At 41.8% G+C, this 262,432-nt stretch overlaps 5 protein-coding genes, 2 non-coding genes and 1 pseudogene across 7 annotated transcripts; 6 read left to right on the top strand and 2 right to left on the bottom strand.

Moving 5' to 3' along the window:
• Positions 1-19,006: 19,006 nt before the first annotated feature.
• Positions 19,007-63,164, top strand: TMEM87B (transmembrane protein 87B). Its single transcript, XM_049784643.1, is given in 23 exon segments — positions 19,007-19,086; positions 22,999-23,863; positions 23,931-24,095; positions 27,818-27,878; positions 31,414-31,505; positions 33,776-33,910; positions 35,489-35,539; positions 38,149-38,239; positions 39,491-39,552; positions 39,886-40,069; positions 42,050-42,149; positions 43,046-43,139; positions 46,369-46,442; positions 49,250-49,356; positions 49,443-49,501; positions 51,639-51,725; positions 51,727-51,743; positions 54,503-54,558; positions 55,859-55,873; positions 57,792-57,865; positions 60,034-60,086; positions 61,638-61,668; positions 62,672-63,164. Coding segments are annotated over 23 exon segments (2,613 nt in total). The 3' UTR covers positions 62,732-63,164.
• A 13,611-nt stretch (positions 63,165-76,775) lies between these two features.
• FBLN7 (fibulin 7) lies at positions 76,776-112,859 on the top strand. The gene is made up of 9 exons (XM_049784642.1): positions 76,776-76,791; positions 77,138-77,571; positions 88,876-89,035; positions 96,933-97,103; positions 101,925-102,050; positions 104,397-104,531; positions 105,115-105,252; positions 110,200-110,338; positions 112,245-112,859. Exons 1-9 carry the CDS (start codon positions 76,776-76,778, stop codon positions 112,615-112,617), a joined length of 1,692 nt encoding a protein of 563 aa, XP_049640599.1. The 3' UTR covers positions 112,618-112,859.
• Positions 80,619-81,088, bottom strand: LOC126024004 (60S ribosomal protein L27-like). Its single transcript, XM_049784448.1, has one exon. The coding sequence runs from the start codon at positions 81,074-81,076 to the stop codon at positions 80,666-80,668; it is 411 nt and encodes a 136-aa protein (XP_049640405.1). The 5' UTR covers positions 81,077-81,088; the 3' UTR covers positions 80,619-80,665.
• A 1,174-nt stretch (positions 112,860-114,033) lies between the features above and the next one.
• Positions 114,034-124,002, top strand: LOC126024236 (E3 ubiquitin-protein ligase AMFR-like; annotated as a pseudogene).
• An 11,288-nt stretch (positions 124,003-135,290) lies between these two features.
• ZC3H8 (zinc finger CCCH-type containing 8) lies at positions 135,291-152,338 on the bottom strand. The gene is made up of 8 exons (XM_049784461.1): positions 152,242-152,338; positions 147,798-147,894; positions 144,635-144,869; positions 140,320-140,453; positions 139,583-139,705; positions 137,929-138,040; positions 137,170-137,279; positions 135,291-135,329 (listed from the first exon to the last, which is right to left on the bottom strand). The coding sequence occupies exons 1-8, from the start codon at positions 152,316-152,318 to the stop codon at positions 135,300-135,302; spliced, it is 918 nt and encodes a 305-aa protein (XP_049640418.1). The 5' UTR covers positions 152,319-152,338; the 3' UTR covers positions 135,291-135,299.
• LOC126025278 (U6 spliceosomal RNA) lies at positions 138,225-138,328 on the top strand. Its single transcript, XR_007501308.1, has one exon. It is a non-coding gene; the product is annotated as a U6 spliceosomal RNA (small nuclear RNA).
• Positions 152,339-159,427: 7,089 nt separating the features above from the next.
• Positions 159,428-235,382, top strand: ZC3H6 (zinc finger CCCH-type containing 6). Its single transcript, XM_049784392.1, has 12 exons — positions 159,428-159,493; positions 182,427-182,607; positions 186,696-186,818; positions 193,530-193,806; positions 201,853-201,986; positions 207,438-207,554; positions 208,009-208,122; positions 215,106-215,213; positions 216,036-216,286; positions 217,458-217,966; positions 227,982-228,215; positions 233,222-235,382. The coding sequence occupies exons 1-12, from the start codon at positions 159,462-159,464 to the stop codon at positions 234,673-234,675; spliced, it is 3,534 nt and encodes a 1,177-aa protein (XP_049640349.1). The 5' UTR covers positions 159,428-159,461; the 3' UTR covers positions 234,676-235,382.
• LOC126025305 (U6 spliceosomal RNA) lies at positions 177,792-177,894 on the top strand. Its single transcript, XR_007501328.1, has one exon. It is a non-coding gene; the product is annotated as a U6 spliceosomal RNA (small nuclear RNA).
• Positions 235,383-262,432: the final 27,050 nt, after the last annotated feature.

The following is a 262,432-nucleotide window of genomic DNA, read 5'->3' as shown; positions in this document are numbered from 1 at the left end:
TTCTCTCTCTCTTTCTCTCTCTCTCTTCTCCTCTCTCTCTTCTCCTCTCTCCTCTTCTCCTCTCTCTCTTCTCCTCTCTCTCTCTTCTCCTCTCTATCTCTTCTTCTCTCCTCTTCTCATCTCTCTCTCTTCTCCTCTCTCTTCTCCTCTCTCTCTTCTCTCTCTCTTCTCCTCTCTCTCTTCTCCTCTCTCTCTTCTCCTCTCTCTCTTCTCCTCTCTCTCTTCTCCTCTCTTTCTTCTCCTCTCTCTCTTCTCCTCTCTCTCTCTTCTCCTCTCTCTCTCTTCCTCACTCTCTCTTTCTTCCTCTCTCTCTTTCTCCTCTCTCTTCTTCTCCTCTCTCTCTTCTCCTCTCTCTCTCTTCTCCTCTCTCTCTTCTCCTCTCTTCTTCTCTCTCTCTCTCTTCTCTCTCTCTCTCTCTTCTCTCTCTTCTCTCTCTCTCTCTCTCTCTCTCCCCTTCCTCTTCCTTCCTCTCCCTTCCTCTCCCTTCCTCTCCCTTCCTTGGGGCTACACCTTTGCATTGAAGGACCTTTCCATATTCTGACTCTTTCTGGGAGAGAACAAAGTTACTTTCTCCTGCCTTCCAGCCCAGGGACTCAGAGAGGTGCACCCAATCACCTGGACCACTGGCAGCTCAGGCTCCATCCCTGTGAATCTACGGGGTGCACTGGCACACCCAACTCCAGACCCAGTGCTGTGGGTTCTGGGCCTGGATCTGAAAGGGAAACAGTGGAGTGAGGACTCACAGGAGGAATCCCAGCTCTACTCCCTATCACTCCACTGGCCACCCACCCACCTCCTTACGGAGCTTGGGGTGACCCAGGCTTGGTATTCCATGACCTGGAAGAACTCCATCCTCAGGTTGAGAAAATCCTTGGAGACGTTATCCATGTGCTCCCCTGCCCAAGCAGGACCTGGAGAATGATCCACTGGGAGGTGGGGGTCCATCCTTCTCCATTTCAGAGGCTATGTAGCTTGCATAGGAATTGAGCTTCTTATTCCCACCTCATCAGGGACTCATGCCTTGGTGGGACCCAGGTTGAGACCACAGAGGTGCACGAAGAGCAGCGTGAGGCACTGCATTCTAGAGAGAGGACCAAAGAAACCTGCTACACAGTACCTGGGGTGCAGAAGCCAACCAGGCTCTATGCTTATGCCAGCAGCCAGACCAAGCACTCACTACCTGCCAATGCTAGGCTGGGGGGGGGGCGCGGTCCTCCCCGCAAGCCACCTCAATGCCCCTGGGCCAACAAGTGTTGTTTTCTTTCAGGTGTTTTCATTTCCTGAGACATAATCTTCTTTTCTTAAGTCACAAACCAACCCTGAACTCTCACCACCACCACATCACCTACCATGCATTATCCCAGCGGCAGCACTCACAGAGCAAGAAAAAGTGGATCCTGTTGTACAGGTGTCCAGGAATCCCAACACGGCCAAAATACTCCACCACAATGAAGAAAAGGTACTGTGAGGAGACGGGCTGACTGAGGAGGTTGAAGGGCGAAGAGAGGGAGACTATTCTAAAAGTTTCACTATAATAGAGAACAGATACTGTGAAGAGATGGAGCTGGCTGAAGGTGATGAGGGGTGGAGTAATGGAGAATATTTTGGAAGTTCCACCACCATGGAGAGAAAGTACTGTGAAGAGACAGGCTGGCTGAAGGTGAAGGTTGAAGAGAAAAATGTGTCAAGAGGCCTTAGGACCTTTCTGTATTCAAGGCCATGAGATTTCTGAGTATCTCAGGAACATTTTTGGGGGGGCCACACCCATTTGATGCTCAGTGGTTACTCCTGGCTAAGTGCTCAGAAATTGCCCCTGGCTTGGGGGGACCATATGGGATGCCAGGGATCGAACCCTGGTCTTTCCTTGGCTAGCGCTTGCAAGGCAGACACCTTACCTCTAGCGCCACCTCAACCGCCCCCCCTCAGGAACTTTTGACATGTGCATATGTAGCTGAGAGGAAAGCCAAGGTGGACACAGGATGGAGGATAACTGCTGATTGTTCCCTTCTTTCCCTACAGAAAACAGGCCTTCATGGGCCTTCTCCTGCCCAGAAAGAAATATTATCCTCTGTATCTGCCTTTATGTTGTTTGTGACTGAGAGAGACTTTAAGACCTCTTGATGCCTCATCTTGTGCTGCTGGCAGTACCTTGTCAGACCCTTTGAGGAAAATGTCGATCTTCTAAAAAGCTCTGGATGACGGGATCCTCTGTAAAGAAGGAAGGAGTGATGAGTCAGTGGGAGCAGCAACCCTCTCCAGTCAGTAAGCACTGAAACTAAGGTTGTTTCAGGTGGCAAGAAGAAAAACAGAACATTCCCTTGCCTCCTGGAATGCAGAGGTTGGACCTCATTTTCTTCTGGAGGGTTTTTAACTTTCCTATCATTGACAACTGTCACTCCTCCCATTGACCAGCACAGTCAATTTCAACTGTGTGCAACAGATTTTATGGTGACTCTTAACTCTTCAGCTTGATGGGAGGTGATCATGTCATTTATAGCATAGAGAGAACCCAAGTAAAACCAATTTGTATCAAGGCCAGAGAAGTGGTGCAAGCAGTAGGGCATTCGCCTTGCACGCACTTACTTAGGACAGACCATGGTTCAGTCCCCAGGTGTCCCATGTGGTCCTCCAAGTCAGGAGTGATTTCTGAGCCAATAGCCAGGAGTAATCCCTGAGTATCACCAGGTGTGGTCCAAAAACCAAAAACCAAAAACCAAACAAACAAAAAACGATCAGTCTCAAAGACAGAGCTGGGATGTGGCCTGAGGTGTCTGTAAGCCCATACTCGGGCTCTGCTGAGCCCCATTCTAATTTTTGAGCTCACCTTGTGGGTCATGGAGAGTTTAGAGCCTTTGGGGGCCTGGACTTTCTGTTCTCCCACCCACCACCATTTCTAGAGTCTTCTCACTCTGTGAAGACAATGACCTGACCTCCTTCCCCTGAAAAGACTTATTTGCAATTGGAGCATGGAGGCAATTACTTTCAGTTCACTTCAGCTCAGTTGATTTTCCCTTCTTTGCCAGGAGAGTCACCTTGGCACAAGCATAAAGTGTGGAAGGGTGGTAGAGCATTTCATCCTTCCTGCCCTTCTCCAGGAAGCTGGCCCTCTGGGGAGCACTACGCACTAGAAGTTTCCCCAATGTTATCAGTGTTCAATGTGCTTGCTGTCTGATATGGCCACCATTTGCCAGGATGCCTACTGAGCATTTTAATGTGGTTAGTGAGAGAGGAACTAAAGTTTGAAAGTATCTCATTTCAAATGAAACATAGATAGCAAAAGGTGGCTATATTATATATACCTCTCACCGTTTAGTCCTGCCTCTGCTCCTAACATCTCAGTAAGTCCTTTGTTGAATCTGCCACTTTATCAAGTTCTGATCTCCTTGCTCACAGCCCCCTATCAATAGATAAATCTTTCCTTCTCTTCATTTGTCTCAGGCTGAGAGCAACTTATTTATCTTCAAGTTATGTATGAGTCTCTTACTTGAGCTCACAGGACAAAGCAAAGTCAATAATGCCCTTAACTCTCTGGTCTCTCCTATCTAGCAGGAGAATGTAATATGACTGTCTCATGGCAGAAGGTGCACCCCTTGTAAGTCCTGAAAATTACTTATCCCTCTAGTGGGGATTCATTTCTATAGTTCTCCAAGAATATGTCTTCCTAGGTACCATGAAGAGCCAGCAGTGGCTCTGCTGAGAGCCTGAAGGAGTGGGTCGTGAGATAGAGGCAATTCCACTTCCATAAAAGTCTTCTTTTAGAAAGACTCCAAGTTCTCTGCTCAACTCAGAACACATACTGAGAAGTGGTAGAAGACTTCCAGGACTTCAGAATGGTAACTGGAGCTCCTCTGCTTGGTCATCCACAGCTTTGTACCCTCAGAATATTTGATGGTCCATATATTCCTCCTCCTCTTTTTGCTTCCTCCTGGATTTCAGCTTTTGGAATTCTATGTGGGTGGGTGGCCTGGGAGCCAGGGCATGTTCTTCTGGCTGGTTTAAGTAGCCAAGTTGTCTCATGAGCATGACATGACATGGACATAAACAACCAAGGGCCACCCCTGATGTCAATCCTCTGCCCCAACTAGACCTTCCTCATGAGGACAGGTGACAAGTTCAATCATTGCCAATTCTTCATGTGGGATTCAAGCAGTGGGGAAATCTGAACCTCACATACCTGCCTTGACCTCCCTGGACCTCTCCTTCTGGATTCTCTCCTCCCTCTTTGTTTTTTGCTCAGGTTCATCTCTGGAATATGCGGAACTGGAGGGCATCTCTTTCTGCTTCCTCATTGGAAGGGCTGTAGGTCAGAGAAGAGGGAGCCCTTGTGTTGGCTGAAAGCCCACACCACTGGAGGGAACTCCAAGGCTCATGGCTTCCCTGACCCTTGAAGATTGTGCATGTGATAGCTGGAGAGATAATAGAATAATGACCATCCAGATGTGTCAATGTTTTTGCAGGAGGGTCAAAATTCAGTTGTCATTTACCTTTCTTTGCCAGGCAAAACACTACTGGCCTTCTTTGCATGGGTCCTTCTGTCTTAAGGACACCTCTAGGAAAACAAATAGGAAATTCTCCCAATAGAAATCTTCAATAGTGTCCCAAGTGAGCAGAATTTAAGCCTCTCTGGCTCATCCCAGGACAGGCCCTGTCTCAAGAAGAACTAGAGGAGAGTCCAGAGCAAATAGCATGGAGGTTGCACGTTTGCCTTGCATGCATGACAGTGGTTCGAATCCCGCACATCCCATATGTCCCCCAAGCCTTGCCAGGGGCTATTTCTGAGTGTAGATGCCAGTAGTACCCATGAGCAATGTCAGGTATGACCCAAACACAAAGAAACAAAAAAGTAGAGGAGAGAAAGTGGTTTGTGGGGATGCTACATTCATTCAGACTCGACAGGTGGCAGGAAAGATAACCCTACATACCTGTTTTCCCTTTCTGCATGCACTTTTCTTCTGCTGCTGCTGCTTGGTTGGCCCTGGTGGCTCTGGCCATGTCTGAGCCGCTTCATTGGTACTCAGAGTGATCCATTCTTGTGTATCCAGAATCAAGAATGGATCCCAGATGTACTGTGTTCTTTATGTTGAACCTACTTCCTGTAGACAATTTTGTAATAAGGAGGATGGTCAGTGTTATTAATAATAATTGAATGCCCAAACACTGATCAGTTCATTATCAGTTTTCTCCTTCAGTGCTGTTGCTTGTGTATACAACATTGGCTCACACTTGAATAGGGGTTAACTTAACTTTCATGTTGATAATGATAAGCCGTGGAGTAAGGGTGATCCTTTTTCCAGTGTATACAAGAGGAATCATAATTGAATTGGTGGAGAATCTGTTCCGAGACTGGATTACTAACTGGAATCTGTGGCCTGATGAGCAAACTTCACCATCATTATCACATCAGGTCAAAGTGGATGTTTATTTTTTTATTTTTTTGGGGGGGGGGGATTTGGGGTCACACCCCTGCAGTGCTCAGGGGTTACTCCTGCTACTATGCTCAGAAATCACTGCTGGCAGGCTCGGGGGACCATAACAGGATGTTGGATTTGAACCACCGACCTCCTGCATGCAAGCAAATGCCTTACCTCCATGCTATCTCTCTGGCCCCTAAGTGGATGAATTTTAATGCTTATTCTATCATCCTTTCACTCTAAACTTCCCTGGGAACAACTCTAAAATTATGGAGAATCAAATCTGCAATAAACATGGCACAGTGGTCCCATAAAGCTGACTGAAGTGTTATCCAATATTCCTGTAAGCCCAGTGCAAACTGTTCCCTCTGGAAACAATTTTTCTTATTAATGGCAATGTGTGTTCTTTCTTCTCCCACAGTGCTCATAGAGCCTAGAGTCTCTCAATACTTTGATGGTCCAGTTTTTTGAGAGAGTTGTTCTTAGTAGATTTTCTCTTCCATGTACTTTCTTCTCTCCTTTGTCCCCTTTAATCCCTCTTGTGGTTTTTCCTACCTCAATATCCACTTGTGAATATCAAGGTCTCAATCCTCAAGTACAGAGTACAGCCTCACTACTGTGTGAGAAGTATACTAACTGTAGCTAAGCACAATGGCATAAGATTTCAGAATTCTGGTCATGATGACATCATCACAATCCATCAATGGGAGACCATGGGGAGGAAGTTACTGTCCTGGCCTCAACATGGGGCTTCCTCTTGCAATGCTTCCAATCTGAACTTCATCTTATATTTAATGAAATCAATTAATGCTCTCCAATGAAAGTGTTGCATCTACATAGTAAAAAAATGACTAATTCTGCATCTATCTTAAACTAATGCAGTTCATTTTTTAAACAAAAAACTTTGTCATTATTGGAATTAACAGTCTACTTATGGAAGCAGAGAGCCTGGTTCTTGTCACTATCGGAGGAACAGAATCTCTCACCCTCCTTCCCAGTCAGCACCTCAGTCTCTAAGCTTGCTTTTTCTTATCTTTGTCTTCACAGGAAGGAAACAATTTCCTCTTCCTAAAATGTGTAAAGATGTTAAGAAATCTCATCCTGGAGCAGAATACTGTTATAGTATTTCCATATTGGATATTATTTCTTTGTGTATTGATGGAACAGGATCTGTTATTTTCTCTAAGGCCTTTTTTATAACTGTGCATCATCACTGAGATCTCTGGCAGTCTTCAATATGACCCCTATCAAGACATCCTCACAGAGGGGATGAGGGTTCTGTGACATCAGAATTCCCAGCTGTTCCCATTTTTGCATTTTCACCAGGCTATATTTGATGGTAACATTGGTCATCTCTTCATGGCAAATGTTTTTCAACTTTTTTGTTTATGATGACCATCTGATCACTTTCAACCATTGTAAAAGGTCTCTGTATAGACCTGTACTGTATCAATATCTTCTTCAAAAATGTTTATGAGCAGGGGCAGCAAAAAGGTGTGATTCTCTTTTTTTCAAAGAAGATCTCAGCTTCGTTAGATCAATTTTTTCAGGGACTCAGTGCATCTGAGGCTGCAATCTTCACCTGTTTCCCTGCTCATCACTCAGGAGCAGCTGTAGTTCCACCTGGAGATGGTCAAGAAGATATTCGTTGTTCCATACTGTTTCTCATTATTGATAATATTTGTGAGGCACTTGACACACTGGACAGCCACTCTAACAAGTACAGCTACTCTTGTCGCTTATGATATCTCTCAAGGAAGGAGCCAGACTGATGAGACCTTCTATTAGGTGCTAGGTTGCTCAGACCAACAAGTCCAATTTCCTTTTATAAAAGTGTGGGGATCATTGGTTTCAAGTAATTAATGTTGAATAAAAGTGGATGAATCTTCAGCAATCAATTGGTGCTGAGGAGCTGTGCATAAATACTTTGGGCCACGACCTTCTGGCAAAAGATTGAGCTGTCCAAAAGCTTCTGCTGCCTTCATTGTAATTTCCATGAGCCTTTCGAGGGGTAGTGTGTCATGATGACCCTCATCAGTATGATCACCTCTTGGTAATAACTTGCATGGAATGCCAGAAAGTCCCAACATTATTCTTCATCTGACTTTATTAAAATAAAGTTGCCATTATCTGCTGCAGCTATTACAGATTTGACTGCCTCTATGGCACAACTCAAGGGATTGACAGACTGGTCCTTGGTGTCCAGGCCTTCCTCATGCATAGGATCAACCATCCTCTGGAGAGCATTTTCTTTGGCTTCCAAGTAGCCATTGTATAGTACACTCCACAAAAGTTCGGAATAAAGTTTCTGAAGGTACCTCCTTGCACACTCCCCCTCCTTGACACATCTCAATAATGGCACAGGACATTGCCATGGGCTGGAAAACCGTCTCCCTGCTATCCTCCTTGGGGTTCCTCTCTTCTAGAAGCCCTGTTATTTTCTGAACAGGAAGTGCACTCTTCTGTTCATTGTCAAGCATGAGCCACACATCCACTATGTTTCTGTCCCAAGGCAAAGGCTGGTTGAGCAAGCAAGAGCACTCTGGTGGAGGTTTCATGGTTTGCCAGCAAGCAATATGGAAAGCACGCAGCTCCTCCTTGGTGCTGGGTTGTAGTTGGGAGTCAAATGTTGCAAGATGTGCAGCACTGTCTCCTTCTAATGCAGTTAATTTTGACAGCCTATCTTGATTGTGTATAGCTATGGTCAGAGTCAGACATAAATGTACCCTTAACTCCTTGGTCCAGAGAGAAAGTACAGGGTTAAGGCAATTTCCCTATATGTGGTCAACCTCAGTTCGATCCTATAACCATATAGGATCTCCCTGGAGAACTATCTGCAGTGACCCCAGAGCAAAGTATCAGATGTAAGACCTGAATACTAACAAGTATGACCCCCAACCCACCAATCCAAATTTATTAGTTTCCATATTTTGAGTTATAGACTTATATAAAATTGTAAGAATTAATAGAGGCCATATTTTATCTCAACAAATTTTTCCCAAATGATAGTGATATATACAAAACTATCATCCCTATCTATTATCGTAACAGTGTTCTAGAATGCTTAGTTTCTGTCCTTATTCATTTAAGTTTGGGAGAGAAAAGGACTACGGGACAAGATGGTCAAATTCAGTAGAATATTTGAGGAGATAAAGGCAGGTCAGGGAGGCTGGGGTATGGGTATCCTTAAGTAAGAAGTCCAGCAAGGTGATGGGCTGGAGATATGACACTCAGCGGTGGAGCATTTGCCTTGCATGCAGCCAACCTAAGAGGGATCCTCTTTGATTCCTGGCATCCTATAATGGTCCTCCATCCTCCCTGGGCAATTTCTGAGTGCAGAGCCACAAGGGCACCTGAGCGCTGCTGGGTGTGCCTGGAAGCCAATTAAAAAATAAAATGGGTAGGGGCCCGGAGAGATAGCACAGCAGCGTTTGCCTTGCAAGCAGCCGATCCAGGACCAAAGGTGGTTGGTTCGAATCCCGTGTCCCATATGGTCCCCCGTGCCTGCCAGGAGCTATTTCTGAGCAGACAGCCAGGAGTATACCCCTGAGCAACGCCGGGTGTGGCCCCTAAAACCAAAATAAATAAATAAATAAATAATAAATAAATAAATAAATAAATAAATAAATAAATAGAGGTAGCACAATTGTAGAGTTTAAAAATTAAAAAAAATGTCCAGCAAAGTGAAAAGATTTCTTTTATATCTCTGATATGGTAATCACTTTGTATTGGTTAAAGCGATTACATGATAGTAAGAAAAGGATCTGGGTAAGAGCAGGATGCTTAAAGGGATCATCATCTGTATAAAAGGGGACATTGTAACCTGGGTCCATTCCTGGAAATTTTTCTTTGGGGCTGTTCTCATTCTAATCTCATTCATATACTTTCCTTCTTGCCCTATATTGCTGTATCAATAGCACAAGAGCACATTTGGAAATTGATTGTTGGTACTTTTATTAATTCACAATCCTATATGAGCTCACTTATGTGCATGTACTGCATTTTGTTCAATTCAGTTTGAAACACCAGAATCAAAACTTTTGTGATCACCATTACACTCAGAAGACTTGGGTGCAAAAGTGCCTCATGTTTACTTTGTTCTTCAGCTTTGAACATCGTCTTCTCCTCTATAATTTTGTCTAAAAAATGATTAAAATGGGGCTGAGGATGTGGCTTCATGATTCATAGAACTACAGATTTTCCTCTCCGGGGTCCCTGGTATATAAGAGAGAAAATACTTCTATTAGCACTAAACCCTTACTAGGTGACTTTCTCATGTCACTAATTATACTTTTCAGCTCTAGAAGTTGTGTTCAGTTGTTTAAAATTCTATATTTGATTGGTGATGGAAATGTTGCTCTGGTGAAGGGGGGTGTTCTTTATATGACTGAAACCCAGCTACAATCATGTTTGTAATTAAATTGTATAACGGTATTAAAAAATAAAATAAAGTATTTCTTTTAGATTTAAAAATTCTATATTTGATTGACATGCTCTATGACTGTGGTTTTTATTTCAGTTCATTTATAAATAAGTAGGAGTTTTAAAAATATAAGAAAGTAAGAGCCTACTAGATAGTACAGAGATAACACCTAGTTCAGGTTCGATCTGAGGCACCACATGGCTTCCTGAGCAGCACCAGGTATAACCCTGGCTTGCCCCAAGCATTGCTGGATCTGGGCCTGTGGCACCCTGACTTACCAGGATCGGAGTAGCACTGAATCACTGAATCCTCTGGTCCTTGCATTGAACTACTAGCCCGATGGGCAAATACCACCAGGACTTCCTGAGCCCCAATGGACTGCTAGGGAGAAGGGGAGCGTCCAAAAATAAATAAGTACAAATAAAGTATTTGCAAAGCCAATATCTGACTATAACCTCTTCAATTAATGTTTGTTCATTTTTCCATATGTATATGTTACCCTTCTTATTTCTGCATGTTTCATGTATATTTGTTGAAATGTATATTTCAGATCCTATGTTGCTGTAACTTTAGCTTCTAGTCTGTCCTTTATTTCAGGATGAAATTTTAGGTCTTTGCTGGTTAGTGGTGGGATTTTTATCAAATTCCTGTCATTTGGGCACTTGGATTACAGTGTCACTGCTCATTTATTTAAATATAATTTTTATTTTTAAACCTGACTTTAAAGGTGTAACTTCAGAGTTAGCATGGGCTTAATAGTTGATGTTTTGTCGGATGTTATATACTTCAATATTGACATAATGACAAAATGACATAAAACAGAATTGAAGAGACAGTACAGTGGATAGGAACCTTCCTTTCAGCTGAACCCAGGTTTATTCCCACAGTACTACCTATGATTTCCCTGAGCCACACTATGAGTGATTTTTGAGTACAGAGCCTGGAGAAAACCCGAGAACAATATGAGTTTTGCTCCAAAGCAATTTTAAAATGCAATATAAATACTTGGGCTAGAGAGACAGTACAAGGGTCACTTTCTCTGCATGTGACCTAGCCCCCGTAGGGTCTCATGCACTGTATATGGTTCCCCAACCCTGCCAGGAGTGATCCCTGAGCACAGAGCCAAGAAATAAAGCCCCTGAGCATCATCAGGTTGTGGCCCCCACCCAAAACAAAAACAAAAATCATAAAAGAGATTATGGTCATCCCTGGTTTAGTAAGAATTTCTTAGATGTGGGGCTGGCACAACAGTGCAGCGGTAAGGGCATTTGCCTTGCACATGGGCTGACCCAGGGCGGACCTCAGTTCAATACCTGGCATCTATATGGTCCCCCCAAGCCAGGAGTGATTTCTGAGTACATAGACAGGAATAACCCCTGAGCATTACACGGTGTGGTCCAAGAAGCCAAAAAAAAAAAAAAAAAAAGAATTTCTTAGATGAGAAAAGCTTTGGGAAAGACTTGTTTCTGCGCCTATTTAGTTCTCATTATCTCCATCTCAAAATACTACTATGTCACAGATGCACATTTAAATTTTCTCTGCTATATTGCTCTGTAAAATTTTCAACATATTTAAAAATATCTTCTAACCTAAAACGTGGTAAAAAGCAAGTTTTTATTCTAATTTTTGGGAGGATGAGGTAGAGGCTGAATATCACCTGGTTGTATTCAGGATTTACTCCTGGCTCTGTGCTCCAGTGATCCACTCCTGAGTTTGGGACTATATGCAACATCAATCGCTGTGGTTTGGCTGCTTGCAAGACAAACTTTTTACCTGCTGTACACTCTCCGCCACCTGTTCTAATTTTTGAAAAGTAAGCAAAAATCATGTTAAAGAAGTCCTTAAAGAACTTGCTTTTGACCATAATTTAGAAAGAGGATAAAAGAGCACTTAACTATAAACATAATTTTAAAAAATCACCTGAGTGGGTAACCCAAACCACGTGGGCTCAGTTGCAGTTGTTTTTGTGTTTAACTGAAATGTAAACCTAATTGTGATTCCTCAAGCTGCCCAGCAGCTGCACTCAATGAAGTCCTTATGGCTCTGCTATTTAAGACCCCCAGTGTGGCCACTGAGGGTGAGTGTGTGAGCCTAGGCACAAAGAAGCATGTGAAGCCCAAGAAGCACAAGATCTAGAGGGTGAGCAGTGAAATTTAGTGTTCCAGAGACCTTGTGAGTACCTCCCCCAGATTTGTGGGAGACCCCAGTCTACTGCCAGAGCAGACTTGGGTTCTGCACCACAACACAAGTGCTCTAACCCTCTGAGACATCTCCCCAGCCCCTAAGCAAACCTGCTGTTCTATCTGGCTTGATTTATTATGGGAATTTTTTTGTTTGTTTTTGGGCCACACCTGAGGGGCACTCGGGGGTTACTCCTGGCTCTATGATAAGAAATCACTCCTGGCAGGCTCGGAGGATTATATGGGATGGGGGGGGGGGAACGACGACGAAATCCGAGTCCATCCAGGGTCGACCACGTGCAAGGCAAATGTCCTGCCTCCTGCGCTACTCGCTCTGGCCCCATATGATGGAAATTTTTTTAAGGGAACTGATGAAGAGGGAGGTTAAAGAGTGACACCTAGTTATGCCAAGGACTTATTCCTGGGGGCATTTGGTACAAATGGGTGGTGCTAGGGTCAGCTATGTGCAAGACAATGCCTTACTGCACAATCTTCCCAGCCCACTCTTTTAAATTTATGACCCCAAAGAAAGAGGGAAGGTTAACTCTGAGCTGCTCCCTGCACAAGCAAACCTGACCTCTGTTTATTTATATTGGCCTTCCCAGGGTTTGGCTACCTGGGAAGCCCCTATTCTTTGTCTTGTCACTTCTCCATGAGTTTTACTCTTTGAAGCCAAATGAGAACCCAGTGCCCAAAGCATCAAGTCTCAAACAGCTCCTCCTGATCTGCTTTGCGTTACACAAAGCACAAACAAAAACCTTAAGGTAACAAATAAAATCATTGGGAACAAATGAAAGTCATTAGGTAACAAATTAAAATCCTAACAACCATAAAACTCCTAAATAAGGTACATGTGTTCAGTGCCCAAAGTTAAGGTTTTCATTATCTTAAAGGAAGATTCATTGAAGTCAGAAGTTGAAACTGAATTAAAAGGAACGTTTTTGTGGGCTGGAGACATAGTGCACAGGTCATATACAATCCCAGGTTTAATCCCTGACTCCCATATGGGTCCCACTGGACCACCAGAAGTGATGCCTAGCACAGAGCCAGGATTAAGTCCCTGGACATCTCTGAGTATGGGCCCGAAAGAAAAACAATCAAAGAAAAAAGAGATCGATCAAAAAAATAAAGGGCCCAAAGAAAATAGTACAGCGGTGTTTGCCTTACAAGCAGCTGATCCAGGACCAAAGGTGGTTGGTTCGAATCCCAGTGTCCCATATGGTCCCCCATGCCTGCCAGGAGCTATTTCTGAGCAGACAGTATTTCAGGGGAAAAAAACATTTTGGTTTACTGAAAATGATGAAAATTAAGTTTTTAGACAATTGCTGATTTTTACTTATGTTAAAAACATATCAGAATATATTAATTTACTAATTAAGTTATAATTGGGTTTCATAAATCACTTCAACAGGTTTGAATTTAGTGCTTCCTTTTAATTCATCATGGATTTTCTCAAATCTTTACTAAATAACACTTGATTTATAACATAGAATGGATTCAAGTTCCCAATACCATATCAACATCTAAATATACTTTAATTTTTGATACATAAATAATATATTCACATTATGTTCACCTCTATTAGATCTATTATAGAACCAATTTTTAATTAGTTAAAAGTGTTGTTGGGGCCGAGCGGTGGCGCTAGAGGTAAGGTGCCTGCCTTGCCTGCACTAGCCTAGGACGGACCGCATTTTGATCCCCCGGCGTCCATATGGGTCCCCCAAGCCAGGAGCAACTTCTGAGCGCATAGCCAGGAGTAACCCCTTAGCTCACTGGGTGTGGCCCAAAAACCAAAAAAAAAAAAAAAGTGTTGCATAAAAATAATTAAAAACATAAAAAGACCATTTAGGATAGACACTAATTTCTATGAACATTCCAATCGGGGAGCCTGAAAAGATAGTACCACTAGTAGGGCTCTTGCCTTTCACACAGCTGACCTGGGCTCAACACCTCCATACACCCCAATTTACTGAGTCTCTAGGAGTGATCCTAAGTGCAGAGCCAGTTCAGAAATAAGCCCTGGAGCACTACCTGCTGTTGATCAAAAACAAGAACAAACCAAAAAAAATTACTATCTGCTAGTGTCACCTACTGGTGAGAATAAGCTATTGTTCTAGAAACCAGTATATCACATAATTTGTATGGAGTAAGCAGTTAAACCAACCCAAACTGAAAAATATCTTAAAAAAGAGAGAGAGAGAGAGAAGAGAAGAGAGAGAGAGAGAGAGAGAGAGAGAGAGAGAGAAGAAGAAGAAAGAAAGAAAAAGGAACAGGAAGGAAGGAAGGAAGGAAGGAAGGAAGGAAAGGAAGGAAGGAAGGAAGGAGGGAGGGAAGAGGGAGGGAGAGGAAGGAGGAAGGAGGGAAGGAAAGAAGGAAGGAAGGAGGGAGGGAGGGAAGGAGGGAGGGAGGGAAGGAGGGAGGGAGGGAAGGAGGGAAGGAGGGAGGGAAGGAGGGAGGGAAGGAGGGAGGGAGGGAAGAAAGGAAGGAAGGACAGAAAGAAAAAGAAAATATCTACATGAAACATAATTAAAACATTCATTGTGAAGAGTCATGGGCTTAATTCAGTAGCAGAGCAGTTGCTGTGCAACTGAAGCCCTTGGGGGAAGGGAGGGAGGGACTATAGACATTTGGTCTTTAGTTTTGTTTTGAGGTTCAGAAATGATCAGGGGTATGTCCAGCTCTGCTCAAGGATCACTCCTGGCAGGTTCAATGGACCATATGTGGTGCCAGAGATTGAACTCCCATTTGCTATATGCAAGACAAGCACCCTAATTGCTGTGCTATCTCTCTGGCCCTCAGTCTTCATATTTCTATACACAGGAACTATAGCCTAAGAATATCAGAGAATGGGCCCAATATATAGCACAACATTAACAATAAAAAAATCTAACCCATTCAAAAATGGGGAGAAGAAATTAACAGACATTTCTCAAAGAAGAAATACAGATGGCACATGAAAAAATGCTCCACATTACTAATCATCAGGGAGATGCAAGTGAAAATAGCAATGAGATATCACACCACAGAGACTGGCACACATCACAAAGAATAAGATCAGCCAGTGCTGAGTGGATGCAGGGAGAAAGGGACTACTGACGGGAATGTAGACTGGTCTAGCCTTTTTGGAAAACAATATGTATATTCTTCAACAAACTAGAAATTGAAATTCTATATAACCCAGCAATACCATCCCTAGGGATATACCCTAGGAACCCAAAAATACCATGCATAAAAGCCCTCTGCATTCTTATGTTTGTCACAGTACTATTTATAATTACCGGAATCAGGAAACGATCCAAGTGCCTGAGAACAGATGAGTGGCTAAAGACACTGGTAGATCTATACAGTGGAATACTATATAGCTGTTAGGAAAAAAATGAAGTCATGAGATTTTCTTATTTTCTTTTTTTTTTTTTTTTTAGGTTTTTGGGCCACACCCAGTAACGCTCAGGGCTTACTCCTGGCTATACGCTCAGAAGTCGCTCCTGGCTTGGGGGACCATATTGGACGCAGGTGGATCGAACCGCGGTCTGTCCTAGGCTAGCGCTGGCAAGGCAGACACCTTACCTCTAACGCCACCAATCCGACCCCTTTCTTAATTTTTCATATTTTTGAATATTATCCTGAATGAAATGAGTTCATGGGAGATGGAGAGACATAGAATAATCTCACTCATTTGTGTGATATAAGAAAAATAAAAGACAGTGTGATAATGTGCAGTGACAGTAGTGATGAGGACTAGGAGGATCCATCCATGATAGGAATAGGAAGTTTGCCACAAAGAGTGATGAACAAAGTTAGGGTAGAGAAGGGTCCATTATGACAATAATGGTTGGAATTGATCACTCTGAACAAGAACTGAGTGCTGAAAGATTATAAAGTATTCATGGTTTCCCTTCATTAATAATAGTGCAAACCAATATCAAAATGGAAATGAGAGAGAAGTAAAATATGTGTCCCAGAAACAGGGGGGCAGTGGGTGGATGGGTGGGGAGATATTGCTAGTGGGAAATGTGCATGATAAAGAGTTGTGCATATTGTGTGACTGAAACTCAATCTTGAGCATTTTATATCCATGCTGCTTTAATAAAGTAATTATTAAAAATAAATAAAACAAAAACCATTAAAAAAGAGAGCACACAACAGGTAAGGTGCTTGCTTTACATGTGGCTGACCTTTATTCAGTCCTTGGCATCCCTTATGGTCCCTTGAGCAGCACAGTGCTGGGGATCAAACCTGAGTCAGCTATGTGCAAGGCAAATGCCCTACTGTGGTCCTATCTCTCCAGCACCACAATTCAGTTTTACATCAGCTGTTATCAAATCTACTAAGGAAAGATAGATGGATTACATGTGTAGAATCTTCAGTTCTAGACTTCATTAATTTTTCAGAATTGCCTATTCACAAATATGTTTTTTATTCCTTGGACAATCTTTGAGAATCTAATCATTTATATTAAAATTTATCTTGTAACCTTGAAAGAAATCCCATGAGATAGTTCAAAGAGCTTGAGCTCATGTTTTGCGTATGAGAAGCCCCAAACTTATTCACTAGCACCACCAGGTAATGTCATAGCAGGCCTCAAGCACTGCCAATATGGCTCTGAGGGCCCCTCAGTACTTCTCTATCGAGTATCCTCCTCCCCTCCCTGCATTGCCATGCATCAGGACTGAGCCATCAAGCCCAAGTATCACTGGGAGTGGCTCCAAGGCCTCTCGAATTTCTAGGAAATGCCCTTCTCAAATCCCAGAGAATTTGAAAGAGGATAAATAAAGCAACCTGGGAATAAATCCATCATCAGTCTGTGTTCTCTCACCAACCATTGTGGAGGGTGATCCCTGCTGAGGCACTATAAGATCCCTGTCCTCTGGTTAGTGCTACCATGGTGGGGCCACACACACCCACAGTTCCAAGATTAAGTCCAGGATTTTGGTGCTCTAATCCATGAGCTTCAAAATTTGGGATGGAGGCATGTTTGGGTCACACTTGGCAATACTCTGTGCTTCTGGCTCTGAGATCAGGGTGACACTTGGGGAACAATACATAGTGCTGGATATAAAATCAGGGTTAACAAGGCAAACATACAAAAAATGAACACTAAGAAATGTGGGAATGGAAGGGAAAAAATAAAAAAAGAAATGTATCCATCTTGGAATCTGTAGCTCCAAAGCTTCCAGCCTATAGTTAACTTATTTCATTATCTCAGATTTATTTCTCCCTACTATCTTTTTCAGAAAAAAAAACACAGAATATATTTTGTGATGTTAATTTTATAAAGTATAGATTAATATCTTATAATTATTATTAATATTAATTATTATAGTTATTGCCGCCCCCTAACTTATACAAAAGGTAGCTTGTCACATAAACTTCTGGGAGAAAGTATGCCTTTGTAGTAAGTTCTCAGAATCAAATGGCAAGTCAGTGTGGGTAATAAGCTCCAATACAGAACACAGAAGGGGCACTGCTATTGCAAAGCAAAATTAAAGAGAGAACCTACTGCCAGTTTTTTTCTTTTTGGTTTTGGGTCCTCACCTGACTGTACTCAAGTCAAGTTATATTCTTGGTGCAGTGCTTAGGAGAACCTATGAAGTACCAGGGATCGAACTGGGATACTACCCCCCTATTGCCTGTTTTGAGAAGTTTCCTGACTTAACCTTTTGATTGTTTTGTTTGTTTTGTTATGGGACCATACCCAGCTGTACTCGGCGCTTACTCCTGGCCCTAAGCTCAGAGAACACTTGAGGCAGTGTTCTGGGGACCATGTGATGATGAGGATCAAAGTAGAGTTGACTACGCATGCAAGGCAAACACCAAACACCGTCTCTGCTGTACTATCTCTTTGGCCTCTAATCTGAGTCTTTAGGTCTCATTTATCCTTTCCATTTTTCCTCTTGTTTGAGGTAACCTCAGAATTTTGGCTTCCTACTGAGCTACTTCTGCAGAGAAAGTGATATAACAATTATAAGCTACAGGATAAATCAAGCCTGGGAATTATTTCCTGGAGAAACACCTTAATTACTTCTTGTGCTTTTTAGTGCCAGTGCAGGATGCCCCATCTATCTAATAAGAGTATCCACCTGAAAATGCTGGAATTCCTCTAGTGGGTGAAACTGATAAAGTCTAGTTACCAGCTTTCTCTGGGATCTGAGTACTTATATCCTGTTTTTTAGGTTTTGTTTGTTTAATTCTTTGTTTATTTGGGGGCCATGCCCACAGTACTCAGGGATCACGCCTGGTGGGCTAGGGGGAACATATATGGTGCTGAGGATCAGCCATCTGTGAGGCAAGCACCTTACCTGCTGTCCTATCACTCCAGCCCCTATTGGATTCTCAGTAGCCAATGACCCACTTGCACTCACTTGGTTCCAGGTCTCTGAGTTCATTTCTTTGGGTCAAAGACTCTGTGGGTAGGTCACTGTTAGTGGGGTTAACCACTAAAGATCCTTGTTCTACAAAGAAACTGCCCTTTGAAGTCAAAATGAGGTCAGGATTTTCTCAAGGGTTACCAGAAAGATGAAGTCTATTGACTTGTGCACATTCCAAGGTTTAGAGTCCATCATATCCTAACTGGGAGGAGGGTCCTGGAATAGGCTGTCAAGTGAAGGTAGTACCTTGTTTCCATGAAAATAAGGCAGTGTCTTATATTAATTTTTGATCCCAAAGATGCACTAGGTCTTACTTTCAGGGGATCTCTTATTTTTTCATGAAGAGGAATATGGTACACATTTACTGTTAAATGAAAATAAAGGGAATCTATTACCTGGATACAGTATGATAGTATGGTAGTTGTCAACACAAACCAGACAAATTGTGAATCCTATTGTAGCCAATCAAGGTGGCCCTAGCAACCAATTTATGGTAATTAACTTTCATTCCAAGACAGAGCCTAGGGGGACTTTATTTTTGAGGGGATGCCTTATATTTCACCCAGAAAAAAAACTGTAAGTAGGTCTTATTTTTAGAGGATGTTTTATTTTGGGGGAAACATGATACATGTATGTCTTCAAAGTCAAGTCTGGATTCTTCAGATCAATGTCAAAACCCAAGGCTTGTTTGTGATATCCAGGTAAGCCTGCCTCAGAAACTTATAAACACACAAACATAAATTTCTTAGTGGCATAAAATCATAACTTTCACTATATCCAGGAGCAGCTGCCATCAAATGAGTGAGAACTCGTGGACAAGTTATTCTGTGTCTCATGGGTCAAAGAGCTATTGTACAGTGGGTAAAAATCCATGTTCCCATTGACCAAAGAGGTATTGCCTCATGAGTGAAAACTCCTTGATGTGGTACTATCCTCTGAGTAAAAATCCAATGCAGTGAACTATCACCTCGTGTATGTAAAACACAGTATAATACAGAGTCACTATCCGTGAGTGAAAAACCCAGAAATGACTCTGGGTGCTGTTTTTCAGCCCCAGCCTACCCAAGAAGTCTCCAAACAAATACGGAGTCCTCAACTCTATTGTGTTTGCTGCTATATATCCACGGAATAGAAATAGTTTCCTGGTGCTGAGATTAATCACCTCTTAACAGGCCCACTTATATGAAACATGGTCCTAAATATTTTGTTTTGTGGCCACACCCACCAATGATTAGGAATAACTCCTGACCATACTTAAGGGGAGCACATGGAATGTCAGGATTTGAACCTTGATTGGCTGTGTGCCAGGTAAGCATGCTACGTGCTGTGCTATCTATCCATGTCCTGGAATTTTAGAAGTACTAAACTTAATTTTTAAGCATTTTATTTGTTTTTGTTTTTGTTTTTTTGTTTCTGTGCCACACCTGGCAGCATTCAGGAGTTACTTCTGGCTCTGTGCTCAGAAACTATTCCTGGCAGGCTCGGGGACCATATAAGATGTTGGGGGGACCAAACCCAGGTCTGCTAACATGCAAGAAAAATGCCTTCTTTTCTATGTTATTGCTCCAGTCCTCACTTAAAAATTTTTAGCTTCACCTGCTTGAGGTCTCTCTTGTTTATTAAATAGCCTTAAACTTGCTCAGGTCTTTTTACTGTTCACCATTAAAATAGTTTCTTTCTCTCCTTCTGCTCTTGTTTTGTGAAATTTAATTTTGTTTCTAATAGTTTCTCTCCTTTGTGAGACTATTTTAGTTTTTTCTAACTTTGCTAAATAATAACACTGTGATTTAGAAAATTGATCATAATATAATCATTTAAGGCAATAAATATTCAAATACCAATCCGCAACCAGTATGACCCTCCCTTTACCAGTGCCCCCAAACTCCCACCCACTACCTTAGCTTGCCTCCATGCTAGCATACACAAATTTACTTCATATTGTTTCTTGCAACATAAAGGCAAATGGAATTATCAAAATTTAGATCAACCAGGGTCAATGACTTTTACGTCCCTCTACAGCAGGGGTCTCAAACTTGCGGTTCTTGGGCCGTTTGTGGTCTTCTGTATAACATTTTGTGGCCCTGCCCTAGAGGAATCTTTTTTTGTTTTGTTTTGTTTTAGTTGTTTGGATCACACCCTCCAATGTTCAAGGCTTACTACTGACTTTGTACTCAAGGATCACCCCAACTTTGCCTCCAGTGGCCCGCAGGTAAATTGAGTTTGGAACCCCTGCTCTATGGTGTTACTAAAGTCAGTGTGTAAGAATTTACTAGACTGTGGTTGGTGCAATTTGAGCCTTCTGTGTTACTGTATAGGGTAGGCTTACTGAGCTTGGGAGCTTTCTATGTAACATTCTCATCAAATTTCCTATGATACTACTGGGCTGGAACTATTATAAAATATTGAGGAGTCATGTGGCCATTCAGTCCAGAATTTATAGATCAAAATTGGTGACTTGGAAGTTTGATAAGGTTTAGTCAGGAGCTGGGTTGTTTCTGTCAGAGGGTTTAGGATGTGGCATTAGGCTGTTGTAGTTTATGCAGAAAGGGGAACCTGCCCCCAACTGACACACCCTTTCTGAGAGTGCCACAGAGGCTGTACACTGTATAGTGAGTACAGTGGGTAGGGTGCTTGCCCTACATGTAGACAACCTGGGTACAATCCCCAATATCCTCAATGGTTCCGAAAGTCTTTCAGGAATGTCCCCTCAGCACAGAGCTATGAGTCAGTTCTTAAACACTATTGGGCATAGCCCAAAAACCAAAAAACCAGCAAAAAATTAACAAGGTCTTATTTCTACAAAAAAAAAACTTTTTTTTTAATGCTTAAACACTGTGAATTACAAAGTTGTTCATAATTGTTTCAGGTATTCAATGTTCCAACACCAATTCTTTCAACATGACCAACATGACCTTCCTTCCATTAATGTCCCATTTCTCACCCAACCCCAAATTCTGCCCCCTTAGCAGGCACAAAATTATTTACTTTATATTGCTTATTACAACATATACCTTATAATGGTGTTGCTGAAATCATTGTCTGAGGACTTGCTGACCCATTAGGTTCTAGTTAGTTTTCTGTGTTTCTCTTGGGCTGTCAGTACTGTGAAATTTGGAGATGTGAGGAAGCCACATATGCAGCTATGCACTTCAAGAATTGGGATAAGTCAGCATCTTGACATCTCTTTCAGGTTAGTCATGCAGTTGGGCTATTTATGTACTAAAGGAAGTTGGGAGGGCATCTTTTCAGCAGAGTGGGAACTCTCTCCTGTCCCCATCCTGAGAAGGTTCTAGAGACCTCACCCTGGAGACAGCATTCCTGGGATTACTAAACGGCAGCATCTCTCTCCCTGACCAAACTTTTTTTCATGGTCCCTTGTACTCCCTTGCAAATGGGAACCAACAAAGGTCCTCTCAACTTTGACTGCTGTTCTTAGATTTCAAGTGACTACCTACTAGGGATCTGGGGGCATTTGCTTTGCAGTTATTCTCCTTGCTTCTTCCTGTATAGATCCTGATAATACCTACATACATTTAGAGTTTTTCAGGAAGAAGTCATTCTGATCATGTTATTTTTTTGGTTATTTTGAAAATTCCCCGTGTCAATGATTGGTTTTCAGAAATCATGACTTAAAGTGAATCAGCACATCATGCAATCAGGTCCTCGTGATGTTTTATTTGTTGACAAGCATGATATTTTGTTTCTTGTCAATGTTACAACAAAATGAAGTTGAATAGGATGATGTGCTATCCTGGTGAAGGATTATGGGAGAATCTAGGTAGATTAAGAACTATACTTTTCACTGCTAATATCTTTCTAGAATTGATGGTGACCTTCAGAAAGCTTCCCATTGACTGTCTTGTAAGTCCAGGGTTGAGACATGCTGCTTCACTTGCTCAAATTACTCCTTTCCTGGCCCTTTGTTCTCCAGAATTCAGCTTCCAGTGTAACTCTTTTCCTGTCTCCCTATTTCCTGTGGCTCCAGTAACTACTTAAGCATTATATTATTCCCAAATGAATCCTATTTAATAACATTAGTCCAGGATTATATTGTCCCTCTACAGTTATTTACATTAGATAATACTTTTAAACGAAACTAGTTTCTTTTGGCATTTATTCTGTTTTCACAGTTGAAAATGTCTGGGGCTGGTGCAATACAGCAGGTAGGGCATTTGCCTTGACTACAGCCTACCCAGATTCAATCCCTGGACCCCATTTGGATCCCTGAGCACCTCCAGGAGTGAAACCTGGACTTAGCGCCTGGAGGAAGCCCAAGTTACTGCTGTGTGTGAGCTCCCCAAAATAAAGATTCAAGCAAGTCTTGCCCCTCTTCGCTTTAATCAGGCTATTTTTACATGGATTGGAATTTATTGGTTCTCTTCCTAATGATCTGACACTCACAATAGGATTACCCCTGGGTTCGAATAGCAGATTTGAAAGTTCTGGGCACAGTTTGCTTCACCTCAGAGAGAGGCAAAGTGCGCAGGATTCAAGAGACACAAAGGAGCTGAACTTGAGTCAGCAAATTTAACCCACTTCCCCACTAAGGACCAGGCCGAGGCAGGCTAAGACCTGGACTAGTACCTAGTAACTAGCCTTCCCACCGCTCCGAGCGCCCACCTCCACTCTCAACCGCTGCCTCCATCGGTCCCGCCTCCACCTGTGGCCTCCGCACAAGTATCTCCGCCCCTAGCCCCGCCTATCCAGGCCCCGCCCCCGGTCTTGTCCCTCCCACACGAGAGAGAGCGTAGTCGCGAGTCCGGCATCCAGGTTTGGCCTGCCTCAGCTCCTAGACCCACTTCCGCTCTTCTGGCCCCGCCTCCGGAGCCGATCCTGGCCCCGCCTCCGATCCTAGCCCCGCCTCCGCTTCTAGCCGCTCCTCCGCTCCTAGCCCCGCCTTCGTTCCTAGCAACACTTCCACTCCTAGCAACACTTCCACTCCTAGCCCCGCCTCCGCTTCTGGCCGCGCCTCTATTTCTCCAAGCCACGCCTCCGCTTCTAGCCATTCCTCCTCTCCTAGCCCTGTTTCCGCTCCTAGCCCCTCCCCCCTCCCCTAGCCCCGCCTCCATCGCTAGCCACGCCTCCGCTTCCAGCCATTCCTCCGCTCCTGGCCACGCCTCCTCTCCAAGCCACGCCTCCGCTCCTTGCAACACTTCCACTCTTAGCCCCGCTCCCGCTTCTGGCCACGCCTCCGCTTCAAGCATTCCTCCTATCCTAGCCCTGTTTCCGCTTTTAGCCACGCCCCACCTCCATGCTAGCCACGCCCCCACTTCTAACCACGCCTCTTCTCAAGTCCCGCCCCCGCTCCTGGCCCCGCCCCGCCTCCGCGCCCGGGCTGTCCCCTCCGCTCTGTGGCACGCTGAGGCTCTGGTCACTCCTGGCCCGGGAGCCCTAGCCGTTGCGTCCCGTTCTTGCTGCGGCCCGAACCTCCCGCCCGCCGCCGAGCGGAGCCGCCCACGCAGCAGCCGAGCGTCCCAGGTGCCGGCGGGGCGGGGCGGGGCGGGGCGGGAGGCGTCCCGGACGTCAGGTGCGGTTCCGCGTCAAGATGGCCGCCGCGGGCCGCCCTGGGACCGGGAGCCGGGCCGGGGCCGCGCCCTGCCTTCGCCGTGGAGCCGCGTCCGGGCTGCTGCGCCTCGTCCTCGGCCTGGCCTGCTGCGCGCCCGCGGGCGCCGTGCCCGAGCTCGGGCTGTGGACCGCGACGGTCGATGAAGTAAGTGGCGCGGGCCCCGGACGTGGCGCCTCGCCCGGGCCCGGCCGCCAGCGCGTGTGCGCTTCCCCGGCGCTGCCGGGCGCCCCGCTACTCCGGAGCCTCCCGCAGTGTCTCTGGCGCCCCGCACCCCGCAGTCTCCGGCCCTGTCTTGGCGCCGCTGCTCCTGCACGCCGGGGTGGCGCCTGGACGGACGCGGCCGGGCCGTGCTTTGCTGGAGGAGCCGCTCCCTTTCCGCGCTGCTGCGTTTCCCCGTCCGCTTTCACGCAGTTCCTGCCCGGACTCGGATTCCATCAGAGTTCATTTATTTATTATTTATGAATCAGTGGTTTCTTCCGCCCGCCCGAGCCCCGGATCCCTGGTCGCGCCCGGCGATGTCTTGGCTCTGGCGACGCGGGTTCTCCCCCCACCCCCGGCTTTGCAGATTCCCGGGCGCACCCCTGACGCCCAGAGGACGAGTTGGGGGGCTTCTCTTTGGCTCAACCCAGAAAGCCCGCGTGGTGTTGTCTCTTTCCCTCCAGTAAGGGACAGGGGAGTGTGCAGTTGGCGCCTGCCCCTCTGCCTTGAAGTTCTCTTGGGTCTCTTGGAGCTGCGGACAGAAACCTGGCTGGGACTTGGGATGGATTCGGGAGGAAATTGGAGCCCCTGAATGTGGGAACTCGAAGTTCTGTGCATTTGAGAACTTGGCATCCATCCTAACCTAAGACGAGTGGTCAGGATGCAGCGGCAGAATTTCTAGTTTTGCTCAAATCCAGAGAAAGGGAAAGGAGGCTAGACCTTCTCACGTGTTCCACATGCATTGAGATAGTGTCCACGTTCAAAAGGCAGCACTTCAGTTTCCTCCACCAGATAAAGGGGTGTCAGACAGAGACTGCCTCCAAAACAAAAACTGCCCAGAAAAGGGGAAGAAAAGTAGTTATCTTTCTGAATCTTCACAGTCCTGTGCGACCGTTTTTCTTCCAAGATTTTTGCGAGTCACTTCCCTGCTATACACCAGTGATAGAGCTTTCATATTGTCTTTCCCCAGTTATTGAAAGGTGAAACAAAAGAACTTCACTCACTTGTGGTTTCTGCAGCTTCGGAAGTGAATGGGCACTGGGAACAGCTAATTCAGAGGGGTCAGAGAGATCGAGAGGGGGTAAGCTTGCAACCAGCCAAGCCAGCTTCATACCCAGGTTATACCCTTTCTAGTTCTGATCAGAACTAGGAGTGATCCTTGAGCACCCCTGAGTGTGGGCTAAAACTCTATCCCTACCCCAAATTTCTTTCAATTAAGTCATAATAAACTGTACTGAGAGTGAATCAGATTGTTGGGTCACTGTACTCTCTCTCTCTAAAGTGGGCGGTGAAGTTCCAAATACTTTAGGGAAGAGATTACTTGGCTACTTGAGGAATAGAGATTTACCCCCCTTGGGTCCCTTTAGTCCTATGTGAACCCACATATAATGCAAAGAGTAGCCTGATCTCCCCACCCCACCCCTTTACTAGTTATCAGAACTTGTTCTTCAGAACAAAATTTTAAACTGTAGCTTTCAGTTGTACTTCCGATCTGGCAGGAAATGGTCTTGTGGTTGTAAATTTCAGTGCAAGTGTCCTTCCCTGGGCATGGCTGTGAGAAAGTGACTTTTAGATGTCTCAAGAGGCTACCACAATAGTAGACCCAGTTGATTGATGAGTAATAATTATCCAACTAGAACCTCCGCCTACCTTCCGTATCTGAGCTTCATGAACCTGAGGTCACAAATCTCAAATCTGAATCTGTGGGAACTGAAGCAAGTTCTGAACTGAGCTAAACTCAGGGCTAGAAATGCAGTGGAAGACTGCAATGCAAGCTTTCTGGTGAAGATTCTGAGAGCACCAGCCACTGCAAATGTGAATACTGTATGGTATTGTTGGCACAGAATTGCCAGGTTTCTCTTTTAGGGAGTTAAGAAAGAAGGTTTGGTTCAAACCTAGCTTTGCAGTTCAAGGATCACTTATGGCAGGGTTCCAGGGACCATATATGGTGCTGGAAATATGTGGTGCTGGAAATCGAACCCAGGGCTGCGGCATGCAAAGCAAATGCCCTTCCTGCCCTACTATCTCTCTGGTCCCAAATACTTTTGTGTTGTTTCCCTGTGAGGGTTCCAGTCTCCCTTTTAATGGAAAGCCAGAATCCATATTTTTATAAACTAATTCAGAACTAACAAAGGGTTGGAATGACACCACCCCCACTCCGTCACTCCTGGTAACAATTTTAGTGTGTCAATGAGACTTCTAAGTGTTTCTAATATAAGTGCTAATGGCTCTAGCCACTAAGAATGAATAAGCAGCCTTAAGTCTGGATCCGGGGATATTGTTACTGCACAAGTATATGTGGACAAGTTTTGAGGGCTTGAACAAGGGCAGCAGTTGCAGGAATGGAAGGAACTGAACTGGGGAAGTCTATGAGATAAAGTAGTCATGGCCAGGAAGTGGATGATGGAGAGAGAGGCCTTGGCTGGGCGGACTGCAGAAGAGTTGTGAGAAAAGAGGAAGGAACCTGTTTTACTGAGGACTCTGGATTGCAGTTGAATTTATTCGGAAGCATGACAGTGTTGTTCTGGAGCTCAGAGGAGTGAGCCAAGGAGCTTTGTTGTGTTGGAACTTTGTAGGGAGGAGAAAGTTGTTAAATAAGAGCTACTTGTCCTTTTGGGTTTCTGTGGGGAGATGGGGTTGCGACCCCCAAATGGTGGATCTCTGAGGACCCTTTCCGGTGCTGGGATCAAACCAGGATCAACAGTGTGCAAGGCAAGTGCCTTAAATATTCCCTCTCTGGTCCATTGTTGTGTTTTTTTTTTAATTCCCCATTCTGTTCATTTAAATACAAACCCTTTGGATATGAACTAGTTCAGTCATAGTTGTATCTTTTTTAGTTATGAAGAAGAGTGGATCCTCAAGAACATGTCAGAGAGGACTGGTACTGGCAGGGGACATGATAGGAAAGTTACTGAGGAAAGAGCTCTCTGAAAGTAGGCCTGGTTTTAAGAAAGTGACTCAGTGAAGGGGGATGGAAAAGGTCTTTTAGGAAGTGTTAGGTTGACCCAGAAGAAAGGAAGGTAGGTGGCAGCAAGGTGGGTATTGAGTCAGGTTGTTGTTGGCTAGTCAGGGTGCAGAAAGTACTGTGGAGAGTGTAGTTAAGAGGGCGGTGGTTACATCCAAAATCATGTGTTTTTGTCATAACAGCTGCCCTTGCACCGCTGAGCCCGGGAGGGGGCAGGAGGGGCTGCATTCACTGAGCTGTAGCCCCCAGTGTCTTCTGTATGTTTTTCAGCTCATGCTGGAATCTTTCCTAGTTGTATGCCAATTGCAGGCAGCAGAGACATTTAGGTGATTTTAAGCAAATGAAAATGGGATAAGATTGAATAAAATAATGCCTTGGCAATGGAGAGACAGGGAGTTGAAGCACTTGCATGAGCCTTGCACAGCTGATCCAGATTCAAACTCCAATCCCAGCAATACGTATCATCCTTGAGCAACGCCAGGGGTCACTCCTGAGCACAGAGCCTAGAGTGAGCCTTGAGCTTTCCTCCTATTGTAACCCAACCCCAAATTCTTCCCCTCACTCCTCCAGTAAAATTAAATAGCATCTCGTTATTAGAGAAGTAAAAAGATTAGCACTTTTTGTTCTCTGGGGTAAGACAATGAAAAGGACAGTAGAAAACAAAATTTTAACATGTTTTTTCTGTATTTTTTTTTAATTTTAGAATTCAGGACCATTGGTATTTAGGAAAACTATGTTTAATGCTACTGAGATCAAGTTTTCTGGTAAGTAAAATAAACTAATAAAAATACAATACAACTATATTATAATAGCTAACATATTAAGAACTATTTCATTGATTTGATGTAAACAAACCTAACCTGTATTATAAACTAGGTGTTAATTTGGTGCTGAACAGATAGACGATTTTAGGAGTTTCTTTTAATTCAATAAAAAGAAATTTTTCTGTCTTAGAAACATAATGTGGATGATTTCTTGAAAATCATTGAAATCTAACAAACTGAGTTTCAGCAAAAAGTATTTAACTTTTGTGAGATTTCACTCCAACTCCAAGATTTTAAAGCTAGATTAACTCTGTTATTAATATACATGTTTATTAATATATGTAAAATATAACCGTATTTATATTATTGATATATATTAATTGTGATAATATTAATTTTGTGATTTATTAATATATTAATACATTATGATAAACTTAGGTTCCTGAAATTTTCCTAAATATATATGTGAAATAAAATGCATAATACCTGAATAATTATATAAAGTAAAAATTACTAAATGGGGGGCCGGAGAGATAGCATGGAGGTAAGGCGTTTGCCTTTCATGCAGAAGGTCTGTGGTTCGAATCCCGGCGTCCCATATGGTCCCCTGGGGCTTCCAGGAGCGATTTCTGAGCGTAGAGCCATGAGTAACCCCTGAGCATTGCTGGGTGTGACCCAAAAACCAACAACAACAACAACAACAAATTACTAAATATTAGCATGTTAATTTTAGAACTTTAAAAGTAAACTTGTTTTGCTTGTGTAAATCCTCATTTTCAGAACTAACAATACCTCATAAATCTTGGGGTTGCCAGTTTTTTTGTTTGTTTGTTTTTGTTTTTGTTTTTGGGTCACACCCAGCAACGCTCTGGGATTACTCGTGACTCTGTGCTCAGAAATCGCCCCCGGCAGGCTGGGGGGGGGGAACCATATGGGATGTTGGGATTCGAACCACCATTCTTCTGCATGAAAGGCTAACACTCTACCTCCATGCTATCTCTGCGGCCCTGAGTTGTCAGTTTTTCAATGGACCTTATTTAGTCTTAATCAGTAGGAGTTCTATTTTTCACTAATTTGACCAACCAGGTAATTGGACTGCTGGGGCCAAGGTTTAAGGATAAGGAACAGTTTTCCTATGTGTGGAGCAAATTGCTTTTTACCCCATTTCTTCACATCATGTTGTGATTTTTTTGTTGTGTAATTTTAGATCTTTGCTGAGGGAAGTAGGCCTGACATTAATTAGAATGCAGAAGGTGTTCAAAGCTCTCTGGAGATACTGATCCTTAGAATTGCTAAGAGTTTAAGGAAAAATAGGTTGCCATCTGATGGCTTTCATGAAAATGTTGGCATCTAAATGCCTTTATGTCCATGGTCTAGACAAATAAGATTTTAAAGATGGAGGAGCTGGAGTGATAATAGCTTGCCTGGGGCCGGAGAGATAGCACAGAGGTAAGGCATTTGCCTTACATGCAGGACAAACAGTGGTTCAAATCCCAGTATCCCATATGGACCCCCGTGCCTGCCAGGAGCGATTTCTGAGCACAGAGCCAGGAGTAACCCTTGCATGCCACCAGCTGTGACCCCAACAAACAAACAAACAAACAAACAATATATATAGCTTGTCTGGCACATGGCAGAACGGGGTTCATCCTAACATCACATATGGGATGATCCTGCCAGGAATGAAGTGTCAGGTGTAACCCCTGAGCATCTCCAAGTGTGACCCAAAAGAATAAAAGCAAACAATACGACTGGAACAGACAAAAAAAACACTTGGAATGGACCAAGGAAATACAAAAACTGGTTTTAACATAGCAATGTGTAATTTCTCACATCCTTTTAATAGATCACAGTCAAGACCTGTAAGGGCATTAACATACCTAAAGAGAGAAAGGAGTAAAAGGGAGTTGAAGTGAAAAAAAACACTCATAAAAGAGGGTTTAGTCAGGCAAAAGCTGGCAGTCTCAGCAGTTGATAGGAGAGGGGTATTGATCATGACTGGCTTTGACAGGTGAGGAGGAGCTTTACTCACTCAATGACTGTTGTGGAAGGCCTGTTGAAGAGGGACAGTTCATTATACCCCACTACATGAGTATGGTTCAGTGAGCAGTTGGTTATTCTGTTTATATATCTACCTCAGTGGTTTGGTGATTTTTTTTTCTTTTTTTTTATCGAAGGTCTGAGGGTAATTTATTGAGGACAGGATTGTCTTTTTCAACAAGGATGCTGGAGTAACTATGGGGAAATCAGCGTTCACTTTTATTCTGGACTCTGGACTCAGGCACTCCTGATTCTCTGTCTTCTATGTACACGTGTGCAGGGCCTTTAGACGTTGTCACACTGCAGCCCTGCTCATTTGTCTCCACAACAAGTGGCCTTTTTGCCATTTCTAATCTGCTATTCAAGTGAACTTTTCTCATTTCAGATGTTTCTTTAATCTCTAAAAGTTTAGCTTTGAAAAAGTAGCTTATTTTCTAGTTTAACATTTTTCTTTTTGTCTTTAAATATGTAGGAAATAAAATTATGGTAGCTGCTTTCACATTTATTCAGTCATTTCATGATCTTTGTCATACTGAGTGATTTGTTTTATTGTTATGGGTCAAGCTTTCTTGCTTTGTATAGCTGATTTTTTTGTTCACAAGATTAGGCATTTTTAATTTTGCATTCTCTTGAGCTGTATAATGTTGGATTTCTTTGACAACTTTGTTCTGGCGGATAGTTAAGTTTATGTTATCATTTTGATCCTTTCTAGGTTTTTTTGGGAGGGTGCAGAGGGAGTTGTTGGTAGACCCAGTGGTGTTCGGTTTTACTCCTGGCTCTACACTTAGTTATCAGTGATGTGTTTTGGGACTTGCACACCACTCTCAGCAATTTTGGTAGAGGCAGTGTTGACAAACTTCTGGCATGTTCTGCATAGAGTCCACAGTCATTCTTTATGTTCTGAGTGAACAGATTGTCAAAGAAAACATCATAGGATAGTTTGATGACTTAACATATCCAGCAACTGAATCTTGTATGTGTTTGGGTGTCCGGAGGATCTCCCAGATTATGCTTTGATGCACAGGGACTCCTCTTGTGAGCTGGGTCGCAGGTGATTCAGTTCAAAGACCCGAGGATGTGTTGCTCCAGCATTAGGATGCTGGGTATCACCAGGCTGTTCCCCATGTTCTGGAGTCTCCAGAGCAGTTCAGGCTAATGTGGAACTCTGCAGTCAGTAGTGGGACTCAGGAGTGGCTGCATGTGAGGCATTTGAGTGTTCACTCCCTGTCCTGTTACTCAGCTCCACCTGAGTTTATTGAAATAATAGACTTAACATTGAGGATTATCAGTAGCAATCTAGTATAGTAATCTTTAGTCAAAGAGAATTCATTTTAATGACTTTTTATTGTTTTGCAGTAGCTGGAGAAATTAGGTACATAGTGTTTCATTGTAATGTAGTCTGTTTTAAACCGCATTCTTGGAAATTTACATTTCTGTTGTCGTATACATATATGCGTGTTATTTTTGTAAAATGAGCCTTTCTCTTTCTGAACAGTTAAGTCATTCAGTTGTTCTGGGCCTGTGAAGTTCACCATAGAGTGGTATTTGAAGTACTATGTCTGTCACAATGACTTTTATAACCTGGAAGTAAGTAAAGCACACATTTTTTATTTATGTAAAACTGTGAAGGAAATGACAAGTATAGAGATTCAACATGCATCAGGTGTGGAGACTAAAAATGCAGCTTGCGGGCCAGAGAGATAGCACAATGGTAGGGCGTTTGCCTTGCACATGGCTAACCCAGGATGGACTCGGGTTCGATTCCCAGCATCCCATATGGTCCCTTGAGCTTGCCAGGATCAATTTCTGAGCTCAGAGCCAAGGAGTAACTCCTGAGCATCTCTGCGTGTGGCCCAACCCTCCTCCCACAAAATGCAGTTATAGAAGCCACGTTGATTTATTTAGGACTTTGCCAATAAGTGGTCTGATTCTATCAAAGTTCATGCTCTCTGAGAAGTATCTAAGCCTTTTTCATTCTTTATGGCTTATGAAAACTGTTTGTAAATGTTTAAATTGCATAAGTAGAATCTCTAAAGGGACTGTAGTGACATGCAAATTATGAAGTAAATGAAAGAGTAATAACAAGGTTTTATCTTGTAGGTATCAGAGATGAGAAGCTTCAAACTTGAGTGGAGGAAAGGAGCCACACAAAGAGGAGGGAGAAAGCTGAGGGGCAGGAGGCGAAAGAAAGAAAGGAAGGAAGGAAGGGAGGAGGGAGGGAGGGAGGGAGGGAGGGAGGGAGGGAGGGAGGGAGGAAGGAAGGAAGGAAGGAAGGAAGGAAGGAAGGAAGGAAGGAAGGAAGGAAGGAAGGAAGGAAGGAAGGAAGGAAGGAAGGAAGGCAGGAAAAAAGAGAGAGGGGTGGGGAGAGAGAGGAGAGAGAGAAAAATCATTTCCTTTTCAGCTTCTCTTAGCTGAATATAACTTCTCCTAGCATGAATATAGTTGTGTTTCCAATTCCATTTTTCTTGAACACCTGCCTTTTTTATTTTGTCCCTTAATGTTTCCCCCTTTATACTACTCTTTGCACTACACACTTGAGTGTTTTTCCTAAGAATAGAGCTAGCTGCTCACTGAAAGTCAGAACGGACATATCAGATGCCAGTTGGTTTCATGTATATGTGAGATAGAAACTGACGAGCAGATGAGATCAAGTCTTTGGGTTCCAGCAATCCTGTTATGCATGGGTCTTACTCCTGAGATATGCACCATGCTGGAAACCATTGTTTACTATTTGAAGAAAAAAAAAGGATGCTTACTTAAACATGCACCTATCACAGGACAAGACCCTGATGATTTTGGAGCATATAAACAATTTATTTTTGCAAAATTTCATCACTTTGACTGTCCCTGATGTCTCCTCATGGTTAAGGTTGTATTTTTGGTAGGCATACCCCCAAAACAAATTTATCCCATTTTTTGATGATACTAACTTGAATCAGTGAAAGAATTGTCTGTAAGGTTTCTCCACTGGAAAGCTGCTTGATTATCTTTTCCTGGTAGCAGTAATTTATGAGGAATTAATTTTGTACTGTAGATAATTTGTGTTTATTTTTTTATTCCTTCACTAGTTGTAACATCCTTTTGTAATTCCTGCCTGATGAGTAAGTTCTTACTATAACAGTTGCTAAATGGGATTTTTTTTTTTTTCACATTCTCTTGGTGGTTCTCAAGGATGCTGAGCATATGAGATGCTGAGGATCAAAACTAAGTTGACCGCATGCGAGATGGGCACCCTGCCCATTATAATATTTCTCCAGCCCCTGCATTCACTGTTTTTACTTTGCTATATGAGTTGTAACACTACTTACATTTTTAATATTTTGTCCTGTCTTTAAGGCAGTTGGCACCGCTTGATTTTTCTTTTTTCACTACTGGGTGTCATAGTTATTTAGGATCTAGTCATCCTTTCACCGACATGAAGCACTTCAGGTTAGGATGAACGAAATATCAGTATTCTGAAAGCAGGGAGCCTCTCCTGTACTTCCAGTTCAATTAGGAGCCCTTCTTCATGCTATGTTTTACTTTATTTTAACTTTCGGTTAAATGCTGCTTTCTCTGTCTTGTCACTTACATGTGGGAAAATTCTTAGTATACAGTGTTTTGTTCAAATTATGCTGTGATCACTTACTCTAAGATTATGCTTGTATTTTATATTACTGTATATGAGCCAGTTGGACTGGCTCTGATGTTGATTTCCTCAATTATATGTAAAATTATTTTCATAAATTTTATTTGTTTTGCCTATTTTCAAATTTGGTAAATTGAATGTTTTATTATTCTTTAGACATTAAATTTTATTTATTTTCTTGGGTAACCAGTATGGAAATAAGTTATAACTTCAGTTTCATCTTGGATAGGAACAGTTACAACTGCATCAGCTAACCATAAGTGAAGATTTTTGTAGTAGTTATTTCAAGACTGTTGAGTGTTGGAAAATGAAAAATGAAAACTTAGATTGCAACAGTGATTTACAAGTGTTTCCTTCATTGAATGTGAGTATGTTTTTCCCTTGTTAAAATATTATTCACATGCCTGCCTCAGAGGTGGGGTGGGGAGAACTGGGGACATTGATGGGACATGTTCACTGGTGAAGGGTGGTGAACATTGTAAAGACTGGAACCCAGTCATGAAAATGTTGTAATCATGGTGTTTAAATAAAAGAAGAAAAAAACACATTAATCCCATGAGCTATCTTATCAGTGTTTTGATAAAGGCAGGTGCTTAAAGTGTTTTTAGGTTTAGCTCTTTCTTGTGTGGTAGGATAAAAGGTATTGGCATCACTATTCTGTATCTTCCATTCTTTTACCAAAGAGACCTTGAGAGGAACCATTTGTCATCCTTTTATGATCTATTGACAGTTCATTTCTCATTCTCTATAACAGTCAGACCTTTGCCCCAACATTCCAACAGAGCAGCTCTAGGCAGGAACACCAGTGCTCTCCCAAGTTAAATCCACTGACATTTTCTTCTGGAAAATATCTCTAAACACAAAGATTCTAAAGTTCTTTTTAAAGTGTGTGCTAGGGGCCGAAGCAATAGCACAGCAGTAGGGCATTTGCCTTGCACATGGCTGATCCAGGACAAACCTCGGTTTGATCTCTGGCGTCCCATATGGTCCTCTGAGCCTGCTAGGAGTGATATCTGAGCGTATAGCCAGGATAACCCCTGAGAGTCATTGGGTGTGACCTAAAAGCCAAAAAAAGAAAAATAAAAGTGTGTGCTAAAGTGTCATAACACTCAGTGGAATATACATATATGAATATTCAAACAGCAGTTTGATGAAGATTTCAAAGCCTACATAGTACCTCCATGTACCCAGCTAAGTCTTAGCTCCTTTCACTTCTTCAGACTCTCCCTTCCAGTGACATCCAGTTTTCTGATCATGTGATGTTTCTTTTTTTGTTTTGGTTTTCTTGAACACCAACATTACTCAGGGATCATCCTGGCTGTCTTTAGGGACCGTATTGAGTATGGGGACCCAATTGGGATTAGCTACATATAAGACATGTGCTTTCCCTAGGGGAGTGTCTCTCTAGCCCCCTAAGTGAATTTTCAAAGACAGTGTTTTAACATGTTTTTTTCTTTTTCTTTTCTTATATATATATTTTGTTGTTGTTGTTGTTGTTGTTATTTTTTAGTTTGGGGATCACACCCGACAGCGCTCGAATTACTCCTGGCTCTACGCCCAGAAATCACTCCTGGCACGATCAGGGGACCATATGGGATGCCGGGATCTGAACCACCGTCCTGCATGCGAGGCAAATGCCTTACCTCCATGCTATCTCTCCGGCCCCAATGTGTTTTTTCTTAATTATTAAAAAATTCTTTTTCCCAGGGCCAGAGAGATAGCACGGAGGTAGGACGTTTGTCTTGCGTACAGAAGGACGGTGGTTCGAATCCTGGCATCCTATATGGTCCCCCGAGCCTGCCAGAAGCAATTTCTGAGCATAGAGCCAGGACTAACCCCTGAGCGCTGCTGGGTGTGACCCAAAAAAACAAAAACTTAAAAACAAAATTCTTTTTCCCTATCATAGAAATGTAGTATATAATGAAATTACTTTTTTTTCCAGAATAAGGACCTAATAAACAACAAAAATGTTTCGAACATGGAAGGATCAACGGTAAGTAATTTTATTTGCCTTTAAAGCAAATCTTTAAAAGTCATAGTGAGATTAGAAAAAAGTCTGATGGATATAAAGTTGAATTATAAAAATTGACATTATAAAGTTGGATTAGTTAGTAGAATTGGTAGAATCACATTTAAAATCCTTTTTGTTTGTTTGTTTTGATTAGGAGGGAGGAACGGAGGGGAGAAAAAGTTTGGTTTGTTTTTTTTTTTTTTTTTGAAGGTAATATCAGTGATCAAATCCAGGACTCCATACATGTATAGTATGCATTCTACTCCTAAATTTTATCACTGTTCCTAAAATAGTGTACTTTTTTATATCTATGAATTGTGTACATCTTTTTTGTTTTTGTTTTTGGGTCACACCCGACAGCGTTCAGGGGCTATTTCTGGCTCTACGCTCAGAAATTGCCCTCGGCAGGCTTGGGGGATCATATGGGATACCAGGATTCGAACCACCGTCCTTCTCCGGCCCTGAATTGTGCACATCTTTGTGGGCCAGAGAGATGGTACAATGGATAGGGCTCTTGTCTTGCATGTAGCCAACCTGGGTTTAACCTCCTGCATCCCATATTGTCCCCTCAAGCCAGCCAGAAGTGATTCCTGAATGCAGAGCCAGTAGTAACCCTTGAGCACTGCTGTGTATAGCCCAAAAAAGCAAAAAAGAGAAAAAAGTGGTAATATAGCATAAATTTCTTTGAAGCCTTCTTTTGATCCTCATAGCTTTTCTCTAAGCAAATAAAGAAATAGGATTAGGGTGGGGTTTATGGGAGACCCTGAATTCTGTGCACAACTGAGGTCTTTGAGCTGTGGCCCCCATAGCAGCTTTTTTTTTTAAAGACATTTAAAAAAAAAAGATCCAAGACACACATAGCATAGTCCCACAGGGGTCTCAAACTCAATTTACCTGGGGGCCGCAGGAGGCAAAGTCGGGGTGATCCTTGAGTGCAAAGTCAGTAGTAAGCCTTGAACATTGGAGGGTGTGACCCAAACAACTAAAACAAAACAAAACAAAACAAAAAAAGATTCCTCTAGGGCAGGGCCACAAAATGTTGTACAGAGGGCCGCAAATGGCCCGCGGGCCATGAGTTTGAGACCCCTGGCATAGGGTGAGGGAAGTAAATATGGAATTGGGTGAGTTGCTTAAAGTTGGAATAGTAAGCAGTTATGAGAGTTTAAAAAAAAAAGTTTAGGAACTGAGCAGGTTCGAAAGACGGCAGAGTTTTTGTTTTCATATTGTGACTTTTTTCCATTTTGGAGGGGGAGAGGGCTGTTTCTTGGGGCCACAACTAGTGGTGCTCAGGGCTTACTCTGGCTCTGTGTCCAGGGATCACTCCTGGTGGGCTTTGGGGGGACCATATTGGGTACCGAGGATCGAACCCAGGACAGCCACGTTCATCACAAACACTGTATTGTCGCATGACTCTTCTGTTTACTTCAGAATGTTGTGCTGAGAGATTGCAGCAGTAGGGCATTTGCCTTGCCCAACACTCCACATCAGTCTCTGACACTACACATGGTTCTATGAGCATAGAGCTCCAAGTGAATCCTTATCATTGCCAGATGTGGCTCACTTACCCTGCAGTGGCCAGGAGAAGCTCTTTACTAGTGTTCCATACAGTAGAAGAGTGGAAAGGACGTTTTTAGGAAGAAAGTTGGCCAGTGTATGGAATGTCTGTCTCAAATACAGGCAGGGGGTATGGAAGGAGTTGAGGGGCATTGGTGGTGGGAATGTTGCACTGGTGAAGGGGGTGTTCTTTGTATGACTGAATCCAACTACAAACATGTTTGTAACCACATTGTTTAAATAAAGATATTATAAAAAATGAATAAAATGGATATAATTTAAAAAACAGACTTCATAAATATTACCTGGTCAGTTTATCTCACTGGTAGCATAAAAGCTAGTGGGGATTCAGTGATAAAGCCTATGTATTTATGTATGACTGAGTCATTTATTTTTTTGGTTGATTTTTTTTTTTTGAGTTTTGTTTTGTTTTTGGGCCACATCTAGCTTGCTCAGGGGTTACTCTTAGCTCTATGCTCAGAAATAGCTCCTGTAGGCTTGGAAGACCATATAGGATGCCAAGGATTGAACCCAGGTCCATCCCAGGTCGTCTGCCTGCAAGGCAAATGCTTGGTGCTGTGTTATCACTCCAGCCCCTGACTTAGTCATTTCTAACCAGGTTTTTCATCCTTAGTTAAAAAAAAAAATTTTTTTTAACTTTTCATGATGAATGATAGGATGGGAATTCCGAGCCATAGTGGAGAAATTTTTTGGATAATGAGACTGAATGAATTCTGGTATTGTGAGAGGACAAACCCACAGAAGAATCAAAAGCAGGAAACACTCTAAGAGTGACCAAGACTTCTTCCCTCTTCCATTCCTCTGGTCTGGGAGAATGGTGGTCAGTGTCTTGCTCCCCTATTGTCATTCTTGTTCACTCTTTTTTGTTTGTTTGTTTGTTTGTTTGTTTTTTGAGTCCATCAGAAAAGTGGCCTAATTCAATTACTTAAAATGGTTTTAAAATGTGGTGAATTATTGTGTGATTTATCTTTAAAGCAGCAATTTAAAAAAATTAAAGGAACCCCCTTTCGTTTCAGGATGTTGTAGCCAGAACACAGAGAGATGGGTTTCATATCTTACTTGTTTCTATAAAAACAGATAAATCAGATGCAAGTTGGAGTTTGAACGGTACAGTAAAATTGCAAATCTGTATTCGTATCTTTGTGTTTCTTTTAAATCTATGCCAGTGTTAAGATTCCACACTCAAGGGACCGGCACAATAACACAGTGGTAGGGCGTTTGTTTGCCTTGCATGCGGCTGACCAAGGACTGACCTGGGTTCTATCCCAGGCGTCCCATATGGTCCCTCAAACCAGGAGCGATTTCTGAGCGTATAGCCAGGAGTAACCCCCGAGTATCACTGGGTGTGACCAAAAAATTTTTTTTCGTACTCAAGATTTGCTTCTGTTATGGGCCAGAGCAATATATTACAGTGGGTGGTGCCTGACCTGACTCCCACTCTGAGAAAGCCACCAGGTAGTGCCAGGGATTGAACCCCAGACTTTTGCTAGCAAAGCCTGAATTTCAGTCTTCTGTACCAATTCCCCAGCCCACAAGGAATTTGAAGGGTTTGAATGTTTTCAAATAGCATAGTTGCTTTGATTCATTCTGGAGTGACTCACAAAAGTTAGACAGCATCTGAGCACCCCTGGAAATTTGCAGACAGCTCTGACTCAACCACACTACGCCAAGGGCACCCAGCCTGGTGAGAGGTGAGATAGGGAGCTGGCTGCAGGCTCTGAGGTAGCTGCACTGTAATGCTGTGTGAAGTGGGACTTCCTTCTATCTGCTGCTGAGAGGGCTCAGAAGCAGGAAGAGGCCAATAAGAGGTGCCCCTGGAGTCATTCTGCAGCCTAGCTCTGTGCCCTTCACTGCATGCTTTGCCTCTCACCAGAACCAGCAGGAAGTGGTTAATAGCATGTCAATAGCTAGACAAGTCACTATGCCATGGGTTCTGGGCCTACCCAGAACTGGCCACTCTACTTATTATTGCTGTCCCAGTTGATAGCCCATCCTACATGTTGGCATTTCATGATTTATCCCCCAAGTTATGTTAAGAAAGGCAAAGTTTAGGGAATGGATTCAGTGGGGTGTGGGTCTGAGGCCAAAACTTCTGTGCTGTCTTGGTGAGGGACATTTGCCTGGGGTTTCTACCAGCACATTAAGTGCACATTAAGTCAGAGTGTTTAAATGCTCTTGATAGATCATCATACACTAGTAATTATCAAGTGCCCTGTGTGCTGGGTGAAAATCAAGCATTTGTTACTTGGGTCTTTTTTGGAACCTATTGGGAAGTGAAGTTATATTTAATGACTTAAGAAAAGACCAGTGGCTAATTTAATTCTTTCATTTCTTCGTTCCCACTCTGACCTTCATCAGTTTCTCTTTCTATGAAGGGGCCTCATGGCTATATCTCTGCATCGGATTGGCCTCTAATGATTGTGAGTATATCTTTTGTTTTTCTTTTTTAAAAAGATAAATTTTGTATTCTAATTGGAACACTTGTAACCCACAGTTTTGCCATGCTAACTACTCTCTATTTCTGGTATGAGTGACTAGAAAATATAGCGATCATTTATTCTATATAGAAAAGCCAGTTTTCAAGGCTCCAGGGCTGGCGTTCCCCACCCTCTGCCCTCCCCGCTACCCTTTCCTTCCTCACCTCCCTCCCTCCCTCTTTCCTTTCCTCCCTCCCTCCTCCCCCCCAAAAAAAAAGAAAAGTCAGTTTTCAAGTGATCAAAAAAGACTTAATTGAATTATTTCTCTTCCTACAGTTTTACATGGTGATGTGCATAGTTTATATTTTGTATGGTGTACTCTGGCTGACGTGGTCTGCCTGTTACTGGAAAGATATACTAAGAATACAGTTCTGGATTGCAGCAGTTATTTTCCTGGGAATGCTTGAAAAAGCCGTTTTTTATAGTGAATACCAAAACCTCAACAGCACAGGGCTATCAAGTAAGTTGAGTTGTATGAATAGATATGAATCCAGGGCTCCTTGTATCTGCAAGCCCAGCTGGAGTAGAGCCTCCTTGGTGCATGTGGTGTGGGACTGGCCACATGATAGAGGAAGAGGGAAGCAAGAAGATATTTTTCACAGCCAGATTCTGATCTAGGCCAACATGTCTGTGGTCCTCAGCTTCTATTGTCTTGTTCAAACTTGGCCTTATTTTTTCTTCTGGGAAAAAGAAAACTCCCATATCATTGGGTGATAGGATAAAGGCATTGTGAAATTCTAAACAGGAACCTCTGGGTATCATCTCTTTTAATTTCAGAAAAGGAGAGGGAAGGGGCCAGAGTGGTGGCTCAAGTGGTAGGGTGTTTGCCTTGCACGGAGCTAACTTAGGACTGACCGCAGTTCAATCCCCCAGCGTCCCATATACCAGGAGCGATTTCTGAGTGCATAGCCAGGAGTAACCCCTGAGCATCACGGGGTGTGGCCCAAAAAGCAAAAAAAAAAAAAAAAAAAAAAGTAAAGTAAAGGGATAAGAATTTAGTCACAGGGAGTCTAGTCAGTAGTTAAAGAAAGCCTGTAGCCTCCTTGCATCTTTCCCTGTTCTAAACAGAAAGACCACTAGATAGTCACACCTCACCTGGGCACTGAAGGCTTCAGAAAGGCCCAGAAGAAAAGTTCAGCCTTGAGCAGAGAATTAATGCAGAAAAGGGGAGTGCCTTGAGGTGTGAGAAGCCTTACAACAGTTTCTGAGTAGCTGATTAGACATGAAATTCATGGGCTGGACCGATAGTACAGGTAGGGCATTTGCCTGGACCCAGACAAGTCAGGTTCGATCACCGACATCTCATATGGTCTCTCAAGCACTGCCAGGTGTGGCCCAACCCCCCAAATAAAATTAAAGAAAAATAAACTGCATATTTTCAGAAAATGTGCTTGGACTTGTGTATTATAAAAAAAATATCTGGGCTGGGGAATGAGTTGGAATATAAATGAAACATGTTTGGCATAAGTGTGGTGTGATAATTGACACTGATTAATGGGCATGTGGAAGTTTATTGTGCTGCTTTCTCTGTGTTGGAAAATGTTTGTACTGTACCTCCTTTCAAAAAGTTTAAGGGACAGGAGAGATAATACAGCCAACCTAGCTTCAATCCCCAGCACCCCAAAGAGTTCCCTGAGCATAGAGCCAGAAGCAAGTCCTGAGCACCGTCAAGTGTGGATCAAAAATCAAAATAACACAAAAGAAAAAGGTTAGAATGGGGCCGGAGAGATAGCATGGAGGTAAAGCGTTCATTGGTTCGAATCCCAGTATCCCATATGGTCCCCGAGCCTGCCAGGAGCAATTTCTGAGCCTGGAGCCAGGAGTAACCCCTGAGCGCTGTCAGGTGTGACACCCCCCCCCCAAAAAAAAGCCTCTCTACCATGGGGCCAGCGTGGTAGCACTAGAGGTAAGGTGTCTGCCTTGCTAGTGCTAGCCTAGGACGGACCTCAGTTCGATCCCCCAGCATCCCATATGGTCCCCCAAGCCAGGGGCAACTTCTGAGCACATAGCCAGGAGTAACCCCTGAGCATCACTGGGTGTGGCCCAAAAACTAAAAAAAAAGAGAAAGAAAAAGGTTAGAAGGACATGCACAAAAGAATAAAAGAAAGATTCATCCAGGGAGGTATATTAAGAGTATTCTTTTGGGGGCACCAATGAATGAGGCCGCTGCCTAAGCCCACCAAAAAGAAAAGTTTGGGGCTGATTTAGGTTGGTAAAAGGCAGGTTTGCCAATAGCGATGATCATATGTGACCTGAGGATTTCAGGAGCTGTGAGTTCCATCAGTGAGGCTTTCAGCATTTGTTGGATCCTGTAACTTGGGACTAAAACCTGACTAGTTCTTATAAAAGAAGAATGTACCTATCCAAGGCCATACTCAGACTCCTTAGTGGCAAATGTCTGGGTGTGCACAAGAGTGAATGTGTCTTTCTTCCTCCTTAGCCCAAAGTCTCCTGATATTTGCGGAGTTGATATCAGCTGTGAAAAGGACTTTGGCCCGTCTGCTGGTGATCATTGTGAGTCTGGGCTACGGTATTGTGAAGTAAGTAAGTCCTGGTGTGTGGAGAACAGATTCAGTGTACAGTCTTGTGATTCTGCCTTTATATTGTGACCAGCATCAAACCGTATCATACTCATATCGTAATCTACATCCCATGGGAAAGTGGCTATAAGAACACACTTGTGGGGCCAGTGAGGTGGCGCTAGAGGTAAGGTGTCTGCCTTGCAAGCGCTAGCCAAGGAAGGAACAAAGTTCGATCCCCCGGCATCCCATATGGTCCCCCCCAAGCCAGGGGCAATTTCTGAGTGCTTAGCCAGGAATAACCCCTGAGCATCAAACGGGTGTGGCCCCAAAAACCAAAAAAAAAAAAAAGAAAGAAAACACTTGTAAGGATTTGCATGTGCCAAATTATTGATACTGCCCTCAGGATTCTGAATTTAGGCCAGTGACTGTGTAAAGAAATAAATAGTCTCCTTTAAGGACAATTAGGACTTCTTTATAACGATGCTTGAGTGCTGAGGAGATTGCTGAGAGGGGCCAGAGCACAAGCATTGCTTATGGCAGGGAGTTCCCCCCACTCCCCAATACTCTAACCCTGGTCCACATGTTCCCTGAGTGTTGCCTACCAGCTGAATTCTGAGCTGGGAATAGCCCCCTGCACCACTTTGGTATGACCCTGAGAAAATATCAAAAAATTTGGGGGCAGGGGACAAATTCTAAATTTCCCTGTTAAAATTGTGACTACTGAGGATGTAGAAGTGTATTGTCTAAAATTTCAATTATGAAGAAGGGTATGGTATGATAAATCTAATCATTCTGGAAAAAAAGACCATGGGAGGTCCAGATTGACTGTTGCAGTGCTAGAAACGGGTCGTTCCTTTGTTGATGTGGCAACCACCTATATCTCCCCTTTCCCTGTTTTCTCCTCCTCCTTCTAGGCCCCGTCTAGGCACAGTCATGCACCGAGTAATTGGCCTGGGGATTCTTTACCTCATCTTTGCAGCTATTGAAGGCGTGATGAGAGTCATTGGGGTAAAGCCATATTCATTTACCTCCACTCCTGTATGTTCTGCTGTGAAGTACAGTCTTGCTTTGCATCACCTGAGATGAAACTCAAAAGACAGGACATTTATGAGAAAGGTTCTTATTGGAGGCTCGCCCCCAGAGGAATATTTCCCTATTTTTTTTTATTTATTTATTTATTTTTTGGTTTTTGGGCCACACCCGTTTGACGCTCAGGGGTTACTCCTGGCTATGTGCTCAGAAATCACCCCTGGCTTCGGGGGACCATATGGGACACCGGGGGATCGAACCGCGGTCCATCCACTTGCAAGGCAGACACCTAATCTGCAGCGCCACCTTCCCGGCCCTATTTCCCTATTTTTTAAGGCTTTCTGAAAGTGAAACACTAGATCAACATCTTTTTTTTTTTTTTTGAGGGGTTGACACACCTAGTGGTGCTCAGGGATTACTACTGGTGGGCTTTGAGGACCATATGGGATGTCAGGATTAAACCCAGTCAGTATGTCCAAGGCAAATGCTATCCCAGCTCCTCCTCAAGTATTTTTTCTAAATGATGGTACTGATTATAAAAAACGCCTCTGATATTACCCAGGAACTAGTTTTCTCTCGTTTATTTATTTTTGCTTTGGAGATCACACCCAGTAGTGCTCAGGGATCATTCCTGGTGGGCCTCAAGAGACCCTCTGGGGCCTTGGGAATCAAACCCATTGACTGTGTACAAGACAGATGACCTATGCACCGTTTTGTCTCTCTAGCCCCCTCCGCCCATTTTTATAAAGTATTTGTCTTGTCATTATGCACCTCGAACATTAATTTGTTCCCTAACTCATAATGTGTAGTGCCCTTCCTGCATCTGTACCTCATTACACATTAATTCTTCAATGGTTGTGAGTTGGCTCCGAATCTTGTGCCCTCACATTTCTGGAATTTGACAGATTCTTCCTACTGTTAGAAGAAGCAGGAGGAGGTTGTGTTCAAGGAAATAAAGACTTGTGACATGTGCCATAGTGTAGAAAGAGCTCTAAAGAATATAGCTCATGCCTGGGAAGACTACTAGCTGTCTATATCTCAGGTTCTCTTTAAGAACATGGCTGATGAGAGCTGGAGTGATAGCACACTGTATAGGGTGTTTGCCTTGCACATGACTGACCTGAGTTTGATTCCTGGCATCCCATATACAGCCTTGTATACAGCCTGCTCGGAGTAACTTCTGAGTTCAGAGCCTGGAATAATCCTTGAGTGCCGCTGGATGTTGCCCCAAAAAAAGGAACAAAACAAAATTAGTTTTGGGAGACTGGGGAGATAGTACAGTGGAAAGGTTTGGGTGTTCCTGCCAGGGACACAATTAAGATGTGGTTATTCTTTTTTGGAGGGAGATCACGCATACACAAAGACACAAAGACAAACATGGAGACAGACAAAGGTGGGAAAAGGATTTCAGATCCAAATCCAATTTCGGTTATTGAAACTCAAGGCCTGCCTTATATACTTTTTGTGGACACAGTTCCGCTCATAAATATATTGATAGGGGATAGATACATAGAACAGGCCAGATTGTCCAGATAACAGGACCCATTGGCGAGTGGGATGGAATGTACAGATAATGGGATCCATCTCCATCAGGCCGGGGTACACTGATAATGGAACCCGTCTCAGGCAGTTCAGAATTACAGATAACAGGGACATCATAATTTAGATTCAGTTTCCCAGGACCAAAATTCTGTGCCTTCTTTGTTTCTGTACAAGCCTTAAAACTTAATTGTTTATTTCTCAAGGCTACCTACTTTTAGCATGGCTCTCTGCTTATTGCAGAGGCCTGCTTTTAGCAAAGTTCTGTGCCTGTCACAAGGCCCTGCTTTTTAGCTAATTTATTTCTCAAGGCTGCCTGCTTTTAGCACAGTTCTCTGCTTTTAGCAAAGTTCTATGCTTGTCACAAGGTCCTGCTTTTTTAGTTAAGTTTTCTGCCTGTTATAAGGGCTCCCAGCAGATAAGACATTTGCCTTGCATGCAGCTGGCCTGGGTCCAATCCCTGGCACTCCATAAGGTCTCCATGACCACCAGGAGTAATCCTTGAGTGCAGAACCAAGAGTAAGCCCTGAGCACTGCCGAGTGTGGCCTCAAAAAAGAAAGATTATGGTTTAGAAGAGATAATACTGTGGGTAGGACATTTGCCTTGTATACAGCAAACCTGGTTCAATCCTCAGCACCCCATATCGTCCCCTTAGCCTGTCAGGAGTAATCCCCAAGAATAGCCTGTTGTGACTCAAAAAAAAAAGAATACGTTTGAAGTCTGAGTGTTTAGAAAGCATCTTTGTTTTTATTTGCTTCAAAGAACTTTGTTATTTTTACCCATATATCTTTGGTTTTAATGAGAAAATTTAATGGGATTTAATGGAAAATCACTATGCTCTGAGTGGTCAGTGTACACTGCACATACATTTGCTTTCTATGTTTGCTCTGACCCTTAGAGCAGGATATTGGTCCAGCAGGTTTAAGTTTCCTTCTATCTGCATCCGTATTAGGTACTTTTGTTCTCTTTATTCCCAGGGCAGAGAAGCCTTATTGTTTTGTTTTACCTTTACATAATGGCATATGCATTTATATATAACACATCATTCACAGGAAGCTAGCCCTACTAGAAAGGGACCAGGAAAGGTTAATATGCTACTAGATATTGTGTGTACATAGAGTGTGAATACAAAAATCACATATGCTATATTTAGGTACTGTGCCTATAGATGCTTGTATCTCTTTGAGTTTTTACAGTCAGCATCATAGAGATCATGTTAAAAGTATGATTTTCTGTTAACTCTTGGGTGAAGGTACTCTCTGATATATAGTTTGTTTATGCCCTTCCACGAGCTCCTGTCCCATTAGACCTTTTCCTAATGACCATCTACCCACAGTGGGAAAGTTCAGGAAAGTTACTCCTCACCCCCACTGTAAGTTTGGTTCAAGGCAGAGGGATGTAAGTAGTCGATCCAAGTGGGACTGGGACATGAAGCTTTTTATTACTCTTTTATTATACAGCTTTACATTAACAGTGGACACATTGATGCCAACCTAGTTAGCATCTACTACTGTCAGAACAAATAATTGCTATATGTTTCAGCAGTTTACTTAGAAAATCTTTCACTTAACTCATAAAGTAGTATAAAAGAATGTTTTTCTTCATCCTGTGTTCTTATAAAAACTCACATTCTGTTCTTTTGCTTATTTCCCTATTTTTATCCTCCAGGATGCTAACCATTTAGTTGTTATTTGGGGTGACATCCTTTTAGCACTGACCGACTCCATATTTGTGTGGTTCATATCCTTTACTGTGCCCTAATATGGTTATATCATTAAGATCTATTACTTTTTATTTATAATAATAATAATAATAGAAACTGTTATGCTCTATTTGAAACTGAAAAGCCAGCAATTTCACAAAGAACAGACTCAAATACACATAATTTTTTAATTCAGCAGTTTAATGGTTCAATGTGGGTCCCTTATGCCAGAAGCATAGAAGAAAGGGAAAAAAAGAATGTCCCTGCATTTAAGGAATGCCAGGGACAATATAGAAAAATAATTAACCTTTGGAAGAGGGTTTGTGCCTCTTCGGGAAGGAAATTTAGCATAACTATCACAGGAAAGTATTCATAGGGAAGGGTGACAGCAGAACTCAGTTGGGGTAGGCAGAAGGAGTTACTGGGGAAAAAAGGACACTGAGGGGTGGCATTCTTGGAATGCTCAAGGCCCAGAAGAGTTAGCACCATCTTTAAGATCCTCTGGGCCTGAGTACATGCTTTGCATGCAGGATTCCCAGTTTGAACTCAAACGCCACCAGGAGCATCCTCCAAATGCTGAGTTTGGAATAGTCCCCAGCACCATGGCTCTGGCCCAAAACAAAAAAGAATATGTTTAAGAGCCAAGCTTGTTAGCCATTTTACCCTTCAACCCACACCTGTGCTGTAGCTATATGCCCTCAACTAGCAGTGCTGACCAAAGTAGTCCCTTCTACTATGTAGAAGTAGACCTTCTACAGTTGAATGAGTTTTTCTGAAGTTAGAAAATAGTGACAAATAAGAATGACTTGTGTCAGGAGGAGCCCAAGGGTTTCCTCAAGATGCAACTTGAGGGGCCAGAGGCATAGCACAGCAGTAAGGGCGTTTGCCTTGCACGATGCCAATCTAGGACAGACCTTGGTTACGATCCCCCAGCATTCCATATGGTCCCTCCCCCCAAGCCAGGAGCGATTTCTGAGCGCATAGCCTGGAGTCACCCCTGAGCGTCACAGGATGTGGCCCAAAAACCAAAAAGATACAAAAAAAATAAAAGATGGGACTTGAGAGGCATGTGTTCTGGCCCTCTGCTCTGTTGACTGTTTTAAACTTAAAAGACCCTGATCCTATAGAAATCCAATTGTAAAATAAAAAATTATTTTATTTTTTATTTTAATGACCCCACCCCTATTTAAAAGCCATATAATTTTTTCCCAGCTTATTTTGGTTGTGTTTGTCTTTTGCTGTTTTGCTGCAGGCAAATGACTCTGATCTTGTGCTTCTGGCCAGCCTCCTCTCTCTCTCCTTGATTCTGGCTTGTGCTGGTGGATATCCTTTTCTGTGGTTCTCCGCCCTTGAGACAGGACCTGCTTGCTTTTGTTGCTGCTTTCCTTTAACAGGAGAATGGTTTAAGAGATACCTAAAATGAATGGCATCTAACTGGCATCTTGGTAAGTTGAGGCAGCTTGAATTCGCTCTTAATCTCCTTACTCCTTGGTTTTTAACACTTATTAGAATTACTAAATAGAGACTAGATTTTTTTTAAACATAGAAATAGGTTGTAATTAAGAATTTTTTTTTAAAGTTTTGTCTGTGAATGTGTAGTGAAGGGAAGCTTTTTGGTCAAGTCCAAGCATAGACTTAAATTGTATTCATTGGTCTGCATTGCAGCTGACTGGCCCCTTTACAAAGAGTGAAAGGCAAGCTAGGCACATGGGTACTAAAGTGGAAGTTTTTTCCATTTGATTAATTGAAGTCTTTGAGAATTTAAGATCAGAAGCAGGAAAAAAGGGTTCGGCCATCTTCTCTTTTTTTGTTTAATTCTGTATTTTCAGTGTGTACTTCCCAAGCAGTGCCTATGGGTGCCTCCAGAGACCAGAGCAAACATCGGATCAAATCCCAGCTCCATTGTTTTAGGACCTGTGAAAAGCCTCATGCTGCTTTTTCATGTTTGACAGAACTGAACTTGAATAAGTCTCCGTGCTCCTGGAAAACAGCTTGGTTAGAATTCCAAGCCTTTCCACGCTAAGGGAAGACTTGGCACACAGGACCTCACTTTACCTTGGGACAGAGGTCAAGCTCTCAGCTCCCCTCTTGCTTCTTTCTAGTCTGGTTTGCTCTCCTCTTATCTTTCATGCCTAGCTTTTGAGACTCCTCCTGCAAGATCTGAGCATTCAACGCCTTCTTTCTGTGCTCTTGTCTGTTTGCAGTAATCTATCCAGTCAGCTTCTCCTGACATAACTAAAATGAAATCCAGATTTGTTTCTTTTGATATAAAATAAAACTTAGTGCCACCTCTTCATGGTGCCAATCAGGGGATAAAAGAAACAGACCAGATGCTCGAAATTAGAAGTAGAGATGGAAGGCTTGGGCACATAGCAGGTCTGATGTGACCTGTACAGAGGGGCACCTGCAGGATGCTGGCCCAGAGTACATGAATGATTCTAGCCATATGCTAGGGACGGAGAACTGAAGGAGCACCAGCATGTTTTGACAACATATTGGCTATGATTTTGTTCTCAGTACTTACTTCTGTTGTCTTTACATGGTACCTAGCAGTACTCACTTTAGAAATACAGGAGATGCTGGGGCCGGAGCGGTGGCACAAGTGGTAGGGCATCTGCCTTGCACACGCTAACCTAGGACTGACCACGGTTCAATCCCCTGGCTTCCCATATGGTCCCCCAAGCTAGGAGCAATTTCTGAGCACACAGCCAGGAGTAATCCCTGAGCATCACTGGGTGTGACCCAAAAACCAGAAACCAAAGAAAAAAGTATAGGGGATGCAGTGTTGTTTTGTTATCTTAACTGTTTATTACTATTTGAAATGCTTTTCCTTAACTTTTCCCACATTTTTATAAGTTTGGCCCAAACTATGAAGACTCTCAGACTAAGAAAGAACACAGTGAAATTTTCTTTATACAGGCACTTTACAAATACTCTGATTTTTGCTGTACTCGGTAAGCAACTTAATTTTCCTTACAATGATAAATTATTTTAGTGTTGCATGTTGCTTCAAAAGTTGACTGTTTTGGTTTTGTTTCAGCTTCTGTAGTATTTATGGTGTGGACCACTAAGACATTTAGAATTGCAAAATGTCGATCGGTAAGTAGAATCCTCTCTAGTTAAACAGTTTTTATTATTCCACTGCTTTGTGTAACCTTGAAATCTTTGTAAATGAAAATAACCCTCATTGTTGGAACACCCTGCCTTTACCCAAAACAAAGGTGTTAGAAAACTTATTCAAAACTATATATCTGCAGAAATGTTTTATGATTTTGTTTATGGAAGTTTATGGAAAAGGAACTGGAATGCTCTAACTTGCATTACAGTTGCTTGGTGTAAGAATATTTAGGAACAAAAAGAAAGAATATTTAGGAACTTGTTTTCAAATTAAGTATAATATTTATGTTTCAAAGAATAAAAAAAATTGTGATAGGATATAAGACAAGATATGGGAAAAGCTGATTGTTTGGAGAATGATGTATGCACGATCTAACCTATGATGCTTTTATAGCCAGGTCTACCCTCACTAGCAGTGATTCCTAAATTATCTACAACAGTAATTGGCTTAAAATTTCCTCACTACCTTGTCACCAAAAGTTTTATTCTTTCAGTTTTAGTTTTCTATTACTGTGCCAATGCAAAATAACAACCACTTTTTATAAGTTCTTGATCTGGGGTTCCCACCATCTTTTGGAGAACAGTAGAAATAAAACTTGGGAACCCCTTCTCAATTTTTCAACAAAAAAATGGGGTGTATTGTTGGAAACACCCTGTCTTTACTCAAAACAATGGCGTTCCCCCAGCTTCCTCTTTCCCTTAACCCTCCATCCCTGTGACATGTAAAAAGTAGATTGGCATTATAGGCATTATTTTTTGTTTTGTTTTGGGTTTTTGGTTTTTGGCCTATCTGGCGGGTGCTCAGGGGGTTACTCCTGGCTGTCTGCTCAGAAATAGCTCCTGGCAGGCATGGGGGACCATATGGGACACCGGGATTCAAACCATCCACCTTTGGTCCCTGGATCGGGTACTTGCAAGGCATACACCGTCTGTGCTATCTCTCCAGGACCAGCTTATAGGCATTTTTGTCTCTCACTGACCTTCCCCTGCTCAGTGGAGATTTGATCTGGTGAAGTAAAGGTTCGGGTTTGGTGGACCCAGAGAGACCACGAGGCAAAAAGCCACCAACTCCATGATTCTCTCCTGACTATCTTGGTTTATTAATTCTTCACGACTACCCTGCTTCAGACTAGCTCACCTGATGTTGGAAATACAGTGCATACGGGTGTTATCAACCTAGTGGTGATCTTGTTTACTTAAGTGTGGCTCCTTTAAGTAAAATTTCTTCCATCCCAGTGGTGCTCAGAGCTACTTAGGGCTACTCCTGGCGAGTATCCCATATGTTGGCTGAGGCTGATGCAGCTGCCTTACTGCTGTGTTGTCACTCTGGCCCTCCATACTACCTTATTGTGTTTTTTTTTTAACTTACTTTAGATATTTTGAACAACTTACATATTTTTTGTCATTTGAGGTAATAGAATACTCCACACATCCACCACAGTCTCTTCCACAAGAATTGTATATTTGTACTTGAATGGGTCTGTAGTTCTAGCTCAGAAGGTTATCCCGATTAGTGTGGAGGCTGGAGCCAGAGCAATAGCACAACAGGAAACTACTGAGTTAGAGCTACAGACCCATTCAAGTACATGGCTAACCCAGGTTCGATTCCCAGCATCCCCCAAACCTGCCAGGAATGTTTTCTGAGCACAGAGCCTGGAGGTAACTCGTTGAGAGCTGCCACAGGGGTGTGGCAAAACAGAAATGAAAATAGAGGTTAAGTGGATTTTAAAGACTCTTTGTCCTCTTGATTAAAAGCAACCATTTTTCTAAGTTATTCACAGTTGAATTTTAGACATACATTGTTCCAGAATCAGACACCAGAGTCAGTTTCTCTCCACCAGAATTCCAGATTGCCTTCCAGTACCACCGTTCTCTTAATTCTTTTCATGATATTGTATAGTATGTTGGATCTTATTTATCTGATTATTAGAATGAAGTCTTCATACTGATTTTTATAGATACTATCTTTGTTTTTACATTTTCTTAAAAGAAAAGAACTAATGTGTGGAGACATGATTAGTAAGATTAAGAGTATTTGTCAATATATACTATTGAATGATCAGTCTTCTGTGTTTGTCAGAAAATCAACCTTTATGTTTGAATTGTCGCTTTATTTTAGAACTGGATGGAACGCTGGGTTGATGATGCATTTTGGAGTTTCCTATTTTCACTTATCCTTATTGTAATAATGTTTTTGTGGAGACCAATCAGCAAATAATCAGAGGTACCTAAAGTAGGAAAATTAAGATTAAACAAATGTTTGTTAAAAACATTTTTACAAAAGCAGTAGGAAAGTAGTTCTTTTAATGAGGGAAACAAACAGCAAGTGTAAGCAAGTAAAATCGGAGATTAATGCTGGGGAGAGGGTGCATGCAGGGTGAGTGCACTCCTCAGAAAGGCCTTGGGGAGGGCTGGAGGGATAAGATAGCTGGGAGGGCACTTGCCTTGCACACAGCCCACCCAAGCAAGCCCCAGCACCCAGTATATTCCCCAAGTCCTCTCAGTAGTGATCCTTGAGCACAGAGCAAGAATTAAACCCTGCCTCCAACATACAAAAACTAAAAAGATAAAAGAAAAAAGGCTTTGAGGATATTGAGAAGGGAGCCAGACAGTGACCAAAGGAAGGAATGTACCTTATCCAGAATAACTGGGGAAAGCCATGAGACAGACAAGTGTAGATGATATGCTTAACACTAAAGGAAATATTGCTGAAAAGGAAGGTGGGACCAAGACCAGTGAACTTGAAAGCCAAGTTCAGGAAGTCATCCCTCAGACTCCTTGGAAGGAAGTCAAACTCTTACCTCCATCCTCTTCCCAGGAAAGCCCGAGTGAGTTATTAATGCACAGGGAGCCACTCAAATTCACAATTGATAACTGTTAGTTTTAAAAGGAAGTGCCATGCCCAGCAGAGCTGATGGTTAAGTGCAGACCTGCAAGGACAGATTCAGTGGTGCCTTGGACTCATGGAACTGAATTTACTTAGAGCCTCACCCATGCCAGGCCTGTGTCTGCACCTGAGCTCCCCTCCCCAGTCCTTATTGTTTAGCTTCTTTTTTTGTTTGTTTTGTTTTTGTTTTGGGTCACACCCAGCAGCGCTTAGGGTTACTTCTGGCTCTACACTCAAGAAATCGCTCTTGGCAAGTTCAGGGACCATATGGGATGGGATGCCGGGATTTGAACTATCATCCTTCTGCATGCAAGGCAAACGCTTTGCCTCCTGCTATCTCTTCGGCCCTGTGTTTAGCTTCTTTAAGATGTGTCTCTTCAAGACTGGCACACATCACAAAGAACAAGAACAATCATTGCTGGCAGGGATGTAGAGAGAAAGGAACTCTCATTCACTGCTAGTAGGAAGCCATCTAGGCCAGCCATTTTGGAAAATAATATGGAGATTCCTCAAAAAATTGGAAATTGGGGCCAGAGAGATAACATGGAGGTAGAGCATTTGCCTTGCATGCAGAAGGACGATGGTTGGAGTCTCGGCATCCCATATAGTCCCATGAGCTTGCCAGTAGCGATTTCTGAGCACATAGCCAGAAGTAACCCCTGAGCACTTGCCTGCTTGTGACCCAAAATCAAAAAAAAAACCACAAAACTGGAAATTGAGCTCCCATCTGATCTAGTTATACCACTACTAGGAATATACCTTAGGAACACAAAAACACAATACAGAAATGCCTTCCTCACACCTATATTCTTGCAGTGCTATTTACAATACCCAGAATCTGGAAACAACTAACATCCCTTCAACAGATGAATGGTTAAAGAAACTGTGGTACATATACACAATGGAATATTAAGCAGGAGAGATGAAGTCATGAAATTTCCTATACATGGATGGACATGGAAACTATTATGCTGAGTGAAATAAGTCATAGGGAGAGAGACACAATATTATTACTCATCTGTGGGTTTTAAGGAAAATAAAAAAACATTACTGTAATAATGCCAGAGACAATAGAGATGAGGGCTGGAAGGACCAGCTCATGATATGAAGCTCACCACAAAGAATGGTGAGTGGCAGTTAGAGAAATGACTATACCTAAACAACTATCATGATGATGTGTAATGAGTGAGAAAAGTAAAATGTCTATGTAGAATACAGGCATGGGCTGGGGGAGGAGGGAGATAGGGAGCATTGGTGGTAGGAATGTTGGTGAAGGGGGGTGTTCTTTTTATGACTGAAACCCAACTACAATCATGTTTGTAATCATGGTGCTTATAAAGTTATTATTTTAAAAATAATAAGATGTGCCTTTTCAGCATAGGATCTGGCTATCTGGACTCAGTTAAGTGAGGGCCCTAGGTTTATGCTTGCTTCTGCCCCACCCCCCAAGACAGACACAACCAAAGGCCATTTCCATAGAATTTTCTATAGATGTGTCAGTTACATTTATGAACAATTCCTAATGATCAGCTACTGTGTCCCTTGGCTACTGTCAGAAATGCACAGAAGGGCTGAAGAGGTAACTCAGTGATGGAGCACTTAGAAGCTGACCCTGGGTTTAATCCGTGGCATCACAAAAACAAAGATTGGAAAAGGAAATACACTTTAATGCTGTTGAACCTGGTAAATATGGTTCAGCTGGCTTAATTTTATTCTCCAAATGAACAACTTTTCTTTTGTTAGAGGATAAGCTGGAAAAAGGAGTGGAAGGGAGACCAGCCAGGATGCTCAAAGGGCTGGAGCTTCCTTTCCTCCATTCCATTCCATTGTACATTGCAAGTTGGTTTCCAGAGAGATTTTGTGCATTTTACCTTTAGTAATAGGGTATACAGTACCTATACCCTCTTTGTAGTAATTTTTGTTCATATTGGCAATGAAGTAATTAAGTTTTATCATTTTTAAGTTATGGGAAAAACTTGAAAATTTGGCTTTTTTATATGCTCTGACCTTCAAATAGGAAACTGAAAGTTGAACATGGAAATTAACCTGAAAGTTTAAATATAGCTACTAAAACCACTTCTTATCTCTTCTATTAGATATGCCTTTATGCCCTTAATAGATGATTCTGATGATGAAGTCGAAGAATTCATGGGTAACATCTGAAAATTTAATGTGAGTGATTTTTTTAAAAATGTCTTAACATGTTGTAACAATTATTGATACTTTTAGTTGTCATGCAGGCTCACTTACATTTTTCCCTCCTATAAAATATTTTTTTTAGCTCTCTCCTGTCGAAACCTCTATTATGGTAGACAATCTCAAAGGAAAGTCAATATTTAAAATCTCAAGATTATGAAAGTAGTTTGAACTTTTGTTACTTGTTTGCTCTTAAAAATCTAAGTATTGAGGTAAGTACACTTTTACACAAAACAATTTGGTACATATTGTGCTTAGCTTCTAAATTATACTCATAAGTTTAATAATAATTGCTTAATTTATTTGTTTCTCTTTTTCACTATTTAATAGTATTGTTAGATAGCTGTATTTCCTGGTCAGATCAAAACATTTATAGTAACAGCTTTTAAATGCTATTTGTATCTTTTTTCTCAATTTCTATGTAGCATTTTTGTCTTTTTAATTTTGCTATAGCACTCTAATTTAGCATTTAAGACAAATTTAATGAGGAATTCAGATATTGAGAGTGACTTAATCTTTACTAATTTTTTTTTGTTTTTTTGTTCTGTTTTGTTTTGTTTTGGGTCACACCCCGCAGTGCACAGGGTTACTCCTAACTCTCACACTCAGAAATTGCTACTGCAAGCTCTGGGGGACCATATGGGATACTGGGATTTGAACCAACATCCTTCTGCAATGCAAAGCAAAACGCCCTACCTCCATGCTATCCCTTCGGCCCCAATCTTTATTAATTTTGTCTTCCTCTTACTTTGATCTCTCTTTGTGGCAACATTCTTTTTCCTCAATATTTTTTTCTTCTCTAATTTGTCTAAAATACATGAATAGGGGCTGGGTGTGGGTGGTAATACAGCAAAAAGGGTGTTTGCTTTTCATGCAGCTAACCCAAGTTAGCATCCCGGCATCCCATATGGTCCCCCAAGCATCACCAGGAGTGATTCCTGAATGCAGAGCCAGGAATAACCCCTGAGCAATGCTAGGTTGTGGCCCCAAACCCAAAAATTTTTTCTTTTAGCCTTTCTCCAACTGCAAGTATATTAATGAACAATTGTTGGAAAGCTTACTTAGGGTCTGGTATCTCTCACTGCCACATCTCTTGCTTCTGCCTGTGTTTTGCTGCTCCCAATGCCTTCAGTTAATTAGAAAAAATTAAAATTAAAAAAGCAAAACACAAAAACTGGGGCAAGGGGACATGGCTACAAAAGAACATTGCTTTTGCATGAAGGAGCCCAAAAGTTAAGTCCAGCACTGTCTGGAAGTGACCTCAAAGACCTGTTCTGGGAATAGCCCCCAAGCACTGCCAGGGTTGGAGGACCATATTGGATGCCGGGGATTGAATCCAGGGTCCTTCCCGATTGCTGCATGCAAGGTAAACACCCTACACCACTGTGCTTTTGCACAGCTCTAAAAGAAATATTTCAACTGTAGAAAATTTGCTATCAGTTTGGAAAGCTAGTTCTGAAGAATGAAGAAAGAAGAGCACTGAAAATAAAACATACTTAGATGAATATACAGTGCTTTCCTTTTTTTTATTAATCTTTTAAAAGTTGACTTTCTATGGCAAAAATAATTTGAGATCTATTACTTAAAAGAATTGGGTATAACAGAACTATATTCACATAGGAGAAAGTATAATTGTGTTACAACTCTTACATATTTCCCAAGTAGATTTTGATAAACCAAGGTATATTTTCAAGTTGTAGAGGTCAAAATTTTAAAATACAGATTAAAAAAAATAATGAAAATAATAAAGTATTGTTAACCTCAAAGGAAACAAGAAAGGAGAAGGACATAAGGGACAAATGGTTACAATAAAACACAGTATAGGCAGCTTAAATATTAACTATTTTAATTATTATATGAAATGCACGTGGCCTAAGTACTCGTTAATAGGCAAAGATTGTCAGACTTTCAAAACTGCATAATGTCTACAAGAAACATTATTTGGTTATTTATTTCTCCTTCCCTTTGTTATTGAATGTATGCGGGTGGGGTGGGGATGATTTAGGTCATTAGTTGTGGGACTTGCACACTTGCTTACCACTCTTGTAAATCTGGTGTTTATGTACATGCTGGGGATGGGGCTCCTGAGAAGTTGCTATGGGGTCCACACATTTGTCTTCCCTGGATCATGATTCTTGACTGAGGTACTTGTGCACCCTCTTTTAAGTGCCCAGGCACACTGGAGTTACCTGTAACTGCGCTGCTTACATGTACACAGCCACCGGGGCTGAAAATTGCTTGTGTCTCTAGAACTGTGAGCCAGATTCCTGCCAGGCGGGCACTCTGGGGCCCTGGGTTATCTGCCCACCTCCTGCACTCCATTCTCTCCCCAGAATTTAACTCATCTTTGTTCTTACTGTAGTAGAATTAAACTGTAAGCCTGTAGCATAGAAATACCTTGACATGACATGCTTCAAGTACTGAGGAGTTAAACAAGATATTCCTGTCCTATGGTTAAAGAAGAGGAACTTCTCAAGAAAAATATAAAGTATTTCTAACAGACTTTTTAGAGAGAAGTTCAATAGTATAAAATGCTTATTTAAAAAAGTATTCTCATTCTCAGATACATAATCTACCTCAAGAAAAAGGGAATTGGTTTTGCCAATTGCAAGGCCCTGAGTTTGATCCCCTATACCACTTGGCCCCCTCAGCACCGTCAGAATTTGGGTCCCCTATTCTGATAAGTGAACTCCAAAAAGGATGCTGAGAACGAAGCACAATAAACCCACTGGAGCCTAAAAACAAAATAGGAAATTTAAAACAGAAATTCATAAAATTGAAAATCAATGAATCCAAAAGATTTTTTTTTAAGATCAGCTTCCAGAGTTGGAGCACAGCAAATAAGGCACCTGCCTTGCACATGGCTGACCCCAGTTCAATCCACCATCTCAGTATGGTTCTTTTTCAGCCCCATCAAGAATCATCCCTGAGCACAAATCACCTCCTGCTATATGGTGGGGCCCCAGTATTTACTAATGTCAGGTTCTGCCAAGGGACAGACTACACCTTTTGCATGTCCTAATGGTTAACTGAAGCACCCATCCGAGCTTCAATTACAAACTTGCCTCTTAAAAAAACACATAGATATGAATATATAGTAGTTTTCCTTATTGGGGTGTTAAATGTGAGGCTATAAAGAAAATGTTCTTGCTTCATAAATTTATATGTATAAATCTTTGTTTCTCACAGTAGCTGAAGGAATAAAATTAAGAGTGTCAAAAACGGTTTCCAATGGAACAGCTAAACCTACTACTGATAATTTTGTGAGTATTATGTGTATGTTATCGAATATCAGTCATGATTACTGTAGAAATATGTATGCAGGCCACATTTATTGAGAACCAAGAAAATTTTTGTGAGGACTTTTCTTGGGGGGGATTTCTTGCTTGTTTGTTTTTTGGCTAAGTTTTCCTATATGGAAATGATTGCAGGTAGTGATGATAATTATGTGAAAAGTGATGGTCCATCCTTGCTCCACAAGTGCTCTTATTGGACCAGCTGTGGGAGCCCCACACAGGCTCCATGATGATTAGGTGATAACAGAAAACTGATGTGTAGGGGCCGGAGAGATAAGATAGCACAATGATAGGGTGTTTGCCTTGCAAGCAGCTGGTCCAGGACAAACTGTGGTTTGAAATCCGGCATCCCATATGGTCCCCCATGCCTGCCAGGAGCTATTTTTGAGCTCAGAGCTGGAAGTAACACCTGAGCACTGCTGGTGTGACTCAAAAACCAAAACAGAAAAGAAAAGAAAACAGATGTGATCTGAAGTGGCTTAAAAGTGACTTCAAGATGCTGCAAAGTTAGAATAAGCTTTTACTAAAATAAATTTGTTTGACCTTTACTTTGCATCTGAATCATCTCCTGTGCTTATTTCTACTTGAGACTGAGAATTTGTGCCCCAGTATTACTGGTTGAAGTGTATTGTCCATCTGTCCCTCTCTTTGACAAGGTGTTACTCATATTACCTGGGAGAGACCCCGTTTGATTCCCAGCATCCCATGTGGTCCCCAAGTCTGACGGGCAATTTCTGAGTGCAGAGCCAGGAGTAACCCCTGAGCACCACTGGGTGTGGTCAACCAACCAATAAGTAGTAAAGTTTAAAAAAATAAATAAATAAGATCTCTTTCCTTTAAAAAAAATAAAGTAAAACCAGATTGTTTCATGTTGGCAGGTAGTAGACAAACATTTTATTTTACACTATCAAAAAAATACTCAGAATATTGTTGATTATTTTTTCTTGCAGTGAATGAACTTGTAAGCAAGATTTGATTAAAAGCTTTTCAACTGACCATCTTAAACTGCTTATATTTTGGCTCCAAAAATGAATTGAGTGAGCTTTTGTAAAGTCAACATGTGTATACTACTTTTTGTTTCAAATTATAAATTCCCCATATAACAATTGGAACAAATTGGGCCCGGAGAGATAGCACGGCGGCGTTTGCCTTGCAAGCAGCCAATCCAGGACCAAAGGTGGTTGGTTCGAATTCCGGTGTCCCATATGGTCCCCCGTGCCAGCCAGGAGCTATTTCTGAGCAGACAGCCAGGAGTAACCCCTGAGCACTGCCGGGTGTGACCCAAAAACCAAAAAAAAAACAAAAAACAATTGGAACAAATTAGGAGTAGTAATCAGAGTGCCTGGAAATTAATATATAAATTTTCCCCTTTTTTTAATGTTTTGTTTTTGTTTTGTGGCCACACCCACCCAGCGGTGCTCAGGGGTTAGTCCTAGCTCTACACTCAGGGATTACTCCTAGCTGTGCTATGCAAGGACAAGTGCCTTCCCACTGTGCAGTCTTATGAATCAGGTTTTTTTTTTTATGGTTTGTTTGTTTTTTGTTGTTTTTTTGATTTTGTTGTTGTTGGGGCCACACCCAGCGGCGCTCAGGGGTTATTCCTGACTCTGCTGAGAAATCGCTCCTGGCAGGCACAGAGGACCATATGGGATGCCAGGATTTGAACCACAGTTGGTCCTGGGTTTGATGCTTGCAAGGCAAATGCCCTACTGCTGTGCTAGCTCTCCGGCCCCATGTTTTTTGGGTTTTGTTTTGTTTACTGTCATTTTTTTCCAAAACAAAACAAAAAGATGCCTCTATTCAACAAGGGATGTGGCTGAAGTATAGTACATGTCTCATACGTGGCCCCTCAGCCCCTGAGTGGCTGAGACAGCAGGAAAACACAATAACACCTAACTAAAGCATCTAACTAATGCCAGGAAGGAAAATAATCCAAATTTTTGTTTATCTCTGTAAGAAACTATTGGCGTATTTTTTAAGTGTCATCAGTGCCAACTTTCTAGAACATAAGTCGAATATATTTGAACCTAAATACTTAAGTGCTATATATATCCTATTTGTATATATCCTATTTTAAAATCCTGTTTATAGGTGATATTAAGCAAATATTCATGAATAAATATTTATTTATGCAGGATGAAGATTTGAAGTGGGTCGAAGAAAATATTCCCTCTTCGTTCACAGACGTGTAAGTATCCTCTATTAAAGTTTGAGTCTAGTATAAAGTCTAGTCAATAGCCTAGTATAGGCTCTGGTATAAAGGAATCATTTCTATACTTGTCTGGTTCTCAGCCATCATACCTCCATATGTTTTTTTGTTTGTTTTAGGCCCTCACCCAGTGATGTTCAGGGGTTACTCCTAGCTTTATACTCAGGAATCACTCCTGGAAAGATCAGGGGAACTAGATGGGATGCTGGGGATTAAACTCAGGTTGGCCACATGCAAGGCAAACACCCTGCTCATTCATATGTTTAGATGACTGATTCACTTGGTGTGAAATTGTAAAGAAAATAGAACCCTCTCAGTCTCCCTTTCTCCTTTTCCTTTGTTCTTTTTCACTCTCAATACTTAGCCTATACTCAGTTCCATATTTTTCTGATCTAAAGTTATTCCTATCTCGTAGGGATGGACAGGGATGGACAGGAGTGGTAGACAACCATGGTCAAGGTATTTGCCTTGAATATGACCAAATGTGGATTGTTCTCAGAACCACATGGTCCCCGGAGCACCACTGGGGTCTCCCTGGTGAATCCCCAGCACTGCAGGGCCTGCCTCAAACCATGGTCCTAGTTAGCTGACAATTACCAGAGGGACTTCACTTTTCTACTAGGGATAAGTTCAAACTTATATAAAATTCTCTTCACACACCCCCCCCCCACAAATACACACACGCACGCGCGCGTGCGCACACACACACACACACACACACATTAAAGTTCAAGCTTACATAAAATTCCTTCATCCCCCTCCTTACATTACACACACACCTGTAGTACAGTATAAAATGGTTAAGTTTTTGGAGGAAAAAATTAAGAATAGAAAAATTAGAGCAGTAAGGCCCTCCTCTTTTATTTCCATTTTGGGGCTATACCCAATAGTGCTCTAGGGCTTACTCCTGGCTTAGGGCACCATATGAGATGCCCTGCCTGCTAGTCTATTTTTGGGGTTCTAGTCTCTGCATTCTTGAATTGTTTAAGTTCCTTAAAATGCTCTGTTGGATGCAGAATTCCAAGTAGTTGCTTCCACGGTAAAAGAAAAAAAAAATAGTATAATTTATACTATATATATAATATATAATGTATAATATATAATAGCTGGAGTGATTGTACATAGGTAGGGTGCTTGCCTTGCATGCAGTTTGATCCTCGACAATTCCATATGGTCCCTGAGCCTCACCAGGAGTAATTCCTGAGTTCAGAGAGAGTGTTAACTCCTGAGCACTGTTGGGTGTGACCCAAAAACAAAATGTAACTAGATATGATAGCTTTTACTGTCTATTGGTCTTTGTTTTCCTTGCTCCCTGTATAGTTTCTAAAACATTTTCTTTTATGTATAATTTTGGTAGTATAGTTATGCTGGAAATGAATCTCTACAGTTTTTTTCTATGAGTCTTCCTGCTTTTAAAAACTTCTGGTGGGCCATACCCAGTAATTTTGGGGCTACTCAAAGCTCAGTGCTCTGTTTAGTTTTGCTAAATGACCTTTCAATGCATCAGCTTTTTTCTCCTTTTTATTTCAGAGCTCTTCCAGTGTTGGTGGATTCAGATGAGGTAAAGAAACAGTTTTGCTTATTTCCTTGGAGTTATTTTTCATAGCACAAACATGCTTTAGAAATGCTTGCAGGTGATCTAGGCTTGCTCCCTGGCACCCCATATGATCCCCCAGGCACTGCCAGGAGTAAGCCTAAGCGCCACCAGGTTTAGCCCCGCCAAAAAATTGACATAAGCAGGGATTCAGCTATAAGTGGGAACTAGGAATAGCTAAGGAGTAACCCGTGTGGTGGTCCCATTTGGTAGGGAAGCCCCAGCTCTGGTGAACAGTGAAGGAAATTACTTTGATCCCAGCATATCGGTTTGGGAAATTCTGAGAAGATTCCATATCATAGCAATATTCCATATTGCTACAAAAATGTTGAACTTCAGGATTTCTAAGTCTATAAAAAATCTATACCAGGGAATTGATTTTAGAGGGATATTTGTAGTATTCATTTGATAAAATTGATTTGAAATTTGAGATCACATTAATTGTATAAAATGAGGTGACTCTCGAATTACATTTGAGAAATTCATTTAAATTCTTCCCTGACCCGTAGGTGATTTCAAACTCAAAAATGTTTTTTTAGGGCTAGAGAGATAGTAAAGTGCTTGCCTTGCATGTACCAACCCAGGTTTGATCCCAGCATCCTATATAGTCAGTCCCCTTGGCTATATATAGTCCCCTAGGAGTGATTTCTGAGTGCTAAGCCAGGAATGTGACCCCACTCAAGAAAAAATTATAATCTTTTTAAGCTAGCAAGACATTAAATGTATGGTTTATACTTCCAGTATCTAATGTTTTGTATATATGTTCATGTAGTATGTGTATATATATATATATGTAACACATATATGTAATATTTTTAGTTCACAAAAAGTGTAAAAGTGTTTCTAGGAGGAGAAATATATACATATATTATATTATATTATATATATTATTATATATAATGTATGTATGTATGTAATTCTTCCTTTTCTTATTCTACCTCTATCTCCTCCTTTTTTATTTTTTGTTTAGGAAATCATGACCAGATCTGAAATGGCAGAAAAAATGTTCTCTTCAGAGAAGATAATGTGATTTGGATTCATATCAGTGAAACCTCACTAATGGTGAAGAACATCTTAGAACTAAAAGAGAGCCTTGGTTCTGTATTGTGAAACAAGTTTTTACTGCATTATTTTGGAAATGTATGTATTGTATTAAAGTCAAGATTCAGGTAGTGGGTGGATTCTAAAAACCTTTTAAAGCTAATTCTTGAATGTCTGGTTTCCACCCACTAAATCACCTGAACCTGGAACGAATCTGAGAAAAGTATTATGGTAGACACATGTCAGGATGCTCTCACTGGTGGATTGCAGCATGTGGATTTGGATTTTTTTTCTTCTGGAAAATACAGCTAATCCAGTTAGAATTTTTTTTACGTAATCCTCCTACTCTTTGTCCACAGACCTTTGAGGTAGATGGTGTGGTTCTTGAGAGGTGCGTTAGAGTGTTGTCTCTAATTACTAGCGGTAATGAGGATTCTCTTTGCATTTCAAATGGAAGTAATTTGATGACAAGTACTGCTTATGAGCATTGCACTGACAGGAAGTTTGGCTAGTTCACCTTCTGTGTGTGCATGTACACCTGTTTGTACTGTCGGCAGATTGCCCCTCTGTGTAAATACCACCAGGCTTATCAAATCCTAGACTTAGGCGTCTGTGTCTGAGCTCCAAGAGCACAAGAGAAGGGAGAACCTGGTCCTAAGCATCTCGTCGAAAGTTTGCTGGCACCATCCCCTCACTTAGGCCAAACATGTCACTAGAAGTTGTCTGTCTCTCCAGCAAACCTTGTGGAACCTATGACCTTAACCATGTTTTATTTTGAATATTTGGTTTCTTTTTTTTTTAATTTGTTTCTTAATAAAACATATTTAACTGCACAGTCACAGTAAATCAATACTTTGTAATTTCTTAACCCTCAACTCTGTTTTATACATTATTTGGTTTCATTATCAATGTGATCTGCTGCTTAATATTTTTCTTTTTCTTAAATTGCAATATGTTCAGAACTTGAGATATTTGAATATAGTATAATGGAATTGTGAATTGTTTTGCTGCTCTCAACCAAAAACATGAGACTACGGACATTTCAAATAGGAATTCCAATTAGAAACATGTCTGCTGTCTAGGAAGAAATCCTTGCCCTTTGCATTCAGAATGACATAAGGAGTTTTGGTTGAGAAGCATTAAAGTCCTAACCATTGAAAACACTTAAGTAGAAGCTTTCTATTTAAATTGTGAAGCTATAAAACTTTTTCTCAGAAAGCTTATCTTTTGTATTTACCTCATTTGTTCATTTCTTAAATGCTGCTAAAAATTATTTCAAGTAGTATTCTCTTTTGAGTTTTCAAATTATGTTCAGTAGTGAAATTGAATCAGACCAATAAATGTTCTAGATTTGGATTTCAGGACACCATTGCTTTGACATTCTTCAGTAATAAGAGATTTTCTCAGTTAACAGAGGGTTTCTGTCTTCATTTCTGTTTTCTCTACAGTAGTATGCTTCTCCCACACACACAACATATACACACACAGTGACAGTATTTGTGTTCAATCTAGTTTGGGAATATCCCATCCCTCTACTCTACTATTAGATCTGCTCACCCTCTGCCTCCTTGTTCCCAACATTTTTGTCCAATCCCACTGTTTGTATATTGAGGCATATAAGACTCCCCAATTAATTGTATGACGGTTTAATCCAAAAATGCAGAATCCTGGGCTTCCCACTAGCCAAATCATACTACATCTCATGGAGAAGTCGTAGTAGAGAGTGACAGATGGTACATATGACAATTGGGAAACTGCTTCTCACACAGCCTCGCAGCATTTATACAAACATTACTTTGCTGCAGCTGGGAAGGTAAATGATGCTCTTGACAGCTCACTGCAAGTTGGAATTCAACCTTCCCTGAACATCCTGAGAAAACATCCCCTCCAGAATAGCCCTGCCTAAAAAGCTTTGTAAAGAGCATCTGCTGTTTTTGTTCAGTGGGAATTATGTCATCTGTCACTTTTTCAAACTGCATTGGCTATTTCTGAGGGGTGCTAAGGCATCCCCCCATAGAAACAGGGGCCATAGCTGGGTTCCTAAGAAGTACTGGGAAAAGTTACCTAGGGCCACTGCAACACTTCAGAAACTACTTATTAAGACTTTTATGCTGTCAAAATAATTTATTCTTAGGATGCCATCAATTATCAATTGGGCCTTTCTGTCAGTGGGAGGAACTAAGAACGAGGTTAGTTATTGTGTGTTTTTAGACAAATGCTTAGTTATCCTTATAATTTAGTTATAAAAGATGAGGTGGCTGGAAAGTTAAGTATAATAGGTAAGGTACTTGTATGTAACCAATCTGGGTTCATACCTTGCACCCCATATGGTTTTCTGATCCCTACTAGCAGTGATCTTACATGTAGAACCAGGAAGGAGTAATCCCTGAGCACTATTGGGTGTGACTTAGAAATAGTTTATGTAAAATTTTATTAAGGAGTTTGTTTATTTGAGTTAGTATTTAAGTGTTAGCTTTAAAGCATAATCTATAAGGGAAGTAGATGACTGAAGTTTAAGCCCCAGAGATTATAACAAACCCACACTTTCATTCAAATTAATAATTAAAATTTATATCTTACAGAAAATACTGGCTTTTTCTGTAATACATTTGCACTAAAGTGACCGAAACTTTGAAATATGTAAATATAAGGTTGATTTTTATATACCATTTTTAAAGAGGGCTTTAGATCAGTAGATAGTCTAAATTATACATTGCTAATTTATAGTTGAGAGATGATGTAAGTCATTACTTTTGATACTGTGTCTTAGCAGGCAATAAAGAGTATATGGCATTAAGCTATATACTTGAAATTTAACCTATTGAAACATCAAATATGTATAAGTGATAAACTACATTATACTGTACATTAAAAAACAAGTTCAGTACTGCATTAAGAAACTTAATTTATAATTAGGAAAATATTTGGGAAGAAATTGTAGGGGTATAAAAAGATTTTCTATTTAAAGGGTTAAGTTGTATAATTTGGAAGCCATTGTTTTGGATAATGAATAAAACTTGCAAACGTTTTTATTTGAAATATTGATGTATTGTTGTGCCTTAATATTTGCTTTGACTCCAATAAAGTGTTTGTGAAATTTTGGTAGATTGATTTTTTTTTTTTTATAATCTAGTGCTCGATTAGGTATATCTATAGGAAAGGTAGGTTCCAACAAGTGGCAAGACTTGAGAGAGGAGGTATAGCGAATTTGCCAACATTGGAAAAGTGATCAGCCACAGTCCTACTGGGATAGGGAATGATTGTTCTTATTATTGTGGCTGACTGACCACTGACATTAGGGCTTGTCAGCTTTGTACCAGGAGATGGAGGCGGTTCTCACCTGGGTTTGTGGAACTAGGCCAAGAAGTTGTGTGTGCATCACTTCCATTGGCAGAAAGTCTTGACCACACCAAAGGCCAGTTAGTCTGGGGAATGCCAAGAGCCAGTTCTGGAAAAGGCAAGGACGGATTTGGGTGGGTCTGCCACTGATATTTTGTGGCAATGAACTAACCAGGACTTAGAAGCATTTTTGTTTCTCTAATGTTCTAAAGTAAACACTGAGAAACACACATGTAGATTGGTGGCCCATGACCATGCTTCCAGAAACTCTAGTGATAAGCATTACCTCATCACAGCTTAGTCTATTAATATAAATCCATCCTGCCCAAGTAAATGGAACATGGGCACTTTTCTTCACGGAGATACTTCCTGCATTAGGAGTGGCAAGGTCAACTTAAAGGAAAGTAAGATCTATCATGTGGCAGTTGAGGGTGTTGGGAGTACCCCAAGAACATTCATTACCTTATCCTAACCAACAAGGTTAGTAAAACCAGTGAACTTAAAGAAAACTAAGACTTGGGGCCAGGAAGGTGGTGCTAGAGGTAGGGTGTTTGCCTTGCACGCGCTAGCGTAGGACTGACCGCGGTTCAATTCCATGTGGTCCCCCTAAGCACATAGCCAGGAGTAACCCCTGAGCGTCAAAAGGGGGTGGCCCAAAAACCAAAAAAAAAGAAAAAAGAAAGAAACTAATACTTAAGTGGTTAAGTAATTTGCCAAAGGTCATCCTTGTAAGTGACAAAGTAGTTTAATGATGGTGAGCAGCATATTTAAGTGACCTCAAACTCCTGGGGAAAAAGAAATTTTATTTAACAAATATGTGCTTGTTTCTTAGAAGATTGAGTCCGATGATGCAGCTAAAGTGATACTGAGGGGGCCTGAAAGATAGCATGGAGGTAAGCCATTTGCCTTTCATGCAGGAGGTCATCGGTTTGAATCCCGGTGTCCCATATGGTCCCCCGTGCTTACCAGGAGCAATTTCTGAGCCTGTAGCCAGGAATAACCCCTGAGCACTGCCGGGTGTGACCCAAAAACCACAAATAAATAAATAAATAAATAAATAAATAAATAAATAAAGTGATACTGAGGCTTCACATAAACAGCTAAGATGCAAGTGATTGTTATCAGCCTATTGAAATTCAAAGCTCCATGTAAAATTCAATAAGTTCCATTTATAGTTGTGTTAAAATGAGGTTACCAGGACGGGTTCCATGGCCCTTAAGTGATAACTAAAGTCCTACTGTTGCAGAGAAAACAAGGAAGAAGCCAGGTAAGGACCAGAGGAGGGAAGAGCTGAATAATGAAAACCTTCAGTTAGCTCCTTATAAAAGGTATTCACTAATTGGTCCCACAAACCAAGCAGATTGCAGAAATAACTAATGGGTGCACATCTCAGGTCACTATAGGAGGAATGACAAGTATAGCAGTTGGAATTTCTGTTAGTAAATCATATACATGTGATCCAGTTGGCCATGTCACGTAAGTGACCTGATAGGTGCATAACCATTTGCGTGGCAGAACCAACTAGAGAGTGGGAATATGTAATGTATGTTAAATCCAGTCACTATGGACTTTTGTGGAGATGAACAGTAGTATAGTGGTGTGTGGAAACAGGAGAATAGAGAAGAAGTAGTAAGAAGGGACTAATAGTGACGAACAGAATGACAATTGGGGCTGCACTCCAGGTCGGTCTCCAGCCTGCAGAGATAACCCAAAATAAGTTATTATATAGAGTTGTTAACTAAAAGAACTTGTAGGTAAGACTTCTGGTGGTCATGGTGCTAGAATGATAGTACAGGGCATGGGGTTCTTGCTTTGCACATGGCCAATCCAGGTTCAATCCCTGGCATCCTTTATGGTCCCTCGAGTACCCTCAGGAATAATTCTTGAGTGCAGAACCAAGAGTAAGCCCTGAGCATCACTGGGTGTGGCCAAAACAAAAAATACTTCTGTTAACCAGTATATGCCAATCAACCAAAATGCAGATTTGGTGGGTACCTGCTGTACTACCTGGTGTGTGGTACTGAATTCACGTGTAAATGTTTCCTTTATGTTATTTTGGAAAAAGTAATAACTGCAATGAAAGTTATTGCATAGGAAAATTTTCCCAATCTATCCAGCAGGTGGTGCCAAAGTAACAACCTTAATTCTAAGTTCTCCATATTTACCCTCTAATTCTTGCCAAAAGAAAAATAGTAGCCACTGATATTTCCTAGGTAGCATGGTCCAGACTGAGACCTCTGTGGCATTGTTAAAAGCAGGGATGAGAAACGGGGAGAAGGCAGATTCCTTTTCCTACATGAACTACAACAGCCCAGTGCCACACCCTACATCCTGTGACACAAACAGCCCAGTTATAAAGCTTAACTTTATTTAATGTCAAAGCCACCAAATTTGTTTCAGATCTATAAATCCTGGACTTCAACAGTTCAGTATTTTATAGCAGTGTCTGCTCAGTAGCGTCACAGAAAATCTGATGGAAAAGTTATATAGAAATCTACCAAGCTCAGTAACAAAAGGCTCAATCAGTACTGACCACAGTCCAGTAAATCCTTAGACACTTTAATAATACCATGAAGAGATGTAACAATCATTTCAAATTGACTCTTACGAATCTAAGTTTTGTTAATTCCATTTGCCTTTGTGTTGTAAAAAAACTATGCAGTAAATTTGTAGATGCCTACAAGTAGCAGGCTATGGCGGTAGGTGGGAGATTGAAGCACTGGTGAAAAGGTCTCACTGATGGTGGGACTGGTATCTAAACAATGCCTGAAATGACTATTATTAACAAGTTGGTAAATATTTTTAAAAAATGTTTACAATAAATACCACAATTCTCACTATCCTGGCAAAACTGTTATCATTTGATATATTTCCATTCCTCTTCAGAATTGAAACTTGAAAACTGAAAGGGCCTCAATGTCATTCATCAAAGAGAAATTTAGAATAAAGCTTCATTAGTCCCAAGTTCCTCTACCCAGAGTTGAAGTCAATATGTTCATTGTCTTTTTAGATGAAACAGGACTGAGTTGGACATCAAAATCTTAAATGTATTTTATGACTGGTGCTGGGACCACTGGAGCTATACCTGGCAGTGCCCAGGGGACAGTGTGGTTCTGAGCATCAAACACAGGACCACTGCATACCAGCCTATATTCCAGACCTTTTAGCTGTCTCCCCTTTCACTTCAGCTATTATTTTTGTCTATTTATGTGATATAGGAAGGTTGTTTGCTACTGAAATAGTGTAGGGCAGTGGTCAGCAAGCCTCGGCTCTTTACACTTTTTTTTTTTTTTTTTGGTTTTTGGGCCACACCCGTTTGACGCTCAGGGGTTACTCCTGGCTATGTGCTCAGAAATCGCCCCTGGCTTGGGGGGACCATATGGGACGCCGGGGGATCAATCGCGGTCCATTCCTTGGCTAGCGCTTGTAAGGCAGACACCTTACCTCTAGCGCCACCTTTCTGGCCCCCTCTTTACACTTTTTAATGCGGCTCTTCTGTGTGCCGGGCGGCCGCTCAAGGAGTCAGGACTCTGCTCCTAGCCTCTGTCAGTGTACGCCCTGTGTGGATCTCAAAATAAATTTCAATCGTGATTTTGGGAGATTTGGCTCAGTTGAAAAAAAAAGTTGCCCACCACTGGTAGGGTTGCCCCCATGATTTAAGAGGTCATACACAGGATGACATTTGATTTTCTTTGATTCTCTTTCCATTATTCTATTACTTTCTAAATGCTGTGGTTCTCGTGTCTTCTAATTCAAATAGTGAAAAGCAGGTTTTATAACTGGGAGTACTCTCCCCACTTAGTACAAACTGGGCCCTGTTCTCAATATCAGTCATAAAGATAAGAAATTCACCCCTCATCTAGTATTGAGTCCTTTCTGAGGTACCCATACTTTTTTGTCTCTCTCCAGTATTTTCAGTTATTTAAACTTTGTATTGTTACATGTGGGAAAAATATTTAAATAGAAAGCACTTCTCCATGAACAGAGAATGAAATCTACAATGCATTTTATAACAACACATTAATCATTTTAAAAATGTGTTAGTGGGGGTCGGAGAGATAGCACAGCGGTAAGGCATTTGCCTTAGATGCAGAAGGACAGTGGTTCTAATCCTGGCATACCATATGGTCCCCCGAGCCTGGCAGGAGCGATCTGAGCGTGGAGCTAGGAGGAGCCCCTGAGTGCTGCTGGGTGTGACCCAAAAACCAAAAACCTAAAAAAAAAAATGTGTTAGTAAAAAGTCACCTTTTTGATTTCTTAATTTAAACATCTAATCATAATTCCTTGCTAAACAGACAAATTAGTGTCCAAACTCTTTTTTATTTTTTCCAAATGAATGATGGCAACATTCATGAAGTAGAATATTTTATATTCAGGATTTTCCATATTTCTTAAGCTAAAAGAGACAGTCACATGTGTGAGTGCCACAATCCAGTGTGTGTGAGACCCTTTGATTAATACTAACAGAGGGAATGAAAGGAGGAATGGAAAAGGGGGGAAAGTGCTTGTATTTCATTAAGAAACCAAATCTCTTAGTGGTATTTGAATTTGTCCTACTCTCCACAGTACCATTGTAGGGAATAGAATGGAGCTGGAGATCGTTCCAAGTCTCATTTGCAAAGAATTATGATTATTTGACTTGTCTAGTATCTCCTTGGAAGCTTTCACTAGAAAGACATGTTTTGATTTGAACTGGGTCAGAACTTTCCCAATGTTAAAAGCCTTTTCTTTGGGAATGACTGCTAAAAAATATTTGCAGTTTAATGTTTTCATGTCACGGCTGCTTGAGGCAATAAAGAATAATGGAGATGAACAGTAGAATAATAAAAATCTTAAAAGGAAAAACTTAAAAGGATATAAAAACTCTAAAAGAAAAATAGAAGACCTAGGACATGGAAAAGTTCTGATTGTATTTCTGGGAATCTAGAATGCTACCCAGGGTACTGTGCATGCTGGGAAAGACCACAGTAGGATGTCAATGCTAAGGCCAGATTGCAAAGAGTTTGGATAAATGTTGAAGATGTACCTCACCACATACTTAAGCACTTTGATAAAAAGTGAAATATTTATTTGTTACAACTCTATAAGAACATTTTTGTTCAAGCTCTAGTTTACTGGAGTTAGGAGATGGTACAGAGTTAAGGGGCCTGCCTAGCATGTGTCTGACCTGGGTTCGGTTCTCAGCACCATGTGCTTTTCCCATATCACTGGAAGCATATCACTCAGAGCAATGCCTGATGCCTGGAGAGCCCAGCACCATCTGAGTGGTCTAGGTATCCTGGCACTACAGGATTTAAGCATATCATATCCTTGGGTCCTACATCAAATCAGTGGTCCCCTTGCCTAAGAATTGCTGCTGGGGCCCCATACCTCCCGATCACCACTTGAGAGACCCCCAGTCCTTCCAAAAAACTTAGTTTACCATTAGATGAGAGGAGGCTTCTGCAGCTACAGATTACAAAGAATACAACCATAACAGTACTAATTCAGATAAGCCGGTTTTTTTTTCTTTCAGATAAGCCATTTTATGAGCAAATAATTATTACAAGCAGCCACATAGAGTTCTAGAAAGGGGAAAGGGTGTCATTTCTAAAGTTGCCACATTATTTAGTCTCCATCAAAATGCTATCACAAAAGTAAAGAAATCAGTATGAAATCAGAATGAACCATACATGGTGGTCAGGAGAAACAATAAAAATTGTTCCTGTGGTGGGTAGCTAGTTTAGGAATTAGGAGCTTGTGTGCACCAAGCCCCACCTTCAATTCTCAACTTGTTTACTTGTCAACAAGTGTACAGCCCCATTAACCATGGTGGTTTCTGCACCACTGGACTTGAGCAGCAAAGCATTGCCAGAAGGCCTAGGCAGTCATCAAATAGTGGCCAAGTGTTGCCCAAAGTGATCCCCAGATCCTCTAAGCACTGGGGGATGGAGGTGGGGGTGTCAAAACAAAAGCAAGACAAAATAAAAACATTTCTGAGAAAGACCACATTGGGGTGGGGAATAGTTTGTTGGGGTACTTGGGGAAGGAGGATGTACACTGGTAATGAGTGTGGTGCTGGTATTACATGAGTGAGAAATCATTAATAGTACTGTAAATCATGGCCAGAGTGACAGCACAGAGGTAGGGCATTTTCCTTGCAAGAGGCCAACCTGGATTGACCCGGGTTCAATTTCCAGCATACCATATGCTTCCCCAAGCCTGCCAGGGGTGATTTCTGAGCACAGAGCCAGGAGTAAACTCTGAGCACAGCTGGGTATGGCCCAAACCATCCCTACCAAAAGAATCTCAGTCAATAAAAATATTGCAACTAAAAATAAAAAGGCCAGCCTAGACTTTTCTTCTTTTTTCTCTAAAATACCAAAGAAACACTAGACTTTTTATTTTTATTTACTTTTGGTTTTGGGTAACACCCTGTGCTGTATGATGTTCAGGGATTACTCCTGATACTCAGAATTTACTGCTGGCTCTTTATCAGTACTTCTGATGGGACTCAAAGGACCATATGTGGTGTTAGGGATCTAATTCATGTCAGCTGTGTGCAAAGTAAGCACCCTACCCACTTACTATCACTCCAACCACAAATTAGACTTCTTTTGTTTTGTTTTGGGCCGCACCCAGCAACGCTCACTGTTCTCAGAACTCTCTCCTGGGAATTGAACCCAGGTCCATCCTCGGGAGGCCAAGTGCAAGGTAAATGCCCTACAGTTGTGCTATCTCTTGGGCCCCCAAATTAGATTTTTTAAATGCAAGTTTTAAACTTACCATTGTACAAATAAGTTAAAGGAAATTAGCAGGTGAACAGTGTCTCAATAGAGATAACAGAAAATCAGAAATTAGTGAAAATCATGAATCAAAGATGGAAAGCAAATGGAAATACTTCTCTGAGGAATAGTAGTTGAAATAAAAATATTATTTTTATTAGAAATTTGAAGGGCTAGAGCAGTATAATACAGCCAGATGTGGCCAAAACATTATTAGAAGGGCTTAACAGCAATTTGGGGTGGATCACAACAAGCAGTACTCAGGGATTACTCTGGGCTCTGTTTCAAAGATTACTCCTAGTGGTGTTCAGGGTGCCAGGGATTAAACCCAGTCTGGCAGCATGCAACCTACCTGCTGAATTATCACTTTGGCTCTTAGGCACTTTATCTTTATAATTAAACTGCCACACAGCAGTATTGGGGGATTATTTCTAGTTCTGTGAGCAGGGTCACACCTGGTGGTTTTCAGGGCACCAGGAGATTGAACTGGGGTCTACTGCATGTAAGGGAAGAGTTCTAGTTCCTGTACAATCTCTTCAGTATTGTTAGGCATTTTATACCCATTATTTAGTTTGGTTTTGGTTTTAGGGCCAGCCTGCTGTGTGTCTCTGTGCTCAGGAGTGACCCTAGCAGTGCTCGGGAGATCATATGTAGTACTAGAAATTCTAGGCAAGTGTCTTACCCTCATGCAATCTCACTTTCCCTATGGTCAGTATTCTGAAAGTTCATAAAAACTCTTGAGAAATAGTTTCTACTACGCAGATGAAGAAACTGAGGTCTATAAAAGCTTAGAAGAATGAAAGGTCACTGGTAGCTTGGGGTGGAAAGCTGATTTGACACAGGGTGTCTTTTAGGGCTGTGTCCTGGACTTCAGTCCACACCGCTACCTCCAAGGGCATCATGGTTTCTGCTTGGAACTGCATCCTTGATTTTGCAACATTACCGTCCTTTGCCCAGAAATGTTGGCTGAGGTTCTGTGAATCCACTCCAACTGAACCCACCACCCACTATCGCCACTTCTCCAATGGCCCTGCTTCACCACTCCTCTAAAGCTCTCTATAGGAACAAATCTGACCAAAGTTTCAGATATGCCGTATTTGGGCTGACATAAACAAAACTTTTAGAAGTGAGTGCAGGCACTTCCCCTCTTCCCTGCCTTCTAATATTTTCAAAACGGCTGGCATCAGGAAACATGCTGTACAAAAACTACAGTATTGGCCACATGCTTGAAATTCCTGGCCCAGGCAGCTTTCTTACAACTGTAAATTTTTAATACTATCATCCCAGTAGGAATACAGCAATTTAGAAGGCAACATACATTTGATGACACCTAATGTTCAGAAACAAAAGAAGTAACAGAAAAATCAACTAGCAACTTAGTAAACCTTCTGGCAATGACTTAATGACCTGATTGCAAGATATAATCATTTTCACTAATTTTCTTTTTGTTGTACTATATTTTTTCTTTTTTTCTTTTTTCTCTCCTTTTCTTTCCTTTTCTTTTTCTTTTAATAATTTATCTCCCACTTACTTGGAGAGAAATGTATTCTGATAACTATGTAATATATGATATTTAAATAAAGAAGGGCATGCTCAGAAGTGGAATTGCTGGGTTCCATAGAAGTTCAATACCTAGGTTCCGGGTCCTAGAGTTTTGAAAAGTCCTTGGTGACCTTTAATTGTGACTGAATCCTGTGTTCCTACAGGTTTACGTAATGTTGGAAACAATGTTCAGAGGGGTGGGGATTAGAATCCTTTCAGCTCTCACAACACCATACATGAGCAGACAGGTTTTGCACAGTTCATGGCCTATGTGGTTTTGTTGGCTGGGACTTTGCATGATGTGAAATCTTCAGTGGACTCTGCCTAGCATGGGCTTCAGTAATCTGAGTGATGAGTGAATGGGACATGTTGTTGTGCTCTTTTTTCTTTTGGAAGGCTGGGGTTAAGGAGAGCCATATTCAGTGTGCTCAGAGGTTACTCCCAGGTCTGTACTCAGGAATCATTCCTGGCGGTGCTTTGGAGACCATATGGGATGCCGAGGATCGAACCCACATCAGCTGCATGTGAGGCAAGTGCCCTACCTGTCTGTCACTAATAAAGGATCCCAAGTTTCTTTGGAGCCCAACTGGGGTGCACTTGCCTGATTTACTGGTTCTTCTGCATTAAACAGTCTGGACAGGCTTGGAGACTTGGCTTCCAGGACTTTACCCAATACAGCCTGGGGATGGAGAGTAAAGTGGGGTGTACTGCTGAGTTGGAGGACCCAAGAGGGTTCATTCAGAGCAGGTGCCAGAGCACCCAGCAAAGCAACGAGATGAGTTTTTGTTTGTTTGTTTTTTCTAAAAGAAATTAAGTAGGGGAAAATAGCCAGTTGAAATGTAGATATGCCTCCAAAGTTGGTAGAAAAGAGAAAACTCCATTACTGTAGATAGACTTTGGGAAATCCTGTGACTGTGACTTTAATGATCAGTCTGAAAAGGGTTCGGAGGGGCTGCAATTACTGAGTTTTTGTATCTTGGCCAAGACATCAACCAGGCCTGCTTTATTCTGTGAAATAAGAAGTCCCTTCCAACTTAAAGCAAGCACAGAGAGGGCACATGAAGACTGAAGAAGCCTGCTTGTGGTGAGGCCTTCCAGGGAGCTCTCACCTGCAAGGCAGGCTGAGATACAAAATAAACAGTGGCCAGAATGAAGCCTTTCATTAGTGAGGTGAGGTGATGGGAGCTATGGGGAGTCACTGGGTTTGGCATGAACGGTCAACACAGTCTCTGCAGACTGGCTTGGCCTTGCTGCCCACTCCCCACACCCTTCCCACCACACATACCTGGACTGGGAGAAACAATGCTCCACCCAGCTGTCTATGAACCAGGAATGCAGGTAAGATGGCAGGGACCTGCTCTACTTCCTCTTTTAAGACAGTGGATCAGAGCAGCATGGCAGAATATCCTGGGCAAAGAATGCCCAGTGGGCACTATGCCCCATGCTTTCTGGGTATGTGCCTTTCTGCCTGCTTGGAGGAGGCCACAGTCTTCTGAGCTGACTGGGCTCTGCTATTTGAAATTTGGAAAAGACCCAATAGTTCTGGGGTGGTGGGGGGTCAAGGTGTAGATAACAGAGATGGAGCCAGGGCTTTGTGCTGGAAACCTGTGGCCCAAGCCAGGACAAGCATGTACTCATGTAAACACAGTAGCATGACTTTCTGCAGATGTTCTTCCAGGAAGAATGTATGTTGTTTCCGAGGAGCCCGGAGCATTAGCATGCAAGGAAATTCAGCCCTGAGGTTTGTTCCTCCCGCATGCTTGCCACCCACCTGATCAGGGAAGCAGCAAAGCAGCAGAACACCTCATGCATAGCCCAGCTTTTAAATGAGTGGTGTTTTCACTTATTTGGGGGGTGTGTGTGTGTGTGTGTGTGTGTGTGTGTGTGTGTGTGTGTGTGTGTGTGTTTCCAGGAATCAAGTTCAGAGCCTCACACATGCAAGGCAGCTAAGTCTATACCAAAATCTACCGCAGAGTCGCAAGCCCAGCTTCAGCTCTGAACTAAACTTGTGTTTCTGCATCTGTCTGCGGACTGGAGACCAGTCAAATCAGTTAGATAGATCTTCAGGTGGACACTTGTGTCCCCCTCCTCCCTATACCAAAAAGCTTTACTTTTTGTTTGTTTGTTTGTTTGTTTTGTTTTGTTTTTGGGTCACACCCGGCGGTGCTCAGGGTTTACTCCTGGCTGTCTGCTCAGAAATAGCTCCTGGCAGGCACGGGGACCATGTGGGACACCGGGATTCGAACCAATCACCTTTGGTCCCGGATCGGCTGCTTGCAAGCAGCTTTACTTTTAAAAAAGTCAATCTATTGTATTTTAAAGGTCCATCTAAATAATCATTTAACAAGTCAATGTAATCTATGAACCTAGATCTTAGCTAAACTAGCCATGGTGGTGGCGGCCGGTAAATTTCAAAGCAGAACATGAACATGGATTTGCTTTTCTGTTTGGGGGCCACATCCTGCGGTGCTCAAGCCTCACTCTGGCTCTATGCTCAGGGATCACTCCTGGTGGGGTTCGGGGGTTGGGGGGGGAGGGAAATCTATGCATGATAGATGCACGGCTGCGTGCAAGGCAAGCAAGCACCTTCTCTCTGTGTTCTCTTCACCCAACACCTGGATTTGAAGCTCAGCTTCAGCCTGGGTTCTGGGTTCTGGGTTCTGGGTTCTGGCTGTGGGCTGCTGCCGGGAGCCTCAGCTCCCGCGGGCTGGGAAGGGCTGGCCCACGGTGAGTTCCCACGTTCCCATCAGTGTTCTGGGGCGCCGGGGGCGCAGCCCTCCCGGCGCCCTACCCCGCAGGAGCCGGGCCGGTGCCCGCGCTCGGCCTCGGCTGCGCGCCCGGACTGCTCTCCTCGGGACGCCGCGCGGGCTGGGCGCGCTCCCAGGCGCATTCCTGGCCGGGGAGCCCCTCCTCCCGCCCCGGCCCCCGACTGGCGCCTCTCCCCGCGCCGCCCGCTCCGTCTCGTGCGCGCGTGGCCCCGACCTGCGCCCCCTTCCCGGCTTCTGCCGCGCTCCCGGGGCCGCGTGCGCTCTGCGCCGTCCAGGCAGGACCCGCCGCACCGGGAAGGCGAAGGGACCGAGCGGTCGTCTTTTTCCGTGCCCAGGGCACAATGGGGCCCAATTGTCCCCGCGCACTCGTGCTCCTTCTGCTCCTTCTCGCCAGCACCCCGTCGTTGGCTTCCCAGGTCAGTGTCCTGACCCCCCCACCCCAGTCCCTATTCCCCCCAACATTTTTTTCTCCGACGCGCCTGCAAGGAGAAGCATCGCTTCTGGGGTTGGAGAACCAGAGCTTGCCCCATTCCCCTTTTGGGTTGTGAACTTGGCACCATCCAGGGGGGCTTTCTGTTTGCAGAATTATAAATGAGGTATTGGACCCCCATTTTTCATCTCGCACACCCACCTGGAACCCACCTAGACGTTTCCAGGCTGCTCTAGATGAGTTTTAGGGGTGGGGGCCTAGGAGGTCGGTTGGGGGAAGGGACTGGAGGAAAAGAGTCCCCCCTCTCAGCCCCTAGGAAATGAAGGTTCTGGAAGCCAGAATCTCTGGCAGGTTCGTGCTGAGCTGTGAGAAGACCTCTGCCCACCCACCTCCCAACTTTTCCCGGTCTGAGGAATCTTCCCACATTGGGCTCAGAAACTAGCCTAGGCTGCCTTTGGAGTTTCCTGGCTGGCAAAGGGGCCCGAAGTTGACCGAGGCTGCCCTTCTTGGGCTGAGCTTACAGATCTGAGACTTAAGGCCGTTTTTCTTAATTTTTCTGACCCCCCCATTTGTTGGAGATCCGCTGGGTTTCTTTATTAACAGTTATGAAGTGATAGTTGAGATGGTTAAGGTGGAAAGAACATTTTCCGCAGGTGGAGCTGGGCAGACCCTAAGCTAGCGCAGACTGCCAATTCCTCACTCTGGAATAGTGTGGCAGTGTGGGCCGGTGGGCAGCTTCCCATTCCTGGGGTGCAGGGAGGCAGGGAACAGGTGGGAGGAGGCAGGAATGCAGGTGCTTCCGGAGCACCAGGCTCTTATCTTGCTCCTATCTTGCAAACACCCTGTGGGGTGGGAACTATTCCCATTTTGCTGATGATGAAACCAAAGCCCAGAGATTGCCCCCTCCTTAAGGTTACTCAGCCAGGGACTCAATTTGGTTTCTCCATGATTTTCCCCTTCCCCGTGGATTTCATCTCTGTACCTCAAAAATACATCCTTGACCAGCTAGCGTGTAGGGAGTTGGAAGAACTCAGTTAAAGCAGACAGGGGGAAGTTAGTGAAGAGTGGCTGCCATACCACCAGAGCCACTGTGCCTCTAGGCAGGAGAGGCTTAGACTAGGCCCATAGTGAAGCCTGCACACAGAACAAAGGGCCTCTCCTCAGGCCCAGACCTAGAGCCAGAACACAGGAGTATCCCCAAGCCTGTTACCCAGTCCATGCCATCAGTTAGGGGCAAGGTAGTCAGCGTGTGGAGGTCATGCTGGAGAGCCCTTAGACCCCGGGATATTGGTGGGAGTGCTCTTAGGTCCTGAGTCTAGGAGGTCTGCCTGGCCCCTCCCTAGCAGGCCATCTTAAAGTCTTCATCATCTGGGGCCCGAGAGATAGCATGGAGGTGGGGCGTTTGCCTTGCATGCAGAAGGTCAGTGCTTCATATCCGGGCATCCCATATGGTCCCCCGAGCCTGCCAGGAGCGATTTCTGAGTATAGAGCCAGTAGTAACCTCTGAGCGCTGCCGGGTGTGACCCAAAAACTAAAAAAAAAAGTCTTCATCACCTATCTGAAGGTTTCTTTATCTGTGAAAGTATCTGTCTCAATGGTCTGTGTGAGAGGAAAGAAGTCATGGGACTTACCCAAAGAAGTTGGTTTGCACATTTCTGGAAGGCCTGTGTGGCTAGAGCCTGCTCACTCAGCTCCACTTTGGGGAGCCTGGGTTGGATCTTACAGAAACTCAGCCCCTCTGCAGGTCTCACCTGTGAAAGTCATGTTTAAAGGCTCCTTGTTGGTCCCAGTCTCAGCTCTGATGAGTGCTTTTCCCAGCCTGACTAAAACTTCCCCTCTCTCCCACTTTGTGACTTTTATTCGGTAACAAGATGGACTGAGCACATCTGTAATATGCAGTTTGGGGGTTGTTTCCCCCCTCTATGTGGGGTTTGCACCCAGCAACTATCAGAGGGCAGCTCCACTGTGGGATGGGTGAGGTCAAGTTGGTGCTGGGCTGAGCAGAACGGAGCTGCCCAGTCTGGGGGGACACACTGGCTTTGCCATATCCAATATCCTAATGAGCATCTAAAACTCTCTGCCTGCTGCAATCCAGAGATCCTGACTCTGAGGTCACGGCTGGTTCTTGGGCCATTAATATCTTTATTAATGATAATAAATCCTGAGGGATCTAATGAAGCCATTGCTGGAGAGACAGGGGACACCAGCTTTCAGAGTGAAAAGCTATGGACCGGCTTATGGACTGTGTTTTGGAATTACTGTCAGTTCCTCTTGGAATATTTGACAAAAACAGTGTTAGTCAGTTCTTTTCTGGAAGGCTTTCAACTATTTAATTTCTTTGAAAGATATAAAACTGTTTAGGTTAACTTTTCTCCCCCTCCATTTAGGTGTTTTTTTGTGTTTGGTTTTTTTTTTTTTTTTTGGTTTGGTTTGGTTATTTTGGAGATTTGTGACTTTGAAAAGATGGGTCCATACTGTTTTCAGAGTGTCTGGACTAGCTTGCATTCTAGTGGATGCTGCCTAATGGTACTTTTTCTCATCATCACCTCAGGATTTTTTCCTGGTCTTTTTCTTAGTTTGCTTGCGTTTGGACTACACCTAGCGGTGTTCAAAGCGTATCCCTGGTTCTGGAGGACCATAGTGGTGTTAGGGATTGAGCCCAGTTCAGCTGTGTGCAAGGCAAGTACCTTAACTGTTGTACTCCCTCTGGTGTCTCAGGGATCACTCTTGACAGAATTGGGAAGACGAAGTATACAGGTCGACTGTATACAAGGCAAGTGCCCTACCCACTCTCTGGCCCTTCTCAGGGTCTTTAAAGAAGTTGATAAACATGTCCTGTTGTCCCTAGAATCCTGTTAACCCTCTGATCTAGATTCTTCACACTGACCAAACACAGTGAGGAATAACACATGGAGCCAGTTGCCAACATTTGAGCAATTTTGGCTCCAAGTTAAACTGATTTTCTTATTACAGAACTTTTAAAGGGTCTTGCACTTGTTAGTGTGCATTGTGGGCCTTTGAGAAGGGATTAAATTTTTTTTTAAATTTGTTTGGTTTTTAATGATGGAAACAAAACAGATTTAAAACCGCAGCTTCTGGAAGAACCACTTGTTCTTGCCGGTCTTGTATCTCTCCTCAAACTTGACCTTGGCCTCTCTGTGGGCCTTGCGCTTAAGAGCCGGGTCTCTGAAGACATCCTTATTGACTATGGTTTTGTCCAAGGGGATGTCCACGGAGTACCTTGTGGGCATAAGGTGATTATAGTTATATACTTTCACAAAAGACTTGATCTTTGACCTTTTGGCGATTTTCTTCTTGCCCATGGCGGCTGTCACTTTGAGTGGATAGCGGTCAATTCCAGCCACCAGGGCATGGCTGTAGGGGCGGTCTGAGGTGCCATCATCAATGTTCTTGACGATGACTGCTTTGCGTCCTGAGTAGCGTCCGGCTAGCACCAGGACCACCTTCCCGGGTTTCATAAACTTGCCCATTTCGACAGCAACCACTCGGGCCTACAGCAGAAAGCGGGATTAAATATTTTATGAATTTTATTTACCGAAGTACTTTCTCCATTGAAGTCTACTGGTTCTTTTTGAGAATAGGAATGGTAAGTTCTAGAACAGATTTGTCAGAAGACTGTCCCATTCACAGAGACAAAGTCTCTGGCTGGCTCAGATGTTAGCCAAGTTCACACAATGAGTCCATGGAGTTAGAATGGTTTATCAAACATATCTATTAGGGAGACAGCTCCAAGGATTCATGATTAGTTGGGGGCATCCACCCTGGCCAGAACCCCAGAAATCTTGGCAAATCCTGTGGTAGGGACTCTCTTAGAACATCTTCAGCCACAGGGATATGGGACTCATTCAAATACCAAATGAAGTATTTCATAAAACCAAATATTGTGATGGCCATAGTCACGGAGAATAAGACAGACAAGGTACCCTAAAAACAGCTCTGGGGACAAGCAGGAAATTTGCCTTGCATATGACCAACCCAGGACTTATCCCTGGGACCCTGTATTGTTCCATGAGTCCCTGCAACAGTGATCCTTGAGAAAGGATCTGGAGTCAGGTTTTTCTTTTTTGGTTTTTGGGTCATACCCGGCAGTGCTCAGGGGTTACTCCTGGCTCTGCACTCAGAAATCACTCCTGGCAGGCACGGGGAACCATATGGGATGCCGGGATTTGAACCAATGACCTTCTTCATGAAAGGCAAACGCCTTACCTCCATGCTATCTCTCCAGCCCGAGGAGTCAGTTTTGAGTAACATCAGGTGTGAGCTCTCCCAAAACTAAAACCAACTGTCTGGTTCTGGATATGAAAATGATTGAGCAGGGGTGGCAGCATGAGCTGGTACTGCGGGACTTGGTCATTATCTAGGACTGCTGCCTGGTATAGGGAGGAACACACAGGAGACCCAGAGATCAGGACATTGAAGTCAGATGTCATGCATGGGGTTCTTCATCACATATGTCTATGTAAGCAAAGTGTTGAGGCCCCAGAGCTCAAAGATGTCTGTGTTCTGATCCTCCAAACATGAGACACTAATCTGGATTTTAGCCTTGTGAGACTCAAGTCAGACTTTCCACATACAGGGTGTAATAAACTTGTGTTGTTGTAGGTTGCTAATTCATGTTTTGTGGCCAAAAAGAAACCAAGATATTTCTTGAGAGGATATATTTTATTTTTCCTTCATCACCATTCTGGTTAGCTGTACTCAGAATTAGGACCCTAAGGTTCTGTCATAAATCCCAGGTCTCCCTCCGTGGAATCAGGTTCTGTGCCCCTCTCCCCACCACGTAGTCAGCTGCCAAGGACTCCATTTTTCCCAGAAAATTTAGATGTTCCTTTTGACCAACTACATGCTAAACCTTAGTTCCTGTGTGATTGTGCATTCATGTGTGTTGTACTCACCACAATAGCTCCATGCACTCCTCAAAGTGTGAGAGTGTGTGTGTGGGGGGGGAGAAATAGCAGAGTTGTTTAGAAAGGCTACTAATAAAGCTGTTAATCATGGTTCCATGGGCTTAAAATGAAGACAAAATATGTTTTCTGGGTGTGTGTGACACCATCTATCAACTGAGTATGCCAACGTGTGACTTCACCAGTGGTCAGACAGAGGTAATAGCAGCTGCCAGCAGGACTGCAAGGGGGACTGAGGGGAATGAAGAGCTTCTGTCTGCGTAGCCTGGCACATGAGAGGAAGAGGGAGAGTCAGTGTCTTGTTCCTTTTCCTCCACGGCTTTCTTTCTCTTTTCTAAATGGTCTCCTTCTAAATGGATGAAATCTCAAAAGGAACAAGGAAAATGAGCCCCTTTTTAATGTTATGACTTCAGGTTGTTGAGAAAGGTGAGGAGGACTCAGTGCCAGGCAGGCCCCAGCAGGGGGTTATAGATGTGTGCATGTGTGACTTTGTGCATGTGTATGTAGTTGACTATGCATGTGCACAAATGAATGCGTGTGCTAATCTCTCTAATGGATGGGCGTTAGAGATTCGTGCAAAGGTGAATGTGCAAGCAGACTGAAACCCACTGACAGCAACGAATGGAAGATAGAATGGTTTGTGTCTGGGCATATTAGCAGAGCTCACACTATTTCCTCCTCATTCATTTGTTTTTGGTTCATTCAAAGGAGCATCTTGTACACACTCCAATCCTCTATTAGTAATGAAAATTCTAAGGTGCCAATTACTTGCTTTCTGTCATCCTGCATGCTAAGGGTCAGGAAAAACCACCCATGATCCCTGTTGAGTTCAGTGAGGGGTTCTGCAGAAAAAGGAGTCAGGAGATGGCAGAGGAAGGCTCAGGGAGGTGCTCTGTGGTTTCCTCCCTAAAGTCACCATTAAGTTAAGTTGCGAGTTAAGTCCTGGCCATGTCTCAATGGCCATATGTCTTACTAGGTTTCCTTACCTAAAAGGGTGTGTACTACTGGTCCCAGCCAAGGTTTTCCAGAGCATGGCCAAATTAGTCATGGGATATGTGCCAATCATGCTGGCTCCTGATGCCTCTGTTGGCCTGACTCTCTTGAATATTATTACATAAGGACCACACTTGTACGCCTGGAGCTGTGGTCTTGAAACCTAGGGGCCTCAGGGCTAGGCTAGACCTGTGCTTGCTCTACCACCCAATACATCACTTTTAGTTGAAGCCCCACACCTGGTAATTCTCAGGTTCACTTTTGGTGGCACTTGGGGGACCATATGTGGTGCTGAGGATCAAAGTGTAGTTGGCCACATGCAAGTCAAGCACCTTCCCCCATTATACTATCTCTTTGGACCTTCCATAATCATTTTTCAAAAAATATGAAGGAGGTTGTGTATGAATATAGAATATTGGGCTGCAACATGGTAAAATTCCCAAGTGCCCTACACATCCTGAGTGGGGAATTGGGATCATTGATTTTATGTGTTTGGCTGAGTCTTTTACCCAGATACTTAGGCAAACATCAGTCTTGACATTGCTGTGAAAGTAGATTTTAGATGTGATGAGCATAAAATCAGAAGGCTTGGAACAAAGAAAATTGTCTTCTGTGATATGAATTGGCTATATACAAAAGCCCAAGGTCCCATGAGTATGGGCTTCTGCCCCCATACTGTATTTGTCAGCTATTGAGTTCACAACATCACTGCCTACTGTATCCCCACCGATTAGCAAGTCCTCTGTAGCTGTGTAATAATGCTTTTGACTACATCTACTTCTTCTTCTCCCTTGCACCTACTCAGCTGTGTGTGTATCATCTGTAGAGGCCTGAGTCCACGCATCAATTCTATTGGTCCTTCCAATCCAGCTTGTTGTGTTTCTCTGGAGAATCCATACTCAACAGGGTTGGCGACTCCCCAACTGAATTCTTTTACTTACTGCAGAAGCACCCACTTTCCTTCCTTTTCTATGTGGGTGTTGGATAGAGGTCATAGGGATGAGGGAAGTCAGAATTACAGCCCACCTCTGACTTGGTGTACAATAAAAACAACTTCTGGAGAAAAGCACACACAGATCCGACATGACTCAGAGGCTGAGGGCTTGGAGCCCTGGCTGCATGTATACATTTGGCAAGTGCACTTGGTCCTTCTAGACCTTACGGCATCAAAACATCTGTGTTCCCATGAACAAAATGCTGACGAACACATAGCTGTGGCTTGGGAGCAACTAACAAGAGACTGTCCTCCATGGCAGGAAGGGGTGACTAGGGCCACTGGAAAGGTCCCAGGGTACCTAGGTAACTCAAAAACAGTTGCTCTGCCAAGACAGTCACTGTGAAGACACCCCCAGAGCAGTCATGTGAGAACAAACTGGTTAACCTCATGCACCACACACACATCTTGAAAGCTCACTGGGCCTCTTGGTCAGCTGTACCCCTGAACCCCCAGCACTGACCTGTGGGTTCCAGACTATCTCTGCCGCATCACGGCTTGGAAAGCGGAGGGCAAAGTGACTTCTGTACACTTCTCTACCGTTCCATGTTTTGTCTGCCAGCACTGGCACGGATGTGGTGGGAGAATGAGGAGAAGTTTAATCACAGAATTAATAGATCTTGTTGGGGTGTTTTTTCTCCTCCTCCACAATAAAAATGGTTTCCTGAATGTCTTTTCTTGGCTCATTTCACTTGAGTTATTAACCCAGAGAAATGGAAGCTATTTTTCATTATTTGTTGTCAGTGGCATAAACCAGGCATGAAGCCACCTTTTGAAAGGATGGAAATTTGTACCACTTAATGGAAATCTTTTGAAGTAAAATAGGAAAAAATTTCACAGGCACTAGCCTGTGAAAGTTGGGAACTGAGTCTCTGGGTCACACTTTCAGAAAAATCTCCTGTCCCAATCCCCACTTCTCACAGGAATGGCTTTGGTAAGTCTTTCTGCCACAGTGAGAAGTCAGCTAGGGGTCTGTGTTTTTTTTTTTTTATCTTACTTTTTGTCATTTAGTTGGGGGGGGGCGACTTTACCTGGCGGTGCTCAGGGCTTACTCCTGGCTCCTTACTCCTTATTTCTGGCCCCACGCTTGGTGGGGCGGTAGTGCTACTGATTGAACATGGGTCAGCTTCATGCAAGGCAAGAGACTCCCATGGTCCTATCTTTCTGCCCCTACAGTTATTTCTGTAATTGGGATTTGGGACCCTGAGAAGAGATGAGACTGCCCAAAGCCGGCCTTCTGTGATTGGCTGAGGTTGAAAAGCTCAAGAACATTCCCTTGGGGCCCACTTTCTGTTTGCAGCCTTGGATGCCCTCACAGCTCCTGGGGCTGACCTTCCAAGGATGCTGCTGTGAAGAAGGAAACTGCTGTGTTCCTGTGGAGAGCTGGGGAGGAATATGTGGGAGGGGGAGCAGCAGAAAGCACAGCCTCGTCCCCAGAGAGGTGGGATCCCCCAAAAGGGACTGAAACCATAGTGCAAGGGGTAGGGCCTTGTACCCATCTGATCCAGGTTTGATCCCCGGCACTACTTTGGTTCTCCAACCCCCTCCAGGAATGATCCCTCAGCTTGGCGCCAGGAGTAAACCTTGACAGTGGGTCTAAGACAAAAGAACTGAGTAACTGATAGGGGCTTGACTTTAAGCTATTCTTTTCCTCAGTGAAAGAGACAGTCCCAGGCCTTTCCCAGGATGGCTGTCAGCCTGGAATACTTAGTTGCTTTGTAGACTGGAACTTCACATTAGTTTCCCAGAAGCCATCTATCTAAGCAGTTTTTTCAGTAGACTGTCGATATGGGTGTGGGAAATCAGGTCTTGGTGGGAGCAGGATCAGGGGAGGGTGCAGGTGAGGGAGTTGAGGAGCTCACTCCCTGGTGTGGTGCCCCAGAAGTTGCTTGGGAAGAGGGAGGAGGAAGGAAAGCAAAACTTTTAGGTGCTGGACAGGGTGGAAGCCAAGGGCACCCCTCCCCCCAGTATGAACAAGTGCCAGGGCGACTGGAAAGGCTTTGTCAAAAATGCCCATTGAAGTGTGCAGTGAGTTATTAGTTTGGTGAGTTCTATAAGATGGCCTGGCAGCATACCTGAGATAGCTGTGGGGGCAGCACCCCAGTGGCCAGACTGTTAGTCAGGTACCACTTGCCCACATCCTGCAGTGCTGGGAGGACATAGGTGGAGAAAAAATACAGGACCTTGAACAGAGCTGACCTAGGTTTGATCCCCAGAAACCTGGTGAACACCAGAACCCAGCCCTAAAACAATTTTATTTTTCACTTTTGGAAGCTTTTTGTTTATGTTCTGGGGACACTCCAATGATGTGCAAGGCTTGCTCCTGGCTCTACACTCAGGAATTACTCCTGGAGGTGCATGAAGGACCATATGGGATACTTGGGATCAAACCCATGCAAGGCAAATGCCCTACCCACCATACTATCGCTCCACTCCCTCCCCTCAGAACAGTTTTTAAAGTGTAGATATGATGTGCCTTATGGGAAACTTTAAATATGAACAACCTAATGATTGTTCTCGTTAAACCATCATGATCCACAAGCTCATCCCAGAGACCATTAGGTCTTCTTAATGTACCGCTTTCCAGCTTTCTGAGAAAGGTAGAGTCAGAAAGCTGAGTCAGGCTGGGAGAGGCACCACTGGGTCACATAAGCCCACAGAGACAGCATCAAGGTCAAAGTCCTGTGAGTCCCCACTTCTGTGTTTCCCTTCGTGACCTGGCTCTTCTAGGCAATTAATCTTGGAAATCTTTTTTTGTTTGGTTGTGTTTTCTTTTTTAATTTTTTATTTTATTTTGGGCCACACCCAGTGACACTCAGGGATTTCTCCTGGCTATGTGCTCAAAAATCGCTCCTGGCTTGGGGGACCATATGAGACGCCGGGGATCGAACCACAGTCTGGCCTAGATCAGCGCGTGCAAGGCAAACACCCTACCACTTGTGCCACCGCTTTGGTACCTAAACTTGGAAATCTTGACCTGTGGAACACAAGCCCGATGCCCAGGTGTTGCTTTCAGTCTTATCATCATGAACTCTGCTGCTTTCTAGAAATATAAAGAACTGGGCATTGAGTTTGATTTTTTTTTTATTTATGGGTGGGGGTGTGTGCTCCAAAGCAGGGGCGCTGGCATAGTTGGCCAGCTGTTCTGGATGTTTCAGTGTCTGCTAGAATTCAGTGCTAGGTTTCATTGGTTTGGGGACCAGAAGACTTGCTGGAAACCATTCTGTGTTAGGGATAGAATCTGGGTCCTTACTATTCAGGGTATATGCTATTATCTATCGATGTGTGTCCTTGGCTTCATGACTTTTGTTGGATACTCCTTTAATTCTGTTGAGCCTTTTAATTTCTTATTTGTCCTGTTATACTGTTTAGAATAAGAACTACCAGGCATTGCTGTTGTTTCTACCTTGTAGTTTTATTATTCACTTGCTTTTAAAATTGTCTAGGGGGTGGGGTCGAAGAGATAACATGGAGGTAGGGCTTTTGCCTTGCATGCAGAAGGACGATGATTCGAATTCCAGCATCCCATATGGTCCCCTGAGCCTACAGGAGTGATTTCTGGGCATAGAGCCAGGAGTAACCCCTGAACGCTGCTAGTTGTGACCCCCCCCACTAGGGGAGGGCTGGAGTAATAGCACAGTGGTAGGGCATTTGCCTTACACCCAGCTGACCCAGGACAGATCCGGGTTTGTCCCCAGCATCCTATATGGTCCTCTGAACCTGCCAGGAGTGATTTCTTTTTTTAGTTTGTTTTGTTTTTTTGGGGCCACACCCAGTTATGTTCAGGGGTTACTCCTGGCTATGCGCTCAGAAATCGCTCCTAGCTTGGGGGACCATAAGGAACACAAGGGATTGAACCGAGGACCATCCTGGGTCAGCCACATGCAATGCAAACTCCCTACCACTGCGCCATTGCTCCGGCCCCTCTGCCAAGAGTGATTTCTGTGCACAGAACCAGCAGAACCAGGAGTAAGTGACCCCTGAGCACTGCTAGATGTGTCCCCTCCTCCCCCGCAAAAACAAAAACAAAAACAAAAACTGTCCAAGGGAGAGATGAGGAATAATTTTACCAGAGAGTCAATCCAGAGAGGCTTAGGAAGTATGGAATAACGGACACTGAGTAGAATGCATTTTGAGCTGAACTTGTTCAGAGGCATCTGCCCTTGACAATGGAACTGGGAGTTTTGTTTGTTTTGGTGAAGGCTGAAGAGGGCACTTGAGGCAGTTAGGTAACTAACTAACTAGACAGACATCACTGACCAGCTTGTGGACTCACAGGAAAGGACGCAATGGGAGACCACTTGAATTTCATGGACCCTGAGCAGGCCTTTGGGAGCAATGTGGTCTCTGTAGGTGATGAGATACTTCCTCTCCCCAGAACTGTCTCAGCAAACAGCAGCTCCTCATGGCCATCCGCCAGCTGCAGCAGCTTCTGAAGGGCCAGGAGTCTCGCTTCACCGAGAGCATCCGAAGTATGAAGAGCCGATTGACCACATTACACAACTTTGTGAATAGAGCGGGCCCAGACAGCTCCCAAGGTAGGTCCCCATAACAGCACCAATGGCCTACCGGACACTCGGATCCTTCTCACATGGGTTCTCTTCCTATCCTGACTTGTCCATGCTCACTGAGTCTCTTCATAGATCCTGGGCCTGGTCTTCCATCTAGGACCCACTTCTAACACAAACTGGTGGGTGATGGGAGGTATAAGATCATCAGCCTGCTCTCCTTCTTCACCCCCATTTTCTCTCAGATCTTTCCAGAAACTTGTGTCTACATATTATCTCTACAAAATTGTAGTTACAAAAGTCACTTTTACACCTAAGTTGCTTCTCCCTTACCTAACCAGGTAGACCAATTAGCTTCAGAGAGCGTGCGTGTGTGTGTGTGTGTGTGTGTGTGTGTGTGTGTGTGTGTGTGTGAGAGAGAGAGAGAGAGAGAGAGAGAGAGAGAGAGAGGTGTTGTGTGTTCTAATTTTTGTACTTTTTTTTTTTTTTTTTGGTTTTTGGGCCACACCTGGCAGTAGCTCTCAGGGGTTACTCCTGGCTCTGAACTCAGAAATCGTTCCTGGTAGACTAGAGGGACCATATAGGATGTTGGGGATTGAACCCGGGACCATTTCAGGTCAGCTGTGTAAAAGGCAAATGCTCTGCCCTACCTCCAGCTCCTTTTGTACTTTTTTGTTTGTATGTTTTTGAGCCACACCCGGTGATGCTCAGGTCCTGGCTATGAGCTCAGAAATCGCTCCTGGCTTGGGGGACCATCTGGGACACCAGAGATTGAAGTGAGGTCCGTCCTGGGTCAGCTCCTTGCAAGACTGTTCTTTTTTTTGATTTTTGGGTCACACCCAACAGTGCTCAGGGGTTACTGCTGGCTCCACACTCAGAAATCACTCCTGGCAGGCACGGGGGACCATATGGAATGCCAGGATTTGAACCAACATGAAAGGCAAACGCCTTACCTCCATGCTATCTCTCTGGCCCCAAGATTGTTCTTTATTTTTTTATTTTTTTTATTTCTAATTATGAGAACAATGATGCAAAGAGGAGAAGGTAAAGTTACAGTGGAAGGACAATCGCCCATAAACAAAGTTCTCAAAAGAAATCCCCTTGCTGATGCCTAAATACTGAACTTACAGTCAAAGAACATTAAGAAAAATAAGGCAGAACCCATGTACAATTACTTTGTCCACAAATCCCCCGATTGTAGTACATTATAACATTTCTTAGCAGTACACAAAACAATCTAAAGCCATGAGATTTATGTGACTCCTTAAACATTGAAGGCATAGTATTTTTTATATTTTCATGCACATGCATATTAGTTTAAGTTAACATCAAAAGTTTAAGGTTTTTTTTTAAGGGTTAGAGTCAAAAGAGCACAGTAAAACGGTGTTAGAGTGGCAAATATTGTTTGCATAGGCCCACCAAAATGTGGGGGACATGGAAAGGAAAAGCCTTGGTCTAAATACAAGGAGACCCTACCCCTGAAGTTTCCTGGCATAAGACCAATTCTAGGCTCCAGGCAAACTAGTTTATTCAAGCCAAGTCATTGTCTGTAGTGCCAATACAGTTTTATTTTTCACTCAGTCTCTATTGTTGGCATCAGGTTTCTGTATTAAGATTGTTCTTTTTTAATGTTCTATTTTAAGAACAGTTTTAAGTTCCACAAAAGTTCTCCCAATTGAAGCAAAAAGTATGAGTTCTCTCACACAGATATCCTTCCAAATTACACAGCAGCACCCCCAAGCCCCTGTATCTATGTCCCTCACTTGTTGACCTGTGTGCTCACTGTACAGACCATGGACCAACATTGACTTCATGTTTTCCAGCTTGGAAACTCAGCACCAGGGGCAAGAAAGGATTGCTGAGACAGGTTCTCTTTTCTGGTGAGGTCAGAGAGGTGTTGGAGCATTTACTTTCTCAGAGGATTGGTAACCAGTGCAGACTGCCCAGCCCTGGCTTTTGTTTCTGTTGGCTCAACTGTCCAAAATTTGGCCTGTCTGCCAAACCTCCTCTCACTCTCCAGGGCACTCGAAGACTTAGACTCCTCACTGAGAAGTGGGCAGAGTACCCTTCCCTGCCACAGATGGGGAAGCTGAGATTGCGGCTAAGGGAAGGGAACAAGTAGTAAGAGGGCCAGAACTAGAATTGTTTTGCGATGTTTGTTTGTTTTCTACTAAAGGTTCAACTCTAATCAAACGGCTGTTTCCATGATGTCAGAGCTGCCACTGTTCCTGGTAGTTTCAAAGAACTTGCCAGAATTATTTATAAAACTGTATGCCCAGGTTCTAGACTCCTGTCCACAGTGAAAACAGCAAGGTGGTAGCTGTTGTTAATTATTAATCCTCTTTGTCCAAATTCTTGATCATTCTTCCCTGAACAACATGAAATTATTAAAAGTGGCCAACTTGGGGCCAGAGAGATAGCATGGAGGTAGTGCATGCCTTGCATGCAGAAGGACTGTGGTTCGAATCCCGGCATCCCATATGGTCCCCCATGCCTGGCAGGAGTGATTTTTGAGTGTAGAGCCAGGAATAACCCCTGAGCACTGCTGGTGTGACCCCCCAAAAAAAAGTGGCCAACTTTTTTTCTCCATCTCTCTCACATGTGCGTACTCTCTCTCTCTCTCTCTCTCTCTCACTCTTTCTCTCTTCTCTCTCACTCCTTCTCTCTCTGCCTCTCCTCATTATTGAAGTTTGGTATTTTAATTATTTTCTAACAATATACTCAGTGTGATGTAAGGTGGTAGTATAAATTTAGCTTGGTTCTCACTAGACTTCCTATGATTTAGTCTGTTTTTGAACAGTAAGTTTAAACAAACGAGCATATTTTTCACTTGTTAATAAAAAAGCAAATTAATTAAATGCACACTGGAGAAGATTATACATTATATGGCTGTAACTCAATCATGAACAACTTTATCTGTGGAAAAAACTATAGTATGAACAACCTTGTAACTATGATGTTTAAATTAAAATAAAGGGCAGATTAAAAGCATCAAAGAATAAGATAATGCCTTTTTTTTAGAGAAGTAAAACAAGTTCTTTTGAAAAATAGGGGGAGGCAGAAGATAAAAAAAAAAAGAAAAAAAAAAGAAAAAGAAAAAAAAAAAGAAAAAAATGAAGAAAAAAAGAAAAAAAAAGAAGAAAAAAAAAAGAAAAAAAAAAAAAGAGAGAAAAAAAAAATAGAGAAAAATAGGGGGAGGGAAAGAAAGATCTATGCACACAAGAAAGAACACAGAATGGATAAAAGCTAAGTATATATCCCAAGCTAGGATATGCAGATCCTTCCCCAACGATGGGAAAATGTTCCCTGAAGTAAGAAAGCTCCCAGCTCAGACAAATGTGAAAGATGACAGAGAGTAAAATGAGGGAAGTATACATCTCAGGCTACAAGGATGCAACACATATGCAAACACACATTTTGAAATTGTTAATTTATTGAGATAAAATTAGTTTACAAGAATGTGAATGCTGGTACTAAAGAGATAGCATAGTGAGTAGAGTACTTTCGTAGCACATGAAGCACATGTTCCATCCTCAGCATCGTGCCAGGAGTGATCTCTGAGCCCAGAGTCAGGAGTCAGCCCTTTTCACTGTCCAAAAAGAAAAACAAGCAATAAAAGAATGTGAATGTTTATTGGTTTGAGGATGCAGTGTTACTGTAATCTCAATTCCAATAACCCGCCTCTGGTCCATAAAGACCCACCCACTCATCCACTTCTCCCACCTCACCCGTAGGTACCTTGTCCTGTTCTGTCCATGTGTTAGATACAAGAGGAGGCAGGTAGGGTCTCTAATGCAAGGCTCTGGGACAGGAAGGGCTGAGGGAAGCTTCTCCCAGAGCTATTCCAGATCAAACTGCAGATAGTAAGAAAATCAGCTTTTGTCTTTTTTTTAAAGAGCATTGTTCAGGGAGTTAGAATAATGATTTCTAGTCTTGGGGAGTTCTTGGCATTCCACTTGCTGCCTTCTCTTCCAAGTGTCTCCCTCCTGTTTTCCGGCCTTTTTCCCCCAGAAACATCACAAGTCATGAGCTTCAGGGTTTACTGAGCAACCTCCTTCTCATTCCATCCCAGTGTCCAGGGCTTCTGCTATGGATTGTTCCAGAATATTCGGAGCTTCCCTGAAGACCAGTGCCCTCACGTGATGACAATGACCAGCCCAGGACACATGTCCCCTATACACAGAAGTTTGGGGTTCCCACTGGGGAACTGACTGACAGTGAAAACTTGAATAAGTTTCTTTTGTTGTTTGGGAGCAACACCCAGTGGAGCTCAGGGGCTACTCTCATATGTTTAAAGGGACCCATGGGGACCCTATGCAGTATTCAGGGAGCTAAGTGGGGTCAATGATATGCAAGGCAGGTGCCTAAAGCCCTGTATTGTCCCTCCACCCCTCGAATAATTCATTTCAAATTAATGGCTCTTTATTAATTCCACTAACATTTTTGAGCATTTGCTATGAACTAGGTACTATTTGCTGTGACCTATGAGCTAGGTATGATTTACCTGTATGTGGAGCCAATATGCATTTTTTCTTCTTGGAAAGTTTTACTGTTTTCTCCTCCCCAAAGAGTCCCTAGTTCTTTATCCTCAAAGCATTTTAAATCCTTTTTTTTTTTTTTTTTTTTGGTTTTTGGGCCACACCCGGCGGTGCTCAGGGGTTACTCCTGGCTGTCTGCTCAGAAATAGCTCCTGGCAGGCACGGGGAACCATATGGGACACCGGGATTCGAACCAACCACCTTGGGTCCTGGATCGGCTGCTTGCAAGGCAAATGCCGCTGTGCTATCTCTCCGGGCCCTTAAATCCTTTTCATACAAAAAAGAGACAACAGTCTATGAGCTCTATGAGCTCAGCCTGACTTCTATGAGGTTATCCCCTGGTACACAGTAGGGACCAGATAAGGGGGCGATGCACCAATGGACAGATGTTCCCCAAGAGCCAGAGGCCACTGAGAGCTTGGTGGGATGTAGCTGCCCTTCTGGCTAGTACAGGCTATCACTGTGCTCCTTGAAGGACACAGATGGGCTTTGGGGACAGAACCTCAGGAGTCTGCCTATTGTCACTGTCCAGGGACCTCCTCAGCATGTGGCAGAGGCACTGGTCATGGCTTGTGATTTTGACCTCACAGCTCAGCCTCACTTTTTTTTTTTTAGTTTGTTTTTTGTTTTTGGGTCACACCCGGCAGTGCTCAGGGGTTACTCCTGGCTCCACGCTCAGAAATTGCTCCTGGCAGGCTCGGGGGACCATATGGGATGCCAAGATTCAAACCAATGACCTTCTGCATGAAAGGCAAATGCCCTACCTTCATGCTATCTCTCCGGCCCCTCAGCCTCATTTTCATTTCATGTTTAAGACTACAAAAGGTTCCTATAAGAGATGCTTGGGGGGCCGGGCGGTGGCGCTGGAGGTAAGGTGCCTGCCTTGCCTGTGCTAGCCTAGGACGGACCGTGGTTCGATCCCCCGGCGTCCCATATGGTCCCCCAAGCCAGGAGTGACTTCTGAGCACATAGCCAGGAGTAACCCCTGAGCGTCACCGGGTGTGGCCCAAAAAACCAAAAAAAAAAAAAAAAAAAAAGAGATGCTTGGGGCTGACTTAATGTGTTTCACAGTTTTTCTGAATTTTCAGCTAAATCAAATCCATTTCAATATGGCCTCAAGCTACAGAGATGAAGGCATGGACACCCTGCTGTCTCCTGCCCACAGCTGCCCATTAGGAGACCTGGCCTGGTTTCCTAAAACCAGGAGCTGTCATTCTCAGATCACAGCTATTGACTGTCTACAGCCCCAGGGTCCTTTCTTGCTTCCTCTTAGACTCTCTAAGACCCCTTCTTAGGGCATGCAGAGCACAGGCAGCCCCAACTTTTCTCTCTCCAGGAGGCCTGACTTCCTTACACTTGCTCTGGGGAAGGGGAGTGGCCATAAGCCTGCAGACAAAGCTGTGAATCCTAGTGGAGGTCAGAGTGAATCGGGTGTCAGGCAATAGCTGGGAAAGGTGCATTTCGAGGACAGAGAGGTTCAGGTGGATGAGACTGGGTCAGAGTGGAGGTATTCTGGGGAAAGAACTTTCTAGGCAGAGAGAAGCACAGAAGCCCTGGCAGGAGGGCTGAGACCAGTCTGCTTGGTAGATGAACAATCTGTGTTGCCAGGGCACCAGAATAAGATTCTGAGAGGGTCTTGACTTGAGCCTTCAAGCATCCCTGAGTTAAGGAGGTTTTTGGAAACCACAGTCTCCACCTCTTAGTCAAGTCTCCTGCCATTTACTATGTGGCAGAGGGCTCTGATATGTAAGGAGACTTAGGATTTAGAGTATGTGGTTTTGGGGCCCCTTATGGACTCAGTTTAGGGATTAAGGCACTTGCCTTGCAGGCAGCTGCAACCCTGCTTCAAATCCCCAGCACTGTACATGTTCCCAGAGAATCTCTAGAGGTCACTGCTGAGCACAGAACCAGGAATAGTGCCTGAGCACCACCAGTTGTGACCCTAAAACCTAAAATTAAATTAAATTAAATCAAATTAAATTAAATTCAAAAAAGAGGGGCCCGGGGCCAGAGAGGTGGCATGGAGGTAAGGCATTTGCCCTGCATGCAGAAGGCCGGCAGTTCGAATCCCGGCATCCCATATGGTCCCCGAGCCTGCCAGGAGCGATTCCTGAGTGTAGAGCCAGGAATCAACCCTGAGCGCTGCCGGGTGTGACCCAAAAACCAAAAAAAAAAAAAAGAGGGGCCGGAGCAGTGGCACAGCAGTAGGGCGTTTGCCTTGCATGCATATAGCTGACCTAGGACGGACCACAGTTCGATCCCCCGGCATCTCATATGGTCCCCTCTGCCAGGAGCAATTTCTGAGCCCATAGCCAGGGTAACCCCTGAGTGTCACCGGGTGTGGCCCAAAAACCAAAACAAATTTATTTTTAAAAAGAAACAAAATTGGACCAGAGAGATAGCATGGAGGTAAGGCCTTCTGCCTTGCATGCAGAAGGACATTGGTTTGAATCCTGGCATCCCATATGATCCCCGAGCCTGCCACGAGCGATTTCTGAGCCAGGAGGAACACCTGAGCACTGCCAGGTGTGATCCAAAAAAAAAAACCCAAAAGACAAAATTATGTTAAATAGAATAAATAAAATAAAATATGAAATATTATAGTGAAAAATTAATGACATAAAACATTAAACAAAATAAGATGAAATAAAGTAGAATAAAATACAAAATATTCATTGATGAATTTTGATATTTCACTCAAAATAATGAAATTAAATAAAGGGGTATGAAGCAATAGCATAGCAGAAAGAGCTCTTGTTTTGTACATGGTTGACCTTGGTTTAATCCTTAGCACTAGATGTGGTCCCCTGATCCCTGCTAGGAGTGATCTTTGAGCACCAGGAGTAAGCTTTCAGCACTGTCAGGTGTGATCTCCAAAATAAAATAAAACAAAATTAAATATTGTGAAAATAATAAAATGAATAAGCAAAACAAAATTTTAAAATAAAAAATGAAGTATTGTATTGAAATAATGAAGTGAGGGGCCGGCGAGGTGGTGCTAGAGGTAAGGTGTCTGCCTTGCAAGCGCTAGCCAAAGAAAGACCGCGGTTCGATCTCCCGGCATCCCATATGGTCCCCCAAGCCAGGGGCAATTTCCGAGCGCTTAGCCAGGAGTAACCCCTGACCATCAAACGGGTGTGCCCCCCCCACCAAAAAAAATAAATAAATAATGAAGTGAGAGAAAATAAAGTAAAATGAAATAAAGTGAAATAAAATAGAAAATATTTTATTGAAAATAATGAATAAAATCATTAGATAAAATAAAACAACAAAAATAAAATGATGTAAAAGGAAATGCATGATCTTAAATGTTCCAACGACACCTCCCCCAGATAACAAGGTTACCAGGAGTGATGACTGAATGATTCTCCTTTCCTTTCTCCTTGCAGTTTCCTGCCCGGCTCTGCACACGCCTCCTGATGGCAGAAAGTTTGGGAGCAAGTACTTAGTGGATCACGAAGTCCACTTCACCTGCAACCCCGGCTTCCGATTGCTTGGGCCCAGCAGTGTGCTGTGCCTCCCCAATGGCACTTGGACAGGGGAGCAGCCCATATGCAAAGGTATAGTTCCCCTGCTCACTACCCTACTGCACCTCTCCAAGCCCAGCAGGAATCCGGGTAGGATGGGTCCTCCTAGGGAGACTTTCTGCCTGAGCTACACCCCATTTCCTGGCCGGAACCATGCCACTGTGTCTGGTAACTTCCCTCCCTGCTAGGCAGTGCTGAGGACTAGCTTGGGGGACGGGGAGCTACACTCAAGCCCTCTGGGTGTGTCTCTCTCTGTCTTTTTCCTTTTTAACATGTCCACACAACACTTTATTTTTCTTCTAGTTTTTGGGTCACACCTGGCTGTGCTCAGGGGTTACTCCTGGTTCTGCACTCAGAAATCACTCCTGGCAGGCATGGGGGACCATATGGGATGCCGGAATTCGAACTACTGTCTATCCTGGCAAACGCTCCACAGCTGTGACTATCACTTCAGCCCCTCACAGCACTTTGAACCAGATTCTAAATAAGGTCTAATAATAATAATAATTGTTTATGTCTCTTAACCTTTTATTTACTTATATTTACTTATTACTTATTTTGAATTTGGGGAAACGCAGCTATATTCAGGGCTTACTTCAAACTCTATACTTAACGATCATGCCTAGCAGGTCTTAGGGGATCATATGTGGTACTGGGTATGAAATTGAGGTTGCTTGTGCAAGGCAAGTAACCTATCCACTGTACTTTTGCTATGGCTCTTGATAGATTTGTTTAAATTGTCTTCTCCCCACCCCACATTCCTTGAATTTTATTAACTGAAGAAAATGGATTCATTTCCGTGGCTTCAATATTGTTAACTACATCCTTTGAGTCATTAGCTAATATCTGGTTTCATATCCTGGAAATCTTGTTTATATCCTGCTCTGTTATTTTTTGTCTAAAATGATGACATTATTAACATAACTATCTTGGACTTTTTGCCTAGATGCCCAGTGGATTTTTTTTATTTCCTTTAAATTGAGTATTTGAATTAGGATCCACCTCAGTACCAGCTCCCTGAAGAGGAAGCCTCATGCCCCAATCCCAGGGGACAGGGGAGGCACAGGTCTGGAAGCAAATTCTGACTTCAAATAATCCACACACAGTTAAGGAGATAAAACAGGTTCAAGGGCTTCCACAGCAAGCCTTCTGCTCTTAGCAAATAGATAGCTCAGTCATGGAAAATGGACCCGAGGGATTTATTGGGAATCCAAAGACCACACCCAGAGGAGAACAAGAAGGGTAAAGGACCAATCCAAAAGATGCTTTATCCAAAGGTGTCTTCATCCAATAAGTAACAAGCATCAGAAAAGAAAAAATATCCTGAATAGAAAGGAAAGCGGTTAATCCAACAGCTCTCCAAGTCACTTTTCTTTACAACAGGAAATCAGTCCTGTTGCTGGAAATAATTGGTCTCCAGGTCCTACTCCAGTTTTGCAGGACAAAGCCTGAACATTGAGGAGGCCATTGAAGAAGAGTCCAACAATGAAATTGTATATAAATGTAAAAGATGAGATGTTCCACGAAATTGGGAACAGGAACACAGACAGAAAGAATAGGTGAACCACTTTGAAAAAACACAATGGAAGTGGGAGTTTGAATGTCAGGCAGTTATGTGGAGAAACTCGTTTCACTGGAAAATGAACAAAGAAAGGGACTTTGGTAAAATTCCAAATGAACTCATGTAAGAAAACAGAGAGCGAAGACTTCAATGAGGAAATGCCGAAAGATACCCACAAAACAGCTGAAAAGTCTCCCCTAACATTTCTAAACACCATGGAAACAAAATTTAAATAAGTTAATTTGTTTTTGTAAGGACTTCCCTAGAAATACACAAGGGACCTTTAGCTTGGGGTCACTGCTGGCTGTACTCAGGTCAGACAGTTACATGCTCCTGCCCAGGGCTGTGATGTGGTACCATGTTGAGGGCAGAGTGGGGGGAGGACTTAACTTGAGCAAGGCCTGACCTGTAGCCCTTGGAGCTATCTCTCTGGCTTCAAAAAATGAGATTGAAAGATTAAAAACTCAAAAAAAAAACTGCAAGGTAAAAACTTATTGAAAGACAGCATAAGTAAAAATAACAAGTCCTTAGAAAACAAGTGATGAGGGTAATGGAAAATTGGATAGAAGATGACAGACACAAAAGAAAAAATCAGATTGAGAGATCTGGCTGATCACAGCTGACCCAGGTTCAATCCTTGATAACCACATAAGATCCCCAATCCTGGCCAGAGTGATTCCTGAGTGCACAGCCAAGAGAAAGCTCTGGACCCCTTTGAGCACACCCACCAAAAATCCAGACGGTACCTGTAAACACTGCACTGGGTTTCAGAGAAACTGGAAGTGTTCACTAAACAAAAGATCAAAACTAAACTGTCACCATGTGTTTGTATCTTCTGCAGCCTTCCCCAAATCACCTTTAATGGTTCTCTGAGGTCTCTTCTGTTGCTGTGCTGAAGGTCATAGGTTGGGACAGATGTGAATTCAAGGACAAATGTGGCTCACTCAGGACACAAATGGGGTGTCAAGGCTGGCATGGGGTCATGGGACACATGAAGATAAGAAATTTGAGCCACAAACATAGTACAATGAGGTTGGGGAGGCAGAGCAAATAGCACAGTGGATAGGACATTTGCCTTGCATGGGGTTGACCTGGGTTTGATCCTTGGCATCCTAGATGGTCCCTCAAGCATGCCAGGATAATTCCTGGGTGCAGATCCAGGAGTAACCCCTGAGCACAGCTGGGTGAGATCCCCCCAAAAGATAATGCAATGTTGCTTTGTATGCACCAACCCAAGTTTGAACCCTCACATCTTCTATGGTCCTCTGAGCCTTACCAGGAGTGATCCCTGCATGCAGAGCCAGGAGTAAGTCCTAATCACCATTGGGATTGGCCTGAACACAAAACAAAATTAAAAAAATTAGGTTTCTTTGTAGTGCCTGTTTAGAAAATCCTGGAATAAGATCCAGACAGGGAGACAGAACATAAGATCCCAGGCAATGAGCAGGTTTCTGTTGGTCCAGTGACCTCTCGCTGGTCTGGCCAGGTATAGCAAAGTGTCCTACTAACCACCTGCAGGAGACCTCACAAGAGGGATCCTGGCCCACTGGGGCTAAAATGGCTAAAACACATGTGTGTTCCCACTCTGGCTCTCTACATTCAGTCTTATCACACACAGACTCCCTCAACCCCAGAAGAGACGGTGCTTCCAGGCACAGTGGCATTGGTGTCAGCTCCTCCTAGATACATTCCTGGGAACCCCATGTTGGTGAGCAAGCACACCAGGCTCAGATCACAGATTCTGCCATGAGTCCTTCCCCAGAACAGCAGCATTTGAAGTCCCTGGGCCTTTGGTGATGAACAGAAATCAGTGTCACTTGCAGAACATCCAGTCATGAGGTGGCTTACAGAAAAACGAAGGACCTTTCTCCTGTCATCTTCCCATGCAAAGTTTTCCTCAGCCTGCAGCAATGACAGTCCCATCTCTTCTCCCCAGTCAGTGAGCTGATGGCCCTTTATCCAGTGGACACAGCTGGGTCTGGTGCCTGAAACTGGCTGTGTGCTGGAACAGTTTCATGTGGCCAGAGAGTTTCAAACAACTTTTTTTCTATTTAGAAAATATTAAACTGTATTGTGGGAAAACAGAAGCGTATAAAAAGAAAGAGTGGAGTAGAAAGGAAAATAGCCAGAGAGAAAGCTATTAAATGCTTACATATGTATCTCTATAGCTACTTCTCTGTCAACCTAGCTCTGCTACATGACTGCAGTATCTTTGATCAAGGAACATTTTTCTTTTCTTTTTTCTTTTTTTGGTTTTTGGGTCATACCCGGCAGCGCTCAGGGGTTCCTTCTGGCTCTAGGCTCAGAAATTGCTCCTAGCAGGCTCGGGGGACCATATGGGGTGCTGGGATTCGAACCAACTACCTTCTGCATGCAAGGCAAACACCTTACCTCCATGCTATCTCTCCAGCCCCATTTTCATTTTCTAACATTAAACACCGTCGAGAGAAACTCCTTTCTGGTCCCACGGGAAATGTCTGCAAAAGAGGATTCTGGATGAGATTCAGGGAGAGTTGAATTTCTCCATCTCTGGACATGCTGGTTATCACTCCCTGCTGGATCCTGAGAACTGGGTTCTTGCTCCAAGGAAATTCTACCTGGATGTTGGCTAATAGAAGCACTGTTGGCAGTGGGGTAGAGAGTATAACTTGATTCAAAGGCAGTGTAAGCACATATCATGGTGTCTGTCTATACTGCAAATTAGCGCATGGCTGGTGGAGGGCCAGTTTCTATAGGCAGAACTCCAGGTGTGTTGAAGTATATTCATACTTGTGTTTCACATGGGACACCCCCCCCCCCAGCTCATGTGTTAGAGGCAGTGGCAAGGGCAGAGAGTGAGGTGAGATGCTAAAATATCCTACCACATAAAAGTAAGTCCCTGATTAAGTAAGTTCCTACTCAGAATGATAGTACAGTGGGCAAGACTTTGCCTTGCATATGGCCAACCTGGGTTTAATCCATAACATTTCATTTGGTCCATCAGAGCTGGCAGGCATGATTCTGGAATGGGAAGGAAAGAAGGAAAAAGAGGGAGGGAAGAAAGGAAGAAAATCAGCCCCTCAATGTTTGGTTTTAGAATAGAATTCATGGAGGTGAGTATAGGGGTAAGTCACTTCCCTTGCAAGCACCTGACCAACGTTTGATTTCCCCTTATAGCCATATCGTCATCTGAACACAGTCAGGAGTAGTGCCTGAACACTACTGGATGTGACTCCCCTCACTTCCCTCCACCCTCCCATCAAAAAAGAATTAGAACTCACACACCTGTATTTGAAAAGTATTTCTTTAACTAGATATCAGCGAATGCTCCAGTCAGCCTTGCCAAAATGGCGGGACTTGTGTGGAAGGAATCAGCCAGTACAGATGCCTTTGTCCTCAGGGAAGAACGGGGAATCGCTGTCAACATCAGACCCAGACTGGTAAGTAGCTGCTGTGGGACTGCATGAAGGCTGGAGGGAAGAAGACCCTGGTCCTGGGCTGTCCACAACCATCAGCTCGAAGCTCAGTCCCCTCTCAGAACAACAGACACTGATTTTTCTGTTTCACTGGAATGGTATTCTGAGGTGAACTTTAGCTCTTTAGAGTCACTTGAGTCTAGTTCTTCCTGTGGATGAAAATACAAGTGCAAAGATCAGAATTTGGACTGGGATTTTCTTTGTTGCTGTCACCTCATTTGGTGGACACTTCCTCCACCAGCAACTCCCTTGAGCAGCTCCCACCCATCATGAGAAATCAGTGGCCATTAGAGCAGGCCCAGGTATTTCCAAGACTGAATAACTAATAACTGAATAACAGGTGTTGACGTTGTTAGTGACAATTTCGTCCTAGCGTGTCTCCCACAGGAATGTCTAGGAGTCCAACTCTGACTGCGTTTGAGGGAACAAGGATATCTGTTGATGGGTTCCTTTGGAGAATAGATGGATGGTTCCACACTATACTACAAACAACATTCCTTATGTAGAAGAGAGAAATCGAAAAGATATCTGAGTCCTTGCTGGATGCTGCAGTGCCCTATCTGGTTGTCCTGGTTCCTGCATGTCATGTCATTGGGAGGTGCCCATGGGGCCAGAGAAATGAATCAGTGGTGAAGCAAAAGGGCTTCCCATGAGGGAAACCTGGTTCATACCTGACTCCAATAATGATGATGATGATGATGATGTTGTTGTTGTTGCTGATATTTTTGTGTGATGCTGCAACCTAATGTATCTTGCTGTGACTCAGGGAAGTCGTTGTGCTAGTTCTTGTTCAAACAAGCCTGCCCTCCATGGAGCCCAAGGCTCCCTATTAGCTCCAGTCCCTGGGGCTACTCTCCGAGGAACCACTGGCAGCATCACTTTTATAGCCTGGAAGGAATGAGAAATGGGCTTCTTTCCACTCACATGAACCAGACCAGGAGTCTCAGAGCCTCTATCCCCAGCCTTGTAGCCAATTGTTATTCATCCCTACAGGCACTTCTGTAAAGTCTCCCCCTGGAGTGCTCAGCAGGAAGGGAAGAAGGGACTATTGCCAGATGTATCCCTCAGTTTCCACAAATGGCCCAGGCAGGCCTTTGTTATTGTCCTGCCTCCCTGGCAGCTCTGCTTGTGTCTTTCCAGCCTCCTCAAGGTGCCTCTCTCGACTTGATATTTTATAGCAATCATGCTACTAGGGCAAAATTGTATTTTATATTTATATTAAGATATAATATAAAACCCACTATTTTAACCCATTTTGAAGTGTCCTGTTCAGTGCATACTAATTGTCATCCCCACTGTCACCCACCAAGCACGGGTCATCTTGCAAAGTCCATACAGTCCCCATGAAACAGAAACTCCCTGTCGCTTCCTCAATTTCCCAATTACCATTCAGCTTCTGGAGTCTCAGAACCAACTTCGGGTCTTTGAATTCTACTTCCTCTGAGCAGCACTTGGTTTCTCTAATCTCTAAATAGGTGAGCTCTAAATCCTTTGAAATTCTTCAAGAGCATTTTTTCTGATTAGAAAATGTAGCTTGTGTTCTAACAATAGGAGTTAGACACTATAAAAACTACTACTACTTCTACTTTTTCTTCCTCTTCCTCTTCCTTTTCTTCTCCTTCTACCCTCCCCCCTCCCAGTAGTATTTTGTTTGGATTTAGGTTTTGGCCACATCCTGCACTGGTCAAAGGTTAGGCCCAGCTCTGCACTCAGGAATCTGGCAGTGCAGACAATGTGGAAGATCAAATCCCAGGTCAGCTTGTACTTTCATTCTGACCAAAAGATCATGCTTTGGGGCCGGAGCGGTGGCGCAGAGCAGTAAGGCATCTGCCTTGCTGGCGCTAGCCTAAGACAGACTGCCGTTCGATTCCCCGGCATCCCATATGGTCCTCCAAGCCAGGAACAATTTTTGAGCATAGCCAGGAGTGATCCCCTGAGCATCACCGGGTGTGCCCCCCCCCCCAGAAAAAAAGAAAAATCCAACACCACCACCACCAACAACAACAAAAAAAGGTCATGTTTTAAACTTCATAATTTCAAACCCCAAGGATCACTGCTAATATCTGAAAGTCGTCTAAAAGCCTTTCAGTAAAAATGTGACTTTTGAAAATCCCTGCGCAGCTTTGTGAAGGGGTCCTGCCCTAGCTGCACCTGCTCTGGGTAGTACCTGTGCTGTGGTCCTGGTTGGTGGTCAGTGACTTGTCTCTCCCTTTTCCAGAAGGAGCTCTGAGAAGGGGCAGAGACCCCTACCCAAAATTGCACCCACGGTAGGGGTGCCAGGGCCAAGCTGACTGTGTCTTTTCCCCATAGCCGCTCCCGAAGACAGCGACCCGGCCTTCAGTCGCGCCCCGCGGTGCGCGCAGGTGGAGCGGGCGCAGCACTGCAGCTGTGAGGCCGGATTCCACCTGAGCGGCGCCTTGGCCGGCCACGACGGCATCTGCCAGGGTAGGCGTGGGCCGGGCTGGGCGGGAGGTGCACAGAGCACAGAGCGACCAGACTGGGGCTTGCTGCGAGGGTCCCCGATAGTGCGGGGTCTCCCAAAAGCTCCTTCCACCTGATCAGTTCAGTCTCTGGCACACATAGGGTCCCCCCGTCCAGCCTGCCAGGAGTGATTCTTGAGCACAGAGCCAGGAGTACACTCCAAGCTTGTTGGGTGCGACCCATTAACACAGCAACCAAACAAGGCAATTTCTGGCCTCCAGACTTTTCAGTAGACCAGGCCTAAGCTATTCATCCCATTTAGAAAAGCATTGAGCCACAGCTGGCTGGGGCTGAGGAGGGACCTGGGGTTCATCCTCTGCACTCTCACCCTGCTTAGCTTTACTGACTACTAGTACGAGTTTCTCCTGATCTCTCAAGTTATCGGGTTATAAACAACTCAAGCCTTCAGACCCAGAGCAGAGCATTTGGTGCTGATGGCCCCGTTTTACCTTCTTAACTGGATCCTGAGATAATACCCAAAGAGTGCAGGTGGGTCTCCAAACCCAGTACCACTTCCCACGTCATACAGGGCGTTTCTGTCTGGCAGATGTGGACGAGTGCGAGCTCTACAGACAGGAAGGGCATGCCAGGCTCTGCATGCATGCCTGTGTGAACACCCCTGGCTCCTACCGATGCAGCTGCCCTCTTGGGTATCAGATCCTGGGGGACAGGAAGAGCTGTGAAGGTGAGTATCAAGGCAGGTGCCAGCAGGACAGGTGAGCACTGCTTTGCTCCTTTGGCCTGCCAGCACCGCAGAATGGGGCGGAGCAAGAGTAGTAAGGGAATAAAAAAACCTCAGATACACTCAATATTTTTTTCCTAAGAAAAGACCCTCTCAGCCTAGATGGTCCTCCATCTAAAAAAGGAAAATTGTCTCTCTCTCTCTGTCTCTCTCTGTCTCTCTCTGTCTCTCTCTGTCTCTCTCTGTCTCTGTCTCTGTCTCTCTCTCTCTCTCTCTCTCTTTTTTAGTTTTTGGGTCACACCCGGCGGTGCTCAGGGGTTACTCCTGGCTGTCTGCTCAGAAATAGCTCCTGGCAGGCACGGGGGACCATATGGGACTCCGGGATTCGAACCAACCACCTTTGGTCCTGGATCAGCTGCTTGCAAGGCAAACGCCACTGTGCTATCTCTCCGGGCCCGCCACTTGTCTCTTGTGGTTCTTAAGGTTGGGTCCTATCTTCCCACCAGTTGTGCCTTCAGCAAAGACTAAACACAAAAATAGAGCAGCCAGCTGGTCACCAGCTATGCAGCCTGGAGACAATCAGGAGACTCCTGGTTCAGTGTTCACCTCCACTAACCCCTACAGGGACTGGCACATTTGCCTCTAAGATAGGACCAGAAGATGGCCTGAAAGACTGGCGTACATGTTTGGTACTGGGACCCCAGATTCAATTCCTGGCACCACATGGTTGTCCAAGCGCCTCTCTGATTAGCCCAAAGTGTTGCCTGGCTGTATCCCCCAAAATTAATTCATGAAAGAACAGCCCTTATGGCCCTTGGAGGTGTAATGCTGTTGTGCAGTTAAATTTGGGGAAGAACACAGAGGAAAGGATCCAGGTACGTTTCTGCTCAAATCAAGTTATTACCCTGCCAGGCCCACACAGTGGTCTTCAGGCCACACCTAGACCCACTTCAACTGCACAGTAACTAACCTGTTACCCTGAATCTCAGGTGACCTGACAAACCTAGGCTAGGAGGAGAGGAAGTTCTTTCAGGTTCAGAAAGATTTGTGAAAGCAGTCTTAACCTGAGTTGATGATGGCAGTGTAGTTCTTAGGGAAGTAAGATGCACAGGCGGAGATTTGGTGAGCTCCTTACAGCCTGAAATAAATACCTACCAGTCCCAATGAGGCATACATAAGATTGTGCTGAGTTCCACTTGTTCTGTGACTTGCCCTAAACCTCTGCAACCCAGTGTCCAGAGGGCCCTAAATCTCAGGCAATGGGTAAGTTATTGCTTTTAGTGAGATAGAAAATAAAATGTTATCCTGACATTCCCTGGAGTCCAGGCTCTTGTCTTCATGTTGAGTCCTGCACCAGGTCTTGAAGCAGGAGTAAGGGAGAGAGAAACACACATGAAGGTCTGCACACAAGTAGCATGATTTGGGTGATATTGAAGTTACACATGAATATAAGAACTACTGCTGCTCATATGTCACATGTATCATTAGCATCTTGTTATTTAATAAGAGAAAAACAATTCAAATGTGGGCTCTCTTTTCCACACATGCTCCAGAAACTGGTTTGAGCTCAGTTTTGAGAATTCTCACTCTTTTTTTTTTTTTTTTTTTTTTTTTGGTGTTTGGGTCACACCCAGCAGTGCTCAGGGGTTACTCCTGGCTCTACACTCAGAAATCGCACCTGGCAAGCTCAGGGAACCATATGGGATGCTGGGATTCAAACCACTGACCTTCTGCATGAAAGGCCTTACCTCCATGCTATCTCTCCAGCCCTGAGAATTCTCACTCTTAAGAGACTGTCAGTCCATTCTGGGTTTTCATGATCTTCATTTTGGTCATATGTGCTAGATCCACCACCTTATTTTTTGCTTCTCCTTGGAGTCCTTGAAGAAGCACAAAATGCCAGGAATCAAGCCTGTGAGACCAAAGCATGTGCTCTAGCCCTTTTTCTTTCTTTTTTTTCTTTCTTTCTTTCTTTCTTTCTTTCTTTCTTTCTTTCTTTCTTTCTTTCTTTCTTTCTTTCTTTCTTTCTTTCTTTCTTTCTTTCTTTCTTTCTTTCTTTCTTTCTCTTTCTTTCTTTCTTCCTTCCTTCCTTCCTTCCTTCCTTCCTTCCTTCCTTCCTTCCTTCCTTCCTTCCTTCCTTCCTTCCTTCCTTCCTTCCTTCCTTCCTTCCTTCCTTCCTTCCTTTCTCTCTCTCTCTCTCTCTTTCTCTCTCTCCTTCCTTCCTTCCTTCCTTTCTCTTTCTTTCTTCTTCTTTTTTTTTTTTGTGTGGTTTTGGGTTCATACCCAACAGCACTCAGGGGTCATTTCTGGCTCTATGCTCAGAAATCACTCCTGACAGGCTCAGGGGACCATATGGGATGCCGGGATTCAAACCACCATCCTTCTGCATACAAGGCAAATGCCCTACCTCCACGCTATCTCTCCAGCCCTTTTTTGTTTCTTACAATAGTTTTCCACTCTGCCTCTCAGTGCCTTCTCCTATGAGGACTGAAAGGGAGGCTGAGTGATCAGAAACAGTCAAAGTGAAAGGGCACTACTACCCAGGTTTAGAGGAGGAGGAGGGAGAGAGAGGGAGAGAGAGAGAGGGAGAGGGAGGGGGAGAGAGAGAGAGGGAAAGGGAGAGGGAGGGGGGAGAGAGAGAGAGAGAGAGAGAGAGAGAGAGAGAGAGAGAGAGTGAGAGAGAGAGAGAGAGAAGAGATCAGGATCTGACAAATTGTGACCATAGCAGGCAAAGCTACCTTCAGAAGTAAGTCTGGACAGGAGTGTAGCAAGTAACCAACACCTCGACCCCTCAGAACTCCCATTTCCAAACCTGACATGAAGCCTGCGGGCTTGGGAGTCAGAGGTACAGTCTAGAGGAGACAGCTTCTCAGGGAGTGGGAGTGTGTTGGGGGAGGGGTGCATAATACTGTCCCTGGGTTTGTTTTGCCTCCCTAAGGACTGAGTAAGGTTTCTAAGACTGATGCCAGGCATAGTGGGAAACTCCTCTAACTAGCAGGTTGCACTATGACAGCAGAGTGAGAGGCCCCCAGTGGAAAAAGGAGATGATACAAAGCAGGAGGCTGGTAGAACTGGAGCCGGAGAACCCTCCCAAGTCACTCCATTAATAGCACACCGGTCCTAGGGACATAGGACACACCAGAATGGGTTCTTGTTCCTATAGCACAAGTATGACCAAGGTGTCCATTACCCACTTGGGAATATATGGGAGGTTTAGGCCTGCTTCCAGCAGTTGTGCTCACTTTTGAAAACGTATTAGCATTTGGAGACCTCCCATTTTTTACACTGCTGCTTAGCACAGATACAAGTATTAGAAGGTGTGTGTGTGTGTGTGTGTGTGTGTGTGTGTGTGTGTGTGTGTGTGTGTGTGTGTGGATATTGACAGCTCATAATCAGGATGTGCATTTGTAGACCTGAAAGCAAAGTGATTTATCTTTTTATTTACTTATCTAGTTATTTATCCCAGTCCTCACCCTTGAGACCCCAATGACAGTGTCAGAGAAGAATTGAGTCTGCAAGTGTGGGCTTCCTGCCTCACATTAGTAGAATGGTACATCTATATCTCTCAGGAGCTTCCCCTTGGAGACAGGGATCCATTGCATGGTTCAACGCAGTACCTAACCATGGTCTGGTCCATCATCCATTAATCCTACCATCCAACCACCCATTCATTTATTCACTCTACTCTCCCATCCATAGCTGCCCACCCATCTGTCTTCCCACCCGTCCAACCATCCATCATCCATCCATCCATCTGTCTGCCCACACATTTTATCCATCTGCCCATCCACCCACTTGTCTATCAATACAAACAAAAAAAGTACCCACCCACCCATCTATCCATGGATTCTTACATTCATCTACCCACCCATCATTTGTTTGTCCACCTATCCATCCGTCCACTTGCCCATCTATTCATCTATCTGCCCACATATTTGTCTACCTGCCCTCCATCTAGTTGTCCATCAATACTTAGACATATATCCATCCATCAGCCCACTCACCACTCACCTATCCCTCCTTTTAGCATATATATTCATCTACTCATCCTCCCTCATCCACCATCTGACATGGATTCCTAAAGGTCCATACAGAACTGTGGGTGTAGAGCAGGGGTCTCAAACTCAATTTACCTGGGGGCCGCAGGAGGCAAAGTCAGGGTGAGGCAGGTCTGCATAAGGGATTTCACTTACTGAATATTCGCAATAAAAAAATCGCATTAGTAAGAAAAAAATCGCAAAAAAAACCGCATTAAACATTTGCATACCCCGAACGAAACTGCTCGGGGTATGCGAATGTTTAATGTGGTTTTTTTTCTTACTAATGCGATTTTTTTTGCAATTATTCGGTAAGCGAATAATCACGAATACTGCACTATTTGAAGGCGGGCCTCGGGCCACAAAATGTTGTAGGGATGGCCGCAAATGGCCCGCGGGCCGCAAGTTTGAGACCCCTGGTGTAGAGGAAATAATCTCAAGTCAGGCAACTCATATTGTAGGAAGAAGCAAGCTTCTAAAGAGGAAAAGTGGGGTTATTTCTTCATTGGGTATGAAATGAGGCTGAGCAGAGGCTCTTCAGAATACCTGAAACTTAAAGGGTATGATAAAAGCAACTATGAGCCTTTGAAGGAGGCAGATTGGTGAGAACCATGACTGAGAACTCTTCAGCCTTGGTGAGAACTTGGTGCTCTCCAGCACCTGTGCTCTGTGGTACCCTAGGGAAGAATGAAGTCCAGGGCAGAACATTCCCCAGAAGGAGTCTGCAGCTCTAACACAAGACCTGGATTTCAGGTTGTCAGACAACAGGAATTCCTGCCTGAAGGACAAACTTGGAATATGGTGGTGCATGAATGCAGTATCACTTTCTAGGGCCAGCATGAGCCCTTTGTGTGCTCCTATCTGTCATGGAGGGAACTCAGGTGATCTCCTCACTGACTCTCCTCTATTTCAGATATTGATGAGTGTGTGAGTTCACAGCAGGTCTGCCCACGGGGAACTACATGCATCAACACTGGTGGAGGCTTCCACTGCGTCAGCCCTGAGTGTCCAAAGGGTAGCAGCAATGTCAGCTATGTGAAGACATCTCCCTTGTATGTATGGGCATGGTGGGACTAGTATACACATCAGCCTGGCTTGCAGGGTGGCTGGGTGGGCTTGAGAGAAGATGGCTGTCATAGCACTGAAGAAAGCTAAAGGGCAGAAGCTGGAAGTCTGACCTCGAACACTTTCAGGCCGCTTTAGTGGTTGCATGTAACTCTCTTCTGCTTGGAGCACCAAGAACCCACTTTACCCCAATGGGAGAAATCTAAGTCCTCTACTGACAGAGGATCCTGGGGCTGTACCTACCCCAAAGTGACATTGTCAGGTACTGGGATTGGGAACTGGGAGTGGCAAATGGACTGTAGAGGTTTGAATTTTAGTAACATCATAGCTTGATATATAAAGCTTTCTGCTCACCCCAAAGGAGAGGTGCATACTCTGTTAAAGAGTGCCTGCCCCTCCTTCTGAATTGAAGGTGAAAAGTCCCCCAAAACTGTCTTTAGAATTAATTTACTTCCCAAGCTATTGATTGCTGCCCCTTGAATTGTTATGATGTTTTAAACATGGTGATGCTTGGGTGGAGACAAGTGGTTAAGAGCTATGGCAGATCTAAAGAGTGCAGGAGAGCTGGCAGTACTGAAAAACGGCAGTCGTTCGTGAGTGTGAACACAGCAGCATATTCCTCAGGATTCACCTAGCGAAGGGTCAGGGTCAGGTGTGTCCTGACTTAGGGGACAGTGTGTACTTTTTGCCCTGTATTTCCACTTGCTCAGGAAGAGGCTTTACCTACTTTCAGAAAACCTCCCCATGGACTCTATAACTGTTGGGGTCCTGCTCTGAACAGTAGCATCAATAGCATTATACAATTCCCTGTTTAGTTTTTTGTAAAATATAGTAGGGTCCAGAGAGAGAGAGTATAGTGGGTAAAGTGCTTTCCTTATAATCAGTAAGCCAGGTTTCACCCCCCCCCCAGCACCACAAAGGGTCCCCTAGACCCCACCAGGAGTAATTTCTGAGCAGAGATGATTTTAAGGTGACCTTAAAACAAAGGGATAGTATAGTAGCGGGGTCAAGAATGTAGGTCAGTGATAGAGCACATTTCATGCAGGTGTGAAACCTAGGTTCAATTCCCAGAATTGCCCAAAATACAGATATTATCATGTCTGTACATAGCCCAGCCATCCCATCTACACACACATACCTCAGCAGGTGAGTCAGGCGAGCACTCCTTTCCTAACTGAACACAAACCAGACACATCCGTGGCTATGGAGTGGGCCTGAAACTGGGAGATATTCCTGATGTGCTGCGGAACTTATATTTTGATGAGATAAAAGTGCCTAAGCAAACCTAAGTGGGTTCATTTTCCCACTGGGAATCAAGCGGAAGCACGAAGCGGGCGAATATGAAATATGAATTATGAAATATGAAATAAATGAGACCACAAAGAATTACATGGTGAAAACAAGAGGGAGAGGCCAGAGAGAGGCTTTATTCCTTGAGTTGGGCCTATATATAGACGGATTTTTGGACGTAGCCAGGGAGAAAGGAAAAGGGATGAACCAATGAGATCAAAGCTATAATTAGCATGTGAAGAGACAGGTAAAAGGAAACCAGATACCTTTAAGGAAATGGGGGGAGAGAGATCACAAGAGAGCTCAACAGGAGACTTTTGGCGGGCTTTTGGCACTGTATTTTCTTTGTTAGAAAGAAATACTGAGGCCTATAGACAAACAATCCACGCAAAGGGTCAACTGATTTGACTACTTTAAGCGGGCCTTTTTGGCAAATAATTCTTTTTCAGGAGTGCACTACACCTAAGAAGGCTAAAAGACACTTCTGATGTGTGCCCTTCCTGAGTGGGGTGTAACACTGATGGCCTCTGTGATATGGCAATTGGATAAGCCATTGCAAAGTGCCACTCCCCAGTCTCTGAGGAATGATTTTTTGTGTTTCAGCCAGTGTGAGCGAAACCCCTGCCCTATGGACAGCAGACCGTGCCACCACCTGCCCAAGACCATCTCCTTCCACTACCTATCCCTGCCCTCCAACCTGCAAACGCCCATCACACTCTTCCGTATGGCTACGGCCTCTGCTCCAGGAAGGCCTGGACCCAGTAGCCTGAGGTTTGGGATTGTGGGTGGAAACAGCCGCGGCCACTTTGTGATGCAGCGTTCAGATCGACAGACGGGTGAGCTGATCCTCATCCAGCCTCTAGAAGGTCCACAGACGCTGGAAGTGGATGTGGACATGTCTGAATACCTGGACCGAACCTTCCAGGCCAACCATGTTTCCAAGGTTACCATCTTCGTTTCTCCATATGACTTCTAAAGATGCAAGGATGGGAGACCTGAGCTCACTTCCCTTCTGCAGAGACCCAGTCCTGACCCTTTTCCCTGGCCCTGCCCATCCAGCTCCACAGGATGTGCTGCAGAGGGCAGAGGGGCAGCTACTGAACCCATACTGCTGCCACCATGATTCTTCCTGCTTGCAGACCCTTCCCTTAGGTTGCATGCGCGTTTCCTGAAAGATTTTGTTGACCAAGGAACAGGCAGCTTCCCAAATGCCATGTGAATGGCCTTAAGTGTGAGCAAACTCATGGCAAAATGATTTCTAGATGATTCTGATTTGAAACCCTCCTGCATGGTCAGGAGTAAGAAGTGTTTCTGACCATGTGGAGAAGGATGTCCTAGCCTTGTACACGTGGCAGAGAGAGACAGAAGGTCTTGCCATGACTTCCATGGCATGTAGCAGGTGGCTATGCCCTGCCAGCCTTCTCATCAGATGGCCAGGGCAATGGACTAGATTCCCCTCTACAGGCTCTTCTAGATCTGAGAGGTCACATTAAAGCATCACTTCTGCCTGAATGAAGTACCTTTGGAGGAATCATCTCTGAAAGAGCCACTGGTACTATAAGCAGAGAGGGAAGTCTGTGGTCTTCCCTGCCTCTCCAGTCTGCCTCCTAGGAGGAGTAATGCTCCTGATCCTAAGCTGTGTTCCAGAGATGACTCTGGAATTATCCTAGGCCAGTGGGAGATAGGAATGGTAGGACTGGTCATGGAGAGTTTAAGCAAGCACTTGAAATGCCCTTGACTCCAGGACCACCTGCTTCTGAGAGTTCAGCCAAGAGATGATACATTCTAGGTGTCTGAAAAAAACACTGGCTAGATTGAGAGCTAATATGGTAGACCATTCAAGTTCACAGGTGAAAGCTAGCTGAGGGGCCAGGGACAGAGCCTCTTGCCTGTGAAAGACCTTGAGTTCAATACCTAGCACTGCATGGCCCCCAGAGTACTGTCAATGTGGACCTGACAGTCCTCCAGCCCACCTATCCTGGGCATTGAACCTTCAGATCTGAAACACTTAGAGTGGTCCAGGACTTCCCTTGCATCCCAGCACTGCTGGCTGTGATTCTAATTAAAAAAAAAAAATCAGGTCAGAAGATAATACAGTGAGCACATTTTGCACATGGCCTATTCAGGTTTAATCCCTGGCACCCCATAGGGTCCCCTAAGCACCATATGGAGTGATCCCTGAGCACAAAGCCAGGAGTTAAGCCCTAAACACTGCTAAGAGTGGCCCAAAATCCACACACAAAAACTTATGTCACTGCCTTAGTATGCGACAGGAGCAAAGGGAAGGTGTCAGTATGAGACAGGACCAGAGAGAATGAGTTGCTACTTTAATGATAAACACACCCAGTGAGGAGGCTTCTGGGACTCTTGTCCTTTTGACAAAAAATTAGACATGTCAAGAAGTACTTGGGTGGGAGCAGGGTTTTCAGGAACCTTCTCAGAAGTTAGCAGGAGGTCTGGAGGAACATGGGTAATTCTTCACCAAGTCAAAAGTCCAGGGATACAATGCTTCTTGGGTCTTGCACTGCCAGAAATACTTGGGCCACCCTGGCAGTACTCAGAAGTCCCCAAGACCACATCAGGGTGCTGTGGATGGAGTGGGGCTCCATTTAGGGAAGTGGAGTGTGGAGCAGTACTCAGGAGATCTAACCTGAGTTGATATAACTATAATATTCCCGGCCCCAAAGTAATTTTGAAGTTGCTCTCCTCCCTTGAGCAATTTTTCCAACAACAGACAAAGGTCTTGCAAATCTGCTTTTCTGTTTCATCCATTTATCAAAACTTTCCCACAACCTTTCTACATGGTTCTGAGATAGGTGACAACTGATACATAACTTGATACATAAATTGGTCCCAGCAATGAGGGCTGGCATGGGTTCTGCATCACAGATGTCCTACTAAACAGGATGCTAATGGGGATGCCAAACGGGTTGAAGCAGCGATTTTCTCACCAGATCTGCTTCCCATTTATGAAATTCCACCCTGGGCACCAATACTAAACGTGACTGCTTGGGATTCATCCCCCAAATGGATTCCTAGGTAAACTCCTGCTCTCTAGACTTTATTTCCCCATTCTCTTGTAAAAGCCAGCTTCCTTCAGCTTTTCCAATCTATGCTAGGCCAGAGCTTCAGGGAGTTAACAGGTATTGCAAATTGAAAACTAAAAATTGAAAAAGGCATTACTTGTCAAGGTAATAGGGTTCCATGCCTGAATTTTAGGGATATCTGAAATGTTTCATTATACCCTATTGCAAATAGAAAACAATAATTGAGAAGAGCCTGTTGAGCCCCATGTCTTCATCGCTGGCCCCACTCAACAAATAAGCATTCAGCCAGTTTCCTCTTAGTGCTCTCCGCACTCCATGATGATTTTGAAGCAGATTCTGGATTTTTTTTTTGTATCATTTTATCTAAATATTTCACACATCACTGAATGCTATGGATTTTTTGAGAGTGGGACATACCCAGCAATGCTCAGGGGTTACTCCTGGCTCTGTCCTCAGGAATTACCCCTGGCAGGTTTATTGTGCCAAGAATCTTCCAACTTCCACATGCAAGGCAAATGTCCTACCTGCTGTACTAATGCCTCAACCCCAAATGCTAAGTATTTTTTAAAGAAAAATGTAACAAGACTGGGCATGTGGCTCAATAGTAGAGCACATGCTTTGCACCTATGAGGCTCTGGGTTCAAGCCACACATCCACTGCTCCTTCCCCTTCCCACAGTGCCTCCCTCTCTCCACCCCTGCACTATAAATACCTTCAAATATACAGTCATCATTCAGATTTCTGAGTGGCTCATGACTAGACTGAATAAGGTCGAACTTGTTTATGTGCCTTTTAAATCTTTCATCTGTGAAATGTGAGCAATTCTCATACTTCAGCATCCTATTGGAATAACTAGTGCCTTATTAGATGATGGCTTACTAGGCCATTTATCCTGTAGAATTTCTTACAGCCTGGGCCTTCTCTGGACAGTTCTGTGGTGACTCTTCACATATTCCTTGCCCTGTATATTTCTTAGGTGCCAACAGTAAGATCTAGAGTTTTAATGGGAATTACATCATTAGTTATGAGCAGTCATTCATTGGAAGCCACATAAGCTCCGGCTGCCCCTCTTTGATGATTACCACATAGATTCATTACTTTTTAAGGGGCTGCAAGTAATATTTGAGAGCTACTATTTATTTCTTCTTCATTCTTAGCTGGAGCACTTTATAAAGTGAAACTTCCTCTGGTCAATTATTTAGTTACATCATGGTATGGAAAAGGCAATATAAATTCCTTTTTCCCTTTTGTGTCTTTTCAAGATGTCTAGTAAGAGTTACTTCTAGGAGTACGGACGGTATGAACTCAAGTTAGACATATTTAATGTATGTTTCAGTCCAGTATTCTTTCTGTTGTTGCTCAAATGGTCTCATCTTGAGCTTTTTGGCTTCAAGATAGTTACTTTTTGAACAAGAGAGATATAAAGCAGATAGGGTGCTTACCTTGCATGTGTTTGACTCAGATTTGATCCCTGGTACCCTATAAGGTTCCCCAAGCACTGCCAGTAGTAATCCATGAGTACAGAGCCAAGACTATGCCTTGAGCAAAACAGGCTAAGATAGCTGACTTCCCTTTGACATGGTGTTAGTGGTCTCTGACAGCTTAGCTGTTATCTTGGGTATTTTAGGATCATCCTATTGGCCCCTAAAGCTTGGCCCTTGAAGCTTTTCCCTCAGAGAGCCCTGGTTCCTATTAGTGGGGAATGAGAATTCAAGATAAAGCTCTGAGGGCTAAGAGCGCTTGCTGCAGTGGTTTGGCCATGTTTCTTTGTTTTAATAGATAGTTGTCACACATTTTTTTAATTCCTCAGAAGAACAAGACCAAAATTATCATAAAAGGTGATCACTGAAAATAATGGATTTTTTTTCCTTTTGTAATATCTTTTCCCTTAGGGTCTCCGCAGTAGGGCTGTACAATTATTACCTTTTTTTTTTTTTTTTTTTTTTTGCTTTTGGGCCACAGTCAGAGATGCTCAGGGCTTACTCCTGGCTCTGATTATACTCAGAGATCACTCCTGGTGGTTCTGGGAGACCATATAGGACTCTAGGAATGGAACCTAAGTCAGCTGCATGCAATGTTAAGTGTACTATCTCTCTGGCTCCTACCATTTGTGTGTGCTTATTTGTTTGGGTTTGTCCAGGTTCAAACTCAGAGCCTCACACATATGATTTAAGTGCTCTACCACTGAACTATATCCCCTGCCCTCAAATTAATGCTTTATTTTATTTTGGGCCACATCCACCGATGCTCAAGCATTACTCCTATTACTGTACTCAGGAATCACTCCTCACAAGCTTGGGAGACCATATGGGCTGCTGGGTCAGCATACCTGGGTCAGCCACATCCAGCCCTTCAAATCACAGTAATAATTAAAATAAAATCATATTAAAATAAAGTGTAATATCCTTTCTCTGTGATTGTGCCCCAAACTTAAATCAGGGTTGTGATCATCCATTTTATTTTGATTACATTTTTAGCGATCATTTGTTAAATTTTAATTGTCTTATAATTTTCTAAATTATGGTTTACATGGTTTATAATTATGCATTTAGCATAGTTCCAAAGTAAAATGCACAAAATAAGTTGTATCTGGAGAACTGCTGTAACTTATTTCTATATACCCATTTCTTCCTTCAGCCACAGATAACTTTTTTATTTTATCTTTCCATTAAAAAAAGACATGATAAATGACTATTTCATTTAGACAAATGAAATGCAATTCATCCTTGTCTGATTTTGCCTTTTTCCTTCTTACTCAGCATTGTATTGGTCAACCAGAAGAAGGTAGGCTAGTCTCTAAAATTTATCTGAGCACATGCCATAGTTTAATCAGTCACTCTTGACTGACATTTGAGTTGCTTTCCAGTCCTTTGCTATCAAAAATATGCTTGTGTATAGCAATATGTCTTCCTACCTCTTTATCTCTGTGGCCAGTTTTCCCTTAGTAGAGATTATGCTCCTTCCCATCAGCCACTGTAAATTATCTTGACTGTTAAATCCTTTGTTGGGTATTTGTGAACCCAAGAACAGTCCCCAGAATGAGAAATTACTTCCCATGCCATTGTCCCCTTTCGCGGGGAGACCTTGGTAATATTTATCCGCAGCAAATAATAATCCACACAGACAAGAAGGAGAGGGTGTAAAAGGTTGGGCAAAGAGAGCGAGAGAAGCCTCTTGCAGCCTGCAGCTTTCGCAAAAGGACCCCTCTCTCCTCTCCATCAAGCTATTTATTGCCAACTCCACAGCGCCACACCTGGAAGTGTCAGGTGGGGCAATAGTCACAGAACAATCCTAAGGAAATACTTTTATATACAACAATTCCAAGGATCATCTTATGGAAACTTTTTCATATACTACAAGCCACAACTGTGACTATTCATAAAGAAGACCTGGAGGGCCCATAGTTCTCACATCTTTGTGCCCATCGACTTCTTCTTTGGATGAATAGAAAAGCCTGACTGGAGGGCTGTTGGACTTCTGAGTAACCATCGGCACTCACCAGGCCAAGATGAGAGGCAAGCCAGCTGAATTTTTGGCTCCTGAGTAATGGACAGTTAACTCAGTTTTTGGATCATCCTTTGATATCACATTATGTTTCAATTATAACACTTCCAACACTAGCAAAGAAAAAGGAAAATAAAGCAAAACAAAATTATCACTGCATGGTTACAGTAAATTTGATGCTGTGAGAAGTTGAGCCTGTTCCTTAAGGACATGAAGTCTGACTTGCCTAGGTCACTATCCACCAACCACTGCCTTAGCTTTCACCTAGCTCACACTCAGAGGTTAACATCTGTGACTTTCACCTTGGACATTGGAAGACTGATGTGTTTATAAGCTGCAGGGATCTACCTGATTGCACATCTGGCACTCTTCTAGTTAATGGATCACTAGGCTGACAGATCTGAGTTCATGGATCTTGCATTTTAACAAACTAGAAGACACATATAAATAAGAAAAATATGGAGCTAGGTAGAGTTCAAGTGGTAGAGCATATAACTTGGTGACTCTAAGACAACACATGGTGGACCAGAGCAATGACCTGTCTGACCCTATCTCTAAATCAAGCATTTTTGGGAGGTAAATTTTCAGGCCTCCCAAGCACAGAAGACTGTGGCCTCAATAAAAAGAAAATTATCAGGGCCAGAGGTATTATCTTGCAAATGGCTGACCTGGGTTTCATCTCTGGCACCCTCTAGTCTAGATGGTCCCCTAAAGCCATCAGAAGTAATTTCTGAGTATCACCAGGTTTCACCCCCCAAAAAATTGTAATTGCACATTAGGTTATGCTACAAAAATAAAGGCAGAGAAAGAGGGTGATCAATATATTGATGTTGCACAATGGTCATCTTTTGTGTGGAGTTCCAATTTCTAGAGGTTGGAATTGTGACATAAAATCTCAAGTCTTTGAATGTGGTAGTGATGGACGTGAACACTAAATGGCCATATTAGGCTCCTAGATCAAGAACAATGATGACATGAGAAGAATTAAGAAATCACAAGAGGGCCCTGGAGTGTGGCTCAGTGGTAGGAAGCATAATTTTTATGCCTTAGCCAATGATGGGTTTACTCCCCCTACACCTAACTGGGGGAAGGGAAGGGGTGAACAGATTGTGTGTGAGAGAGAGACAGAGACAGAAAGACAGAAAATGCAGAACTCAGTGTTAGGCCTAACTTTGTGGGTAAATCTTCTGGGTATAATTACATTATGAACTATCCTCGTCTTTAATAACTCAAAATTATTTTATTATGCTTGTGAATTCTGGAGTGAGAATTCAGTTAAAACACTGGAAATCTCTGTGCCCCTCTTAACACAGCCGAGACCTGGGTTCCCTGACAGAAAATTCCCTGTCATTGCCAGGTCACTGACTCAATGGGCAGAAGAGCATGGATCAGGACTAAAGGTTGGAACTAAAGGTTGATTCTTCTATCTAGTTTTGCTTTCAGAGCAGATGGCCTCAGAGTAGTCAATTCTAATATGGCCACTCTAAGTTCCTTGTGGTCTCAGAAATCACATAGGGTTACCTCTGCCATATTCCAGTGATCAGTCTCCCCTAAACAGCTACCAAGTAAAAAGACATGAACCAGTGGGTTCATATATATAGTTATATATATGAATGAATATATATATACATATACATACATACATATATATATATATATATATATATATGTTATATAGTTAGGACCTTGGGGGCCATGTCTAAAAGTGGCTATTCCTGATTTTTTGTTCACCTTCCAAGGTCTCATGAGTCTGTGGGTTTTATTAGGTAACCTGTATCCATTTGGTCCTCCAATTCTTTTGATGATTTTTTTTTTTCTTCAAACAAATGGTTCCTGACTACCACAGGGCTTTGACTCAAGCCAGGAGATAAGATCCTCACATGCACCAAAAGAAGGTACTCTTCTTTTATGGACTGCCAGGGAATAGAGGTCTGACATCTAGTGGTGGGCCAAGAAATGCTCAGGGACCACAGTACTACCAGTACTACCACTCGGTAGTACTTGGGGCCAGAGAGATAGCATACTTGCTGCCATAGGATTTACAACAAAACACAGTTTTACAATAGCCACAAAAGTTCATCTAGTAGGCAAATGAGAATCTGACTTAGTGGAAATTAGAATAGGAAAAATCAACAGAATTTTATGAATCTGACCAGCATCAACTGAGAATTTGAAGTTTAGCTATTAAGTTCTTTATCTGCAGGAATATCTTGTTTGATTTTTGGGGCCACACTATTAATACTCAGGGATGATTCCTCACTCTGTGATCAGGGATCACTCCTGGCGGGCTTGAGGGATCATATGGGTTTGGTCACCTGCAAGGCAAACTCTACCCACTGTACTATCACTCAGGCCCCTCCACAAACATCTTTAAATGTTTCTTTAGTGGGAGACTGTATCCTTCTTTACCTGTTCACATCAGGTCTGCACAGATACATGAACCCTGCCTGCCTTTCAAGTGAACCAAACATGTCTTTGTAGCTAAAAATCTCTGCATCCCAGACTCAATGTACTCTTTGCAAGTTCTCAAGTTCCATGCTAGAAAACTGGTTTATTACTGATTCTCTTCCTGGATCCTGCAGGTTAAGGAAAGTCACACTTCCTGTACTTCACATCAGTCTAGAGTGCCAGGCTTGGTAGAAGCTTGGCAGAGGATATGGCAATAGTTGGAAACAATAGCACTAGTCTCACTCCAGGGCTGCTCTTTATTTTTTATATATAATTTTTATTGTGATCAATGTGAATTACAAGTTTTTTACATTATATTTAAGGTACATAGTGATTGGGGATCTTTATTCTGTTGTTGTTGACTTTAGGCTTGGTGTTTTGGTTTGATCATTTTTATTTCCACTCAGATTTCAAGCGACTGATTGCTTCTAGTATCATCCACTTCCCCCTCCCCTCAATTTATGAGGCAGAACAAGGTGATTCAATTTCTGTGGGTTTGTTGGAAAAAAAAAAACAACCACCAGCAATGGCAAAAAACATAACAGCAACAAGAAAAAACATCAAAACAACAATAATAAGAAAAAAAGAAAGGAAGAAAGAAAAAAAACTAGGGAGGGCTAGTGTGGCAAGGTTGGGGTTTGTGTGTGTGTGTGTGTGTGTGTGTGTGTGTGTGTGTTTGCATAGGTACAGTAAGTATTGGGGATATTAGAAAGAGAATTCCTTTGGCCTAAGAGATTCAGGGTCTCTCCACTCCTGAAGCATACTGTCATGGTAACAACTACAGGTTCTGGACATGCTCCTTATCGAACACCAAAATCGTTTTATGGTGCCGGGAAATGTTCTGCTCAGTTGTGGCTGACTAAATCAGACCTCTGTCATTAGAGATCTTGGTACTTGCACAGATCCTAGGATAAAGTCTAGATTAGAGCTTCCTTTATGGTTCTAGAAGTTCTGCTCCATCACGATTGTTGTAGTCAGTATTCTATACTTAGTGATCTTGTTTTTTTTGCACAGATCCTAGAACAGAGCCTAGTATAGAGTCTTTTTATATGGTTCTAGAAGTTTTATTCAGTCATGGTTGTCACAGTCAGACCTCTAGAATTAGAGATCTTGGTTTTTGTACAAATCCTAAATTTAGGCTGCAGCCTAAATTGGGGTCTTACTGATTGGTCCCAGGAAGAGTTCTGCTCAGATACGGTAGTCAAAGTCAGTCTTCTGTAATTAGTAATCTTGGTTTTTGTACAGATCAAAGGACGGAGTGTCTTGTGATTTCATGTTACCATTAGGTGATGAGGTAGGGCAAGCTGCTCTTAGATCAAATTGCTGCTGTTTCCTCATCGTCAGGATGTTTTATCAACCTGGTGTAAGTTGGTGCCAGCGTGGTATTAGGAACTCCCTGAGGGGTGTTTGATTCCTTGTGCTGTTGCAGGGAACTGTGTCAGTTCTACGGTTGGGATCTGGGACTTGGGGTAGGACAGTCACTGTCCATTTGCATGGGGTCTAAGTAGAGTTCTCATGATAAGTGTTCAGGGTTACTCTTACTACCACTGAGCAGTCTGTGCCCCTGGGTCGGAGATAACTTTGCAATTAATGACCACGTATAGATTCAACATGGCCTATTCAGTCATAATCACTGTATTTCTCTAAAAGCAAGTGGATCTTAGCCCTGATTGATCTTCTAATAAAGTTAAAAGGCTGGCCCAGCTTGGTGTGGCCAACATTTTGTTCATCTGGTTTCTATTAAACACTACTGCTATGTTTTGCCATTGGTGGCTAAATTAATCTAGTATATTGTATTTGGCCTCCTTCAAGTGAGAAAAAGACAGCAACTCAAAAACAAACGTTGGAATTTTATTTTCTACAGGTTCATTTCTATTTTTGGTGTGCTAAGTGTCTACAGTGAAAGAGGTGGTCACATGGTGCTTGTGGTTTGCTAAACTTGCATTAATGCATCTAAAGATTCAGTCCTGCAAGGATCGATTTTAATGTCTTTCCTTTTCTCTCACCACACCAATGAGCAGTTATGACCAGATTCTGTGGCTGTTGATCACTTTGCTGCTCTCCACTGTGGGCTAACACCAGTGTGTTGTTACTGGCTGCATCCATGAAAGGCACACATGGCTTTCAGGCTGCAGCATCTCTTCTTATGGCAGTGAGGACAGCTCATGTGATTCAGCTCTGGGACCTGAACCATGAAAGGATGTGGGAAGGGAACATTACACAGGATTTGTCATGAAGCTCACTCTCTTGTCCTTGGACCTCATGCACCATAATCATATCTGGTTATTTATGACCAGTTTGGTCATGTTTATTCAGCTGCATTATTCATGACCTACCCACACAAGAGCTATTAGCGTGTGGTCAGGAGATAGAAGCAGGATTTGCAGTTGCTACTCCAGAGTAGCCAACAGTCAAGAATATGATGCGCCATCTGCTGGGACTCTCTTCAGGCTGCCAATAAACTTCTCTCCTACAGCTCCTGTCTTTGTTCCTGCCCAACATGCAAAACGTTCCTTAATATCATTGGCAAAAATTTTGTCCAGGAAGACCATCAAAGAGAACTTGGATAAGAATGTGGTTCCTGTAGCTGCAGCTGAAGGGAGACCTTGATTAGACCAACACAATCACTTCTTCCACTGTGAAGGTTCCCAGGTCTCAAGTTGGCTGCCGAGTTATTCAGTGGAAGGGATGCATAGCATCAACATCCTGGGCCTAACACAGGCCAGCAACTTCAGCTTGTGATGTCATAACTCATCAGATTCAAGAAATGTTGCCCCAGGTTCTCTACTACTTTGTGTTACAGAACCTTCAAATTGACATGCTCTGTTGAAATAATAGCAGACAGTATTTTATTTGAATTTGTTTTTGCTTGCTTGCTTATTTTGGTTTTTGGGTCAACCAGATGGCTCTCAGAGGTTATTCCTGGCTCTGCGTTCAGAAATTATTCCTGGCAGGCACCAATTGTCCTGGCCTCTGGTAGACAATGTTTTAGATAGATTAAATCAAGTATCTTTACCCACTCTGCACTAAACAGTCCTGTGAAAACTGCTCAGAGTGAGCATGTGCCACTGTACTACAGCCTTCGGCTAGAGGAGACCTTGGATTTCTGAGAGATTGAAGCGGAGCCCAGCCTAGGGAAAGAGCAAGGAAGCTTTTCCAAGTCCTCTAAGGAGAGACAGAGCAAGGATGACACGCTGCAGCAAGCTCAGAAGCATTTCTTGAATAAAAGTTCAGAATAAAAGTAGGGTGGGAAGGAGGGAGATCTGTGACATTGGTGTTGGGAATGCTGCACTGGTGAAGGGGGGTGTTCTTTTCAGGACCGAAATCCAACTACAATAAAAAAAAAAAAGTTCGTAAGAGGACTCAGCCTCTGAAAGTCTGAGGCTCCCATCAGATGATGCTACTCACTGATGCCCTTCAGAAGTGGCCAGCCTTCAGGCACCCTTTGATTCCAGCGCTCGCACCGCCTGCACCAAGCAGGATCTGCTCCTGCCTGCAGTTAGAGGGCTAAGGGATGTGTTGCCGGGTCAGTAGACAAAGTTCCTTTTGTGATACAAGTGTGTGTAACGCTTCTCTGCCCTTAGAAACACTGCACATTTTTTTGTTTGGGTCACACCCTGCGGTTCTCAGGAATTACTCTTGGCTCTGCCTGCACTCAGGGGTCATTCCTGGTGGTGTGGTGACCACCATATGGGATGCTGAGGATCAAACCTAGATTGACCATGTGCAAGGTGTAAGTCCTCCCCACTGTGCTATCACCCGGGCCCCAACACTGCACATTTTGACTCTAGGCATGAGCTCTCCTAGCATTGACTAGACTTTAGGGTGAAAAAAAAATCTAGAGGAAATGTGCAACACAAGACCCAAGAGTTCTCTGTGCAAAAGACATGGCAGATGTTGAGGTCTGTTGCCCTGGCCTAGTAGGAAGGAGGAGGGTAGTCAGATTCACACAAAGCAGGGTAGGGCTTTCCAGCAAGAGCCTGATACCTATCACCGCACAGTGTCTACCCCAACTGCTCTGCTCAGTAAGGAATCCTTGAGAATGTTCCATACCAGACTCAGGCTCCTGGACCCCTTGGGCTGACAGGGCATCTTGGAGAAAGATTTGATTTTGACACCTGGAACAGAGGGAAAAGTTGGGTGAAGAGGTGGTCTCTGGCCCTAGGACCTCAGGGATTCATTTGTCTGAGCCCTAATCCAGAGTTGACTTTTTTTCCCTAAACTCTGGTGCTCTTGCCTCCTACAGTATACCCTGTGGGTCTGTCCTCTTTGCATTTTATTGCCTCCACCACTCCTTTGGACCTGGGGAAGGTCAGCACTAAAAGGGTTAAGCAGCATACTTTTGGCTTATGGTTTGAAATCCTTGGTCATGTAAATTACGCAATGCCAAAGACTGTAGGTTTTAGTTTTTAGATCAAATGTGGCCTTCCTAAGTGGAGAATACCTTTTGGAGGACATTGTTGATGAAATAATTATCCCTTTTGTATCTTTCTTCCCAGAAGCCCATTTTTTTCATGATTTTGTTCCTATTGGTTTAATTAAACATAGAAAAGTAAGTTAATGAGTCTGCTTGCCTTGGAGCATACCAAGGTCCTGAACATTTTCAAATTTTTTAAGGATTTGAAATGTGCAAATAGGCTACATAGCTCAATTTTATATCGTATTGAACAATTTTTTTTTACTGTCTGAAAGCATAGTTTTATGGTAGTCCTTTGGTGAAAGAACCAGTATTATCTCAAATTATTGCCAAATTCAAACATATTTTGCACAAGGTAGTTTTTAAGATTGTTGAAATTGACCAAAAGTGATGAGTAAATATTTAGGTTGAGATTATTTGTTTCAATAAATGGTGCAAAAGTCTTACCTAGGGGATGGGGGGAAATCATCAGGCCCTTGATTGTCAAGTTCATTCCCATCTTGGGCCCTTTTTATTCACTGTTTCTTCCAGGTGGTGCTTCTGCCTCAGCTCTCTCTTGGCATCAGCTCAAATACCTCCTGCCAAGAGATGCTGTTCCAGGTCCCTGTCCAACCTGCTAACTCCTCAAAAATCCTTCTTGATTACCTTATTATCACTCTTGGGGGCCAGAGTGTTGGCACAGTGGTAGGGCATTTGCCTTGCATGCTTCCAACCCAGGATGGACCCAGGTTCGATTCTTGGCATCCCATATCATCCCCCCACAAGCCTGCCAGGAGCGATTAATTTCTGAGCACAGAGCCAGTAGTAACCCTGAGCACCACCAGGTGTAAACTCCCCTTCCCCAATATATCTCTCTCTAGGGCCAGAAAATAACTTAAAGGGCTCAAGCTCATGCTTTACACATGGAATTCCCAGGACTGATCCCCAACACATGATTCTTTACCCCAGAACTTTAAATATCCATGACATCAATCACTGAACAATACACAGGAAATTGTCCCTAAGCATAAAAGCAAAAAATTCAAAAAAGGAAAAGTCACTATCTAAAATGATCATATTTGTTTATCTGATTTTCCCCTCAGACCTCATTGCTTGCTGACCATCCTCTCTTCCACCTTTAAAAACAAAACAATCGGAGAGATAGCACAGCAGTGTTTGCCTTGCAAGCAGCCGATCCAGGACCAAAGGTGGTTGGTTCGAATCCCGGTGTCCCCTATGGTCCCCCGTGCCTGCCAGGAACTATTTCTGAGCAGACAGCCAGGAGTAACCCCTGAGCAATGCCGGGTGTGGCCCAAAAACCAAAAACAACAACAACAACAACAACAACAAAAAACAAAAAAAACAAACCGTTTTTGTTCAGACACCTTTCTTCTTTGATAGAAGCTAATCTGTCCCCTGAAAATTCTTTCTTTGAACTCCTAACCCCTCATTCCTTAGAATGTGACTTTTTTTGAAGAGTCTTGAAGAGAAAACTAAGTGAAAATGAGGTCATTAGTGAGAACCATAATTTAATCAGAGTGGGGTCCTTATAGAAAGAGGTTTGAACACATGCAGAGTATAAAAATACAGGAAGAGAAGTCTCAGAAGAAATCACTTTTTTTTATCAAGGTCATCTTGATATTCTTCCAAGTCTCCATAACTGTAGGAATATCAAGTTCCATTATTTATACCCCCTAGCCATTGGCACTTTGTTATTGCAACCCTAGTATACCAACACATCCCTCCTTCCAGCCTTTAAGAGAAAGGGGATCATTCTCTCCTTCCCCAAGCTCCAAGACAACCAGTGGTTCATCCCGGGCCATGGAAAACAGAGACCCAGACCAGCAACAACCATGCATGTTGTTCCCCTGGATACAACCACACATCCAGGAATTGCCACTGGCAGTGATTTTTGAGGAGTTCTTCATAATTCAAAAGAAGGTTTTCTGTTCCACTGAGGGAGGAAATACATAACCACAATTGTTACAAGAAGCCATTTTGGACACTGAAGCATGCTAAAACAGGAGAAAACTTCCTAGCTTTTAAAAGGCTGAGCCACAAGAAATGAAACGAGGATTCCAGATGAAATAGGCCTGGAATTTCAAGCCTCAAGACATTCTATTACATGACATAATATTTATGGTTTTTTTTTCAGTGGGGATGAGATGGAGTGCTTGCTGACCCATAGCAGTCTCCATGTAGCAGGTTAGAACACCAACTCCATGCTCTGGGCCTATAGCCCCGACACCCACCTGCCCTTCTTGGATGCACAGTTTGCATATGAATTGATTGAACAAACTTCAACGGGAAGACCAAGATGAAAATACTAACTAGCATGGGTAACATCATTGCCACCAACAACTTGGCTGTTTTTGTAAAGTCCAGGGCCTTAGAAAATATATTAGAAAAATGAGAGGAGGGAAAAGGAGTGATGGCCTTGGATAGATGGAAATTCTTAGTGGAAATGCAGGGGCCAGGGAACAAGTGGCAGACAAGCCCCAAATTTGGTGTTTGTGACAGAAGTTAGGAAATTTGACTGAATAATACCAATCCAACTGCCTCTATACAAATATTTTTGCCCATAATGGCTTTAATTTTAGACAGTGTTTCTTTTGCCACGCAGAAACCTGCTTCCAGATTTTTTTTTTTTTTTTTTTTTTTTTTTTTGGTTTTTGGGCCACACCCTGTGACGCTCAGGGGTTACTCCTGGCTATGCGCTCAGAAGTTGCTCCTGGCTTCTTGGGGGACCATATGGGACGCCGGGGGATCGAACCGCGGTCCGTGCGCAGGCAAGGCAGGCACCTTAGCTCCAGCGCCACCGCCCGGCCCCTGCTTCCAGATTATTGAGAGGATGATTTTGGGGCATGGGGCAGAGAGGCTGCATGAGGCGGGGAAGCCTGCTGCTCGCTATAGCTGCCCATTGACCAGAGAGAGCTGAGTGAGGCTCAGGTCAGAGAACAAACTAGTGAGGGGCAGATCTATGGACAGGACCATAAACTCACTCAGACTCACTGAGTCATTACTGGACCCAGCTCCTAAACCTTGACTTAATTTGGGGTGATCAGAATAGACCCTCCTTAAAAAAAAAAGACCCTCCTTGATTTCTGACTAGCCTCCTAAATGTACTATTTCATAGGCCTTCCTGCAGCTCCCACAACTATTCCTGCTGAGATTTAACTATTGCTGGGCAACAGTAGTGTCTTCTCAGCAAATTATCTTTTTGGTCCCCCATAGTAAACTCTCACTCTTACCTCTTAGCCCCCTAGTAGCACAGCCTGCTGCAAAGCCCATCTCAAAAGACAAAGTCATTCATACCACTTTGCTTTTCTGCTGCAGATTCAGTTCCAGAGCACACCTGGGAAACTCCAGCCCTTCTTGAGCAACTCCGGTCAGTCTAGAGCAGCAGCACTGGGGGAGGGGGATAATTGGAGAGTGGTAGTGGTGGCAGTGGCGATGGTTCTATTTCCTGAAGGGCTGTTCACAGTCTTCTCAGCTTGGGGAAAACAGAACCATTCACAGTAGCACAAGGCTGAGCATTCAGCCTCTAAGATAATCAGGAATTCACTGGGACCAGGCTTTCCTTCTCCATGAACTGAAATGACTGTGTTATGTGCATCTGGCTGAAATAGGGGGCATTTCTGTTAATTCCAGGTTTATGAAACTGAGTACAGCTACATAAGGAAGTTTAAATTGGCTTTCTGTCCACCAGTGTATGGACTGAAAAGAACTGGTGTCAGCAGATGTGGAACTGAATCAAATTTAAGAAACCCAAGATTGAAGACCATTTTATATTATTATGTAACAAATATACCTGCCAAGCAGCACATCCATGCCAAATAAATTTGAAAATACTTTTTCAGAGGTTTTAGCTAGAATACAAAACTCGTATTTAAGATTTTTTTTTTTTAGGGGCCGGCTAGGTGGCGCTAGAGGTAAGATGTCTGCCTTGCAAGCGCTAGTCAAGGAAGGACCACGGTTCGATCCCCTGGCATCCCATATGGTCCCCCCAAGCCAGGGGCAATTTCTGAGCCCTTAGCCAGGAGTAACCCCTGAGCATCAAACGGGTGTGGCCCGAAAAACCAAAAAAAAAAAAAAAAAAAAGATATTTTTTAATAGTAATTAAGGCCTCTCCGTGGAATCTCTTTTAAAAAACACAGCTTAAAGATCTTTAGCAGGAATGAAAGTTCCAAATCTTCTGGAACAAGGAATGTGTTCCTATGCTGTTAGGAGGAAACAGAAGTTAAAGAAGAAAGGCCCAGATGGTCTCCACCATCTCAAACAATACTTCTAAAGTGCAGCTATGCAGATATTATGATGTCAAGCAACACCTGCAGTTGAACCAGAAGTTTCTACCCTAGAGATGGCAGCTAAGCATCTTTAGAAGGTCACTGAACCCCCAAAGGAATGAGAAAAAATTGTTGAAATGAATTTTTTTCATAATTCTGACAAATGCTCAAACTATACAAAAAAAAAAGTTCTCATGAAACACAGTTAAGTTTCGGGAACTTTCATTGTGCTGTTTTGGCATGTCCTCAATAGGCTTTAAGTTCAACAAACCCGAAACTACAAAAATGAAACCTGGTACTTAGAAATGCGAGAGTGGTATAGAATAGGTCTGATACGGCCCAGAGAGACAATACAGTGTGCAAGGTGCTTGCCTTACACACGGACCATCTGGGTTGTCACCCAAGCTCAGTCAGAAGTGATCCCTGAACACAGAGATAGGATAAAGCCCTGATCTGCCACAGACCGCTCAGCTGTCGGAGGGCAGCACTCAAGTGCTCCTCAGAAGACAGGTGGGCAAGGGGTCCGTGTAACAAAAGACTTGAAGTCTTGGGTGCTGGAAAGTGGCTAAGAGCTTTGGCTTGAGCCTTCATTACAGAGCAACTGCATTTATTTCTCTAGGTTTTTTTTTATACATTTAACAGCAGGATATTGGCAAAAAAAATCAAAATACATCAATTTACAGGCTCCTCATTTCAACACATTATTAATAGTTTTCTAAGCATGCTGACCTCATCAAGAGTCAGATCTAATCTTACTATTTCTAAACAATGGCACACTGGTGATTGTCTATATTAACTAGATGACCTAAGGCTAGTGGTTAATGTGGTTAATCTTTACTTGATTTTAGAAACCTGCCCAGCCTGAACTGTGAGCAGGGTTTTTATTTTATTTAATATGTTATAAACCCACCATTTTAAATCTATGTCTGGGGGTCCAGGTTTAGGTCTCCAATCATGTACTGCTTTGGTCCAAGCCTTCCACAGACTTCTTTGCTTTTTAGTAAATCCTTTTGTTTCTGTGTAAGATGACATTAAAGAGGCTTTGCTCTTAAGAGTATTTCTAAAAAGGGCAGTTTATAAGACACACTTTCTCCTTCATGTACCACTCCTGTTACCAGCCTCATCATACACTCTTGTGTAAGGTGAGGGATCAGGTGATTAATCTTATGCTAAGTGGGCCGTAGTCTAGTCCTATACATAGGTGGTTCCCATCTTTTGCCCTGTATTAGATATAACCATTATGTGCCTTGCTTTTTCTTAGGAACGTAAGAAATCCTGTTTCCTTTACCTGATCTATTTCTGCCTTATTATAGGGACACTCATATGAATCTGTCAGTCCTTCAAGTGTCTCCAGCTGTCAGGTTTTATGCTATGGGCTTTTCCCTAGATTCTTCTATCAGAGACTTTTCTACTTATAACTGATTCAAAGTTGTGGCTAAATGATTTTTACTATTATTATTCTTAAAATATTAGTGATAGCTTTTAAGCAAAATTCCTTGATTTTCTGCTAAAGGCTTCTTTTCTAAAAAATCATTCTGGGGGGGGGAACAAGGGAGATAGCCTGGAGGTAAGGCATTTGCCTTGCATGCAGAAGGTCGGTAGTTCAAATCCCAGCATCCCATATGTCCTCTGAGCCTGCCAGGAGCGATTTCTGAGCACAGAGCCAGGAGTAACCCCTAAGTGCTGCCAGGTGTGACCCAAAAACAAACAAACAAAAATCATTCTCGGAAGTGTCTGTGTGATTCGTAAAATCAATAACATGTTCTCAAATAATTATGTTGTGGGTTTTCTATAGAACCCAGTGTTCTCAGGTTACTGTAGCATGGAGTAAGAAAAACAATCATCGTTCCCAGAAGCAGTACATGACGTGGGGGATATTTTCTTGCTCCGGGATCACCGGCCACTGTTCCAGGACACTAATTTCTGTGAAGCTTTGCCTCAAGTCCAAGCATGGCTTTCACCATGTTACACAGACCCCACTGGAGCTGCCGTGGCACTGATCACTGCTATGTGTGGCCCAAACTCCTCTCCCCACTAGCCCAATTATAATCAGATCTAATGTCACTTAGATCTAAATTTCATCATTTTTTGTGACACTCAGGACAAGAGAGATATGCATCTCAGAATGATAGAACTAAAATTATGGTTTTAGATTACACATGCAAATGTTTACATATTTTGGGGTTGAAGTGATAAGTCCAGAGTCATGCAACTGACCAGGTTCCATTTCCAGCATTCCAAATGAACCCCAAGTCTCACCAAGAGTGATTTAGGAGCCCAGAGTCAGAAGGAAGCCATGATCACAGCCAGGTATGCCCCCAAAGCAAAACACAAATAAAACATACAGATTTCACAGGAATCAACCCAACTCTGAAGTGTGTTTGGCATTATCAGTCCTTTTCTACACAATAGGTATATACTATCCTAGAGAACATGTATGTAACATGTCTTATAAGAATTGCTCGCTCCTCTTCCTGATACATTCATTCCTTTTCAGTTTCTGCTTCATGTCATGAAGTCAGTCTTCCTCATGATCATGCACCCTTAGACGCTTTCTCTTGTGGTTGATGCTGTCAACAACCTCTTTGATGAAGAGGGTGTTTGTGACTGGGTGGGTACGGAAACATGGCTTTAGGATAGACCAGCATTTCCCAAAACGAGCAACAGTACCCCACTAGGGGGCGCTAGAATGACCCAGGAGTGGGTAGTGGACCCTGTGTAACTGGTGTTTTCTGTTCACTTAAGGAATGTTTGGGGAGTTCGGAGGCTGTATAATTTTTTTTCTAAAAGAAGGCAATAGGGGGGCTAGAACAATAGTATAGACAGGGTAGGCGCTTGCCTTGCATGCAGATGACCTGGGTTTGACCCTCAGCAACCCATATGACTGACTCCCTGGGTACCACTACGAGTGATTGCTGAGTGCAGAGCCAGGAGTAATCTCTTACTGCCAGGTGTGGTCCCAAAACCAAAACCAACAAAAAAAGATATAAAGTATTCATCCTCCAAGCAATCTAACCTCCCTTTCCCACTTTTTTAAGTCTGAACTCAGCCTTCCAGTGTGACTCCCTGGCAGCTTCCAGTGCATTGTTTTCTCTTCCTCCAGGCTATGGCTCCATCAATCTGGCAGACAGCAGTGAGGTGCAGTGAGACACTCCAGACACCCTCCTGCTAAGGCTCAGGTGTCGGCTGGTTTCTTTCCTATACTGGTCATGTGTAATAAATATTGCATGGAGTATTAGCAATTCCCTTTCTTGTTTCACTGGGACTAGATTTCAAGCAGAATAACTCTTACATTTAATATGGAACTTTGCTAATAAGTGTTATCAACTTGAATGCACAGTATATAATAAAGCAAACCAGAGATGTTCTGATTTCTCCCAGAAAAAGAAAAACAATATGATGCTAGTTTTTTACTGTGATTTCTAATAATCTCTAAAGTGCATTTTTAGGATCTTGTTATTTGTGACAGGAAAATTTTGAATTTGAACATTACATGAGGAACTTTTAATACTTCTCTAATATATGTTGCATACAAATGTATAATCAGTTTGAGCATATGAGAAACTACCATTCTTACAGCTCACTTAAGAATTTCAGACCTTCAAAAGTTTGAATGGTATAGTAGGAGACATTGCCCCCACTTTATTTATAATAATGAAAAACCATTTAAGTGTTCAACAATGGAAAACTGATAAAAAAAAAAAGTACAGAATTTGAATTTATGCCATGCCACAGAATTGTGACCCATCATAAAAACCTGCTGTATTCCAAGGACTCTACTCCATGACAGAACTTCAATTTTTCCTGTGTGAGATCCTGGGTTTGATTCCCAGGCACTGAAAAAAATGTTGGTTTTTTTTTTTTTTCATTGATAATAAAATATAATTCTACTTTTGAAAATAAAAATTATGAAAAAGACTTGAAAATATATAGCAGTCTTCTCAGAGCAACCCAAGTTTGCTCTCCTTGTGCATATTCACTTGGCAGGGAAAGACTCAGTGAGCAGAGTCTTTAGCTGACGCCAACTGCCAGTCTCTGCTCTTGCTCCAAAGGCAGCAACACCTGGACAACACCTGGAGTTTCCTTCAACTCATCTGGCATTGCCTCTCCTGGCTACCGTCAGAGGTTGCACATCTTCTCAGTGACACAAGGGGGCGTCTGTGAGTCACTCCAATATATGCAGGAACACTCCAGCCTATACAAAGTTAAAGGAGGAAAAAGAACCCATCAGCTACGAAATCTCAATCACCCCCCACCCAACTGCAGGCCACGAAATGATAAAAATAGAAACTTTTATCTTTAAAGGCTGAATGAAACCAACCTTTTTAGAATCTTTCTGAAAAGGGCTGGATAAAGAGAATACAGGAGTTAAGGCAATTTTCTTGCAAACAGTGGACTCTGATTTGATCTCTGGCAGAGAATAGAGTCCCCTGAACCCTGCTGAGTGATCACTGAATGCAGATTCAGGAATAAGCACTAAGAACACTGGGTGCAGCCCAAGCCCCCAATACATAGAACACTGGGTGCAGCCCAAGCCCCCCAATACAATGACTTGAAATCCAAAAGTCAAAACTATAAGCATAAAAATATAAACTCCAGCCATAGAGAGAGCACAGCAGTAGGGCAGTTACCTTGCACATGGCCAAGGCAACCCATGAGGGACCTGGGTTCAGTTCCCGGCATCCCATATGGTCTCCTGAGCCTGTGATTTCTGAGCCCAGAGCCCCTGAGCGCCACTGGACATGACCCAAAAACAAACAAACAAACAAACAAATTCATGATATATGAACATAAATTAGGGGATGAGAAGACACAGGGATTGATCCAGGGTTAATTGTTAACAATTCCTCAAAGAATTAAACATAAATGTAAAAAGTCCAAATAGTTTTACACTGACAGAGAAAGGTTCTTTTTCATATGCACACGCACGCACACACACAGACACACACACACCTGGCTAAAGGCAGAGAGCACTTGTTCTGTGTATGTAAAGTCCTGGTTTGATACGTGGCACTATTTAATAATCATTTTAAAAAAGCCATAAAAGTAATTTTGCTCATTTCAAATAGTGAGAAGACGGCCCACAAAATGGAAGAATGTAGCAAAATAATGAATTGTAACCTATTCAGAGATAGATGTTATAGAGAAATAAAAATGAGTTATATGCATATGAATGAATCTTAAAAGTATGATATTAAATGAAAGTTAACAAGTTTTGTTGATAGTTATTTAAGAAATTACCAAATAACACTTATTAAATATTCAAAGAAAAAAAAAAGGCCAAAAGTTGGAAGTGTGGCTCGAGTGGCAGAGCACCTGATCCACAAGCCCTTGGCCTGGGGTAGATTCACTACCACCATCACCACCACCGCATAGGCCTGCCCAGTATTAGCAGGTTTGGCCCTTTTAACAGAAAAAAGAAGAGAAATATTTTCTCTTTAGAGGCAAAACTAAATACACTAATGAATCATGCATGTTGAGTATATCTAAAACAACCAACCAAACAAACAAAAAAAAAAAACACAGAGTGAAAATAAAAAAGACAGCAACAGCTCAGAAGAAAGAAGGTCCCTAAGAAGCCACATAGAAGTATATCCAGATAAAAGCAGCAGCACATTTTTTGTAAATTTTTTTAGTGGGAGAAGAGATAAGACTTGTTTGAGAAAACAGAAAAGTTTGTTTCCATGCTAATCTCAAGAGATATTTCAGAGGGCCCGGAGATATAGCACAGTGATGTTTGCCTTGCAAGCAGCTGATTCAGGACCAAAGGTGGTTGGTTCGAATCCCGGTGTCCCATATGGTCCCCCGTGCCTGCCAGGAGCTATTTCTGAGCAGACAGCCAGAAGTAATCCCTGAGCACCGCCGGGTGTGGCCCCAAAAAACAAACAAACAAACAAACAAAAAAAAACAAGAGATATTTCAGAGGGAGAAAAAAATCCAAAATGCTAATTCTAATTTTACCTTTCTTAAGAATTTTTCATGATGACTTCTTTTCCGAATCTAAAACCTAATGTAAAAAAAATCATATAATCATTAATGCATTAATTAATAAATGTACACAATCAAAAAATTTTGAGTGATTATAATAATATTCATCCTGGTAATCATCTAATAACAATTAGCAGAAAATGGAAACAAAAAATATTGTGCCTGTGTCATTTTTATCACCTCTAGCTTTCACACTGATAAGACAAAACATTTGGTATGATTTCTAATTTCAGAGTAACTCTTCATATTTATAATCAAAAGATAGTTAGAAAGAAGCACCCCTATTTTCTAATATTTGCATATGCTGAAGGGAATTTCTTTTTTTTTTTTTTTTTTTTTTTGGTTTTTGGGCCACACCCGGCGGTGCTCAGGGGGATACTCCTGGCTGTCTGCTCAGAAATAGCTCCTGGCAGGCACGGGGGACCATATGGGACACTGGGATTCGAACCAACCACCTTTGGTCCTGGATCAGCTGCCTGCAAGGCAAACACCGCTGTGCTATCTCTCCGGGCCCTGAAGGGAATTTCTTAATCTTTTATTTTTACTTTATTTCTTCATTCAATTTTGAAGCAACTATCTTCAAATATTATATGAGAAATGAAAGAATAAAAATTATTTTTAACTACCTTTTTCACAAACTGAAAAAGAACAATTGAGCAAAATAATTTTAACTAAGAATTCTCAAATTTTGTTTTGTTTTGGGTCACATCCAGAGATGCTCAGGGGTTACTCCTGACTTTGTACTAAGGAATTACTCATGCCAGGGCTCAAGGGACCATATGGGATGCTGAGGCTCGAACACAGGTCAGCTGCATGCAAGGCAGTGCCTTACCAGATGTACTATCTCTCCAGTCAGAATTCTCAAATTTAATTCTAAAATATTAATCAGATGACTTTTAACTTTCCTTCTAAGAATATAACAGAAGTACTATATTGTATTTACTATTTTCCTTTGTTCAGTTGAGCTAATTAATATTGCTAACTACACTGGTTTTATAATATTCCAATTTACACCAGAAATGAGTATAAAATATTCTTTAAGCTACAGGGAAGGGGCCAGAGAGGTGGCACGCGGCTGACCTGAAATCGCCCCTGGCTTGGGGGGACCATATGGGACGCAGGGGGATCGAACCATGGTCTTTGCACAGCAGACACCTTACCTCTAGCGCCACCTCACCGGCCCCTGGGAGCGATGGGAGCGATTTCTGAGCCCATAGCCAGGAGTAACTCCTGAGCATTGCTGGGTGTGGCCCAAAAACAAAAACAAAAACAACAACAACAAAAAAATAGCTACAAGGGAAAATATACAATGATTTTATAAACTTAAAAAAAAATTTTAGGGGCCGGTGAGGTGGTGCTAGAGGTAAGGTGTCTGCCTTGCAAGCGCTAGCCAAGGAAAGATGGCGACCACGGTTCGATTCCCCAGAGTCGCATATGGTTCCCCCGAAGCCAGGGGCAGTTTCTGAGCGCTTAGCCAGGAGTAACCCCTGAGCATCAAATGGGTGTGGCCTGAAAAACCAAAAAAAAAAAAAAAAAAAAAAAAGTCTTAGATAATTGGTCTTAATCTATTCCATATATAACCTATGAGGCATTTTTTTATTCTTTTAATTTTTATTTATTTTTTTTTGGGGGGGGGGGGTCACACCCAGCAGCACTCAGGGGTTACTCCTGGCTCTATGCTCAGAAATTGCTCCTGGCAGGCTCAGGGGACCATACGGGATGCCAGGATTAAAACCACCGTCCTGCATGCAAGGCAAACACCCTACCACCATGCTATATCTCGGGCCTCTTTTAATTGTTAAAAATGGATCTTTTTACATTTTCAACCTTAGTTCAAACATATTCTTAAAACTACTTACTTTTGCCAACAGTTCCTGTGTCTCTTCAGTCAGCGGAGCATGAGAAAACTTGCAATTGTCTCCCTGATAACATTTTGCTCCTGTATGGTAAAACTTGCAAGGATATTCATGTATCCCAAATGTTAAAGAAGAGAACAATTTTAACTTAAAAAAAAATTTTTTTTAGATGATTTTGTTTTCTTTATAAAGGACTATTCTGTTTGTTTTGTGGTGACATCCGGTAGAGCTCAGGGTTTACTCCTAGCTTACGCTCTTGGGCAGACCTGGGGGACCCTAGGCAGCGCCCGGACTCGAACTGGGATTGACTCTATCCAGTCAAGTGCCTTAACACTTGTACTATCTCCCTGGTCCTAAAGAACTTTATTACTAATAGAAGAAATTTCTACTTAAAATAATTCAATAAATAAGTTACATGAAAAAGATAATTTTAGAATCCTGTAAGTCAAGAGTACTGGCTATCACAGTTACTGTTTCCCTTCATATCCATTCTTAAAACAGACTACAAGCAAATTTAATGGTATAAGAAATGGCTATCTTAAGAAATGTGATTAATGTAACTTGGGAAGTACTCTGAGTCTGGGGGCTGGGAAAGGGTAGGGGAGGAATCTATATATAATTTAATCTTTTATAAGGAATTGGGCTTGGAAAATACAATTTGCCATAGCTAAAACACTTGTTTCACTCAAAATTTTATATATTTAGAATGTGAAAAGATGTTTATGAAAATAAAAGTTACAAGTATATTTTGATAAAGGATATTGTGTAAAAATAAACAGTTTTCGCCTTTGGTACAATATCCTTGTACATAAAATTTACACATTTGCTTTTTCTTCTCTAGCTCTGCATCATGATCAAATTTACACTGGTCTCCCTATATCAAGAGAAGAAACAACAAAAGTCATTATTTCTTGTATGAAATGAGTCATAATAATTCCTACTAAACTTTACAAAAACAATTCCAAGAGCTGCAGTAAGGTCGAAGCAGTAAGGTCTAATTCTTAGAATAGTACTAACACCACACATATAAGACAAAGTATTTTTAAAATTATTTTCTTGTGCTCACTTCGGCAGCTCATATAATAAAATTTGAATGATACAGAGGTTAGCGTGGTCCCTGCGCAAGGATGAAACTCATATTCGTGAAGCGTCCCCTACTTTTTAAAATCATTTTCTTAAATATAAAAGAACACATCACTTAATTTGTTTTTTGTTTTGTTTTATTTCTGAGCCACACCTGGAAGCAATCAAGGTTTAATTCTGGCTTTGCTCAGAAGTCATTCCTAGCAGGTTCATGGGACCATATGGGATGCCAGGGATTAAACCTGGGTCAGCTGTGTGCAAGGCAATGCCCCTCCTGCTATTACTCTAGCCCCTTCACCACTGTATTTTTCTAGTCAACCCTTTCCCAGAAGGAAATAGTGATTAAAAAATTGAAGGCTACTTTGGGGCCGGAGAGATGGCACAGCGGTAAGGCATTTGCCTTAGACGCAGAAGGACGGTGGTTCACATCCCAACATCCCATACGGTCCCCCGAGCCTGCCAGAAACTATTATGCTGAGTGAAATGAGTCAGAGGGAGAGGTAGACATAGAGTAACCTCACTCATCTCTGGGATTTAAGAAAAATAAGAGATAGTATAGTACAGCGGCATTTGCCTTGCAAGCAGTCGATCCAGGACCAAAGGTGGTTGGTTCGAATCCCGGTGTCCCATATGGTCCCCCGTGCCTGCCAGGAGCTATTTCTGAGCAGACAGCCAGGAGTAACCCCTGAGCACCGCCAGGTGTGGCCCAAAAGCCAAAAAAAAAAAAAAAAAAAAGATAGTATGGTAATAATACCCAGAGACAATAGATATGAGGTTTGAAAGGACCAGCCCATGATATAAAACTTACCACAAAGATTGGTGAGTGCAGTTAGAGAAAAAAACCAACAACTACCATGACAATGGTAGTGAGTGAGAGAAGAGTATGCCTGACAGGCAAGGGGTGGAGGAGGAGGAAGATGGGGGGCACTGGTGGTGGGAAGGTTGCATGAGTGAAGGGGTAGGGGTGTACTTTTATGACTGAAACCCAACTACAAACATGTTTGAAACTATGGTGCTTAAATATATTTAAAATTTTTTTAATTAAAAAATAAGTGAGATGACAGGGCCGGAGCAATGGCACAGTGGTAGGACGTTTGCTCTGCAAGCTGCTGATCCAGGACGGACTGTGGTTCGATCCCTTGGCATTCCATATAGTCCCCCACACCAGGGGCGATTCCTGAGAGCATAGCCATACTCCATACTCAGGAGTAACCCGAGTGTCACCAGATATGGCCCAAAGTCCCAAAATTTAAAAAAATAAATGAGATTATTCCTTTTCCTCTCAAAAAAGAGTTGGCTTGAATACACTTTGCTTACATATAGTTTTATGTACCTTAATACACTTCCTCACAAGAAAGTATTTACAAATCTGTTTTCCCTTGCGTTCCACTGTGTGTTGCTTGATGAATCCTGGACTCAGTTTCACATGTTGTGGCTTCTCCTCGGGTCTGCCTTCCTTGAAAGACAAAACACACACACACACACACACACACAAAACAGAAACTAAAAGTGAGACACAGAAAATTATTTCAAGTCAAAGAGTTAGTCGAACTATAAACTGAGTGGCTGCCTTGCATTCAATCCCCTGCCCCCTTCATGGTCTTCTGAACTCCTATGCTCCACTAGGAGTGATTCCTAAGCACAGACACAGGAGTAAACCCTGAGCACAGCTGATGATGAAAACAAACAAACAAATAAACAATACAGCAAATAAACAGAAACAGTTTTAATTTCCAGAGGGATATTCAGGAACCTACATCAAAAACTACAGTAATATAAACCCTGGGTATTTTATATCTTCTCCCTGCTCTGCCCATGTCTCTGTAAATACTCAGAAACCAAGAATGTGCCCCTTTACTTAGTCAGCAGGCAGAGATTTGTGGGGTGCACAGGTGATGCGTGAGAAAGAAAAACATGGAAAGCCTATACCAGAGACAAAGAATTTCACCCCAAGTAATTCTACTTGTGGACTGCCCCCACTTCTCAAGGCTGAACAGCCTCTGTCCCGAAGGCATCAGTCAGAAATCTCAGAGCATGTATGTGCCTTAGTACCCGCTTATGTTCATGTACCTGGTCCCGAGGAACTCGCTTGCTTGGAAGAGCATTGGGTCCTTCTTCCCCACCACCAGGCCGTTTCCGCTTCATTTTCTTCTGCTTCCCATTCTTTTGAACAGATTTAAGGTTTTTATTCTTTTTTTTCGCTGCTTAGAACAAGAAAGTTCATTTCAGAGATGATAGAGAGGTAGCCTTTAGAATGACTGATATCTAGAGGCTGGAGTGATAGTACAGCAGGTCAGACACTTGCCTTGCACATGGCTAATCCAGAATCTATTCGATTCAATATGGTTTCCCAAGCACTACCGGGAGTGATTCCAGAGCTCAGAATCAGGAGTAACCCCTGAGCACTACCAGGTGTGGCCCCAAAACAAAGCAACAATAACAAAAAAAAAATTCTAGAGGAGGCCAGATTGGATTATTGTCCCTCATGGGTACGTGAACCCAGACCCAGCTGCTAGTCAGTTGTGGATGGAGTTTGGGGTGACGAGGAATCCCCAGTATGAGGTCAGCTGAGTGTGAGACCAGTAAGAGGTTAGCCACTCTGCTTCACTCTCTGGCTTCGCATTTCTTTCAGTCAAAGAGCTGTACCACAACACTTAATAACAATACAATACAAAGTTCACAATAGAAAAACTACACAGAACCTCACAACACCTGTGACTAAAGATGTTAGTTCTAGAGACCCAACCAACACCTGCCACCTACATAATTTCTCTAATCAGAACTTTAAAGAGGAAATGTTACAAATGTTCAACGAACTTAAAGAAATGATGGCACAGATAGCCCAGAAGACTCGAGAGGATATAAGCGGAAATAAGAAAATTTCAAACAGAAATATCAGGGCTGCAATAAATGGTAGGTGAAATGAAAACCTCACTGGAAAGTCTGACCAGCAGAGTTAACAGCTTGCTGAGGACAAAATCAGTGATATAGAAGATGAGCTGCATAACACCTCCATACAACAGAAGAAGTGGAAAAAAATCCTGAAAGAAAACGAACAGATGACAATGAACTCTGGGATAAATTCAACAGAAACAGCATAAGAATCATTGGGGTCCCAGATATCCAGGAAGAAAACCCTGATGAAAAATCTACAGTCAAGGACATCATTACAACTTATATTTTGGAGGCCCAAAGAGTACCAGCTAAAAGAGATCCAAAGAAAAGAACCCCAGGACATATAATAGTCACAATGATAAAAACTGATAGGAGTAGAATACTGAAAGCAGCATGATCAAAAAGGGAAATTATATACAATGAGGCATCCTTAAAATTAACAGTAGATTTCTCACAAGCAACTCTCAAGGCCCAAAGGCAGTGGTGGGATATAGTGGCAAAACTCAATGAAGTAAATGCATTTCCAAGGATACTTCCCAGCCAGATGTTTATTCAGGTTTGAAGGAAGGACGCACAACTTCATGAATAAACAACAGCTCAGAAACTTTACAGACTCAAACCAACCTTAAAAGAAGAACTTAAGGGTCTACTCTAAGACAAGGCAGACAGTATAAACATACTAAACTCCTACAAAATGACAATCCCATGACAACCCTCTTTCTCAATGTCAATGGACTAAATACACCAATTAAGAGACACAGAGTGGCAAAATGGATCCTAAAGTTGAATCCAACATTTTTTAAATTACCTTTATTTAAACACCATGATTACAAATATGATTATAGTTGTATGATTACAGTCATGTAAAGAATACCCCTCTTGGGGTCAGAGAGATAGCACAGGGGCATTTGCTTTGCAAGCAGCCGATCCAGGACCTAAGGTGGTTGGTTCAAATCTGGGCATCCCATATGGTCCCCCGAGCCTGCCAAGGGCTATTTCTGAGCAGATAGCAAGGAATAACCCCTGAGCACCGCCGGTGTGGCCCAAAAACCAAAAATAAATAAATAAATAAATAAATAAAAGAACACCCCCCTTCACCAGTGCACCCCTTCACCAGTGCAATATTCCCACCACCAATTTCCCAGATCTCCCTCCTCCCCACCCCACCCACACCTGTACTCGAGACAGGCTTTCTACTTCCCTCGAATCCAACATTTTTGCTGCCTGCAAGAAACACATTTGATAGTCAAAACAAACAGACTCAAAGTCAAAGGTTAGAGGGCAATCATTCAAGCAAACAACTTCCTTAAAAAGGCTGGGTGGACATACTATTATCAGACTACACAGACTTTACACTGAAAAAGGTTTTAAGAGATAGAGATGGACATTTCTTAAAAATCAAATGAAATGTACAACAGGAAGAAATATGTACCCAATGAGGGGCCAGCAAAATATTTAAAACAATTGCTGATAGATTTGAAAAAAGACATCAATAACAAGACAGCCTCTTGCCTTGCATGTATCTGACCTGGGTTCAATCCCCAGCCCCCTCATATGGTTCCCTGAGCCACACCATGAGTGAACCCTAAATGGGAGCCACAAATAAACCCTGAGCACCACCAGTGAAGTCTCAAAAAATATAATATATATGTACACACACACACACACACACACACACACACACACACACACACACACACACACACACACACACATTTTCTGTGCATCAAGAAGACTCCCATGCAGGACCAGTGGTGGTCCGGGCCACAACTGTTGAAAAAAAAGAAGACTCCCATGACTCTATGAAACTGATGAGGATGTTATGCCTTTCCAACAGTTCTGGGGTAATGAAACTAAAGATGAGTGAGTTCAGGGCTCATAGAACCTGTCTCATGTGCAGCTGACCCTAGTTCAACCCCCAATACCAAAATGTCCCCAAAGCACTGCCAGGAGTGATGTCCAGCACATAATTAGGTGTGATTACTCCCCCACACCCACCCAAACTCCCCACACTTCCTCTCCCTCAAAAAGCCACAAAGAAGCCAAAAAAGAAAATAAATACTTCTGGGTCCCTAACTCTTCCCTCAGAAAATAAAAGGTACTGCTGGGAAAGGAAAACAAGAAAGATCAGCCAACTTCTGGGTCAGAAGTCAGATCCTCCTAAAGTGACCCACATTCCAGGGTCACTCAGTAGTATCCCTGCACCATACCAGAGGATGCTCCAAACAGAAAACACCTGGCAGATCTTCTACTGTCAGATCTCTCTTTCTCTCCCTCTCTCCTCTCTCTCTCTTCCCCCTCTCTCGTTGGCTGCGTGCAAGGCAAACGTTCTATCTCTGCTGTCGCTCCGGCCCCCAGATTTATTCTCACTGAAAAATATTTTGATCTAAACTGTATGTACAGACCCATTTAAAAAAAAAAAGAAAAAGAAGAGCATTTAAAGAGAATATAATAAAATGAGAAAATCAACAATTTCATGGGACTGGACATATAGTACAGTAAGTAGTTAGGGTGCTTATCTTGCACAAAACTGACAGGGGTTTTATCCCCAGTATTCCATGTGGACCCCAGAGCACTGCCAGGAGTTCAGAGTCAAGCATAAGCTCTGAGCATCAGTGGGCATGACCCTTTAAACCCCCACTCTCCGCAACTGTCATCTGCTCTCAAATTTATGACTAAGTTTATTTAGTGGGGTGGGAGGCAGGCTCCCTAGCTGGAGTCCACTAACTCACCTGACAGTACCTGAATACTGGGAGTGAGTCTGTATCTCAAATGTCATGCACTCACACTCCACCCCTCTAACTATTCTCCCAGACACACACACACCCCAGTACCCTTCTTCATTCTAGTCATCTTAAAATTGTATGTTCTGAGTTTACTCAGATCCTCAACTATAAGTCCATGCAGGATGTCAGTAATACAAACAGGCATTTCTTGTCCTGACATGCCATAGACTTAGCATTTCATTACCAAGCAGCCAGGATACTTGATAAGACTTCTGAATGACTCCAGAAGTACTTATCTGCCAAGAGGCCATGTTAGTGTGCCACCCCTACTGAGTGTAAGTGCCATGAAAACCATCTTTCTATGAAACATAACATAGAATTCCCTTTCCAGATCCATATCTGAGCTTCTGTGATCAGTTCTCTTGATGAGCATTTTTCAGCAAGGCTCCATATGTGGCTCCACAGGAAGCCACAGGTAAAAACATAAATGGATGGCTGTGATATGAGGCTAAGGAGCCACCAGGGAGGAAGAAGGGTCAGCAGTGGGTCATGGAAAAGTCAAGAAATGCTGCTTTGAGGCACTATGGTAGGGTGTATGCCTTGCATGCAGTCAACCCAGATATTAATCCTTGGCATCACAAGTAGTTCCCCAGGGCCAGAAGTGACTACTAAAGACTACTGAATGTGGCTCCCAAAGAAACAAAAATAAAACAAGAAACTCTACTCCAGATAAACTTTCTATAATGAAATCATCAGATGCTCACCATTCTGCGTTTCCTTTGATGGACCTTTCTTCATGGAATCTTCAGGAACTGGTAATTCCTGGGCAGCATTGGCCATTTCTTTAGCTTGAATATACTGCTGAAGAGCTTTAGCAAAATTATCTTCTGAGTCTTTACCGAGTGACTCATTGTCACTATCTGGCAAATAGTCCTTACTTTTTGATTTTCTATGGAGTAAATTCTTTTGTGAGGCAGCAGAGTTTCTGGAATGCCGAAGCTACACAGAAATAAAAATTTCAATTTTAGGGCTGGAGAGATATACAGCAAGTAAAGTAAACATTTGCATACCCCGAACGAAACTGCTCGGGGTATGCAAATGTTTAATGCGATTTTTTTCTTACTAATGCCATTTTTATTGCAATTATTCGGTAAGCGAATAATTGCGAATACTGCGATATTTGAAGGCTGGCCGTGGGCCACAAAATGTTGCCTAGTACACACTCAACCCAAGTTCAAACCCTGGCATCCATAATCCCCCCACCCCACCCCACACACTCCACTAGGAGTAATTTTTGAGTACAGAGCCACTAGTTAACCCTGTGTGTGGCCAGGTATGGTCCCCAAAACAAAAAAAAAATGCAATTTTAAAAACCTAGCATGATTCGAAACAATCTAGAGAAAACAGAGACTGACCATGAGTTTAATCATTTTTCAGGTTGAGTGACAGGTTCACGGAGGTTTATTTCTCTTTACCACTATATTTGAAACATTTAGAATTTTATAAAAGCATTGTACATACAGACTTATCTGTCACTTTAAGGAAGACTTAGAATTTGTACACTGTACAGCTCAATGTAGAGCACTTGCACATATAAATCTACCTGCCTCTCTACTCAGGAAGGCTTTACCTATGGCTGCTAATTTATGACAACATGGTTTACCACATCAAAAAATTTACTAGTTCAACCTTAGGAAAAAGATAGTCTGGGACTGGAGAGACAGTGTAGAGTTACATGTGACAGACCTGGGTTTAACATTGCAGCAACCAATACGATCTCCTGCATCCCACCAGTGAACTCTTTAGTGCAGGAGTAAGACAGGAGTAAGCCCTGAGCACTGCTATGTGTGTGCAACAGTTCCCATGAAGTTTTGCTTAGTCAAATACAGAGAAGAAATTCTATTAAGTGTACCAATCTTACAAATACAATATCAAGTAAAAAAACAGGAGAAAAAAGGAGGCTGGGCGTAGTACAGGAGTTAAGGTATTGCCTTGTGTGATGTAATCCTTGGCATCTGAATGTCCCCAGGACATTACCAGGTCCAGCTCTGGAAATTTCTGGACAATGCCACCTTACACTGGGAAATTGCTGGCACTACAGAGTCCAAGCAACTGTGCATTCTTAGATCGTCCTCATGAACAGCCAGCTTGGTGGGCCAAGTATTGCAAGGAGGAACCCCTCTAAATACTGGGGCACAGCTGGATCCCTTAAACACAATATTCTATTTCAATAAAGTACAAACACTGGCAAGAAAAACCTATATTGTTAGGATAACAGCATCAGAAATAAAAGACATAAAGAGAAAGAAAGTGTGTATAAGTCAGATACATGTTGGCACAAATTAGAACTCTAGAAGGAAACAAAGGGAGATGACTGAGAAAAAGAGTGACAAAAAGTTTGTGGATGATGTTCTTACTAGAATAGGTATTATTTTAAAACTTGATTGTGATTCAGCACATTTACGTTTTATGTGCTCGTGAATCAAGAACCGGGGACAAAATAAGTCTAGAAGAACTAGCTTCAGAAGAACCCACATTGCCAAACCGCATGTGGTGACTTCCCTCTTCACAATTGTTGATATCACATTTCTCTCAGGTTACTCCACCTGCAGTCATTTGGGACCACACTCACAAACTAATACAGGCCACTAGCTATACATCACTGAGGTTAAGTTAGAGCAATGCCTTTAGATTTAGTTTTAGAAGAAGGAAGCTTTGGGGCTGGAGAGACAGCATGGAGGTAAGGGATTTTGCCTTTCATGCAGAAGGTCATTGGTTCGAATCCTGGCACCCATATGGTCCCCTAACCCTACCAGGAGCGATTTTTGAGCGTGGAGCCAGGAGTAACTCCTGAGCGCTGCCGGGTATGGACCCCCCCCATGTCCCCCCCAAAAAAGAAGGAAGCTTTGACATGCCAGTAGGGTAAGTTACAGAGTACTCAGGATTAGGGAGATGCTGATCAGAACTACTATTGAGAGAGCAGCCCACACCAGTGAGAATGGCAAATAGTCTGGAAAGATTCAGTGTTGGTGAAGCTATGGTAAGAAAGGAGACTTCAGCAACTGTTGGTGGGAATGTCACATGGTTTGGACTCTATAGAAGGCAATATGGAAATTTCTCAAAAAAACAAAAACAAAAACAAAAACAAATAAACAACTACCCAGCAATACCACTTCTTGGCATTTATCCCCCAAACACAAAAACATGAATTTGAAAGGATATTGGCATATCTATGTTCATTGCCACACTGAATGAATACTATAGCCAAGATATGAAAACAACCCAAATGTCCAAAATATGGAAAGAACCCAACTGCGGATAAATAGCTCAAGGAGTTGTGGTCTATATGGAATACTCAGCTCTAAGAAAGACCAAAACTGCAATCTGCTGTGGCATGGACTGAACTAGAGGACCTCATGCATAGTGATAGCTATCAGAAGGAAAGGGACAAATACAAAAGGATCTCTCTTAAAAGTGAGATTTTAAGATATACAGCAAGGTAAAAAAAAAAGGGGGGGGAGTGGCCAATGGCAGCACAAGAGAACTGATGTACACAAAGGGTTGTTTGGGGTGGGGAGCCTGAAAGAGAGAGGCATGGGGGGTTGGGAGAGGAAGGTGGGACACTAGTGATGAGTGCAGTAGTGGTATAGTGTACAAGTGAAATCATCGTTAACAATACTGCAAATTACAATACCTAAATGGGAAAAAAAGCACTGCAGGGACAATCCCCCACCCCCATCCCAGTCCTTTTCAGAAACACAGGAAAAAGAAAAGTCATGCACTAAAAGAAATTCATATTAATAGACAACACAGGCCAATAAACAGTATTTGGCTATAAAGTAGAACCAAGTTTTCCAATATATGTATCTAGGTCTCAAATGCTCACAAAAAGTGTTTTTTTCCCCCAACATGCTCACTTAATCTTACTTTTTTGGGCATATGACCACATCCCAGTTTTATGTCCCATTTTATTGTCTCTTCTTGTGTTTCTTCAACTTCCGTATCATCTATTTCATCATGGATTCTGTAGCAAAAATATCAATAACAATGTCAACCTGAAAAGTCCCTGCACAGGATTTGTCAACCTGAAGTCTCTATACATCATTGCTTTGGTGTATCTTCAAATTGCTATACAAAAAGCCCAAATTCAAACTATAATCCAAGAATGTCAGAAGTATCATATATAAAATTATGATGAGTTCTAATGATAAAGTGATATTTATAAGTAAACTGAAAAGCTGAAACATTGGATGATATCATCTTTTTTTTTGGTTTTTGGGCCACACCCGGCATTGCTCAGGGGTTACTCCTGGCTGTCTGCTCAGAAATAGCTCCTGGCAGGCAAGGGAGACCATATGGGACACCGGGATTCGAACCAACCACCTTTGGTCCTGGATCGGCTGCTTGCAAGGCAAACGCCGCTGTACTATCTCTTCGGGCCCGGATGATATCATCTTAATGTTCAAATACTAGGTACTTTATGTATTATCCATTTTTCAGATACTGAATATAACACCATAAGTCCAACAGACACTGAATATACATCATAAACCATATTGGACCTTAAATCTTGAGATACAATGAAGAGGACACGCTTTGTTCCTGACTTTTGAGAATTTTCCTATTAAAGAAATTTCAAAATGGAGGGACAAAGATGGATTCATTTACAAAGCACCCTTATCCAAGATGGGACCAGAGGTCTTCTGAACCTAAAAGATATCAAAGTATACGGTGCCCCAAGCCAGGAGTAACCCCTGAGCATCACTGGGTGTGCCCCCCCCCCAAAAAAAAAGATACCAAAAGTTAGCAAACAATGAGAAAAAGCAACAGTATTTCAGGGAAGTGCAGGGTTTCTTTCCTGGGCAGGAAAGAGCCCAAACTTACATTCAAGTGTAAAAAATACAAAAGGAAAGTTATTTTCAGATTCCTACGGGCAGAAATTAAAGCACATATGGATCATCTGGGATGTTTAAAGATGTTACATCAAAAGGAAAATTAAAAATACAACATTGAACGAAAACCAAGAACAAAGAAAAGAGAAAAGCAGTCGATAAAATGTATAGGTAAATCAAAGTAGACTTGGGTTCCATATCTACAGAGGGACAGAAAACCATTGTGTTCCAGTAAGGGACAAGCATGGAGTGAAGATGTGCACTATTGTCAGGAAAAGACCAGCATTGGCAAACTGGGCATCTTAGAGCTTCTTCCGAATGGACAACGCTGCTAGCAAGTTAAAGCAAACAGCAACTTCTTTAAAGGTTTCTGGATTCATTTGTTCCTTCAGTGGAGTGGAAGACTGTCACCTGGTTAGAGCTAAGTTACATTCATCAGATGTCGTAGCAAGTTGTGAAACTTCCACAAATGTCACCAGCATTAGAACCAACAAACATTTTTTTTATTGTTATTTCAGATCACATCCAGCAGTACTCAGAGCTTACTCCTGGCTCTGTGCTCAGAGATCACTCCTGGTGGACTCAGGGGACCAAATGGGATTCTGGGGACCAAACTTGGGTTGGCTGATTGCAAAGCAAGTGCCTTACCTGCTGTACAATGACTCCTGCCTAACGATTTCCTATGCTTTTCTATTAGCACTTTCAGAAGTAGCGAATCACAGTTGGCACTAGAAGAAAACTTTCCTTGGAGCAATAATGGCAATAACTCTAACTTAATATTATGCTTACTTGGTGCCAAGTTAGCCCACAAAGACTTCACATGCAAGCACTAATTCACATTCACGTTATCACTTAAAAGCCTGTTTGAAAGGTGAATAAACAAAATTACAGAATGTGTATAGGTAGTCAGGGACCTCTCTGTCCATTCTGTGGGGAAATCCAATTTTCAAAACAGATCCATGTTTGACCACTTCCTGACACTGATTCTATGATCCAAGCTATTCTTGCCCCCTTGTGTACAACTCATAACACAATCAAAATTATCCTAAAATGTCACTTTGCTGAAACCCATGTAGTAGGAGGGCCACGGAAATGGTTCAAAGGAGCTGGGAGTGCTTGCTTTACTAGTGGGCTCTAGATTCCACTCACAGCACTGTATGATAACCCGCCCATGCCCCCCCCCATCGAATGACTCCTGAGCCCCACCAAAACACCCCATTTCCCCATCAAAAAAGAGAAAAGAAATCCCTCCAGGGATAAGAGAGAATAAAGCAAATTAAGTACTTGCCCGACCTTGTTTCAATCCCTGAGCAGAACCAGGAGTAATTCCTGAGAACCTTGGGTGTGGCCCCAAAAACCAAAATATTAAAATAAATAAAGTCTCTACATCTTACCCTTATATCCTCTCCCATCTACCCTTTCTTCCACTTATTTGTCATTACTTAAAATATTACATATGTGTTGAGTGACAAGATAGAAAGCTCATGGATTTTTCTTTTACTTATACTATAACCTTACAATAATATCTCATATTGGCAGAAATGGTCCTTTCCTAAAATTTAGTCCTATTCTAAAATTACTACTCTCAGAAACTAAGATTCATCTAACTGCATTTAAAATAAAAACAATTATACAAAGAAAACAAGGCACAGGAAAACTCAAACAACTTAAGTAGATAGTAAAGTAGGTGGAATGCTAGCCTTGTGCACAACCAATCTGAATTCCCGATACCAAATATCGTCCACGAAGCCCAGACAGGGGTGACCCCTGAGAGCAGAGCCAGGCATAAGGACAGAGCACAGCTGGGTATGGCCCCACCAAAATAATACAAAAAACCTAAAGCTAAAAGCTAGGGGGGAAAAAAAACGCACAACAAAAGCACTGGGGTTAAAGTATTAACAGACTAAAATACATAAATACTTTTCATATTTCAATACTATCCTTCGAATAACATTTTAGCAAAAAACATTTTAGAAGCTACTGTGTATCTCTGCAAGTCTCTTCTTTAATTAATCGCACTAAATGGGAGAAGACCTGGGCCCATATCCGACTGTGATCGGGAACCAATCCAGAACTCTAAAGACAACACAGAACGCTAGAGATTAAACTCAAGTTGGTGGTGTGCAAGGTAAGCCAACTACCTCTGTACTAATATTTTGGCCCAATCATCAATATTTTTCAGTCTTCCCTGTGGCATTCACCTGATTTCTCCTATGCAGTTTAAGTTTATTAACTGGCCTTGCTTTTCTTCACAGAGGAAACTATTTGCAAAGTTACCAGCATCTTTGGCTCTCTTCAATATAGGTCTTCCTTTTCGTCATTTAGTCATTTTACTTTAGGAGTTTGTTGAGGAAGTCCTGGGTTCCTGAAGTTAGGCTGTCTGGATAACAACCCTCACCTTTATCAACAAAACTGCCACGTAGGGCACATTATCTTCTCTGTGCCTCAATTTTCTCAACTGCCTTAAGAGGACATGATTAACTTCCAGGTGATCCTAAGTGAAATGATTGTTTTGTTGTTACTTTGGAATTAGGATACATCCATTGATGTTCAGGTTATTCCTGACTCAGAACTCAGGGATCACTGTTGGTGATGCTCAGGAGCCATGGGGGATGCTGGAAATTGAAGCTGGGAAGGCCACCGTGCAAGAAAAGTGTACTATTCATCCAGTCCCTGATAGTGTTTGCAAGTACAATAAGGCTCTTAATAGTGATCTAATTAAGGATTAGGCATTAGGGGAACACTTTCAATTATGACGTTTCAGAGAGAAGTCAAAAAGGGTTTAAGCGATCAAGATGTGAAATCAAATTGAACAAGAACTAAGATGAGCGAAATAAAGGATGTATGGCTAGTTTCACAAAAAAAAAAAAAAAAAAAAAAAAACTGGCATGGTGAAAGATGGGGAAAAGAGGGGCAGATGTCGACTTGGAAGGAAAGACGAATTTCAGACTCAGAAAAATAAAAGTAAATGACTTTTTGGATGTAAATTCTAAAAATAAGATTTTTAAAAAAAATTTTTTAACCTAAAGCAAAATATATTCCAAAGTTATTTCCTTTTTTTATACATTGGTCTGTAGTGTTTCTTGTGTGTGGACTAAAGGTGGAGCAGCAGGAGTTGGAACCCTTGGGTTCCTACAGCAAAAAAACTCCTGGCCTTGGGCAATCATGCCAGTCCCTCCACCAGGCTGGTGCCAACACAGGCGGCCCCAAACCCAGCGCGAGGCGAGCCCGGAGCCCCCTTGGGCCCATCCCCAAAGCTGCTGGGCCCCGCGGCCCCCTTGACCCCGGCTTCCTCCCGCCCACCAAGACCCTCCCGCCCACCACGACCTCTGCAGGTGCGACCTTCGCCGCGGCCCCGGCCGGGCCCGCAATCCCGGAGCTGGAGCAACACGCACACGCGGACACTCCCCCGCTCAGGGACGCCGAGGCGACCTCGGGCCGGGAACCTACGATCAGAGCAGGGAAAGAGGGAGGATCACCTTTCGGCAGAGTCCGTGGCTGGCTTTTTGCCAAGGGCCGGGTTGGGGGGTTTGGAGAAAAGATTCTCAAAATCCATGAGTCTCCCAAGCGCGTGAGCGCAGCAGCACCACGGAGACGCATCCCCTGCCGAGTCCGACTGCAGTGTATCGCACGGAGGGCCGCGTGCGGTCCGCGCATGCGCCGCCCCGCCCCTAGGTGAAGCTCCGCCCCCACGCGGGCGCCCCGTCGATTTGAAGCCCCGCTCCCTGCGGCCCGCCCCGGCCTGTCCCCTGGCGCATGCGCGCATTGATCGTCCTTCCGCGTGTCTCAAGATTCTTGATCTCGGCCGCTCTGTGTAGTCAAATTCAGAAGCTTTATTTTAGGGTTCTCCTATCTAGTCAAGAACGTTTGACGGGCATCGCAGTTAACCCGTCTCGAACTGCTTTGTGAAATATGGACCGTTATCTCCCACAAGATTTCGAGGAATAAATCGAGGTGTAGATAAATTACTCGTGTGAGAAACAATGAGAAATACGTGTGCGCTGTTCTGTTCCCTTTTGGAAATGGCCACGTGGAAAGGACAAATCTGAAATGAGTGATCGTGTTTATCACCTGGAAGGTTGAAGGTTCTGTGGGCATGGAGAGGGGTGAGGAGTGACAGTTCTGTGTCCATATTGTTGTATTATGTTGACTTTTAGAGTTATAGTATCATGCATTCAAAATAAAGTACAGGGGCTAGAGAGATAGATAGTATGATGAGTCGACCCAGGCTCAACTCCTGGCATCCCTTTTGGTCCCTAAGCCCTATCAGAAGGTTTCCTCTGAGCACAGAGCCAGGAGTAAGGTCTGAGCACAACTCAGTCTGAGCACTCCCCCACAAAAAAGTAAAAAAAAAAAATCATGAGTAGCACAAGTATGTCTGAATTTGAAGAATAGACTTGTATTTTGTCTATTTGCATTTAAAGAATAAAAAGGTAAAATATGGGGCTGGAGAGATAGCACAGTGGTAAGGCATTTGCCTTCCATGTGGAAGGATGGTGGTTCGAATCCCGGCATCCCATATGGTCCCCGGAGCCTGCCAGGAGCGATTTCTGAGCATAGAGCCATGAGTGACCCCTGAGCGCTGCTGGGTGTGACCCAAAAAACAAAACAAAACAAAAGGTAAAATATTAGGAGAGAGCATTTGGGTTCCATCCTGGCATCCCATATAGTTCCCCCAGCCTGCCAGAAGTGATTTCTTAGTGCAGAGCCAGGAATAATCTGAGTATTACCTGATATGGCCCAAAGACAAAACAAAAAAAATTAAAAAGTAAAATATTAAAATAAGCTAGTGGACATGTCTCTCATGAGGATGTAGATTAACAATTCTTTTTGTTTGTTGTTTTATTTAGGGGCTACAGCCGGCAGTGCTCAGGACTTACTATAGATAGGACACTATGTCAGCAACTAAGATAGAAGAGGAACCAGAGGTGCTTGCCGTTGGTGGAAGACTCCTTTGTGCAAATGGTAGTTTAACAACTATTACCTCCTGCTAGTTCTCTTATTAAACACCCTCCTGTTTAAGAAAGCTTGTAACTGTTGTGTGCTGTTATTTTTATTCATTTTTGATGATGCAGGGGATTGAGCCTAGGTTTTCCAGGCTTGTGCTCTACCATTGTCACCTCCACAATCTCTGTTGTGTCCTAGTTTTTAACATTTAACATTTTAACATTTATTTGTCCCATCCTTGGCCAGGAACCACCTTCGTCTGGGCTGTCATGCAAGGTTGAAAAGCCCATACTGAATCTCTAGCCACTGTTGCTCCACCATCAGAACTGTATACAGAGCCAATGAGATAGCTTACCAGTGCATTTAGGAAGCCCAGAGATTTTGGGTTTGTTTTGGGGCCATAGCCAGTGGTGCTCAGGAGTTACTTCTGGCTCTGCACTCAGAAATCGCTTCTGGCAGACTTGGGTGACCACATGGGATACCAGGAATTGAACCTGGGTCCATTATGGGTCAGCCGCATGCAAGGCAAATGCTCTATCACTGTGCTCTCTCTCTGGCCCCAGGAGGATCAGGTTTGATCCCAGCATGGACCTCTAACTGCCTTGCCAGGAGTAGCCCCTCAGCCTGATTGCTGGGTGTGATCCAAAAAACAAAAAGAAAACACAAAGAAAAGAAAGGAGCTGTTTACAGTGCATTTTTAGACTTTAATTGTCCATGAGGAGGGACTGAAAGTAGACTATTCTGATCACTTCCATAGTCTCTACCCCTTAGAATTATTGTTCTTTCATCCTCCTGAGAGTCAGCCTACAGGACTCTTAGCATACTGCCTCCCTGTGTACAAGCACAAGGCCCTTCAATAAGCTTAAGGATAACCTTAATAATCGTTTACTTTTTCTTTAAGGAAGTCTAATCTCATGGAGTTATGGAATCTATATCTATAGGACAACAAACACCTCTAACACCAGATTTTTGTTCCTAAACCCGGCTATCTATAAAAAGAAACTAGAGACAGTGGGTAAATGGCAGCTCCAATTGACCTTAGAACTGAGAAGATAGGTTCTCCAGAAGAGATGCATGAGAAATGAAGAGCTCTGTGGGCAGACACAATAGCTGCCCACAAATGACTTCCAACTGGCCAGAGCTGGACAAATAGAGCAACTATATCAATAAAGTTAGAGAGGGGCCAGAGCAGTGGTGCAAGCGGTAAGGCATCTGCCTGTGCAAGAAGCCTAGTATGGACCACAGTTTGATCCCCCGCATCCCATATGGTCCTCCAAGCCAGGAGTGCATAGCCAAGAGTAATCCCCGAGCATCATCAGGTGTGCCCAAAATCTAAAAAAAAAAAAAAGTTAGAGAACAGTTATGATCTGTTGACTAAAACAAGACTCTACAAGTACACAAGTACTTGTATATATAGGCAAAAAGAAGGAAAATCTTTCTCTTTCCAAGTAAGTTTATTAGAGAAGAATAATACAAAGACATTTTTTCCTGATTAAAAAAATAAAAAGACTGGGGCCAGAGTGATGGCACAGTAGGCCTTTTGCCTTGCACATAGCTGACCCAGGACGGATCGTGGTTCAATAACCCTGCGTCATCCCAAGCCAGGGGCGATTTCTGAGCACATAGCCAAGGGTAACCCCTGAGTGTCACCGGGTGTGGCCAAAACAATAAAAACAAAACAAAAAAAATTTAAAAAAGACAGAGTGTCTTTCCTTTGGCTTTTTACTTCTTATTACCTGAAGTTTGGAAAGATTCATAAAGATGAAATCTGTAGTAAAAACTGAAACAAGAACTAGAAGAGAATCACAGATATGGTGCTGGATTCAGACACACGCCTTGTAAATTCTGAGCCTAATGAACATCTCCACATAGGACCCTAAAAGCCTCTGAACAACACTTGTGAGACCTAAAAATTAATATCGTCTGGAAGGAACTTGTATTTTTTGTGATGTTTGTGAGGGACTATATTAATCTGGACTTCTCCTTCCAGATACATTGCAGTAGAGCATGCTTTTAGTTGTCATGTGATTGGGTTTTTATTTTATGCAGTCATGTACAGTTTTTTTTTTCTTTTTTTGGTTTTTGGGTCACACCCAGTTGTGCTCAAGGGTTACTTGAGCTCTATGCTCAGAAATCGCTCCTGGCAGGCTCGAGAGACCATATGGGATGCTGGGATTCGAACCAACATCCTTCTGCATGCAAGGCAAACACCTTACCTCCATGCTATCTTTCCATCCCCAGTCATGCGCAATTTTAACTGATGAAGCATCCTTGATCCCAGTCAACAGTTTTTTTTCCACTCTCTTAACAAAAGAAACTAGGGGAAAAAAAGAAAGGCAAAGGGAAGGGGGAAAGGAGAAACTAAGGGGAAAAAAAGAAAGGCAAAGGGAAGGGGGAAAGGAGAGGGAAAAAGAAGAGGGCAAAAAAAGGAAGGAAGAGAGCACAGGGACTTTGTTTTTATGTACGGTAAATACCTATATAAAATGTGGGGGTTGTTTGGGGGATCATTCTGATTTATGCTTGCTTGGGATCCAGTGATGCTGGGGATTTTACTTAGGGTCTCAAATATGCAGGCTTGTGTTCTGCCATGTTGAACTATAATCTCACACTCCATCAGCATTTTGCTGAATGCAAGCTTCACAAGTACATTCTTATAATATACATTTCATGAGGATACCTCCAGGTATATATCTTGAATATATAGTATATATAATAAAATATAGTAAAAATAGGACATATTGTATATGAATATAATGAAGTGATTACTAAATACTTTTAATAAGTTAATGAATGCTTCCAACTTGAGAGTGGAGAAGGAATATACAAATTCATCACATATCACTCTCAGCACTGATAAGAACTGAGGTTATAAGCCAGAGAGCTAGGATAGGGGTTCAGACATTTGCCTTGCATGTGACCAACCCAGGTTTGATCCTTAGAACTGCATCACTTCTGAGCCCAGGAGTGATTCCTGAGCAGAGAGCATGGAAGATCAGAACACCAGCAAGTATATTCCATCCCTACCTTGCCTCATAAAAAGGAAAAAAAAAAAAAAAAAAAAAAAAACTAATGAGGCTGTGGATATTGCTTGAGAGGCCGAGCACATGTTTATCTATGCCAGGTCCTAAGTTTGATCCCCAGAATCATCTGGTATGGTCCTGGTACCCCCCAAGCAGTGCCAGGTCCAAGCACCAAACCACATAGACGAACAAGTATCTCAGGAAGTGATTGCAGATTCCCTAACACTGCTGGAGGACACCCCAGAAAACTTTAATATAGAAAGTCTACAATTCTGCAGAAGTATACAAGTGATACCCTATATAGAAAAAAAAAAAAAAAAAGCTATAGTTTCAATTTGAGGCCACAACCTGTCTTGCATGTATGAGACCAGAGATTAAATTGGTCACTACATGTTCTGCCCTAGCGCATTCAATCTAGTGTGGCCCATTTGGCCTAGCTGTTAAGAGTATCCCCTGTTCCTCTGAGTATTGAGAAACCACATCTCCTGCCTCCCCAAAGACTTAGAAATTTATATCCCTAATTAAATCCTTGCTCCAGTGTGAGTCTACTGCTCCCTGAATAATGAGGTGTGGGGAGATCATCATCTACACTTTGCAGAACAAGTGGACTTCAAGGGCAACTTGAAAATGCCTGCCTTGTGTGGCTGGTGGGATGTGAACTACGTGCCGTGTTGGCTCATTAGCTCATGACCATCTCCTGAATTTCCCCAGCACTTTCCCTGGTGACAGAGGTGGGGAAAGACAGAAGCCATAGATTTCCTTCTTGAGGCTGCTTCTCTCCTCAGACTTCACTAAGTAGCACTGGGAAACTCTATTCTTCAGCTAGGGGGGTGGGAGCAGAAGGTGAGTGGGGAAAAAAACTTGTTTTTATTTAAAAATATGTTTAAATTTAGTTTTGGGACAATACCCAGTGGTGTTCAGGAGTTATTTCTGGCTGTGCACTCCTGGTTTTCAGGGGGACCATATGTTATGCTGGAAATTGAATAAGCGCCTACAATATGCAGGGCAAACAAACACACCCTTATCTGCTGAAAGAGGGCCAAAAGACACTTTCTTACTGATGAGGAAAGATTTCTTAAATGTTTTTAGGATATATATTTTTTAACTTCTCTTTTTCAAAGGACTGCTCCATTTTAGAATTCTAGCCTGCTAACAGAAATCTGCCAGAAGAGTGGGGGAGCTACAGAAACAAAGAGGCCTCAGACAGTTAGGAAGAGGTTTCAGACAGCTAGCTTGAACTAAGATAAGCAAATTCTGCTTTCACAGCTCCCAAGGACAGCAAGCCTGGAAGATAAGACCAGTCTTGGGCATGTGAGATCAATACCCATTTATGCTCACTGTTAGTTTATAACTGCCACTTTAAGTTTTGAGCTTTATAGGATATATCAATAAGTTAAGTTAATTGATAAGTACTCATGTACTATTACTAATTATTATAAGCCTAGAGTGATTCGAGCAGTACCAGCCAGAGGGGGCTCTTGGCGCCAGAAAGCCCAACTCCCATGCTTCTAAGGCTGATGTATGTGCCACTTTGTGCCAAGAACTCTAACCATTAGGTGCATTTGAACCTTGAGTTTTAATAATCCCCTTTCTTCTCTACAACTAACAAGGCCAGGGTCCCGGCCCACTGTGATAAGCTGACACCTGCAATATGTAACACTAGGATTGATAAGTTTTATAGGTCATCTCTTTGTTCATTGAATGTGTCTCTCAAAGTTATGATGCTTTTTTAATGTAAGCCTTTGTTCATAGCTGCGTCTATGACTGATAAGGAAAAGTGCTGTTCTTGCTTTGAAAATTCCTATATAAACTCTGCAGAAAAGAGCCTCGGGGTCTCTGCTGAGCTATCTCTTTGACTCCTAAACTGCTTTATTTTCAAAGAGGATTCAAATAGCCAGTTATTCATTATTATCTCAGGCAGGTCCACAGGTTGGGGACCCCCAACCCATAGTCTTTAAACCCGCAGTGAGTAACGGACCAGGCCTCAAGTTGCCCTTTTCCCTCCTCCACCCTCCACCGCCGAGCCGAACCACCTCTTCTTGTCACACTTCGCTTGCTGCCTCCGCGGCTCTGAAAAAAAGAAAAAATATCAAACCATAAAGACACGCCCCTAAAAAGTGATCGACGCTCCCTCCCCTTCAATCACGAACGCGCTCCGCCCGCGTGGGCGGGGCAACGGCTCGGGCGCGCGCGGAGGGATCCCTCCCGCCAGCTAGTCCCGGCCTCCGGTGTTGCGGCCGGCGCCATTTTCTCGAGCCGCGGTCTCGGGGCCGCCATGTTGGTGAGGAGCAAGCGCCGTTGCGGCCACTGTCCAAATCCCCGCGTCGCCGCCCGCCGCCCGCCGCCCGCTCGCTCGCTCGCTCGCCAGCCCGCCGCAGCCACCGGCGGCGACCCCGAGAACTAGAGCTAGCGCGGCCCAGTGTTGGCAAGTGTAGCACTCCACCGCCCCCGCCGCCACCTCGTCCTGGGTGGCGCGTGGCTGTGCTTGACAGACTGGAAAAGTCTGTTGTCTGTGTCGCTCACTAAGTAAAACCGTGAGTCTTTGCCGCCACCTCGTCACCTCTCGGCGGCGGGAGTGCCGGGAGCCGGGCACGACCCTCCCGGAGGCACGCAGGCGGCGCTGGGCTCCCCAGCTTCCTTCCTTCCTTCCTTCCTTCCTTCCTCCTTCCTTCCCGCGCGCCGCCGCCGCCGCCGGCCTCGCCAGAGCCGCCCCGCCCCGTTCTTGACCAAACATGACAGACTCTGAACATGCAGGGCACGACAGGTCGGGAACCCTTGTCTTGTCTTTCTCGTGCGAGGAGAGGAGGAGGAGGGTCTGGGCGGCGGGAGCGGGCCGGGGGCCGCGCGCCGGCTGCATGACTTGAAAGAACAAAGCAAAAAGAAACGATCGTCTCTGTGACAGTGCACCCGACGAGCCACGCGGCGCGGGCCCGGGCCCGGGAGGCGGCGGTGGCGGGAAACGAGCCGGCCCGGTCTGGCCTCAACCCCGCCCCGCCCCGCCGGTGCTCCCCTCCCTCCCTCCGCCCCCGCCCCCGCGCTGGGGGCCTTCTTCCCGGCCGGCCCCGCCCACGGCCGCCGGCACGTGCGAGCCCCGCCCCCGGGCTGCGCTCTTGGGCTGCGCTGGGCTGGGCTGGGCTGGGCTGAGCCCGCAGGCCCTGCTCCGGGCGCCTTGGCCCGAGCTCGTGGGAGCCGGTCGGAGCCGACCTGAGCCGCCGCGCTGGGGATTCACTGAGCCGGGTCCTCCCGCTCCTGTACAAGCTGGGCAATAAACACACTTGGTTTGGGGGGAGTTTTTTTTTTTCCTCCTTTTTCATTTCTTTTCTTTTTTTTTTTTAATGGGAGTGAGGGTAAGTTTTCTTTTTCCTGAGGAAATTGGAAATTGCCCCACTTGGAAAACTTGCCTGGTCTTATTCCTAGACCCGGCATTTCTCCTTTCTCACACCCTGTTCCCGAATTGGCTGTTGGGAGTCGCAAATTCCAGCTGAGAACACGAAAGAAACGGGGGCCAAGCCCCCCCCCCCCCAGTGTTCTAATAAGTTTAAAAACCTCAGCGGGGTTCCTTCTAGATGGGCTTTCCTAAATACTCTGTGTGTCATTTGAGATGTCATCCGAGTATATGTCATGTGAGCATTTAACTGAGGTTTAAAAAGAGAAGATTTTAAAACAAAATGAAAAATATTACTTTTTTTTTCCCCCTTAAGGACCTTTTTTTTTTTTTTTTTGGTTCCTTAAAATGGTTCGGGACATAATCTATAATATAATCTTTTAATTAGAGACATAGCATATTTCAGTTTTGGTTAAATCTTACATGCCTATTGATCTCTAAATGTTTTAAGTTTTCTTTTTTTTTTCTTTCTTTTTTTTTTTTCCAAAGGGAGCGCTTTAGTTAAAATTTGTGCCGCAAAATTCATTCCGTCTGGATGTATTTAAAAACTAGGAGTTTCTTACTCCTTCGTGATACCTGGGTTAGAAATAGACATGATACTCTTTAAATATGAATTGCGGAAGTTTTACTGTGAAGAAACGTGCTCTGCTATTGGTAAAGTGTTCCAGATACTACAGTCAACATCCCAAAGCAGAAATAACACAAAACACTTAAATTTAAATGATTTAAAATCTTGACAATCTTGGGAAGGATTAAAGGATGCATCAACATTTTTTATGTTCAAAGAAGTAGATCAACAGAAAGCAAAATACACTGAGAACATAAACTCACAAGTCACACTTAAAATAGCATTGTCGTTAAAAAAAAAAAAGTCTTGGAATGGGTAGGCATTAGCCTATCTTTAAAAAGTTTACCCGCAGGATATGTCTGAAAAACACATAATGAAGTTTTAATGTACGACCTAAAATTCATGCATTTTTCTCCAATGGTAAACTGGAAATTTCTTCTATTACATTTATAGACTATGTATAACTATGTATTCTGTGTAAAGCAGAAATCTTGTCATCAAGTTAAGGTACTGAAATGATTCTGTTAATAAGGAACTGTGATCCCAGACATACAAAATGATTAACAGTGGTTAATGTTTTTCACACTTTTTTGTCATAGTAAGTGAAAAAAATACCATCATCAGAATATAAAGTGTCAAGAGAAATGCTGCTAGTTCCAGCTTTTCCTAGGACTTTGTGAATTTGAAAAAAATCCTAGTTTCTTAATTGCTAAAGGAGTTCTAGCAGAATTTTTCACATTCTACAAGATCAGTGGCTCTCAATTTCTCTAGGGGAGCTTTTTATATTAAATTTTCATTTGTCTTAACCTCAACCTGCATTTAAGAATTTCACAAGTACCTGAGTTAAGGTGGGTTGAGAGGTCTGTGTCTTGTGAGAGCACATGTGAGAGGCACTGAGTTCTGTCCCTACTCCTGCCACCCAAAATTCCTCAGTTCTAATATGTGCCACTTGAGTGTTAGATTGGCAGAATCACTTTAAGGAACAATAATTTTTATCCTTCCTGGGAATCTGAATCAGAATCCCTAGGAGAGGATTGAGGTTATTTATTTCTTATAATTGAAGAAATTTGGGGTTGTAAAATCCACAGTTTTCTTCCTTGCTACTTAGTACTTTTATATTGTTGGGGTTATTTTTTGGTTTTGGTTTTGGTTTTTGGGCCACACCCGGTGATGCTCAGGGGTTACTCCTGGCTATGCACTCAGAAATCACTACTGGCTTGGGGGACCATATGGTATGCCAGGGGATCAAACCGCAGTCCATCCTAGGATAGCGCGGGCAAGGCAGAGATGCCTTACTGCTTACCACCGCTCCAGCTCCATTACTTTTATATTGAACATTTCTCCAGCCGAGTGTAGCCCAACACCTAACAAAAAAGTAATAGTAATTTTATGTGATAATTAGATCCTATTCTGAGACCAGAAATTCACAGTACACAATTTTTATGTTTTTTTTTAAATTTTGCATTCTTTTCAGCATGAACTTTTTGCAGATGTTTGTCAAATGGGTAGCTTTAAAATTTGGGAGGAGTTCTACTTAGAATGAAGTTATTTACATGCTCAGTAAAATTTTTTTATATGGGTGGGACACCTGATATTTCTCACTATGCTCAGGGGAGAATTATATGTGGTGCTGGGGATTTGAACTCGGGTCAGGCACATAGAAGGCAAGTAAGTGCTTTATCTCCTTTCTATCTCTGGTTACCAAAAATTGTATTTTGAATAAAATTTTAATATATAAATGAGCTTCCATATACATAGAATTTTAGCAGAGCACTTTCCATAAGTCTTTAGAAATAATAGAGTTGGTGAAAATTAACAGATAGAATTCTTTTTTATTTTATTTTATTTTTGGTTTTTGGGCCACACCCGGCGGTGCTCAGGGGTTACTCCTGGCTGTCTGCTCAGAAATAGATCCTGGCAGGCTCAGGGGACCAAATGGGATGCCGGGATTCAAACCAACCACCTTAGGTCCTGGATAGGCTGCTTGCTAGGCAAACACAGCTGTGCTATCTCTCTGCCCTGAGATAGAATTCTTAATCTTTCATTCAGTCATTCTAGCTAGGCAGAGGACTCCAGCCACCTACCTTTGTTGTTTAGCTGGTTATGTTTTAGCCAATTAAAAGCAATTTGCAAGCAGTTCTTAAGTTACACACATCTGTGGTAGTAAAGGAAAAGAGTAAGTATTAATCCAGGTAACTACTAATCTTTTGAAGGATTCTGGAGGTACATATAGGACTTGTAGTGGGGAAAAAAGATATATTTACAAAAATACCATAGAAATTTACATTTCCTAGAGGAGCTTTTTAGTTGATAGGAATAAGGGGAAATACCTTCCTCTGAAAGAAGCTTTTCTTTGCCCATTTATGTACACTTTTTCACCTTTCCGTCTTCTGGCTTTCCTTCCTCAGATAAAATAAAAAGACTACAACTATTTAGAATCACAGTATGTTTCATATTTCCTCCTTTGCCACCCACACGAGTGAAACCTTTCTTAGAGGAGAACCCAAAAGAAAATGTGAAAATTATTGTGCTTTTCATTTGAAATGGGTTTCTATGGGGAGGAGCCACATCTGTCAGTGTTAGGGAGGAAATGAAGGAACAATGAGTGCTAGGGATTGAACCTGGAGCTCCAGCATACAAAGTATGCTTTCCAGCCTTTTGTGCTACCTAATCAGAATTCTCATTAGATTTTCACCAAGATCACACAAGATAGATTCAGTAATTTTGTCTGAGATCCCATAGGTAGGTTAGAAAAGAACCTAAATAGTGAGTAGGAATGATTGTACAGTGGGGAGGGTATTTGCCTTGCATTCAGTCAAGGGTTTATCCTCAGCATCCCATATAGTTTCCCCAAACCAGCCAGGAGTAATTCCTGAGTGCAGAACCAGCAGTAACATCTCAGCAAACAAACCACCACCAACACCACCAACAGAAACACAGCACCCCAGACAGGCAGTGTCTGAGATGTTTTGCTTTCTACAGAGCCCTGACAGGTCCAGCCCTGCCTGGAGCGATCCTTGAGCACTGTCAGGTGCTTTGGACCACCTTGTCCTCCCTCTCCCCTCAAAATCCACAAAGATAAATTTCTTCCTGAAGTATTAACTCTTCACTTCGTTCAAGGGAATAGTGATCTAAATCTTAGCCTCCTTGAATTGTATTCGGGTTTAATGTATTTTTAAAAGAGCTCTGTAGAAAGTTAATTTAGTAATCTGCCAAGCTTTGAACCTAAGCAGTATCACCGAAGACTCAACTAGCATCAGCCACATCCCAGGAAATCCTTAGACACTGTTTTTTACTATACCATGTAGAGATAGCATTGTTTTGATAATTCCGTTTGCCTTTGCCAGGCAATATGAAGAGTATTTGTGCCTGCATGGAGGCAGGCTCTGGTGGTGATAGGGGGTTGGGGACACGGGTGAAAGTAAGGTCACACTGGAGAATGAGGATAGTGATTGAACAATACCTGAAATGACTGTATTATGACAATAGTAGTATTCTAATAAAATATAGGGGAAAGAGGAAGAGCACTGTATTCTGAATAAAATCTGGGTTCTAATCTTGGTTTTTCTTTCAACTTTAGGTTAATACTCTCCTGTTTTCTGTGATTTTTTTAAAGGTAGTTGAATTATATTATCTCTAATCTCACTTAGTAAATTAATTTTTTAAATTGTAGAAGTGTTGTTTTTTTTTGGGGGGGGGTCCACACCCGGCAATGCTCAGGGGTTACTCCTGGCTTTGTGCTCAGAAATCGCTCCTGGCAGGCTCAGGGGACCATATGGGATGCCGAGATTCGAACCACCGACCTTCTGCATACAAGGAAAATGCTTTACCTCCATGCTATCTCTCTGGCCCCAAGTAGATGTGTTTTGTCATATTTGAGTTTACTTGACATTCTTTACAAAATATAATTTGTAACAGTACCGTATTTTCTGGCGTATTAAGACAACTTTTGAAATGAAAAAAAGTCAACCGAAAATCAGGGGTCATCTTATACGCCAAGCATATCCCGAAAAATGTTTCAATATGCCGCTTTATTTTTCTTTGTGAAATATCTCTTTAAACACTATAAACAATAAATAGGTCATTGAGCTTCACAATTCAGGATATTACATTATAGTCGTTGAAACAAATTGGTAAAGAGCCTTACTAGCACTAATGCTGTAAAGTTTGTCTGAACTGAATGCAGTGGAGTCATAGATGGGGACTTGAGGGAATTAAATATCTATTTTGAGAATATCAGTAAAAGTTTGGTCAAGGGCCGGTGAGGTGGCGCTAGAGGTAAGGTGTCTGCCTTGCAAGCGCTAGCGTAGGACAGACTGCGATTCGATCCCCTGGCGTCCCATATGGTCCCCCCAAGCCAGGGGCAATTTCTGAGTGCTTAGCCAGGAGTAGTCCCTGAGCATCAAACGGGTGTGGCCCCAAAAAAAAAAAAAAAAAAAAAAAACGTTTGGTCAATCAGATACAAGGTACAAGAAGAGACAGTTTGGAAAAGCTCAAGGATGATAAAAGTGAGTGTTCATCATATTTTGGACAGTGAGGAAAAGACTTAAATGAATTGGGATCTGTTACTGAAGATATATGAAAGTCCATTAAAGATTTTAGTCAAGAAATAGATGCAGGGCTGGAGAGATAGCATGGAGATAAGATGTTTGCCTTGCATGCAGAAGGAATGTGGTTTGAATCCAGGCATCCCATATGGTCCCTCGAGCCTGCCAGGAGTGATTTCTAAGTGTAGAGCCAGGAGTATCCCCTGAACACTGCCGGTGTGGACCCCCCCCCAAAACAAAACAAAAAAATAGATGTATTGTTTGTTTTACCTGGAGACTAAGATCAAATGATCAGTTAGGGAGCTTTCAACACTTCATGAAATTCAGAACAGTATTTAATATGTGTTGCTCTGGGATAAGGGAAGATAGAAGTTAAAAAAAAGTTTTCCCTGGGCCAGAGCGATAATACAGAAGTAGTGTATTTGCCTTGTATGTGGCAGACCCAGGACAGACCCAGATTTGATCCCTGGCATCCCATATGGTCCCCCGAGCCTGCCAGGACCAATTTCTGAGCACAGAGCGAGGAGTAACCTTGAGCACTGCCAGTATTGCCCAAAAACGAAAAGGCAGAACAAAACAAAAATTCTTTGCCTTAATGGAGCCTATTATTATTATTGTTATTATTTGGTTTTTAGTGATGCTCAGGGGGTTACTCCTGGCTGTGTGCTCAGAAATCTTTCCTGGCTCAGGACCATATGGGACACCGGGATCAAACTGAGGTCCATCTGTGTCAGCTGTGTGCAAGGCCATCGCCCTACTGCTGTCCTATCATTCCGGCCCCAGTGGAGCCTATTCTTTAAAAGGACTAAGTCATACCTAAAACAGCTGACAAGTATGTTTTGTATATAGGAGCCTTAGGTTTAGACCCCAACGCTACCTGGTCTTCAAGCACTGCTTTAGTGACCTCCCACTAGGTGAGTCCAGCAAACAAGAAAGGACAGTTTTTAATCGACTTTTTTTTTTTTAAGCAATAGTTTTTTGAGGCTGGAGAGATGGTCTAGTTGGTAAAGCCCTGGCAACCCAGATTCAATTCTAGGCACTACCTATGGTCTCTCAAACCCTGCCAGGAGTGTTCCTTGAGTTTGGAACAAGGAGTAAGACCTAATAAAACAAAACACGCACACACCATGAAAAAATTTATTTAAAGATAAATGGCAGATGAAGTTATCTCATGGGTGTAGAGAACGTTTTTCTGTTTTGAAATATTCAGCACTTGGGGCCAGAGAGATAACATGGAGACAAGGCATTTGCCTTGCATGCAGAAGGATGGTGGTTCGAATCCTGGCGTCACATATGGTCTCCCGAGGCTGCCAGGAGCGATTTCTGAGTGTAGAGCCAGGAGTGACCTTTGAGCACCGCCAGGTGTGACCAAAAAACAAACAAACAAATTCAGCACTTAACAGAGCTTTGGGACCATAGCTGGCTGTGTTCAAGGCTTACTGAGCAAAGCTCTGAATAAGAATAATTGAGCCAGAATATCCAGTAGGTGAGAAAAACATTGAGATTGGAATGAACTTAAACAGAAGAACACTATTGTTAAAGAAAAGAATGACCAAGGAGAGTATTAAAGGTAGAAGATAGTGAAATAGGGGCCAGTGAGGTGGCGCTAAAGGTAAGATGTCTGCCTTGCAAGCACTAGCCAAGGAAGGACCGAGGTTCGATCCTCCGGTGTCCCATCTGGTCCCCCCAAGCCAGGGGCAATTTCTGAGCTTAGCCAGGAGTAACCCCTGAGCATCAAACGGGTGTGGCTGAAAAACAAAAGCAAAAAAAGAAGATAGTGAAATAGCAGGGGTGATGGATTGGAAAGACCTTGCTACTATTGTAAAGAAATGGGGGCCAAAGAGAGAGCGTGGAGGTAGAGCATTTGCATTGCATGCAGTTGGATGGTGGTTCAAATCCCGGCATCCCATATGGTCCCCTGAGCCTGCCAGGAGTGATTTCTGAACATAAAGCCAGGAGTAACCCCTGAGCGCTGCTGGGTGTGACCCAAAAAAACAAACAAAAGAAAAAGAAATGAAATTTTACTCTTAGATTTTAATGAAGGAGGGAGGGATAGGATCTTCTATGGTTAGAGAAAGTAGAAAGGAAGGTAGAAAGGAAGCTGCTATAGTCATCCAAGTCAAGTTAATGGCTTTATGCCTGGGAAGTGAAAATGATTGCATTTTGGATATGATTTATACTTAGAATCAATAGGATTTGATGATGGATAAATATGTGGAAGAAACAAGTTAATCAGAAAAGCTCATAAATTGTATAATAAAAACCTGAACAAACTTGTTTGCAGTGAGAAAACAGCATATTTGAGATATTTCTTAGAATTGGGAATATAAAAGATCTTTGTTTTAGCATAAATGTTAGTTAAATGAATAAGATTGCACAGGTAGGTAGGTATTTAATCAGACTGAAGAAGACAAATTCTGGAAGTTAAAGAGATTTCAAGGGAGGCATCACAGAACAGACAAAGGAAAGAGGAGTGAATGGAAGCCATAGGATATACTTAATTAGGACATTATTTTTAAAAACTTGAATGAGAAGCTGGAGAGATTGCACAGAAGTAGGGCATTTGCCTTGCATAGGCAGAAGGACTGTGGTTTGAATCCCAGCATTCTGTATGGTCCCCCCGAGCCTGCCGGGGCCGATTTCTGAGCATAGAGCCAGGAGTAGCCCCTGAGCAGTGTTGGGTGTGACCCAAAATCCCCCCCCAAAAAACCCCCCCACAAAAAACAAAAACTTGAATGAGTGCTGAAGAATTTGCAAACAGACGGTCTGATGCCTAAGATCTGCCTACATTCTCATTTGCTAGGATATCTAGAATAATTTGTGTTTAAATGGTGTGAGGTTTGTCTTATGTTCTTTATCTTCCTTAAGATCTATCACCCTTGCCTTCTGTGAAAACTAAGCACTAGAAGTCACTTATTGGATGATCTCCCTGAACATTTAAATTTGTGAGCCGTATGTTGTACAGTCATTTTCATTTGGACACACGTGGTTTGGTTACTAATAAAATTCAAAGATGTGAGTGATCTTGAATTTACAGGTCAAGTCTCTAATGCAAGCTGTCAGTTATTTTGTGCAAAGTGCCCTAGAGTTGTATGATTGATAGCAGTGGCCCTGCTTTCATTTTTCAGATTCATATATCTGTTTTAGGGCTTAATTGGGGATGTTAATTCATGCTGAAAATACAAACTGATATTTATTTGGCACTTACTCTACATAGCCTTAAGTGTTTTACATGAATTACTTCATTTAATCTTCACAATTGTACTAGAAAGTTCTTTCTTTTACAAATGAAAAAAAAACTGGCATTAGACATTCATAAATTTCCTTAGGTCACAGAGTAAAACAATGACAAAGAATATTAGCTGACTCTAGAACTCCTAGTTAAATTTTTTTTTTCCAACTTGCCTTGTTTTTTTTTAAGACACTTTGGTCTACAGAACCCACACTTATTTGAGGATAGACTTTCCTATCACAAGTGAATATATATTAAAATATCGATCCACAGAAAATGATGGCGAGATATTTGTTATCAGTATATTCTCTTCATGCACAGTGTCATGAAAAATGAGATGATCAAAAATTGCTTGATGAACAAGAACATGGTTTTAAGATGAGGCATTGATAATAAGTAACTAAAATTTTAAGTAGCTCCAGCCTGATATTTCTAGCTCTAGAGTTTATCTGTGAAGAAGCATCTATTCTGCCTACTTTATAGAAAGGCATCCTCTCTACTGGATTTTGCTTCTGTGGATGCTATTTATACTTGTCCTTCAAGTTACGTTTTTTTTTTTTTTGTTTGTTTGTTTAATCCATTGTTAATCTCCACATACTGGAATCTAATAGGAAATACTTTAAATACTTTAAAAGGGTTTTCTTTTTTTTTTTTTTTTTTTTTGGTTTTTGGTTTTTGGGCCACACCCGGCGGTGCTCAGGGGTTACTCCTGGCTGTCTGCTCAGAAATAGCTCCTGGCAGGCACGGGGTACCATATGGGACACCGGGATTCGAACCAACCACCTTTGGTCCTGGATCAGCTCCTTGCAAGGCAAAGGTCGCTGTGCTATCTCTCCGGGCCCTTAAAAGGGTTTTCTAATGCTGTGTACTTCATCACAGTTTCACTCTAGCTTTTGTTTGTTTGTTTGTTTGTATGGCATGATAAGAAGTTGTTTTTTTTTTGTTTTTGAGCCACACCCAGCAGCACTCGCGTTACTCAAGGCTCTGCACTAAAAAATAAAATACATTTTCAACATTAAAAAATGAATGTATGAGACTGGAGGGACAGCACATCAGGTAGGGCATTTACTTTGCATGCAGCCAATGTGGGCTCTATCCCTGGCATCTCATATGGTCCCCGAAGCCTGCCAGGAGTAATTTCTGAGTACAGAGCCAGGAGTAGCCCCTACATGCAACCAGTTGTGACCAAAAACTAAGAAAAACAAAACAAAAATATTCTCTTAAAAATAATATATGGGGCCCGGAGAGATAGCACAGCGGCGTTTGCCTTGCAAGCAGCCAATCCAGGACCTAAGGTGGTTGGTTCGAATCCCGGAGTCCCATATGGTCCCCCGTGCCTGCCAGGAGCTATTTCTGAGCATAGAGCCAGGAGTAACCCCTGAGCACCGCCGGGTGTGTCCCAAAAACCAAAAAATAAATAAATAAAAAATAAATAATAATATATGAATTAGAGTGACAACATAAGGGACTAGTGCATCCTTTCTACGCAGCAGACCCAGATTTGATCCGTGGCACTGCATAGTTTGTCAAGTATGGCCCTGGTGGCCCCCTGTACCACTGTACCTAAATAGTTCTGCGTCGATGGGCACAGATCATCAGACCTACAGAGCTGTCCCAAGAGTTTCTGGGAGTGGCCCCTGAATGACTTAGGTGGCCTCCAAAAAAAATTAAAGTGAAAAATTAGAACTTGTAAAGAGTATTGCTTTTCCCCACCTTAAGAAAATAAGATTGGGCCCGGAGAGATAGCACAGCGGCATTTGCCTTGCAAGCAGGCGATCCAGGACCAAAGGTAGTTTGTTCGAATCCTGGTGTCCCATATGGTCCCTCATGTCTGCCAGGAGCTATTTCTGAGCAGACAGCCAGGAGTAACCCCTGAGCAAAGCCGGGTGTGGCCCAAAAACAAAACAAAACAAAAAAAAGATTAATTAAATCTAACTTAAAATTTTAGCTATAAGAAATAACATTTTGGGCCTGGAGAGATAGCACAGCGGCGTTTGCCTTGCAAGCAGCTGATCCAGGACCAAAGGTAGTTGGTTTGAATCCCGGTGTCCCATATGGTCCCCTGTGCCTGCCAGGAGCTATTTCTGAGCAGACAGCCAGGAGTAACCCCTGAGCACCGCCGGGTGTGACCCAAAAAAACCAAAAAAAAAAAAAAAAAAGAAATAACATTTTGTTGTATGTAAATTTCAATATATTAGGGAAATTCATTGAAAATGGTAGAGTGCAGAAGAACTGGTAAGGTTTTTGCTTGAATTTCCTTAATTACTGGTATTTGATAATAAAATATTTTTAGATCAATGGTACTTGTTAATGCTGTTAAGTTCTTTATAACATTTGCACTTTGCTTATAAAGAACATCATTTATTGGTTTCTTGTCTACATCCTTGGAGTTTATAGGAATCTTTAAAATTATATTTTGGACATAGGAAGCAAATGGGCTACAGAAGCATCATGCTTGGGCTCTTGGGTAGATCCCTGGTAGCACATGTGGCTAGTGGCACCCAGCACTGCTGGAAACCAAGCACAGAATGATTTGGCCCCAATTGGCCATATAGTGCTGGGAGTGGTCCCAGAGCCCCTGGAGCAGTCTTTGGAGATACTCCCCAATCATTTTCTTTGCAAGCAAAAGAAATTGAATACTACATTTAAGAAAGAAATAATTAGAAGGCCAGGGAATATAGCTCACTAAAGGCTTGTGTATGATTCGGGAGATCTGGGTTTGGTCTTTAGCATACAATGCTTACTGAGTATTTTAGTGGATGTGCCTTCCAGGCAAAAGTATATATTTGACATGGCCTTTTAATCATATGACTTACATGGATTAGATTAGTAATTATAGATCATGTTATGTACTAATGATACTAATGATTACAGATCATGTTATATACTAATGAAACTGACCAAGACAGATTGGAGAAATGGATCCTTTTTTGGAGGGTTTAATTTTTGACTACACCCATCACTGTTCAGGGGTTACTCTTGGTTGTGAGCTCAGGGATCACTTCTTTTTTTAATTTTTTCATTTTTAAAATTTTATTTTGTTGAAACCATCATGATTTACAAAGTCCTTCATAGTTGGGTTTTATAAAATGAATCAGTGCCAATCCCACCACAAGTGTCAACCTCCCTCCACCAATGTTACCAGGTGCATCCTGTACATTGAAAGTGAACTATTATCAGTTCACTTTTTTTTTCTCCTGAAAACATTTTAGAGCCGTTTCACCTCTTAGGATAAACTCCAAATATGCCCCAATTTCTTCATGGTCTAGTACTACCCATCACTCTAGCATAGTTTTAATCCCGAATTCCCCTTTTGTTAGTCTTTTTTTTTTCTTCCTTTTATTTTGCTCTGGGCCACACTTAGTGGTGCCCAGGGGTTACTTTTGGCTCTACACTCAGAAATTGCTCCTGGCAGGCTCAGGTGACCATACGGGATACTAGGGATCAAACCTGACTTGGCCTCATGCAAGGCAAATGCCCTACCCTCTGTGCTATCACTCAATCCCCATGAATATCATTCTTGAATCGAAGCACAGAACATCAAACTCTGAATTTAGACAGTACTTTGTTTCCTCATATAATTATTTTTTACACCTTTGGCTACATCAGGGCTTATTCCTGACTCTGGAATCAATCCTGGCAGATTTCAGGGACCATATGGGGTGCTAGGGATCAAACTCAGTTGTGTGAAAGGCTTGCACCTTACCTGCTGTATTATCTCTCTGAGCCCCGTTTTTCTCATTTGAACTTTGTTCACATGTCTTTGATTCAAATTGATACATCTTTTGAAAAGTGATTGCTTACATGGACATTATTGATGACGGTGTCTTTATTTTTATGGCTACACCCGCTGGTGTTTGGGGATTACTCCTGGCCCTCCACTTGGGTTATGCCTGGTGGTGCTCAGGGATTCTTTGGGATGCCGGAGATGAACTTGGGTCAGTCACATGCAAGGCAAATGCCCAACTCGCTGTGCTATTACTCTGGTCTCCTGATTATTTCAAGGTACGTTTTATTGTGTTACATAATAGTTGTATTGAAGATGATAACAATGAGAAATTTCTCTGATCCTCAATCTCAGAGAAAATTGTGCTTCTCCTGAATAACTGATCTGTTTTTGTTTTGGAAGCACAGTCTCATATTTAAACCTTATTTATTGAAGCCCAGAGTTCAATTTGCAGCTTACATTTAAAAATTAAATATATTTTTTACGTGACTGTGTGTAAACTAATCTCTTTGTTTTTGTTTTTTTGTTTTGTTGTTTTTTGGGTCACACCTGGCAGCGCTCAGGAGTTACTCCTGGCTCTATGCTCAGAAATGGCTTCTGGCAGGCTTGGGGGACCATATAGGATGCAGGGATTCGAACCGCTGTCCTTCTGCATCTAAGGCAAATGCCCTACCTCCCTGCTGTCTCTCCGGCCCCTTGAGTTCAGTTTTTAATGACTATTGAGTTTACTTTGATGGCCATATTAATTTTTTTGGAATGTATAGACAAATTAGCTTTCCCTATGATATTTCTTCAGGGGCAATTAGAAATATTAACACTATTTTGGGTTTGGAGCGTTAGAGGGTGTTTGCTTTGCATGTAGCCAATGAGGATTCAATCCCCAGCATCCCATATGAGCCTGCCAGGAATAATTTCTGTATGCAGAGTTAGGAGTAACCCTTGAGTGCTGCCAGATGTGCCCCCCCCAATAAAAAGGAGTATTAGCACTAGCACTACCTCATATTTTTTATTTGGCTTGCCAACAAATCTAAAGCACAGCCACTTGGACCTATGCACACAAATCTTTTTTTTTTTTTTTTTTTTTTGGTTTTTGGACCACACCCAGTGTCACTCAGGTGTTATTCCTGGTTATGTGCTCAGAAATCGCCCCTGGCTTGGGGAACCATATGGGACACCAGGGGATTGAACTGCGGTCTATCCTAGACTAGCGAGTGCAAGGCAGGTGCCTTACTGCTTGTGCCACCGCTCTGGCCCCTATGCACACAAATCTTAAGGACAGCGACTAGGGTTTATGACTAGTTATATTTCTCAAGTTTTACTGTATTACTTTTCAACTAGTATAAACTAAGCTTGATATTTTTAAGGTGTGTAACTTGCAGAGTTAAAACAGAGCCCTGATGATTCTAAGAAAAGGAGTGTCCTTTCCCCTCATGAAATTAGTATTCTTTCAGATACTCTTGAAAGAAGGATATGGCAAGAAACTAGCTAAGGTCTAAATAACTAAACATTCTTATATATATTTATTACCTACATATATAAGTTATGTTTTTATAAAGTGGAATATGAGTATGTTGATTCAGGAAATATTAGAATTATGTGTATTTGCCAGGACCAGACTGATAGTACAGTGGATAGGGTACTTACCTTGCATGCTGTCAACTCAGATTCTTTTTTTTGGGGGGGGGGGTTGGGTTTTGAGTCACACCCAGCAATGCTCAGCGGTTATTCCTGGCTCTACACTCAGAAATCGCCCCCGGCAGGCTCGGGGGACCATATGAGATGTCGGAATTCGAACCAGCAACCTTCCGCATGCAAGGCAAAATGCCTTACCACTGTGCATCTCTCCGGCCCCCAACTCAGATTCTAATCCTGGTATCCTATATGGTCCCCCTGATCTATCAGGAGTGATTCCAAAGTGCAAAGTCAGGAATAACTCCTGAACATCACCAAGTGTGGCCCCTGAAAATAAAAATGGAATTATGCATATTTGTACCTGTAATCAATTTAACTGCATAAAATAATTGTATATACTTGTAAGAACAAAAGAGGAATCATAATAAATGAGTAAAAGAAATTGGGGATATAGCCTTCGTCTCTCAAACCGAGGATGAGAGCCTCTAGAAGGACTCAGCCCATTTTTGGCATATTTGATTTTTACCCCATCTTATTACTTTTCTTCAAACAAAACCACATAACTTTACCTATCTAGTCCCGCCTCCCAATTAGAGGGGGATATAATGGAGGTACTGTGACCAAACAGTTGTAAGATCACTAAGTAGTAAGCTAGGCACAGAGGGGACCATTCATTCTAGCAGCCCTGGGGGTGAGCGTGGAGGCTATGGGAGGCAGGACGGGAACAGGGGTGGAGGGAAGGCAATTTGGTGGTGGGAATTCCCCTGACAATGTTAACATGTACCTAAAATATTACTGTGAACGATATGTAAGCCACTATGATTAAAATAAAAATTATAATAAAAATTTGAAAAAAAAAAGAAATTGGGGATATAGATAAGTTACATAGGTTAGAATTTGCAATGTATATGGGAGATATTATATTAGTAATGATTTATTTGCTCTTTTTATAAAGTCCCATTCCTGAAGAAACTTGTGTTTTGGGTTAAGGTTTTTTTTTTTTTTTGGTTTTGGGGCCACTCCCGACAATGCTCTGGGGCTACTCCTGGCTGTCTGCTCAGAAATAGCTCCTGGCAGGCACGGGCGACCATATGGGACACAGGGATTTGAACCAACCACCTTTGGTCCTGGATCGGCTGCTTGCACGGCAAACACCGCTGTGCTATCTCTCCGGGCCCTGGGTTAAGGTTTTGACAAATGTAAGATTGAATAGAGAAGTAAGACAAATATTGTAAAAATTGATTTGTATAAAGAATGAAGAAGAAAAGATATATAGACTGAGTTCTGCCAATCAAGTGTATTCCAGAGGGTAAAAGAAGATATTAGATAAATTACAGGATAAAACTGATTTGATGGTACAGATATCAGACTTTATCAGTGGAATTTGTAAAGAGAAACTTTCTGAAGCAAGATAAGTTATCTAGGCTTTACATGTTCAAGGGCCAATTAAGGGTGGTTATAAGTCACAAATCTTCCATGTCAGGTGGCATTTTTATGTCCTCAGCATGATAGAACAGTATTTTCCTTGATGGTAAATATTTTGCTTGGGTGGCATAAGAATATTAGTCAGGGCCCGAGCAATAGCACAGTGGGTAGGGCGTTTGCCTTGCACGAGGTCAACCTGACATCCCATATTGTTCCCCAAGCTTGCCAGGAGTGATTTTTTTTTTTTTTTTTTGCTCAGGAGTTACTCCTGGCTGTCTGCTCAGAAATAGTTCCTGGCAGGCATGGGGGACCATATGGGACACCGGGATTCGAACCAACCACCTTTGGTCCTGGATCGGCTGCTTGCAAGGCAAACACCGCTGTGCTATCTCTCCAGGCCCACCAGGAGTGATTTCTAAGTGCAGAGCCAGGAGCGCTGCCTGGTGTGGCCCAAAAAGCAAACAGACAAGAAGAATGTTAGGTCAAAGCTTAAGAGGATTATGCATAAGTATATAGATGGAAGGAAAATATCAAAGTAATCTAGGCAAAACCTAGACCCAAGCAAATTTTCTGTCAAGCATATTGAAGAACTCAGGCAAATTAAGAGTAAATTTATTACTTACATAAGTATTTACATACTTATACTGTACAGGCCACTGTATCATAAGGCAGTATGAATGCCAGGGTAGTATGTTAAAGTTTCTATACTGCAGCTGTAGGAATTTGTGGGTGAGGGCATACCTAGGGATACTTGGGGAATTATGTGTAATGTAAGGTTTCTTCATGCAGAACATGCACTGCAGCCCTTTGAACCATCTTCTGGCCTGCAGCTACACATAGTTTTAGCCTGCATCTGCGCCATAAAATAGGCAAAAAAAAAAAATCTCAGACCTCATTGGTGCCTTAGAAAGTGGATGAAAAAATATCTCACGGAAATAAATCTCCCATAAAATAAGGAGATGGGTGAAAAACAGTCTAATAGCAACCTCTAAGATTGCTTAGCTTTCCAAATCTTACAATTTCTCTAACGGGCTATACTACTCATTAGGGAAGGTATGAAAACTTGGGAGAGTGTTTGGGGGAGCAAGTGTAGCTTAGGGCACCCTGATTGGGGCACAGATTTTCTTTCTTAAAGTATATTACCAAAGGGAGAAACCAGAATAGTTTTCTTTCTGAAAAGGGGTGGTAAGCCAAATAGCCAGGGAATCTCTATCCTTAGGAACTCTGGCATTATTTCAAGACTTAGTTCAGCCAATGGTTGAATCTTGTATGGTCTGTGTGAAGATGTTTGCTGGGGCACAGGAATAGAATAGCTCTACATTGTTCATGGTAAGATAATGATAGGGTGAATTTGAAGAAAAGCATGAAAAGTGTTGAAAGGTTTCAAGTGTCTAGACAATTTTAGGATGTACACACATTTTCATAAGTTATCCGTGAAGGAATCTTGGCTATCCTGTTGTAATCATTTGATATATCCTAATAAAAGAAAAGTGAGGTTTTTTGTTGATTGTATCAACTCATCCCAGGTGGTTTGCTTTCATGAGTAATATCTTTATAATATTACATATTAGGAGTTTTTGTATAGTCTTATTGAGGCTTTTGTGTTTCTTCCAGAAAACTCAGTTTCTGATCTGTAGCTTCTAACAGGAGCCTTTAGCAGAAACTTCTTTTGGAGGTAAGACTGAATGGTTCAGGTTAATTTTCTTTAATGGACAACATTATCAAAATGGAGAAAAGTAGGGTCCTGTGTTGAAACATATCACATACTAAAGAGATAGTATATAATTACCTCTATTAAGAACAAATGTATAGGGAAGGGATTGCCCAATTTCATTGGTCTTTCATTTTTACCTTAGTGTTGACTTTTTTTGGCCTAGATATTTAAATCTAAAGAATAATCTTAAGTTTTGGGTAGTTTTCTGACTACCCAGTGCTTTGCAGCCAGTCTGACATACTTGGTCCTTGGCCCTGTGACACCCTGCTGCTTAGGTTAGGCCCAGCAATGCTAGAGATCACAGCTTTCCAGGGAATCTACCAGCTCGCCATATCTCCAACTCTTTGAGCTTTCTCCCACCCTAATAACATTTCTTTTTAAACTTTATTATTTTCAAAGTAAACAGCTTTATTAGAGAAAATAAATCCTTTAAAAGTACACAATTCACTATTTTTAGGATGTGTACAACCTTTATATAATTATCAACCATTGTTATCACTTCAAAAAAAGTGCCATATTCATTAAAATTCCTTCATATTCTATATTCTGTCTCTACATTTGCCTAAGTTATTTTGGGGGCAGGAAGCAGTGCCAAGTATGGAAGGAGCTATATTCTACATTAAAAAAAATTCTGTGGGCCAGAATGATAGCACAGTGGGTAAAGTGCTTGCCTTGAACGAGGCTGTCTCAGGCTTGATTCCCAGTATCCCATATGGTGCTCAGGCCCTGCCAGGAGTGATTCCTAAGCTCAGAACCAGGAGTAAGCCTTGATTACTATTGGGTATAGCCCTAAAACTAAAGACAAAAAATTCTGTTGAGATTTGATCAGTTAGTGCTCGCTTCAACAGCACATATACTAAAATTGGAACCATGCAAAGATTAGCATGGCCCTGCACAAGAATGACTCGCAAATTCACAAAGTGTTCCATATTAAAAAAAAAGATTTGACCAGGCATTTACATATTCTTTTTTCTTTCGTTTTTCATTTACATATTCTTTTTTTTTCATTTACATATTCTTAAACATGATTTTACCTTCTAAAATGACATAATTACTGTATTTTTTACATTAAAAAACTCCCATATATAATTGAGCACTCTGGGAGTAGTTTCTAAGATTATTGGGTTTAGTTTCTGATGAAATCTTTTATAATAGTTCATATCTAGAGAATATCAAACAATCTTACTTATATTATCTCATCTATTTTTGATTTTTCACTTAGTATCTGGTTATATTAGATGCTCAATCAATAAAATAATTTGGTAGTAAAGTAAGAATTAGAATCTAGCTTTCCTTCTGTTGTCTCCTATTTCTATTATATCACAAATGCTTCCCTAGCATGTTTAACGCTTGTTTTGGGGGAGGCCACACCATTCATGCTTAGGGCTTAGTCCTGGATCTGTACTCAGGGATCACTCCTGGTGGCATTCAGAGTTCCATATTGTTTTGAACCTAGGCTGGCTGCATGCAGGTAACTGCCTTACCTGCTGTACTATTTTTATAGCCCTGTCTTGCCCTGAAGCTTAATTTTTAAAGCATTTGGAAATAGTTCTTAGAAGTATGGATTATTTTTATTTTCTTTCTCTGTACTGTTTTTGTAGCCAAACAAATTCATAAGTTTAAAGTGGTTATTGTCTTATGCTAAAATGATAAATAAGAAAAAATAATAAAATTTTAGTGGTTATGTCTAGTAATAAATATAAGTATCCCATATTTCATAGTTAAAGAATTGATATATTGTAGGACATAAGTCTGTAGTATTTTTTGTTGAGGCCATATCACCTGGTATGTTCTAAGTAGTAGTCACAGTAAGTATATATATATATATATATATATATATATATATATACACACATATATATTAAATGTTTAACTGATGAATCTTTGTACCTATATATATATATACATATATATAGTAACAAACTCACAGATCAATATACGAATATTTTAATACCCTGGAAAGCATTCTAGTACTTTTTTTTAGTAACAATCTTAGATTAGTTAATCACTGTTTTGCCACCACCATAGAATAATTTTGCTTGTTCTTCTCTACTTGTACGCAAATAGAATCAAACAATAGTCTTTTGTGTGTGGATAATTATACATATAAGATATATCTAAATTGTGTGAAGCAATTCTTTTGCTTTATAGCACCCCATTATATAAATCACTTCATTTATCTGTTTTGAGATTTGGGTTGTTATTTGTTATGACTAAACTGCTAAGAATCTTCTAAGAAATATTTTTGGTAAATATTTGCACTCAGATTTTTTTGAGCTATAGGTTTTATAATATAAAACTCAGAGCATTTAAATTTTTTTAGAGGTCCTCCCAAGGGATGATCTGGAGGTCTGTAGGTTCTTCCCAGCAATTCTTACTATTGGGCTAGCAGTGCAAAGTAAAGGGCCTGAGGATGCAGTTGCTTAAGCTCTGTGGCACAGGATTACTCAGATAACCCTGTAATGCTTAGGGGGCTCTCTATACCTGTCAGTTCTTGCAACCAGGTTACATTTGGTAGTATTCAGTAGACCATGTTGTAGTGGGAGCTAAACAGGTCAGTGATATAAAAGGCCTGTGTCTTAACCCTTACACTATTTCTCCAAGCCCAGAACATTTTTTTCATTAAAACAATGCCAGAATGTCAACATTGAACCACAAGAAAACTTTTTTCTTTTTCGTTTTAGAGTCACACTCGATGACACTTGAGATTCTCTTGGCACTGCACTCAGGAATCACTCCTGGCAGGCTTGGGAACCATATGGGATGCCAGGGATCGAACTCAGGTTGACTGTATGCAAGTCAAAAACCCTACCCACTGTGCTACCGTCCCAGCACCCAACAAGAAATTTTTCAGTCAACCTAAATTGGGTTTATAACTCTTTAATTTTATAAAAGAAGCTAGGAGAAAATAATTTCACAGACAATTTGGGGTGGTATCATGTTCTTATTGTATAATACAAGAGTTATGAATATTATACCTTCATTCAGTAAACATACAACAGTAGGGCTTATAGATAACAGCTCTGAAAAACTAAAAAACAGGCACATACTGTTTTCTTTACACGCCCCCCCCCCAAAGTTCACTGAAAGTCAGTGTAAAGTACGATGATAAAGAAACAAGAATTATTTGGAGAGTACTACTTAGGAATGAGTACCTTGCTTTACTTAACCTGTAGTCAGTGGAGGCATCTTGTAGAAAATTACTTTTAAAATGGATCCTAGGGGCCGGGCGGTGGCGCTAAAGGTAAGGTGTCTGCCTTGCCAGCACTAGCCTAGGACGGACCGCGGTTCGATCCCCCGGTGTCCCATATGGTCCCCCAAGCCAGGAGCGACTTCTGAGCGCATAGCCAGGAGTAACCCCTGAGCGTCACAGGGTGTGGCCCAAAAACAAAACAAAAAAAAAAAAAATGGATCCTAAATACTGATTTAGAATTAGCTATGTAATGAATATGAGGAGCAGATTTAGAGAAATAAGACAAAATTTAAGGCCCAGAGACTTAGGAAACAGAATAGTGGGGTAAGCTTGGAATCAGTTATAAAGAACCTTTTTTGCAGTATTAAGACATTTTGAGGGGCCGGGCGGTGGCGCTAGAGGTAAGGTGCCTGCCTTGGCTGCTAGCCTTGGATGGACCGCGGTTCGATTCCCCGGTGTCGCATATGGTCCCCCACACCAGGAGCGACTTCTGAGTGCATAGCCAGGAGTAACCCCTGAGCGTCACCGGGTGTGGGCCCCCCCCCCAAAAAAAAAGACATTTTGATATTATCCTTAGGTCAAAATCATTGTGTCTTTTTTGCTTATTGTACGGAACCCTTCATACATGTGTAATGAGAATATGGGATTGATTAATTTTGCAGCACTTAAGACCATAGCTAATCTTGTTAAAATCACTTTCAGATGGCTAAGGACTCCTGAGGTATTCTGAGACACCAGTTCGCATATGCCATGCAGTACTGGGAATCAAACAAGTGCTTCTCCACTTTGAGCCAGATCTCTGACTTTTCCAGAGAATTGTTTTGAAGCATATTTAACTGATGACATTACTGTTGGGGCAGGGCATTTACCTTGCACATGGCCAATCCAGGTTTGATTCCCGGCATCCCTTATTATCCCCTGAACCCAACAGAAATGATCTCTGAGCACGGAGCCAGGAATAAGTCTGGAGCAGTATCAGCAGTATTCAATATTCCCTTCCCCCCAAAGAGCTTATATTACTGAAGATTTTATTTTAGCAGGAGCATGACATCAGTTTGGCAGGTTAGAATTATACATTCGTAATAACTTGAAAGTATTTTTTAAGTGCACATACTGTAGTGTAGACGCTAATGCTCATTTGCTTTCAGGAATAGACATTTGTCTTTCTGTACTATCATTTGTATATTTTTCACTTTTTTGGGGGGGACCACACCGGCAACGCTCAGGGGTTACTTCTGGCTATGTGTTCAGAAATCACTCCTAGCTTGTGTGTGTGGAGGGAACCATGTGGGACACCCAGGGGATCAAACTGGAATGTCCTAGGCTAGCGCAGGCAAGGCAGATAGATGCCTTACTGCTTGCGTCACCGCTCCAGCCCTTATATTTTTTACTTTTTTCAAACTGGAATCAAATGTTAAAGCTTTTTGTATTCATCTTCCTATTAGATCAGTTGGTTAGTGTTAATTTGTATGTAAAATATTATTTTAGCTGCCATGAGTACAAAAATGTCATAATACAATTTTTAGGCTTAAGTGTTGATAATGATAAAGATGCTAGCATATACATAGTGAACTTAGATTTATGATAGGTTTTTTTTAACAGATTAAATCTGAGGAATTTGCTATTCTGTTTTTGTGGCTTTGGGTTTTGTTACTTAACTGTTGTACTAGTTTTTTTAAATTTAAGTTTCTTTGTAAGAAAGAATTAATACAGTTATATATAGCTTTTAAAACTATCTGTGGACCACAGTTTGTTTGATTCAAATTTTTTAAATGTTAACTTGAAAATATTGAATTAGTTTAGTAGATGATAGCTTGTAATAATTTGATGTATTTCTGGATGTTTGTTCATTTTGAAAGAATCAGTGATCTGAATCAAAATCAGAGGTTGGCAAACTTTGGCAGCTAAAATTAGTTCTTACGGTGTTGGGTGTTGAAGAGTTGTTTAAAAATAAAAGGTGAAGAGACCAGTGAGATGGCGCCAAGAAAGGGCTCAAGTATGTGTTTTGCAGGTGGGAACCCTCGGTACAGTTCCCAACACCATACCCTTGTGGTTCCCCAATTCCATCCCAGCACTATGTAAAGGAATAATTTGCAACAGAAATCATATGTAGTCTTCTGTTGCAAAATAGTTATTGCCTGTCTCTTTATAGAAAAAGTTTGCCAACCTTTAAGCAAAATACATATAACTTAAATTCTTATATGCTTTCCTTTTCTTTTATTAATGTGATATTAGATTGATATTTGAAAATTAGTATTTTAATGTCTTCTACAGAGAAGATGGTGAATTAGAAGACGGTGAAATAGATGATGCAGGATTTGAGGAAACACAAGAACAGGAAGCAAAAGAGGATGAAAAGCAGAAAAATGAGAAAGCCTACAGAAAATCAAGGAAAAAACACAAGAAAGAAAGAGAGAAGAAAAAATCCAAAAGGAGAAAACGTGAGAAACATAAGGTTAGCATCTTCTTTTTATTCTTAAGATGTTTTTTTAATGAAATATAAAATATTAAGACAGAAAGTATAAATAATTGCCTATTTTTTTATAAAACAGATTCAGTCTTTTGTTTGTTTGTTTATTTTTTGGGGGGGTCACACCCGGCAGTGCTCAGGGGCTACTCCTGGCTCTATGCTCAGAAATCACTCCTGGAAGGCTCAAGGGACCGTATGGAATGCCAGAATTCGAACCACTGACCTTCTGCATGCAAGGCAAACACCTTACCTCCATGCTATCTCTCTGGCCCCAGATTTAGTCTTTTTATGTGGTTAATAGCTCTCTCTCTCATATAAATAATTATGTGAATTGTATTAAAAGTTTAAAAATAATCAAAAATGCCAGAGACATACTGTAGGAGTAAAGTCCTTACCTTGAATGTGACAATCCTATTAGATCCCAGTACCACATGGTCTTCCTGGGCACTATCAGGAATAATTCCTGAGAATTGAGCCAGGAGAAGTCTTGTACTGCTGGATATGACCCCAAGCAAACAAAACAAATAAGAAAAATAAAAACAAAAAACACCATCAAGATAGTTAATGTAAATTAAATCTTTTGAAATGATGAAGGATTATACTCAAGAATTTTAAATGGTTAGGGAGGGAAGTTTTTTTCCTTGGGCCAGAATGGGTAGGGTTCTTGCCTTGCAAAAGGCTGACTCTGCTTTGGTCTCTGGCAACATGTATGGTTTCCAGAGCATCACCAGGAATGATTCCTGAGTTCAGAGCTAGGAATAAACCTTGAGTATTGTGGGGAGTGATCCAACCATAAAACAAAACAAAATGAAAGTTAATTTCTCTATAAATAGAATTTGCAATATATGCATTGTTCCTCAGTTTATTTATTTAGTCATCATTTGTATCCTTTGGAACTCTCTGTTCTGTGTTTGGGTTTATAGAAATTAATAAAGCCCAGTCTCTGCTGGCTTACATTACATTCAAATATAACAAATGAAAAAATGCCATCAAAAAATAAGAAGGGCACTTTGGTGGTAGGTATGGTTTTAGATTTACCTCTCAAACTTTTTTTTTTTTAAACCCAGCAGCGCTCAGGGATTACTCCTGTCTCTATGCTCAGAAATCACTCATGGCAGGCTCAGGGGACCATATGGAATGCCGGGATTTGAACCACTGTCCTTCTGCATCTAAGGCAAATGCCTTACTGCTGTGCTATCTCCGGCCCCTTACCTCTCAGACTTACTTATAAGCATTTGCTTTCTTGAAACCAATCTGTTTTGTTTTTGGGTCACACCTGGCAGCGCTCAGGGGTCACTCCTGGTTCTACGCTCAGAAATCGCCCCCGGCAGGCTCGGGAGACTATATGGGATGCCGGGATTCGAAACACCATCCTTCTGCATGCAAGGCAAATGCCTTACCTCCATGCTATCTCTCCGGCCCCTTTCTTGAAATCAATCTTACCTTGATAAAAATATTATTAACAAAAGAAAAAAAATAGAGTGCTATATAGAGAATAATGTGTGCACTTTGGGAAGGAAAGAAAGGAAATATATGCTGACAAAAAACACAGGGAAATTTGGCAGCAATAGTGGGCTAATTTTCAAAACTCCTGAATTTTCTTTATTAAAAACAGCATTTTTTATAACAAAATTACATAATTTGCTGCTCTGTGGGTAGAACAGCAATGTCTGAATGCTAACTGAAGACAAAAAGAAGAGAGATCCAGAATGTGTGGGATACAAAGTGACATAGTAGAGGAATATGTGTGGAATATGAAGTATATACCACATTTTCTCATGTGTGGCCTTGAGTTGCACAGTAGAAGAATAACAAATGACCAAAAGCAACAGAACCTAAGAGTTGGTCTGAGGTGGAAGCCTCATGTCCCATGGAGTGCATGGGTCTGGAAGCAAACACAGACACAGAAAATAATCCACAAAAGGTGGAAGAGAATAAAACAGGTTCAGAAAACTTCTGCCACAAGCTTTCTACTCACTAGCAAAAGTATTCAGCAGGCAGATAGACTCGTTGTGGAAACCCAAGTAACAAGTGGCTTCTGAAACCCTGTGACCCAAGGTCTTTATTGAGAAGTTAAAGACCACCTCCCATGTGTGAAGAACAACTGTAGGGATAAGGGGCCAATCCAGAGGTACTTCTAGTTCATGAATAACAAGCACAAGCAAAGAAGAAGAATTATCCTGAATAGAATGAAAACCAGTTACTCCAACACTGGTCTACAGAACTGAGTTTGCTACAGCAGTGAAGGGGGAAGGGGGAGGATGTTGAGTTTGACCAGGATGATGTTGGGGATCCTGAGGATGATGGTGAGAAGGGAATTGGGCACTGGTGGAATGTGGAATGTTGTATTCATGAAACCCTTACATTGACAGTATTGTAAAATTATAAATCACAACTAAATTACAAAACTTTTAAGAAGAGCTGTTAAAAACTAGGACTATAACTCAGTAGTAGAAAGCATACTTTCTATATATGAGGCATTGAAGAACAAAGAACAAATCAAATAAATAGAATTTTGGTGAATATCTTTGGTTTATCTAGGCAAAATCCAAAAATACTCTTATTAAGAAAATAAATTTTTTTTTGGTTTTTTGGGCCACACCCGACATTGCTCAGGGGTTACTCCTGGCTGTCTGCTCAGAAATAGCTCCTGGCAGGCACGGGGGACCATATGGGACACCGGGATTCGAACCAACCACCTTTGGTCCTGGATTGGCTGCTTACAAGGCAAACACTGCTGTGCTATCTCTCCGGGCCCAAGAAAATAATATTTATATACATTTATTTAAATTGGTATTTTAATTCGTAAGCTAATACTGTAACATATTTTTAAAAAATTGGAGGGGTGGGGCCGGCGAGGTGGCGCTAGAGGTAAGGTGTCTGCTTTGCAAGCGCTAGCCAAGGAGAGACCGCAGTTTGGTCCCCCGGCATCCCATATGGTCCCTCCAAACCAAGGGCAATTTCTGAGCGCTTAGCCAGGAATAACCCCTGAGCATCAAACGGGTGTGGCCAGAAAAAAACAAAACAAAACAAAAATTGGAGGGGGTTGCACCCAAGTATTGGTCAGAAGGCCCATAGCTTTACTTGGCCATCTGGGCTGGCAATTCAGTGTTCCCAAAGATACTCTACTACATGGCCCGGCATACCAGGAATTACCTAAGCCACCCTACACTGTTGGAACTTCAGGGTCACTACCTGTGGTATTTGGGCACCTACAAGGTTTTCACTCAGATATTCTCACCACCATGTGATACCAGGGATTGAACCTGGGTTGAGTATATGCTTAGTATGCTTCCTACTCCATAATATCTTTACTATTTTATGGCCTATGGGAAGATATTTTAACATCTTTATAACATGTTAAATTTTAACACCTAGTTAACATGCTAAATATCGGAATATATTTAACATCACTTGATAGATCAACCAGAGAAATTTAAGGAAACATTAGTCTTAAAGAAGAAATGAAAAAACACTCCATTTTTTTTTTAAAGAGAACAACTTAAGATATAAGATATAAAGTCCTGGGCCAAGGGATAATTAGGTAAATGCTGCCATAAATCTTTCAGAAGAAAGGGAAGATGCAGTTTTCCTCAAGTTTTGTTTTGTTTTGGGACCACATTTAGTAGAACTCAGAAATTAGGGGCTGGAGATAGCATGGAGGTAAGGACAGTGGTTCGAATCCTGGCATCCCATATAGTCCCTTAGAGCCTGCCAGGCGAGATTTTGTAGAGCCGGAGTAACCCCTGAGCAAAACCGGATATGACCCAAAAAACAAAAAACAAAAACAAAAAAAGATTTCAGAAATTACTCTTGGCCCTGCACTTAGGAATCATTTCTAGACGCCTTGAACTTGGTTGGTCACATTTAAGGCAAGTACCCTTTCCAGCCCCTTCCATGGGAATTTTTAGAGAATTTGGAACTTTTCCTTTGGAACAAGTGTTTTTTTTTTCCCCAATTTAAAATCTCAGTGCCTGCTAAGATATTTAATAATTTATTGTCCAGCTTAAGCACATTTATCTAAATTTTCTTCTTTGCAGATATCTAATAATATTTTGTTTTACCTTATTTAGCACAATTCTCCATCTAGTGATGACAGTTCTGACTACAGCCTGGGTTCTGATGTTGAACATACAGAGAGTTACCACAAAAAAAGAAGTGGTTTCTACAGGGATTATGACATTCCATTTTCTCAGGTATTGCCTTTTTATATTTACAATAAGATACAATTTAATTTATCATTTTAACCATTTTTAGAATATTATTCAGTAGCACTAAGTATGATTTCTGTCCACTTTCAGAACCCTTCTGTCATTCCTTAAAAAAAAAAAAAACCTACTGCTCTGTTAGGTATATCTTATTTTCCCTGTGCTCAGCTTTTGCTTTTCACTTTCCATCTTGATGAATTTCCCTTCTCTAGATACCACATAGAGGGGATTTATATAGCATATATTCACTTTGGTGTCAAAATAAGTATTTTTATTTTCTTTATTTTTATTTATTTATTTATTTTTTATTTATTTTTGGGTTTTGGGCCACACCTGAAGATGTTCAGGGGTTACTCCTGGCTCTGCTCTCAGAAGTCACTCCTAGCAGGCTCTGAGGACCATATGGGATGCCGGGTATTAAACTCAGGTCCATCCTTGGTTGGCTGCTTACAAGCAAATGCCCTACTGCTGTACTATCGCTTCAGCTCCAAAATAAGTATTTTTCCCAAGGTTGGTTTGTATTGTATCATGATTTATTTTATCTCTTAAGGTTAAATCAACTTCCATTGAACATAAATACAATATGTTGTCTACTTCTCTTTGGGACTACACTTGGATCATTTCCTTTAGCTATGTTTCTATGTTCATGAGTATACAGATTACTCTTTAAGATTGTGCTTTCAATTTTTTTTTGTTATACCTAGAAGTAGGATTTCTGAATCCTATATTAATTTTGAGGTGCTGCTGAGGTGCTTATCACAATGACTTCACCATATTATATCCTCAACAGTACATCAGGATTTTTTTTTTTTTTTGGTGGTTTTTGGGTCACACCCGGCAGTGCTCAGGGTTTTTTCCTGGCTCCGTGCTCAGAAGTTGCTCCTGGCAGGCATGGGGGACCATATGGGACGCTGGAATTCGAACTGATGACCTTATGCATGAAAAGTAAACGCCTTACCTCTATGCTATCTCTCCAGCCCCACATCAGGATTTTTTAAATTTTTCCTATGTCCTTGCTAAAATAGCTTATTATTGTTGTTGTTGTTACATACAGATCTTTCTAATTGGTTATGAAATGGTATTTCTGTGGTTTTGAGGCATTGCTTTTACAAAATAAAATTGAATTTTTTTCTTTATTTTCTGTTTTTGGGCCAAATCCAGTGATGCTTAGGGGTTGGTTACTCCTGGCTTTGCATTCAGGAATTACTCCTCGTAGTGCTTGGGAGAGAACCATATGGGATCCCAGAAACTGAACCCTGGTCAGCCATGTGCAAGGCAAAAATGCTCTACCCTCTCTATACTGCCACTCTGGCTCCAAAAAAAACTTTTTTTTTTTTTTTTTGGACCACACCCGGCCATGCTCATGGGTTACTTCTGGCTCTGTGCTCAGAAATGACTCCTCGAAGGCTCCGGGGACCATATGGTTTGCTGGAGATCAAACCCAGGTCTGTGCTGGGTTGGTCATATGCAAGGTAAATGACCTACTGCTGTGCAATTGCTCTGGTCCCACAAACAAACAAACCCCACAAGATTTTTTAAGATATAGTATACAAAAATATTTAAATCTTTGAAGATATGGAATACATCATTCATTGATTGGTTTTCTATATCTGTGAGTAGATCTGAATTTCAGCCTGATGTCATTTTATTTTAACCTGATGTGCTTCATTTAGTCTTTATCATTTTTTTAAATTATCTTTATTTAAACACCGTGATTACAAATATAATTGTAGTTGTATGATTACAGTCATGTAAAGAACACCTCCCTTCACCAGTGCAGGATTCCCACCACCAATTTCCCAGATCTACCTACTCCCCACCCCACCCACACCTGTACTCGAGACAGGTTTTCTTTTTCCCTCATTCATTCACATTGTTATGATAGTTTTCAGTGTAGTTATTTCTCTAACTGCACTTATCACTCTATGTGGTGAGCTTCATGTCATGAGCTGCACCTACATAGGAAGATGGGGGGAAGGAAGGGTTGGGACTGAGGCAGTAAAATATTATAAATGAGCTTTGTAGGGCAGTATCAAGGTCACAATACAAGATGGATATTTTGGATATATAGAATATATGCATACAATACTATTAGTATGAAAACAAGGAGAAAATATTTCCACTGACTGTCCCAACATAAACCAGTGCTAGAACGGCCCGCCCTCCTCCCAGATCGCATTCCCATTAGTGTAGGGAGAGATAGGGAGAAATCCTGTTGACCCCTATAGAGTCCACCTAGACTGGCGCCCAGGGAAGGACTGAAGTCCAGGGGAGAAAAACCCTATACTTGGCAAGAGCTGGTCTCCAGAATCAAGGAGGAAAGAGGAAGCCAGATGTCTGCCTGCCCTCCTCCCCATACACCTCCCCCCTGAGTACGGAGGGAGGGGGAACCCTGTGGACCACTAAGAGTCCACCTGAATCCACTTCTGGCCATCTGAGCTGGCACCCAGGGAAGGCCTGGAGTCAGGGGGAAAAGACAAAGATGGCTGGGGGCCTGCCAAGCCTCCCAGCACTCCCCAGGCTAGGGAGAAAGGCTCTGGTATGGGGCCTCCCCAAACCCTATACCTGGCAAGGGCTGGTCTCCTGAATCAAAGAGGAGACCGGAAGCCAGATGTCTGCCCGCCCTCCTCCCCATGTCTTTATTATTTTTTACCATATCTTTACTATCAGTAAATGTTGCTTATTTTTTTTGTTAAACTTGTTTGTTTCACTCTTACTTTATAACTTTTTATTTTGTCAAATGTCAGAAAGACTATCTAAATCCTTACTGATAAATATGTTTTAGTCATTTCAAAGGATGAACATATGAAGCCTTAGGGCAGGGGTCTCAAACTCACAGCCCGACCGTTTGCGGCCCTCCGTACAACATTTTGTGGCCTGCGGCCAGCCTTCAAATATTGCAGTATTCGCGATTATTCGCTTACCGAATAATCGCAGTAAAAATCGCATTACTAAGAAAAAAAATTAAACATTCCATTCAGGATATGCAAATGTTTAATGCGATTTTTTGCGATTTTTTTCTTACTAATGCAATATATTATTGCGAATATTTGGTAAGCGAAATCCCTTATGCGGCCCTACCTCACCCCGACTTTGCCTCCTGCGGCCCCCAGGTAAATTGAGTTTGACACCCCTGCCTTTGGGAGGTTCTAGAGAACTGCGGTAGCTCTGCCAGTTCTCATCCATTTTGAAATTCCTATAGTGTTCACAGCATGCAGATGGTGTTCTGATCCAAATGTTAAACATATCAGCAGACCATAGGAGAGCTTCACAGTAGAAATCCAAGCATGGGAGTCTTGCACCATGAGATAGATTTAGGAATATTTGTAATTAGAAAGTCAAGGGAAGGAAGATGGAACATTTAGGTATAATTCTATTTTTAAAAGTCAGTATGGGGATTTATTTTTGTTTTGTTTTTGTTTTTTTGTTTTGTTTTTGGGCCTCTCTTAGCAATGCTCAGGGGTTACTCCTAACTCTGCACTCAAAAATCGCTCCTGGCAGGTTCAGAAGACCATATGGGATGCTGAGAATCGAACCTCGGTTCTTCCAGGTCAACTGCATTGAAGGCAAATGCCTTACCACTGTGCTATCTCTTCAGCCCCTGGAGATTATTTTTGTAAAGATTGTAAACTTTCAGAATAATACTGATTGAACATCACACTATGACAAGTACACTTTCTAGAAAAAATTTCAAATTACTCATGAAATTACTTATTTTTTTTTTTTTTTTGTGGTTTTTGGGTCACACCCGGCAGTGCTCAGGGGTTACTCCTGGCTTCATGCTCAGAAATTGCTCCTGGCAGGCACGGGGGACCATATGGGACGCCGGGATTCGAACCGATGACCTTCTGCATGAAAGGCAAATGCCTTACCTCCATGCTATCTCTCCGGCTCCGAAATTACTTATTTTATAAAGCATAAACATTTATCATTATATAAATTTAAAATTAAAATTTCATTATGTAAATACATACAATTAAACCTTTTTTTGGGGGGGCCACACTTGGTGGCGCTTGAGTTATTCCTGACTATATGCTCAGAAATCATTCCTGATTTGGGGGACCATATGAGACGCCAGGGATCGAACTGAGGTCCATCTTGGGTGGGCTGCGTGCAAGGCAAATGTCGTACTGCTTCCAGCCCCTAAATCATATTTTTATAAAAGGAAATATAAGAGGCATTAATCTTCCACTTAATCTTAAGTAATTATTTTTTGGGGGTTTTTTGTATACTTATTTTAATTTTTTAATGTTTATAGTGGCTTTTAAAAATATGACTGAGGGCCTGGAGAGATAGCACAGCAGCATTTGCCTTGCAAGCAGCCGATCCAGGACCAAAGGTGGTTGGTTCGAATCCCGGTGTCTCATATGGTCCCCCGTGCCTGCCAGGAGCTATTTCTGAGCAGACAGCCAGGAGTAACCCCTGAGCACCGCTGGGTGTGGCCCAAAAACCAAAAAAAAAAAAAAAAAATGACTGAACATTGCCTTTTGTTTACAATTGAATTTTCTTCTGAATTTCTGCATGCTAGGTAGACAAACGCTTATAAGCTATCTTCTTTATTATAAATATTTAGCTAAAATAGAATTAAATTTTATAGCATTTTCAAACTACTATTTTAACAATTTGAGAAAGCTTACAAACTTTCAAAGTACTACTTAAAACAAATCAGAAATCTAATTTAGTTTTCAAAATTTAAAACTGCTTTATTTTTCTTTATGTTCAATATAAAGATCTTAAAATTTTATGCATTTTATTTAATATACAGAGTATCAAAGTCAACATGTTGATATTCCGGCAGGATAGCTACTTTATAGCTTACTTTAAATATACTGAGCTGAGTGGGTTATGATTTGGACTATCCTAGATCTTCAAGTTGTAATTATGTAATTCTTGCTTTTTTAAAATTGCAATAAGAAATGATAGAACTAATAGGGATTGAACTACTTGTAGTTTATATTGAAACATCTATGTCTAAGTGTATTCTTCATATTCATATATTTTAGTAAAGAAGCACTAAAAGTAGTAAATTATATTTTAGTAAATAGTTCCTAACAACAATTTATTCATGGGAAGGTTTTTACTATTAGTAAAACTCCATTTTTTATTAGTTCTCAGAAATAAATTTTTTTGTTTTTACAGTGTATGTGAGACATTATTTGCATTAGATTTGAGACATGTATTTCCCTATTGAGATATATCTCTGACCTCATATTTTGTTGATTTTTCCCTAAATAGATTTTTGTGTGTGTGTGTGTGTGTGGTTTTGGGGTCACACCCGGCAGTGCTCAGGGGCTATTCCTGGCTCCAGGCTCAGAATTGCTCCTGGCAGGCACAGGGGACTATATGGGGTGCCGGGATTCGAACTGATGACCTCCAGCATGAAAGGCAAATACCTTACCTCCATGCTATCTCTCCGGCCCCCCTAAATAGATTTTTTAATGAAATATGCACTTTGGAAATACATATAAAAATACCATTTGGAAATTTTTCAGTAGTAAGAATTTTTTCTACTTCCCAGGTTATTTTTATTTTCATTTTTTTTTTTTTTTAGTTTTTGGAGAAGTAATTTATATGTAATTGTATATTTTAAATATTTCTTTACATATAACATAAGACATAGAAAACAAAAGCATCATGAAGAAGGGAGTGTGATAATATAGTGGTAGGGAGTTTGCCTTGCACATGCCAATCTGAGTTTGATCCTGACATCCCAGTATAAGCCCTGAGTCTGCCAGGAACCAGGAGTAACCTGAGTGCTTCTGGTTGTGGTTCCCCCACCCCCAAATACCAAAATACTAATAAAAATCGATGAGTATTATAATATTATAATAGTAACATCAGTAACACTTTTTACTTAGTTTTCTGGTTGGTTGGTTGGTTTTGGTTTTTGGGCCACACCAGGAGGCACTCGCTTTACTCGTGGCTCTGTGCTCAGAAATCACTCTTGGCAGGCTAGGGGGACCATATGGGATGCTGGGTATCGAACACAGGTCTATCTAGGGTCAGCAGCATGTAAGGCAAATGCCCTACTGCTGTGCTATCGCTCTGGCCCCATTTCTTACTTCGTTTTATATATTTTCTTACATAAATAATAACCAAAAGGCACAACGAGGAACTACTTTTTCCCTTCTTTTTTATTTGGTTTTGGGCCACACCTGGTGGCCTTAGAGATTAATCATTCCTCTGTGCTCAGAAATCAGTTCTGGCAGGTTCAGGGGATCATATAGGTTGCCAGGTATTGAACCTGGATTGGCCACATGCAAGGCAAATGTTCTACCCCCTGTGCTATCTCTCCAGCCCCCCTTTTTCCTTTCTTTTACCAATTTCTTTTTTTTTTTGGTTTTTGGGCCACACCCATTTGACACTCAGGTATTACTCCTGGCTAAGTGCTCAGAAGTCGCTCCTGGCTTGGGGGATCATATGGGACGCGGGGGGATCGAACCGCGGTCCGTCCTAGGCTAGCGCAGGCAAGGCAGGCACCTTACCTCTAGCGCCACTGCCCGGCCCTCTTTTACCAATTTCTTGAAATTAAAAAGATACTTTGTGGTACTATGAATTCCTGTATGTTGCTATATGTAATATATAATATAATATATATGTACAGATACATATATATACATGCAGAGAAAGAAAGAGACACAGATATCTATTTCAGTGCATAATTGAAAAATCTTAATATTGTTCTCTATTTTCAACTAGCATGGACATGTATCAGGAAGTTATATGACATCAAAGAAGAGTCAACATAACAAAAAATTTAAGAGTAAAGAATATGATGAGTATAGTACCTACAGTGATGACAACTTTGGTAACTACAGTGATGATAACTTTGGCAACTATAGTCAGGAAACAGAGGAAGATTTTGCTAATCAGCTTAAGCAATACAGACAACCTAAAGATACTTCTAATACTGCTTTTGGATCATCATATTCTAAGGAACAAAGCAAAAAACAAAGAATGAAAGGAGTTCATCAAGGTGAGTTTGAAAATGTCAGTCTGTTTTTTAGTATGTTTTTTAGTTTTGAATCTTATTTAAAATATATCCTCAAAATCAGTTTATTCTTGTTGCTTCTGAGTTATTTTAAAATTTATTTTGTAGAACATAAAGTAAAAATAATCTTTTAAATATATTAAAATTTAAAATATTTTAGTTGCATTCTAAATATTTGACATGATTTACATGCAATAACCCTGGGTACAATTTTTGGCACCACATGTTCCCCCAAGAACTGTGTTGGATTAGGGGCCGGGAAGGTGGCGCTAGAGGTAAGGTGTCTGCCTTACAAGCGCTAGCCAAGAAACGGACCGCGGTTCGATCCCCCGGCGTCCCATATGGTCCCCCCAAGCCAGGGGCAATGATTTCTGAGCACATAGCCAGGAGTAACCCCTGAGCGTCAAACGGGTGTGGCCCAAAAACCAAAAAAAAAAAAAAAAAAGAACTGTGTTGGATTGACTTTCAAACATTGCTAGATGTGGTCTTGAAACAAGAAACACAATATGAATGTATTGATATTTGAGCCTACTAGGACTTTAATATATAAAAAGTTATAAAAATGTAACAAAAACCTTGACTTTTATATTTTTCTTCTATATTAGTATATTGAAAAGTAATGTATTTTTCAGTTTTTTTAATTATTCTACATATTAATTTATATTTTATCCCTGTAAAGATAGAATTTTAGAGTGATTTATATTGTTTGCATGGTTTTTGGGGGGGTCATACAGGGTAATGCTTAGGGACTACTTCAGGCTCTTATGTCAGGTTTTATCACTCCTAGTGGAGCTTGGGGAGCATATAGAGTGCTGGGGATCACTAGGGGTTGGCCTCATGCAAGGCAAGTACCCACCTGCTGTTATCACTCTAGTCCCTGGAATGCTTTTTTTTTTTTTCCATTTAAGTAAGTAAACAGGGCCCGGAGAGATAGCACAGTGGCGTTTGCCTTGCAAGCAGCCGATCCAGGACCAAAGGTGGTTGGTTCGAATCCCGGTGTCCCATATGGTCCCCTGTGCCTGCCAGGAGCTGTTTCTGAGCAGACAGCCAGGAGTAACCCCTGAGCACTGCCGGGTGTGACCCAAAAACCAAAAAAAAAAAAAAAAAAAAGTAAGTAAACAATAAAGCAGAATGAAAGGTTCTGCCATCACTGGACAATTTGCAAAGGAATTTGTAGACTTACAGTCCAGGGGCGCTTTCAATGTGGGCAGCATTGCATAATTATTTAGTATTTGTGTTTGTTTAAAAGGTCCCTTAACAATACTTGCTTTAAGGGTGGGCATATGGCTCAATATATTCAATCTCTGTTACTAAAAAAAAAGTAAAATTGCTCCCCCCACAAAACATTTTAATTAAAAAATATAAAATTAAGCTTCAGAATATAGTGATAATCTTTGTATTGCCAGACTATAGATATTCTTCAAGATTGTAAATTAGAACATAATATAAAATAGAAAAAACCTGCCTTGGACCAGAGAAGTACAGTGGGTAGGTTGCTTACCTGCAGACAGTAGACCTGCATTTGATCCCTAGTACTTGCATACATTCCCTTTAGCACTACTGAGAATGACCCTTGAGTGTAAAGTTAGAAGTAAGCTCTGAGAACAGTCAGGAGTAAGAGGTGAAGTAGCTCAAATATTTACTTACTGAAATATATAAAAGTTAAAAACATTCATGAACTGTTCACTTATTCATCTCATATACAGAGGTGTATGATTTGTGGAGAGAGAGGGACAACTTGGCATCAGAACTATGGATAACATAAGAATCAGATGAGAGAGTACAGTGGGTACAGAGAGTACAGAGTACAGTATTTGCTTTGCACCCACCTTCCCAGGTTTGATCTCCAACATTCCATATTATCCCGACTACCACCAGGAGTAAGCCCTAAAAAAGAAAAAAAAAAAATAGGTCAGATCTACCCTTACCCCTTAAGTGTTGTCCAGCATAAAGGAACCTAGTATAGGGTTTTTGATACTTTGGGCACTTTGGAGAATAGCATTTTATACTTAAAGAATAAACATTAATAGATTTCGAGAAAATTTTCTGATTAAAATTATTGATTAAAAATAGACTTTATTTTTTGTTTTGGGGCCACACCTGGCAGTGCTCAGGAATTGCTCCTTACTCCACGCTCAGGAATCACTCCTGGAAGTGTTTTGGGGACCATATGGGATTCTAGGGATCAACCAGTGGTCCTCAAACTTTTTAAACAGGGCCAGTTCACAGTCCCTCAGACCATTGGAGGACCAGACTATAGTAAAGACAAAAAGTCTGAACAAATTCTTATGCACATTGCATATATCTTGTTTTGAAGTGAAGAAACAAAACGGGAACAAATACAATATGTGGCCTGTGGGCTGTAGTTTGAGGACCACTGGATCAAACCCACGTCACCATATGCAAGGCAAGTGCCTTGCCCACTTTACTATCACTCCTTCCCCCAAATAGATTTTTCAGTGCCAGGAGATGTGATTCAGGTGGTAGAGCTCTTGCCTTTCAAGCATAAGACAGACAGTTAGGGCCCGGAGAGATAGCACAGCGGCATTTGCCTTGCAAGCAGCCGATCCTGGACCTAAGGTGGTTGGTTCGAATCCCGGTGTCCCATATGGTCCCCCGTGCCTGCCAGGAGCTATTTCTGAACAGACAGCCAGGAGTAACCCCTGAGCACCGCCGGGTGTGGCCCAAAAACAAAAACAAAAACAAAGGACAGACAGTTAGATACCAGCCAACTGAGATCCCAGTGGCTTTTTAGCATCTCCAGAGGCACAACAAAGTGTGTCTTCAGCAAGTACCAGAACCAAAGCATGGGAGCATTGCTCCACAACCAGTGTTTAGCTCCAGTCACAACAGCAAAGGGAAGGAAAATACAAAAAAAAAAAAAAAAGTTTATTTAATATGTCTGCCTCAAGAAATTTGGAACAGAGGAAAGATAAAGCACTAATTAATCATTTAATTGTAAAAAGGAGACAATTCTAAATTTTCTTATATTTTTCTCCAAAATATTGAGTACCAGTTGGTTTTCATTTGTTTACTTTTTCTAGGCACTACAATTTTCAGTCTTATTAAAGATAGAGTTTCTCTTTGGGGAGGGGCTCACATTTGGCGGTGCTCTGGGGTTACTCCTGGCTCTGTGCTCAGAAATCGCTCCTAGCGGGCACAGGAATCATATGGAGTGCCGGGATTGACATGGTCCATCCTGGATTGGCTGTGTGCAAGGCAAACACCCTACCACTGTGCTATCTCTCTGGTGCCTCAACAACACACCCTCCACCAGAATGCCCCCATCCCTCAGCTACCCTGTATACTTCCCCATTCAGTAGATCATTTCACAGGCTCTGTTGCAGTGCAACATTTGTTATTCCATTACTGTGTTCTTTATATCCCACTTAGGAGAATAGTAATTCAACGTCTGTTCCTTTCCTGACTAAATTCACTCAATATGTTATTTTCCAGATCCATTCACATAGCAGCAAATTTCATTATTTTTATCTTGTCTTATAGCTGAGTAGTATTCCATTGTGTATGTGTACCATGGTTTCTTTATCTAGTCATCTATTCTTGGACACATGAATTGTTTCCATATTTTAGCTATTCTGTTACCGAAGAGGGTAGATGTCTTTTCTGAATAGAGTTTTTGAGTCCTTGGAGTAGATGCCAAGGTGTGGAATCACTGGGTCATTTGAAATTCAAAAGGGTTCAGTTAGGCTACATTCCCACCAATAGAAGATGAGGGTTCCCTTTTACATCCACATCAACACTAGTTTATACACTATCACTCTATATTCTTTTTTTTTTGGACCACACCCAGCGGTGCTCAGGGGTTACTCCTGGCTGTCTGCTCAGAAATAGCTCCTGGCAGGCACGGGGGACCATATGGGACACCGGGATTCGAACCAACCACCTTTGACCTTGGATCGGCTGCTTGCAAGGCAAACGCCGCTGTGCTATCTCTCCGGGCCCATCACTCTATATTCTTAACTGCTTTGTCAAAGTTTAGCTGTCTATATATCTTTACATCTTTCTGTGGGTTCTCAATTCTTTTTTATTGGTCTGAGGATCTGTATTTGTTCCAGTACCACACTGTTTTGTTTTGGGGTCACACCTAACTGTGTTCAGGGATTATTCCTGGCTCTGTACTCAGAGTTTAGTCCTGGTGGGCTCTGGGGACCATATGGAGGTGCCCAAGATCAAATCTGCATGGACCAGGGCTGGAGCGATAGCACAGCAGCATTTGCCTTGCACGTGGCCAACCCAGAACAGACCCTAGTTTGATTCCTGGTATCCCATATGGTCCCCCAAGCCTGCTAGGAGTGAATTCTGAGTGCAGAGCCAGGAGTAGCCCCTAAGCACTCCAACTCCCCCAGTCTTTATAGACCACATGTGAAGCAAGCAGCATGCCCACTGTACTATCACTCTGGCCCTCAAACCACTGCCTTGATTATATCTTTATAGTATAACTTAAGATTGTGAGGGTAAGCCTTCAATTTTCTTTTTTCTAGGATTGCTTTATTTGTGGTTTTATTACTTCATATAAGTTTTAACAGCACTTAGTCTGTGTCTTTAAAAACTGTCATGGGACTTGGCTGAAGAGATAGTACAGTAAATAAGATGCTTGCTTTGCATGTAGGCAACCTGAGTTCAATCCCCAGCATCCCAGTTGGGCCCTTGAGTACTGTCAGAGTGATTCCTGAGTGCAGAGCCAAGAATAATCCCAGGGCATCGTTGATGTGGTCCAAATACAAAAAGAATAAAACAAATATGTCATGATACAAAAATATTTTTGACCCATACCAAGTTGATACCCAAAAAGGAGATGTACAGGGGCCAGAGTGATGATGCAGTGGTAGGGCGTTAGCCTTGCGTGCAGCTGACCCAGGACGGACTGCGGTTCTATCCCCTGGTGTCCTATATGGTCCTCCAAGTCAGGTGCGATTTCTGAGCGCATAGCCAGGAGTAACCCCTGAGCGTCGTCATCTGATGTGCCAAAAAAAAAAATAAATAGGGGCCGGGCGGTGGCGCTGGAGGTAAGGTGCCTGCCTTACCTGCGCTAGCCTAGGAGACGGACCGCGGCTCGATTCCCCGGCGTCCCATATGGTCCCCCAAGCCAGGAGCGACTTCTGAGCGCATAGCCAGGAGTAACCCCTGAGCATCACCGGGTGTGGCCCAAAAACCAAAAAAAAAAATAATAATAATAAATAAATAAATAAATAAATAAAATAAAGGTGATGTACAGAGTCTGAAGTGATGGTCTAGCAGGTAAAGTGCTTGGTTTAACCCAAGTTTCATCCACAGATCCCATATGGTGTCTCCCAAGCACTTCCATGAGTAATTGCTGATTGCAGAGCCAGAACATAAGCATCACCAAGTGTGACTCAAAAACTTAAAAACAACAACAAAACAAAGATGTACCAAGTTATAACACAGTAAATTTGTATGAATATACCAGTCTCTCAAAGTACTCATCTGTTCTTTGAGGTTAAAATTGGTATGCTCCTACTAAATTTTATATGTTTTGTTTCTGTTTTTTGTTTTTTTTGGGCCACACCTACTGGCATTTAGGGATTACTTCTGGCTCTGTGCTCAGAAATCACTTCTGGCAGGCTCAGGGGACCAAAAGGGGATTGAACCCGGGTCATCCTGGGTCAGTTGTGTGCAAGGCAAACACTACCCACGGTGCCATCGCTTTGACCCCAGTTTTATATAGTTTTTAATGATTAAAACTTTCATACATTATTTTATAGGTTTAGTGTCATTATTAGAACTAATAGGAAACTTAATTTAGTATGACTTTAGTAAAACAAGAGACCACTTTTATTAGCTGATCACATAATATTTATAATTTAGATTTTTTTTCAATATCAGAAATTGAACCTAGAGCTCAACACACATAATGTGCGTATCTTTTTGTTTGTCTTTGCCCTTTATCCAGCAGTGCTGAGGGCTTCCTATCTTTGTGTTTATGCTCAGGAATTACTCCTGGCAATGTTCAGGGAACCATATGTTATGCCTGGGATTGAACTAGAGTCAGCCTTATGCAAGGCAAGTGCTTTAACCCCATCTATATCTTTGGCCCTAACTTGTATATTTTTAGATACCTTTATGTACAAAGTTTTTAAAAAGAAAAGTATAAATTATATTTGTTTATAACATATATTCCAAATTATCAATAGAAACTCAATTTTCTATAAATTACTGGTATCTACAGTGTCTTCCATATAGGTGAGTTTAATTTTAACTGTCTTAAAAACAAAATTCTGGTATAGTAACATTGAACACCTAAAAACTAAAAGCATTAACACCATTATAAGCCATGGTACCTCAATTATTTAGCTATTTTTCTTTCGGGGTTACACCTGGCAATTGAGCATATTACTCCTGGCTCTGCACTCAGGAATCAGTCCTGGAGGTGCTCAAGGAACTAAATGGGATGCCAGGGATTATACCTGGGTTGTCTGTATTCAAGGCATGTTCCTTATCCACTGTACTATCTCTCTAGCCCCAATTATCTGAGTAATGAAAAACCTTATTAATTTTATATTCTAAGGAAATTGGAAATGTAAATTAGGTTTTATTTCTCAACCATATGTATTCTTTTTTTCTTTTTTTCTGGTTTTTGGGCCACACCCGGCGGTGCTCAGGGGTTACTCCTGGCTGTCTGCTCAGAAATAGCTCCTGGCAGGCATGGGGGACCATAAGGGACACCGGGATTCAAACCAACTACCTTTGGTTCTGGATCGGCTGCTTGCAAGGCAAACACCGCTGTGCTTTCTCTCCGGGCCCAACCATATGTATTCTTATGTATATTCTTATTTCCTGTGTATATGTCTCTGTCTCTGTCTCTGTCTCTCTCTCTCTCTCTCTGTGTGTGTGTGTGTGTGTGTGTGTATTTTGGTGGAAAAGGGGATTTTAGGCCACATTTTTTCCAGTTACATATATCTAGCCCAGATTTTCTTATTTCTTTTCTTTTTTTTTAACATTTAGATTCTTGAAGAAAACAAATAGAGGAATATCTGTGTAGTTTAGAGCTATTTCTCAACCAGGATTACTGTTGCCCCTAAGATATTCCAAAGGGGCCACTGGTGAAAATGTGTAAATGGGAAGACATGCAGAGAACTTGGAGGCCAACTGGTATAGGGTGAACCACTCAGATAATGGTTGAAAAACACTTAGAGCACCTGCTATACTAGTGTATGATGATGCATTCAATTTGGTGTCCCAAGTGGGCCAAGTGTGATCCTGGCTGTTCTTTTGAACTTAGCAGCTTTGCTACTTGACTTGCAGTGCTTCAAGCACTTTCCATCCACATCACAACCTGATGTTTGTAAATCATAAGAAAAAGGGTCTGGGGCCCGGAGAGATAGCACAGCGACGTTTGCCTTGCAAGCAGTCGATCCAGGACCAAAGGTGGTTGGTTAGAATCCCGGTGTCCCATATGGTCCCTCGTGCCTGCCAGGAGCTATTTCTAAGCAGACAGCCAGGAGTAACCCCTGAGCACCGCCGGGTGTGGCCCAAAAACCAAAAAAAAAAAAAAAAAAGGTCTGGTACCTGGGAAATATTGCATCTAAAAGGATGTGTAAGCACCATGGACAGGAAATGTGAACCCTGAGAAGCACTATGTTATTAACCTCACAACCCCAAAATCATAGCATGTGTGCTTCAACTAAAAGAGTGAGCACTAGAGTGCAAACCTCAATAAGCTGAATATGTGACCACCACAAACTGATATGCGACCCCAGCTAATGTCATTGGTCAGAAAGCTAAAAATATCTGAACACTACAGCCAGATAGATGTGCAGCCCCTAGTTATCACTATAGTAACATAAACAAAAATGGAGGAGAGGGGAGTAAAGTGAAGGAATAAAAGAATATACAATATTAGGAATTAAAATGGTAGATATTTTAATGAATCTAATGGGGAAAAATGAAGTATATATTATAGGCTGTAAAATGTGCTATTCTTTATAAGCTAATAGATTGACAAGTATGCTATTTTTCTGTCATATTTGAAGTACATTTTAACTTTTTTAGGTATTGAACAGAGGGCTAAAAATTTTAATACTGGCCGTGGACGTGGTTTGCCGAAGAAAATCAAACGCAAAGACCGAGGGGGAAGAACCAGTAAAGGGCCTAATGTTTTTTCAGGAACGGATGACTTTCAAGAGGTATTGAGAGTTTTATATGATGAGGAGAGGAACTTTCCATCTTTTAACCTGTTTAGTTGAAAGGAAAGCATTGCTCATTTAATGCCACTTTCCTAATAAATGAAAATTTTCTAGCTCAGATCAAATGAATATTCACAAATAATTCTTTTAATTTATAAAGATACGAATAAAGAGATACACTAGCCTCAAAATAAAATTGGTATGTTTGGAAATGCCTCAAAATAAAATTGTTGTCTTGAGGCATGAGTGATAGTTCAGTAGGCTGGATGGCACACATTCAGGAAGCCCAGGTTAGTATGTGTAGCACTGCATAGATTCCCATGGAAGTGATCCCTAAGCATGGAGCTAAGAGAAGCTCCTGGGCACCACTGTCTATAATTCCCAAACAAAATGTTACCATATTTTCCATAATATAAGATAACTTTTTTTTTTGTTTGTTTTTTTTGGGCCACACCCGTGACGCTCAGGGGTTACTCCTGGCTATGCGCTCAGAAGTCGCTCCTGGCTTGGGGGACCATATGGGACACCGGGGGATCGAACCGCGGTCCGTCCAAGGATAGCGCAGGCAAGGCAGGCACCTAACCTCTAGCGCCACCGCCCGGCCCATAAGATAACTTTTAACCCATGAAAAACTTCTTAAAAGTTGGGGGTTGTCTTATACGGCAGTATACTACGGCATGCTGAAACTTACTCCAGCTTCATGGATGAGTGATCTGCCCCCCTTTACCACCGCACCTCATCCAGCTGTCAGGCATCATCACTCAGTCCTCTGTTTGTCCTGATTAATCTTTCAGAACACACAGAAGAGCTGAGTTACTGAGCACTGCATCCCATCTAGCCACTGGGTGCTGGTATGCGGCTTTCCAGTGCTCAGTCCTCTGTTTGTCCTGATTCATCTTTCAGGGCACACAGAGGAGCTGAGTTACCAAGCGCCACATCTCATCCAGCCGCCACATCTCATCCAGCCTCGCTTTGCGGTGCTCAGTCCTCTCTGTTCAGCTTTTATGGGACACAGAGGAGGCACTCTGTCTCCCTCTAGCTGTCCTATTAATGACTATACCCCAGCCAGCTGATCTTGGAGGAGCCCCCTCTCCCTGCTCTCAAAGTAGATTACAATTAAAAAAATCAATCACTCACTAAAAATGACAAATGTAAAATGATTATTGGCATTCCAAACTCTAGCTTTATTAAACATACATTGTTAACCTTTGAGGGTTCTACTCTTTTTCTCAAGTTTTTTAATTTTTATTTGGTGTGCCTTAAAAGAGAGGTGTTCTTATCAGTGAATATAGCCCAAACCCTATATTTTAACAGGGAAAGTAGAGGGTCATCTTATGCGCCCAGTGTTTAATATACCAGAAAATACAGAATTAGCCAGATACTTTCAGAATACAAAAATAATATGCTTTTTTAGTTCTCTAGTGCTTTTCTTGTACAGGAGTCATCTTCCATAGATGAAAATAGCAATATGATGTTACTAGCTTAGTATGCATGCAGGCCAGGAAAAGATACAGATTAGATTGTGTTCCCCCTGTATAGTTGATTTTAAGTAAATATATACTGAAATGAATTGAACTTTGTGCATTTACATTTCAACTTTGTAGTGATTAGAGTGGTTCAGGTTCTAATATTTTGTTCCTGTTCCAGTACAATTTGATTAAATTATATGAGTATGTTATTAAAAACTGAAACCTTAAGTAAAGACAAAGGGATAACTAAATTGTAATTTAAAATATTTTGCTTCCTTTCTCTTGATTTAAGATAGAAGACAAAGCTTTCTTAGTAATTTACTACTTAGGTATACTATTAATGGATGTTAGTAATAGATATAATCTTAAAAATAAAGATATCAGGCACAAATAAATTTATAAAATCTAGCACATGCTCCTCTATTCTTGGAGATTCTCAGTATCAATAAATTAAAGACTGAGCAAGTTAGGCATAAAGAAGCCTGATTTGCTTTGTTCAATCCATTATTTTTAAAATGAACTTGATTATGAACTCTTTATTTTCTGTATACCAGTTAACAGTCATTGTTTTCTGTATCACAATAGCAACTTTGGAAAGAGATTAGTAATTTCTCAGTGATTGTATCTTACCTGTCTATCTTATTAGTTACTGGTAAACCTTTTAAATCTACTACTCCCCAGGGCCTTACAGCTGACCAGAGTTCGATGCCCAGCATCCCATATGATCCTCTGAGCATTACCAGATGTGGCTTAAAAGAAAAAATTAATAAAATGTACTACACATCTAAAGCAAATTCTTTTCTATGTCCATTGTTTACACTCTATACAAAGTACAAACAAAAGGGGCCAGAGAGATAGTACAGCAGGAGGGCTTTTTACCTTGCACATAACCAACCCAGATCTAGCAACCCATATGGCCCCCCAGTGCCACTAGAAGTGATCCCTGAGAATCACTGGGTGTACCCTCTAAGCCTCCTCTTCCACAAAATGTACTTCCATAAGAACAGTTAGCAAAGCATTGCTGTGAGCTTTAATCTACTTAGTTTGTAAAATGAAAGTACAATATTAAATTATCTTGAATCCCTACAAGCATTATCACATTTCAGATGTCTACACATCAGTGCTGAAACTAAAAGTTTTTTGGGGAGGATTTGCAGCCACACGCAGCAGTGCTCAGGTTACTTCCTGGCTCTATTTTTGACAATCACTGCTGGTAGGTTCAGGTATAATATGGGGCATTCCAAATATTATAACAGTGAAGAACTTCAAGAATTATCCATTGCTTTGGAATTCTTACACGTTTTCCCCAAACTTTATAGCATTATGCACGCACTTCTTTCACCTCAGAGTTTGGAAATAATTCATGACAATGCTCAAGGGACCAACCATAAGTAATGCCAGAATTCAAAATTGGACCTCCAGCATGCAAAGCATGCTTCCAACCCATTGATCTATATCTTAGCCACCCCTTGTCAGAATTCTTGCAGTAAAATTATGTTTTATAACTGAGCATTAAGGACCAAATTTAAATCTAGCTATCCCTTGTTTGAACTGTTTTTGTGGGACATTTTCCCACAGTATATATTCAGTATACTGTGCTTTATTCCTAGCAAAATAAAAAAAAAAAAAGGTGAAACTATAATCAAGTAAAACTAGTAAATATTCTCTCTCTTTTTCTTCTAAGATGTGCAAGTCATGTACATTCTAGGTGCTTGAAAAATATGTTGTTACCATTAGGAGATTGTGAATGTAGTCAGTATGGCTAAACACCTTTCTTGTTACTAATAAAATTGAATGGGACTGAAGAGAACTAATGAAAGCAACTCTGATATTTTCCTCCACTGCACTGGCCCAGATGTGTTGGAGGTCTTTTTCATTTTTAAAATGTATTCTTATTTAATGTTTTATTGTTTCATTATATTAAATATAGAATGATGACAAAAAATAAATCAAGTGAAATTTAAAAATAGAACTCCTGCTTTATATTGCAGGAATCCTGGATTCAGCTTCTGGTACCATTCCTGAGCACTAGTGGAAGTAGTCCTCAGGTACCAGGTGTAGCCATGAACAAATCAGTGGCCTAAGAAAACATTGTCTATTTAAAATATTAAAATGAACCAGGAAGATAGATCAAAGGGCTAGCTAGTATAGGAGACCAAGGTTGGATCCTCAGCTCATTATGGTTCCCAGAGTTACAGGAGTGAGTAAGGAGCATCAGGACTCTCAGAAGTGGCAAGAAAAACAGTGTACTCAGTAGTATTTGGTGAGTGCCAACCCTGTTTTTCTCTTTTCCAAATGCTACTGGAAGTTTGTTAATCTACTTCATAGAGCTATTTCCAACAAAGTAGCAATAGCTCTATGGAAGGAAGGTAGCTGAAAAGGAGGGAGGAAGGGAAGATGGAAGACTTTTTTGATTTAAAAGTAAAAAATACTTTCTGCTTGTTGTTTTTTTTTGGGGGGGGGGGGAGTTGGGTCACACCCAGCAGTGTTCAGGGGTTACTCCTGGCTCTACACTCAGAAATCACTCCTGACAGGCACAGGGGACCATATGGAATTCCGGGATTCGAACCACCATCCTTCTGCATGCAAGGCAAATGCCCTTACCTCCATGCTATCTCTCCAGCCCTACTTGTTTTTTCTTTTTTTTTTTTTTGGTTTTTGGGCCACACCCAGCGGTGCTCAGGAGTTACTCTTGGCTGTCTGCTCAGAAATAGCTCCTGGCAGGCACAGGGGACCATATGGGACACGGGGGATTCGAACCAACCACCTTAGGTCCTGGATAGGCTGCTTGCAAGGCAAATGCCGCTGTGCTATCTCTCTGGGCCCGCTTGTTTTATTCTTAAAGAAGAAAAAGCACAATACATACAAATAAAACTAACCTCTAATTTTTTAGAGATTTCTCTGAAGGTTATACCCCATTAATGTAGAACTGTAATCTTTTAGCATTTTCTTTTGTCTTTATTATTATTATTAAATTGAAATAAAATTTTGATCTAGTAAAATATTATGAACATTTTTATATTTCAAAATTATCTTTCCATTCTATAATTTTTACTTATATTTCTACTTTATTGGGGGGTGACTTGGACCACACCTCACAGTGCTTGGGCCTACAACAACTATGTGCTGAAGGGTTGCTCCTGACATTTGGCTGTAACAAGGCAAGCTCCTTAACTCTAGATTATATCTTTCTTATCCATTTCATGGTTTAAGTATTATTTTTATTTATTTTGTGGAGGCCACTCTTGGAAGTGTCCAGGGATGTAGGGCCTAGGATCAGATGCAGAGCTCCTACATAAAACACATGCCCTCAGCTGTTTGAGCTATCTATCATGTCCCTCCATGATTCTTAAATGACTGTAAAGTGATTTCATCACTAATGTGTTTGACTAATTTCCTTCTTTGGAATGTAGAAAATAATTTCTAGGTTTTCGTTTTGTTTTTCTCTATGTGTAATTCTGTTATTTTTGTGACTACATCTTTATGGCCCTTTGTGATACTTCATTGGAATAATTCTGATAAAGTAAATATTTTGTGTCAATAAGAATTTTTAAGTCTTTAAATAGTGTCTTTACACCAATACATGAAGATACATACTTTATTGTACATTTGTCAAAACTGGAGTAGTAGTGTTAATTTTTATACTTACCATAATTTTATTTAAAAATATAATTAAACATCCTTATTATAATAGAAATAGATATTTCTTTGGGAAGTGCACACCCAGCATGTTCAGGAGTTACTCCTGGCTCTGCACACATCAGGAAGGCCACTTCTTGCTGTACTATTTCTCCAGCCCCAGAAATAAGGATCTTTAGGAACAAGTGGTATAGTAGGGGCATAGATCTTTCCAATAAATGAATAGCATCAGAATGTTCAATATTTATCATGTTTAATGATGACTTGATAGATTCATTTGACTAATATTTGACTGTCTAATGTTTAATATTCATGTGTTTCATTTAAAATATTTTTCTTGCAGTATAGTAAACCAGGGAAAAAATGGAAAGTTATGACTCAGGAATTTATTAATCAGCACACAGTGGAACACAAAGGAAAACAAATCTGTAAATACTTTCTGGAAGGGAGATGTATAAAGGTAAATTTAACCTTATAATATAACTGGCTTTGTAAAACATGTGTGGAAATATTTTATATTAGCTAAATATTTTGGGATAACAGAAATTTGATTTTATTTAACAAATTATGCTAATTGAGGCAACTAGTATTCCAAGTTAGTAGATCGCTGATACTAAATATTTTAATATTTATAGTGAGCCTATAAAGTAGATAACTTTTATTAAATTGGCAGAACCCATGCTGATGTTAAATAAGTTTCCACGGTAATAACACTTAGAAATTCTGGTGGAGTCCTGGCAGTGTCCTGAGGTACTATGAGGTACACTGTGCTACCTCTCTCTCTATACATAGTCATATCTACTCTCTTTGGAATTGATTTAATTATAAACTCATAAATTAAAGACTAAAGACAAGAATATTGTTTCTATCATGAAACCCCATGATAATTATTTTTCTTTCTTTCTTTTATACAGGGAGATCAATGTAAATTTGATCATGATGCAGAGTTGGAAAAGAAAAAAGAGATCTGCAAATTTTATCTTCAAGGGTATTGTACTAAAGGAGAGAATTGCATTTATATGCATAATATCCTTAATTTAACCAAATTATTGTATTTTTCCAAATGCGTTATTTTATTAAAGAACCATTATTTACATAGTTGTCAGTTATTCATAATTAAGTTTTAGACTTAGAATGTTCCAGCTTCGGGGCTGGAGTAGTGATGCTAGAGGTAAGGCTTCTACCTTGCAAGCGCTAACCTAGGATGGGCCACAGTTCAATCCCCCAGCATTCCATATGGTTCCCCCAGGAGCGATTTCTGAGCACATAGCCAGGAGTAACTAACCCCTGAGCGTCAAATGGGTGTGACCCCTCAAAAAAAAGGAAAGAAAAAAAAGAATGTTCTAGCCTCACTCCCACTACCAGTGTCCCGTGCACCCCCCAATCAGCTATATTGATAGGCACATTTTTAAATATAATTTTTATTTTAATTATAGTGGCTTACATATTTTTCACAGTAATATTTTAGGTACATATTAACGTTGAATCAAGGGAATTCCCATCACTGAATTGTCCTCCCTCCACCCCTGTTCCCATCCTGCCTCCCATATCCCCCCCCTCACCCCCCCCCCCCCGGGCTGCTCGGATGAGTGGTCCCCTCTGTGTCTAGCTTTACACATCATACAACTGTTTGGTCTTGGTACCCTCCATTATTTCCCCCTCTATTTGGGAGGTGGGACTATATAGTTCAAGTTATGTGGTTTTGTTAGAAGAAGAGAAAAGCAATAAAATGGGGTAAAAATCAAATATGCCGAAAATGGGCGGAGTCCTCTAAACAGCTCTCATCCTTGGTTTGAGAGACAAAAGGGAAAAAGAAAGTGAAACACCACAGCAATACAAAAAGAAATAACATATAAAATATTCCGTGAGCACTACAGCAATAAAGATAAGCACCTCATAATAGCCATGGTCTTGAAATAAAAAATATGACAGAGCCCAAAAAGGAAGAAAAGAAGAAAGAAAAAAATAGATAAAAAAATGGAGACAACAACTTCAATATCCACACCAAAACAAAGAATTCAACAAAAAATAGATAAATAAAAAAGTTTTTTTTCTCCCTCCTGCATAGGCACAGTAAATATTGGGGTCATTAGAAAAGGAATTCCCTTGGCCTAAGAGATTCAGGGTTTCTCCCCCTTGAAGTATACTGTCATGGGATTAACTATAGACTCCTTTCATGTTCATTTACTCTCCCCTTGTTGCTTTTGTGGTATATGGATAGGCACATTTTTGTTTGGTGGTTGTTTGGGTTTTATGTTTTTAGTAATTTAAATATATTTAAATATTTAAATTGTTAATATTTAGCTAAACCACTTCTGTACACCACCAATGTAATTGAATCTCCTTGTCCTCTGCCCACCCTACCCTTACTAGTTGCTTCTGGTTTCTTTACCAAATTTCTTATCTTCTCTACCCTTTTCCTCTATACACTGGAGTCAAGGGTGATCTAGGCATTCCCCCTTTAAAACACTGCATTCCCTCAACCAGTTACTCTATATATCACATTATAAGTGAAATCAACCTGAGTTTACCCTTCTTTATATATATATATATTTACGTAAATATATAAAGTATATATATTTATGTAAATATATAAAATCTTTAAGCACCATGCTTACAAGCATGATTGTAGTAAGGTTTCAGTCATAAACAAAACTTACTTCATTTAGCATATTTTTTAGTTTTGTCCATGTTGCAGCAAACAGCATGATTTCATCATTCTTTATATGTAGTATTCCATTGTCTATATATATTGAATCTTTATAAACCATTCTTCTATCCTTCGACACCTAGGTTGATTTCATATTTTAGCTATTGTACTAAGTGTTGCAATGAATTTACTTAAGTCCATTTGAATGATTTTATTTTCCGGGGATCAGTACCCAGAAGTAGCACTGCTGTGTCATGTGGCAGCTGTTATTAGTTTACTGAGAAATCTCCATACTGTGGTGTGAGATGGTACCTCATTGTAGTTTTGATTTGCATCTCCCTGATTAGTGATGTGGAGCATTTTTTTATGTGTCTTTTGGCCATTTGTATTTCTTCTTTGAGGAAGTGTCTGCTCATTTCTTCTCCCCATTTTTTGAAGGGGTTATATGTTTTTTAAGTTCTGTCAGTACCTTGTATTTTTTTTTTGGAGATTAGCCCCTTGTCTGATGGGTATTGGGTGAATAGTTTCTCCCATTCTGTTGGTAGCTTTTGTATCTTAGGCACTATTTCCTTTGAGGTACAGAAGCTTCTCAGCTTAATTTAGTCCCATCTGTTTATCTTTGCTTCCACTTGTTTGGAGATCCAAACATTGAAGATGCCTTTAGTCTCAGTGTCATATAGTGTTTTACCTACGTGTTGTTCTATATGCTTTATGGTTTCAGGCCTGATATCAAAGTCTTTAGTCTATTTAGATTTGATCTTTGTGCATGGTGTTAGATGGGGATCTGAGCTTTTTTTACACCACTTGAAGAGGCTTTCCTTGCTCCATTTTTCATTTGTTGCTCCTTTATCAAAGATTAGTTCATTGTATGTCTGGGAAATATTCTCTGAATACTCAAGTTCATTCCACTGATCTGAGGATTTATCTTTATTCCAGTGGTTCTCAAATAGTGGGGCATGCCTCCCAGGGGGAGCACGAGACTCTGTAAAGGGGGGCGTGTTTGACCTTGCAAACACTGTCATAACAAGCTAAGTCCTGTGTTTCTGTATGTCTGGAGCTGAGAGTTGCTGTGTCCTGCTTCAGACTCAGCTTTGAAAAGCATTGCAAGGACCCGGAGAGATAGCACAGCAGCGTTTGCCTTGCAAGCAGCCAATCCAGGACCAAAGGTGGTTGGTTCGAATCCCGGTGTCCCATATGGTCCCCCGTGCCTGCCAGGAGCTATTTCTGAGCAGATAGCCAGAAGTAACCCCTGAGCACGGCTGGGTGTGGCCCAAAAACCAAAAAAAAAAAAGAAAAGCATTGCAAAATGTGCTCATTGTAGCCATTAATCCAGACATCACCTTTGATTTAAAAATCAGCTCAAATTATTTTATATATTTTTGTTTTGCAGGTTAGAGTTTTTTTTTAATAAAGATACTATTTACATTTCTGGGGGGGGGTGGCACAAAAATGTTTTCTTCTTCCTACGGAGGGATGACAAAATAATTGAGAAGCACTGCTTTATTCCAATACCATGCTGTTATAACTATTGCTTTGTAATACAGTTTAAAATTGGGGAAAGTAATGCCTCCATATTTTCACAAGGATTGCTTTAGCTATTTGTGGGTGTTTATTGTTCCCAATGAATTTCAGGAGTGTTTGATCCACTTCTTTGAAAAATGAGGATTGCATAAAATTTGTACAATTTTTTAGTGAGTATTGCCATTTTAATGATATTAATCCTGCCGATCCACGAACAGGGTATGTGTCTCCATTTCCTTGTGTCCTCTTTTATTTCTTGAAGCAGGCTTTTGTAGTTTTTCTTGTATAGGTCCTTCACCTCTTTAGTTAAGTTGATCCCAAGATATTTGAGTTTGTGGGCTCTAATGTGAATGGGATTGTTTTCTTAGTGTTCATTTCTTCTCCATCATTATTAGTGTATAAGAAGGCCATTGACTTTTGTGTGTTAATTTTGTAACCTGCTATATGAATCTTTGCTATATGAATCTATGCTTTCTAGAAGCTTTTTGGCAGAGTCTTTAGGGTTTTCTAAATATACAATCATGTCATCTGCAAACAGTGAGAGCTTGACTTCTTCCTTCCTTACCTATCTGGATGCCCTTGGTATCTTTTTCTTGCCTAATCTCTATAGCAAGTACTTCCAGTACTATGTTGAATAGGAGTGGTCTCACACCACAGAGACTGGCACACATCACAAAGAACAAGAACAATCAGTGCTGGCAGGGATGTGGAGAGAAAGGAACTCTCATTCATCTGCTGGTGGGAATGCTGTCTAGTCCAGCCTTTATGGAAAACAATACGGATATTCCTCAAAAAACTGGAAATTGAACTCCCATATAATCCAGCTATTACACTCCTAGGGATATACCGTAGGAACACAAAAATACAATTCAAAAATCCCTTCCTCACACCTATATTCACTACAGCTCTATTTACAATAGCAAGACTCTAGAAACAACCAAGATGCCCTTCAGCAGATGAATGGCTAAAGAAACTGAGGTACATATACACAATGGAATATTAAGCAGCCATCAGGAGAGAGAAAGTCATGAAATTTTCCTATATGTGGATGTACATGGAATCTATTATGTTTAGTGAAATAAGTCAGAGGGAGAGAGACAGAATAGTATCACTCATCTATGGTTTTTTAAGAAAAATTAAAGACATTACTGTAATAAGGCCCAGAGACAATGGAGTTAAGGGATGGAAGGACTGACTCACAATTTGAAGCTCACCACAAAGAGTAGTGAACTCTGTTAAGGAAATAACTACACTAACAGCTAGCATGACAGTGTTAAAGAATGAGAGAAATAGAATGCCTGTCGCGAATACAGGCGGGGTGGGGGAGGAGGGGGGCTTTGGTGGTGGGAATGTTGCACTGGTGAAGGGGGTATTCTGTTTATAACTGAAACCCAACTACAAGCATGCTTGTAATCATGGTGCTTAAAGATTTATATTAAAAATAATAAAATCATAAAAAAGAAATCTCCATACTGATTTCTGTAAAGGTTGTGCCAGAAATCATTCCCACCAGCATTGATTAGAGTTCCCTCCACTAGAACCCTATCAACATAGATGTTCCTAGTATTTTTTATATGTGCCATTCTTAATATAAGATGATCTTATTGTTGTCTTAATTTGGGTTTCCCTAATAAGTAGTGATGATGAGCTATTTTTCCTTGTGTCTGTTGGCCATTCCTTAGGGAAGTTTCTATACATTTTCAGTCTCAATTTTTTTAAGTGAAGATTTTGTATTTTTGTTGTTTTTTATCTTTGTTAGTAACATATATTCTGGATCTGAATTCTTTATCTAATGTGTTGAATGCAAATATTTTCTCCTATTCAATTAGCTGTCTTTTTGTTTTAGGCCTTGTTTCTTTTGCCATGCAGAAACTCTTTAATTTTGTGTAGTCTCATTTGTTTATTTTTATTCTTTTTCTTTTGCCAGGATCATCTTACCATTGAAGTTCCTTTAAGGGGACCAGAGTGATAGCACAGTGAGTAGGTGATTTGCCTTGCACATGCCGACCCAGGTTTGATCATGGCGTATCATATGGAGCCTGCCATTAATGTTCCTGAATGTAGAGCCAGAAGTAAACTCTGAGCATTGCTGGGCATGTCCCCAAAACAAAAACAAAAACATTTTTATTTGCTTTTTTTGGGCGACACCCAGTGATGCTCAGGGGTTGCTCCTGGCTTGGGGGCCCATATGGGACATCGGGGGATCAAACTTCGATCTGCCCTAGTTTAGCTGCATGCAAGGCAGACGCCCTACCACTTGTGCCACTGCTCCAGCCCCAAACAAAAACATTTTTTCTTTTACTTTTTATTAATGTCTTTATTTATACAATTTGATTACAATCATGATTGTAGTTGGGTTTCAGTCAGATAATAACACCCCCCCTTCACCAGTGCGACATTCCCATCACCAATGCTCCAAATCTCCCACCTCCCTATCCCTCCCCCCTCCTGTATTTGAGACTGACTTTCTACTTCCCTCATTCATTCACTTTGTTATATTAGTTGTCAGTGTAGTTATTTCTCTTTTTTTTTTTTTTTTGGTTTTTTGGGCCACACCTGGCAGTGCTTAGGGGTTACTCCTGGCTGTCTGCACAGAAATAGCTCCTGGCAGGCACGGGGGACCATATGGGACACCGGGATTCGAACCAACCACCTTTGGTCCTGGATCGTCTGCTTGCAAGGCAAACGCCGCTGTGCCATCTCTCCGGGCCCAGTGTAGTTATTTCTCTAACTGCTCTCATCACTCTTTGCGGTGAGCTTCCTATTATGAGCTGGACCTTCCAGTCCTCATCTCTATTGTCTCTGATAATTATTACAAAAATGTCTTTTATTTTTCTTAAAACCCATAGGTGAGTGAGCTTTTATTATTTCCTCCTTTCTGCTAGTCTTTTGTTGTTGTTGTTGTTGTTTTTGGTCTACACCAGGTGGCACTCAGGGGTTATTCATAGATATGTGCTCAGAAATCGCCCCTGGCCTGGGAGACCATATGGAACACCAGGAGATTGAACCCCAGTCTGTCCTAGGTTAGTGTGTGCAAGGCAAATGCCCTACCGCCTGGGCCACCACTCTGGCCCCTCTGCTAGTCTTTTAATTCATTTGTAGTTGGTGCCCCCTAGATTGGGGATTGAACCTGGGTCAGTCTCAAGCATGGCAAGCATCTTACTTAGTATGCCCTTCTCTACTCCAGCCCTTCTCTAGTATTTTATTGTAGAAAGTAATGGGGGTCATATAATTAAAGTACTGTAGTTTTTATTATAACCATTTATATTCCTTAAAAGAATATTTTTCTTAAAAATAAAATGTGGGGGCCAGAGAGATAGCATGAAGGAAGGGTATTTGCCTTACATGCAGAAGGACAGTGGTTTGAATCCCGGCATCTCATATGGTCCCCTGACCCTGCCAGGAGCGATTTCTGAGCATAGAGCCAGGAGTAACCCCTGAATGTTGCTGGATATGACCCAAAAACCAAAACACATAAAATGTGAATTTGGGGGAGGGGGTTTGGGCCACACTCGGTGACACTCAGGAGTTACTCCTGGCTATGCACTCAGAAATCCCCCCTGGCTTAGGGGACCATATGGGACACTGGGGGATTGAACCCCGGTCTGTCCCAGGTTAGCTTGTGCAAGGCAAACGCCTTACCACCTGTGCCACCACTCCTGCCCCAAATTGTGAATGTTTTAATATAGTACTGAAATATTTCATCTCAGAAAGTAAATTAACTGATATAGAAAAATTCAGTATAATAAAGTGGTACAATCTTGATTCAGTATAACTGTCTTTTTGCTTAAATATTAATTAGATTTTAGTTGGTCTGTTCCTTAATATTTTTATTTACATGAATTTCCATGCAAGTTTTATCATACTGGAGCAAAATGTTACCAAGGAGACAAGTGTAAATTTTCACATGATGATCTAACTAAAGAAACAAAGAAACTTTTGGATAAAGTGAGTGATACATTTTTCACCTTGATTATTTGTTAGGTCTTTCCACAGATTCACTTAACTTGAATCTTATTTAATAGATTATTCTTTTATAAAATTCTGCTGAAATGTCAAGAGTTTGAATTTTTATTCTAATTATGTTCCCAATAGAGTATTGTAAAAAAGCCTAAGCATTGGATCAACACTTAAGAATATGTTATTTGGGGCCAGCGAGGTGATGCTAGAGGTAAGGTGTCTGCCTTGCAAGCGCTAGCCAAGGAAGGACCACAGTTGGATCCCCCGGCGTCCCATATGGTCCCCCCAAGCCAGGGGCGATTTCTGAGCAAGTAGCCAGGAGTAACTCCTGAGTGTCAAACGGGTGTGGCCAAAACAAAAAACAAAAAAAAGAAAAGAAAGAATATGTTATTTGGGTCCAGAGTGATAGTATTATATATAATAATATATATTATTGTAATAATAATAATAATAATATACTTGATAACTATGTACTTGACTTGCATTAAGGTTGACCTGGATTCATTTCCAGCATCCTATGTGGTCCCTCAAATACCATTAGGAGTGCAGAGCCAGAAGTAATTCCCTGAACATTACTGGATATGGCTCAAAAGCATCACCTCTCCAAAAGAAATATTTTACTCTTATCCTTATTATGCCTTTGAAAGCTTATTTATCTTGAGTAACAACCTTTTTGTCTTTGAATTTTTCTCTGTATCAAAATTAATTATATATATTTTTATAATTTGTTGACAAACTTACTGACGTTTTCACAGTATTAAATGTAAGAAAACTTGTTTTGAAATAGTAATCTTTGCCAATTATTTCAAGGTGTTGAATGCTGATGAAGAAGCAAATGAAGATGAGAGAGAGTTAGAAGAACTTAGGAAACGTGGCATAACTCCTCTTCCCAAACCACCTCCTGGAGTCGGACTTCTGCCGACCCCACCAGAGCACTTTCCCTTTTCTGAGCCTGAAGATGACTTTCGGACAGATCTCTCTGATGATTTCAAGAAAATTCCATCTCTCTTTGAGATAGTTGTCAAACCTACTGTAGATTTAGCACATAAGATTGGGAAAAAGTAAGTCAAAAATTTAAAACCGTGGCATTTCTCTGCCTTAAATTCTTATTCAGAAACTAGCATATTCCACATAAACTTAGAGATATCACATACCTGACAGGTACCTTCACTACTCCTCTTTATCCCAACCTCTCCTACCAGCTATCAATAAATAAAAAAAATTAACTGGCAAACTATAAATAACAGTTAAATTAGTAAGATGTTCAGAAGATAATACCCAAAACTAAGTCTTTATGTGCTACCAATAATCAATTATAAATAATAATAAAAGTTGCATGTTTATATTATTCTAACTTTAATAAATTTTTAAATTTAAAGATTTAACTTTGTTAAAAAGATTTTTGTGTCCCTAGAAAAAGAATTAGAAGAAAACCAATGAAGAAACTTATCTCTGGATGGTAGACTTATAGGGAACTCTTTTTTTACTTAATTCTCTTCTTTTTACTTAAGTCTATATTTTCAAGATACCAGTATATCAGCAATAAACTAGAGAGCAGTTGATAGTGTTCATTAAGGAAACGATAGACTCCTAGCTTAAAAGATAGTACAAGCATTAAAGCATTTAGCTTGCAGGGGGCAACCCAATTCCCAGAAATGCCTGACTGTGAGCACTACCTGGAGCCATCACTGAGCACAGAGCCAGCATTTTAGGGTGTGGCCCAATTCCCCTTAATCCAGTTATAAAAAGAAAACTACAGATTAAAATGAAGTCCAGAATGTATATTTCTGTTTATATATTATATTATATTAGATTAGATTAGTATTTTTTGTCGGTTATATGAAATAATTTTGTAAACTTGATATTTTATTCTAATACAGAAAAGCACTTAACTATTCAGTATATTTTTAGAAATGTGATATTCTGTTTCTGGATTTTTGTGTGTTTTTTTTTGGTGGGGGGGAGTGGCAACTGTGCTCAGATTTTACTCCTGGCTCTGCACTCAAGGGTCCTTTCTGACGGGCTCTGATGTTTATATGGAGTGCCAAGTCTCAAACACTGGTCAGCTGTGTGCCTTACCTGTTGTATTGTCCAGCTGTTTCTTTTATTTAATTATTTGATTATTTGGTACCTGAATTTAACTTAGAGCCTCAAGCATACAAAATACATGCTTTATTGGACCTTTTTGTATCATTTCTTTGAACTAAGAAATATTCTTTATTTTCTCTACAGGCCACCAGCATTTTATGAGAGTGCCACACCACCAGGACCACAATTTCAGGAAAGCAGCCCACATAATCAGCATATCTATAGTTCTGAGTCAAGTCCAGGTCCTGGACCTAATATGTCTCAGGGACCCAATAGTTCTGTGATTCACCCAGGCTCCCCTGGACATCATCCATGTGCAGGACCACCTGGCTTGTCAATGCCTCAGAGCCCACCTTTGCCACCTGCTCCATCTGGAATTGTAGGCCCTCATGGTCAATCTGGAGTACTTGTTCAACCAGATATACCTTTGCCACCAACTATGAGTGACGCTTACCATTTTTCAGGCTTTCCAGAACACCTGATGAAAGTATCTAGGGACAATCACTCCTCTCCTGGTTTTGCACACCTGCAGAGTCCAGATGAAATGCATCTTAACACCGATTATGAGTCTCTACAAAACACAGCTGAATTTTACGATAATTATTATTCGCAGCATGCTGTACATAATTTCCAGTCACCCAATAACTCTAGTGGTAAGTTTACCTTTTGAAAATAACATTTAAAATTTTCAATATTTGAAGTCCTATTTTTTAATTTAAAAACAGGATAGATAAAGATTTTTAATTTATTTTAGGCATGACTTAAAATACTATTAATTACTATTAATTAACCTACTGGTAGGATTCTTGCATAAAACATTATAGCACCACACCCTCCATCAGAGTGTCTGCTTCCCTCCACAAATGCCCCAGTGTCTTGTCTTACCCACCCCTTGGTAAGTTTCCTACTGAAGACAGATTCTCAGACTCTCTTGTCTTTGTTATTTTTTCTTACTATGCTTCTTTATATCACACATATGATGGAAATCATCCCGAATCTTTCTCTTGACTAATTTCACTTCGCATGATATTCTTTAGATTTATCTACCTAGAAGCAAACTCCCTGACTTCATCTTTTCTTAGAACCTTTGTACAACAGTTTCTCCAGTTATCTGTTGTTGGACACAGGCTATTTCCAGATCTTGGCTATTGTGAATAGTGCTATAATGAATATGAGTAGATATCTTTTCTGGGTAGATACATAGAAGTGGAATTGCTAGATCATACGGAAACTCAATTATTAGTTTTTTGGCAAGTGCCTGTATTGTTTTCCAAATGGATTAAATAGATTGCATTCTCACCAGCAATGAATAAGGGTCCTAATTCCCCCACACCCACACCAATACTGATTTTTTTGTTGTTGTTGTTCTTTTTGATATGTGTCGGTCTCATTTGTGTGAAATATCTTTTGGTTTTGGTTTTGCATTTCCCTGATATGATGCAGAAATTTATTTCATATAACTTTGTTTATCTTTATGTCTTAGGGAGTTTCTGTTAATCTCTTCTACCCATATTTTAGATAGGGTTGTTCGGGGATCTTTTCTTGCTAATATTTACCAGCTTTATATATATATATATATATATATATATTTATTGCATATTAACCCTTTGTTAGAATACTGGTGGTCATATATGGTCATATATTTCAGTCTTGCAGCATGCTTTTTTTGTTTGTTTTTTGGGCCATACCCGGCGGTGGCGCTCAGGGGTTACTCTTGACCATCTGCTCAGAAATAGCTCCTGGCAGGCACGGGGGACCATATGGGACTCCAGGATTCAAACCAACCACCTTAGGTCCTGGGTCGGCTGCTTGCAAGGCAAACACCGCTGTGCTATATCTCTGGCCTCCCCCCCCCCTTTTTTTTTTGCAGCATGCTTTTTAATTCTGGTCATTTTTTCCTTCACAGAGCAGAAGTTTCTTTTTTTTGCTTTTTGTTTTTGGGCCACATCTGGTGATGCTCAGGGCTACTCCTGACAATGTGAAATCCCTCCTGGCTCTGGGGACCCTATGGGATGCTGGGGATTGAACCTAGGTCTGTCCTGGGTCAGCTGTGTGCAAGGCAAATGACCTACCACTGTGCTATCATTCCGGCCCCTAACAGAAGTTTCTTAGTTTGAGGTAGTATCATTTGCTTAGCCATTGGCATTGAATCATTAAAGATACTGGATATCTACCTGGATAGGTAGATCCCATGTCATATAATGTCACTTATATTTAACATATGTTTTCTTCAGTGGTCTGTTTTCCTCAATATAAGTTATAGATTTATATATGATATTAAGCTTTTAAATCTGTTTTTTTTAATTTTTTATTTTTAATTATGAGAACAAAGATGCAAAGAAAGAGGACTAGGTAAAGTTACAGTGGAAGGACAATCACTCATAATTCTCAGAAGAAGTCCCCTTGCTGATATCTTAACTTTGAACTTTCAGCCAAAGAACATTAAGATAAATAAAACAGAATACATGTACAATTACTTTGTCCCTCAAGTCCCCAGATTGTAACACATTATAATATTTCTTAACAGCACACAAGGCAATCTAAAGCCATAAAACTTATGAACTCCTTAAACATTAGAGGCATAGTACTTTTTACATTTCCATGTACATGCATATTAGCTTAAGTTAACCTCAAATTTTAAGTGTTTTTTTTAAGGATTAGAGTCAAAGGAGCACAGTAAAAACGGTGTTAGAGTGGCAATTGTTGTTTGCATAGGCCCACCAAAATGTGAGGGGCATGGAAAGGAAAAGCCTTGGCCTAAATACAAAGAGACCCTAACCCTGAAGTTTCCTGGCATAAGACCAACTCTAGGCTCCAGGCAAGCTAGATCGTCCAATCCAAGGCATTGTCTGTAGTGCCATCACACTTTTATTTTTTACACAGTCTCTGTTGTTGGTATCATGTTTCTGTATTAAAGATCCTAGAATCTGCATATCCTACATTGAAGTCAGGATGTGGAGCGTCCTCTTGTTTCACCTCACCATTAAAAGGCAGTACAGGGAGCCCTGTCCTGTAAGCAGGTCGTTGTTGTTGTTAAGTCTTCTCAGTGTTAAGGGAAGTCTCTTTTCAGTAGGTCAATGTCTGAGCAGTGGTAGGGTTTTCTGTGGTAGAGGATTGCTTCCAGGTGATGTTATCGAGAAACTTGGATGTTTCGTGGATGGCTTCCCTGGTTCAGGGTTGAATGGAAAATGCCCTTTCTTCTGAGGCCTGTGCCAGGTCGTTATGTCAATGTTCACTCTTTTTAACTTCAGTACTGCACAATCCTAATCACAGACCAAAGCCGTGCATTCTGTGTAACAACTCCAAACTGTTTCAAAAGACATAAAAAGGACACGTATTTCTTTAGAATATTTTGTGTTTTTTCTCTGACAGCTAAAAGTCTTACTAAATATTCTCTTATACAGTGACGATTCTAACCACTTTTTATCTTCTCTTTATGAGCTGTTCAACAAGGAATTTTAGTGAAAGAGTCCCCCAGGTTAATGCTTATGATTGAACCATGTCATGGGGATTGTTGGACTTGTTCTTACGGCCCCCATATGCGCCAATAACGCCACGTGGCATTGCTCCTTTTTTGCATAGGCACATTAAAATGGGAAAATACTATACATACAAATAAGATCCTATCTAATAGAGATTAAATTTGTTTTTTAATTTTTAATTTTTAATATTTGAGCCACACCTGGCTGTGCTTAAGACTTATTCCTTATCTGCATTCAAGAATCACTGGTGAGGGCCCGGAGAGATAGCACAGCAGCGTTTGCCTTGCAAGCAGCCGATCCAGGACCAAAGGTGGTTGGTTCGAATCCCGGTGTCCCATATGGTCCCCCATGCCTGCCAGGAGCTATTTCTGAGCAGACAGCCAGGAGTAACCCCTGAGCATCGCCGGGTGTGGCCCAAAAACCAAAAAAAAAAAAAAAAAAAAAAAAAAAAAAAAAAAAAAAAAGAATCACTGGTGAACTCAGGACCATATGGATGCCAGTGATCAAACCCAAGTCAGCCACATGCAAAGCAAATAACTTGACTATTGATTTTACTATCACTCTAAACCCTTAAATCTTGTTTGAGTTTTAATTTTGTGTGTCATATTAAACATTACTCCGAGGAAGTTTTTTGGTTTTGTTTTGTTTTGGTTTTTGTTCTTTGGTGGTTATGTAAGAGTTTTTTGTTGTTGTTGTTGTTATTATTATTTTGTTTTAGTGACTGTTTTGTTGTTTTGTTTTGCATGTTGAAGATGCTTTCATTGCTTTGTTTTATAATTTTTGTTTCTTTGTTGGTTAACTATCTATATTCCTGAGGATCTACCTGTCTCTGTACTCTCAATTTTATTCCATTGGTCTGAGTGTCTGCCCTAGTTCTTATTATAAGACACTGTTTTGATTACTACAACTTTATGCTTTATAGTATAGTTTGAAGTTGGGGAGAGATAAGTCTCACATTTTATCTCCCCACCCCAGAATTCGCTTTGGCTATTTTGGGAATGGTATTTAAAAACTGTCTTTTAAAAATAGTAATTACTTTATTTAAGCACTTTGGTTACAAGATTTTTCATGATAAGAGTTTGGAGAGTATTGCCATTTTAATTATGCTAATCCTCCCTTTCTGTGAATAGGGTATATGTCTATTTCCTTGTGTGCTTTATTTCTTGTAGTTTTCTTTGTATAAATCCTTCATCTCTTTAGTTGACTCCAAAGTACTTGAGTTTCTGTGACACTGTTGTGAATGGGATTGCTTTTTTAATGTCTATTTATTCTCTATTATTAATTGTATATAAAAATGCCATTGTTTTTGCATGTTAATTTTGTAGCCTTCCACTTTGCTATATAAATCTACTGTTTCTAGAAGTTTTATGGTAGTCTTTAGTTTTTTAGGATGACACATATGTTAGACCATCCTTGCATTCATGAAATGAATCACACTTGGACCTGGCTTATGATTTTTATTAGCTATTGGATTCTATTTGCTAGTATTTTGTTAAATACCTTTGTGTCTATGTTCATCTGGGATATTGTTCTGTTAATTATCTTTCTCTTTTTGTGTGGTATCTCTGGATTTGTTATCAGGGTAATGTTTAGTACATAGAAATTGTTTTGGAGTAATTCTGTTTCTTCAATTTCTTGAAAGAGTCTGAAAAAGAATCAGTGATACATCTTCTGTAAAGGTTTGAAAGAATTTACTAATGAATCCATCTGGGCCTGAAATTTTTTTTGAAGGGTGATGTGTAGAGAGACTTGATTATCATTACAATTTCTTCAGTAGACATAGATTTCTTCAGGTGTTTCACATCATCTTAGTTCATCCTTATGAGATTATAGGAGTCAAAGAATTTACCACTTTCTTCTAGGTTCTCTTGTTTTCTTGGCATAAATATTTTTCAGAGTAAGCTTTGTGATCCTTTGAATTTCTGTGGTATCTATTATGGGGGAGATTTTTACTTAATTAACATTTCTATCTCCCTTATTGTAATTGGCCTCTTAATCTGCTCTGTTTCCTTTTGATTCAACCTTGGGAGTCAAAATTTCACCCATTCTTGGTTCTTAGTTTTATGACATAAAGACTTTTAAATAATATGTGATGATTCTTTGAATTTCTGTAGTATTTGTTGTGATGTTTCCCTTTCTGTTTCTTTTTTGGTTTACTATGGATTTCTTTTGTTTCTTCTTTGTGAGTCTTGATAATGGTTTGTCAACTTTGTTTTCAGAGAACCAGCTCTTGATTTCACTGATCTTTTGAATTGCTTTTTAGTTTCTGTTTCATTAATTTCTACTCTAAGTTTTATTATTTCCTTCTTTCTGTTGCTTTTGATTTCATTTGTTGGCCTTTTTCTAGCTTATGCTTTTCAGTTATATTATTTATGTGGACCCTTTCTTGCTTCAAGTATTTGAGTTTTTCCATTTCTTTTTATAATTACTTTCCATTTTCAAAGCCTTGTGAAAGACTAGTTTCAAAGAGAATAGTTGATAGAATATTTATTGTGACCAAAAATTTGATCTATCTTGGAAAGCTTTTTGTGTGCACTGCAGAAAAATGTGTACCCAATGTTTTGGTAGTTAAGGGCTCTAGATATAGCTACAGTCTTCCATTCCTTTGCTTAAGGATACTAATTCCTTGATGAGTTTTTGCCTATATGATCTGCCCAGTGGTGAAAGAAAAGTGTTAACATCTTCTACTCTTACTATGTTACTGTCTATGCCTTCCTTAATGTTTGCTAGCAGTTGTTTTAATATTTTGATGTACTGTCTTCTTAGGAGTGTGAATTCTTGATTCCTTCATATAAGGCCTTCTTTAATTTGAAGTCTTCATAATCTGAATGGTAATTTATCTGGATAAAGTATTCTTGGTGAGGTTTCATTTCATTCAGCTTTTTTTTTTTTTTTTGGTTTTTGGGCCACACCCTGTGACGCTCAGGGGTACTCCTGGCTATGTGCTCAGAAGTTGCTCCTGGCTTCTTGGGGGGACCATATGGGATGCCGGGGGATCGAACCGCGGTCCGTCCTAGGCTTGCGCAGGCAAGGCAGGCACCTTACCTCCAGCGCCACCGCCCGGCCCCTTCATTCAGCTTTTTAATGCTGTCCCTTTCTGCAAACCATTCTCTTATGGTTTGCAGAATCTCACCTAAAGGATATCCTGTGAGTCTTAGGGGTTTCATTTGTATGAGTTCCTTCTTTGATCTTACTGCATGACATTTCCCTTTTTTTTTTTAATTTTTTAACTTTATTGATTGATTGATTGATTGGTTTTTGGGCCACACCCAGCGGCACTCGGGTCACTCTTGGCTCTGCACTCAGAAATCACCCTTGGCAGGCTGGGGTACTATATGGGATGTGGGGAATTGAATCAGGTCCCTCCGGGGTCGGTCGCATGCAAGCAAACGCCCACCGCTGTGCTATCTCTCTGGCCTTCAGATCAGAAATTCTTTTTTTTTTTTTTTTTTTTTTGGTTTTTGGGCCACACCCGGTGACGCTCAGGGGTTACTCCTGGCTATGCGCTCAGAAGTCGCTCCTGGCTTGGGGGACCATATGGGACGCCGGGGGATCAAACCTCGGTCCATCTCCTAGGCTAGCGCAGGTAAGGCAGGCACCTTACCTCGAGCGCCACCGCCCGGCCCCAGATCAGAAATTCTTGATCTGTTCATTTGTAGTTGTGCATTTGAGCTGTTTTCAAACTTTGTCTATTGTACTAAGTATGGCAATGATGATAAATGTGCATATATTCTTATTTGGACTTTGGTTTTTCAGCCACATTCACCGATGCTAAGAGGTTAACTCCTGGCTCTGCACTCAGGAATCACTCCTGGTGGGCCCCAGGGGACCATATGGGATGCCTAGGAAGAAGGCAGGCAGAGACATAATGCCATCAAAGACATAAGACATCCAAACCCAGTCTAGAGCTCCAGTTTGTCACCCATCTGTTCCTAGGTTACGCTCCATGTGTCCCTCACTTTCCAGTTCCAGACAATGCACTGGGTGGAGAAATGGGGGGAAAAGAGTCAAAACAGGACCATAAAGGGAATTAATTCCCTTTCTAATCTCCCCAATACTTCCTTTGCCTAAGCAAAAAAAAAGAAACACAAATTAATTTTTTGTTATTGTTTTTTTTATGAGATCAAAGGTGCAAAGAAAGAGGACAAGGTAAAGTTACAGTGGGAAGACAGTCACCCATAAACAGAATTCTAAGAAGAAATCTCCTTGTTGACAATCCAATTTTGAATTTTCAGCCAAAGAGCATTAAGAAAAATAAAACAAAACCCATGCACAATTACTTTGTCCCTCAAGTCCCTAGATTGTAGTATATTATAACATTTCTTAGCAGTACACAAAGCAATCTAAAGCCACAAAATTTATGTAACTCCTTTAACATTGAAGGCATAATATTTTCTTTTTATAGTTCCATGCACATGCTTATTAGTTTAAGTTAAATTCAAAATTTTAAGTGGTTTTTTTAAGGATTAGTCAAAGGAGCACAGCCAAAACGGTGTTAGAGTGACAGTTGTTGTTTACATAGGCCCAGCAAAATATGGGGAGCATGAAAAGGAAAACCCTTGGCCTAAATACAAGGAGACCTTACCCTTGAAGTTTTCTGGCATATGACCAACTCTAGGCTCCAGGCACACTAGGCTGTCCAACCCAAGTCACTGTCTGCTGTGCCAACACACCTCCACTTTTCACATAGTCACTGCTGTTGGTGTCAGGTTTCTGTAGTTAAAGATCCTGGAATCTGTGCATATCCTACATCGAAGTCAGGATGCTTCACCTCACAATCAGAGGGCAATGCAGAGAGCCCTGTCCTGAAAGCAGGTCGTTGTTGTTGTTAAGTCTTCTGGGTATTAAGGGAAGTCTCTTTTGAGTAGGTCGATGTGAGAACAGCAGTAGTGTCTTCCCTGGTAGAGGACTGCTCCCAGGTGATGTTATAGACAACCTTGGTTGTTTCATAGATGGCATCCCTGGTTCAAGGGTGGATGGAGAATTCCCATTCTTCTGAGGCCTAAGCCAGGTCATTATGACAATATTCAGGGTGTAAGGTCCTATTGCATTACAAGATTTGTGTGTTCCTATCTCTATTAGATAAGAACTTGTTTGTATGTATAGTATTTTCCCATTTTAATGTGCCTATGCAAAAGAGGAACAATGCCACATGGCGTTATTGGTGAATATAGGGACCACTAGAAAAAGTCCAACAATCGCCGTGACTTGGTTCAAACATAAACTTTAAACTGAGGGACTCTTCTATCAGAATTCCTTATTGAACAGATCACAAAGGGAAGAACAGACAAATAGTTGGGAAAATAGTCACTGTATAAGAGAATATTTAGTAATATTCAAAAAACATGTATGTGTTCCTTTTATGTCTTTTGAAATAGTTGGGGTGTTAAATCCGGTGTACCACTTTAGTCTGTGATTTGGCCTGTGCAGTACTGAAGGTAAAAAGGGTAAATGTAGGGTAATGATGGTTGGGGGTGAGGGAGTGAAGGACCAGAAATGAGCTTCTAGGGGTGTGAGAAAGGGCAATATACAAGATGGACATTCTGCATATGCAAAACATACTTTAAACACAGGGATTACTATTAATATATACTGTACTGGTTTTGAAAATGGAGAAAAAGTTGCCAGTGACTACCTCAGCACAGCCCAGCAACCAGCTAGGCCTGCCTAGCCTCCCAGCACCCCAAGCTAGGAAGAAGACCTTTGGTCTGGGGTCTCCCCAAACCCCATGCCAGCAAGAGCTAGCCTCCAGATCAAGAAAGGATTCAGTGGAGAATCAGAAGCCAGACATCTGCCTACCCTCCTCCCCGTGCCCTTTCCCCCTAATGCTGAGGGAAGGGCAGGGATAACCTGGGGACCCCTATAGAGTAAACTTCCCAGAACCCATCTTTCTGGCTGCCTGGGCTGGCACCCAGGGAAGGCCAGGAGACCGGGGGAAGAAGAGGTGGATGGTTGGGGGCCTGCCTAGCCTCCCAGCACCCCCAAGCTAGGGAGAAGGCCTTTGGCCTGGAGTCTCCCCAAACCCCATGCCGGCAAGCTGCATGACATTTTCTGTCTTTAGCTTTGTTATTCTGATTACGTCTTGGATTTTTTTTTTTTTTGGTTTGGATCTCTCTTGACATTTGGATTTCTTGAGTCTGAATGAATGCACTCCTCAACTCTGAAAAAAATCTCGTCTGTGATTTCTTGGACTGTTGATTCTTCATTGAATTCTCCTTCCTGTTCTTCATTTACTCTGATGATCATATATGATTCCTCTTAAACTTATACCAGTTTCTTGGTGTACTGTTCATTTTTTTTTCAGGCTTTCTTTCTTTGTCTGTTGATTTCTAGAGTTTTTCTGCATTCCATCTTGAAGTTCTCTTATTTTTTTCCTTATCAGTTGTTAACTACTCTTGTTAAACCTTTCATTGAGTTTTTTATTTCACCTACCATACTCTTCTGTCATTTTTTATTGTAGTGTTCTCATTTCTGCTTTTATTTTCTTGAACTCCTTTTTTGAGTTCATTAAACAGTTGCATCATGGTGCCCCTAAAATCTTTATCTGAAAGGTTATAGAGTTGGTTGATATTGGTAGAGCCTTCTGAGCAGTTTTTCCACTCTATGAACTTGGAGACTCTTAGGCAGCTTCCCCATTGTGTTTATTATTCTCTGGAGGTGAGTCTTTGTAGTTCACTCCCCTATAAGAGCAGACTTGATGAGTCAGTAAGTGGCACCCCATAATTATGGACTTCCACATGAATATTACTGTCCAATATGAAATTGAAGTAATAGGCATCTTCCACATCCACATATGTGGTCACATATGCTACTGTAATTTCACTGTGGAGGGTGAAGTTAGTTCTTCTTCATCTTGTTCCCTTTGTGACTGTTAATTAGCTGCACTAGAGAAGCTGCTACAAAGTTAACAGGTAGGTCGGTGAATGATGCTTCTTTCAGAATGTATGTTTTAGATCAAACTAATGAGATAGGATTTAAAGTTAACTTACTATTCAATTAAAGTATATAATCACAAATTAATTCAATAATCATTATATAATTACAATAATATAGTGATATAATAATATAACAATATTATGATCACAGTAATATATGATTATTATTAGAGCTTCAGTTTTTTATGACTCACTGTGGGAATTTATGGTCCCATAAATCAGTGTCTCTGTATTTCTGTGTTACGTTGTAGATGGAATGTGGCATGGTGAATTTACCCAGCATCAATCTCCCATTGCTCAAGAGGCACCTAACCATGGTAGTGGTTCTGATGGCGGCAACAGTATGACAGACCATGGCTCCTTGCCTGCACCAGGTCTCCTTCCTGCAGTGCAGAGAGCTCTTTTTGTTAGACTAACCCAGAAATACCAAGAAGGTGAAGAACCAAGCAGCACTCAAACTCTGAGAGGACAAAGCAAGGAAGAAGGTATATTAATTACTGTGATAGCATCTTTTCTTTTTGGGGTCAGGGACTGCTCCCAGCAATACTCACTAACGTGGTTGAACTTTTTCAGTTCTAGAGCCCAAGAATGCAGCTCTGCTCAGGCCTGCTGGGAACTACTGGGGTTACCCTAGCAGTAGGTTTAGGGGTCCCTAAGGCCACATATGGTAGTGCTTCAAAGACATGCAGTAGTGAGGCTCCCACCACACTTTCCAGCATGCAAAGCATGTATCCCTGATCCCTATACTAGTTCACGTTCTGGCATCTTACCTGTTTTTTCACACAGTGGTTCTAAAGTGATCTTGTGTAGGTTAAAATTTGAAAAGTAAAAAGAATCTTAAAGTAGGATTATTTTCCCACACATACACATACAACCACAACCATACCTGGCATTCACAGAGATGTGGGGCAGTACCAGGAATCAAACATACCTTACATGGGGCCAGAGAGATAAGACAGTGAGTATGGCACTTGTATAGTTTGATCTAGATTTGATTATTGACATAGTGGGTGTGACAAAAGCAAAACGAATAAAAATAACAAAATTTTGGGCCAGAGCAATAGCACAGCAGTAAGGCATTTGCCTTGCATGCAGCCAACACAGGACGAAACCTGGTTTGAATCCGGCATCCAATATGGTCCCCCAAGCCTGCTAGGAGAAACTTCTTAGCACAGAGCCAGAAGTAAACCCTGGGCAATGCCGATTGTGGCCCAAAAAACCAAAATAATAATAATAATAATAATAATAATAATAACAACAACAACAAATTTTACCTTACAGAACATCACACATACATGATATATGCATTGTTAGTGACTCATTTCCTAAGGCTCTAGTTGTTTTTTGTTTTTGTTTTTCAGATACAAGGTATGTACAAGTCTTTTGTGTCTTGTTTTTTCATTTGCTTGTAAGGCAAGAACCCTACCCTGTACTGTATCATTGACTCCTTACCTTGCCATTGTGGAATAGTACATGCATTTTTTTAAATCTAAAAAATAATTTATTTGTGGTCAGAGCTATAGTACAGTGGGTAGAGCTCTTGTCTTGCATGTGACTGAACCAGATTTAATCCCTGATATTCCATATGGGTCCCTGAGTACCATGAGTATTTTTGGTTTGTTTTTTTTTTTTTGGGGGGGTGTCACACCCAGCAGAGTTCAGAGGTTACTTCTGACTCTACGCTCAGAAATAGCCCCTGGCAGGCTCGGGGTATCATATTGGATGCTGAGATTCAAACCAGGGTGCGTGCCCTATCTCTATGTTATCTCTCTGGCTCCCATGAGTGATTTTTTTGAACACAGAGCAATAGTAACCCCTAAGCATCACTGGGTGTAGCACACCAAGATAATTGTTTTTATTTAATAATTTATTTCCCCCTTCTTTTACTCTGCTGTTGTTTATACAATGACATACACATTTGGTTTTATCATTGTGGCAGTGGATTTCCAACATAGCAGAGCCACTGGAATCGCATCTACATATTATGTGAGGCAAATGCCAAAGATCAAAATTACAGCCTATAGACTTAATACTTGCAGATCAGGCATTTTACTACTGAACAGTCCCTGTTCCCTAAATGAAATTTTACTAAAGTGACATTGGTTTTAATATTGTAAATATTTTTTAGGAGGACGTTGTTTCCACACCATACCTACCATCAAAGTGTCTTTCATAACCTGTCATACTCCCTCTATCATCCTTTTAACCCATTGTTCCAACCATTGGTAACCTGAATTTTATGGTCAGAGTGTAAGGATTTGTTTTTGTTGAACATTGTCTCTTTTCTACATTTCTTTGTCCAGTTATAAGTGGTATGCTCCAGTATTTGTTCTTTTTTTCCTCTTTCTTTTCTTTGTTGTGGGTTTTTTTTTTCCTTTCGGTTTTTGAGTCACACCCGGCAGCGTTCAGGGGTTACTCCTGGCTCTACATTCAGAAACCTATACTAACAGGCTCAGGGGAACATATGGAATGCCGGGATTCAAACCACTGACCTGCATGCAAGGCAAATGCCCCGCCTCCAAGCTATCTCTCCGGCCCCTTTTCTTTTTTCATTTTCTTTTGGTTTTTGGGTCACACCCAGTGGTGCTCGGGTTACTCCTGGCTCTATGCTCAGAAATTGCTCCTGGCAGGCTATGGGGACCATATGGGATGCCGAAATTTGAACTACCATCTGTCCTGGGTCAACTGCGTGCAAGACAAATGCCTTACTGGCTGTGCTATCTCTCTGGCTCCTGTCCTTTTTTTTTTCTGACCTAATTTGCTCAGATAACCCTATAAGTTTTATCCATGTTGTGACAAAAGGAAATATTCCATGTTTGCTGGTGCGTGAATTGTACTCAAATGTTTAGATATACCATATCTTTCTGTTGTGTTTGTTTTGGTTTTGATTGGGGCCACACCTGGCACTGTCCAGGGGACAGTGTGATTCCAGGGATCAAATCTAGGGCTACAGCATATGTGTCCAATCTCCTTGAACTATTTCCCCATTTCTAGACAAATCTTTGTCTACATCTAAATCTTCGCTTTAATATAGAGCACTGCATTTATATGAATATTAAGTCAGTATAGGTGTGTATATATCTTTTTGAATAAGAATTTTTGTGTTATTTTGATAGATTACCTAGGAATGAAATACTAGTAGTTCTATTTTTTTTTTTGAAATATCCAAAAGAAATTTTGTGTTTGTATGATTTCAAGGATTGATTCCAGGGGTTCAAATATACTTTTATTTGGAGTCACACTCATGGTGCTTAGGGCTTATTTCTGGATCTGTGCTCAGGAATCATTCCTGATAATGCTTTGGGAACTATTTATGCATTGATCCCATGCAGAGCAAGTGCCTTAACCCTTGTTCTATGTCTTCAACCCAATGTACTTTTTAAACCATATCCCTACTCTAAAGATGAAAGTTTGTTTTATATTCATTACTCTATTCAAATTACTCTATTAAGTATGTAACAAGTATGTAACATTAAAGTTCCACGTAATAGCAACACATTAAGTACTAAAATTGAGTTTCGAAAAGAGAATCTATAACAATTGATTGGTCTGTCATGAGGCAACGTAGGTATCTTTAATTTTATGTTTATTTATTAAATCTTTGGGTCATGCCTGGTGGTGCTTAGAGCTAATTCCTGGTTCTGCACTCCTGGCTGGCTTAGTGGAACTTATGGGTTGCCAGGATTTGAAGCTGAGTTGGTTGTGTACAAGGCAAGCACCCTGTTTGCTGTATTTTCTCTCCAGATCCACCCTGCATGTATTTTAATGGATAGGAAGGAGACTCACTTTTCTAATTTCTGATTAGAAAAGTGATTTTCTAATTTGGTTTTTCTGATTTTCTTTTGGTTTACTTAAGAGAAGACTTTTAGAAGACTGCTTCTAAACTTTGTCTCTAATACATTAGTATTAAAAAAGCTGTAGAAGTCAGATCCAAAATGCTCTCAAAAACATACATTTTAGGGGCTGGGAAGGTGGCGCTAGAGGTAAGGTTTCTGCCTTGCAAGCGCTAGTGTAGGATGGACCACGGTTCGATCCCCCGGCGTCCCATATGGTCCCCCCAAGCCAGGGGCGATTTCTGAGCGCATAGCCAGGAGTAACCCCTGAACGTCAAATGGGTGTGGCCCCCCCCAAAAAAAAGTTAAAAAAGAACATACATTTTAGGGCATTAGTTTCATTATTTTTTCATGTAATATTTGAATTACTAATGTATTCACATAGGTCAAACACCTAAAATATTGACCTGGGGGCAGAGCCATTATACAGTGATAGTACAGTGGGTCAGGCACTTGTACGCAGCTAAGTTGGGTTTGATCCCTGGCATTACCCTGTGTCTGCCAAGAACAGCCAGGAACACCACTGGGTGTACCCAAAAAAAACAAAAATGGGGATCAGGGGAGTGGTTCAGGGGAGGGCACATGCCTTGTATGTGTGAGGTCTTGGGTTTGATTTCTGGAACCAAACAAACAACTGCTTAATCAACAACAAAAATTCAACATCAAAAAATAAAGTCTAGGGGCCGGGCGGTGGCGCTAAAGGTAAGGTGCCTGCCTTGCCTGCGCTAGCCTTGGACGGACCGCGGTTCGATCCCCTGGTGTCCCATATGGTCCCCCAAGCCAGGAGCAACTTCTGAGCACATAGCCAGGAGTAACCCCTGAGCGTTACCGGGTGTGGCCCAAAAACCAAAAAAAAAAAAAAATAAAATAAAAATAAAGTCTAAAGTCTCTATTTTGGTCGATCAGTTTTTATTGTCCTTTAAACAATCATTAGTGGTTTGCTTTCTTCATATTTTTAAAATATTTGTTACTTGGCAAATTCAGAACTATGAAATTTAATTCTTTAATTAAACAGTATTTTATATTCCCTTTTTCCCCATTTCTGCCTATTATACCATAAAAAGTTCTGAGTCCCTTTTAGCCAGTTTGAATAGATTTTTCTCTAACTAAAGGAAACTACATATGGTTTAGTATTATACATCGTTTTTGCTTTTTTGATATTTATTTTGGGCCACACTAGGCTATTCTCAGGTCTTATTCCTGGCTTTGTGTTTAGGGATCCCTGGTGGGACTTGGGAACCGTAAGGGGTACTAGGGATCAAACACAGGTTAGCTACATGAAAAGCAAATATTCTTTCTGCTATACTTTGCTTCAGCCCCTCATAGCTTCTTTTGAATTGATCATTGTTGTACTGTATCTTTTATTGTTCCTGTGTGGAAACATTAGTATTTCTATGATGCATTTTTCTAGAACTTGGGAGTACACTTATTTCAGAAATAGTATGCTTTTAATTAATTTTTACTTTTATACCAGCGGTGCTCAGGACTTAATTCTGGCTATGCTCAGAGATCACTCCTGAGATTTATTTTGGTGCTGGGGATCTTATTTGTATGCCATTGTACTATCTCTTGGCCATAGAAATAATATGCTTTTAAAATCTCACTTAAGACCAATATAAATACTTCATTCTTAATAATAAGTTTTCATCTGCATTTAGATGATACTGTTAATTGGTATTCAAGTAGTGAAGAGGAAGAAGGAAGCAGTGTCAAGTCAATACTGAAAACATTACAGAAACAAACAGAAACTTTAAGGAATCAGAAGCAAACTTCCACAGAACTCAGCACTCCTACAGATCCAAGACTTGCTAAAGACAAAAATAAAGGAAACCAAGTTGTTGACCCTAGACTTAGGACTATCCCAAGGCACGATATTAGAAAATCTGAATCTACCCCTCTGGATCTTAGACTTGCTTGGGATCCCAGGAAATTAAGAGGGAATGGCAGTAGTCATGTGGGCTCTTCTGTTAGTGGAGCCAAGTTTGATATACATAATGTAAATGCTGACTGTAATGTCAAACACAAAAGAGATGATGATGATGAAGATACAGAGAGAGAACTGAGAGAAAAAGCTTTTATAATTCCTTTGGACTCTTCCCCTGGTGTAGTGCTACAGGATCCAAGGTCACAACTGAGACAATTCAGTCACATTAAAATGGATATTATCCTAACCAAACCCAACTTTGCAAAACACATTGTGTGGGCTCCAGAAGACTTACTTCCTGTCCCTTTACCTAAACCTGACCCAGTATCTTCAATCAATTTACCTCTGCCCCCTCTTATAGCTGACCAGAGACTCAGTAGGTTATGGAACACAAAAAGTGATCTTCATCAAAACACCATTCCCACTGATTCTAAATTAGCTGCTAAAGCCAAAATTAACACAACAAACAGAGAAGGATACTTAGAACAATTTGGAAATGGGCATAGTTCAGGAAGTAAATTAGGAGATCCTAGGCTACAGAAAACCTTTGATCCTAGACTTCATAGACTTCACAATACAGAGTCTCATCAAACAGCTATGAAAGAGTCATATATATCAAAGGGTGCCCCACATTTGGCCAGATCAAATTCTGCTTCTTCACAGCCCTCTGGGACAGTAGCTAGTAATTCTGGTCCCAGGGCTTTACCTCCATATGCTCCTAAACTCTCATCATCAGTTCCACTGGGAACTACAAGTTCAGTTCTTAGCGGTATTAGCCTGTATGATCCTAGAGAGCCTGGTTCATCATCAACTTCAGAGCTAACAGCAGAAAATGGGGACAGCCAGAAAAAAGGTGGTGGCTTAAAAAATGGTGACAAAACTGAACCTTCTGGAGAAGCAATTCTACAGAAAACAACTCCAAATGTGGAAATCACTGATGATGGGGCAGCTAATCCACAGGCTGATGGTCTCAAGGGCTCCAGCACAGTTCAAGTTCCAGCAGTGCACAGTCTTCCTATTCAGGCACTAACAGGTTTAATTAGACCCCAGTACAGTGATCCAAGGCAGGGAAGACAGCCAGGACAGGCAAGCCCTACCACAGAGAATGATCCCAGTAGAGAAACAGATGACAAATCTCTAAAAGAGGTTTTTAAAACTTTTGATCCAACTGCTTCACCATTTTGTTAGCTGTTGTCTATTTAAGCAATTCTTTTCATTCTCGTGTCTATGACAGTCCTCTGCTGTTTTGTAACTGGTTTACCTCTATAGTTTATTTATTTTTAAATTATAAACACTTTTCAGCTGCTAGTATCAGAACCACATGAAGTTATATCCTCTAAAGCCTGTGGTATTTTATATAATATTTTTATAATTTTAAGAGACTGTAGTAATTGACATAGAAACCTATATATCATGTTAGCTTCAGTAAAAATACTTTTATTGTAAATAAAACATTATGAACTCAACATTCTGCTTGAAAATATGCCGGTTTCTTTCATAATCAATGTTTAGATAAATAATCACTTTTATAATGGTTGTTAGTTTCAAGCAATATGATGTACATTACTTTTGAGAAGCAGTATTTTGACTAGGGTTCTCTATTTGTCAAACAGAACTGATTAATACATAATGCTCACTGCTAACTAAAATGTAAAATGAAATAGAAAACGTTTTCTTAACCACAATTAGCAGAGCAGTTCGTGTTTAAGGCAATCACTTATATTAGTATTGGCAATATTATTTGTGTATACCGAGCATTTGAATGTCTGAGTATTTTATTGTATACTGTATCATTGAAGTTGGAAACAATAGATTGTTTGCTAAAGTGAAAAATTCCCATTCTGACATAAATTTTAACTTAATTTTTCATATAGTTATGAATTATTGCCAGTTACATGGTGATGTTTATATGTGTTTTGATGTTTTTGTCTCTAGCAGTATAATGTATTAATTTTGCAATGATGTAGCTGCAATAATTGTATTGATCATAACTTTGGCAGTTTTTAACATTTTGAAAGATCCAGTGAGAATCTGTATCATTGATGTTTTAAATGTCAAGGTTCTATATTTTTACTTATATAGCAAACAGGTTGAAGGTATAGTTGATTATATATGTGTACCAATAAAGAATCTTTTTCAGATATCACCTGACTGAAATTCTGTAATAGAGGGGGCTGCCTGGTGTTTTAAGTATTTAAAAGCCTTCATAGCAATCTCCCATATTGATTAGAAATTGTATTTTTATGAAAAGTTGTTTGTATTAATTCTCATGTATTAGAGTATATAATAATGGCAGCCCTGTTTGTTTTATACATCTTTATTATTGAAAGTAAGTATTATATCGATTCATATCTTGGACTTAAGGTATATAATGGTGTTAACTGATAAGTTCAGTAAAATACTCAAAGAAAAGTATTTCAAAAATAATGATAATAAGATAAATCAGTCTTTTAATAAAAATAACCTTTGAGAAGTGACTTTAGAAATATATAGAAAAACATTTCTGTAGGAACCTATTTGATAGCATTTGGTATAATATTAGTGTATATGCTTTCTCTTTACTTTTTAAAAAATCAGATTCAGTGCTAAAATGGGATTGCAGTTAAATGAAGCAAGAGCTAGCTATTTAAGTTTACTGTATTCTAAGAGAAAGGACAGTTGTTCAAGGAAATGTGAGTTCCTACTATTTATACTTCAGTTACCTTGTTACCAGAATTGACTCTAGGTAACATTTTAAATATTTAAAGCTTCCATAGGGAGTATTTTCTGCTCTATTGTCCTAATGAATTTTATAATTAATTGAAAAGTTAATAAAACTTACAGGAAAAACAAATAATGCTACACAGAAAATCACAAAATATTTGCAAAAAAAAAGTTAAGATATTTTAAAGTGAGGTTTACAATTATGTATTGTTCATTTTCTCAGGATTAATGTGAGTCCTTATTAAGTCAGCTAGTGTCCTAACAGCAGTTGACTAAGAAAGTTTGAGCTTCCAAATTCAGCAATATATTTTATATCAAAGTATTTTCTTATGTTTAAGCTAATTTTTATTTGTAATTCTCTTTTATGGAGGTAAATTTGGCTTAGGGGTGTTATATACCTGGATTATATTAAGGCTCATTTTTCATATTTTCTCACCAAAGTTTATTAAATAACCACTTATCCCTAAGAATAAGTCTCTCTTTAATGTCAGTTGGTATTTTTATTATCTATCTATTTTATCCTGGAAATGTAACACTATACTCTAATGAATGAAAAATACACTGAAAAGTAAGCTTTTATACTTAGAGTACTTTTGTACTCATCTTAGAAGCCACACTTTAAAAGATAAACTTTTTAAAGAGGCTGAATTAGGTTAATTTATTAAGCTCTAACAATTATTGCTACTGGTTTGTGACAGAAAATTTTTACCTTTTCATTTTGATGTGAATAGAGTGGGAAATACCAGAGCATTGAATGAGATAACATGATGATCTAATATAGGTTAACAGCTACTCTTCCATATCTTGTTTAGTTTTTGTTCCAGACTCTTGTCTCTGGTGCTTTCTCAGTTAAGACTTCACTTACGATCCAATCCCAAAATAGATTTGCTTCAATTTTGAGTCTTTGTTGTTACCCAGCTATTTGGAATAAAGGCTACTTGGAATAAATAATGAAAATGGGCTAATTGTATAATGATATTTGTTTTTATTTCTCCCTCCTCCTCCTCCTCCTCCTTTCCCCACTTCCTCTTAATTTTTTCCATTACATCCCCATCTTTCACCTCCTTCCTTCTGTCCTTTCTATTTATCATTCTCACTTTTTTTTTTTTTTTTTTTTTGGTTTTTGGGTCACACTCGGCAGCACTCAGGGGTTACTCCTGACTCTATTCTCAGAAATCGCACCATCAGTCCTGGGTCAGCTGCTTGCAAGGCAAACACCCTACCACTGTGCTATCTCTCCAGCTCCATCACTTTAAAAATATTTTTGTGTTGGTGGATATCAAGCCTAGGGCTTCATATATGCAAGACTTGACCATCAAGTCACATCTTTGGTCCCAGTTCTGTTTTGTCTTTTAATTTACCTTAAAACTCTACTTACTGTTTCATTCCAGTTCTATTTATTTGAAGAATGGAAGAATAGTTCATTATTATCAAGATTCAATATGTGTATTTATGACTTTTTACTAAATTGGGTAGGATGGGAGACCTTAATTGGACAGAAAGTTTAAAGATTGCTATTTTAATCTGAATTGATTTGTAGACATTACATTTCAATATCTGATTCCTTATCTGCTAAGTGGATATGATTTTAACTGCTCATAGATTTTATATAAGAAATTAAGATTATTATTTTAAAGTATTTGTAAATAGAAAATGGTTACCATTGCTTTTATAAATGTAATCTTTATACCTAGACTGATTGCATTAAATTATACAAGTTTCTTAATATGTAATATTTGTCTGACTTAACATTTTATGAAGGCTCAAGAAATATGCAATGGAGATAATATAAATTGCTTGAGAATTTGTTTTAGTGAAAAATTAGCATTTTTCTGAAACAGTCTGTTTCAATAAAACATGGGTCTTTCTACTTCAGAGTTGTATAGACGTGATGTGTCTCTTAAGATCTGACCTCTTAGGTACATTTTATTAGGTTGACTATCCATTCTGCTATGCCAGTCTGCAGTGCAGTGTGTGCTTTACCCATAGTATATGAGGAGTGGCCAGAGTGGCCAATTGTGGGGCCGGTGAGGTGGCGCTAGAGGTAAGGTGTCTGCCTTGCAAGCGCTAGCCAAGGAAGGACCGCGGTTCGATCCCCTCGGCATCCCATATGGTCCCCCCAAGCCAGGGGCAATTTCTGAGCGCTTAGCCAGGAGTAACCCCTGAGCATCAAACGGGTGTGGCCCAAGAAATACCAAAAAAAGAAAAAAGGAAGGCAAAGTGGCCAATTGTTCTTTTGTTTGTTTTGGTTTATATCTGGAAGTTCTCAGGAGCTACTCCTGGCTCTGCCCTTGGAAATTGCTTTTGGCCGGCCTTCCTTCCTTCCTTCCTTCCTTCCTTCCTTCCTTCCTTCCTTCCTTCCTTCCTTCCTTCCTTCCTTCCTTCCTTCCTTCCTTCCTTCCTTCCTTCCTTCCTCCCTCCCTCCCTCCCTCCCTCCCTCCCTCCCTCCCTCCTTCTTTTATTCCATTTAGGGACTTCTTCCTAACCCTCCCTTTCTTTCCTCCTTCCCTCCCTTGGCAAAAAAAAAAAACCAAAACATTTTTGGCAGGTTTGGGGGACCATATGGGAAGCTGGGAATCAAACCTGGGCCCTTGGGCCTTAGTGCTATACTATCGTTCCAGACCCCAATTGTTTATTCTTAAGAGACATTGGCTCTTTGAAAAAAATTTATTCCTCTATATACGTTTTTATATGTGGCATTGAACATGAATGAACACTTTATTGATAGGGTATCACTTTCCTTTATTTAATGACTTGAAGTTTGGGAGTTTAGAGATCCAGCTGAGATGTGGTCAAAAATCTATTTTCATGACAGTCTCACATTGGAGATTTTGTTCCTGAGTTCATCCTTCCTCACTGATTGCTATGGACCAGAATCTGGTTCTTTTGGCACAGCAGTGTTTCAATGTGTGAATCCCAGGTTTGAGCCTGGGCAACAAGGAAAAAAATGCACTAAGGGCTGATCATTGAGGAGCAGACTGCTGTAGACTCCAGCTTGCATTCACATGCATCCATCAGAGGCCCTCTGCAACTTTCATCAACAGGGCTTTCTAGCAGTTTCTGAAATGAAAAGTTGTAATGATCTTTTCAAAAATGGTCAGCAGCACTTAACAGTATGTTCAAAATTAAGCCTAGTAACTTGTCACTAAAAAACTGCTAGTTTAAATAAGACTAGTTTAGGAAATCTAAGCTTTGACCAAATAGATTCTGAGTACTGAAAACTGTTTTTTTTCTTAGGGGCCAGAGCGGTGGCTATGGCATTTGCCTTGCACGTGCTAATCTAGGACAGACTGCGGTTTGATCCCCTGACATCCCATATGGTCCCCCAAGCCAGGAGCAATTTCTGAGCACATAAACCAGGGGTAACCCCTGAGTGTCACAGGGTGTGGCCTAAAAAGCTAGGGAGAGAGAGGGGAGAGATAGCTTTTATGTATTGCCTTTCAGAGAGAGAGAGAGAGAGATAAAGAGAAAGAATATCATAAAGCTTTTATGTATTGCCTTTCACCAAAGTAGCTTAGTATGATTTTCAGAACCAGTTTCACTAGCTTTCGATCATTGTGCTGCTAGTTTTTTTTTAATGTATGTTATTTATCAGCAGTATCTTCCAGTTGTAACAAAGCCTAAATTAACCTACCCTTTAGGAGAATGATTCAGACCTAAAAGGATTTTAGGTAAGTATCAACATAATGTTCAGAATTTTTCTCCTTTAAAATAAGGAATGAAAAGCACATTTTGAACTGCTTCATAGCTTTGGAGCTAGAATCCATATATATCTTCCATTCTGTTCCCCATAGCAGCAAGCCTAGTTAGTTTCAGACACACAATGATTGTTTGCTAACTGACTGCCTAGTCACTTCCAGTACCCATAGTTAGATTTTACAGATGCTGCCTTTGAAAGTAGATATGTAACAGACTGGTCTATGATGGGATTAGGAAAATTGTAGATCATAAATTACTACTCCTTTTTCAGTAGACATAGGAAACTTTTATTCTCCCCAAACCCAACCAATCTGTATTTGTAGCATTATAGCAGCTTTACCTATGAGTGAAATGTTTCTCCATAATTTACAACTCTAGATTTGCCATATGACTTAATACTTCATGGTGGAAGTGTGACTAGATCAACACTGTAGTTTTAGAGTTCTACAAAAGATTCTGTTCAAGGAAAAAAAAACAAACCTACCTAACCAGATTCTTATATCTTTATTTTAAAATATATGCACTCTAATATTCCCTTTATAGTTTCCAAGAAATATAAACAAAATTATGATTATATGCCTAACTCGTAAGTTACCAACAACCTTACATTTCCTTTTATCCTAATTCTCTCTCTGAGCAGTAATATTTTCTTTCATGAATTAGAATCTGTAGTTGTATCTTATGTCTAGTTCTTTTTTTTTTTTTTTTTGGTTTTTGGGCCACACCCGTTTGACGCTCAGGGATTACTCCTGGCTATGTGCTCAGAAATCGCCCCTGGCTTGGGGGGACCATATGGGACGCCGGGGGATCGAACCGCGGTCCGTTCCTTGGCTAGCGCTTGTAAGGCAGACACCTTACCTCTAGCGCCACCTTCCCGGCCCCTATGTCTAGTTCTTAACCACCCTTCATTATTACTCTTTGGAGAAATGCTATAGTTAGCAAAATTATTGTAAGCATAAAGCAACTCTTCAAATATAAATGTGAGTTCTTATAATTGTATTTTATAATATTGCTTATCGAGAGTTTATTGCTTCTAAACTTCAAATTTAGTTAACATAAAGCTAATTATTAACATTAGGAAAAATAAGCTCTGTGAATTATCAGGCTCCATACTTCTTGGCCCATTAATTATAGGGATAATCAATTTGAGAGGAAAAGTAAAATTTGCATTGCCTAAATGTTTTGTCAGGTCATTATTTGGTAATTAAATATAGAGGCCTATTTTTTTAATTAGCCATCTAGTTCCCAACCCTCCTTTCACAGCAATATCTTTAGGTTAGTTGCCAATGATAAACATTTTATATGCTTTTTAAATAGAGAAGTGATGATAATAAACTAACCCTGAGATTATAGGTAAAAGATTTTAATCCTCTATTTTATAGTTTACCCTACAACTATTTGAGAGAAAAGAATAATATCTTCTCAAAAAGTGGAATTTTTCCTTAAAAAAGTGACAATCAAGAAATAGTCATTTGTATACTTACTTGCCAAAGTTTTACAAGTTTATACGTTCTTAACTATAAACCTGTCCATCCATCCCTTCAAAAAGCGCAGATATCCCAAGGCCCAGGTGGTTTGATTTTCATCAAGGGCCTCTATCTGCACATGCTAAGGGCATTGATAGCACCCAAAGGTGCTGTGTATGTATGTTTGTGCCTGTGTGTGTTGGGGGAGGTATGGGGTGCCTTGTTTTTTGGGAGGGAATTTAGGTGGTTTGTTTTTTTTTGGGGGGGGAGGGCTGTAGCCTGAAATGCAAGTTAATCCTATTCAGTATGAGGTACTTTGTTTATTTTAAACTGCTTAATGTTATCAGTTAGTTCCCCAAGTTGTATCTCAAATGTTAGAGCAATGCTGACTTTATTATTTAACTTTGGGAGATCTCCATAGATGCTCATTTAGTAGATTAAGTAAATTGTTCATTTACTGTTTAAATGATACCAGCCAGAGTGTACATTGCTGAATTGATCAGTTATCCTAGTAGTACTTGGTAATACTGGCGATATTATTTTTCTTATTTACTAATTCCCTTCTAAGTTTCATTTCATCATTACAAGTGTCTGTAATTATTTTTCTGTGACGTGCTTTTATTGTGTGACTTTAAATAAAAGCATTTCTAATGACCCGGCAGTGATTTCCTTGCTTGGATAAATCTTTCATATTTGAAACTGTGCACTGATAGAAAAATGGAACTCACTCCAGGCCTTTTGAAAGAAGGGCCTGGCATGGGGCTAGAGTGATAGCTCAGCGAGTGGGGCTTTTGCCTTGCACGAAGCTAACACCAGTTCAATCTCCAGTAATCCATATGGTCCCTCAAGCCTGTCAGGAGTGATTTCTGAGCGCAGAGCCAAGGTAATCCCTGAGCACCGTCAGGTGTGGCCCCAAAATCAAAAGTGTTGGGGCTAGCAGTTAATTCCCTTCATTTAGCATTGGCACTGGAGCCCTTGTCTCACTTAATCTCACACATTAATAGCATGTAAGGTTCTACTTCTTGATGCCACCCTCATTTTGGGAAAAGTCTCTTGTAGTAGTTTAATTTTCCATCAAAGGCTCTGATCTGAGATTATCTGCCTATAATAAAGTAGAAACTATTTAGAGTTAAGATCTCATGATAGTAAAGGGTTACCTAGAACAGTTCCCACACCAGGCCATGAAAAAACATGCTTCCTTCAGAGATTGGGAAACGTCATCAGAAGATGCCTTCTGGCTTCTGTAACAGTGCTCATAGCCAAAGACTTACTACACTCTCTTAAGAAAGTTACTAGTGAATTACAGGATTTAATTTTGAGCAACTCAGAAGCGTCTTCCGTGAGGGCATTGGCCCTGCTCCACTCTTCTGAGCAGTATAACATTACTGGAAATCCTTGACCTCATTGTCACAGTGGGATTCACTCACTGATTCAAGATTGCTTGGGTAGCTGTCATAGCATTTATTTGCTGTGAAGTGTTGAGAGGTAGAAGGAAGGGGGATAATACTGCCTTTTTACTAAGACTCCTTGCAAATTGAGTGATCAAATTGCTTTGTGTTGAGTGATCTCTTACATAAGAATGCCTTATGGAAATTAGGGCTACATGAAAATCTGGTGGTTATAATGTTCCAAACAATTTTTTAAGTCAAAACTTGCAGCTAATATCCTCACATTGGATCTGGTTCTGCTCCTTTTATTTTATCCCCCACAATGGCATATTTGTTTGCCAGCAGTTTAGAACCCAGAAGTATTGATGATCATTACAAAAGAAAGCCTCAGGGGCCGGGCGGTGGCGCTAAAGGTAAGGTGCCTGCCTTGCCTGCGCTAGCCTTGGACGGACCGCGGTTCGATCCCCCGGTGTCCCATATGGTCCCCCAAGCCAGGAGCAACTTCTGAGCACGTAGCCAGGAATAACCCCTGAGCGTTACTGGGTGTGGCCCAAAACCCAAAAAAAAAAAAAAAAAAAAAAAAACAAAAGAAAGCCTCAGTTACTACTTGGCTGGTGATAAGGGTGAATGGGGGGAGGAAATTATACATATAAATTATACGTATGATATACATTATATAAGATGCATTCTTATATACATCAGCCCTGTATGTCTCGCTCAGGGCATACTCACTACCTCAAGACAGTTTGATACTGGAGGCCTGACCCCATCTCGAAACCAAGCATACATTTTCCTGAGGTTATGTGGATGACAGAGCCAAGATTTAAATCTACCTGCTTGGGCCCAAACCAGCATTTTTGACTACTTTCCAGTATTTATAGAATAGGGCAATATTAACAGTATTCACGTAAACGAGTGAATCAAAACTGGTAGCAACTAAAGACCTCATTTTAGTGTATGCAAGTGTCTTTTTGTGGGTATTTATATTTGTCATTACTTAATTCAAAATTATTTCCTTTGCTATTTTAACAACTTAAAGGTAACTTCTCAGATATTATGGAATAAACAGGAAAATGAGCATTTTCTGGGGCTTTACATACATATTCTGGTTGGGATATGGTGTGTGTTGTGAGCTGGATAGACCTCTGCCAGCTTCCTTAAAATGGAATAAACAACACTGTCTACATTTTCTCTTCTGGGATTAATTAGCACTATTCTTGGGTAACTTGATAAATTCACATCAGCCTTTTTTTGGAGTCCAATTCTTTCATATACAGAAATTTTACTGTCTACTCAATTCAGGATATTTACAATTAGAAGGGAAAAGTTTTTTTTTTATAGAAGAATGAAAATCCTGGAAATTTATTTATTTATTTATTTATTTATTTATTTTGGGTTTTTTTGGATCACACTTGGTGGATGCTCAGGTTACTCCTGGCTCTGCACTCGGAAATCACCCCTGGCAGGCTCAGGGGACCATATAGGAAGCCAGGAATTGAACCACCGTCCATCCTAGGTTGCCTGTGTACTAGGTAAATGCCCTACTCCAATCCCTGGAGATTTATTTTTTAACTTTGAAAACTTTTTGGGCTTGCTGACTTTAAATACCCCTCTTTGTTTCAAAACCAGACAATCAGAAAGATATTTTTAAATGGTTAGGGGGCCAGAGCAATAGTACAGCAAGTAGGGAATTTACCAGGCACACGACAGACCAGAATTCAATCCCTGGCACCCTATATTGTATGGTCCCCTGAGCCCCACCAGGAGTGATCCTGGAGTACAAAAACAGGAGTAAGCTCTGGGCACTGCCAGGTGTGGCCCAAAAAGGAAAAATAAATTTTTGTATATAAGTGATAACATTTTGCAGCCTTCAGGAAAGATGATGTCATGAAATTTTCCTATACATGGATGTACATGGAATCTGTTATGCTGAGTGAAATAAGTCAGAGGGAGAGAGACACAGAATAATATCACTCATCTATGGGTTTTAAGAAAAATTAAAGACATTACTGTAATAAGGCCCAGAGACAGTAGAGTTAAGGGCTGGGAGGGCCGGAAGGACCAGCTCACAATTTGAAGCTAACCACAAAGAGTGGGCAATGCTGTTAGGGAAATAACTACACTAACAACTAGCATGATAATGCTAAAGAATGAGAGAAGTCACAATATAGGCAGGGGAGGGGAGGTGGGGGCATTGGTGGTGGGAATGTTGCACTGGTGAAGGGGGGTGTGTATTCTGTTTATGACTGAAACCCAACTACGAATATGCTTGTAATCATGGTGCTTAAATAAAGATTAAAAAAAAGAAGAAGAAAATTAAATTCTACAATATTCTGGAAAAATTCTGGTGATAACATTTATTTTTACTAAAAACGTCTTATTTTCTTTTAAATGTGATAAGCATATGTATTTAAGATTCTTTAATTTCTTTTTTTTGTTTGGGGGCCACATCCACCAGTGCTCAGGGGTGCTCTGGCTCTGCTCTCAGAATCGTTCCTGGCAGGCTCGGGGGAACTTCTGGGATGCCAGGGGTTGAACCTAGGTCTGTCTCAGGTTAGCCGTGTGCAAGGCAAACGCCCTACCACTGTGCTATAACTCCAACTCCAAGATCCTTTAATTTCTAACAACAAAAGTATTTGGGGTCTCTGATAATTTTTTTCAGTTACAAAGTTGTTCATGATTGAATTTCAGTCATACAATATCCAACAACCACACCAGTGCATATTTCCTGCTACCAATGTCCTGTTTCCCATCCCCCACCCTTCTCTGCCTTTAAAGCAGGCATTTCTGTCTCTTTCTTTCCTTCTCTCCTCTCTTTCCTCTCTCCTGTCTTTCTCCCCCTTTTTCCTTTTAAACACGAAAGGAGTTTTCAAGTGATTAATTTCAAGTGATTAAATTACTTAGATAGTGGGTCAGGCAGTAAATGTAGTCAAGCAATAGTTATTGTTTCTCAACCATGAGGATCCTCGGCCTTCTGTTTTTCCCTACAAAAAAAAATTCTTGGACATTTTATTAATAAAATGTCCAGTAAATAAACCAGTGAGTATTTTTGAAAGAGAATTGACATATACTGATTGCAGTTTTCCAAATGTGCTGATGTATACATTGCAAGGTGGGACCCTGTAAATTACTAAAATGCAGTATTTAGTTAAAATATAGTATATTATGTGCAGTCACTGTTCTGTACATTACATCCTCAGATGATAAGTGCATGTTTGGACCTTTGACTTGTACGTTCTGTCCACCTCACTTCCAGTGACTACTGGTCACCAGTTTTTGCTAACTCTTAGGAGATTTTTTGCTTTAGATTCCATACATAAATGAGATCACATAGTATTGATCTTTCTATATAGTTCTATTTGTAATTTTTGAGGAAATCAATTTTCCATAACTCTGTTCCCACTAATAGAACCCTGGGGATCCCTTTTCTTTTTTTTTTTTTTTTTGGTTTTTGGGCCACACCCGTTTGATGCTCAGGGGTTACTCCTGGCTATGTGCTCAGAAATCGCCCCTGGCTTGGGGGGACCATATGGGACGCCGGGGGATCGAACCGCGGTCCTTCCTTGGCTAGCGCTTGCAAGGCAGACACCTTACCTCCAGCGCCACCTACCCGGCCCCGGGATCCCTTTTCTTAACACTCCCAGTAACTGTTTCTTCTTGTCTTTCCTATAAGAGGCATGACTGCTCATTCAGGATGGTTTGGCATTTCCCTGATCACATTGAGTACCTTTTCATGTTGTACAAGGGCCGTCGCCGGCGGGGGGATTGGGGGGGGTGGTGGATCCCCGCCCAGGGACACCAGAATGTAGTGACACGGGAAGAGAGAGAGAAGAGAGGGGTAGAAACAATGTTGTGTTTATTGCCACGCTACATCTCCTGAGGTCTAACGCCGCTGGGGTTCCAGGGTGCTGGGAGCCCCACTGGCCAGAGAGTGCCGGGATAAGAAAGAGGCCTATAGGTCTGGGTTTGAGAGACAGAATGAAAGGCACAGGGAATGAGGGAGCAGATACAGTCAATGCTGTATCTCAGGCCCAGTGTGGGGAGGCATGCCTCTGGCCCCAATGGGCCAGCAGGCTCTGTGCCAGTCTCCACTCTGGGCACCTCCTCCGCCACATGCCAGTTTTTTCCTTAAGTACCTGGACAGTTGTTGGTTACAGAGGGTACATCCAGGGACGTGTCACTGTCTAATTACCAGTATAAGAGGGCACCATCTACCCCCACATTTTAAGCAGCTTTCTTAAATACATCTGCATTAAATAATATCAAAAATGTTGGAAAGCCACGTTTTCTTTTTTGTTTGTTTTTTTGAGAAGGGGTGGAGAGGGGAGAGGAGGAGAGGAGAGAAATGAGAAGGGAGGACAGGAGAGGAGAAGAAAGGAGAAAAGGGAAGAGGAGGGGAAAGAAAAGGAGAGGAGAGAAGGGGAAAAAAGAGGAGAAGATGGGTGGAGGGAAGAGAAGAGGGGAGAAGAAAGGAGAGGGGAGAGAATTAGAAGGGAAAGGAGAAGAGGGAAGTGGTGGGGAGGGGAGAGGAGAAGAGAGAAGGAGAGGGAAGAAGAGAGGAGTCTGGAAAGCCATGTTTTCTGTGAAAAAAAATCAATAGTCCTGTGACCATTTTTTTTCTTTAATCTAAGCAGTGTTCAGGGGCCACTCCTGCTGATGCTTAGCTGGCAGTGCGGACCAAGTGTTCAATACTCAGACCAGGCAATGCAGTGCTGTTTGGGCCCAGCAGTACAAGGGGTTGTGGGAACCAAGCCAGGTAGTAAGTACTCCAGCATTCTGTAGCTCCCAAACTCTCACTTACCTTTTTTCCTGCTACTAAATTACATGAGTTCTTTATATATTTTTAAGAGTCCCTCATCAGAATTGTGATTTGCAAATATCTTCTCTCATTCCATAGGTCATTCCATAGGTTAGTTTCTCATGTTGAGTGGCAGTCAATAAATAGATATTGATTGAATAATTTCAGCTTAGAAAAGGTCCACACACTTTTGTTAACATCTCCGTTACACTGAGTACACAGTCCCTGGAGAATAAGAAACAACAATCCTGGTAACTCCTTTTCTGGGATGTCCCAGCCAGTTGACTGCTGGAGCTAGAAGAGCCACCACTGTTACATAGTGATGGCCTTCAGGACAATGGAGAAAACAAGATGTTCTTCAGGCAGCAGACCTCATGATGAGAGCCCTTCAGTGTCATTAAGTAGCTTTGGAAACACCATTCCCAAAAGCAGTCCAGCCTCTGGGCTATTAGTGCCAGATTTCCCCTTCTCCTTTGCCTTATTCCTTTATCAAACTATCAAAGCACTTATTGTGATGAATGCTAAAGAACCAAAGAAGTCGCACCAATCCTGATAGGCCCTGATGTCTCAGCAGTTTCTCTCCATCCCAGATGCTAAAGCCTTATTCACAAAATCTTGACTCGGGGGCTCAGAGGCATAACCCCACATTCTGCCCAAACACAGTCCTCTGTCTTTACCATGATGGCAGTGTGAATGTTGAGTTAACTACCCAAGCAAGATGAATGTGACCTACTACCCTGATTTTCCCCATCTCACTTATCAAGCAATTATTTTTTTGGCCCCTCTAGAATGTTCTGGAACACTTATCTTTTGACAGCTCAGTAAATGCATCAGTGCCTCCTTCCACAGTCTCTGGCATTTTTCTGAGCACAGAGGTAAGAAGAAATGGGTCTTACTGGGAACCCAGGTATGCCCCACTTAGAAGACTGTTACCAGGGCCCATCCCTCCCTGTGCAAACCCAGCACTGACCTCCCTCACCTCACAGGTTCCTGAGTTCCATCCCCTCTCTTCACCTACAAGGCACTTTCCACTTTGGCTGCCAGTACATCCAGAGCAGTGTGCCCAACGGCAGACTGACCTGGAGAACATTCCTCAGCTTTTCTAGATGATTCTTTATATGGATCTTCTTCAACCAGGGCAATGAATGTCAGGGGCCTTCTGCCAGTTTTTCTCAGGTCCAGTTCACTGCAGTCTAGGTTTAAGATTTATTGAAATCTGTGCCTTAACAGTTTTCTTCTCCACTGCAAGCAGAAGACAGCAACTTCTTCTTCCTCTGGATCTGGGGAAGGTTGTCTCAAACCCTGGAGATAGAGAGAATTCCTCTATGTTAGGGGAAACTTTTGGGTGCTAGAAGATTGGACAGTTTCTTAGAAGATACCTCTGAGTGAGATTAGGGCACAGATTTTCTGATCTGTGGCCCTAGTGTGAGAGAAATTGTATTTGGAAAGACCCACTAAATTGGAGCACAAACATTTGAAAGGAACAAAACAGCAAAGCATGTTATGTCATAATAGAATGTTTGGAGTGTGGTGCCAATTGGGGAAAGTAAAGTATAGCTCTGCCTCCTGTTGCTTGTCTGCCTCATCTTTCTTTCCTTATTCTGTTTTATGCAAAATATCCATGACCTATGGTCAATGTTTTAACAGAGCAGGATGCAGGTATACAAGACAATAAGAAGGGGCACCCGTCCTGCCTCAAGGGATTGCAAAGTCAGCAAAAATTGGTTAACAGTGGTGGTCATGCAAGCAACAAGGAGTTGCTAAGTCATGCACACTTTACAAGGATTCCGTTTCACAGAGAACCTGTTCCGCAGAGACACCACTCCACAGAGACTCCATTCCACAGAGAACCTTTTTTCACAGAGAAGCCACTACACAGTGAGATAGTTCCACAGAGAATCCATTCCATAGTAACCTCATTCCACAGAGTGCTATTTTCTCAGAGAAACTATTCCACAGACGCCATTCTATAGAGCCTGTTCCACAGAAACCTCATTCTACAGAGACCCTTTCCACAGATCCCATTCCAGAGATCCATCTCCACAAAGAGCCTCTTCTACAAAGAACCGTTTCACAGAAAACCATTCAACAGAGACCCCATTCCACAGTGATCTCGTTCCACAGAGTTCTTGTTCCTCGGCCTGTTCCAGAGGCCCCATTTCAAAGAAAGCTCATTTCACAGAGACCCCACTCCACAGAGACCCGATTTTATAGAGACCCCTTTCCACAGAGACCCTGTTCCCAGAGACTTCATTCCACAGATATCCCATTCTACAAAGAGACTTCCACAGAGACATCATTCTACGAAGAACCCATTCCACTTATACTCCACTCCTCAGAGAGCCCATTCTACAGAGACCTGTTTCACAGGACCACAATACACAAAAAACTTGTTCCACAGAGATCTGTTTCACAGAGACATTGTTACACAGAGGGCTCATTTCACAGAGACCCCATTCTTTTTTTTTTGTTTGTTTTTATTTGGGGGGGGGTCACACCCGGCAGCGCTCAGGGGTTAATCCTGGCTCTATGCTCAGAAATGGCTCCTGGCAGGCTCGGGGATCATATGTTATGCTGGGATTCGAACCACCGTCCTTCTGCATGCAAGGCAAACACCCTACCTCCATGCTATCTCTCCGGCCCCAGAGATCCCATTCTTAAGAGATGTCATCTTACAGAAATTCTGTCCCACAGAAACCCCATCCCAGGGAGACCTCATTTCACAGAGTTCCCTTTCCTCAGAGAACCTGTTCCACAGAGACTCCATTCCACAGAGATCCCTCTCCATAAAGACTTCCACAGATCCATCATTCTACAGAGACCCCCTTCCACAGTGTCCCCAATCCTCAGAGAGCCCATTCAACAGAGACTTGTTTCACAGAGACCCCATACCACAAAGAGCACTTTTCACAGAGACACTGTTCCTCAGAGACCCCATTCCACAAAGACCTCGTTCCAAGAGATCCCACTCCACAGAGTCTCCATTCATCAGAGACACGACTCCACAGTGATTCTGTGGCAAAGTGACCTCATTCCACAGAGAGCCTGTTCCATAGACACCCCACTCCACAGAGATCCCATTCCAGAGAGAGACTTCCACGGAGATGTCATTTTCAGAGACCTCATTCTGCAGAACACCTTTCTCAGAGAGCCCATTCACAAAGACCTGTTCACAGAGATCCAACCCACAAAGTATCCCTTACACAGAGATGCCATTTCACAGAAAACTCCATAACACAGAGACCCGATTTCACAGAGACCCCTTCATCAGAGACCCCATCCCACAGAAACCCTATCAAATGGAAACACCATTCCAGAGAAATCCTGTTCAACAGAGAGCCTGTTCCACAGATATCTCATTCTACAGAGATCCCATTCCACAGAATGCTCATTCCTAAGGCAACCCACTCCACAGAGACCACATACTACAGTGACCTCATTACATAGAGAGCATGTCCATAGAGGCCCCATTCCACAAAGACCTCGTCCCAGAGAACCCCATTCCATAGAGACTCAATTCCACATAGACCCCGCTCCACAGGGACCCCATTCCACAGAAATCCTGTCCACTAGAGTCTCTGTCTCATACAGACCCCATACTCAGAGATCCTCTTCAACAGAGACCCCATTCCCCAGAGACACAGTTCCCCAGAGACTCCATTCCATAGAGACTACATTCTACAGTGACCTCATTCCAGAGAGAGCACATTCCACAGAGGCCCATTCTACAGAGACATGAGACCCCATCCCATAGTCCCTGTCCCATAAAGACCCAATTCTACATAGTCCCCATCCCACAGAGACCTCATTCCAAAGTGACCCCATCCACCAGTCTCCATCCCATACAAAACTTATCCACAAAGACTTTGTTCAACAGATTCCATTCCCCAGAGATCCTATTCCTCAGAGTGCCCATTCTTCAGAAACCGCATCCCACAGCTTTCTCATTCACCAGAAATCCTGTTCCACAGAGACCCTATTCCATGGAGAGCTCATTCCACAGAGACTCCATTCTACAGAGACCCTGTTCCACAGAGAACCTGTCCCACAGTGACTCTGTTCCACATTGCCCATTCCCCAGTGAGCATGTTCCACAGAGGCCCCATTCCACAGTGACCTCATTCCACAGTGTATTTTCCTCAGATTTCCCATTCTACAGAGCCTGTTCCACAGAGACCCCCTTCCACAGTCCTCATTCCACAGAGACTCTATTGTACCAAGAACCCATTCCACAATTACTCTGTTCCAAAGAGTGTCCATTCCACTGAGAGCTTGTTCCACAGATACCTTTTCCCCAATGACTTTGTTCCACAGAAACTGTTCCAGAGAGTTTATTGCAAAGCAATACCATTTCACAGAGACTGTGCTTCAGAAATTGCCTGTTCCACAGAGACATCACTCCACAGGGTCCTTATATCCCAAACTTTCAAAATTCTGGATCTTGTAAGCTAAAATACGAACTTAATTCACAGGTTAGGTAAAATAGGCACATTATTTTTTCACAATGTGCAAACAAATGGAATTTTTGTGGGAAGCCATAGGGCTTACTCCTGGTTCTGTGCTCAGGGATCACTCCTGGCAGGACTTAGAGACCACATGTGGTGCTGGGGATCAAACCTGGGTCAAGATCATGCAAGGCAAGATCCTTGACTCCTGTACATCTCTCCAGCCCCAGTGAAGAATTTTGCAGAGAGACAAACACTGTTAGGAACAATCTTAGAGGAATAAAGACAATAAGGAAAACAGGCATGGTAGCAGAGTAGCAGAAAGAAAGAATGCACTGACAGCCTATTCAACAGACTGAAGCCAACTTTTTCTTCAGCTCAATATAAAGCTTGAATTTGAAGGTGGATTTAGAGAAATAAATGCATGGACAGAGCCTGGGTAAAGAATGAGTTTGAGGGGCCAGAGAGATAGCATGGAAGTAAGGTGTTTGCCTTGCATGCAGGTCAGTGGTTTGAATCCCGGCATCCCATGTGATCCCCTGAGCCTGCCAGGAGTAATTTCTGAGCGTAGAGCCAGGAGTAACCCCTGAGCACTGCCAGGTGTGACCCAAAAACCAAAAATCAAAAAAAAAAAAAAAAAAAAAAAAGAATGAGCTTGAGTCTTAACAGTGAAGAAGGTTGGGTTTTTTTGTTGATATCTTTCTAGGAGCATTCCTCTCAGTCTAGGCTCTTGCAGCTTGGTGAGTAGGGGATGTGATCTGTGCCCTTTTGGAGCCACCACTTACCCGGAGACAAGCAACCTCAGCAGCTCTCACTGTCTTGGAGACGGCTTGAAGGAGATGCTGTGCATTTTCCACCAGGAGCTCTTCGGAACACTTGCTTCTCCCCAGAGATGCCTTTACACTGATGGGGCAGGGAACAGAAGCTGTTAAGACTGCACCAGTTGTCCCACCAGGTAAGAGGGACAACTTCTGAGCAAAACACACTTACAGCATAGCTGTAGGGCATGGATTCGAGAACTGACATTATCAAGCAAAGGAAGGTAGGAAGAGGTGATCTGGAGTGGCACACATACAAGGTGGAGGGGCCTGAGTACTTTTGTGGTTGTGAAGATACAATAATTTTGTACATCAAAACCATAAACACTAACACTTTCATAACTGTGTTATCAAAAGAATAACAAAAACTTAAATTTTTTAAAAAGACAAATATCTTCACAGAAATGTCCCTTATAGCCTTATTTGTCATCACAAAGATCCAGAACAATCCATGTCTATCCATGACTAAATGGTACTTAAATTTATGGAGTATCTATAGTATAAAAAACATATCAATTATAAAAAAATAAAGAAAGTGGATCTTGGGTTACACTGCCATAAAAGGAGTCTATCTCTTGAAAATGTCCCCTGGTAACTCATTTAGTGGCAGTTTCTTGGGGGGTGATGGATATAAACCTCCAGTTGAAGAGCAGGGGTGGCCTGCTGATGCTGGCTTTTCTTCCCAGACGCTGGCTGTATTTCCCAGATGTCTTCACTGAAAAAAAAAACTGTTGGCTCAACTATCCTGTTGCTTCTCCTGCCTATTCATTCCTCTTTCCTGGTCTTCTATCTGATTGAATCCTTGCCCTTGTTCCAAACCCAGCTCGCCTTCTCTCCCTCTCTTTTCCTAGGGATTGGCTATAAGGCCCCTGGTTTCCCTACCCTGCCTGTTCCCCCTTTAAACCTGAAAAACCTCTCTTGTCAGTTATGCCTGCTTGGCCTTTGGCAGGCAGTGGCCTTTGTTAGTGAAGGTGCTCTGAAAATTTAAGTAATTCATTTTGGCAACATCTCCAGACTTGCAGACAGCCTGGGAAGTTGATAAACTTTGTGATTTTCTGGCATCTTCAGGCCTTGCTCCCCTGGGAAGAAAACTTTGCCCAGGCTAACCAGTTCACCAATCAGACTCCCCCTCTTTCTGCCTCTTCTCTGGGGCTCAACCATACCAGGCAGAGCCCTAGTACCAGGTCCTCTGATCAGCCAAGGGTGGGGGTACCAAACATTAGCATCAATACCCATCTCTCCAGCCACAGAAGTGCATCAAATGAGCCCATCCTAGGCTTTCTTAGCCTATGTGCCTTTGCTTGCCCTTTCCTTCCCACAGAACTTTGAAGGCCACATTTTTCTCTCATTTCTTTAATTTTTGATTTCTTTTCTTGGGGTGCTCCCAAGCAGTGCTCAGGGACCAAGGGACCACTCCCAGGGATAGCAGGATGGCAGGCCAGACAGTTCAATGTACCACTGTAAGTGCTCAGTGCCCATGCAGTGCTGAGGACTGAGCCCTGTTCTCTGACCACTGCGCTACTATTCAGGCTCCTCTTCCTTCCTAGAGGGTCAGTAGGACCCTCCTTTGTGGCTGTCATTTACATTTTTGCAAATGTGTCAGCAAATGCCACAACTCCAACCATGACCTGAAAGGTTGATGTACCTGCAGTGCTAGTGTGTGAAGGGTACGACTTAGGCAGCTGAGCTTTCGAGGAGAATGTACCTAAAACACCATTTCCTGGACAAGAATATGCAGTTTTTCCTTTTTCTGTTATTGTTTCAAAAAAAATTTATAGGGGCCGGAGAGATAGCATGGAATAGTGCGATTGCCTTGCATGCAGAAGGATGGTGGTTTGAATCCTGGCATCCCATATGGTCCCCTGAGCCTGCTGGGAGTGATTTCTGAACGTAGAGCCAAAAGTAACCCCTAAACGCTGCCGGGTGTGACCCAAAACAAACAAACAAACAAAAATTTATAGACCCTGGTCCTGTCTTGCTGTTGCTGGTGAGGGAACCCAATTGCTACTCAGGGGTCATTCCTGGTGACACTTGGCCACCTGGGTATGTGATTCAATGTGAGGTCAAGGATGGAGCTGCTTGTCTGTTCCCCAGGCCACCCTGGCTATGCTCAGAGGCTGCTAGAGCCACAGCAATGATGCTGGGGATTTGCAAGGCTGAATCAGTACTGGGAAAAGGGCATGTAGCCCCAGGGATCTTGGGTTCATGCAGCCCCAATCCCTGTACTTTCTCCCTATGCCATATGTGGCATAACATCAATTCTAGTTTAGGGTGTGTTTTGTTTTGTTTGGATTTGGGGCCACACTCAGCTATATTCAGAACTTACTCCTGGCACTGTGGCTCACTTCTAGCAGGACTTGGGGGACCTTATGCAATTCTGGGGATTGAATTATGTCTGCCATATGCAAGTCAAGTTTTTCTCCAGCCCTGAAAAGTTATAACTATAGTTTCTCTATAGTAAAATAATATTAGGGGCAGGAGGGTGCTTGGCTTGCACATAGGTAACCTAGATTCTTAGATGGCATAGAACATGATTTCACACTTAGTGTATTTTTAGAGATGATTTGGTTAGATTTGGTTTTGTTCATTTGAAGGGACACACCAATGGGATTCAGGATTTACTCCTGGCTCTGTGCTCAGGGATCACTCCTGGTGGGGCTCAGAATAGTGCCAGCAATTGAATCTGGATTAGACATAGCATGGCAAGTAACTTAATTCCTGTACTATCTCCAACCCCTGAATTTAATCATTAAAAAATTATAGTGGAGGGGCCGGAGAGAACATGGAGGTAAGGCATTTGCATTGCATGCAGAAGGTTGGTAGTTTGAATCCTGGCATCCCAAAGTGTCCCATATGAGCCTGCCAGGAGCGATTTCTGAGCATAGAGCCAGAAGTAACCCCGGAGCACTGCCAGGTGTGACCCAAAAAACAAAACAAAACAAAAAAATTGTAGTGAAGAGGCTGGAGATGTAACCCAGTAGTTAAATACATGCTTCCTGTGAAGCCACCTGGATTTGACCCCCACTACAACAAGGTCTCCCAAATACAAAGCTGGGAACAGCCTCTTAGCATTGCCAGGCATGACTGAAAGGCACACTCGAAGCCCTGAGTACCACCCCTCTTTGGCCCAGCCTACCTCACCCCACACCAACTCCTCAAGATGTGACTTTATCACAAATATTCCTTAGGGTGCTGTAGTCAGTCACATACAGTCCTCCAGCATCACCAGGAGAGATTCTTGAGTGCAGAGCTCAGAGTATCCCCTGAGCACCAACCACCCACCCCAAATAAGCCTTAGGGTTATGGGGCTGGGGAATGTACACTCAAAGATGCTCAGGGATCACTCCTGGTTTTGTGCTCAGGGATCACTCCAGGCAGTGCTCAGGGGACCCTATCACGTTGGCTGTCAATATGCAAGACAAGTGCCTTACCTGATGTACTGTCTCTATGGAACCTCCTTAGGGTTATTTTTGTTCAAACCTACTCAGAACCTAGTTTTCAGTGCTAATTTTTTTCTTTCTTGTGTATTTTCCCAGATATCTTTCTAATTCACAGTGGCTTGAATGTGACTTTTTGGTCTTTTTGTAATAATTCTCTAAATCTTTTTTTTGTTTTTTTTTTTTTTTTGTTTTTTTTTGTTTTTTTGGGCCACACCCGTTTGATGCTCAGGGGTTACTCCTGGCTATGTGCTCAGAAATCGCCCCTGGCTTGGGGGGACCATATGGGACGCCGGGGGATCGAACCGCGGTCCTTCCTTGGCTAGCGCTTGCAAGGCAGACACCTTACCTCCAGCGCCACCTACCCGGCCCAAAATTTTTTTTGTTTTTTTTTTGTTTTTTTGTTTTTTGGGAATTCTCTAAATCTTCAACTTCCGTTGGTTACTTCCCAATGTAAATTCCTGGAGAAGGAATCCTGGAGAAGCCTCGCATGCCCTCCCTCAGGCCTTGAGCAGCTGCCTACCTGGAGATGATGCGGAGCTGGTTGCACATTGTTTGAATCTGCTCCGCCATGCACACAAGCTCCTGGGTGCATCTCTGATCTATGCAGTTCTTCGCAATTATGTGGATGAGTTTGGCAAAGTTGTGCCCGTACATTGCTACTTTCCTGGCAGAGTTGATGAGCTGATCTTTGGTCTGTACCGAAAGAAATGCAAGCATTGGAAATGGGAAACTAGGTCTTCCCGTGTTGTCCCTTAGACAACTGTCCTATCAGGGGCTTAATGGTCAAGCTTTCAAAGTCTGCTAGTTTGCAAGATGAACTACCACCTCACACCCGTCAAAAAGGGTACGAAACAAGTGTTGACAAGAAAGGAGCAGGGAAACCTTGAGAACTGTTGGTGCAGCTGCTGTAGAAACCAGTATAGAGACTCCTCAAAGAATTAAAAGGAGGGCAGGAGAGATAGCACAGTGAGTGGAGTGCTTGCCCCTCCCGTCATCCCCATAACTACCAGGAATGACCCCTGAGTGTGGAGTCAGGAGTCATCCCTGGGCATTGCCTGGTGTGGCCCCCCAAAAAAAAACAAACAAAAAATTAAAAGGAGCACTAATATAGAAGCCAACAAATCCATTTCTGGATAGTTAATTAAAGAAAATAAAAAGACTTATATTAACAATCTATGCCTCCTATGTTCATTGAACATTATTTACAATTGCCAAGATATGAACACAGCCTAAGTGTCAACTGATGGAAGAATGGATTATAGAACATTTTAATAAGATCTCTGTACATACACAATGAAATACTGTCCAACCATTAAAAAATTCTGAGGCCAAGGGCCAGAGTGATAGCACAGCAGGTAGGGCATTTGCTTTGCACACAGCTGACCTAGATTTGATCCCCAGCATCCTTTACGGCAGGGGTCTCAAACTCAATTTACCAGGGGGCCACAGGAGGCAAAGTCAAGTTAATACTTGAGTGCAAAGTCAGTAGCAAGCCTTGAACATTGGGAGATGTGACCCAAACAACTAAAACAAAACAAAACAAAAAAGGATTCCTCTAGGGCAGGGCCACAAAATGTTGTACGGAGGGCCACAAACGGCCAGTGGACCTCGAGTTTGAGACCCCTGCTTTACGGGCTCTTGAACACTACCAGAGTGATTCCTGAGCTCAGAGTCAGGAGTAACCCCTGAACAACACTGAGTGCCCCAAAATAAAAAAAAAATCTGGGTTCAGAGCAATAATACAGCAGGTAAAGTGCTTGTCTTACACATAGCTAACTAGGTTTCATCCCTAGCACCACAGATGGTCCTTTGAGCACCAGTAAAAGTGATCTCTGAGCATGGAGCCAGGATTAAATCTTGAACCCTACTGGATGTGTCCCAAAAATAAGACAAAAATATCTGCCATGTTTGGCAACATGAATGAACTAAATAGGGCATTAAGTTCAGTGACATAAGTCAAGGAGAAATAAATGCCCAACTATCTCAGTTATAGGTAAATCTTAAAAATATAATATAAATTAAAATCACCAAGACAGAAAAACAATTGGTAGTACCAGAGGGAAGAAGGGTTCAGCAGACACAAAATGGGTAAAGGGAACTAAGTACAACTTCTAGTTACACAATAAGTAAATCAGGAGATGAGATGCAAATATGGGGCTATAATCAATATTTTGTTTGATTTTGTTTTTTGACCACACCAGGTGGTGCCCAGGGGTTATTCCTGTGAGTGCTCAGAAGACTGTGCAGTGCCAGGGCTCAATTCCAGACCTCCTGCATGCAAAGCAGAATTCAGCGCTGCAACCCATCTCTGAGTACTATACTCAATAATATGGCATTGCAGAATTCCAAGATGTCAAAGAGACTTATTGTGATGAACACTGCAATGTCAAATCAAGATGCTATGTACCTAATACTAAAAAAAAAAAAAATGTATGTTAATTACACTTCAGTTAAAAAGAGGGAAACAGAAAGAAAAAGGGAGGGGGCCGGAGAGATAGCACAGCGGTAGGCCTTTTGCCTTGCAAGCAGCTGACCCACGACCGAAGGTGGTTCAACTCCCAGAATCCCATATGGTCCCCCGTGCCTGCCAGGAGCAATTTCTAAGCACAGAGCCAGGAGTAACCCCTGAGCGACACCGGGTGTAAAACACCCCCCCCCCCCCAAAAAAAAAAAAAACAGGATCAGAAAGATAGTTCAAAAGGCTGGGTATATGCTCTGTTGGCTGGAAGTCAGGGTTTCATTTCTAGCACTGCCTGGTTCTTGAGAAACTCAAGGTGTGATCTCCCCACTGCTACTTGCCTGCAAACAAAACATTTTTTCTTTTTCCTTTTTTTTTTTTGGCCACATCCTATGATCTTTAGCGGTTACTCCTGGCTTTGCACTCAGGAATTACTCCTGGTGAGCTTGGGGCCCATACGGGATGCTATAGGTTGAACCCAGGTCAGCTGTATGTAAGGCAAGAACCCTACCTGCTGTGGCTTCAGCCCCTCAAAAATGTTTAAATGCATAAAAGAGAAATCTAAGGACAATTAGAGCAGGTCACCCATGAATAAAGCCAGCTCCCAAAGCCAGTAGAAAATGTCCCTTATCAGGGCTGGAGAGATAGCATGGAGGTAAGGCATTTGCCTTTCATGCACTAGGATGGTGGTTCAAATCCTGGCATCCCATATGGTCCCCTGAGCCTTCCAGGAGCAATTTCTGAGTGTGGAGCCAGGAGTGACCCCTGAGCACTGTCGGGTGTGACCCAAAAACCAAAAAGAAAGAAAGAAAGAAAATACCCCTTATCAATAGACTTTGTAGTCCCCTAGAAGGCTTGCAAACTCTACTTAGAGGGAGCTTGTTTGGTTTTTGGCTACACTCAGCAGTGTTCAGGGAACATATCTGATGCTGAGGATCAGCAAACCAACCAGGGTTGACTTTAGAACCTTAACTAACCTCTATTTTAGCTCTTCAACCCCTATTGCTGAAAATCTTTAAAGATAAAAGTGGTTTGCGGTCAGAGAGAGGACAAGGTTCTTGCCTTGCACGTGGTTAAATTGGGTTCGATCCCCAAAATGATAGGGTCAGTCACCTGAGTGATCATACCAGGAATGATCCTTAAGTAAAGAGACAGAAGTAAACCCTAAGCACTTCTGTATGTGGCCCAAATATATAGACATGACAACGACAGAGTTAGAAATAGATATAATGATTAGAAATAGACATGGAGGGCCTGGAGAGATAGCACAGCGGCGTTTGCCTTGCAAGCAGCTGATCCAGGACCAAAGGTGGTTGGTTCAAATCCCGGTGTCCCATATGGTCCCCTGTGCCTGCCAGGAGCTACTTCTGAGCAGACAGCCAGGATTAACTCCTGAGCATCGGCCGGGTGTGGCCCAAAAACCAAAAAAAAAAAAAAAAAATAGACATAAAGATGAAAATATAGACCTATAGTCTTCTCAGTTCATTCTTATGGTATCCCTAATACAGATTTTGGTAAATTCCCTTCCCTACTAGAATAAGTTAACAGAGCCTTTTTTTTGTTGTTACTTGCTTGTTTTTTGGAGCCATACCCGATAGTGCTCAGAGGTTACTCCTGACTCTGCACTCAGAAATTGCTCCTTGCAGGCTCAGGGAACCATTTGGGATACCAGGAATCAAACCAGTCCATCCTGGGTTGGCTGCATGCAAAACAAACACTCTATCCTATCATTCCAGCCCCAAGACAAAGCCTTAATTATTGAGGGGAGGGACAGGAAAAGTGAATCACATCCAATCCCCCCAGGCAGAGAAAGAACATGAGAAGATGGTAAGTGCTGAACTACCTACATGGTTCTCCCTTCCTGGAAGCCACACCAAGCCATCCCGCTCCACATTCCCCAAGTCATCCCCTCCCCATGCTCCACTGGTGGCCAGATACCGAGATGAGTTCTTGCTTTCTCAAACTCAGAGCCATCAGGAACACCTCCTTGTCCATTTCCTGGGCCATCTGGATGATTCTGTTTTCATGATCAGAGTTCCCTTCCATGGGGCAAGGCAAGTCCAGCTCAGGGTGCAAACAGGGTTCACAGCTGGGGGTGCTGTCAGAGGCATGCTGCTGCTGCTGCTGCTGCTGCTGCTGCTGCTGCTGCTGCTGCTGCTGCTGCTGCTGCTGCTGCTGCTGCTGCTGTTGCTGCTGCTAGACATTAAGACAGGGCAGAAGGGATTCAAACTCAAGTCTTACCTGACGGCCAGGAGTGATCCCTGAGCACCACTGCAGGTCGGTCCAGAAATCAAACCAACAACCAAAAGGAATCAATGAGCCCCTGTTTCATGGTGCTCCTTCATCTAGAATTTGCATCACTGGACACCCAACGTATTCTAACCCCAGGAGAGTACAAATACCATGTTTTCTTCACTTGGTGAATGTTCAGGCTTTACCTGGAGAAGGAGAGGATCTATAAAATCTTGAAGGAATTCAGGAATTCAGGAATTCTTGAATGTTCCAACTTTAGGCAACATCAGTGATTCCATATAAAGTAATGGAATGATTCTTACCAAACTCTTAGGTTGCTGTTAGGAATAATCAGCTTGTTTGTTTTCCCTAAAGAATGAAGAGGGGCCAGCGAGGTAGGGCTAGAGGTAAGGTGTCTACCTTGCAAGCACTAGCCAGAGTAACCCCTGAGCATCAAAACAAAACAAAACAAAACAAAAAACACAAAAACCTGGCTCCTGACAAGGGCTCACAGCTTTATTTCTGATTGGACTTTAGCTATAATTCTCCCAGACTCCACCATACTCCAAATTTGAAGTAATGCTGTATTTCCAGGCTGTTTTTTTACATCCTGGTGTTGTAGGCAACCACATTGGGCTACAAGAGGGTTGGACACCCACTGAGACGCAGAAACGAAGACAGATGCAATTCTGACTCTAGCATGGCTCCATTCCCCCAGAAGAGGAAAAACATAATCAAGAATTAAAGGCTGTGCTAAGAAGATGAAAAAAGATACCAAAAGTTCCACTCTTCCCTTAAAAAACACTCTAGCAGGGGCTGGAGTGGTGGCGTAAGCGGTAAGGCGTCTGCCTTGCCTGCACTAACCTAAGATGGATCCCCTGACATCCCATATGGTCCCTCAAGCCAGGAGCAATTTTTTTTTGATTTTTTGGTTTTTGGGTCACACCTGGCAGCGCTCAGGGGTTACTCCTGGCTCTACTCTCAGAAATCGCTCCTGGCAGGCTCGGGGGACCAAATAGGATGCCAGGATTCACACCACCATCCTTCTGCATGCAAGGCAAACACCCTACCTCCATGCTATCTCTCCAGCCCCCCCAGGGGCAATTTCTGAGCACATAGCCAGGAGTAACTCCTGAGCGTCACCAGGTGTGGCCCAAAAATAAATAAATAAGTAAATAAAAAAAGGAAAGAAAACACCCTGTCAACAGATTCTTATCCACATTCAAAAGTGACAAATGAGGACATTCATATTCTCCTACAAAAGACCCTAACAGCAGTTCACCATTTGGGGCTTTTCTGGTGTTTGTTTTGGTCTGTCCCCAATAGGAGCTGGGATGAGGGGAGGTATTCTTCCCTTAATGCCCCTACAGGTGATGGCTCTTAGGCAGAGGCCCTTTTCATGCTGATATTAAAGCAGGAACTATGAGTGCAAACAGACTGAGCTTCACTGGGAAAATGAAGCTTTGCTCTTCACTTCAAGAGAGTAGAAGGCACTGGG

This window comes from Suncus etruscus, chromosome 12 (genome assembly GCF_024139225.1).
Source record: "Suncus etruscus isolate mSunEtr1 chromosome 12, mSunEtr1.pri.cur, whole genome shotgun sequence".
NCBI classification, from domain to species: domain Eukaryota; kingdom Metazoa; phylum Chordata; class Mammalia; order Eulipotyphla; family Soricidae; genus Suncus; species Suncus etruscus.
This window is presented reverse-complemented; position numbering and strand designations above follow the sequence as displayed.

Coding starts and splice junctions, on each gene's coding strand:
- ZC3H8 (XM_049784461.1), bottom strand. CDS start 152,318: ATGGATTTTGAGAATCTTTTCTCCAAACCCCCCAACCCGGCCCTTGGC. Junction 137,280..137,928: donor AAACTGTTTATTTTTACACA/ATATCCTTTATC, acceptor CATTTGGGATAC/ATGAATATCCTTGCAAGTTT. Junction 135,330..137,169: donor CACAGGAACTGTTGGCAAAA/GTAAGTAGTTTT, acceptor TTTTTACATTAG/GTTTTAGATTCGGAAAAGAA.
- LOC126024004 (XM_049784448.1), bottom strand. CDS start 81,076: ATGGGCAAGTTTATGAAACCCGGGAAGGTGGTCCTGGTGCTAGCCGGA.
- FBLN7 (XM_049784642.1), top strand. Junction 102,051..104,396: donor TCAACATCAGACCCAGACTG/GTAAGTAGCTGC, acceptor TTTTCCCCATAG/CCGCTCCCGAAGACAGCGAC. Junction 104,532..105,114: donor CCACGACGGCATCTGCCAGG/GTAGGCGTGGGC, acceptor TCTGTCTGGCAG/ATGTGGACGAGTGCGAGCTC.
- ZC3H6 (XM_049784392.1), top strand. CDS start 159,462: ATGACAGACTCTGAACATGCAGGGCACGACAG. Junction 193,807..201,852: donor AATGAAAGGAGTTCATCAAG/GTGAGTTTGAAA, acceptor TAACTTTTTTAG/GTATTGAACAGAGGGCTAAA. Junction 215,214..216,035: donor CAAAGAAACTTTTGGATAAA/GTGAGTGATACA, acceptor AATTATTTCAAG/GTGTTGAATGCTGATGAAGA.